Source organism: Dromaius novaehollandiae, chromosome 9 (assembly GCF_036370855.1).
Source record: "Dromaius novaehollandiae isolate bDroNov1 chromosome 9, bDroNov1.hap1, whole genome shotgun sequence".
Lineage (NCBI taxonomy): Eukaryota > Metazoa > Chordata > Aves > Casuariiformes > Dromaiidae > Dromaius > Dromaius novaehollandiae.
Window position 1 is genome coordinate 9,732,930 of NC_088106.1, and position 288,358 is coordinate 10,021,287.

Consider the following 288,358-nt stretch of genomic DNA (forward strand, 5'->3'; position numbering starts at 1 on the left):
TAACCAATATCAATAAAGCACAGCCACCTTTCAAACAAACTCTGAAAATAGGGCTATATTAAATAAGAACTTGAAATAGGGGTTTAGAAGGAGATTGTTCTGAATTTCTAAAAGTATGTCTACACTGCCATCAGGAGGTGCGATCACAGCATGTGTAAGCTTGCACGAGCTGAAGTTGAACTATCTAGTGTAGGTAGTGCATCCAGCAAGGGTCCTGCCAAAGACGGGCAGGCTGATCATCGTGCATGGATGCCAGGCTGGGCATCCTGCACACGTCGCACCACGCACTACCGCAGCTAGACAGCTACAGGCACCCTTGATAGCTAGCGAAAGGTACATCCACTTCTACAACCCCCTCCCTAGTTGCAGCTGGGACTTCAAATCCTCAACCCTGCTAAAGATCGATGAGACTTCCACACTCAAAAGACTGATGCTAGCACTTCTGCGAATTTTACTCTGATAGCCTGATTTTCAGTAATCACATAGGAAACCATTGACCTGTATCTGTCATGGGTCTGAGGCTGGTTGGTACTTACTAGACAGCACACCACAGCCCACAGCAGAGTTATGGGACCAGCAGGCAGGTGGAAAAACAGAGCCCTGGGAGCTAATACTGGCTAGAAACATCCAAGAGATGGAAGAGGAATCTGGATAATGTGCAGCTGCTGTCCTGCAGCATGACAGATTTTGGAAGCAGAACAGTAAAGGGCAACTTGACACCAACTGAGAAATGTAAGCTTGTTTTTTTTATAGGTTACAGGACCTGACCCAGATCCCACTGAAATCAATGGAACTTTTCTCACCGGCATCAGAAAGTTTTGTATTGAATCCATACTGGTTTTCTAAGTTGTTTTATTAAAATATTTGCAAGGATTTAAATGTATAGAATGTTTTGCTTTCATTTTTAATAACATCTCTCCAATCTGTTGAAGGGTCAAATACCTTAGTAGTAGGGTGCAGACACTACCTAGGCTTATAAAAGTTATTTGGAATTATGAATTATTGTGTCCCATTTCCTCCAAAACTGGTCTCAGTTGGATGTTATTCTTGATTTTTCAGTCACTACAGCCTTTCCTCCAGTGAAAAGATATTAAACACTTGTTAAAGCATTTTAGGAAAGTGACTTGTGACCTCACAACCTGTTCATTCAGTTGTCTCCATCGGCTCATAAAGTGGGTCAGAAAAATGCCTGATTTTCCCAGTGAAAGCCCTTAGAAGAAGGATCAAGTGTGCTACTGCATATACGTGAGTATTCAGCACAGTGAGATTTCCACTCATGTACTGCATCTTGTATATTAGTTCAATTCTTATAAAACATCAGTGAATCCAGTCACACTGCACCTTCCCTTTCCCTAGACAGATGGACAAGATCGCCCTAAGGCAGAGAAATGTCTTGGCTTGACCAGAGCCACACAAAAAGTGGTGACTAGAATAGGTTAGGACTGAGCAAACAGTCGTTCACAATTCTCTCCGCCTGATCAGTAACTGACTTTCACAAGCTTTATTAACATCATAGATGGAGCAATGAGAATTAATGTTCTGGGAAGGAAGACTGAGGTCATGTTATATTAGCAAATTAAATTCACAGAAAAGTTACGACTTTTTCCATTAGCAAAATCCATTCTTTCTGAGTACAGATTTGGTGTGTGTTTTCCATCTTCATTTCTGAAGGCAAACTACAAACTAATAAAAATTTGCTTGCCAGATTTTACAAGAGCAGAGGAGAAAATAGTAGTAAATCTGCATTACGGATCTGTGTCTTCATACAGAACTGTAACCTGAGGTAACTCTGAGCCTCCAGGACTTGGTGGTCAGGCACAGCCTCCTGTCTAGACCCCTTCATTCAAGGATTTGTGCCAGCCAGGAACATCCCTACTAGGAGCTAGGCTTTCTCAAGCATTTTTTGCCAGGGGATTTAACTGCACAGTGAGGGAGCCATTACTTGAGCAGAAGTTGTCTGGGGGAGAAAAGAGGTGGAAACTGCAGCCACCTGAGGAGAAGGAAAGCCCTGTCACTGCCTGAGCTTCAAAATACAGGAGTGAAGAGGGGAGCTGCTCAGAAAGAAGGCTTTATACAAGGATGCTGATTAAAACTAGCCTTGTGCTGTGATTGCAGAGAGTACTTCTGGTTAACAAAGTCTGCCTGGGCTCAGGGAAACTGGCTTTGTACGTATTCTGCAAATAAACAAGATTGCTCCAAAGAAATATTTGATTTCATCACCAGTTTAACTTTGTAGCAAAATCATCCCACAAGAACCTACATTGTGGCTGGACACTCAAGTTCAAAAGAGGTAACAATATAAAGGTGGCAAAAAGAGGAGTGAAACTAGGTGGACCAGCTCTGGACCAGCACTCTCCTGGCAGCACAGCTCTAGCACCTCACAGTTCTCATTATGCTTTTTCTGCCACAAACTCTCTGCATATACCAGCTGACTTTCTCAACATCTGTCTGCAGTCTCAGGAATGTATTTCCACTTTTTGAAAAAAAGGGAGGTTAGTTGGAAATGGGCTCAGAGCACACAGGGGAAACAGATGAAGAGCTAACATGTTTAGTCCTTCGAAGTCTTGATTTCTGTAAGGAGACAGTTTGCTTCTGTCATGCAGCAGCTCTACAAAAGTAAAATGCTGAAGCCGTGATGTTTTCACAGTGCTGTAGGTGGCACCAGATATATTGGCTCAAAGGCAGCACTTCGAACATAGATAAGTCCTTTCTAATAAACAGAAATTGGAAAAGCCCCCAGCATCAAAACAGTATTAGAGATTGAATCCTTGTAGCAAAGACATGCAGTATTTGTCTGGAAAGATTGTTGCCAGCCATCCGACACTACAATTGTAGAACATTGTTTTATCCCAAGGCCTCTGTAATGTGACACAGATTTGTTTCCTTCTGGAGGAAATCTAGATCACCTTCGGCAGTTTCAGCTGAATTGGGCAGTGACCCCAGCCTGTCTCCAAGGACACCTTCAAATATTTAGAATTTGACTGTGGAACTTCAGCACTGAGATGATGTATTTCTATATGGAACACCTAACTTGAGACAGGAACCTGTGACACATCCAAGCAGAGACAAGGGACTCTAGACTTTAATTCTGATGGAAGCAGTTCAGGCAACCCCAGCTCTGTGCACAGGATTGTCCTGGATAACTCTAGCAAGGCTTAAAGGCTACAACTGCACTCACTGCAGTCCTGCAATCATACGCTAACGACTTTCCTTGTAGGACTGAATCTTGTAAAAAACTAACTCACTTCGGTATCTAAGCCTTATTTTCAAAGACTGAGGCACTTGCAGTCAGATTTATAGAAAGGCTATAGCAATTAAAAATGTCTGCTGAGATTTATGAAGACACCCAAGCAGATTAAGGTTCCAAAGGCTTTTAAATGAGTAATCATTACCTATGCCACTCTTGTGTCCTAGGGTTGGAAGGATCACAGGGGAAATTTTAAATTTTCTGTCTCTTTGTTTCTATTCTCATTTCTTTCGCTGGTTATTACTTTTCTCTCTGGGATGTGTAAATTATATTCCAAGTACTACAGCCTATGATTGAGGCCCAAGATACATCTTTGGGTCCTGATATTTTGGAGAGGCATGCTCCAATTTGGAAGTCCTGGGCAGTATTCACTGTAGGAATATTGCTTTCTATGCCGATGACAATAAATATTGGCTGGCATTTTGTAACCTCAAAGTTCTCCTGAAGCATTTCAGAGAGCTTGGCTGCTCATCCGTTTACCATTCAGTTTGTTGAATGGGCAGCCTGAAAGTTACAGTAATATGGCTTCACTTTCTCAAAAGTGTTTAAGGACACCGTTTCTTAAGTCACACAATGCTCTTGAATTTTGTAAGAGGAGAAAGCAATGCTGGCTTTGTTACTGCAATTAGAAATGCAAGCTAAAAGTGTACATGCCCATTGTCAAGGCTGTTGCTGTAAAATTAGCATGTGTGCTCTGCAGCCAAATTAAGGACAAGAACTCCCTTGGAAGCTTATTATGTTCTAATACACCTCCAACATATATATACATATAGCTATGGCCTGATCCATCCATGAACTTAACAGCTGTGTGAAGGTGTGTTAACATCAGTGCTAAGCTAGATTGACAAAGTGTCCTCAGAATCTGTCTCACATATTACATGCCAGGCAATACACGAAAGGACTCCGGCCCAACATAAGTGTCTCTATATCAAGAGACCTGTTAACAGGAGAGAGACAACTCCAAGTGTTCACAGCCAGCCTGAACTTCTAGTGCCTCTCTTCATACTCTGTTCACCTGCAGCCTCTGATGCTTTCTCCAAAGTTTCAGGTATTTGGCTACATCTTACATTTTAGCAATTGTTGATATGCCTTCTGTGCAAGCGCTTGCTTGTATCTGGCTGACACACAGCCTACTCTAAGGCCTTGGGCTTAAGCTAGCCCTGCTGAATTTTGCCTTTGTGGGGAGAGAGTAAAAGGGAAGACCCAGTCTGTTCAGCTATGCAAAGTGACCCCTGAGCCTTCTGTGCCCTGCCTGCTGCCCTAGACTGCAGTGGGTCAACCTCAAGGCTAATACGGATGGTTATGACTGTAGCTGGGATTTTATCAGACATTTTTTCAAGAGCATAATTGCAAAAGCGGCAGCTGAACGTCCAGTATGTATATTGGGACTGTGGGATAGGCAACAGACTGGAGCTATTCACTGCTGCTTCACATCTCTCCCTCCTCAATTTTGTGTACTGCTGCTTACCTCCTGGAGTCATTGCAACCTTGAAACATCTCTCATATTTTTATTTATATCCTCCTGTGGCCACTTCTCTTTCTACTTTCCAATAACATTCATTAAAAATTACTGGCTTTTTGCTTAATGATAATCCGTGCTTCACACAAGTAAACGAACTTTGAATCAATCCAAGAAGTTAAACAAATGTTATTAATTATGTTTATGATTGTGTGATTTTGTGACAATGATGTGAAGCAGAGATAGACTAGTCAAAAAAAAAACTTTAAAGGCACAGTCACAGGGGCTAAGCGTGAGAGTAGTAAGCATGAGACATATACAGTTTTCATGCTTGGATACCAAGTTGCTAACTACCAGACAGACCAGCAGAATGTACAGCAGGCCATACTCCAATAAATAAATAACTACATAAATAAATCCAAAAAAATCCAATAAATCCAAATCCAATAAATGAATAAAATATATAAATAAATGCAATATGCTGGAGGCAAAATGCATTGTTCCTCTGTCTGAATTTGGACTTCATAATCCAAATACGCTGTATTGCTGACTGCTACTTGAGTAGTGAGTGCTCACCAGCATTTATGAACAGAAGACACTTGTCTAATACCACCAGGTATTCAAGTTTGGCCATTTCCTAATGAGGCCCAGCATGCTGCTGCCAAAATACTGCAAACAGTAATAAAGGTAGAAACGGCTGAAATAATCCCTATCTGTACAAGTTTATGCAGAGTAAAAATGAGCCTTCATCATAAATAATGATATCTCAATTTGCTCTCAAACTTTCTAGTCAGCTGCAATCAAAGATTTTTGGCACCACGTTGTTTTTACAAATATCTTAAGTCTGAAGTATTTTTATAGCCTCCTGAACCATCAGGTGTTAACCATCACATTTTCATCTGCTCTGGTGCATGGGGATTTTGCCATTCGACTTTCCACAGGTTTTAAATACCTAAATTTCATCTTTTAAAATCCAGGGTAATAAACAAGTTAATGTAATGTTTTTCACACTATTAGTCTAATTGCATTTAGTTAAGTACATAGCCTGGCTTCTTCAGATAAATATTCTATTCTTATTTTATACTCCAAAGACACATCAAACAGAGCCTATTTAGTTTATTATGCAACCATGTTCATTTTTTTCTTGTAAACCTACACCTTGTTCTTTCATTCACTATCTCTTTGTAAAAATGGGCCTTCATATTGAGAAACAAGGCTTAGGCTAATACTTTTTAACATCTTTATATGCACAGCAAACACCTGCTAAAGACACTCTCTAGTCCCAGATAATATACTGTGGATAATCTTCCTATCTCTCTTTACACTTGTGTAATTCCCCTGACTTTAAATAGATCTGCTCTTGTTTCCTACTGGTAGGAGAAGTGAAGCAAGCCCAGTGGAATAAGGTCGACTGAAAGAGTGTCATTCAGTGAAGGATTAGGCCAATTGAATTCTAGGTATTATCTGTTTCAACAGTTTATTAGTACTTCAAAACAGACAAGCAGTCCCGTCCCTTCCCTTCCCTTCCCTTCCCTTCCCTTCCCTTCCCTTCCCTTCTTTTCCATTTGAAACTTCAAGAATACATTAGATTAATTACTGCTTTGTCCCTCCTGGTAAATGAGTAAAAATACTGGCTAGAGTCAGCAGAAGATAGGCAAGGAGGCTCTGCATGTTTCTCTCAAACAGATCAGCCAGTGCTACTCAGATTTCGAATCCTAATGGTCTTTGATCATTTAATCCCTGCCCCAAACCAGCTTTACCATTCAGCTTAAATACTGACTTCCAAAACCCCCACCTTTGTCATCTTTGCAAGCAAAATATAAGTAGAAGAAGGACATACCTCTAGTTCTGGACCTATTCTTCTACATCTCCTCCCACAAAGTCAGCATTCAGCCATGGAGGAATTAACCTTGATCATCAGCTACGGTAAATCAGCATCTGTTATCACAGCAACAGTGCTGGAAGGGACTGGGAGAGATCATCCAGTCCATACTATGCACCATGGCCATTCCATGATAAGTGTTTCTCCAAACTCTTTGGTCTAACCTGCTTGAATGTCTTCCAGATATGGAAAAGAGTTTATTACCTTCTTACTGTGACAACAATGACATATGTCTCCTCACCAGTTTGTCTTTAAGTTTCTACTGCTGTTGCACCATAGTGTCCCCCTCTCTGTTCAACTTTAATCTACCCACAGAGGCAGAAATTCACTGTGCAGCAGACCTTTTTTCACTGTTACTTGTTGTGATACAAAAGCATGCATTCTTGGAAGAATTATTGCTAGTAGGTGCGATTAACTTCCCAATGGGAGTTTTCTCATTATGTCAAGGAGATTTGGCCCGTTACTCATGTAGCAGAAATAGCATACGTATGTGGCTTTCAAGTAAACATGCATAAGAGAGAGAACCACAAGCAGTACTGAAAATAAAACTGGCTTGATAATGCCAGGGCACAGATTGAAAAGGAGCAGAGTGTACATTTTACAGAGAGTGTAGTACATTTACAGAGAGAGTGTTTTACAGACAGTGAGCTTGCAGAGAATTATCAGCTTGCTTTTGGGACCCCTGATAGGATGCATGCTAGAGGAAATTCCTATTTTCTGGTGTTATTCACTTTTCAGAGACTGAGGAAGGAAATACGCATGTCATGTCCTCCTACAATGATGGCACAATGAATATTTGATCATGCACCTCTTCTCCCCAGGGCACCTTAGAACAGCTCCTCGATCTGAATGTACAGCAGGGAAGCAGACTGAAAAAGAGCCAGGCATCTTCTCTTTCCCAGGCTTTTGGCAGAGCTAATGAAAGATGCAATGTGACAAGAAGTGTCATATGCAATCAGATAGCCCTCTGCTATGTCACCCTTGCCTGACCCACCATCAAATCCCTCATTAGGATCATGAGAACCAAGCACACTCTCATACACCTGCTGGAATCGAAGCAATCTAGAATCTATGCTCTTAACTTCCCATGACCAGCTACCTCCACAACAGCCCTGACCAGCCTCTCCAAAAGACAGGGGGAAGGAACAAAAACAAGCTCTTGATCCTGCCAGTGATTAAAAAAAGAATATTCAAATACTAAAGAAAATAAGTGCCCATTCTTAATTATTCTCTCTTGTTGAAGCCCTCTTATGATCTGCATATTATACCCACTTCTTGTTGCTCATCACTTTCAAAAGCTTCAAAAACAGCAAAGTGATTTCAATGTTTGGCCCCCTTTTCCTAAAAAAAAAAAAAAAAAAAAAAACACAGACAGTGAAATATATACATCCCTCTCAAGATCAAAAGGTATTAATGCTTCTTGACAGGGCTGGACAGCTCTAGCTGTCATTCCCTAGCAATACATCTGGAAACCAGTAATCCTTAAGGCCTCTTGATATGCATAACGGTCAATGTTGAGGGTCATCAGTGAGTGCCGAGAACAAAACTGCTGCCAGAACAAAAGCTATAGATGCCCCTCACGATTGAGAGGGATCAATACCTATTGATATTGATGCCTATTGATAGGTATGGAAATGGACAGGCTTCAACGCCTCTCAATCTCAAGAGGCATTGATATCGATAGTGGTCAATGCCTGCCACAGGGGAAAATTGTGCCCCAAGGAAAATTGAGAGTAGCCCCTCAAGATCGAGAGGTAGCGATGTCTATCGAAAGGGCTAGACATCTCTAGATGTCCTTGCCTAGCAATACGACCTGAAATCCAGACTCATCGAGGCCTCTCGATATTGACAGTGGTCAGTGTTGATAGTCTCCAGTGTGTCCCAAGAGCAAACCCCGTCCAAGAACAAAAGCTATGGAGGCCTGGCAAGAGTGAGAGTTATCAGTGGCTATCAGTGGGGATTGATATCGATAGTTTTTCATAGCTCTCGATACCTATCAATATCGATCCCTCCCCCTAGGTAAGGCAATCAATAGGCATCAGTGCCTGTCAAGATCAGGAGGTATCAATTCCTATCAATAGGGCTGGACATCTCTAGATGTCATTCCCTAGCGATACATCTGGAAACCAGTAGTCCTTGAGGCCTCTCAATATGGACAATGGTCAATGTTGAGGGTCATCGATGTGTGTCGAGAGCAAAATCGCTGCCAGAACAAAAGCTATAGATGCACCTCGACACATGAAAGATATCTTCAGAATAACACATTGGAGTGGGGGAGGCATGCCGAAATCCTGATAAAATGTCCAAGGTGTCAGACTATCTCCTAGACCTATTTAATAATTGCTTTTACTTTAATATTTCCTCTCCTTATTCCTTTTTTATCCTTTTTCTAAAAGATGTTTATCATATGGCACAAGCAATGTCTCTTAAGCTAATGTTTTTTGGGTATGATTTTGAGGCCTTCTAAATCAGAAATTCATCAGCTTAGCGAAAGTGCAAAATGAGGTCCCAAAGGATCTTAACATTGTTACTACGCCTCTTTGGTCATTCTCTGTCACTGTTGTAATCTCCTAATTGATTTTTCCTTGACAATGTGAAAAAAAATTGCAGATAAATAAAAATATCACTGGGAAAAAAGGACAAAGGAAAGTGTAAAGAAACATACATCATATGTAGACAAATATCCTCCCACATAGCTAATAATCACGCATTGTCACTGTACGGCTTACTTTTTTATTACTAAAATATCTTTCAAAGGAAATGCATCTGTTTGTGTTCTAGAAAGCACACTTGGTTGTTCCGGTGGTGTGGAATAAGGGAAGAGCAAAATCCTAGTGACAGAAATTCTCTCTCTTCTAGGGGTCTAAACTTCTGTCAAAAGTTTTGAACACAGAATGCGTGTTGTTAAACAAAATGTGTTAGTGAAGAAATATTACTGAATTTATATTGGTTAAAAAAAGGAAGAATGAAAACTTGTGAGAAAGGTAGTTACTTTCTGCAAAGAAATGAATTCAGTTCAACTTTCAATTGAAGTATTTTTGAACATGAAGTTTTCAGCTAGCCTTAGTTGCTACAGCTCTCCAGAACCAATGTTATGATCAAGGTTATAAAAAAAAACTTTTTAAGTGAGTGCTGCCTCCTCCCTCCAAATTTGCTCTATATGCATTCTTCCTTTTGTGCCAAGGATAGTAAAATCTTTACAGTTGGCTCAGATCCTGCTCAAAACATATGTATGCCACCTGAGCCATTGCTATGATGTGATTTGTGATTGTGATTCTCTGTATGTTGCCTTATCCTGCAAAGTACTTAGAGATCGCCCAGATTGTTTTGAATATAAAACATACTGCACAATGCCACAGTACCTTTCAAAAATACAGGAAGCCATTACAAGTCTGGAAAATACTTGATGTGACTGAAGCATGCAACCCTTAGTGATACACAGCTATGTAAAGCTGTCATTATTTTATCTAAGCCAGTGAACTACGCTGCCAGTTCAAGACCCAGTCTTGTATCTCTGAGAACCTCATCCAGCCCCCACGAGAGTCCCTGAGAGTATGCCTGCCCTTCAATTTAAATGCTGTTACCCTATTCTTATGCACCATCCATGCAGGTATGTGCTCAGAAATATCTACAGGCAGAGCTCCAATGCCCGATATTCACTGACAGATAAGAAGGAAGCCCTGTATTTGTTAATAGGTATCCTAAGCTCAGTGCAGGTGCATTGCCCATGTTGTGCTCCTGCAGGCTCTGTCCTGAGCTCAGGGAAGACGAGAGGAGACCTGCCTGGAGTCACTGCCATGAGCCGCAGTCATACCTTGCCTGCCGCGCCAGCAGATCCCGAGCGCCCCTGAGCAGCGGTGGGGTAGGGGAGGCAGGCAGAAATTTCGGAGTCAGTTGTTAGCCTCCACTTTTTCTTTCTCCTGTCAGCACCTTGTGTGCTCTTTGTAGAGAAACAGGTCAGTGCCAGAGAGAGACATCACTCGTCCGCATTCTTTCCCAGCCAAAAAGTCCCAGCATGGTCCTGTGTAGTTGCTAACCATCCAGGCTAAGCTCAACAGTGCTCCTGGGTTAAACATCCTCTATAATGGTAAATAGATCTCTTAGCAGCAAATAGCAAGAGAAACCATTTCCAGACAGGGCGAGAAAAGTGCAGCTGCTGTTGCAATGTTGTAATGTCTTAAACTTTAATATCTTTAATACTACCTAACTTTCAAAGCACTAGAAATCCTTAATTATCAGGATGTTTCCTACAAAAGCTTTTCTTTTTACAGAAATGGCTGGATTTTCTTTTCTGACAGCACTTTTCTTACTACAAGATAATACCAGAAAGAAAGCAGAATGAATGGAGGCCATCTCTTTGGTTCAGTTTTAAAAAAAGTTTGATTTTTCTGTAGTCTTTGCTACCAAGGAGTGGATCTAGAAGAATGCTTCCAACCTTTTCTGACTGTGTAACCCGACACATTATGTATAGTCACTGACACCTGCAGGGTTTTGCAAAGAGGAATTGCTGTGAAATGTATGCACATTTGCCTTTCTGAGACATCGTGTATGTGAAAGCCATACTGAACTCTCTTGAACTTTCCAAATGTTATTGAAACATTTCCTTTAATATCCAAGTAATATTCCACTGTGTGTTTTTCATGCAATATCCAGGTAGCCAGATGAAAACTAGAGCTGACACCTTCAGCACAAAACCCATAAACAGTCAGAGGAATTGCTGTAACATTGCAGTAACCTGGAAGTTTTCCTCTGAAGCGCAGAACGGTTACTCGGTGTCACTATAGGAAGCATAATATGTTATTATTTTGGTATATTTAAAACACTCTGATTTCTCCTTGAGTGCAGGACGGAAAAATTTTAATATATACACCATTTTGCTCTCCTCAAAATAAATATTACTCAACACGTGTTCTATCTGCAACCCTAACAGAAAACGCACTCATCCAGTTAGCACTGAAAGTGGATTGAGATAAGATACCTCCTGCACTGCCAGTATTGGCAGAACAGGTCTCCCCATGCCCAATATTACACTCTCGTCTTTTCTGAATGGTCTTTTCTTTCATGTTTGCTTTTTATTGAAATACCAACCGTGATTTAAAAATAAAGCAATTTACACTGTGTTTTCCATTTGCTCTTCTAGATTTAGCTGAAGTAGAAAACCTCGCCCAAGTGTGACTCAGAAGCTCTGGTTCTGAACGCTAATCTGGCAGAAAAAAATAAGACCACCACCCCCCAAAAAAAAAGGTTTGCCAAAGTATTTCCATGAAGTGAAATGAAAGAACCTGTGAGACTGCTCATGGTTAGGAACATCTGACAGGAGGCCAGCAGGGGTCTGCTAAAACTTGTCTGAGGTCCCCCAGGGGCTGTGGGTGCCCCTTGGGTGTCCCTGGGGGGCTGTGGGTGTCCAGGTGTGGACAATCTGAAGGAAAATGAGAGGGGAATGAAGCAGGAAATTTTGGCAGAAAACCCTGTGGCATCTCGGAGCAAGCAGTATCAATGTTTGGGAGGGAAAAGGTGAAGTATTTTGGGAGGCAGAGCCAACGTTTTGGAAGGAAACGCTGAGGTACCTCTGAAGGGGTAGCAAGGGCAGGCTAGCAGGAAAATCTGAGGTGACCTAGAGGGGACAGGGCGGGCGTTTGGGAGGAGAAAGCAAAGGTAACTTCAGAGGTGACAAGGGGACCATTTTTGAAGGGGGAAAAAAAAACAGGTTCCTTAGAGGGCACAGAGTGGGCATTTTGGAGGAAAAAGCTGAGGTAGCTTAGAGGGGACAGGGAGGACATTTCAGAGGGGAAAGCTGAGTCTCCTCAGAGGGGACCAGGTGAGGTCTTTGGAGGAAAAAGCTGAGGTAACTTAGACAGGGCAGGGTGAGTATTTTAGAGGAAAGAGCTGAGATAATTTAGAGTAGAGAGGGCAAGGATTTTGGCAGGAAAAGCTGAGGTAACCTAGCCGGGATGGGAAGCGTTCTGCAGGGAAAGCTGAGGTACTTCCGATGCAGGAGAGGGTGAGTGCTTTCCGAGGGGAAGCTGAGGTAGCTTTAGATGGGACAGGGTGAGTATTTTGAGGAATAAGCTGAGGTACCTCAAAGGGATGAGGGTGAGGATTTTGGTGAGAAAAGCTGAGATAAATGAGATGGGACAGGGTGAACATTTTTGAGGGAAAAGCTGAGGTAATTTAGAGAAGAGAGAGCAAGACTTTTGGCGGGAAAAGCTGAGGTACCTCCGCGGCGAGAGGGAGAACATTTCAGAGGGAAATATACAGTCTCCTCAGAGGGGACCAGGTGAGGATTTTGGAGGGAAATCCTGAGGTAATTCAGAGGGGACACTGTGACCATTTTGGAAGGAAAGCTGAGGTAAAGGTGAGCATTTTGTGAGGGCAAGGCTGAGGTACTCGGATAGGACAGGTGAGTGTTTTGAAGGGAAAGCTGAAGTAACCTAGGGCACAGAGCGAGCATCTTAGAGGCAGCTAGGGGGGTTCAGGGGAGTCAGAGCGAGGGGACAGGCTGCTTGGTCGAGCCATGCAGAGTTACCTCCTGGCCCTCTGTCCTTCTCCATCTTAACTGTGGTTTCCTTCCCAGCAGCTCATGGAGAAGAGTCGTCGTGTGGAAGTGCGAGTCAAGAGGGAGCAAGAAGAGCAACTGAGGAGGGCGGGAAGCCTGAAGAGGAGGAAAGGAAAGGAAAGGGCGCTCTGGGCAAAGGGACCGCCCTGTAAGCAGGGCTGCGGTCAAGTAAGAGTGTTTCTGGCAGTGTCACAATATTTTTTTTCTTGTACTTTGGGGGATGTGCTTCCATAATACTGCTCCCCAGGTTTTTGTAAGTCTTGCCAGTTTTGTGGTATGGATTTTGGCTTATCTTTGCCCTACAGTACAGGCAATAGGACACTTGCATGAGCAGGTGAAAAGTGGAGAGCTGTAGCAGCCTGTTAGGGGCAGAGTTGAGGTCACCAGTGTGGTGCAATGGGGCAGGTGCACAGAGCTAATCTGAGCTGGGTTTTGGAAGTGGCCGGGGCCCAAGCCCTACCCAGCTCCTCTGGCTTCTGGCCTGGCTGAGCTGCAGAGGGCTGCGTGCAACCCAAGTGGTGCCAGCACTTCAGCAGGGCCCTGCAAGCTTCAGTCTCACTGAATTCGAGATAAAGTTTAACTGTTGCCAAAAATTGAGCTGGTGCTTTTTGCAAAGGCTAATGAACTCCCGCCCCGTTCAGAGCTGACTGGTGCAGAAGTTCCCCTTCACCTTTTTTTTCCCCCAAATTCAACACAAGGGTCCTGTCAAGAGATAGTATTGTGAGTTATCAGCCTAATCTCTTGTAAATAATCAACCTAATACTTCCAACCTTAATTCTTATAACTTTATGCTCACATCACTGAAGTTGAGAATGATGCTGGAGCTTGTCTGAACTAAACACAAAGAAACACACACCACCTGTAAGCTTGGTGCTGAAAAATGATGCAACAGCTGCCTTTTGGAGACCTCGGAGTATTTTAAAGCACTTGCTCATCTTCTCCTGTAGTTTAATATAATGAAGCCTCTCTGTTCAGGAAGTCTCTTGTCCTGTTTGTACCTACATCAAAAGAAATAAAGTTGTGTTTTTACTGTCCTGTTTCTTCTAAACTGTGAGCAGTCAGAAAAAGCTGTGGTTTTTACTTTATGTAAAACTGCAGTTGCATTGACTTGGGGGCAGGGCCTGCACTGAGGGTTGGCCCCTGCGTGTTCTGGGTCTTGGTGGGCTTTTGCAGTCTGTTAGAAAATGAAAGTGTTAATGAGCTTGCAATGGTTTCCAACGCCTAATTCTTTCAAACGGTGCTGAGACCAAAGCAAATTAAACTGAATTAATAGCACGTCAGAAAAAAAGTCTAAAATACATGTTAAGTCAGAATATCCAGATAATAGTAACAGCCACTAAAAATAATTTTTTGCACCATGAATCTGGCTTAGCTAGGCAGGAGAGTGATTTGTTAGATGAAAATGGAGAGAGTACCTATACTGCCCTGAGGGCAGCCAATGTGGCTGTCAAAAGAGGTGAAGCTAGTTTAAATGCAAAGTATGATCTATTTTTGTGTCACAGTTTAAAATTTATCTTTGGGATACAGACTGTTTAAAAAAAACAAAACAAAAACAAAAACAGAACACTACCCAGCTGTCTTCCCAGGCAGCCCTTTCACTCAGTGACAGCCTCAAAGGCGCTTTGACAGTCAGCAGTAACTTTCACACCAGGATCTGTTCGGCAGGAGAAAGGGAGCATTAACTGATTGTGGCTCTGACTTTTTCCATTTCTTGCAGAGTCGCATTGTGGAGGGGTTGTGGCCTGCCCCCAAAATGGCAAATCCTGCTGATTGTCCCTTTGCACCCCTTTTCCTTGCAGTGGCCTGATCCCACGAAAAACTGGTGACGTGGGAGTTCAGAGACACAGCTCCTGTTCACACATTGCATCCACACTCAGGGCTGTGCCTCAGCGGCACGTCCTGCATCACACGTCCTGCAGTGCCATACCTGTACCACCCCCATCCCCTCCCTCGCCCTGGCTTGCAGCCAACGTGCCCTACGCTGCACTCCATGGCTGCAGTGCCGAGGAAGGCCACTGTTCTTCTCGTACCTGAGCTCAACTCAGTAAAACCTGATTTTCTTTGCTCCAAGGCTGCAGTTTAGGATGTCCTTTCTGTTTAGGAAGTCATTTATGGTGCGTAAGCATGTGCGTGTACCTTCTTCTACAGCCCTCCAGTGATGAAATAGGAGAAAGGCATACAAGCAAAAAGAAGCGCAAATACACATATTTGGCTCTGCTTGTCACCACCATTTTACAGTTAAGGAGCAAGTCCATGATTGAGCCTGGGGCTGTTACTGAGCTTGTGACATCTGCGTTATGGGAAGGTACAGCAGGGAACGGAGCCTTTCCCCATCTCCTGGCTCCCAGCCTGTGAGATGCTGAGCACCCTCAGCCCCCCTGAAACCAAGACAGCTGAGAGGGAGAACCGAGTCCTCAACCGGCTTTCAGCAATAGTTGAAAGTAGCCTGAACCTCCTCCAGACTAACGAATGCCACACAGGACTGGAGTCCCTTATCAGTGTTTTAAAACATACTACTCATGCAGTCGCACTCAATGCTAAGGTAAAATCAATTCAGTCATGCACAGTCTAGCCATATCACAAGCAGTACAATACCAAACAGTAAGGCTGTACAATGGTAAGAGCAAGATGATTTATTATATACTGAAGAAAAATTCATTTTCATTCACTATTCCCTCAGGGGGGTCAGTACAATATAAAGAAAAGAAGGACAAATGTACAAAACCAACCTGACAAGAAGGCTCTAGATGAAGTACATTCAAAGCTCTGGCAAATGATGTTGCTGGACAGATGCAGAAGGAAATTAAATCAAGTCCTTCTTTCCCCCCACAAAACACAGATTGAAAAACTCATATATTCACATACAATATTTCAGGTCAGATTTATTTTAAAAAAAAAAAGAAAAAAGCACTCCTGCCTTTACCTGCAGATACTTCAGATAAAGAGATACACATTTGAATTGTGATACATCTTTTAAAGGAGAAATGCCCAAAGCTATTGTTTGACCACATTTGTATGAAAGTGGACTTTATTTTCATTTCTAATGTTATGCAGATGGCAAAGAAGCTGGCCCAGCTCAAAACAATGGGAGCTTAGCCACTAACTTCAAAGAAACCAGGTCCATACTTCTTCAGTCTCAGTTAATCCTGGGACTATATGGACTTTGCCAGACAAGATCATTCCTTTTGGAAACCTTGACTTTTTTTTTTTTTCCTATAATTAGTAACAGATGTCCTTCTCATCCAGAGCATCCTTGTATAAACAGTTGTAAAAAGGAAAAAAAGAAGCATATATGAGAAAGTATCAGTATGAAATTCCTGAAGGGTTTAAAGGCTTGTTCCTAATCAACTAAAGACAATGAACTTTAAACTATTTTAGCTGGAGCAGGACCAAATCCTTACAGAGCAAGATAAACATTCTTCAAAAAGCAAAACCATAAGAGTGTTGTAACCAAAACAGGAGTAAGAGACCAATGTTAGCAGTCTGCTTTGCCTGGGCCTAGCTAACATATTTAGCTAGGCTATCTCATTTACTCCTGACTTGGGCAAAATCCCCATTAATTAGTGAGAGTGCTGCTTAAGCAATGTTGCAAAAGGACTTCATGCATTAGTAAGCCAAAACAGGAATCTGTGCTTATGGAAATAGCTTTCCCTTCTAATGCCTGATAATGGGCATATAGAAAAGAAAAAAGACAAAAAGCTTTACAGATAAAACAAAATTTGCATTTTGTTACACTGATGACCATCTTAAGCAACTCCACAGAAGTTTTCAGGGTTCCTTTTGATGTACACCAAAAAAGCAAAAAGTCAAGGAGACCAATGTTAGGCAAGATTATAACACAATTACTTATTAGTGCAGAATGCAAAGTAACAGCTAATGCCTAATACAAACAAAATAGTATCACTTTCACACTCCTCACAAATACACAGCTTCCATACAGTTTACTTCCTTGTCTTAAAAGAAATGCTTAAAAGTAGTATGAAATTCATGGGTCTTTAAAAATATTGTCCCAATTTACCACAGGAATCGTTAGTGAAAAAAGTTGAAATGGACATTTAAGAGCTACAAGGAAATCCCAATTTTGTTCGGCATGGAAAGAAACAAAGGAGATTCACTGGTTGGGCTTTTTTTTTGTTTGTTTGTTTGTTTTTTGCATCAAGGAAGAAAAAACAGTACATATATGGGCAGGAAAACATTCTCACAAATATAATAAATACCTGTTCTGATCCAAAATCAAAGTGCAATGTAGAGTTTTCTATTTAAACAAAAACAACCTATAGTATCATGACTTAAATATTAACAAGTCAATTAGTGGTCAGCACAGTAAAATAAATATGAACACACTGATTTATATTTTGTTTCTAGCAGCAAAGGTCATTAACCTACTGGCCAATATGAGAGCTTCACAGAAGTCCTATTTCTTGGGTTTGGTATTTCATTTAACTTAAGAACAAGATTCATAGGGTCTGTAAAGTGGTACTACAGCTATACAGCATTCCCCCCAGCCCATCTATGCCATATAAGGTTATGCCGGGATGCATTTTCAACATGTATTTTGAATGCCAATTTAGGCAGTGACTCTCATAAAAAAAAAATATAATCAGGATTGGCCCTGCTTCTCTTGCTTAAGGGTTTGAGTTTGGATTGGCCTTAACCCTAACAATATTAATAAGGTGGCGTGTTTTCTCTTTGTTATGTGATGCTGAAAAGGGAGAGACAAGCTTTGGTCACTCATAGGAAAGGGCCAAAAAGGAGTTTTGGGGCAAAGCAAGTCTCAGCAGCTTCTCCCAGCAATAAATACCTTTACTCCTGCTTCAGAGATCTGCTGCTGCAGTCCCACTCCCTACTTTATACCTGGGAGCACTTTGAAAATCTCAGGATGACAATGTTCAATCTTTGCATTCTTGCAAAGGCAACAGACTGGCTAGATGCCTCCCTGTTCAGGGCAGACTGAGGCCATCTCTCAAAACCTGACTCAACCCCACGCAGAGAGCGGCCCGTGAGCACAACGACCCACAGCTCCCACACACGCTCTCCCGCATGCATTAACACACCAACACGCTGCAGCATGCTTGCCCAGGGAGGCGGCCACACGGACAGAAGGAGATGGCACATGGAGCAAACAGAGGTTTTGACGCTTCCAGCGGATATGAACATAGCCACTGGAAATGCCAAATGAGGAGCAGATTGCTGAGCTGGAGCAGCAACCTAAGGAAGGGGGTCAACTGCTGATTCTGGGACATGCGAAAGCAGAGAAAAATGCCTTGTTGATCAAAGCAGTAGAAAACACCAGTACCGATAACTTCCCAAGCTCTTATTTCACAAGGAGCTGGTTTTCTGCCACTAATTGCAGCCTGTGGGAAATATCATGTTTTAAGTTACAGCAAGAGGAATGTGTAACCACAATGCAGGGATCACCCTGGTGAAACACACTGTGGTAAGGCTTATCCAGCTCCCTCTGTCCCTGCACAGTGGTACCACACCAGGGAAACTACAGAAGACAGAACGCAAGGAGAGAATCAGCCCTTCTTTGACTGCAAAGGATGGGAGAGAATAAGAGGCTGACAAGAAATGTTGCAAGGGCAATCTTCAAGGCAGCATAAGGGTGATGGGGCAGGGACAGAAAAGGAGAGACAGATGTACAAGCTGTCAAAACAGCTCAGTTAGTGCTCTGCAACCTGGGCATCTGTTCTCCTACACTCCGATGAGCTCCAGTGCACAAGGCCTATTTAATCAGGCTTTGCACAAAGGAGACGGAATCCCGTTCAAGAGGATACCTACTGCCCTGCCTGTATCTACAGGGCAGGGATCAGCATGGAATGATGCAGGAGGTTGCTTTTGACTACAGAAAAGCTCACCCTCCCTGGACTAAGAGGGCTGAGTTAAGGTTGCAAGGCTAGTTGATGCTCAGGTAGCTAGAGATAGGATATTCGGTTTCTGAAGAAGAGCCTTTACTTTTGAGCAGCCAAGTATCAAAAGCCTTTCTGAGGTGAATAGAAAGATGAATAAAAAAATATCCTTTTTTGTTTGTTTATTCATTTTTCTGTTTTTAAGGCAAGCAGAAAAGCCTTCTGGAATGCAAGAGGCAGGATCAGAATGGCAAGAAAAAAGAAGAAAAAAAAAAGGAGGGGGGTGGACTACCTTCAACATCACACACTTTGGGGCAAATTTATCCCTGGCAAAGTGCTACTGAAATCAATGGAGCTGCATCTAATTCAACCTACTGCCTAAAGAGGAGTGGGAGACAAGCCGTGAAGCTTCCTTTACTGCCTCTCTGCACCTGCCACTGAAGTCAAGGAAGCTATACCAGTGTAGAGCTGTAGCAGCACAGTGGTAAATCAGGTCCAAAGGAGGCTAGCTACATGCTGCACTTGCTGCTGGAGCCAATGTTCTAGAAACATTGTGAATTGGATTCCAATCACAGCTCCTAACACCTACCCAAATGAGTAGAAAAATAAATGGCAGCCCTACTTCTGCTTTTTATCCCCTTTCCACTACTTCTAAGGAAAATCAACACAGATACACACCCTTTGGGTTTCTCTACACTTAAAGATTTGCTTAACAAGTCTCATGAATAATTCTGCTTGGCCAAGAAACTGTTACTCAAACAACTGTCACACCCAACAACTACATCCTGCCTAGCTTTGGAGTTTAGGTGGTCCCTGAAACAGTGATGTCCACATCAAGAAGCGGAATTAAAACCCAGTCTGAGATGGGGAGAAAAAATGAATTCATTCAATATTGGTAGCTCAGGTTCAAGGGAGCATTTCACCTCACCTCTGTAACACCCATTGGGCTTAGTTGGAGGGAACAGCATGGAAGTGGGAAACAGCTGATACCTGCTCCCTAAAGTCCAGGCAGCCCTGCTCTTCTATAGCAATAGAGCTGCAGGCCGCAGACCAACACCTGCCCTCTTCTACATCAGTATGCAAAGAAATTACAGCTGACAGCTCCCTCCAACCCATCCTCAACCCTACACAGTCTAACACTGAATCAGAGCAGAGCACACCCAATCTGAGTAGGTTTGCTTTCTGATTCACTCCGTTAGACCACTGTGACACACAGAGGCTCTCCCCAGAGAGGTGAACTACACCCATGGTGTACTAAGGTGTCCAGCCAACTACAGCACTGAAAAATCTTTCTTCTCTATTAGCCGTTTGGTAGAACAGAGCATTCCTGGATGTGGCTAACCAGCCGATAACTAATGTCAGATCTTAGAATGAAGTCTTCAACACAGAGGAAGGAGAAGGAAATAAGACCATCCAAGGATGAGAGGTGTGCGCAGTCTTTCTACAGGGATGTGGGAAGAACTTCCTGTGGGCTGTAATAGGGGCCACAGCAGCAATTTGTGGACAAGTAAACCGTCTAAAAACACATTCACAGGCCCCATTCCCGTCCCTCTCTTCCAAGCTGCCCAGAGATTCACCTTGCTCTAGCGGGACATTCAGGAGCACTGCTCTCTGGCATGCCAAGGGGGGAGTGGGCTTTGCACAAGGTCCACCTGTGTGGCTGAATCAGAGAAGTTCCCAGCACTTCTTGGGCTTTGCATATTCATGCAGAAGGCTGAGGAGAAGACAGAGTCCCCCCACTCGATACAATGAAGAGCCTCAGATAACTAGCAAACAAACATCAAAACGCTTCATGTCCTGCACAGCGTCATCCTGCCAACTATGATAGAAAAAAAATCTAACCATACCATTAAGTTTGCAGGTGTTACATGTATAGCTCGAGAGCATACTCCTATCAAATGGAGCACAAAGCAGGGCATGTGGCAAACAGCAGGCGAGAGACAAGCTGCTCTATTTGCAAACTACTACCGAGGGTGGCGTGTCATTGTACATAGCCTAGGTTCTCCATCTCGTTCCTATACCGCTGTTCGGACACCTTGCTTTTATGCTGTTTGCTTTCTAAGTGCTGTCTGAACTCCATCTCCTCACTGGCCCCAGCATTGCACATGGAGCAGTAAAACTGGCCGCTGGGGGTGACACACATGGCCAGATCCCGAGGAATCCTCTGGCGTGAGCGGGGATTGAAATAGGGACCTGTGGAGACAACAGAAAAGCCTGTTTATCTATAAGACAGAGAAGCTTAAGGCAGCTCAGTGACAACTTCTAAGGCTGACAAATGTTTAAAAAGCAGCCAAAGGTTAGTTTCTTTAACAGATCAGAGTCTGATTCTTATTTTCCCACATGACTCCTCCACTGAGAACCAGATTTACAAAGGGGTAGCACAGAGGGGAGTGGTACTTGCTGGTATTTTCGAAAGCACTAGAGTGGACTTAGATTCTTATTAAGAATCAATAGTGCCTTTGAAAATTAGGAGTCTAATCATTTAAGTGATGAGTCGATTCTTTTCTTAAACCCTCTAATTCCAGAATTAGAGCAGTCTTTTGAATGGAATAAGCCTATCTCAGTTTAAAATTATCACAAGACAATATTTAATAAAATTTTAAAAGATTTATCTCTTCCAAATGACAGTGGTTAGTACGCTAGGATTAAACCAAGCTTCCATCAGGAAGCAGGGTTTCAGCTAATACGTGATTGTAACACAACTTAAAAGAGAAACAGATGCTGGTCTGGACACTATAAAACACACTTTATATCATAGAAAAGAGGCAAAGTTAGTATCTGACACCTGAGGAAGGATTCCAGGAACAGATGGTCTTAGAGGGAGGCTAACATGCTCTATCATTTTGGACATGGGAGGGCAAGTACAGGTTGATGTGCTACGGTAGGAGTCAAAGCACCTGGCCACTTGCCAAGAAAATAAAGCAAGAAAATTGTCACCACTTAGAGCAGCCTTAGAAATAGGCAGATGGTAAATTAACTTACAAACTGAGAAACCGAACTAACAAGCAGGCTGACAGAATGAGGTAACTTTAGCAGCTGAGAAAATGTAAACATACAGACAAGAAGGGTCAGCAGAGCTAGGACCAGCTCTTTTCATGCCCCCTCGCTGCTAAAACAGAGCTTAGACAGAGAAGACGACCAAATCTATTTAGTAATCAGTATTATTCCAACTACAGAATGAAAGCTCTCAGTTACCTGTGTTGTTTTGAACTGTATACATATTTCTTCTGTTCTGCATCATCTTATATTCATTCCCTTCTTTCCTTGCCCTCCGTTTGCCTAGTTCTGACGCATCCCTGAAAATTAAAGAAATACAAACAGCTGCAATTCAGATTTTTCTGAGGAAAAGCTCGCCAGAGAGACTGTCACATGCTTTCAGATCAGCCCAAGCGTGAAGTTGAACAATACCTACGAGAATGAGTTATTCTGTGCTTCTGCAAGACGCAGCCGCTTGGCATGATTTTTCCCTTGGTAATGAGCCTGGGCCACAGCCGGAGAACTAAACGAGGCATCACAAAGCTTGCAGTAATCATTCTCTGTGGCCAAGATCACTCGGCCACCTGGTTTACTGGATCCCATCTAACAGCAGAGGGAGAGACAGCATGTGAAACACAAGAAGGTTAACTCATTGAAATATTTGAATATCAAGGCTTGAGGCCAATATTGTCTTTGTCAGGCAATGACATAGCTGAAATTAGAGCGCACTGATCAGGACGCTTTGCCCATTGCTCCCCAAACTACTCTTCAGAGGCAAATTTAGCTTCCTTGCCTCGGCCTCCCAGAGAATCTGCAAATTCCCCAAGGTCTATGCAAATCCCCAGCTTCAGATGGAGACAAAAGCAATTTGACTAAACACCTTTTACCTTTGCAACAGCCAAACATGCTTATGACCTTCTCAGCAATGAGTTAACACCTCTACTCTTGATTCCTGGGAGCTGATGAACAGTGACTTTCACACTGAGGAAGACCCAGTGAAACATAAAGGTGCACCTCTCTCATGTATCCATCATATGCAGTCTTTCCACAGCTCCCTCTCTCTCCATCGTTCCCTGACCACACTAAGAGATAAAAGCAATTGTGGAGCTGCCAAACCTCTGATCCTTACCCTTCAGGTAGGAGGAGATCTGGATCAGCAGACAACCAGCAGCAACCACTTCTCCTCAGTGTCTGTATATCACCCACAGAAAAGTGCTTTGTAAACAGTGCAACAGCAGTGATTCATACAGCCATGTCAGTGCTGCACTTCTCAAGTCCTTCTTTTTTTTTTTTTTAAATATCTCCTTTGATACTGTACAAGCTTACAGGCACATATTCATTACAGCATCAATCCTTATATGGCCTCAGTGCAGCTTCCTTATTGCTGTGGACCACTTCCCCCAAAAAGAGGAGCGCCCGATACTCCAACTGGTGCAGCACCAATGTCCCACTACCCAGGGCAGGACCTGATGCCCTCTCAGGACACTAATTCAGTTCTGCAAGCCACAGAGTTCTTTTTTGTGGGACTAAGTCTCCCTCTGGTGGCTCTGGTACACATATAACAATCTGCCACTTTTAGGAAGTACTTTTTGGCTTTTGCATAGAAAACAGAGGCTTGTGTTTTTCCAGGTGACAGCCATAGCTTTGATCTCTGCTGCCCAGCTGTGGTTCCTTCCACATTCACATGCAAGAGTCAGGTGAGCCCTTAAGTCCCATGACAACCAGAACCCAAGAACTCCAGAGGGAGAGAGTAAATGTCATTTTTTTGCCTCTAAGATAGAATTAATCTGAATCACGGAGGGAGGGATTTCACTCACTCTACACACTGCAAAAGGAGCTACAAAGGAGGAATTAGGTAACAGCCCTGGGCAATGGGTGTAGAAGTACCGAAGCACTTTGTCAATGTAAGCTTCACTCACACAATTGAGGCATGAGTCTGCAGGGTGGATGCCACACCCTCACGTCCAAATCCAGCTCTAACAATATGCTGTTTTACGCCAGCCCTTGAGCAAGCATAATCAGCAGCACATCAGACTCACATAAGAATCAAAATATTTGCCATGCAGAAAGAGGACATTTCAAGTCCAATATTCTGCTGTAAGGGCAGATCGATATCTGTTTCTTCAAAGGAAAGCCAACGGCTTACAACAGGCCACTTCCACCATCCTGTGCCATCACAAGGAAATTTTTTTCCAGTTCCTGTAGTAATCCTCAAAGCATGAGACCTAGTTATTCTTATTGGGGGTCAGGTCACATATAAGCAGCATGATCTCAATCACCTTCCCATGCCTTACCTGAGCTGGAATGGAGACAACCTGAGGTGGGGCAGGCTCAACCGAATTACTCATTCTGGCAGGTGCTGGACAGCTATTGGCAGCATAGTAGTTTCGGAGTTTCTTACTATGGTTTTTACCCTGAAAAGAGAACCCAAATTAATTACCGTCCTAGTAATAGTATCTTTCTTACACTGAACAGCAAAAGGACTCCAAAGACTGAGAAATAACTGAAATGAAATTGGGCCTCACTTTCAACTGATTTTCTCAAATCAGTAGGGTAACAATTAGTTCCTTGATCTGTTTCTATTTCACTTTAAACCAATACTTTGTACTGTAAACATGAAATGGTAACTGTTTCACACAGGTTTTTGATAAGCCTAAACACACACACACACGCTTCTTTTAATAAGGTTGCGAACATGAGAATGAATTTCTAAAAAAATACCTGCTTCATATTTTATTTTCTCTCAGCAAACACATATTATATTTAATTTTGGTGTTTTGAAAACTTGAAAGGTAGATAAGAGTATGTGTATGTACATGAAGCTATATGCATAAATACAAGTTACACCTTTTACTATAAATACATTTTTCCCCCCCTCTCACAACAGAAATATTGAAGAAATCAAATGTTAAGCTGTAACAGTAACTCAGTCTATCCCTTAATGGACAGGATACCCCTTTCTCAGGGCAGACAGCAAACTTGAGCGCTGGGCCTGGTATCCTGAGGATATGGACAGCCATCCTTTTGGATCTGCTGGTGAAGAAAGTTACCGTCTCCACAACTCATGTAAAAATAACACTAGGCAGAGAAGGTACTGGTAAAATGAGGTAACATAGGAATGTGAAATATTCAACCTGTCAGCAAAGAAGCACATGCAAGTATTCCCTAACCTACTTCAGACAAGCCAACCAGACCAGCTTGTACAAACTGAATTGCTGGTTGGAATCGGCCCAAGTGATGCTGTCCAAAGCAGATGAAAGTATGCAAAAATAGCCCCACCAGCAGATCTGTGGTATTGGTAACTTCCAGTAGAAGTTTATAATGAACACATGGCAGCAGTCCCTTTTCCCAATGGCACAGGCGGATCCAGCAGAAAGCATCTATCCCAGCCTTACAAAAGCAAGTCTGTGGAATCAGAAGTTTGTTTTTATTGCAAGAGGGTACGGGTGGAGAACAGGTCATGTAAAACAAAGGAAAAATCACAAGCGCCTGCCTTTTCAACTGTGCTATCTTGGTGTTACTTCTCTGTTCCCGTAGACAAAGTTTTTTGCAACGTGCTCCAGTGATTGCACCTTAAATGAAAGCACTTACAGCACATCTGGACAACCAGCAAAGTCAAGTGGGGTGATGATATGACTACAGAGCAGTTCCAGACACAGCTTCCAATCCAGAAAATACAGCAGAGGTAGCTTCAAATGAGCTCTCTCAGATGCTGCTGCTAGCCCACAGCCACCCCAACACAGCACTCAAAACAGGCTTGAGAAGCTAAGTCGGTCCTTATGCATTAGCCCACACTTAGCTCTGTGCTACCACAGCAATGCTGCTGGCAGTGCATGAGCTGGCACAGGTGTGTCTGTTCAAGCTGCAGTTGCATCAGCTCTGAAAGCCATGCCTGCTGCTGCTCTCCTTACCTGATAATGAGCCTGGGCTTGTTGTGCTGAATTCAGAGTGACATTGCAAAGCTTACAGCACAGAGGCTTACATAGTTCCTCCAGCATAGGGTCCTGCTCCACCACCTTTGCAAGCTCTTCTTCTTGTGCGTGATGAAAGGAAGGCCCCAGTCCGACAGATTTTGGTGGGGAGAGCGGTGAGTTGGCTCTTGGCCTTGTAGCCAGTGACATAGGAAGAGATGAAGGCTTCTCAGGATGAGGAAGAAGTCCTGCTTGCTGTAGAAGAATCATTGGCCAGGAAGACTGTGGCACGTTACTTTTGAAGGAAGAGCAGTCGTCTTCAGACCTAGACCAGAAAGAAAAAATGCTAAAATAAGCATCAGTAACAGGAGCTCAACAACCCAGAGTGCAGCTTCTGCAACTTCATCGCCTCTACTTTATGTCCTTTTACAATGCCAAGTGGGCATAAAAGTCAGTTTTTAACACTTTGCCTCACAGGACCAGCAGCATCCCAGAAAACCAGGACTAGATATAAAGACAGGCATGTAAGATGTGGACTGAAGTCTGAAACGTGGTCATCAGCACCCTATGGCACCCTCCTGGACACGCGAGAATTCCCAAGAAATCACAGAATCCACCCAGAACCAGCCGCAGGCACAGCACGCACGCCCAGCTGCTCCATGACTGCTACAGGATGTGACCTACAACACACACAGCACATAAAGCTGCATTAAAGGGAAAGAGAGGGATGCAACCGTTAGTTGCATCCTCCTTTTAGAGTAAATCCGTATCTGTCCCAACGACAGTAGTTGCCTCTGGACAAGCTACCTAGCTAGGCCAAGACCTCCAAGGGTAAGGAAATGTCTTTCTCCCACTCAAGGATCGCTACACCGGGCCCCCTGCCTGCAGCCACTTGGCAGTGCTTCCTTGCTGATCCACACTGCATCCCCTTGCAGTGCTGCTCTCACAGAGACCTTGCAATATCAGGCCTTGGAAAGGACTCCTTTCCAGACCTTCGGAAAAGAATGATTCTTCCCGAAAGATCTGACAGTCTAAGGGCAAGCTCACACTCCAAGACATAAACAAGTATCACAGTGCATTTCTACCTGGTGACTTAGAACCCAAATACTTCAAAGCAGATTTCTTTTATACAGACAGCTATAAAATACATGCGCATACCCTCAAACATACCCCCCCCTAAATACTCACACAGACCTTCCTCAGGAAAAATATTCTAAAGCTAACTTCTTAGTAAGTCAAAAAAAAGAAGAAAAGTGGGAAACAACTCGAGCACACCTTGTTCTACACAGTCAGCTTCCAAGGGTTCTCTTCCCAGCTCTTCCATGGTCTTTCTGAATGACCTTGAGCTATTTCTCTGTGCTTCCTTTACTAACTATAATGATGCAACATTTAAAGCTGTATCTTCTTCTTCTGCAAGAATGGAGAGCTTATCCCATATTAACCTTTATTCAATTATTTCTGAGTTAATTCAAGTTCTTAGAAATACACCTACATTTCCAGCAAGGGGTTCTAAGAGGCTTATTTAATTAGTTTATAAATCACATCTAAAGCCTGGGATGAACATTCCTACAATAATGCAGAGCAGTAATATCATGAATCAAGGCATAGCTACTTTTATTAATGTCATTTTGGCTTCTTATCACAACAGATCCTGTTCACTATTACACTGGGTTAGAGAGGAGTGTTATCTTGGCCTTTGCAGATCACTTTCAGCCAAGACTGCCTTTGTAGCTACCATGCTTGTGCCGTGGGCTTTATTTGTTTAATTACATAGTGAGTCACATCCACTTCTGAAAATAAGGAACTTCTAGAACTTTATCAGAAAGGTAAATGAAATTACACCTAGGAACTTTGTTTCTAAGTCGCTTTTGAAAATAGAATTTGACTTCAAAGAAATTTAGGAACCTGGAGAAGCAGATAGCATTTATCTGGGATAACTTTCAGGATTTTCAATGTGCTAAAATTAGCAGGAAACAAATACCTTGCTAATTTACACTCTGGAAAAATCTGAGTTTATGTCTGCATTTTAAGATAATACATTACCTTTGAAAGTCTGGCCCCAGAGGGCTCTACATTCTATTAAAAAAAATCAGTGGGATTAAAACATCAAAGTGACAAAAGCACTTCTGAAATTTTTACCTCCAAAACTTCTTGCTTTTGCAACATCAGGCCCTATTCCTGTAAACAGCTCTAGCAAACCTGTTCCCCATGCAAAACTTGAACTTTTCTAACCAAAACCAGCTTTCAAAATAACATAAGATGGAAGGCAATTCAATCATTCCTGATAACTAAAGATAAGGGGGATGGAAGAGAGGAAAGGGCGCACATTGTTTTGGGAAAAAGACAACCTTTTAAGTCAGCAATACAGCCACTAGAACTTTATGTTTTTGAATAGCCTCCCCACAGGCAAGGTACTGCGAAATTCAGTGAAAGCTATGCCTAACATGAACCAAAACTTGACCATAAAACAAAAACAGCCTCATGAAAAATTAACGGAAACAAGATAAAGGGAATCCACCGCAGACCATAAAAAAGACGTAAAGGAATGGTAACAAATAGGAATGGTAAGAAATAAAGGAAAAGTAACATTTGAGAGGGCAGTTTGTTTTACGAGACAAATTTTGAGAAGAAAAAATAGTTTTAAAAGTGAGCTTAGGGAGGGACTGATGCTAGCATAGGATCTAAGCAGCCAGCAGCATAACATCTCTCCTGGTGCTATTAGGAAAGGAAATTCCTCCGAAATATGAATGGAATAATATTACTATTAAGTCCCACTTGAATAAAGGAGACCATCAGCAGTATAAATTCTATAGTTTTACCTAACTGGTCTCCAACTCAGCACAGGTTCTCCTGGTTAAGCACAACTATGGAAAAAAAAATTCTTATCTTCAGTCTCCTCAACTAATACTCTGTAGATAGTTCAGTGGGGCTACTGGTGGAACAAGCTCATATTCATTATGGTTAAATGTATCAAAATGGAGGCCTATCATGGCAATTTAGATCAACTACACAATTTCAGCATTTTACTTCACTACCACAATGGGCCTCTTACCTTAGAATGAGAGTAAGTTATAGCTAAATACTTCACAGAGCAATATAAAGTGATCTAGAGTAAATGGCAACCAGGATCCATCTGCTTAAGTTCGCATGAGCATTTGGTGCATCAAATCTTCCATACATAGCTGCCATGAATGGGATTTGTCATACACAAGACAGGGCACAGCACTTACAGGATCTGCATCCACAAGGAAAAAGGGTTAATTTAACATTCTTCTAAGAAAGAGTCCATGACCTTGCAATGAAAGATTCTTCACGTAAACAGTTGTATGAAATTAAAAGTAAGGCTGCACAGGCACTTTTAAAATTAGGATTTCCTGACTTTGCATATGCAACTTTAATATTCTTCTAATGGTGATCTTTCATCAATGGAATTGCTCAAATTACATTGATTTCTTTTTCTGAGGTATTACTAAGCAAGAAAACAGATCCAGTTCACTTAAGTATCCCTGTAACACTCCACCCCAATCACTGCAGACACCCTATCCAGGAGAAGTTAATGGGACATCTTCGACTTCTCCTTTTCATTCACATGAGAAGCTGCGAAATTTTTGCCCTATGGAACAGCAAATGGAGAAGCAACCTCCCTCCTCAAGGACTCTTGTGCATAACAGTTACAGCCCCAGGCACTTACAGCCTGCGGCAGGTTAAGGACCTGCAGCTCCCTGGGGTGAGCTGAGGAGATGTTCTGCCTCAAGACAGCGTCGTGCCTCCTCCCACACACCGTATGGGCTAGGACATACTTCCGCTCTGTGCCAGGCCTCCTCAGGTGGCTGCAAGGGAGACAGGCACGCAGCTCCCTCCACAGCCTTCAATTCAGGGTGCCACACAGCCCAAGGACAGTTCTGAGGGAGGAGACGCAGCTCTCTGTGTCCCAAGTACCACGGCATGGTACAACCCAGGTGTTGTCACAGGCACAGACAGGAAGAGCTGTGGCCTGGGCCTTAAATCTGGGCACTATTCCGCTAGGCAGGCACATGCACAGTGTTACCCTCCTTGGCAACAGACGTAACTCACAATGAGACCTCCACGTGAGATGCGGCGTTCCCACAGAAATTTGTTTTCAAACACTCATAAGTCAGTGAAGGCAACTAACAACTGCGATAGAAATTTATATAAATGAAGAGTCGCTTTATTCAAGACAGGAAACGTTTCTTCTCAAGTCGACTCGTACCTCAAAACACTGACATCACCGAACATAACCTTCATGAACTTCACCCTGAACGGCAGGGTCATCATATAAGGCCACAGGATTGAAGACAACTGCATTAAAAGAAGTGTATATCGTGCACCAGGGCCTGCTAACGTGCCCTGGCCGGGGACACCTACTTGGCAACCCAGGAAGCGGGGCATGTGCCATCTCCTACGTCGCAGGGACACGGAAAGCAGGCCCCCAACCTGCCAGCCCAGCAGGCGCCGACGCAGAGCCGCGAGCCCCGCGGTGCCCCCGGCAGAGCCTGCGGGGGGACGGAGGGGGACTAAAAATCATGATAATAAAAAAACCCTCACCGACTGCCCAGAATAAACGCGATTCGAGCAGGAAACGGAGGCGCCGGTGTAGGCACGCGCACGCACTTACCGCCAACCGGCTCCGGACGCGCCGCCGGCCCCAGAGCCGCCGCCACTACCCGCGGCCGCCGGAGCGCGGGGCCGCCGGACGCCGACGGCGGCAGCCGCAGAAAGTGACGCCAGCGCGGCGAGCGGCGGGGGCGGGGCCTCCCAAGGGGCGGGGCCTCCCGGGGAGGGGGTTGGCTCTCCCGCCCCTCCCCGGCTTGGCGGGGAGCCGCGTCCGGCCGCGGGGGCAGCACGCTGCCCGGCAGCCCCCGGATTTGTCCCTTTTTTCTATTTTTTCCCCGCGCAACTTCATCTAAAACTGAGGGCTTCCAGTGGTTTCCTCCTTTTTTTCCCCCAGTGCCCCGCAGTCGCGGTTTGGCCCTGCTTGTGCGGAAGCAGCCCCAGCGAAGCGCGCGGCTCCTCGGAGGCCCTTCGGCCTCACTCGCCAAAACGCAGCGCTCCTAAAGACGCTGAAAAGGAGCTTCAGCTCTTAACTGCTCAGTCAGATCCCGTGTCATGTGTGCACAAGCTGCTTTGATCTTTTTTCCTGCATTTTCTGTTTTCAGCAGCAGAAATTGCAGTTAACCTGAATACGTATGTCTGAACACCTTCGGTTTGTCCTGTTTGTAGTACTCACAGCCAAGGGGAGCTCTTTCCCCTCCAAGTCACCCAGGGTGGCAGGACAGGCCTCACGCTTGCCGATGGGCCGTCCTGTCCGAAAGCATCACGGTTCGCATCAGTTTTCACCCACTTCTGTGGGACAGGAGGCAATAGGAAAGAACAGAGGAGTGGCTACAGTTGTGCTGTCTTTGAAACCGTGGCCAAGACTTCAGGGTTTATGCTAGAGATCATCCATCCCACTCGGGAATTCATCGGTTAGCCACACCAATTGTTGCGATTTTTTTGTAAGATCTTAAAAAAAAAAAAAAAGTTTTCCAGAGACATCACTGAAGATCTGAATCACAAACTGTGGCTATTTACAGCAGAAGCAGCAAAGGGGCAGTTTACAGCTAGGTGCATTACGTACTGCGGTACCTTATGTTACGGCCTGTGGCAGCTTGGTGTTAGCTGCAGCGGCTCAACCCGGCCAAGCTTGTGAGTCAGGCTCCGTGCTGGGGCCGCAGGGCACTGCCCCAAGGAGGAGACTCCTTTGGTGCCGTTGCCACACTCAAATCTGGCCCCCATATTTGCTTACGCTATCTTTTCTTTCAAGAGGAGGATAAACATCACCAACAAAAAAGGGAGTGAATCTGGCAGGTACCTTCCTGATTAATCATGCAGTTCATTTCTGTCACCTCCTTCCTGCTGTCATCTCGATACTCTCCCTACTTGCTGTGTCTTGCTGACTGTCTTACTAAGCTGAACAGCCCCACAGACCTGGGGGAACCAAACCGGTGAATAGCGTACATTTTAAGTATTAAATTATCCTCGTTTACTCATGCATAAGGGAAATCGTTTGGTATTTTTTTTTTAAATAAAATATTAGATTCCCACACAGCGATTTGACTCCGTCAGTAGCTCGGCTTTTAAAGAAAACCTCCAGTACGGCCCGGCTGGGAAGACGGACAAGGCCCGACGTCAAGCCCCCCCTTCCCCGCGCAGCTCTGAGCGCCGAGGAGCAGCGCGGACCCCGCAGTAACACGGCGCCTACCGCGGGGCGCCGCGTCATGACGTCACGCGCCGCCCGCGCGCCGCCTTCCCCAACGGCTCGCGGCCGCGCGTGCGCGCTGCTCGCCGCGCCCTCCCTCCCCCCCTCCGCCGCGCGCCGCCTTTCCACTTCCGGCCGGCGGCGCCATCCCTATCCGGGGTCAGGCTCCGCTCCCTTCCTGTTATTGCCGTGCGGGAGGCGGCTCTCGCGGGGAGCGGCGGGGCCGCCTAGCGCCGGGCCGGCGGCGCCGCTGCTTCCGCCCGCGCCCAGGGGACGCGGCCACCTGCGCGAGGGGGGCGCAGCGGCGGCGGCGGCGGCCGGTGGGGCGCCCGGGGAGCGGCGAGCGCCGCTGGGCGCTGCCCGGCGGGGCGGCGGCTGGGGCCGGCGGAGCCCGCGGCAGGGCCGCGCCCGTCGGGGCCCGGCGCGGCGGCGGAGGTGAGTGTGGCCGCGATCGGGCCGCTCGGCGGGGGACGGCCGGGGACGGCCCTCGGGGCTTCCTTGCCGCCGCGGCTCCGGGGGAGGCACGGCCCTCGGGGGCTGGGGCGCGGCCGGGGCCTCCCCGGGGAGCGCCCTGAGCGGCTGCCCCGAGTGAGGTTGGAGCCGCTGCTTATCCAGGCCTGGGCTCGCGGGTCCCTCCTCGTAGGGAGGCGGCCCGGGAAAAGAGAAAACGGCCTGAGTGGTTTGTTGCTTTCGGCCGTGTTTTTCTTCTTCTTCTTCTTCTTTTTTTTTTTTTTTTCTTCTTTTCCTCACCCACATGTGTGTTGCTCTTTACATGTTTTGTGATAGCGGCTAATGACCGGTGGCGTGGGCATATTTTGAAGGGGAGGAGGAAGTGGGGTGAAAGAGAAAAAAATAACTGAATACTCTTTCTTGATCCAAGAACTGCAGAAGGCATGCTGTGATTCCTGTGAGAAAGTATGCAATTTTTCAAGTGCGGAAACATAGGCACTCTCTCTAAAAATGTCTTCACAGTTCTTGTAATGAAGTGTGTGTAGGCTCACGGATGAGCTAGTTAATGACATTAGAGGAAGAACCTCTTCCAGCTTGGTGATGGTGTGGGTTAGTGGCATTCTGATCTCCTGTTTCCACTTGCAGTAGACTTGCAGTAGCGTCATCACAATTATGCTACCTGTGAAAATGGGATGATACTTTTTGCCTGCTTTATACTATCTTAAAATGTTCCTTTTGTTGCTATTAAATGTGAAATTACTATTTCTTACCAGCACTTATATACTTTGTTAACGTTCAGCCTACTAGAAATCTTTGGCCAAATTAATACAAACAACATGGTTGTTTTCTTTTGGGGAATTTGTTGCTGTTTTCCACATTCCTAAAATTATTAAGCTATCAGAGCTATTACTTTTGTTGTTTTAATGGTACTTAGTTCTCTAACTTTTCTTAGCATGATTTCTTGTTGATTTTAACAATATGATGGAACAGGTTGTTTTATAAGTAGTGTGTCTTCAGAGTAAGCTTAAGGAAAGTGTATGTTTAAAAGTGAAAAGTTCTGGTTATACAACTTTGCTTGAGTTATTTCTGCAGTTTTAAGCGCTCTGCAGGGAACTCTTAGAGGAGCAATAAACTGAATTTTGGACCTGGATTTACTAACAATTAAAATAATAGGCAAAAAAAATGAATTCAAGATTGTGTTCTGTTACTTACTTGTCTTCTTTCATCTGAGCTTCAGGCTGTAGCAAGCTTTCGGGTTGTTCATGCTGGCTAATGATGGGGAAGTTCTGAACTTTACCTGAATCATTAGTTATCCCCCTTAGCCCTCTCACATCAACTTTCAGTGACGTCCTGGTAGTTGTTGCTTCGATACTGCAATTCTGTATGCATAAGGGTGGACTTTGATTATAACACTGTATTAAACATCATTAGCTTCCAAGAATATTCCAGTACCCAGGATGACGGGATTTAATGGCTTGTCAACTGCAGGGAACTGACTAAATGAGCTGTTCTTAAATAAAACCCCATGTGAATATCAAGTTTCACAATAAATAACTTTGTTCTGAAACAATAACCACAGCAAGCTTTTCCAGAGTAGTTACTTGGAAGTGTATTTTGGCCAATACCTCCATGTAGACAAGCCCCACATCAACTAAGCTCATAGTGGTTACAGAGGAATTTATGAAACCACAGTTTTTCCGCGTGTGTGATCCATGAGATATTCTGCTTTTTCATTAAGACAATAAATATAGCAGCTCCAGAGCTGCAACTGAAGTTCTTCTATTGGAGTAGATGCCCTGTATCTTCTATGTCTTAACTTGATGTCCTTCTTAGCAACTTGGAGGCAGTATTTCATGTTTTTCAGAGAGCTGCAAGCGCTGGGTTGAGCGCACGCATCCCTGCCTAAATGTTTAGCTGTTCTGTCACTTCAAACTGCCTTTCTGTTAATGGCAAAATTGTTTTGCTTCTTGTTACTGCTTACTTTCACTGATAATGAAACTGAGGTTTTTGTGGGAAGTATTCTTTGGGAAAGGTAGTGTAGCTGAGCTGTTTACAAAGCAATTGTGTTTTATTGGAAGTCATAAAGCAGTCCAGGACTTAGTTAACTGTTTCTCTGACAGTCAGACTATTACCACTTTTGAAAGCAGATAGGCAGTACTTCTTTCCTGCAGAGTTGATTCTAAAATTTGCTGGAAGCTTTAGAACAGTAATTTCTGTGCAAGGCAAGGGTTTGATACTTAACCATCACACTGTCTCTTTTACAAGGTCATGTGGATTGTAAGAGGTCCCCAGCTGTTGGAAGAAAGTCACACCTTTAGAAAGTGTTACGGGGGAAGAACAAACTTCCTAATCACAGCTGCTTCTCAGATTCAAATGTGTAATGTGGTTTTTTAATGGCTTGGTTGTGTATAATAGAATTTTGAACAACCTGGATGATTATCATAGTTTTAACTTGGCCAATGAGGTTTAAGTTTTTTATAAATGGCTAGACAACGTGCTTAAGGCTCACATTTAGTCTGCACAAACTTCTTCCTAAAAACTTTTCTATATAGAAAGGCAGTTTATTATCTAGGCTTCTGAACTTCCAGTGTGGATTCTCTGGTTATCAAATATCTGAACACATTTCAGATATCAGTCATCTTCAAATACAAAACTGTTGCCATTGCTTTTTGCTTGTTTTGGGGTAAGGGAATTTGGGATGCAAATGGATTAGTTCCAAATCATGTAAGAAATATCAGCATCTAGTACAGCTAGGAATCAGGTGTAGATTTGCCGTGTCTAGTTAAATACATTTTAACCTTTCTTAACCTTCTTAATTAACAGGCTATGTGAAAACTTGAGTATTGCTTGGGTGGGGGAAGCTAGATTTCTTTTTTTAAACTTTGATACTGATGAGGAAACACTCAAAACTGATTGTTATGATTTGTAACTGGAGCAGGAATAGTACTGCAAAGTTAGTCTTCCCAGTTTAGTCTTAAAATCCAGTCTAAAACTGAGTTTTTTCTTACTACTTACAGTTTTATAATTACTGGAAGAACTCAGATGTAGTGAATTTCACAGTTGAAAAAAATGCTATCTGTATGTTTTTGGTATGCGTGATCAAGTTGGAAGAGGAACATTAGGGAGAGAATAAGTTTATTTGTACTTTGACAAAATAAATGAAAAACCAGACTCACAGCTTGGAGTGTAGGCTGAGGTAGATTAGTGGGTTTTTAAACCTTCCTCAGAATGCTACACCCTGCATTTCATACTTCTTAGTCTTGTCTGTTCTTCTTACAAAGCCAGACAAAAAGTTCTTCCAAGTCATGGTGCGTGTCTGAAGCTGTATCTATGACTAGAAGAGGCAACAAAAATATTTATGCTAAAACTAGACCTTTAAGTTGAATGTGTCATGTCAGAGTTGTTGAAAGTTTTTCTTTGTAGTATCCTAATCCACATTTGAGCAGCAGAGAGAGAAAATAGATTAGTTTCTCTTGATATTTATTTGGACAGCAAACACATTTGAGGTGTTTGGAGTACAGGGTTGGTCCAGATCACCTCCAGACATTCTTTTCAACCTAAATTATTCTGTGATTCTATTTCTGAATAGTTAATGGCATGTCAAATGAAACAGAAACTATATCCTGATGTGTTAACTGTTTTTTCAGTTATAGTCCTTTTTTATGTTGTTTTCATAAATTCTGTAAGCAAATTTGTGGACAAATGGAAATACTTCAGATTTAGTACTGTCTGTGTGATTCTGGATCTGTCTTTTCAGTCTAAGCAGTACTTAACTGTCCTACAAGCAATATAACTTTTTATTTTCTACAGCATGCTTCTCATCTAAAAAAGTATTGTTCTAGTTAATTCTGGATACAAACTTTATGAAAGGTAGTCTAACAACTCTGTATATTTCAGACCAAAAATGTGAGGGACAGTGGAATTCATCATTTGCATTCTCGATTAATAACATAGTTTTCTCAAAGCTAGTAAACAGAGGGGAATAAAAACACTTGGCATGCATGATTGACCAAGTACACTTACTGGGAATGTTTATACTCTGTTCTTGAAAAAATTATATTCCAGTATCTGACCCCTAAGAATGTGAAAAAGAAATGTAAAGAAATTGGCTTACATTGACAAAATTGAAGGAGAGAGAATGATGGAACACTTGGGGGGGCTCTGGCATGTTGCTGCCTTGCAACAATAGAAGTAAATTATTAGTTATATAGCCTAGTTCATTAGTTGAAACAGTTGGGTCAAACATAGAATTCTAGGTTCAACCATCTCTTTTTCATGTCCCTTTACCTTTCACCAGTAGAAGGTTAGGTATACCTCAAAGGAGTGGTGTAGTTTTGGTCTAATGATAAGATGTTTTCTTTAAGTTACATCCTCATTTATTTCATGTAGGGAGACTGTTTTTCTCTGGCAGTTTTGCTTGCAGCTTCTGATTAAAGAAATACTTATAAATACTTACAAATGTAACTCTTGAGGATTGTGACCCACCACTTCAGCATGTTTGTCAGATACAGGAGACTTACGGAATCACCTCAGACTTACTGTAAAGTTCCCTGCAACTTTGAGACAGCTGAGTCACATTATTGGCTGTACATTATGATCTTCTTCTAAGGCAAAGAAATGTAGAGAAACATTCCTTTGGCACTTTTCAAAGTCCAAAGTGAAAAGGAAGGAAAGAGAACTGGAAGGTTGCCTCCTAGATTGTACAGCATGTCTAAAAATTTCTGTGGTTAAGACTTAAGTGATCTTGTTATTTTCATACTAATTATTAAAGGGGCAAGCTAGTCAACTCTCACGTAGCAGTGCCAGTACCAGTACCACATGTACAGTACCAGTGCCACATGTACCAGTGCCACATGTACAAAGACACTTGAATTATTCAGTATGCAGTATCTCAGCCTTAGTCTTGGCTGTTCCTGTTGGGGACATCTAGAGGGAGGTATCAACTAAAGAGAAATTTAAAAGTGAAATCTGTTGTGATTCAGGTGGAATTTTGTCTTTCTCCATGGAACGGCATCTGCAGATCAGCTTACTGTCAAAGGTGGGGTTATAAAAAAGCAGGCAGAGATTTTCTAAACTAGTTGCTTCTAGCATTTCAGAATAAAAGTATGCATTGTCCTTATTCAGCCTGTAAAATAATCATGCTGATGTTTCAGGAGAACGAGAAGTCTTTTGCTGGTACTTAATGCGGTGATGAATGCCTCTTATTCTGTGGGTTCCAAGGTGAATCCTCATCAAAGCTCTTGCTGTTAACTTGCATCATGGTTCTTCCAGAAGCAGAGACCAAGCATAGGCCTTCTGATCAGACTGCAGCTGTTATCTGGGAAAACAGTGTCTTAATCAGCTGTTTAGCCCTGAGTCCCTGTGGAGGACATTACCTCTGCTTTTTGTGTATACATGTGTGTATATATATATACACACATGCATGTGTGTATGTGTATAACTATGTGCTGTCTGTTCTGTGATCAGAATCTAATAGTTTGAACAGAAATTCCTGTACCTTGAGACTTTCTGACCTCTCGCTTTCTAGAAAAATGAGACCAATCACTGCATAGATGGAATTGAACTAAGAACTAAAAATATGATACTGCAGGCACAAATAAAGTTAGAATGAGCAGAGAGTAAACACTGGTTACCAAGCAAGCAGAGTAGAGATGAGTTGTTTCCTTCTCAAACTTAACAACTATATGTTGCGTGGTGTGGTATGTTATTATCAAACTTAGATGCTGGTGCCATTTAATTAACTTTTCATTAAGTCCAGAAAACTCTGCCTGGGCTTGTGACAGCAAACATGGTTTTGACAATTAAAGTTAATAGCCCTAACCTAAAGAAAAGTTTCTAGGTAGACTTCCTTTTGGGACAGGGAAATTAAAAAAAACTTCCATTCCAAATAATAATGTAAAATAGGATTTTTGTGGTCATTATACAGCTTCAGTTATGTAATATATCCCTCATTCTTCTCTACAAACTGTTTTTGTGTTTGTATTCCCAGCTATGGCCACAGTAATCAGCAGATGCTATGGCTGAATTGTAAGAGTGGAGGTGACACTAACGGACCTGAACATTTCTCTTCTGGCACTTTCTAAAAGGTTTATATGGATGTTGAGCAACCATTTCCACTTATCTGTTTATCAGGGCAGTCCCCACTGGTGGGAGGAAAGTGATTAATACAATGTATGTCATCTTCTTGCAATTACATGCTGTCACCTCTGTGAAATCTCCCTCAGTGTTGCCATGAAGTACTGTAGAAGAGCACTTGTCCCTTTAAAAGCTCTAGCATTTAGGTGGAAGAGCTAAGGTTTAGCAAGACCCAGACAGCTTGAGTAGTCTTGACTTTGGTGTGTAACTGAGCATGTGTCCAGATAGGGTGCCTGTGAGTGACACTCTTAGCCTAGCAAGTCTGCTACAAAGATTGGTATTTTTTTATAATAAATTATGTTTATGCTTTGGTGTAAAATAGTAACATGTGTAATTGAGGTGCTCTCATTGTGGAGAGTGTGCTTAACCAGTTGTGTGAACTTCTTAATACGTGGCAGATGCTTTTAAAGTGGATCTTAACATTTTAATTGAGAAGGTAATGCTTAAGTACCTTGTTTGTGTTCGACTGCTTACTGGGGTTGTGGTTAGTAAAATTCGCACAACTTGCCTTGCTCTTCAACTTGCTCTGAGTTGGAGCATAAAGCGCTGATGTAGCTATCATTGCTCAGCAGCCCTCCATTGATCTCTGATATCTCCAACTTTGGAATATTTTGACCTGTAGAGGAAGGCTACAACTATTACAAAGAGATTAAGGAAGAAAACAGGAGCCAATGAACAATGGCATTGCATAGTTTATACATGAAGAAAAGGAGAACAAAAGCTATTCCTAACTGTGGAAGCTCTGCTTAAATGTATTGGCAACTTACTTTGCGATGCAGCTCTTCAACTCTTCTTTCATCACCCCTTTCCCAAGCCCTTCATTGTGTATCAGCAGGCAGAATAGTATCACAAGGAACTGCCAGGTGATATGAGAAGTATAACCATGATTAAAGCTTCTAATCTCTCTTTCTTGTTGTCCTAGTATGTGGGCAAGCTCTTAAATACATATGTATGTATTTTATATAAAGTTGTGATATAGCCACTCTTTCCTAATTAATGGTTTTTATAGATTGAAATGAAATCCATGCCATTTAGGCTTTCATAATCTTCTGTTCTATCCCAAGGTTAAAGTTCACCAGGCTGAAAATGTCTTTTTGAATATACACATCTACAATAACATGAACAAACTGTTCCCAAAGAATTGTGTATTGAAAGTACTTCCTTGTTTGTGCAGATGTATAAAACTATTTTAATAGCAGTGACTGACAAACAACAGTATCTGTGTGTTTTTTCTTAAAGAAAATTCTGTCCTTTTAAAGTTGCCTGTCACTACAGTCTCCTTTACAGGGATTGTAGCAATAGGCTACATGTTCCACAGTCTCAAAGCATTTAACTTGTTACAGATATGAAAGCGACTTTTCAAGCAGGGAAGCTTAGCCTTCAAATTTCTGTGTAGATGTTGCTAAAGCTCACTGTATAAATGCCTATGAGCTTATGTCACTTTCTTCTTTGGAAAGTTCATGTTGCTTGTAAATATTTTCTGTTTAGGCAAATACTAGCAGTTTATTTCAGATATAGTAAGCACAAATTGCTGGTATCCTGACCTCATCAGAGAAACAGCTTGGGCAACAGCTTAAAGTATAGAAAGAGATGCACCATTAACAAGCTTAATGTCTCAGCAGCCCACACTTGCAGTAGTGGTTTAGCATTTGCAGAACATACGGTTTGCAAAGCAAATGCTTCTAACAGGCATATACAGAAATGATAAACATTTGATTAAACAGGCAGAAGAACTGTTTGTCACAGTTTAGCATAACTTTTTTGTACCTCAGGCTGAAACATACAGGGCATAATGACATACATAACTGCAATGAGCGATGTTTGTTTGCACTGCTTGAACACACATCTTGGGGATATGTTAGTGTCTCAAAAGTCAAATTGTCGCTTTGGAGTTTAACCTGCAAACACAGAAAGAAGTGCTATTCAACGAGAGCTAAGTTGGGTCACCACATAGAGCAACAGTAAAAAAGAACTTCTTGAAGTTCCAGGGAAAATAGTTTCTTTGTACCTTAGATGTAGCAGTCAAGTTTGCTTACAAAATTGCTAATTATAATTTGTCAATATTGGGTCTTCTATGAGGGACAATCTCCTGAGGCGCTTAGGTGCAGCACCCCTAAAAATTCCACGTCCTTTAGCAGGTAAAGTCCCATAGGAGCATGTATTGCTGCTAAACACTTTGTAGCTACGCAGCATCCTGCTGTGCCCCTCTCACACTTGGTGCACGAGGGTAAGCAGTACAGTCCCAACCTGCCGATGTAGTCAGTAAAGGCTTGTTAATACTCTATAAAAAACTGTCTGTGCTCACCTTCCAGCAAGTTTATCATATATTGCTAAATAAATACCTAATTCAAGACCACTGAATGACTTTGTATCACAAACAAATCTATTAGGGAGTCGTGCATCATTATTTTTAACTGACTTCTGAAAAGCCACCGACCTTCCCTGTGGTGGTTATAGGTTGCGTAGAAGTAGGCAGCTACCATTGAGGGGCCAACCTACTCTCGAAGAACTGGATTTGCTTGCCTGCTATCTTATTTTACATCTGCATAGGACAATTTGCTGAATTATTCGTTTTGGCCATTCATAGTTCAAGAAGGTGTAGCCAGCACAATCTATATTTTTCATCTAGGTAACTCTGCCTTTGTATTAACTCTATCACAAGCTGCCTTCTCTCAACAAATAATTTTAAAAAGTGAATTTTTCTCATTGGAATTTTCTCAGTGGAAAACATTTTCCATTTTTTTTAACTTGAAAACTTAAAACGAAGAAAAAATTACTACTTTGTCTCTTGCTGAGGTATGCGGATCCTTACAAATGTTCTGTCAAAAGTAAAATTGCATCCTCTGTTTTCCAGTAAGTAAAACATAATGTTTTTTTGCTAAGGGGATCTAGTAAGTGCCTGCAAAATAGACCCATATTTCTACATATGTAGTTTGGCTATAGGAGTTAGAGAAGACAGAATTAATGGAAAGCCAATTTATATTTGGATTACAGAACAGAAAATTCTCTTCCAGTTCAGTGTTCTCTATGCTTGACATTAATATTGGGATGCCAGTGAGTAGCAGTATTTTTGCAGATATTTAAATTTTTACATGTTAGTTGCTTTAAGGCCCTGTAGTAGTTCCTTCAGTATGGAAAAGTTTTTTTTTTTTAATCTTCATTTGAAGTTGCTCTCGGACTTTATTCTAAGAAATGTTTCATAGGAAGTACGCAGTGTGCTGCAAACCAAAATCTGTTGAGCTTGATGGTTTTTTGGGCTTCCCTTTGTGGTAAAGGAAAGGCTTGCAGGGTGGGTCCTTTGAATGAAGTTAAATATAAGTTAGTAAGCAGAAGTTGGCCTAATCTCAGTCCAGTTTTCTTATGAACGTGCATTTCTCTGTGCCCTCCATCCCTATGAGCTGGTGAGATGAACATTGTAGATTGAACCCTGTTGATGATTTTGCTAGGCATGTTGACCTCGCTTTCCTGTAATACATAGGCAAGCTAAGTGTTTTACTGCAGTTTACTGCAAGTGTTTTACTGCAGTTCTTTTCCTGCCCTTCTAGGTATGGGTCACGGTAGAGGAAACTTTCTTTTTTTTTTAGTAGAACTGGCAGCTCATCTTACTGCAGCAGAGAGAAGTGCTTCTAAAAGCCAAGGCAACATGCCTGGAGGAGATCAGCACCAGGAGTGTCCCGGTAACTGAGTTCTAGCTCTGCTGCCTGGTTGTTTGCATTAGGTGACGATTCAGAGCAGGCCAGAGAGCAGAGCACCTGGATTCTCTCTGCTCTGACTTCTTGTCCTTGTCCGTGTGCCAGCACTTCCTGTTTTTGAAGATCCTGTTTACTGTCTGCGTTCCAAATATCCCAGGAAGGTGGGAGGATGGGAAGAAACACAGAGAGAAGAGTAAACAGCATTATTTAAGGTGGAGATACTTTTTTTTTTTTTTGCATTTGTTACTTGTCTAATCTACTCTTAAGAAAGAAAATCCAGAGTGATCTTTTGTTTTCATTGTCTTGTACTAATTCCAAAAGCAGTAGAGGATTTTTACATGAAAAAAATGAAGCTGAAGCCCTTAGTGTTTGTAGCATGGAGAATATGGTTCGTGGTGTGATTTACTTCATGTTCTCTCTGATGTTCATATCATAAATGTTTGTCACACATAAAAAATAGAATAATAAAGATATGTTATCAGAGGAAAATCTTATAACTTATTTCTAATGGTACAAAATATGTTGTTGCTCAGATTTTGTTGCCTGTCTTTAAGGCTTTTGACTTCAGCAGGTTGAAAGAGTTTGCAGGTCACTGAGGTTTCGAGTGCACACCTAGCTGTGGGGGAACGGCTCCAGCCAGAAAACAGTCAGATGGGAGGATAACTTTCATCCCGCTGCATGGCGAGCCAAACTAATGGTTTAAATAGTATGAGTGAGCAGAAACGTGAAACCTCAAGAGAGGATGTTGTCTTTCAAATTCTTTGTGGCGCTTCATGACTACTATTTTTTATGAGTACAAAATCTGTCCCATTGAAGTAAAGCTAGAAGTGGAATTATTGAATGATTTTTGGACTAAAAAATAAATAATTATTTCTAGGCTGCCCTTTGTTTACAGAAAGTAAAAAAAATCTGTTTTTAACTGGAAGAAAATGTTCTAGGACAGACATTCTGCTCTTTGTATGTCGTGGGATCCCTAGAGGAAAAGTACAATTGCAGTGGGAGTTGTAGAGGTCATCAGCAACTTGCAAATGCTCCTTTCTCGTGATCCTGTTTTCATGGCTCCCAGATAATGAGTGAAGTTATAAACAATATGCCTGCGTCGATGGGGGAGGGTGAACAAGAGGATTTGAAGGTAATCCAGTGTCAAAACCCTAGAACTGAGAGAGATGTTTTGTTTTTCTTAAATTTCAGGGTCCAACAACAGTAAATTTGGGGGCTTTGAGAAGTCTCTTTTTTAAACTGTTCAATCTGTTTTCATTTCAGATGTTTGATACTAAAATTTTTCAGTAACAGATACTTTTTTTTTCCCCCTCCCTCTTGGACAATACTTTATAGCGCGTTCTCTTTTCAGGATGATCTCCCCTTTGATTTTACTCATGGTATCACAAATTCACTACAACCAGAATGCAAGAATATTGTAGTCTGGAATGAAACAAACATCTGCATGTAAGATAAAGAGACACAATTCTGAAGCACAGTCACACCGTGTTCTCGTATGTAACTGAGCGAAAACTTAGTTTCACTAATTTCTGACAATTTCCTTATGCAGGAAAAAAAAAAGTTGCATTTCTCCTGTACTGCAGTTTCTAAAGGTGCTTCTACAGAGACTGCAACTGTAATTCTGTCTAGAACACAGAAAAGATGTTCAGCACTATTTAAAAAAAAGAAGAAAATCTGTAGGTAACTACAAATGAAATTGGTAGTGTTTGAAAATATTTGCCTGTTTTAGAAAGAAACAAAATCGTAGCAGGATGCGTTTTGGACAGTGTTAAATCCCTCTATTTGTTTTCTTTGAGCTGCTGTTTGTGATCAGATAAGCGTTCTGCATATCTGCTTCTTTTCTGTGAAATATTGAAGATGAAAATAGTATGCAAGAAATGCAAAGACACAACTAAAATACAATCATCTTATCCTGCTTTTTATTATAAAAATAGCAGTACTGCTCCCGTTTAAATCTGTGCATAGTGTTGTAATAGAGGACAGTTTCAGATGTTTTTGTGCTAGTCTTTTGGATTTTGGAAAAATCCCAGCTTGGCAAGCAGGAAGAACAAAAGGACAGTACTGAAAATATCTAGTCTGAAACACTTCTACTGCTTTGCCACACAGCAGGTTTGAACAGAGAGGCAGCTCTGACCAGTTCTCTTTCTGAGGAGTTTTGAAGGGACTGTCATGTCTGAAGATGAGAGTAAAACATTTTGTTCTCTAAAAAGCTTATAATTTTGGGGCCAAAATGGAATATAAACTTTGCATTCTGAAAAGCATTGTTCTTGCCCATGGAAAACTGTTTAGGGTTTTTCTTCATTATTTTGGGGGGATTCCACAGAAATAAAGTATGTTGGGGAAATATCTGTTGATACTTCTGACAGTTTGATGAGAACCAAGCAAATGATATAACCCACATGTGAGTGCACAGCAAACTTAACTGGAACACGTAGACATAGTTGGAATGTTTAATGAGTAGAAGGCTTTTTTCTTTAGAAGAAAATGATAACAGTCTAGAGGAAATTTGTAACTGGAAAAGAAATCAAATCTACACACAAATCCTAACGAGCAGCTCTGATACAGAAGATACCACAGAATGTTACAAGTTATTGCTATGTTCTGTCTTTCAAAGAATGTAATGAAATTTCTTACAACTGGAAGAGCTAATGGACTTCAATTAAGTGTAAAAGTCTACTGAATGACTAATTCAGTTTCAAGTATGGACTAATAAAGTTGTATCGAGTATTTAGTCTAGCCTTTTGAATTGATCTTGAAACTTTAGCTGATTTTTACAGCAATGCAAGATTACACAGTTCTTTTTCAGTTTTTAGGATGTGATACTTCTTTGCGTGAGCATCCCATGTTTAATATATTTAATACAGTGGTTCAGCACAGCTTATTTCTACTTCTTGCTTCCCTTTATTTGCTAGATTTTTTGCTAGTTAGTACATAATAGGTGGAAGAATTTCCTTCTTGCAAAGGCTGAAGAATAATTGAAGGTTCTTATGCTGCTGACAAACTAAGATAAGTCTCCTCAAGTGAACAAAATGATGTTTTTCCCCTGGACTGGCCCGTGGAGTTGGGCAGTGGGTCTACAGCCTGCTTTACAAGATGGCTGTATTACTATTAAATGGAGCATCCCTCTTTCCAGAACCTGCCCACAGGTAATTTCCGAACAGGAAAAAGCCTTATCGGTTGACCATAGTATTTATATCTTAATTGCCAAATATTGACATCCGTGTGGAATTGGTAGAATGTTTGAGTAATCTCTAGATAGTGAGAGTCAGCTCCCTTCATCTAATCTGTAAACAGAGTATCTGTAAAACTGAGTGTCCTCTTCTTAAGAAGGAATGATTCTTCACATTTGCTAATGGAGGAATTCGTAAGTTCATTTCTGTATTCTTGCTTGCTTGATTTTATAATCTAGGTTCTATGTACACTGAAGGATAACAGTCCTTTCTTTTTTTGCAACATATGCAAAACTTGAATCGGCAGCACTCTTGTTTCTGAGAGTCTTCTGGCCAAAATGTTGCATACAAAGAACACTTAACAGTGGTAAAAATACTGCCAAGGTGTCCCGCTGAGCTATAGATGCACAGGGCTCTGATGTGTGAGAGTACGGCAGAAATGGCTAGAATAGCCTCAGCTGTCTGTAGGAGAAAGTATATGTGGATTTTTAGACTCAAGTTCATTTATTTGGGAGGTTTTTTTTAAGGAAAATTAGAATTTAATTTTTGTAAAATAGAAGTCCATTGTGTTGTAGCCCACATACTAGCAATGCTTCTCAGTCAGCAGGTATAAATGCTGTTGTATTTATTTTGATGGATTTACCAGTAAGTAATATGTCACCGTTAAATTTTAGCCCTGGATATATTAATAGGATAAGGTAAACAGAACTGTATGAGTGTTGAGAGGGAGGAAGAAAAACCATGCTTGCATGCACACAGCCCATCTGCTCTGTGTTTGTATTACTGGTGTTTGCTTGTGCAAGTGTGCTGTGGTGCTGTAGGCTATTGAGTCTGTTGCAAACCAGCACCTTTTCTTTAAAGCAAGACTTTTGGGGCAAAAGAGTTTCTCCCCAGCTTCAAAAAGTTACGGTTTTTGTTCTAAATGTTTCTGAATCAGTCGCCTAGACTGGTTGTGGATGCAGATGATCCATGCAGAGTTTCACAAAGTACTGGTGCTATGCAAAAACATGATTGCCAAGGTAGAGATGGAGAATTGCGGCATTTATTGCAAAAAAAGATTCCTCCTCTGTGTGTGTGGCAAGGGTGGGGATTGGAGGCTGATCATAACTATACAGTAGCTCAAAGAAGTGCTTTCTGTGATGACGGGATTTAAGCAGACTAAGCTGGGGGACCCATCTTGCCTCACTTGTGGTACAATTCTTGCTGAATTTCTCCCACACTGACCTCCATTCCGCGAGGGGGAAGGAATTTTTTTGAGCATTGTTTGACTATAGCAAACTTCTATCCTATATATAATCTATTTTTCTAAGTTAGCGTTAATATGATACTGCGTATCTGGGGAAGCAAGTAGGAATCGGTATTCTGTGAATAACTTCACTCTTTCTTCCATGTATATCTGTTAGTTTTTGAATGCAGTTTCAAAGTGCAGTCACTCCTAGGCTAGGTGCATAGTAAGGTTAGTGATAGAAGATGCACTTAATGGATCGTGAAGGCTCTAATCAATTCAACACAACACAGTTTGATCAGTGAGTGGCTTTGAGTTTGGCCTTTGTGGACATCTGTGGTATCCCAAAACTTTTTGCAGGGAAAAAGTTTTAAGGTGTTTTTGGAAGGTCAGGGATTGCAGGTGTGATTATAGTGTTCATTCGAAGTGCTCGTATGTACCCTCAGTTGGATCTAAATAACATCTCTCTATAATTCTCTTAAAATTATACTTCTACTGTCGAAGAACATAACTGATTCTATTTATTCCAGGCAGCCTTCCAGATATGAAAGCGTGCAGAAACACAAGCTGCCAACTGTACTTCAAAACTGTTTCTGTTTACGTTTTTGCTTTCCAAATCCAAACCCCGGAGGCGTGCTTACATGTACAAGCAAAATGAATGTGCACACAGAATGACTATATACAAAGTTTCAGCAAATGTCTGTTTTCCAATTTAAAACGAAAGCTGCTGCTTTGGTGCAGTTGCTCTAAGAAGAGTGATTTGTAGATTGGAGTGGCCTTTGGCCTATTTGTAGCAGTCTTTAAAGAAATAGTATTGAGTTGGCTTCTAACACTTGAATTTTTTTAAAAAAGCCAAAGATTAAAATTTATTTTGAAAAGACACCTATCTGAAAGGACTTGGTTCATGTCTCCTCCGCCCATGTCTCCATTTCTTTGTTAGTAATTGTTGGTGGGGAGGGAGGAAAAAATTGCTCTGGAAACACAATTTTTGAAGTTGAACTGGCTCAGCAGTGCCACAGTCCTGCTCTGTCCTGTGTAGACCCTAGTGTTCATCTGACTCCATGGCGAACTCAGTAAGACAGCTGAAACAGGAGAAGCTAATCCAGGAGAAGAAAAAGTGGTTTTCTTTTGGTTTGATCCATCTGACCTTTAATGAGCTGGTTCAGGGAGCACCAGTGCTAGCATGATAAAGAATGAGAACTCCTGCTTTGGGCAGGGAGAAGATGGGATCTTCCAGTCACTGATTCAGAGAAGCCTAAACAGGATTGTGGAACGGAGCTTAAAAGACTGCTGGAATAAATGCAGTCTGTACTGTGAATGTTTAATTTGATTGTGGTCCATTTATATTATCATTGTCTGTCTGTGTGGACAGAAAAGCTCTTACAATTGCATGTTCTTATTTTGTTTGTTTTTACTCTGGTATATGCCTTAACGGTAATGTGTTTCTGCCTATGCTGGTAATTAAGAAATGTAAATATAAGCACGTGATTCGGCTTTATGGGGAGGGACTCTTTTTCATGCTTTGGCTGATCAAAAAGATGCTATTTAACCTTGTGTCTATTTCTTGTTATCTGTAAACCAGAAACAGTTATCAGTAATTCAGAATTCTCCAAGTTGCTCTGAATGGTGTTATTTTAGTTCATTTGTAAAGTTTTGCAGTTGTAAGCTTTCCAAGTGTGGCTCTTTATATACACTGAATGTGCTTAGAACTTCCCATTTCAGCATCTGCTCACTGAGACTATTGCAATGATGAGGAAAGTAAAATAGCTCCTGTAGTGTCTAAGCTCTTTTTAAAAAGCAGTCAGTCCTTTATAGTAGCAAAACCACTTCTAAATATGCATGAGGTGTGAGTGGAAAAGCAGCGGCACTTTAAAGCACTGTTGCTATTCTGAATTCATTTGGAAGCAATGGATTTGGGAAAATATTGTCATACTAATGCTGCTTAAGAACTAAAGTGTGGCAAAAGCAAGTACTGGAGAAATTAGGAAGAAAACTTTTCCTTTAAATAAATACAAAGAATACAAAAGAAGTCATGACTTTTGCTCAGCAACTGGGGGAAAAAGGTCAAGCAAAGCATCCCTTCTTCCCCACAGTCAAGAGCATTTGGAAAGCTCTGATGAGACAGAAGGGGTTGTGAAGTTAGATTTTATTTTTTCTTTTCTGTTATTAAAGAAAAGACACTAAGATAGAGGGGCATTTGTAAGAGGATTCTTTAAGCAGATGACTAAGAATGCTTTTTGAGTAGTAGCCTGATAGTTATCCTAGCACCCTGCTTTCCAAACACTTGGTTGATGAAGGAGGTATGAGGGACTTCTCTCTAGATGTCAGTTGATATTACCCTCTCTGATATTGTACATGTTGAATTTAATGAAATTATGGCCTAAGTGTAAGTAATGCACTATTCAAGCTTTGCATAATGTATGATAGCCTCTGAGGTAACTTACTACTCTGGAATAAGAACTTAGGTCTCTGATACATTGTTCAGTGAAAATGTCTTAATGCTGTGTGGCAATCAGAAAAGCAAATTTAATAGGAATAGTTAGGAAAGCAACAGAAAACGTTATTATGTCACCATGTAAATGCATGCTCCGTTTGCACCTTGAGTATGCTGTGAAGCTATGGTGGCTCCCCCTTCACCTTGCAAAAAGGATATGGTAAAGCTGGAAGAGGTACAAAGAAGGTGGCAAGGATTATCAGAAACATTGAATGACTTGAGCAGAGAAGGACTAAGTAGTCTAGGACTATTGTGGAAAAGAGGTTGTAGGGAGTAGTTGATAGCGCTCTGTAAAATTAAGAGCGGTGAACACAGAAGAGAAGGAACTTTAAGTTTCAGTACAAGAAATCTAGGGCATCTGGCAAAGGTAGCAGGTGTCAGAACAAAGAAAAGAACGTATCTTTTAATATTCAGCTAAAATTATAAGAGGTGTTCAACAAAACTGTAAAACTGTTCAACAGTTCTATCTAAAATTCCTTGTGATGTTTGTAGTTTAAATTTTAATGTTTAAATTTCTTGTTCTCACTTAGGTTTGTTCATACGAATCACTACTTGAAAATTTTCCATTATAAAGTTATCAAAAGTCTAAAAAAATGCCTCCACGGCCATCATCTGGTGAACTATGGGGCATCCACTTGATGCCACCACGGATCCTTGTGGAGTGTCTTCTACCAAATGGAATGATAGTGACTCTAGAATGCCTCCGTGAGGCCACATTACTAACTATTAAACATGAACTCTTTAAAGAAGCAAGAAAATACCCTCTCTATCAGCTCCTTCAAGATGAATCGTCTTACATTTTTGTAAGTGTTACCCAAGAAGCAGAAAGAGAAGAATTTTTTGATGAGACACGGAGACTTTGTGACCTGCGGCTCTTTCAACCTTTTCTAAAAGTCATTGAACCAGTAGGTAACAGAGAAGAAAAGATTCTTAATAGAGAAATAGGTGAGATAATCTGTATTTAAACATAGCTAATCTATTTAACTGGTTTCTCCTCTTCAGAATACAAACCAAAGAATTGAATTGAGTTGTATTTGTCAGTTTTTGCATCTGTATTTATCAGAGCTTGCATTCTGTAACCATCAGTTGTTGCATCAAATGTTCAAAGATGATGATCATCCTAAAGCCTGCATTTGTAAACTGTGAATTAATTTTTTTGCTATTCTAGTTTTCGTTCACTTATCACACTTTTAGATAGCATTGTTTGTCAAAAAAAATGAAGAATTGGCATACAGTTGTAAGCAAAGATGAGTGTGGTTCTAATAACTATCAGTAATCAGGCCTCTCTTGGAGCAAATTGGACACCACGGCTTTTCTGGCCCACTTAAGAAACTTTATGTACCATCTTCAAAGGGAACTTTTACTGGTCCTTTCCCTCCAGGAGGGATGTTAGCGGTGAGAATAGTGATATGAGGCTCCCAGGATTTTCAGTGAGTGTACACCCATTTTCTAACCCTTTTTTGGGAATGCTGAATGCACTTAGCTTCAGAACTGTGGTGGTCTTTGAATGAAATAAAGCAATACAAATATACAAGTGGAAGCCAATGGTTAATTCAGAAATATTTTATTTCATTTGTATGCTTGCATTTTGCTTAAAGCATTTCTGTTATCGATGGAAGAAATCTTTAGCTTTAATTTAATTATCAATTACAATTATTTCCTGTTGCTTCTTTGATATTGTAGGTTTTGCTATCGGCATGCCTGTCTGTGAATTTGACATGGTTAAGGATCCGGAAGTACAAGATTTCAGAAGAAATATTCTTAATGTTTGTAAAGAAGCAGTGGATCTTCGAGATGCCAATGCACCACATAGTAGAGCATTATATGTCTGTCCTCCAAATGTAGAGTCTTCGCCTGAACTACCCAAACACATATACAATAAGCTAGATAAAGGTAACATATTTGCTGTAGAAACATAATGCTTTTTCAGTGGTTGATATGAAAGAGTATAGCCGGTGACTTAGGTAAATCACTCTTATGTAGTGTATTTAGTATACTGTATCAACATTATGCACCTGGAATTATTCTTTCCTAAGATAGTTTGATAGTTTATAGGTTCAAAAGAAAACCAGCAAAATTTATAATTACATCTTTTTGGTATTCTAGTAACTTCTTTAAATATTAAAATGTAACTTGGTAAATCAGAATTTTTTTTATGGGCAGAAGCAACTTGTTAGCCTTTTGTTTTTCTTTGCATAAAAAAATACTTTCTCTGCTGGAAGATATAAAAGGTCATATTTACACTTGAATCAAAAATAAGCAGAATGCACATAGTTCCTTCCAGAATTTATTAGCACTCTGCCAGTTTGGGCTGTTCTAGCTAATTTTGGGCTACTTCTTTCAGTAGTATTGCAAGCAATTCTCTGTCTTTGAAACTGTGTGCCGAAAATGGTATACTTAAAACATTTTCACGTTTTTTCTAGGGCAAATTATAGTGGTAATATGGGTAATAGTCTCACCAAACAATGATAAGCAGAAATACACCTTAAAAATCAATCATGACTGTGTGCCTGAGCAAGTTATCGCTGAAGCAATTAGGAAGAAAACACGGAGTATGTTGCTGTCATCTGAACAACTGAAACTCTGTGTCTTGGAGTACCAGGGCAAGTATATTTTAAAAGTGTGCGGCTGTGATGAGTACTTGCTAGAAAAATACCCGCTGAGCCAGTATAAGGTGAGTAACATAATGGATTTCTACTGAAGCACACTAAAATAATTGAAATTTGTGAGAGAGGAAGGTGATTAATTTTCATTGGCTTGCTGTTTCATTAAACTGATCTAAAAGGTAGAAACTAAGCGTATTTGTCTTTAAACTAGTTGGGTAATCCCTGTGCATGTCTGTTGTTTTATGTACTTAGAAGTCTCATAAATTAGCCCAGTGTAATTTTTCTCCTTGGAATGCAGCAGAAGTTTATCTCTAACATTAGACGTAAAACAGTGGCACAGGCTTTCAGAAACATCCTGGACTTCTAACAGCAAGAGATGAGTTATGCTTGAATGGGACTGATGTAATGCAAAAGGAACTTTGATCAGATGTTAAATTATAAAGCAACCGTTGTTACTATAAATCTTCTCTTTTCCCCCTGTAGGGGTGGGGAAAAAATGACAAATTGTTTTCCTGGTGCTCACCTCAGTAAACTTTTTGACCTTACTTCAGCAGTACTAAACTTCCAGTGCTGCTGAAGTCTTAAATCTTTATAGTGGCTGTCTTTCCTTCAGTGCCTTGGTTTTGTCAGTGCTGTGACTTTGACCCAGAACTGCTGACAGAAGAGCATCAGCAGCTCTTCTGCAGTAGGCAGCAATGTTACCCTGTAGATTTCCTGGCAGAGGGTTGTTGCTTCCTCTTGGAAGAATGTATTGTTGTAATAAACAGCTTCCATGCCTTGATGTAAAATGGTTGACAGTCTACTCTCCAAAGCAATGAGAAAGAGGAGGGGGATGGGGTACCCTGAATAATGGGGAAAGAAACTCTAAACTGTGGAAGCTGGGGTACAAGTGCAGACATGCGTGATTAGCTTTGCAGAGTCATCTTGTGATCAGGCATAAGACCTGTTTGATCTAGCGTGGTTTCTTCAGAAGCATCCAGTATATCTGTACGATGTTGCAGAAGAGCTTATTAATTACAGTGCGGAGCTGGACCAGTCTTAACACATTGTATTTTGTAGTACTGTTGGCAGACTAAAAGCTCTCAGGACTCAGTCCTGAATGTCCACCATACAGGCTTAAGGGGGTGGCTTGAGTCCATCAAGATCAGTGCTGAGCTGAAGCTAGTAAGTGCAACTGAACCAAAAACAAGTGTCACTGTCCCTACCTGTCACTAGGAGTATCATAGACACCTGTGCTAGATCTGTATGGTAGACTAGTTCAGCAGCATAGTATGTGCAGATAGCTAAACTGCTCCCAGAAACAGCTGTAATTGGGAAGCAGTCTGTTTTGTTTGAGCTGCACTGTGCCTGAGCGAAGAAGCCCTACCAGAAACCTGACTTGTCATTCTGCATTGATTCCTTTTCTGTGGCCCAGCTAATTCATGGTGCAGATAAACAGATAATAATCAACTCTGTTCTCTGTCTCAAGCTCAGTTTTCCACTGTTGTAGACGTTATACATATCTCAACATCTGTATAAAGTGCTACTGTATGATCCTATCCAGCAAAATATTTAAACTGTTGGATGTTACAACTGAAATAAGGGCTCTTTAAATATGCTTTTACATATTTTTCTGAGCGCTTCTTGGCACTGTTTACCAAGAGCATACAATTAAAACATACTGAATTTAGGTTTTGTTTTCTTGCAGTACATACGAAGCTGTATAATGCTTGGTCGCATGCCTAATCTGATGCTGATGGCTAAAGAGAGCCTATATACCCAGCTGCCACTGGATACCTTTACAATGCCATCTTATTCCAGGCGCATTTCTACAGCTACACCCTATATGAATGGAGAAGCTACAGCCAAATCTCTCTGGTCTATAAATAGTGCTCTCAGAATAAGAATCCTCTGTGCAACCTATGTAAATGTGAACATCCGAGACATTGACAAGGTGAGGCAAATGCTGTATGGCACCATACATCGTTTTCAGTGCCTCAAACGTCCCCCCTCGAGTTTTCTGTTCCATATTTGTGTATAAAAAGATGTGTTATTTAACATGTTAGAAAATTAAGCCACTTAGTTATTAAAATTTAAGCACTCAATTCTGAAAAACATAACCATGTTTTAGCATCTAAACACTTCCACGTACTAAAAAATGTGTGAGTCTTGGTATTCAGCCAAATACTTGCTGTCCGATGGAGCAAAACTGAGTTTATGTAGTTCACTTCAACTGAGTATGTAATAGAAAAAACAAGTCCCTGTTATCTTGCATGTTCTGTATAAGGATTATGTTTAAAAAAGTATTACAATAATTAGGAACACTTTTGTTCAAGGGATGCTGGATAGCGTGCTTGCTTTTGAAAAGGGAGGGATGGGAGGGATCAAGAAGAAAAGGCAAATAGGGTCTAATCCCATTGAAGTCAAACTGCAACCCTGACTGTAACTTTCTCAGAAGGTGTCTATTTGGTCATTTCTTTCCTTACAGTTTGACACAAGAAGAATTGAGAATAAATTCCCATTGTTTAGAAGTTCATTTTAAGTTGTTTATTTTTAAGAACTAGTTTTGCAATTGTAATGAAGAAAGACCAAAATATCTTTTCTAGAAGGGTAGACTTATATTCTGTGCTTCCCACCTTGTAGAGAATGAGTGGATTTGAGTTTGGGGGAAGAGGGTTGGGTTTTTTGTTGTTTTGGGTGTTTTTACCTGATAGAAATGTAAGGGTAATATGTTTTAGTCAGTAGTATATGTTGATTGGAATGAAAACTGTCTGCAGCAACATTTGTAAGATAGTACTAATACCAGCATGTTATTTTCAGATCTATGTTCGAACAGGTATCTACCATGGAGGGGAGCCTTTGTGTGACAATGTGAATACTCAGAGAGTACCTTGTTCTAATCCCAGGTAAACTAAGAAGAATGACTAGAGATATCCTGACATCCAGGGTATCCTGAACGATAGTACTGAAGAAGTATAGGCTATGTTTAGCATTATTAAGGTAGAGCTCCTTGCTGGGAATTCCTTGCCTGAAGTTTTGTTAAGAACATTTTTACAGGTTGCCACATTTATAAATAGAATTAATTAATTTCAAACAAGTATTTTGTCCTATAATATTATATGTAATAGACTGGTGTCTTTACTGAACAGATCTGTGTCACACGTGTATTCATAGTTGCCTCTGAACCCCCAATATAATTACTATTAAATACTGTGAAATCAGCATAGCTGTGGGGAGACTGAGTTCTTCTTTCGACTGTGGCTCAGTAGCAAGTGTTCCAATTGCAGGTTCATATTCCGCCTTCAGCATAAAGCAATTTAATGTAGTGTAAACTTCAGATTTGTTCCAATGAGTTTGCACAGCATATCCTAAAGCAAAGCTACTGAGTGTGGAGAGATGGGAACTACCTGTTAACATGGATGTGACTGCCAGCACTGGGCTGACTGTATTCAGCAAATTTCACTTACCGTCAGTAAATTTGACCTACCATGAATTTTATCTGGAAAAATAAATCATGTGAACTTAAAAGTGCCTTTAAAGTGTAAAAAGTTTTATATGAGCATATGGAACATATTTAGAACTAATATCTAAAAGGTGTTGACTTTCTGCGCATACCTGACTAACAGGAAGCTGGGAAATTTCAGCATCTGTTAGGATTAGATGCAAAACATTTGTTCAGAAGTAATTCTTGACATGCATTTTCTGTCAGACTTCATGTCTTTGAAAGTTTCAAATAATATTTTTTGCCTTAGATACCTACATTTTCTATGAATGTGATTAGATGTTATAATTAGTGAGCCTAATAATATATGTCATTACTGAAAAATACCTTTCCCTCCTAGTTGCCCCATAGATAGCTAAGCTAGGAGTTAAGTATAGCTGTATTGGAGGGAAAGTGTCCTTGGAAAGGTGGTGAAGAGTATGGCTTCATGTAAGAAAAGTGAATTTAAGTTTGTTATCTGCCAATTTCTTTATCCTTAAAGAAGGGCTTAAGGCAGTTATTAGCTTGTAAAATGCTGCTTTTAGCACTGGTTGTAGTAGTTACAGACACCATGGAAAACTAATGCTGTCCTTGGGAGCTGCTGCCTCTTCCAGCTTAGGAAGTTCCTTTTCAGAAGCACAGTTCTGCAAATTGAGAGATTGTCTACTTTAAGATTTAAAACAATGTACATTCCTGCAGAATCAATCTGTGTTCTCTGATTACTGTGGTAAATGGAACAACATCTGAGTTATTGCAATTCTAGAGTTAACAGGCCTAACTGAGAGCAGCATGAATCCACTTGTTCTGCCTTATTATGGTTCAAGCTGCTTGAATTAATGATAATGGAGAGATTATAAGGTAATGAAAAATGAGGAAACAGTGGCTATATGCAAGGCTCCAGACTGCTTGAGGAGTTACCAAAATAAAAATGCCTATGTTCTTTTACGGACTACCATTTTTCTAGTATGCTAGAATCTCATGGGATATCAAACCCACCATTCTGCAAAAAGAGGATTTGAAGGAGCCCTTACTTTCACAAATGAATTGTAACTAGTATTAAACAGTGTCATTTAGTCACTTAGAGAGGTAACATTTACCATGTTTCAGCCTTCGCTCTGATTTTACTTTAGTTAATAGACATCGCGTACTGCATTGTCGAAGGAGTTCCTCGCGTCTTAATCGTTAATTGCTTCCTGTTGCAGTTACTTCTGTACAGTTTAACAGCAACATAGTTAAGCATTTACTTGGCAAGTGTCTTGTAGTTGCCACTCGTTTCATTTTTCCTTTCTTTATGCAGCTATAGAAATATCATTTTGTATCATTATTATTGAGGAATTTCATAATGTTTTAGTATTGATACTTAACCAGTCCCCAATGTTTCAAGTTTGACTGTAAGTTAGTTTCAGTCTTTTTTATGTCACAGAATTGGCAAGATGTATTGTAGGCAACAAAACTTGAAGATGACAATCCATACATTCAATGATTCTCCTCAAATTTAGAGAAAAGGTTTGGAAAATTTTGTTTGTTTGTTTAGCTCTCTAAACCTCAGTTACGAAAAATTTTCTCTAATCAAGTTCTACGCATATCAAACATGTAATATATTTAGCAAAAACAAGTTGAAAGTCTGTACATTGTTCAGTGCGTGTAAAAATGGTGTTGTAGGACACTAGGAATATTGCCTTTGATTTCTGTATTAAGTTTCCAGCTAGGAGATATCTTTCTTCCTTTCTAATAATTCTAATTTAGTTGGGTTCTGAAAGCTATTCCATGATTCCATGTTTTTTCCCAATTTTTTTTTTTTTTTTTTGAAGTGAAAAATATTTCACAAGCTAAACTTAACATTAGTAAAACACAAGCAAATCCATTGTCTTTAGGTTATACCTGCACTGACAGTTGCAGTCAGAGGGCTTGCAGGAGTGAAAGTGGATTAAGTAAATATACTCGTTACTAAGTTTTTGTTACTAAGAACTGAACCTAGCATGACTGTTCAAACAGTATTGGTGCTAGAAGGCTAATCAGGGAAGTTTTCATTCCCAACCACAGCAAATGTGGCCAAAGGTATGTCAGAGGATCCTTCTTCAGTAAAAAGGCATCCTCTTTAGATAGAGTTCAGGTAGAAATATAACATATGCTTTTCAGTGTAACTGTTCATTGCTTCCTAGTATCTTCAATGCTCTCTTTTAACCTGTTTTTATTCTGCTTTTTCAATGTTACAGATGGAATGAATGGCTATCGTATGACATGTACATTCCTGATCTTCCACGTGCTGCTCGACTCTGCCTTTCAATCTGTTCTGTTAAAGGCAGGAAGGGTGCTAAAGAGGTAGAATACTTCATAGCTTTGTTACAGTAATAAGCAAAACTACTTAAGTCAAGTTTGGGAAGATAGTTGGTAAACACTGTCCTAGAAATGGGTCTTAGTGATGTGTTTGATTTAGATCTGATTAAAGTAGCGGTTTTTTTCTTTTACACTGTTCTAACAACTACTCTTTTGTGGTCAGAAATTAAAAAGCATTGAAAAAACCTTACCTATTTAACACTGCAAGTCATGTCTGTACTATATTGCTAGGCAAAATGATCAAAGTTAAATCTTTTTAAGTGTGAATACTTTTAAACTTAAGTTCCTAAATCTGGGTTTGGGTTCTGGGTTTGGGTTCTGGGTTTGGGTTCTGGGTTTGGGTTCTGGGTTTGGGTTCTGGGTTTGGGTTCTGGGTTTGGGTTCTGGGTTTGGGTTCTGGGTTTGGGTTCTGGGTTTGGGTTCTGGGTTTGGGTTCTGGGTTTGGGTTCTGGGTTTGGGTTCTGGGTTTGGGTTCTGGGTTTGGGTTCTGGGTTTGGGTTCTGGGTTTGGGTTCTGGGTTTGGGTTCTGGGTTTGGGTTCTGGGTTTGGGTTCTGGGTTTGGGTTCTGGGTTTGGGTTCTGGGTTTGGGTTCTGGGTTTGGGTTCTGGGTTTGGGTTCTGGGTTTGGGTTCTGGGTTTGGGTTCTGGGTTTGGGTTCTGGGTTTGGGTTCTGGGTTTGTTTTTGTCTATAACCAGGTTTTGTAGTAATAAACTTACAAATCTTGGGCATGGTGAAAATGCTGGCAAATATTTGTGAGTGTTTTGATATCATTCTGCAAAATGACTGTTATAACATATGGTGGCACAGGGGGTTAATATCAGAGATTGAGTTCCACAGTTTCAGATGCCTTAGAATGGTAAATTCCATTATGTTAAGTGGTATATTTGATATGTGAAGTATCACAAAAAAGTGGACCTAAACAAGTGTTAAGAAAAGGAAGTCAACAGAACTTCTCATACAACCCTACTTCTCTAATTATTTGCTCCGTTTTCCAACTTAAATTGATCAGCTGATGTGGTATTAATAATAGGAAGATGATTTACTGTGCTGTTTTCCTGAATCGAATTGCTGCTTCTTCCCTCCTCATCCTAAGACTGCTTGAAAAAGTAGCAAGAGTTCATTCAGAGCATGCCTGTCACTTTTATTTTTATGGTTAGACCTGCTTGTTTTTTTACTAGCTAGAGTTTAAATGTAGGGAAAACAGCAGCTGTTTAATTTACCAAATCAAAAGAGTCTGATTTATCTCTCTACCAGATAGAACTTTGAACAACCATGAATATATATTTACATTTTTAAAAATCTTTAATCTGTTTCTTATTTGAAATTGTACTGCTGTGCTGTAATTAATGGATGAAACTGAGAAATGATCCTTTAATCTCTTTAAGGAACACTGTCCATTGGCTTGGGGAAATATAAACATGTTTGATTACACAGACACTCTTGTGTCTGGGAAAATGGCTTTGAATCTTTGGGCAGTACCTCATGGGCTAGAGGATTTGTTGAATCCTATTGGTGTTACTGGATCAAATCCAAATAAAGTAAGTACTTGCATGCAGGCTTCTTCCTTAGGAGTACCTATTCAAAGTATGCTATATTCTGAATTGTATCATTCCACAGAAAAAGTAATCTAAATTTCCTTTACATAGGAAACTCCATGTTTAGAGCTGGAATTTGATTGGTTTAGTAATCCTGTAAAGTTCCCAGATATGACGGTGATTGAAGAACATGCCAATTGGACTATATCACGTGAACTAGGGTTTAACTACAGCTATGCAGGGCTGGTAAGGCAAACTCACTTTCCAAGATTAGCTACTAAAATTTGAAAGTATTTGCATTTTTTTAAAGTATATTAGTAATAAAGAAAACTTTCATGTATCCTGATTTATTGTAATAGAAGAAATCAAATTTTTGTCTGCTGTGTAGCATAGTGAGTAATATGTTCTCCTTTCTTTATAGTACCAATAAAATGTATTAATGTTTCACCGATCAACCAAAGCATATTAAACAGAACTATCTTACCATGCAAACTGTTAGGGACTTTTTGGCATAATTAAATCAATTCAGATATACTTGCTTGAACTTTGCAAAACTTGTGATTCTCCTTCAGTGATACTGTTTTTCTTGCTTGCAATCTGATGTTTTCAGGTAGATTTTCTTGTGTAACCTAAGTGTGCTTGTAACCTTTTACTTGCTGGTTTACTTTTTACTGACTAGTTAGGTCCATAAGTACTGTAAAGAACTAAAGACAGATTTCTTTCTATTTTTTCCTTGATACTCTAAGGGAAGTCGATCACAGAGTCAGGTATCTGCTTATGGTATATATTGTGGCTGAGGAGTGCTGCAAGGCTCATAAGTTTTTAAGGACAGCTGGTTTCTTAGACTGCTGTAACTCGGATGAGTTCAAACGTAAACCATTTGAAAACTTAAAGCTAGATCTTTGTCCATTGGAACTGGATAGCAGAGTTGAAGGCATTGAAAAGCAATCTTTTGAATATTAGCATCGAAGAACTGAACACCTCAAAATTATTGAGTTGACCAATTATAAACATGTGCTCTTAAGTAGCACTGTAACTGCAAGTTTGTAAGAGATTTTCTTGTGTTTGAGTGTAATAACAGTTTTTGACCAGATATGTCCTTGTTCTTGAGGTACTGAGCAACTTGTAACAAGTTCTGGGTTTGGTACTCTTGTATCAGAGTATCTGACATTTTAGTTATGTAAATACAGAGGATAGACTTCAAAGGTAGTATAAGAAGAGAGATACTATAGTTTGTTGGTAGTGTAGGGGAAAAAAAAAACACTAGAAGAAGAGTACAACAGTATTATCTGTGGTTTGGAATGGAAAACAAAAGCAAAGTAAGAAAAATATTACTGGGTTAAGTTTGAGGAAGCAGAGGAGAGGTACACATCAGAACATACAGTAAAAAATGGTGCAGTGTATAATTTGTACTGCTTTTTTTGAAGAGCTATAATTTCAAATGCAGATGAAGTTTTCAAATAGGAATGGAACAGTTATGCAGAATGATTAGAGGGACTGTCTGAGTATTGGAAAACTTATTCTGACTGTCTCAGGTTGAGAACTAAAGTTGCGTGGAGTTTTTTGGGTGTTTTGTTTTTTTGGTAAAATAATTCCCTCATTACCTAGACTTACATACACTTGTTTGTTCTATCTCTAACCAAAAATAGAAAATGGTGAGGAGAATAAGCTCTGACTTCAGTAGTAATGATCAACTTACACTTTGAATTAAAAAAAAGTAAATAAAGTCTCAAATTATTGCCATTCCTTTTTTGTGGTAATCTTCACAATACTGTAGAAGGAGGTCATGGTGGTTAAATATGGAGTAAGCCTATTTGCATCTATTACTAAGTTGGCAAGGAAACACAGAAACTGGATACCACTGCTTTGTTCTTTCTCCTTATTCATACTGCTTTTCTTTCAACCCTCTCTGTCTGCCAGACATCCTCTTACAACTCATCCTTTCTTAAATCATTTTTCATTAAATGCTTAATAAGTTTGAGTATCACTGGTGATCTCTTAATATTGTATTTCTCCCTTTATTATCTTCTTTTAATATGTGGTATCTTCAGGTCTGGAGCCAAATTTTCTGTATTCAAGTACTGTGTGAATTTATGGCTGTTTGTAACATTAACTATATTTAGGGAGATAGACAATGTGTTACACAAAATGAGATACTAATACTACTGCGTAGCAACTGCCATATCTGAAAGAGGAAAAAATGCTTGTCCAAAATGGTCAAAATCATTGAGGCAGTCACTGAAATATGATTTCTACATAAATATTTTCATTATGATACAAACAGCATAACTCTATTTTCCATTTCACCTTGAAATACATTACACTGCATTAGAAATCAATTAATATATACTTATAAGAGAGTTTATAGATCCATAAATATTTCAAATATGAAATAATTTACTGTCCCACAATTCATAGAATTTCAGATTTTTCATGTTGAACACAACAGGATAAATGCATAGTGGGCTTCACATAAACTATGATCTTTATGATCCGCTATGCAGGTAGCTTTTATACTTTTTTTTTGACTTTTGCTTACTATTTAGGATGACTCTTTCAGAATTGAGATAAGTATGTACAACTTATTGCTTGTTCAATATTAACTATGTTAGGTGTAGGGTGATAATAAGTCAGTCATTTATCTGTTAACTTCCTTCCATAGTGACTTTGGCATTACTTTCTGCATTGCATCGATTACCATACCATTTAGGAACATATTCTAGAATTTTTCCTATGCCTGCACAGTGAGTAGTACAGAGGAATTTTCCCCTGCTTAAGTCCAGTCCATGTGCTTCAGAATAGTAATCAAAAACCTGTTGGTGCACTAAGGTATCGCACTACTATCAGGGCAAGATATTGACAATCCTTTGAATTGGTAGATTCATAACTTAAATTTGGGAGATGTAAGCTCAAAGGCCAGAATATTCTTGTCCCACATAATAGTGGTGAACCCATTGTGTAAATGTATACTTTATGCAGTTGAAGTAGAATACTTTCAGTCTTAAATATATCATGTGGTGTCATTTGTCTTTACATTTATGTACATTCTTAGAAATAACACCGTTTCACGTTTTAAACGGTGCCTTGATCCCCTACCTGGAAATTTCAGGTTGTTCCTTTCTCCAAAAAAAAATTTTTTTTTTTTTGAACTCCAGACATACTGGAAAAACTCCTTTTATCAAAGACATATGGATATCTCTGTTCCAAAGTATTACTTGAACCAGTTGAAAATTTCCTTCAACAAAACTGCTAGGCAAAGCTCAGTTCATTTTTTGCCTAGTATCTTGTTTAATGTACTAAGCAGAAATTGCCTAGGGAAAGAGTAGAAGCAGCGCTGTGGTATTTCTTGCAGTATGATTTCCCAGTTCCTGAAGTTCTACAGTTTAAGCATTTTGAACTTGGAAAAGAGTTTGACCATTCATTTTCTTATATATCATAAAGTGTCAAAATGTGAGTTCATTTTGAAAACACTGTCCAACCCTAGTAGAATCTTTTGCATAGCTTCAACTTAAGTGTCAAACTTTCCTTTTACTATAACTGTAATAAAAATAATACAGACTCCTTAAGATTCCTGTTTTGGTTTTTTTTGTTTGTTTTCAGCATCTGTTGGTTCTGTAGTTGAAACACTAGGAACTGCATCATTTAATACGTTGCTTTGTAAAAACAAACACATTACATGAACTAAGAGATGAAAGTTATAGGAGAGAAACTGAACTTGGCACATGGGCCATGAAAAGTCAAATAGATTTAGTTTTAAACTCTGCCATAGGTTTAAGCTGGTTCTAATAAATGAAATCTAAGATAAATTTAATTGCAGGGTGTACCAGTTCCCTAGGCTGTACTTCTGGGGGAATCTCTTAAGCTAATTCTGGATAATGTTTTCCAGTCTTCCTCTTTCATTGAGCTTTCCTGCAGCTTTCTATCTTTAAATCACCTAGTTTTTTCCCCCTCATGCTCTGCTTTACCGGTTCTGACCCTTTTTCTCCCCTTTCAGCAAATCTCAGTAATCTCAAAAATGGAGGCAGAAGTGACCCGTTTCACTTTGTGCTGTGCTAGGTGTTGTTATTCATTAGATGTCAACTGCTGCTATTTCTCCATGCAGCTGATTTGGTTGGAATATATCTCTTCTTGTCCCAGTAGTGACTAAAAGTGGTAGTAGAAATCAAATCCCTATAAAAGTCTTTCATCTTTCTCTTTTATTATTGCAAGTCCTCACTTCTATAGAGGAAATAGCAAGATAATGTTGCATGACATAGGCTATAAATGTTGCTGTGCTGTTAAAATACATTACTTCATGTAGGTTGTATGACAACAGAATGAAATGTGGAGGGGCTAATGTGCCTCTTTCTCTCTACAGAGTAACAGAATAGCTAGAGATAATGAATTAAGAGAAAGTGACAAGGAGCAACTGCGTGCTATATGTACACGAGATCCTCTGTCTGAAATCACTGAGCAAGAGAAGGACTTTCTTTGGAGCCACAGGTATTTTTAAAAAAAAAAAAAAAAAAAAAAGTCCTTATTGTCACAGTCAAACTTCATCCCAAATTTGTCATGTTTGTCTTGAGTTCTGCTCCCTTTTGTTTATTCTGTATTGTTGGGGTTAGTGCCTTAGAAAAGGCACTCGAAGCATGCAGTATTGTTTGAGTGAGTTCACAAGCCCATGGAGACAAAGCTGTTGAAGTAATTTGTTTCCCCCATTGCTATAGTCTTGCATGTATCCATGTACCACCTTATGATTTTAATGGGACTCCACAGACAAAGGAAGAAAAAAGTGCAAGACTGAAGGGATGTAGTAGGTAGTTATCAAACAAAATGACATTTTGTACATCTAAACTTCCTCTCTCTTTTACAGACACTATTGCGTAAATACCCCGGAAATTCTACCCAAATTGCTTTTATCTGTTAAATGGAATTCTAGAGATGAAGTAGCCCAGGTAAAACTTCTTCAGTGCTGTGTGTTAAGTTTGAAGAAGCTTTAAAATACATTTTTTTAAAGAAAACTTTTGGAACTTGAGGATAAGTTATGTGTGTACAATATGTTGAATGGAAAATTTAGATGATTCAAGTTGCCACTGTAGCTGGCTGATCAGCCTGTTTTTGTATGAAATCTTTTGTGTCTGGTCCAGAAAAGATCTGTAGTTCTTGTTCTTAAGCTCAGTCTGAGTCTCACATCTTTCTCTTGGTGGTATTGCTTGAATCCTTACTGTATTGCTGATTAGTCAGTTACAATTAAATGTAAGGTTTTGTTTTTTATTCTTTTTATAGTGGATAAAATAACAGAGTCAACTTGCAGCTAATACCAAGTTGTTTTAGAGGGGACTGCCAAGTAAGCTGCTTCTACTCGGAAGCAGTTTGTGTGTCTGGTGATACCTTTTAATGGGTCTGTATTACAGCTTATTCCTAATCAATGTAAATATGTGTGTGCCTGGACTTCTTGTCCACAGATGTACTGTTTGGTAAAAGATTGGCCTCCAATCAAGCCAGAGCAAGCAATGGAGCTTTTGGACTGTAATTATCCAGATCCAATGGTGCGAGCCTTTGCAGTTCGGTGTCTAGAGAAGTACTTGACAGATGACAAACTTTCACAATATTTAATCCAGCTAGTACAGGTAATCTTAACATACTTCAGTAAATTTGATGTCTTAGATATATCTGATAATAGCAGAGGTTTGGAAAAGAAAGTAAAAGCCAAGATGTAATGAAAAAGAGGTCATGAAAAGTATCTGCAAAATGTACTTGCACTACAGATAATATAGCAGGAGGAGCTCTGAACAATGAAACAGAGCTCGATTTTTGCAGTGCTGTGGTTTTTGTTGTAGATATCAAAAATGCCAAAATTCTGCAGAGATGCAGAACTGCTCTACTAACTTGGAACAGCAGCTATTCCAGCTGTCCTAATGTATGGCCAAGTATGAGCAGAAGTATCTTCTTAAAATTTTGAGCAAGTTGAGGCTAAAATACTTGGTATCAGTAAAGGAAGCATCAGATGCTAAGTTTCTGAAACACAGGCAACCTGTGCACTCTGTTAGCAGATATCATTCAAATCCTAACACATGTAAATATTAAAATACCAAGGTCAGTCATTCTGGATTAGGAAATTCTGTTTAAAACACAAGTTGTATTTTATTTAGTTGTCTTAATCTGTATATTGTTCATAGAAACAATAACATCTGTGGCTGATTTTTTTTATTATTATTTCTCTTTATCCTTGACTAGGTTCTGAAATATGAACAGTATTTAGATAATCAGCTTGTGAGATTTTTACTCAAGAAGGCACTGACCAATCAAAGGATAGGACACTTCTTCTTTTGGCATTTAAAGTAAGTTTAACGTCTTTTAAGTGGTGGTGGGATTCCTACAGGCTGTAAATGATAAATTGCTATAAAAGCTTGAAATATTAAATATCCCTTTTTTCTGAAAATGTTACCCCTTAAGCAATATACAAAAAACTCTAAGAGTCTGAATGCATAGTTTGGTAGTACAAGGCACCCCTTGCAGTTGCAAAAAATAATAGATAATTAATCTTGGATTTTTCTGTAATGGTGATTATGCTAAAAGCAGGGAGTCCAACTAAGATATCTGGAAGCTTCCTGTGTTGTTAGTTATTTATATCTTTGACAAATTTCTGCTGTTTAAACTTTATTTTTTATGCTAGGTCTCCTGTCAGTCTTTTTTAGAAAATTATTGCCAAAACAGTTATTTCTGAAATTAAGCCAAAAAGCTATTGGAAAATACATGTTTAAAAAAATGCCCAACTCTTCTGACTTTTCTATGGAAGGCTCTATCACCTTAATGCTTTGCAAACCGCCGAGGCCTACAGAGAGCCATCCAATTTGCGCAGGTGATAAGAGTTTGAAAAATTACAGTTCATACATGTTTATTAAAGACTTAGAGCTTGATAGTTATAATATGTCAAGGTTCCTTCCTTACCAAGTATAACTTAGCCTTTTATAGTTTCTGGTGTTGATGAGGCTGAGTATAAATCAGCCTACACCTTATTGGATTGTATCTAGTCTCATCTAAAAATGCTGCTCTTAGATGAGGTGTGGTCAGGCACAGAAATGGAAGCAAGGAATCTTTGTTGTGTTTTCAGTTTTCTACTTTTATTGGTACTTGTCAAGGGTAATACAAGAAGCTGCCTGATTAACATGCATGAGGGGACGAATTTTAGGACTGTAGGAAGACTGAGAGTAGGTAAGAACAAGGAAGCTCAAGGGACCACAGACTGGGATTAGCTAAATGAGACAAGGAGAAAATGAGAGTTGAGCCTTGCTCTCAGCAAGAAACCTCGAGCTTGACCTGGAGTCTCTGAGAAGCACAGGTTTTGAATAAAGGCAAGTAGTAGAGAAGAATAGGATGGGCAGTAGAAGGAAAAAGCCTGCAAACTGTGCTGAATGAGTTGGAAGGGGTCCTGAAGCCTGGTCAGTCCAGTTAAAATAAGATGAGTTGCAGGAGGTCAACATGAGTTACCTATGTGAGAAGGACCCATAAGCAACCTTCAGAAAGAGGTTACAGGTATAGCTTCATTCTGGCACCTCTAAGTGGTCTTGTGTTTAAGCTGTAACTGTTCTTCCTCTCTGTGTAGGTCTGAAATGCACAATAAAACTGTAAGTCAGAGGTTTGGTTTACTTCTGGAGTCCTATTGTCGAGCGTGTGGAATGTACCTAAAGCATCTGAGCAGGCAGGTGGAGGCTATGGAGAAGTTGATTAACCTCACAGATATTCTCAAGCAGGAAAAAAAAGATGAGACCCAGAAGGTATTATAAGCTGTCCACATACCAAAACTGTTGCTCTTGAGTAGTAGGAATTACCAGAACTGTTTTATTTGGTCAACTAGAACAGTATGAATACTGTTCACTTCAGTAGATAGTATGTTATCTTAGAGATAGTATGATATCTTAGAAGCTGTAATATTTTCTGTGTTCACTGCCATTGTGTACTACTTAAGGCAATAAAACTAAAGTTAATGGTTTCAATTTGAGTAATATGTGGCTAAGTGGAGTTGCTTTTGTTGGCACTGCACAAAACCATGCTTTAACCAAAGCTGAAATCTAATACTTGCCTTCGCTTACATGTAACCAGTGTTTTCAAAACCTGAATGTGATTATTTATCAGGTGCAGATGAAGTTTCTTGTTGAACAAATGAGGCGACCAGATTTTATGGATGCTTTACAAGGCTTTATCTCTCCTCTTAATCCTGCTCATCAACTGGGAAATCTTCGGTACGGTCATCTTTTTTTGAAATTTGTTCAGTTATTTAAATTGTAGCAGATTAGTTTGTAAAGAGTGAAGCAGTTCCAGTGTAATGCTTTAACAGACTAGAGAGCAATACTGTTTTTCTGTAAGGTGACATGAACTGCAGTCCTTTTTCTATTTGTAAAGAACACACAGCACCAAAGGAAAATTTACGATATAGCCAGGTCTTCTACTGGGTTTAGCAGATGAGTAGCGTTGCACTTGCTTTCAATCTGGAATTTAAAATGGTAAGTGGTTGATTGTGGGTTACTCATGCATCTGTAATTTGATACTAGTTCAAAGAGTTGGAAGGAAACAGGGAGAATATAGTCATACTACAGAAACATGTATGAGAAAGAAATTATGCCTATTTCATACAAATCTTATCTCTTTTGTTAGGCTGGAGGAGTGCAGGATAATGTCATCTGCAAAAAGGCCCCTATGGTTGAACTGGGAAAACCCAGATATTATGTCTGAATTGTTATTTCAGAACAATGAGATAATCTTTAAAAATGGAGATGGTAAGGAAAAAGAAGTGTATTCCAAATGCTGCATGTTTCTTTCAATACTTATTTTCCTAGCTTACTCTCTAGTATTTTTTCTAAGCATATGAAATACATTTATTGAAGAAATTAAAATCACTTGGCTCAGATGATTTTTTTTTTAATTTTCCAGAGAAATTAAGCATGAACAAATAAATACTTATCTCAAAGGCATGTAGAAATTGTGTATGTCCCAAGATGCTTTTTGTGGGTTTTGTTGTTTTTTTTAAACTTCTTAAAATCTGTTTTCGATGTGCTATTTTTCATATGAAAAGTATGTGAATTTTCACCTGCCTGATTTTTTTCTATAAGATCAGTTTATGGAGTTGGGACATGTTATTTAATACTTTGTTTTCATATATGAAAATGTCTTCAAGATACTGGAGTGGTATAATATAGATGGTTGACATGGCAATTCTATTCTCATATATTTTTAAACAACTTTGAAATCACTACTACAAATTTATATTCATTCTCAGCTATTTAAATCTACTTTTCTTTCTTATTGTTTGAGAGAACAAAACCTACACTAAATTAGGCAAGCCTTGCTTTCTTTAGAAATACTTTGTGGGGAGGAAATAAAATAGATGTTACAAAGTGCTATTGTTCTGACATTATGAAACTTGCAATCTCTATGTATTTGACTATTCCAGACTTGCGTCAGGACATGCTGACACTTCAGATCATTAGAATTATGGAAAACATCTGGCAAAATCAGGGTCTTGATCTTCGGTAAGCATTCTAAAGTAATGCTTTTCTTAATGTTTTTTGCGTTGTTTTGTTACTAGAGATTACTTTTGTACTCTCAAGGATAATAAATATAATGAAACAAATAGGTATGTTTGTACATGTTAAAGCAATTTTTAAAACCTTCAGATAGCAAAACTCCTGGTTTCTGTGAAGTAAAGGTCCTATTTGAAAAACACTTTAGGATCGTTCAGGTCACTTAATGTGGGGGATCTGTATACCAGGGATGGCTACAAGAGCTAACATTTAGTAGCCACTCTATCGGCTGCTGACCATATCTCTAGGATTTGCTTTGGACAACTCGCCACACTCACAACCCTGCTGTCGAGCAATGACTGGCATAATTCTGCTCCCTCTTGTCCTGTGGCCTGTCTTAAACATACAGATCTTTCATGCCCTTTTGTCTCTAATAAACCCTGTAAACCTAAGCAAGCTTCACCCGTTGTACTTTAGTTCTTTTACTACCTCCTTCTTGTAAACTAGCTGCAAAGCCTGTGCCCTCAGTTAAAGTTTTAGGACTGGTGAGAGCTTCAGGTTTGTAGAAGAATGCCCTCTTTGTAGTTGGGATCTTCATTTTGGTAAGCAAAGTAGGTACTATCCAGTCTGATAGGCATGAAGTTCCTCCACTTCAAAATAGTCTGTGGACATAGCTGCTGCAGAATACCATTCAGTATAAACTAGTCCACTTTTGGAAAACTGAGGCTGGCTAGGTAATGCTTCCAAATGTGTTTGCTGTACGGTCATTTTTTTTGGAGGAGAAGGAGGTGTAACAAAGCTGCCTCTGCACTGTGGAACCAAGTATGTTCCACAATGCACCCAACAACAGTGCTCATCCCCTCATCATCTAGACCAAAGGCCCCATTGGTCTGCATCATCTCTTTTGCTTGTGAGTGATTGCTTTGTCTCTAATATTGTGATGGGTGACAGAATTCTGGCTTTGTCCAAGAACGTGGTTTGCAGAGTCACGGTGCACAGCACCCTTCTGTCTGGAAGAACAGCCAGCTGTTCAGATCTGCAAAATTACATCCTCTCTTACCTCTGGCCACCATTGTTTTTAAAGAGGCAACATGGATATTCAGAAGAGAAGCTGAATGGGTATGGTGCAAGTGACAGACTGATTTAAAACAAAACAAAAAAAGAAGTACCATCTCCCAGCTGTCCCTCTGCTAAGCTGAAATGAGCATGCAGATGAGGCAGCTGGGAGCATCTGAACCTTGAGCAACCTACAGATTAACAGTGGAAAAAAGAAAATAAAGATCTAGAAGTTGTGCCTCTTCCCACTAGCAAACTCTCTTTGCTAAGGCCACTAAACTGTCTCAGTGGGCCCTTGTTAGGGTGCAGAAAGTCTTTTTTGCTAGGAGTCCAAAGTTGATGCTACATCCTTAAGAACACAGACTGGCCTCACTATTTTTCTTTGACCTCCAAATCAGACCTTTATCCCAAAATGTAATAGTAAATAGATATATGTACTTTTAGCACTGGAAGATTAACTGTTGTTACACCAAAGTGGACACCAAAGTTACACCAGTGTACACACTGTGCTGGTGTTCCATAGATTCTTAGGTCTAATACAAAACCTCAATAGTTTTTTCTGTTCTATTTTTCTTAGTATCACAACTTGGATATTTCAGCATACCTAGAGAGATGCTTTCCTCTGTAGGAATGACACTTTCAGCCTACAAAGGAAACTTCTTTTCCACAAGACCAATGATAATACACCTATAAAACATTAAAACAGATTTTCATATCCTAAAATCAGTAATGGATGGCACTTATCAGATAAGGATTATTAAACATGCCTGCTAGTTGGGTTCTGTGCTATTAACATGCTGGCTGTCTTAAAACCTGCCCTATAAAAATTAACGTTCTCTTTCAGGATGTTGCCTTATGGTTGTTTGTCTATTGGTGACTGCGTGGGACTTATCGAGGTAGTGAGGAGCTCTCATACGATCATGCAGATTCAGTGTAAAGGAGGCTTAAAGGGCGCATTGCAGTTCAACAGCCATACATTACATCAGTGGCTCAAGGACAAGAACAAAGGAGAAATGTGAGATTTTCTGTTGTTTGTTTTCCTATTCATTTACTCTTTTTGATGGAAGCTTCAAGAGAACTGAAGTTCAAGTGGGAAATTATGTCCGTCTGTATTTTTACCTGCTGTCTTGGTCTAGTACTCCTGCTTGTAGCTCTTTTAATGAGTTTGAGTTTGTTGTGTGACTTCTTAGTAAAGCTGTAGTTGGAGGTAGAGGAATTATTACGATACAGCTGAAGTCTGTATTTTAGCAGTAGCTCATCAAAATGAAAACTCCTGCCTGTCTTCAAAAGAAGGACAGTTTCTTTAATGGCTAGTTGGCTGTTCTGTGATCTAACTGTAAATACTTCTGTTTTTACAGTATGCTGAATTTCTTCCTTACTTTGTGTGGTTCAGTGATACAGCTCAAACTCTTTACTTCATTGAGTGAAGATAGTCGAAGCTGGTCCCTCTCTAAAAAGATGTTCTTTCTGCACTTCGGTAGTATTAGAATATCTGTAGGAAAATATCTCCTTTGTTTGTTTTCAATAGGTATGATGCAGCTATTGACTTGTTTACACGTTCTTGTGCCGGCTACTGTGTTGCTACCTTTATACTGGGCATTGGTGATCGCCACAATAGTAACATCATGGTGAAAGATGATGGACAAGTAAGATACTTTTTTGCAAGAGCATAGGCTAATGTCATCTCTCACTTTGATAGGAGTTTGTTTAAAAGATCCATCCAAATTAAAACTAAATGAGCAAATTTTACTGTGATATTTAAACAAGGAATTATTAATTTTAATACACCTTTCTGTCTTTCCAAGCTGTTTCACATTGATTTTGGGCACTTCCTCGACCACAAGAAGAAAAAATTTGGTTATAAAAGAGAACGTGTGCCATTTGTCTTAACACAAGACTTTTTAATAGTGATTAGTAAAGGAGCCCAAGAATGTACCAAAACAAGGGAGTTCGAAAGGTGAGCCTTTTTTTATTAAGCATCTAACTTTCAGAGTATTTTGTACCTCAAATGACCTTTAACGGTGACATTTAATAATTAGACCCCTTAACTGAAAAGTATTATTTGAATTGGGTTGTAATGGTTATGTTGTAATTCTTTAGTTGAAGATTAGCCGTTCACTTGTAAATCAGCAGGTGATCTTTATATAATGTCATAGCACTTACACAGCCTCCGTTTCATAAGACCTATCTCACTTCAGCTTTGCACGGTTGGCACACATGTGAATAAAGATATATTTTAAAAAGGCTGAACTCTTTTGTATTAATGCTTAAAACAAAATCCCCTTTGGATAGTGTAACTACACAAACTGAGAATTTTTAAGTGTCAGGCGTGCTCACCAACGTCACCCCTGCATGCCAGGGACCCTTGTTGGTCACTTGACAATGCTTCTCTCTCCTGTGGCCCCTGTGATGTCAGCTCGCCAACTGGCCTGTCTCATTTGTGACATTCTGCAGAATGTGCTAAGAAAGGAGAACTGAAAATATTTTCCATTGCTTTAGTCTTTCCTATTACCTGTCTTTCCAGAGATCGACTTTGAGACATTCCAATTTTAATCTTAAATTCATTATGTCATATGGAAAAAAAGACAGTTTTTAAAATATCTTAATTATGTTGTCTGTTTGAATGCTGCAACAAAGCTTTGTTTGCATTTTTGCCTTAAACTGACTTGAGTTAGTGATTTCAGCATAAACTTGCATTCTCACCCAGTATTGTGCTATGCCCTGTCTTCAGCACGTACTAAGGAGCAACAGTTACTATTGGTATGCTACCTGTAAAACTACAGACCATGGGGAGAGCTGGTAACACAGAGCCAGGAGAGGAGGAAGTGTGTCTCAGTGTGTCTGTCACTGATGGTTACTAGGAAAGCGCTGTGCTTGCAGCAGTATGTCAGGAAACTTTCTTTGAAATCTGAATGTCCTCAAAATGTCAGTAACAGTAACTAAAATGAACTCCCATGAATGTGCTTGTTGAATACTTGCATGAACTGCAAATGAGTATTTAGGATAGAAAGCCTGTCTTCAATTTGACTGTATATTCTGTGTTAGTCTAACACTACTAAATCTTACAGAAATTAAGATAGACTAAGTTGGAAGATGAGAATATCTTTTTCCAGCAATGTTGTGGTATTTCTGTTAGAGTAAAAATGTCTAACTTTCTGGGTCTGGTTGCCTTACAATTTTTTTTGGAGGGTGAAAGAAATACACATCTAATAGGACAATAAACTGAGTCAATTCTTCTTTCTATTATAGGTTTCAGGAGATGTGTTATAAGGCTTATCTAGCAATTCGGCAACACGCCAATCTCTTCATAAATCTGTTCTCCATGATGCTTGGCTCCGGAATGCCAGAACTGCAGTCTTTTGATGATATTGCTTACATTCGAAAGACTCTTGCATTGGACAAAACTGAGCAGGAAGCTCTTGAGTACTTCATGAAGCAAATGAATGATGCTCACCATGGTGGCTGGACAACAAAAATGGACTGGATCTTCCACACAATAAAGCAACATGCCTTGAACTGAAATGAAAGCAAAGAAGACAAGAACTGATAGCCCACTTTGGGGGTACTGCACTGTTAAAACCTGTTAGCAGCAAAGACTGGTTGCATAGGAATTGCACAAACCACGAATGACATTAGAATTGACAGCAAGAAAAGAGTTGAACTGTTCAGACAATTGTCGAAAAATAATGTAAAACAGGGTTTCAGATAGCACTAAAATTGTACACTTCAAAATTAAGCTTTAGTATGATGTGTGACTTCATATTATGCCTTAAGCCCAAAAAGGTAAACTTGGAAGAATGTTTCCTTTTTTCATTTGCTAGGATAAATTAGAAGGAAAAAGAAAATAGTGCTAGCATGAAAAAGAGTCCATCATATATTACCTTAGATCTGGTACAACAGGTAAAGTCTATGCTGGATTGAGAAGAGTGGAAAGAGAACTCAAGTGACAGTGAATATTTTTTTTTTTTTTTAGATGCAGCATAGTTTAAAGGGAAGGAGTTTTAAGCTCAAAGATCTAAAAATAATAATGAGGGGACAGTGCCTTTTAAATGTGCTTGGAGGCGTTAACATATATGGGGTTTAGATGACCCTTTGATTTCTGGGTCTGTCATCTGCACAGTTTCTGAAAGCAGTAGGAAATAGGCCCATTCAATATGGTGTTTCTTCTGCTCAGTATTTCTAGGGGTGCAATTCATACCTTCACAAAGAAACTCTCGTCCCCATCATCCCAAAAAACTGACTAACCTGGAAACTGAACGGTCAGAATTGGGTTTAGTGCAACAAAGAGTTGTAGTGTTCATCTTAGGTTTGCTTTAATCTAACTTGAACTGAATAGATTTTTTTCATACATGTTTTCCAGAGCCTAAAGAAAGGTGAGTTATTAAAATTATTGAAAGATTATTTTTTTATAAAGGCTATTTATATAATAGGAACTATTATTAATATATATTCTTTATTTACATTATTTGTCCCATATTCACTCTCTTAATTTTGCAGCCCAGTTCTATCTGTCCAAGACTCCCGTTTCCATTAATGTCACTGAAGGTGACCAGATATACTCCTAGGACCAAATTCAACCCTAGTGAAAGAGGACACAAGTACCACTGAAGTAGTGGGAGACATACCCATTGATGCCGGAGGTGGCATTGGCCTAAGCCTCTTCAAAAAATTTTGGGCAATACTCTTCACATTACTGAAGTTATATGCTGGCTATTCGAGGAACATATGTTTAAACCCTCAATCTTTGGGTCCACCATTTCTCCTCTTTCTTCCTCCTTTGGAAGTGGTTGTTTAATCCAGTAACTAATACATCGGAAATAGTTGTTTAGATTTTCAATATGATAAATAAGCAGTTCAACATAGGGCAAATACGTTGGCTAGCTCACAGCATGTGGAGTTACCTAACGTTTTATAGCTTTGTCTGTTTTTTGTGTGTTTGTGTGTGTGTGTGCGTGTGTGTATAATATATACTTGTAAATCTAGTTGTTGTCCTCTAACACAATATGATGAGTGCAATCAATTAAATTGGCACCACTTTTTGAAACTATCCAGAGTACTGAGGATTTCAGATTGCCCTTATGCACAACTTCAGGTAGGACTGTTTTCCTAATTATTAAACAGGTTTTTTTAATTAGTGAAACCCATGATTCTGAGGGTGATATTTACCCCAACATTTTAAACTTGCTAGATCTGCAGCACTTGGAGTGAATTCCAAAGGTCCAGAGCTTTTGGGGGCTCAGCTCGTTCACTTGCGAACACACACAGGTGCCACTTAGTAAGTGCAATACCACATGTAATATAAAATATGCTGACAGCTGGTGTTAGATTAGCATATAAGTATATAAATAAACTGTACATTGTGCAGGCTGTACTGATGAGGTAATGACTGGTTGCCTTCATTTAGCAAAATGTAATATATTAAAAAAATGTGCAATCAATTACATTATGAAAGACTTAGGGGATTGTAAAGCCAAGACTTTGGTCTTTCAAGACACTTTCATAGTCAAGATCCTGCAGTTAATTACTGTACACACAGATACTTGACAGTGTTGGGGGGGGGGGAAACCTGCTTTTGTGACAATTACAAAAGTTCCAAGAATAGTACGGGGAATGTGAAGTTTTATTTCCTTAGTTCTACTAAATGTTTTGGAGTAGTCCAACAGACTTCCCGTTACTCTTTGTTGACTGTTACATATGCCTTTTTGCTCATATGAATTTTTTTCATTCCTGTTAACCTTGGTCATAGTTCCTAGAACACAGTTACCCTTGTATGTACTACTTTGCAGTCAACACACACCAATGTTTTAGCTCTCTTAAAACATGGCTTAGTTTCAGTTAGTTTAAATTCTGTTTCGTTCAAAATCTGAAACCCTGTTGGCTGTAATTCTTTAACAGTAAATTGTTACACAAATGCCACATTAAGTACTATATTATCCTTATTTACCTGGTATTGAAACAATGTTTTACTTTATGTAAGAGACAGTCAGCCTTTTTCAATCTGGACAGAAGGATCCACTCAAATTTACTGGATCTTATGAGCCCAACTTTTTTTGTACTGAGCCCTTTCCTAGCCATTTATTCTGTAAGTGGGGGTATAAGTGTCTTTCAGTTCAAGCATATAGTGTTTTGCACCCTTTTTGCACAAACTGAAAGGTATGAGGAATCAGGCTCTGTTTCTAAAAGTTACTGCAACTAAGTGCTGTGCACAAGCTGTAGAAGAAAGGAAACTTCTTAATGATGTAGATGCTACATGATTTGGGGTAATTATAGTGTTGAAAAAAAAGCAGTATGAGAATATCATGGGCTTTAAGCAACTGTTCTCACCATAACCAAGATGGGCATTTGAAAAAAACAATGTTTCAGCAGAAAAAAATCCTTTTTTTCAGGAAAGGAAAGCCAATGCATTTAACCCTAAGTACATTCTTCTGTTACACCAGTTCTGTGCTGATGTAACTTCCCTGAAGACAGTGGAGTTACTTAGATTGGTGTAAATGAGAGGATGTCATCTCTTGGTTTCAGAAGTAAGATCTGCTTGCAGACTGTGAAAGCACCTGTAACTGAGCTCTAGAGTTTTATAGAGATTGCTTGAAATTTAAATTTTTAATAATTTTTTTAAACTATTGACACTTAAAGGAGATTTGAAGATACTCCCTTTATTCTGAGAATCAGCTGCACAAAACGCTAAGTTTATTTTGAGTTTGAATTGAAGCTGAATACCTTCCTCCTGCAGAACTTGACAGGAGGCCAGAAGGAACAAGGAGCCCAGGACTGGGCCATACATTTTATTACAAAGCCATTAGGTAATGGTGATTTAGTGAAATACAACTTTTAAAACAGTAACTTTTTCAACTGTGAAGCTATGTTTGATTTAATGACGAAACAGGCTGCTGCTGATTAGTTTTTCAGGAAAATATATTCTTAGCTTTCCTAAAGGTGGCAGAAAAGGCGCCTGTATTGACTTACATATGCACGCTTTTCTGTTCTGAAGGAGTGCATTAGTAGTTTCTTCATAGGCTAAACACACTTTCAATATAATTTAAAAAAAAAAAAGCATCTAAATAAAACCAAAATTGTTAGTAGTTTGGCATCTTGTGGAAGAGATATAAGCCTGCATATTAAGGGCAATATAGAAATTACCAAGCATGTAGAAAACTTTGTGTGTGATGACCCTGCTGTTGGTGTTTTGGAGTTGTTGGGTTTTTTTTTTAACTTTCCTTTTTATGTAAAATGTTAAAAGCCCTATAGTGGTTAGTAGCCCATGTTTGTTAACAATTTGAAGGTATTTTCTTTGCTTTGTCATTTTATAACTAGCATGTTCCAGTGTTTATGCTGAATAATTGTGAACTCCTCCTGTTCTGCATGTCTGTACAGGTTGCAGACCTGGGCTGGACCCATTCAAAAAACAAAAATCAGAAAAGCCACTTGAAATTATTATTTTGTTGATGTCTTTGACATCCTCACAATACTTCAATTTAATGAAAATGGTGTGTTACTACAGAGGAAATTGTAATTTGCTGCTTCTAAGATTTTTTTTTCCTTAACTTCCATGTTTCTTTCTTTTGTTTTAGTTTTACTTGAATGGAAGAACCACCACACTTTTGTTTTTCTTTTTTTAAAATATTATATAGCTATGGAAATTGTGTTGCAGATTGTTGAATCCCAATTTAATTTTGCAATACACCTTTCGTACAAATAATGAATTTGTATCTTTTTTTCATGGTGAAACTTGTCTCAGTTTAGCTAAGGCTCTGTCTGTCCAAAATGTTGTGTAGCTCACTACACCTGCAGTTGATCATCTGGATTTTTTTACATCTATGTTAATTGAAGAAGTCAACTGGAACCTGGATATAAAAGGTTTATTTGGCCAGTGTACAATAACCAAATCTACAGCTGCTCAGAAATTCTGATTTTGCTTATGCTGATATAACACTGACTTCATTAGAATTACTCTGAATTTACAATAGCATAGGAAATCAGAATTAGACTACATCTGTATTAAAAGTCCCTGATTGTTTATTCATATGATTCAGTATAAAAGCTGTTCTCTTGAGAAGATGAATGTTTACTAGCTGCCCCATTAAACACTTGACAATTTATTTTGAAATCTTTATTAACTGGCCTTTTCCGCTTTCTAATTCAGGATTGCTGTGATCTTGTCTATAGTTACTTTTGTTTTTAAGACTTTCAGGACTTCTCTTGCTTGCTAGATTAAAGAAAGCTCTGTCCTCTTAAACTCTTTCATAGTATAAAGACTTGTGAAACCCCCACTCAGGAAGAGTAGTAGTTCTTAATACAGTATTTGCAGTACAGTATTCTTTTTTGACTTCTGAGCTTTATGGGACACACTTTTAAAAACGTGAGGTCTTCCTGTATTAGCACTCCTAACTCAAATCCAGAATTGGATCCCTCTGTCCCTATTTCTTCCCTCGCCCCACCCCCAAAGGGACATGCCTGTAGGATAAAAACAACATAAAATACTTGTCAGAGAAGATTAACGGAAGCAATGCTCTGCCTGTACCTTGAAGTTAGCTTTGTTGTTGGTTTGTATAAACGTGTCTTAAGTTTAAGTGTCCTTATTGCCACATCTGTATGTGATGCAATATTCATTCAGCATAAAGAAGGCCAAAAATACACCATTCTATCTTCACTCCCTCTGAAATTCTGGTGCTGATTCCCCAGTAGGTATAAGCTGGTTTAGGAACTGTTTTGTTCAGTGTAACTGTATAAATTTAGTTAGGAACCTGTTCCAGTATTTGAATTAACTATGGTTAAGCCTGACCTAATTCTATTGCTCAAGTTAGAGAGCCTACAGTGGAGCAGAAGCTGTATTTCCTAAGAATCTTACATCTGCTATTGTTCAGTTAATCCATGAGGGCCAAAACATGGATGTTCATAGCTGTAATCTCATTCTGCTTTGCTTTTTTGGTTTTAAGTATATTTAATTTCTTTACTAATAGTGTTGTATTTCCTGAATTATCAGCTGTCCCAGATTGTAGAAAGTTGTCTTACTGTTTCATTTGTGGAGGGGAGAAGAAGGGAGGAATAGATGAGTTCTCTTGCCTTACAGCCACTGTGGTCCAAATCTGTCATGTTTTGTTGTGAAGATAAATGTATAATTCATCTTTTAGGTGTATCATCCTTTTCCCTTTCCCCCTCCCACTCCTGCAAGTTTTAAATGTGAGTATTCAATATACACTATCAAAATCCACTTGCATTCTAAGAAATTCAGCATATGATAATGGTAGACAGAAGGATTCTAAAAATAATGTAGGGCTGCAGTCCATTTTCCCAGATTCTCATGCTTGAAGTTTTGAACATATTTCTGTCATTGCAACTGGCACCACAATTGCAAGAATTTTCACACAATCTCAGAATCATTGAGGTTGGAAAGCACCTCTGGAGATCAGCTGGTCCAACCTCCCTGCTCAAAGCAGCATCAACTACAGCAGGTTTCTTAGGGCCAAGTCTAGTCAAGTTTTGACTTATCTCTGGAAAGGAGAGTTCACAACTGCTCTGGGCAGCCTGTTCCAATGTTTGACCACACATTAAAAAAAATTTTTTTTCTTAATATTTGAATAGAATTTCCTCTATTTCATTTCCTCTTGTCCTTCCACTGGGCACCACTGAGAAGAGTCTTGTTCTGTTGTCTTTGCTCCCCACCATCAGGTGTTCATACACAATGATAAATTCCCTCTGAGCCTTCTCTTCTCCCAGCTGAACAGTCATGGCTTTCTCAGCCTCTCCTCATGTGTCAGATGCTTCAGTTCCTTAATCATCTTTGTGGCCCTTCACTGGACTTGCTCCAGTATGTCCATGTCTCTCTTGTACTGGGAAGCCCAGAACTGGACCTGTCACTCCAGATGGGTCTCACTAGTGCTGAGGAGAGGGGAAGGATCACCTCCCTTGACCTGTTGGTTGACGCTCTTCCTAATGCAGCCCAGGATGCACTTGGCATTTTGGATAAATAGAGCCCAGGAGGCTACCTTCTCTTGATGCCTCTATGTTACTTTGTTGAAGCTAGTGGTAGTTATGTGTCTGCATCAAGAAGGGAGTAAATGCCCACAAGTACCTGAAACATCTTTTTAAAAATGAGACAATTACCTTGAGATAACCACTAACTAGAGGGGGGGAAATGTTGCCATGTTTAGTTTGTGTCACTCTATGATAAAGTTCCTGTGGTATAATAGTTAGAAAGCAAGACATTTTTAGTAATAATGGGCCAAAAAAGTATTTAAGATACAGCAAGATGCATGTGTTGTCGTATTGAGTATAGTCTTGCAGTATCCTTTAAAAAAAGAAAAAAAAAAAAGAAATAAACTGTGTATCTTCTTTCCCTTCAGCTATGCTATTCAAATAACAAGAAAAGTTTGGCCTATATCCTATGACACTTTTTGTAGTTCATGTTCATCAAACTGTAAAAAGTCTGCTTTTTATTTAACTTTGCAGTCTGTATCACATGCTGTTTATTAAAGAACTACTTTTGTTTGTTTTTATCACACTTTTGAGTGTTAATGTATATACTGACAAGTAAATTAAAATAATATGGTTGGTACACTTGTGAATTCTGAAGTGAGAATTTAAGGAGTCTTCAATCTCAGAGGTATGATTTAGTGTTACAGCTCTGCTTTTCAAAAGGTTAAAGAAAGGAGATAGAAATTATGTGCATCGGTTAATTGAAGTGAAAAAAATCAGCTAGAAATAGGATTTGCATTATTTATGGGTGTAGTTAAATGGGAAGTCTTAGATGCATGTGGCGTTCATTCTTGTACAGGCTAATCCTCAAAATAAGCAACTTTTTTCAGATGTCTGTAAAAGCTGTGATAAGGCAGATATTTTTGAAGAGTTTCAGCTGAATGATTCAGTGGAGAGACTTTAAAATCTGTTTCGTTCTTGAAAAATATCCTTCGTCCTTTCATCACCAAAATTGTATTTAAAAAACTATAAGGCTACTTTAAAAAAAAAAACATATTTTGGAAATTACTCATTGGCAAATATAAGACCATGTAGTTGCAGTGGAAATGCCTAAGTCTTTTAGGGAACTTGCTGGACTCCTTTGGACTTTAACTGCTAACAAATCGTTATCATGTGAGGGATCATCATTGGATGCTTCATTTTGCTAGTTGTTTTGCTTTTTACATTTGGGGGAGCTACTGCTGCAGCTGGAAAGAGTTGTAACTACGGTGTGTGTGACTAGGATTGTAACCATGGTAAGTTCTTCCAGCAGCTCCTTTCGCAGTTTTGAACTGGTCCTCAAGAAAAAACTGCCTCCTGTTCAGAGGGGAGCTTGGATGTCCTGCAGAGAGCAGTTACACAAACATACATCATGAAATGTCAGCTATTCTAGGCACAAGCTGTGGAAATTCTGGCAAACAAGGACTAATACAGTGAACTCTTTTGAAGCTTGGGAGATGCTTGCAAGTGGTCTTGTGTGGTGTGCTTGTGGTAGTTTGTGTTACTGAAGAGACATTCTGCTGTCATCCAGCTGTGAGCAGAGGTAGTGTGAATAGTTGTAGCCCATACCAGGTGGAGCCTACTAGCCAACCAGTGATGAAGCATTACTCATGGATACTATAATGACAGAATTTACCCTCTGTAAGGAATACTGTCGGATTGCACTAAATTGTTACCCTGGTGCCTAAGAGGTGTTGAACTCCTGCAGACAGTTAGGAAAATAAATGTCACCTCTACTGTCGGAAGTCAAATGTCACATTACATAGCATGTAAGAGATTCTCTGTTTTAAGAGCAAGACAGGAGCTCATGTAAAAGAGATGTTTTGTCACGTGTAAGCCACAACTGGGTCATAAGCCTCCACAGTGTGAAAAACAGGATGAACTATATAAATTTGCTGTGTTGTTCCTACACTTTGTTTAAAAGGTGTGAAAATGTATGAGCTAAGCTCTGCATCTAGGAAGTGAATTGAATGAACAAGATTCAAAGCAGTTAAGACCTGCGGTTACAAGAAAATATAAAGAAATCTTCTTGAGATAGTCCAGTTATAGAAAATATAATGTCCATAGCCATCAAGTAATTTTGTTACATGTTTTGTGAGCAAATTAAGTTGGTTCCCCCCCCCCCCCCCGAAAGGGTGGTATAAGTATGCTTGGGGGGAGGGGGGGGGAAATACTGTAAGTTGTCTTCATTTAAAATAGCTTCTTCAAAGCTCCTGGCTCACAGTTTTCAAAGCAACCTCTGTTTGGCATTTATGATAGCGTGATTCCCATTCCTTTGCGCCATGAGATCATCCATTTCCCAGTTCAGCAATTTTCAATCAAAAACATTCTTCCCAAAATCTCTCTATTACTTTTTCCCAGGTTCCAGTTTCTGAACTCATCATCATCATCCTTCATGTCCATCCTGCTGGTTTATTTCTGTTCCAGTTCTTTCAAGATCTACCCATCCTCTCACTCTATATCCTCGTATATCTGACGCTTGTTTCATATTGTTCAGCCTGTTGATCCCTATTTTGTCATTACATGACCTAACAATCTGCTTTCTCTTCTTTTCCCTACCCAAGAACAGAAAAATTCAGGTTCGTATTCGGAAGACATTTACTGATACAAAAGCAGGTGTGGACCAGAACACTACACCTCCAAAAATATTTTCTCCTTTCGGAGGGAGGAGAAAGGGAACAGGGAGGGAACATTATACAAGAAGTACCTGAGAGATGCTGCATGCAACTGGAATGATTGGCAGCTTCTCGGTTCTGAATCCAGCCTAAGGACGAGCCTTGGCATACAGGAACATGGGAAACTGAGCACTGTACATGGGATGAGGACATGCAAAACAAGCATATTGGACACAGACATTTACTAAATCACCCATCATACTATGACTTTTGCATGTGCAAGAAACAGATACTTGGTATTACTGTGTATTCTTGTATAACGCTGTGTTTGAATGGACATATTCTGTATTGGCAAGGATTAACACTTGCAAGTAGCTGTGACCTCAACAGAATGCCATTCGCACTAGATTTTCCTAGGAGAATGTATAGCAAAATCAAACCCTTGGGCATAGGGTTAGAGATGTTATAGTAACAAAACTTAAGTGGTTTGAAAGAACACTTGAAAGCAACAGTTATGCAAACTGATACTGAGCTTCGCTGTGAAGCCAGAAAACAGATTCCAGAGGTGATAACAATGCTACAGAACATATTTCTGTTATGAGTGAGCTCATCTCCCTTTCCTTCTCTTTCTTGCCCTATTTTTTTTATCTTCCAGTATCCAGTGAAGACAATGTGAAAAACAGATAGTGTAAACAACGCATAGGATGTAACTTGTGTGTTTAGAAGGACTTAAAAGTATGTGCTTAATGCTCATAAAGGTTTAGACAGAATTTCTGTTCCCTTGATAAAATGAACCAGACTGCAAGTTTATAGGAATATAAGCTAACGATTTTACTATTGCTGCTGTTGTTCTGTATATAAGCTCCAGCAATATGGACTGCTGATCGTAGAAATAATGTGCCAGTCAAGTGTCTGTGAAATGTTCTACGTTGCAAAACTAGAATAGGTGATGAAACAGCCATTGGGTCTAGCCAAAAAATAATTGTCAGAAAATCAATGAGGGAAAACATGTTGAAGCTAAAGCACTGACTCAGTAGAGTTTGGTCTGCAAATGTCTGTTATTCTTCTTGCACTGTTATTCCTACGCTCTTTTCACCTGTGTGACTCACATTTCTGTTTACAAATCCTCCTTAACATGTAAACAGAATGTGAGACTCTCTTTGAACAGAGCAGCAGCTGCTATTACAAAATGCTAATTAATTTCAATTACTTCAATGATCTAATGTGCTATGAAAGGATAACCAGATGGATTGGATGCTCTGTTTACTCATTTTTTCATTGCTATCTATTTCTAACTCAGTGCTAGACAGATATTGCATATTAGGAGATGACTAGTGAATGTTCCCTCTTCTTCACAAAGTATCTTACCTGAGGTTTTGTCCTCAGTTGCCTTCAGATACTACATTGGGAGGACTGTGTCTGATAGACCCACCATCATACTTGGCTGAAATGTGCAAGTCTTTGGTGATATGTGTACATATGAATACTGTTTCTGTAGAGTGAGCTAGAGGTATTGCTGCCTGTGCCTTACTGCTTCTTTTGGGTTGTGTTGGAGAAAGGCAGGTTCAGACTCCACAGGACACCAGGCAGAGGGTGCTACAAGCTTTCAGTCGCGTGGGTCTCCTTATGCATCTAACCAGTTCTTGTTCTTCCCAGGATCATTATCCTCATTCGCAGGACAGTTTCCCCTATGCAGCTGTAAGTAAAGTGCGGAGGCAGAAAAAGGCTACAGTTTCTTTCCTAGGAGATTTGCCAACAGCAGAGGCCTTTGTTAAAGCCTCTGCCTTCCAGAGAAATCATCAAGACTGAATCATGGAATGAACCAATGGATTAACTACAGTGGGATATTTCTGGAGTCTGTATTTTATAAACACTGGTGCTGACTCATTTCTTATTACAGAAGAATAATTCTGTGGGCCTTGCTCATTGCATGAAAACCTGCTGCTAAGGATGATGAGGTCTATCAGGTTAAACTTCTGTTTATCACAGTGTAATGTGAGTTCTACCTTTTCTAGTAACTATGAAGTGGTTACAAGTGGTCACTACCATGTTTAAAATGGACAGGATGGTTCAGGGAAAGGAGATCAGTTCTTGTTCACAGGCAAATTTTAGACTTTGCTGCCATTTTCAGGGCATGATTTTGTGATAATTTTAGGTCTCAGTCCCTAAAGGATCATGAAAATTATGGAAAACTTGAAAAATAATGCTGGTAAAACAAAAAAATGATTTTTCTGTAGGAATGGTTTCCTTCAGAACAGGAATCTCTGAGCCCTCCTGATCTCATGCTCAGAAATCAGTCTGCAGTCCAAACTGCATCAGAGGTAGTTCATCTGAAGTTTGAAACCACATTATAAAACAGCAAGAAAACTGATGCTAGACAACATACAACAACCTGAGATAATCTCCTATAGGTCCTTTTAAATGCTAATAAATCCACTTTCATCAAAGGTCATTATCGTGAGCTACACTTCCTGCTTTCATTTGATGAAAAAGTATACCCCACTCTTATTTCAGGAAGGATACATCCTTCCTAATCGAAATGAACACCAATTCAAATTACAAGGTGAATACAACATTTATAAACTGTGGGCTTTTTTATATTTCTTGTTGGAATGGGTTCTGAGGGATTAAAACCCGACCCAAATCTGTCTGAACCATAAGCAGGTGGTGGTTTTGAAAATGAGATTAATTTAGACTTTTCTCTCTAAAGTATTGATGATACTGTTTGATGCATGTGACTTTGAACTGGATCTATGGCTTCAAAGGGGATCCTTCCCAGGCATTTCTTTCACTCAAAGTCTCACCTTATTTACTGACATATGTGTTGTTGAGCTGTACTGCTTTGTGTAGAGAAGAAAACAGTCAAAAGCTACAGAATATTACGCTTAATGTGGAAGTGACTTGGTTAGCCTTATTTTGTCTCACTGAGCAGGATACTGAATTCAAATGAAACTTTCTCTTTTTTTCCCTTGGCAAATTATGGATTGTAAATTCCCATTACTGCCCTCCACTGAGAGGTAGGAAAGTGGTGGGGGTTCCCTGCCTCCTTCCCCCCCCTCCCCTTTTAGAGGATTTATGGAGAAAATTTTTTGGTGAATAGAGGGAGAAATATGTGGGCCACCACCCATTTGGATGGCTAAAGCCTATTGACACAAATTTTGACAAAAGCTGTCTTGGAGAAACACCAGATCCTATGGCTGGAATAAACTGGGATGCTAGTATCTTGTTTGGTTAGTAAGTCACCTCAGGAGATAATACGTACATCATATTTCTTCAATTTCTAAGGGCTAGTCAATGTGTCTTTAATAGGACAGCTTTATATTCCTACCGCTCACCGTCAAAACTTCTGCATGATCACACGAAGCTCCTTCTACGTGGTACTACCCAAATCAGATCGCCCTGAAGACATGTTTTCCAACTCTCAGGACAAAGGCTAAAGGTGGGATTTTATAAACTGCACAAATCCAGTTTCAGCCTCCAGCTAATGAGTTAAACTGAGACCAGAAACAAGGTTTTACTTTATATTAATCGCTGGAGCAACAGTATTAGAGATGTTGCATATTTTCTGTTTAATTGAAAGCTTGATCTCAAAATAGCTCGATAAATGAATCATGCAGTAAAATGCCATGATCTGTTTGAAGGCATCAAACTGAACGGCTGTAATAGCCTCCCTTGTAAATAATAAACAAAGAACCACCAATAACAGCTTTTTATTTCTCAAACCAAAGGTGCCTTTTTAAATATTCTGCTGTGTGAGGAAAGATATCACATACGATTTTTTACTTTCGTCCCCACTATGGCATAAAAAAAAGAGATGAAGGGGGCAAAAGGGGGTTTAAAAAAGTGTGTGTTGGGGGGGATTGATTAAGGTTTGAACAAATCTTGAAAATGGGAAAGCTGCCTGTTTTAATTTTCTAACGTGTATACATTCCTTCTTTCCTATGCAGCAGCTTCGAGGGGCAGCTTCTCTGCTTTTAGAGTAAGATTTTTTTATGAGGTTCTCCCTCTTCCAGCCCCCCCCCGGGCTGTAATGGCTGTTTTTGCGTCACCGCGACGCTGTTTCTCTTCTGTTCCCGCTGGTGCAGCGCCAGGGCCTTGGGGATCCCTCGCTCCCTCAGTGCCGTTTCAAACGGCTTTGGGGGGGGGGGGGCAGGCAGGAGCTTTTGGGTCAAAAACAGCGCAGAAAGCGCCAGGCCGGGCCGGCGCGGAGAGGCGGGGAGGGGGGGGTGCTATGGCGGTGGGAGGCGCCGTGGCGCGGTGCTGCCGCCAGGGAGCGCCATGGCGGCGGCCTGGCGCGGCGCGGCGCGGCGCGGCGTGGCCCGCCCCTTCCCCCGCGGGGAGCGCGGCGTCCGGAGGCGGCTGCGGCCCGGCGCTGGGCGCGGAGCGGAAGGTGAGTACCGGCGGCGAGCGGCCGCCAGCAGGCCCGGGGAGCCCTGCGGCTCCGCCAGCGCCCGCCTCCCTGCCGCCTCGCAGCCTGCCCGGCGCGCCGCCGCCCGCCCCCATTTTGCCCCTCGGGCCGGCGCCATTTGACGTGCGGCGCGCCCGGGCCGCCCTGAGGCGGGGGCGCCGCGGCAGCCCCCTCGCCCGGGCCGCGGCTCCGCGGAGGGGGCGCGGGCCCTTCTCGCGTCCTCCCCCCTCCCCCCCACCACCGACAACGGTGACAGGTCACTCACGGGCCGCGGCGTGCTCGGGGCCGCGCTGGCGGTGCTCCCGCGGCCGGCTCCGGCCTCGGCCCTCTCCCCGCCGCTGCCGCCGCCCTCGCAGAGCCCGGGGAGGCGGCGGGCGGCTGCGCCTCGCCCCCGGCCGCGGAGGAACCGCGGCGCCTCCCTTTCCCGCCGCCGGGGCCGGCTCCTGCGCCGCCTCCGGCCGCGCGCGGCAGAGCGCTGCCCCAGCCGCACCGCCGCGGGCGAGGCCTTGCTATGTACGTTTTAGATATATATATATAAGCATTTTTGGTGTTGTCTCTGTCTATCACTTACTGTTGTGAGGAGTTACCGAGTGCAGCAAGAGCCAATTAGCCCAGGACAAAAGGAAAATAAGTGTTGCAGTGTGTACACCCTATGAATGGTGGTGCTCTAAAACAAAGCTAGTATCAGCTGCTTCTGTTATTTTCTGGCTTCAGTTTCCATAGCTTTAGTGTCTGTAATATTTCTGGCTTTAGCGTTTGTAATATTTCTGCTCTTGATTCTGGTATGGTTGTTTTTTATTTTGCACTCAAGGTTTAAAGTGTTTTTAAAACGCTGTGACTCCCCGGCTGCAGGCCTTCTCTTGCTGATGTTTTCACTGCAGTTGGAAGCAGTACAGGCATCAGCTGCTTAGCTGCTGTTCCTCTTGCTGAGACTGAAGAGCCTACGGATTTTGGTAAGATGGGTAGTGTGACTTCTATTAGTGTTTTCAACATTAAAATTTTGTCTGAAGTTCGCTGCCTCAGAAGAGCCCTTTTGGGTGATTCCTGGCAAAGGGCAGTAGGATGTAGGAAAACTGCTTCCTGGGTCATGCTTGAGTACTTGAGTGACAAGAGATCTGGCCCAGCTGTGTTTATGGGTAAATCTCATTACTCTTTTGTTCTACATCAGGAATATGGAATTGGAATTCAGTACTTGTGTGCACTTAGTGTGTTTTTAATGCTGTAACAAAATCAGCTGTGGGAAGAAAGGGGAGTAGAAAAAAATCTGTTGTGTAACATTAGGGTTTTCAAAATGTTTCTTTTGTTTCCTAAAGTCATGAAGGATAAACTAGCTGCAAACGAGTCTAACCAGTTCTTGGATATTTTCATTTTTAATTAATTCAGACTGGTTCAAAATGAACGAACATCCTAAAAAGAGGAAAAGGAAGACTCTGCATCCTTCTCGATATTCAGGTTGGTCTGGAGCTTGAATTATGCATGCTTTAATAAGATTAATTTTCCTCAAAGTAATTACTTTGTTATGAGAAAGGTCTGCATGTGATAATGTATGGAAAACCAGTAATATAAAGAGTGGGAGAAGATGCCTTGGCCTGAATACGTAGAGTACCTGCTCTGAGCACTTGGGGGTAAAGTCACTTTTAGTCAATTTTGGTCTGTACTCCCTGCAAGTTGGGAAACTTGCTCAAGCTTTAAAATGAAGATGATTCTACTAACAGGCAGTGGGAGGAATTTAATGAAAGCTTAGGAGGGAATATTAGAAGTGTTCAGTGCTGAACTAACTATGCTCCTGTTACTGTCTTCAGCAGGAGCAGAGTTTTGACTGATAACAGCTATATCTGATAGCTTGAACTTTGCGGGCAGCAATTGAAAGTTGTAGATTGTTATAGGAACGTTATCTGGCCAGCAGAGAGTTCTCACGCATTCTCACAACATGAGAAGTAAAAATGTGGCCAGTGGGGAGAACTTTGGTGAATGTTAAATGCATGTGCAGCTGCGTCAATTTGCCAGTATAAAAACTCTCTTCTTATTTTTTTTACATCTAGATTCTTCAGGTGTAAGCAAATACATAGACAATAGTGGAATTTTTTCTGACCACTGTTACAGCGTCTGCTCTATGAAACAGCCAGATATCAAGTTTTCTGATAACAGAGGTAAGAGTTACATTTAGTGTCTTGGTACAATCCTTTACTAAGTGCGTCAGACTGCTGTTTAGAAAAGTAAAAAGGGAATACAAAATGTGCAGCAGGTGACTTTGAGCATCAATCTGATCTGATATGCCTTAGACTGATGGAATGTTGTTTAATCATTATAACTGAAATACAATTTCCAAAGTAAAAAAAAAAAAAAAAAACAGTGACAACAAGAAGATCCTTCAGTTTTGCAGTATTTAGAATGACTGCTAGACTTCTTCAGCTAAATATTAGCCGAGTGATGTCGAACTGACTGAACCAAGAGTTCAGATTAAATTTACCAGTAATTTCATTAAACCGTAGTTAAGGAAAACACAACACCTTTTTATACAACATCTACTAGCTGATATAAAGTTCAGCATACTGAACAGCAAATACAATGATGGATTTTTATTATGGGGTTTTTTTCCTTTCACTCTAATAAAATTAGCAGCAGGTTGCCAGAAGTCTTACAAAGTGTTAGACTTTAAAATATGATGACCAGAAAAGATTTGAGATGCAAAATATTTACATTTTTTGCCTCTTTCAAATTCTAAAGTTTTGTGTAAGGCTTTTGACTTTTTTCCAGTATAATCAATTGACTGGTTTTTGCTAAAATTATAGAGACAGAGTTGCTACCTTTTGAATTTTTTTGTTGATTTCTGTATGTATGGAAGTAATTTCTATGGAACATATTGTTACTTTCTTGAATGTAGGTTATTATGCTATTTAGTATGGAAATCTATGCAACTGGAGTAAGTGGTAAATAAGATCTAGGGTTAAATTAAAGAAATGATAATGACAGATAAATAATGACAAGATCATCCTTATTTTATCTTTATAGGTAGATTCCACAGTCCTGTGCAAAGTCTAGATACTGATGATGATGGGAGTCCAGTGCATGCTGGGACTTCGCAGTGGAGTGGATCACATTCAAATGTTGTGGGGATGCACTATACAGACCCCAAAAAGAAAGACAAAGGTAAATGTAAATGTGTATTTGCAGGAGCAGCCCCTCCTTAGCTGCTGGGAAACTGGAGAATATAGATGTTGACTTTTAATGTAGTTACGTTTTCCTTTTTTGCTTTGACAGAAGAGATGAAGGATTCATAGTTTACGTTACTTATTTGCTAATTAAACACAAAATTTACTCTGGGTAGTGAAAAATAGCTGCTTTTTGCATTTGTAAGCTGATACAGTTAGCTGAAAAGGTAAATACGAATCCAGGTGTTTTGCGGGGTTTTTTTTTTAATCTTTTGCTTTTATTGTCTATTTCCTCTTTCAGAAAAAGCTGCTAATAATGGAATGTGCAAGGATATATGCGATTCACCTATATTCAGTGACAGCCCTACAGAAGAAGAGAAACCCCTTGATATTCAGACTGTAGAAATTTCTACAACAGAGGTTAATGCTGTAGAAGTTCATGATATAGAAACGCAGACTGTTTCACCTGAGAAGCTAGAAGCTGAAGACCTAGAGGAAATCCCTGTTGAAACCTGTAAAATCTTTGAGAAGAACCAGGCTTTGAATATCACAGCTCAACAGAAATGGCCTTTGCTGAGAGCCAACAGCAGTGGCTTATATAAGTGTGAGCTCTGTGAGTTTAATAGCAAGTACTTTTCTGATTTAAAGCAGCACATGATCCTGAAGCATAAAACATGTACAGACACTCACATCTGTAAAGTTTGTAAAGAGAGTTTCTCCAGCAAAGTGCAGCTTATTGAACATGTAAAACTACATGAGGAGGATCCGTACATCTGTAAATATTGTGATTACAAAACGGTAATATTTGAGAATCTAAGTCAGCACATAGCAGACACTCACTTCAATGACCACCTTTATTGGTGTGAGCAGTGTGATATGCAGTTCTCTTCAAGCAGCGAGTTGTATCTGCACTTCCAGGAACACAGCTGTGACGAGCAGTATTTATGTCAGTTCTGTGAGCATGAGACAAATGATCCAGAAGATTTGCATAGCCATGTGGTGAATGAACACGCATGTCGACTGATAGAGTTAAGTGACAGCTATAATAATAAAGAGCGTGGACAGTATAGTCTCATAAACAAAATCAGCTTTGACAAATGTAAAAACTTCTTTGTATGCCAAGTGTGTGGCTTTAGGAGCAGGCTGCACACAAATGTCAACAGGCATGTAGCTATTGAACACACCAAAATATTCCCTCATGTTTGTGATGACTGTGGGAAGGGCTTTTCAGGTATGTTGGAATATTGCAAGCATTTAAGCTCTCACTTATCTGAAGGGATTTATTTGTGTCAATACTGTGAATATTCAACAGGACAGATTGAAGACCTTAAAACTCATTTGGATTTTAGGCATTCAGCAGATTTACCTCATAAATGTACTGATTGTTTAATGAGGTTTGGAAATGAAAAAGATCTTTTAAGTCACCTTCAGATACATGACACAGCTTAATTAACATTCTTTCCCTGTAATCGATTTGTTAGAATTGGAATTATTTCCAGTCGGTCACTAAAATGTGAAATTAAATACAATTTAACAGCAATTGTACAATGGAGAATACTAATGTTTTGCTCTTTATATCAACAAAGCATGTATAACAATTTGGCGTTGCGAATTTTCTTAGGGGTTTCCGTAGGAATAATCACATTTACAGTGTGATGGATCACATGCTTGGGGGGGGGGATGGTGGGAGTAGTTGCATGTTATAATAGCAATTTTGAAGGTCATCTGTATTTTCATGTTTAATGTGCAAGAGCAGCACTCTCAAGAGTTTAAAAAGGGACAAAGAGAAAGCCAACATCTAGTTTCATGCTTAAATAACTGTACTTACCATAGTGTTCTCACTTGCACACTGAACTCGTGATACCCTCTGCAGCAGCAGGTCAGTGTGCTTATCTTCAGCAAATTGCGCTGACCCGCCAAAGATAAGCATGTTCTAAAAATTCTCAGGCATGCAAGTCTCCAAATTCATATGTCAGCCTGCATTTCCCACCCCTACTTTTGATAAGCTTTCACAATTGACCTGTTTTCTTGGAGTACTTACCCTACCTCATCATTCACTTCCTCTCTTTCTCTGTTCAGTGTTTAATTTCGACTCCTATCTGTGGGACCACCCAGCAATACTCTCTAGTTCCTCATCAACTCTCACAGATTTACTACAGACTTCCCACATTGGTTTTGTCTGCTTCAGTTACCTTCAGCTCGTATCTTTCTTTTGATGCACTAGTGAGACATGTTGCCTGTGTGTAGATTGGGTTGTGTTTTAAGGAGCAATTGTAAGGGAATTTGCTGGGTGATTCAGCTGAGAATGTACAGAGTGTGATCTTCATATGTAAAATCTTAATTTAGCTCTCACTAAAAGGGTGTGTGTCACCAACTTCATTTAGAGCAAGACTCTATTAGTTTATAATTACAATAATTCTGTAACTTTGTAATTAGCTTTCCACCACTGATAATTGGAGGACAGCTATTTTAATTCTGTAAATCTGAAACTTCTCCCATGTACTGGTTTAAAGCACTGGCACAGTACATAAATGCTATTAACTTTAATCATTTTCAAATGATTTCGCACATCACATTCAGTAGTGCTGTCTTTATAATCTTTAAAAGCGAATTTTTAAGCTTCATTTGGTAGCTGTATTTGAGTGACTAATGCTTGGGCCAATAATAAGGATGAGATCGTTTAGATTGTGCTAGCTATTGGGGTGAAATTACCCCTAAATAAGTGGTGGAGTTTACATTTCTTTCTGTATTGATTGTAAATTTGTAATGTAAGATTGTCTAATGCAAGCTTTATATAAATATAATTCGTGTATAAAACATTTCTTGAACAATGAGATTTGGTGTTAGTAGCAGCAAGGTGTGCAAGAGTCTTTGCATTGAATTTTTAAAGCTAGGGATAAAAATTGGCTGAATACAGTCAGCTTATGGAAGTTCAGTTTCTAGAGAAGTGTTTCTGGAGTCTAAATGAGCCAGTTAGTATATGTTGCTTTGCAGGAGGCAAGGCCATTTTCATCATTTTGAAATGCTGGTTTACTACTAAATCTTCTGTGTAGTCATTGAAAAGAACAACCTGATCGTATCATGACTGTATCTTACTAATCCATTTATGGACAGTGACAATGTCTGTAGCAGAATTGCTAACTTCCTATTTTGAACATGTTTATCCTGGCTGGCTTAATATGGTAGCAATAACATAGTTAACATAAAGTAATAACAAGAATTCTTTTAGATATGGAAAGTTAATTTTGCTCATATTGGTATAATTGAGGAGGGAGAAAGCTTGTCCTTCTCTTACAAGCTGCTCCTGGTGACGCGCAGGTGGAATGGCACTGATAAACGCTGGAGAGAAAGCCACCTCTTGGGAGACTGACAATAAGAAAGGGCAGCACTGTGGAAGGCATTGGAGAATAGTGGGCTTAAGTGTGTCCCATCCAGGAAATGTGGTTTCGTAAGCCCGTGGAGCGCTGTGACACAGAAAACTTGTTTGACTCCTGAATAACTTCATGTTTGTAATTTTTGACTTGTGTCGATTTCTAATCTGTAAAATGGGAATTAAAAGAATACATCATAGGAATGTTACGAAGACAGCTAATTCAGAACAAAAATACATACCAGTGTCTGATTAGGAAATTTATTGACGTTTGTCTTAGGTTGAATTTTATAAATAAGGGAATAATGTTAGGGGTTTTTTTAATATCTATCAGAAGGTAAATGGAAGCTAGCATGAGCAGGTGGTCTCATTTTACCTTAGCAAGAACAGAAATAGGATACTTGCTTCCAAATGATTAACATGCAAGTATATTTAGTAGAGAAAATAGTCAAGTCTGTCGAGTTGGGAGGCCAACTGTTGTGCATGTACAGACCTATATGTTGTTCCCCATTGAAGGAGTCTACAAGGTAGTTGTGAATTAAAGAGGAGAGCTTGGTTTATTTACATGAAATGCGTAAGTGAAAGGACAGTGTTCTGAGATTGCTGCATTGAGGTGAATTGAGAAGACTTGAATGCTGCTGGGCTGATAGTGCCAGAGACTTACCTTTATCCCTATAGCTTGAACAATTCTTGGTCTTGAATGAGAGAAATTACCTGTAGTAGTCAGAAGGGAATTATGCCAATACATTTTTTTTATGAAAGAGTAAATAAGTGGGTCAAGTTTAATTTTTTATTACAGTGAAACCTGGAAGGTGCACCTGTTTCAATAACCACATTCAGTCTGGAAGCTTTATAGAATCACAAGACTGGCTTCAGAAATAATTTGTATTTGGTTCTTTGTCTTCAGGATTTTGAGCCTTTAGGTTAAATGTATGTTGTGTATTTGAGCTTCCTCAATCATGTTCGTTACTGAGCAAGAGAACTTTTTATATGAAAGATTCTGCTGACTTCAAAACAAAATGAAAAACCAACTAATTATTGCAGAACTTAAAATATAGTAAATTAGTAATTTTAAAATGATGTGTTCTCCATAATGCTTATTAAGTGCTGTAGCTTTTCATTGTTGTTTGTGGTTCCCATTTTCCTATGTTCTTTCATGGTGATGTATCAAATGTATAAATTGGCAGTGCTTTTGAACTCTTTCAAGTATTTTAGCATTTGTCATTTTAGTTAATGGCTGACTTTGATTAAACTATGGTGCTGACAGTATTCAGGAATCCAAAGTCATGGTTCATTTTTATGTTTTTATGAAAATGTTCAAGGGCTTGGAAGCTGAGCGTTTACAATCTCCAGTATGAACTGGGGGACAGCAGAAAGCTTATCAGCAGTGGAAGATACCGTGCAAGTACAGAAGACTTCACTGAGGGAACAGCCTTATGTTGCATTTTGCAGCACCTCTGAAAAGCCAGAAGTATGTGTACACAGTTACTACAAACAGTTGCTTGGTAATTTATGCCACTTTTCCTCTTCCGATGGTTTGTTAATTAAGACAGAAGCATCGGCCGAACCTACTGGATCGCACCTAAGGGACCAGGAAAGCCTGAAACGAAGCTGCAACCACAGCAGCCAAACAGCCTAGTATAAGCCAGCATGGGGGGAGCCTCCCGATGGCTGCGAAGGACAGACAGCTTCAGCAGGCTTCAGCTTTCTCCATGGTCCCGCTTGTAGCTTCTGAAGGGGGGAGAAGTCCCAGAGCTGGGAGAGAGGTGAAGCGACGGCGGGCGAGGCCGGGCTGCGGGTGCAGCCTTCCCCTCCGGGCCCCGCGGAGCGAGGGGCGGCCCGGACGCCCGGCCCGGCTCCCCCGCGGGGCTGCGGCGGGCAACGAGGGGTCTCTGCCCCCCAGCCGAGCCTCGTCTCCATTTCACAAGCAGCGGCGCCGCTGCCGCCCGCGCCCAAGATGGCGGCTCCCCCTCCCGCCCGCAGTTCCGGCGCTGCGTGAGAGCCGCGGGCGCCGCGCCCCCGCCCGAAATGGCGGCGGGGCCGGGAGAAGGGCGAGGAGGAGACGGAAGCGGAAGCGCGTCCCGCCCCCGTCCCGGCGGCGGGGGAGGCGGCGGCGGCGGTGCGACGGTTGCCGGGTGACGGAGGAGCGCGCGGCCGGCGGGGCGCTCCGTAAGTGACCTGCGGGGCGAGGAGCGAGGGGCCCCGGGCTCCCCCAGCCCCGCCGGCAGCGGGGGCGCCGCCGCCCCCTGCCCGTGCCGCCGCCGCGCGTCCCGGTCTGGCGGCCGCTGCGGCACCGGCTCGGCCTTCCCTGACCTGCCCTGCCCTCGCCGGGCGGAGCCGCTGGCCGGGCCTCGCCTTTGCGTGAGGGGAACCCGCGACCTCCGCGGAGGGGGGAGGGCGCCGGCCGGGCGGTGCGCGAGGCTGGCAGGAGACGAGGCCGTCGGAGCACGTAGGCGGCGGGGACATCGGTGACATGTATTTGACTGGAAAAGGCAAAAATGCCCCCCCCTCCCCCCGGTTTGGTGGTGTGTGGACACCAGGCTGAGAACCGGGTCCAAGTGCTGGACTTTTAAATAGAGTCACAGCTGGATGTTTTCCTAGCTGAGCTCGCGTTTGAAGATTGGCTGTAACCAAACAAGGGATTTGAAGTGCTTTGGCCAGTATCTTTCAACATTAAAGTTTAGATCAACGAGGAGAGTAGGGTGTTCTTGATGAGGTGAGGAATCAGAGGAGAAAACTTAGTCTTTGCAGACTTTTAAATTTTAAATCCATTTCCTCCCCCCCCTCCCCCCCCATGACTAGGGAAAGGTAAGAGTCTGCCAGGATAATAAAACCAATGTAAATTAACTTCCTTTAGTGTTCATTGTATTTATTTTCTGAAATTTTACTGGGTGAGAACTTGCGTGGCTTTTCACTGGTGTTGGTGTCCTGAGCGCGTTAGTCACTTTTGTGTAACTTTCCTCGTAGTTGCATAATGGCAGAAGCTACTGTCTCTCCACTCAAACACTTTGTGCTGGCTAAAAAGACCATTACTGCTATCTTTGACCAGCTGCTGGACTATGTCACTGAAGGAGCAACTTTTGTTGAAGGTTAGTTTTCATCTTAAACACAAGGGCCTTGTCTGTTGCTTTGGGTTTGCTTTGTGGTAGCGCGATGTGCATTATGCTATACATGAATATGCTGTACATGTCGATGTATGTGTTCAAGAATAATCATTTGAGCATGATGTTTTCAGCTTAGGCTATCAGGAATTTTTAGCGTGTTTGCATATAAAAAGGGCTGATTGAATTATTTAGGCTGGTAACCTAGCCTCCTTTCAGCGAGGGTGAAAACTTGACAGCTTCAGTGTTAGTAGTCCTGCAGTTTCTTTTGCGCAGACGAGGCTAAACAGGTTCTCCTGATACTCAGTATGAAAGTAGGTCATCTTGACAGAGCGCAAAGAAGCGCTGGTTACTCCCTCAAAAGTTGGTAATGCAGCGGAGCACGTGTTGCTGAGCAGACTTGGCCGCTCGTCACTGAGGTTAATTCTGACAGGAGGAGACAGCCCAGCCTGGCTAGCATACCCGAGAGGTCCCAGCTTTCCTTGCCGAAGGAGGCAGGTGTCACTGAGGGTGGGACAAAGTGATAAGCCTGGAACACAGCTCAGTACGATGAAGAAAGTCATTCAGATTCTGAAAGTGTTTCTTGCTGCTTAAATGATAATAGATTTTTAAATCCAACAGTTTTAGGCCGTTGATTCATCTGCAGTGAATTATGTCATGGTTTCACAGGTGCTTGCCTGGACCTGTCAAATGACAAGGGCTAATATCAGGATCTGTAGTGGGGGTTTCTGTTTGTTTCAGTTTTTTACAGCTGTAAAACTAAAATTCCAACAGGTCTGTGTTGGCATGTGAGGAGTGATAATCTATATCTTGTATCCTGGAGGATGTACTGTGTATGTGATTGTTTTTGTGCTATTCTTTTTCCATGTCTAGCAACATACAGGAACCCGGAGCTTGAACACATAGCAACAGAAGATGAACTATCAAAAATACAGGCATATAAGAATAAGTTAGCAGTCATTGGTGAGGTGCTTTCACGGAGACACATGAAAGTGGCATTTTTTGGCAGGTAATGAACAAAATTACCAAAACATAATTTTTTTTTTCTTCTCCTGTCATTCAGGATTTAGTGTCCGTATTTCTAGGTTCTGGATTTAGTGGATTTAGTGTTTCATCATAAAATTTTTTTAAATATTATATATTAAAACATGTTCTCTTGCCTAATTGGTGCTAAATCTTTCTTTGATGCCATCTTGCTCCATCGGTGTAGCTTGATGATATACATCGTGTTACGTGTTTGTCGTTGATAAACTGTATCAATATATACAAAATAATTATTTTGCATAGATCTGCTCTTTGACTAAGGAAGGTCTGAGATTGTTGTCATCTTCTTCAGAATGTATTTTATCTTTTTTTTTAAACTTGATGGTTTTGTTTGTTTCAGTATCTTTGTTTTGCTGGCCTGTTGTTTATAAGAACTTTAGTTTGTGTTTGATCACAAGTGACCGGAAAAACTACTCCTTCAGCTGCTTTTTTTTCCACCTATAAGCAACTGAAGAAAAAATAGGATAACAAAGTTAGAGAAACTTACCTTATTAATCATTAGTTTGCTATATCTATGTGATGATTATTAGGGATGATATATATGTTACTGGCTTAAAAATAAATCTGAATGAAGTTATCAAGCTATGAAGTTATGCTCTTCTGAATCAGTGATTAGGAAAATTTTTAGTTCAGTCTTTCGTGGTGTTACCACAGACTGTCTTATCTTTTGCATATTTAAGTAATATTTCCAAAGTTCCAAGCATTTTAAATTCTCTTCTGTTCCGAAAAAGATATTTTCAGAATTAGAAAATTTTTAATTGTGGTTAGCTCTGGATCATCTGAGATAGATATATATATATATATATATATTAAAAAAAATATAAAATTTATTGTATGTGGCAGGAAAATGGAGTTAAGAAGTAAAGTATTTGTTGCACCCAAAAATAAGTTACTAAATAAAAAAAATATATATTTTAAACAGGTGTTGTTAGGTGCTTAGACATGTGCCTCTTTGGTTGTACTTATATTATGCTTTATTTTTCAGTCTGATCTTAGTGGAACAGTTTTAAGCTTTCCACGAGAAACATTAATTGGGTTTTAACATTTCCAATTAATGTTTGCAGTCCAAAGACTGTGCTCCGATGTTCTTATAAAATTTGGAGACTGCAGAAATAGACTGGAAATCGACGTGACTAAATGCAAAGTGAGATATCAAATTATTAAGTCCTTCTAAAAGACTAAGGTTCCAGTGCTTTCAGATGCTTGTGTGCCTGGTTAGTCTGGTGTCTGTTAGTCCAGTTTGCTCTGGGAAGAGTGCTATTTCTATGGATCTTCATGTTTTAATTTTAAAAATTCCTTAATAGTACTAAGGAAATGTGTACAACAATGACCTTCACTTTGCTAACAGTAGTTCAGCAATTAAAAATAAACAGTCAAAGGACCTGGGATAAAGGAAGTGGTTATATCTGAGCTTTGACATTTCACAGAGTTAAAAGAAAAATGCGTTTACAGCTATGATTCCTGGTAAAGGTCGCTTTTGGAAAGGGCAGGGGTTCAGCACAGGGAAAAAAGAATTAATTAAACTAACTTGGAGATGTGTCCTCAGAACAATCCAGAGTTTTTGAGACAGACGTTTGGAATACATCTGTAAACTATTGTACAGTGAGCACTGAACTGCTCTTCCAGGAGAAGTAGCTCAAAAAATCAAATTACAATCTGTGTTCACTGCACGCTGTTGTGTAATAGTTTAGCCGCAAATCTTTATGGGTGAGGGGTAGAAGGTTAGTGCAAAGTAGGATATTGCTGAGGGTGAACTTCAAGTTCTTGCAAAATTTTGAGCTGGGGAACAGTGCCATATAATCAACAGGGTTTTAGGTTTTAGCTACCTTTTCTTTCTGATATGAGGATAAGACTAAGTCTCATGATTAAAGAGAGCATTTACATTATGAGGATTATATAAAGGAAATAAATTTGAATGTTTTTTTGCAAACTTTCTCATGTCTTGCACTGGAAATCTTCATTCAGTTGAGGATATTGTCCATTAACTTGGTCTGAAGTGTCATCACTGGCAGTGGTGAGAATTCCCAGACAGCGATGCTTTGAAATGTAGCTGAAGGTGTTACTAACCATGCTCCTTTTGCACCACATCTAATGCCTGGAAGACTGTATCAGAAGTAATGGTTCTTTTGTGAAAGATCTGGAAGAGATCAAACAATATTTCTTTGAAAAGTGTAGGCTAAGTGACTTGAGGTGGTAGTTTCATGAGTATTTAAGCAGCCTAAATATTGAGTGCTAGCACAGAGGGTAGTCCTGCTCTGCCCCTAGGCATGCAGACTTCTCACGTCCTCTTCTGGCATCTCTAAATTTCCTTTAGCTTTGTCGTTGGCAGAAACATGGAACTGTTATCTGATCAGTTTAACTGCAGTTTAACCATTCCTTTAAGTTGATCTGAGGCATCATTTTATGCTAGATACTTGTTTTCTGATATAGCAGAGTTGAGCTGGTGTCTGTGCAAAATACTTCCTGTATTTACACGTTATGTAGATATATGATGGTAAAAGCATTCTTGCCAATGCAGGTTTTACTCGTTGAGCCAGTATGCGTTAAACAGATGAAAATGGGCTTTCTTGGTTGGATAGGCAATGTTGGTATCGAGAAAGATTTTTGGAATTGCTATAATTTTATAATATGCTAATATTCAAATTAATTTTTCTTGCACTCCCTGCTCTTTCTGGCAAGCTGTGCCAGAAAGCTGTACTGGCTTGAGGCTATACTACCCAAAACAACTTGCAAAATGTGGGCCTGATGGAGTTAAATGGGGTGCATTCAATTTAAAATAAAGGTATGTTTAATTTTGCTATGCTTTGCTTGAAGTGGTTTTATTTTCTTTCCCTCTAGAACGAGCAGTGGAAAAAGTTCAGTCATTAATGCAATGCTATGGGATAAGGTACTTCCTAGTGGGATTGGCCATACGACTAACTGCTTTCTCAGTGTGGAAGGAACAGATGGAGATAAAGCTTATCTTATGACAGAAGGATCAGATGAAAAGAAGAGTGTCAAGGTATAGTTTCTAAATGATTAACACTGCTTTTCACAACTTCCAATTTTCCAGTTCTCAAAAAGTCTGCCTTTTAAGAATGATTTCAAGTCTTAAAAATATAAGCGTAACTCATTCTACATGTTTATGTTGTTCTTATTCAGGAATGAATGACTGAATAAACAGAAATAAGCCACCTCAAAATTTTTCCTGGGTATTTCAGGGAAACAAATGATGTTGTAGCATGGCATATGTTGAGTGATTTAGTTTTGTAACACTGACAGTAAGTTCTGTTACTTGTTAAAGATTTGCAGTGTGCCTCTAGCTTGGCCCTACATTGTTTAGCTTATTTAATTGCTCATATTTATGTGCTGATGGATATAAGAGGCAAGAAAATGATTCACAAATATTTGCCAGAAGGAAGCATGAACTCTAGTATCCTATTTAAGAAATGTAAATGGATTCTTAAGTGACAGGTTTGCTTGAGAAACAAATTAGGCTGGTTTACAGGCTTGTTTATGGTGCATATTCACGTTTGTCTTCTCTGTCATTATTCTTTAGACTGTCAACCAGCTTGCCCATGCACTTCACATGGATAAAGATTTGAAAGCTGGCTGTCTTGTGCATGTCTTTTGGCCCAAGTCAAAGTGTGCCCTCCTGAGAGATGACTTGGTTTTAGTGGACAGGTATGCCTCCTGTTTTATTAAATGTTTTCTCAAGTAAATTAGCCATGATAATATTTAAATAAGATACCAGTTAACTAACTGTATTTCTCTTTTGGTTATTAGGTTATGAAATTATTAGGAGATCTCTCTTTTTTTAAGAGTGCAGAGTTTGTTCTTTTGTATATACTGCTGCCTGTCATGACTCTGCTGAGTTTGGCCTCGTAACAGTTGGAGCAAACAAGTGTCCTGTGACTGAGCTGAATAAGGGACTAGCTTTTGGCTGTTTTACTTCCTCCTTTAAATCAAAGAATATGGAAACGCTGACAGGGTTGTTGCAGCAACTGTAACCCTTTGGCCTGTCCCCTGTCCTTCAGACTCTTCAGACTGATCAAGTGAAGTGTAAGGAGTCTGTACTTCATATTTAAAAGCTTCCGATAAGAGTTGCTATGCCTAGATTCCAAAGTAACGGTTGCTTTTGAAACACAGTTGTCAGTATGTGGGTTATGTGTGCCTGTGTTGGAACGTTTTTTCTGTAGTTTATGTATTTAAAGGATTCTGAAAGGTGTTGCCCTTGCCTATGTCAAATGTCAGGGTTCATGGCCACTTTGATGTATGAACTAGTAGTATTTTTTGAAACTCTCAGGGGATCTATGCCTAAGATAGGAATCTAGTATAGATTCCTTTGTTATGAGTGCATTTGTAATTATGGTTTCTTCATAGCAAGCCAAGTAAGTTCCAGAATGTATTCTGAGAAATAGTAGCGCTTTTTGTCATGTTTGTGATCTTTCCAGTGGGAGCTTGTCATTATTTTCTTGGATGCAAACTTAGAGCTCATGTTAGTTTTAGTAACTGGAGGAGACCAGCCCACTTGGCAAAAGAAGATGGTATGTTTGATGAACGTCAAAGCTTATGCAGTTGTGCTGTCTCCCCGGGGACATCTGCATAACACAACCTTCTGGAAGCCTCAAAGTGATCCTTGCATGGGTATAATATAAAGCATGATTTGATCTGTGTTGTTTTGCTTGCCGAAGGTGAATTGTAAAGGGAAAAGAAAACAGCTTGGAATCTGAGAAAACTGTGAAGCTGGTACTTGTGAGGAGAAAACCATCTTTTTTACTGTTAAATGGAACAAATTTGAACTGGAAATAATTGAGATGTTGCAAGTATGAGAGAGAGTGCTCTTATTCCTAATTTGTGAATTCCTTATTTGCTGATTTGTGAAAAACTGACAGAGCACTATAGTCTTAAATTCATTTTGATTATGTTATGTTATGCAAACTGTGCATAGACTTAAAACTTAAAAGTAGGTCTGTTTTAAAAAGAAAAGAGGAAATTTATTTTATGAAGAAATGGCCTATTCAGTTGAAATTTAAAACTTGGGAGATGGGGAGGAAGACCATTCTGTTAGACTGTCTGGATTATGTTGCATTTCATGCCTATATTGATCCATATATTTATTCATTTGAAACTGCATTTTGGAAAGAATAGATGGTCTAATGAATGCGCAGTGTTGAATGGTAGTTGATTTTTGTTATGCCTGCCTTATATCTTGAGACTGATGCTTACCTCAAGTTTAAAGCTTCATATCTTATTACAGGACCCTTAGGAAATCCCCCTGTATTTTTATCAGTTTCTAAAAATCAAGTACTCCTTTGCTGGATAATACTTCTTTTTACTATTTTATTCAACAGCCCTGGCACAGATGTCACTACAGAGTTAGACAGCTGGATTGACAAATTCTGCTTAGATGCTGATGTGTTTGTCTTGGTTGCCAATTCAGAATCAACCCTCATGAACACGGTATGATGTGCAATGATTTTTTAAGTTAGATCTTCATTTAAATATTCAGTGGTTCCATAATTGCTTCCAGTAGTCCTTCAGCAGAGCTTCCTTGAATTGCTGCATTTAGATCTTGTGAATCAGATTGGGGCGGGGGGGAATATCCCTTGTTACGGAAATGAGAACCTGGTTTCTTACCAGTTTTGCTTGCTCTAACTTGAGCGTAGACTTTATCTTTTCTGTCTCAGTTTCCCTTTTGATAAATGGAGGAAATGTTTGTCTGGCTTTACAGTTTGTTCATGTTTGTCTCCTGAAGACAAATTTGTATTATCAAGAAAATTAATTGCAAAGTACTTCATATCCGGAAGTTCAGTAAAATATGAAAAGTATGTGAAGAAAATTGAATTTCTGTCCTGTTCCTCATGTGTTCTCACTTCAGAAGAGTGTGAATTCCTGTGTTATATTTTTGTTGTTGTTGTGGACTAGTGCTACAGTTTGCTATCAGTGGTCTTTGTTTTTCCTCCTATGAAGGTGCTAGCAATGAGCAGTCTTTTTGCACAGTTCTGTCCTGCTTGAATATGGAGAATTGAAGATATTTTAACACCTTTATTTTATAAAGCCTAGTTTCAAAAGAGAAAAGACTTCTATATACCTTGCAGCCTGAGAATTGTATGACTCCTAGAAGGAGACCATGTGCAGTAGCCAAAGGAGCTGTTGTGATGCTCAAACTACACAACCAGAGATTCACTTTAATATTGTAGTGATCCCAGGTTTTGACTGAACTAGGTATTATGAATGCAGACAACATTAATTTAAAGTTTCAGTGCTGTTGGAAGTTTGACTGCCAGAATGTCATATAATGCTATTGGGAAATCCCTTTAAGATTTTTATTAAGTAAGCCTACTGTAAACAAATAAAATGCTTATAATTATTTTGAGCATAGTTCTAATGTGCGAAGTGATGTTTCTTATTGAGTCAGTTGTTAATACGATAAAGATCTGAATGTAGGAAGCCAATATTTCCTTGCATTCCAGCCAGTTAGAATGTTTGAGTAGAAATCTGAGAAGCGGAAGAAATGAGTTTAAAAACTGCATTGCATTTTCTGAGCTTGAATCCACAAAGACTCCAATATAAAAGGCATCTGATTTAAAAAAAAAAAAAAAAAAAAAAAAAAAAAGAAACCCTGACAGCATCCAAGTCAGAGAGGATTTGGCACAACTGTAGCTCATCTTCTCCATTATCTTACATGAGGGACACTTTAGATTTTAGCATGGAGGAAATCTAGTAGTTTGCTGTAGTTTGAATAAATAATAAAAAGATTAGGTTTTAGTGAACATTCCACTACTATATAGAAAAATGGAAACAATAGGGACCTGCATGCCAGATAAAATTCAGTTTGGTGTAGTAAAGCAACAGAGGTAAGACCAAAGTTGATTTGGTTCTCCCATTTGCTCGTGCAAATGGACCATTAAAAATAATGTGATATGATAAATGCACAGAACATGTATAGATTGTAGGTCTGCTGGAAGATTCTCTTAATTTTATATTTGTCTGATCCTTAACATTGTAGTCACATAAATGGTTTTGTGCCTTTTTTATTGTGACTTTGGCCAATTTTTTCTTTCCTTGTCAGGAACAGCTGAAAATTACAGAAGATTAAAATAGGTTAGTCTTGCAATTTGTCTGAAGTGTAAAACTCTGATGAGTTTTTTGGATTACCATACCTATAAATCCTTACTTAATACTGAGCACCTTGAAATTGGTAGAATCCAGAGATAACCAATATTCGGGGTATATATTGGAGGGGAAGGAAGGAGATCTTAGTTGTAATTGAGGCTTTGTCCTAGTAACAGCTGTTTTAATATTTTTCCCTTATTTAAAAAGAAAAAAAATCTTCAGCTTGGTAGACATGATTGAACTTGCCTTTAACAATTATGTAACTGCTCTAAAGCATTTGCATTTTGCTTTGCATTGTGACAAATGCTAACTTTTTTCTACATCTACACAAGATTTTCTGTCAGGTGAAGCACAAAGTAACTGCATTCTTGTCCTGCTTGGACATTAGTTTTACCTCTTACTATAACATCTTTGAGAATATTTGGCAGCTGCTACAAAACCATGGATTTTAGCATAAACATGTTTTTTCTAATAATCCCCCATAAATTCTCTTAAGACATGGTTCTTATTTCTGCAGTGGTAAGCTTGTTTACATATACTTGCACCCTGAATGGTGGAGAGTAGCATGTTTCCAGTGTTCTGTCCAGACTGCGTGATGGTGTCCTGCTGTAGATTCAGGAACCTTATGGCAGCAAAGAGATATTTTGTGTTTGAGCTGTGTTGAACAGGGGTTCACTCCGTCGTGGTTCACCCATTATAACTACTGAGAAACAGCACTGAGGGGTGGGAGGTACAGGAAAGAGGCCTAAATATGTTTTTGGGAGCATACCTGTCTTACTTCTACTGCTAAAACATTCAGCAATTGCTTGGGGCGGTGTTATTTTCCTTTGGCTCAAGCCATACATGCTAAAACAGCAAATATAACTTCTTTGTAGTTCAAGCTAACATTATCCAGTTGAAGAATATAGTTGGACGGGTGTTTTTCTGGATGTTGAACCAAATTTGGCAGGATGGACAAGAGTATCATTCAAGTAAGGAAGACCTCACAGTTCTATCCAGACATCTTACTTAAAAACAAAATAAGCAGATACAGTCATAACTTTTTATGTTGCCCTTTTCCTTTCCTTTGTCCCCAACAGCATTTTGGATGTCATACAGCTGCAAGCAAGCTTAATGGAGGGCTAGAACTATCAAAGAAGATTAATTTTTGTGATAAGTGTGTAAGCGCGTGCACACATATATACACAGAGAGAGAGAGAGAGAGAGAGATTTATAGAAAAAAACAAATTTTCTATTCCAGTGTTTTCTAAATTGTTTTGGAAGTTTTATTACTTTGTATCTATTTTAGAGAAGTTTGCAGCATCTTTGATTTTTAGTATTGGCATCAATTTTAAGAGATTTGATCACTTTTGAACTATCATAAGCTGTTTTTGTGTTGGATGTTTGTGATTTTTAATAGTAATGGATTATTTTTAATATAAAACTTTAAAAAAGGTTGTTCTACTTTAAAATCTATTACAGAAGAATGTTTGACTGTTTTGGATGTCTAGGGAATGTTCTGTTTGTGTTTTAATTCTTAGGAGAAGCATTTTTTCCATAAAGTGAATGAACGACTTTCCAAGCCAAACATCTTCATCTTGAATAATAGATGGGATGCTTCTGCATCAGAACCAGAATATATGGAGGATGTGAGTGACTTGATGGCACTTGTTGTTTTCAGTCAGATTTCTGTAATTGAGAACATTGCTTTTCTCGTATGTACGTGTGTGTGTGTACACTTCCAGATGCATATGAGGATGCTAAATTGCCTAGACAATATAGAGAACACCAGATTTGTCTTATTAATAAATGATAAGGTATTTAATCAGGATATGGAAATAACTGCTATTGCTTGTTAGAGGCAAAAAGCAACCTGCAAATGAAATTAGGATATATGCAGGCACGTAATACAATGCAAAGCTTCTTTAGAGCCGCCTTCTTCCCCAATAAGCTCATTTTAAGTCCTCTTTGTATTACCTTTTAGTTCTGTGATGCAGCCTGAGGATACAGATTATGCATGTTAAAGCATAGAGCAGCTGTCAAACGGATCTTTCTAACTGCAGCTTGCCTGCAATAATACTTAGTAGCCTGTGTATAGGGAATGAAGTGGTTACCTCAGTAACTGAGATATCTGACTGGTGTAAATAAAGGCAGTTGTAGAAGAAAATATTTTTGCTTCCAGGGCTGTTTAAATGGTTACAGGCAGCTGCTGCATCAGTAGGATTAGAAGGCATCTGCTGTCTAAGGGTCATAAGCATCTGCTGCACTGTTTCTTACGCTGATGTTCTGATTTGATGATGGCTCAATTTGTGACTTTTTCTCAGGAGCTTTTTACTTTTTCCTCAGGTGCGTAGGCAGCACATGGAGCGCTGCCTCACTTTTCTAGTTGATGAGCTCAAAGTTATTGATCCTGTAGAAGCGAGGAATCGCATCTTTTTTGTCTCAGCAAAAGAAGTTCTGAGTGCCAGGAGACAGAAGGCCCAAGGAATGCCAGAGGGTGGTATGTAGGGATTCTTGCTTTTCCTCAAATACGGAAAAATATCTTATAGCCTGATAAAGAGAAATGTTTAAGATACAATTACTGCTGTGAGGTGGGGTTCTTTCTGTTAAGTTCTCTTACGTTTTGCAGGAGAAGCACTTGCTGAAGGATTTCAAACGAGGTTCCAGGAATTTCAAAATTTTGAGCAGATATTTGAGGTATTTATGGTGGACTTTATAGAGTGCCTCTTTTCTTGGTGCGAAGGTAACTTTTGTTCATGCTTAGCTTCATTTTACTGAACATTACCCGTGTCAAGAAGTGGAGGAGTGTAAGGTATTCAAACCTTGTGACAATTTTGCCTTATCTTTGGTCTCTGTTCATCTGTTCTCACCTTGACTACCATGTAGTAGTTAGAAGGAAGTATTGTTCTATGAAGGAAGGAATCAAAACTGGACTTTTAGCTTGTGTTTTAAGATCTTAACACCAATATAGCCAAAAAGATACAAAAAGAGATGATACTCCTAGAAATTCGTGTATTAGTATTATAACCATGAACTGGTAAAATGTTTGCAGCTCAGTCAGCCTTATTTTGTTCGGAAGCTGTAGCTTTGTAATTAATAGTTGTAATTCAGGATATAAATAGTAAGAAATTCTGTTTCACCAATACAAAATTGAATATTTACTTACATCTTTAAAGTCAGAGTTTTGAAATTATCACCATTATCTACCTCATAGTCCTGACGCTGTGAGCACTAACACTGTTTTTGCATCCTTGCTGCTGTACAGAATCCATTCTTCACCCTCAGTTTAGCTATGTTCATAGCTGGAGTTTACACTTTCTTCAGAAGTAGGATGGGCTAGGCAATTGATTGATTTCTTTTGGCAGAATCTATTTATCTTGCTGAATTTGATAACTCTAATATTAAAGCCATTCCTGGATATCTTAAGGAGACACCTTGGATATGCCTTTATTTTTTTATATGATATGTATTAGCATATCTCGTGTAACGTGAGTCTGAAAAGTGTGGCTGTAGTTTATATACAGCAAATGCTCAAGGCTGCTATTACATGCCTCAACTAGCGATTCTTTGTTACATATATTTAAAAAGGTCAAACTACCTCTGAAAAATATTCTTCTCTTGTGTTACAAATAAGCCTGTTTGACCTAAGGAAAACCATATTATGTAATGATGCATATATAGCAAAACTGTGTTAAAATAATAGCTTGATTCAATCCTGCAAAAGCAAGAAAGTGTCAGTCTACAGTTTGAATTTAATCCTTAACTGCGCTCTTGTCATAGATGACTGAGTTGTTGAAATGACCGGTTCAGATACCTGCAGGGCTTAAGTTCACAGGGCATGACATTTCTTGCTTGTGTTACTAGCCGTCAAACATTCATTTTGTTTGTAATTTTTGTCCTTAGCTTTATAATAGGAAACTCTAAACCGGCAGGAAAAAAGTGGTAACTAAGCTTCTAAATTAATTGTTATTCTTTAACATATTTTCCAGTGTGCTGTACCTAAAGTTCGTTTTACAAAAACTCTTAAAATTGCAATTAAGCACTCAGCAGGATATTCCAAAAGTTAAGATGGCCGTACAGTTTATTAAATTATTTGATGTTAGCAGCGCTCAGCACATCTACAAATCAGATTCCACAGTCTCATGCCAGCCACCAAGATGAGAAGTGTCCACGACAGGGTCACAACCATGAAAAATTTCTTCAGCAGAGGCAGGAATGGAAAACAATTCTGTGGCAATGCTCAATGGCCTAAAACATCTTTTCTTCTTTGAAGTTATCTGTTTCATTTGCTGCCCACCTTCTGACTCTGACAGGGAGGGGAGAATTCTGTAATGTTTTTCCCTGTGCAGTCCTGTTTCTTCCACAGCCATTCATGCTGATGACAGGATAACTGTGTGATTGCATCACTTAATTTAGCACATGTTGTCATACTCTAAGGTTGCCCAAGCAATTAAAATTTAGAATATTTGATGTTGCCACTTATGTCACAAGCTGAAATTCAGGTTTTGTGGGCAATTTCCTAAGTTCTAACAGCGTTTTACTTGCTTGTGAAAGCCAGGCTGATACTTGGTTCACCGGGTCTGAAGTCTTCAGACCTAAAACTCAAATTACTGGCGCTTGAGCTAATACAATAACTGATACCAATAGTATGCTAACAGCAGCTATATTGGCTACTACTAGGGACACGTTTTAGCATAGTATATTAACGAAGAATAGTGTATGTGAAGAAGAATTTTGTGTGATCGGTCTGGGAATAAAAGCCTGATTGATACCCTGCTTTATGCACTGGTAGACCAAGTTTGGGTGCTATATGGCTGTTAGTAGTGTCTAAGCACTTCTGGGGTGTGGGCTAAAGCACTTTGGATTTGTGTGTATTTCCTGACAGGAGCTGCAAGTCCCGAGACTCTGGATTGTGCTTCAGTCTGTGAAAGGGAATGTACGGGAGCACAGATGCTTCTGCCTGTTCCCTTCCAACGCTAATCCCTCCTCTGCCTCAGTCTGTCTTTCTTGCCTTTAGCCCGTTGTCCCTGTTCATGTGCCCTGCTCAATCATTCCAAGTGTCTTGTGCGTTATTTCATCCAGTTCACATCTCTAAGCTGTCTCCTTACCTCACCTATATAAGTGTCCACGAGTTCCGTGTTCCCACTGGCGATGTCTGCTGGTTTTGTTCCTTCCGTCACCCCACTTTTGTCTTCACTGCATTAAAACTGGGCAGCTTCCTCCTGTTTTCTTCCCGGTCAGAGAGGAGGAACTGTTGCCTCTCCAATACTTTTGCATTCCTGATTTTAGTATTAGTACCCTGTGGCTAAGGGCTGCAATTTTATGGGAAAGCCTGTTCGTCCCAGGACTGGTATAAGCTCAGTTTAGCTGGAAACTTTAGAGAACGTAGAAACAACCCTTCAGTGCTAATCTGTTGTGGTATGTGAAAATCTTGTAGCATTTTTGAAAGGCTTGTAACTCTACGTTTGTGTAGAGTTTTGTTTCAGCGCAAAAGGCGTTCCAAACATAGCTGTAACATGTTCTTCTCCAAAGCACAGTGTTGTTAAAGTTACTGGCCAGACTTTAATATGTCTGGAAACACTGCAACCACTTGTTGTAAGCAGTGGTGTAATTAAGACTTTAGAGGTGCATTTAGCAGCTTTAACAAGTGATGTTACTACGTATGTCAGCTGTATAACAACAGGGAAAAGGCTATGCAGTCTATGGGACCTTTGGGTCAAGTTAGTGGATTGTCAATTTTTATCTTGTGGAATAATGACGAATAATGTGTGTGTTTTCTCTGAAATTTTAGAATGAGATGCACAGAAATACCTTGTCAGAATGATGAAGTAGTGCATGCCTAGTGAACTACATGCAGTAGTTCTCAGTGGATATTCTGTATAAAAACAAAAACCGTCCTGCCTCAGGTCATAGTGTTTGACAAGTCACTTCATAAAGCCGGTAACAGAAATGGGCCGAGGGGAGTGAAAGAGGGAGGCAGAGTAGAAGAGGAATTCTGGCTACAAACTGAAATAAGTAACACAGCCTGAATTAGTATACTATTGCAGAGTCTTCTGAGGGTACCTGGGAATGTAATAAGCTGTGCACTTAAAGATTATCTTGTGGTACTGAGAGTGGACTGCAAGGTAACTGGTTTTGGTTAGGCTATTGAAGCTTAGCTTTTATCTTTGTTTTGATAAATGTTTATTTATAAACTAATAGCGAATGTGCAGCTGTCTTCCTCTTATCTTTTCCAGTCATATAACTAACCTTTGTGTTTTTTCTAGTGCTCTAACTTGGATTTTCTGATTGTGTTGTGAGTGACTGTCATCCTTTTATCTACTGCACACTAATGCTTGGGAAGACTCTTCCCTCTGTGTCTAGTCTAGCTCTAACAATGTGCTGATATTTATGAAACTCTGGCCTTTCATTGCTGATTTCTAGATCTGCTTCATCGAGGAACAGGGGATATGTTTAACCCATTTTGTTTATTTTGTTTTGATCTATTATTCATAGATGGTAAAAATTTGTTGTTGCAGAGTATATTAAGGTGATAGGCAAGTCTTTTGAAAGCCACCTACCTGCTGTTTGTGCTGTGAAAGGTGCCCCCACAGCCTAAAAACAAATACAGACCTCCAGCTCTAGTGTAAGGAAACTAGGTGCTTGCTTTCTTTCCCTTGAACACACACATACACACAAGATATTGCTAATATGTGGTGACTTAGTGCAGCGTGAACACCCACGCTGTTTAATTGGCCACATCTCTCATTATGGGCAGTTGCCTAAAAAACTGCTAGGTCTTAATTTATGGTTTATCACAATCGATTTGCTGTTGCCCAAACTGAACATTTTATCTTTTCAGTGTCCTGTAACTTCTGAACCACTGTCCAATACTTAAGATTGCAGATTGATTAGAAATTTTATCTTTAAAGTATTCTCTGCTAGTACATTTAACATTTCAATAATCTGCAAATGAGCAAATATTTTTTAAGAACTACTTAGCAACTTTTATATCCTGTGAGATAATCCTTGTTTCTTATTCCTAATTGTGTATTTTTTCCTGGATGGTCAATATTGACTTTATCAAATTTTATTGACAAACTACTTCTTGAAACTAAGAATATTTATTGCAACAAAGGAAGCTGAAAGTAGGCAATACTGCCAGCATTAATTAATTATTCTATAATTCCAAAGAGATAATTTGGAAAATTTTCTGAAGAGCTAGACTTATCTAGATAAGGTAAGAGCTAGACTTACCTTACTTAGGCATCTGAGTTTGCTTTTTTCTTTACACTGTTAATTTATTTTAAAAACCTATGCACATTACTGTGAATGATCACGAAGGTACAGTTTTGCTGCTATAGATCCATTTGAAATTTCAGTTCCGTTGTCTTTTGATTTTTGTGTTCTTTCTCCCTTTTTATTTCCCATTGGTTTAAGTTAATGATAATAGCAGCAAGTGCTTTCTGGCAGTGAAATTCCTGAAAGTGTTGATATGGAATTGCAGTAATGTGTTGTGGCTTGGGCCCCTCGCAGGAGTGTATCTCGCAGTCAGCCGTGAAAACCAAGTTTGAACAGCACACTATCAGAGCTAAACAGATAATAGATACTGTGAAAAACATTATGGACGCCATAAACGTAGCAGCAGCAGAGAAAAGGTAGGTTGGTTGGAGGGCTGTTTGGTGTTGGTTTGTCCAGATGCTCTAAAGAGCCATTTCTATGGTGGTGATTTTCTTGGGCCATTATGGACTGTAAAATTCACTGTTCTCAATTGGTAAGAAATAGAGAATTTCCATGGTTTGTCAGTCTTACTACTATTCACTTGCACCACTCAGTCTTGTCCTTGGTCTGTGATTTATTTATTTATTTATTTATTTTATGGTGTTCTTAGTTTATTTTATTATTCTTCATTATTGACTTACAGTTACAAAGGCAGTCAGAGGGTTTTAAAATTGGGGTTTTTTTCAAAACTGTTCCAGATTGTAAGTTTTTCTAGCCATAGCCAAGATTCCATAAATGATGTTTGGGCCTGTTTTACCTATAGATTTTTGTTAACAGTAGTGCTGAGAAACTACATGGGAGGATGTAGACACTTTAATTTGCGAATGATTAGAATACCCGAAGGGATGAGAAGAGCTCATGTCAAGTTTTGGCTTGGCCTATCGTCCGTTTCAGATTGTATCCTTACATATTTTTCTTCTGTCTTTGCTCATATAATCCTTTTAATACTAATAATAGTAGCTCATCTTTTCTCTCTGGCAGTTTTATGTGTAGTTTGAGATTTGCCTATGGATGTTTTTTCCTCACTTTTGTTGCTACCTTTGTCTCTCTTGTACCCACGTATCTTGCTGTTGTCTTTAATCCTCTCCATCCACCTTCCTTCTGCTTCCGATAATCTTATGTATCTTTATGTTCCAACAGACTCCACTGTGCTTGTCAAATATATTCACTTTCTTCAATATATCAGCTTTTCCCAACTCTGTATTTACATACTAAGTTGTCTCACTTTGTCAGATCCTATGAAAACATGCTGTTTGAAGTTATGAAAATCTGTTTGAAGTTATTCTGATATCTACTACTTTCTGTCAGTTGACCTGTGAAAATCTGTCCTGTGACCCCTGTTAATCTGAACTGCCGTTTTGATGTTTCTGCTGGCCCTTCGAGATATAACAGCTTCAGGTTTTAAACAGTTTTTACTTAAATGATAGGTCCAGGACTTCTGAAGAGTTGTCTCTGACAAGGTTAGTTTCCACAGCCTCCCTCTGACTTTGCAGGGTCATCAGGCTGTCACTGTTGAGGAATAGTTGAGTGGTGCTGGTGAGCAGCAGTAGGACAGTTTGATCAGATTTCTCCCTCCACCCTTTTTTTTTTAAATCAGGATAAGTTAGAAGTTAAGTATTAAAAGTCACAAGTTTCCCTCTTCCTCATTTTTAGTGGTAACTAAAGTATGTGTTACAACGGTAACAATTCCAATTCCAAATGCTCCTTCTGCAAATATATCAAAACCCAGTGGTGTGGGTTATGGCTGATCAATGCAGCCTTTAAAAGCACCTGTAAATTTAATATCAATATTGTAGTCATTCTGAAATAGTGCCTCTGGTCTTTTCAGCCAACATTGGATTCTTTTCGGCTGTTCAATAACCATAAGTGAGATGGGTCATGCCTGCTTACACTTGGTTGTTTCATTGTTGAGAGAATACCTGCTGGTGATGGTGATTTCCTTTCTGCTTTTTAGAGTCCATTCAATGGAAGAGCGAGAAGATCAGAAGGATAGGCTAGACTTTGTTCGAAATCAGTTAAACATTTTGACAGAAGATACTAAGGAAAAAATAAAACGTGTCACTGAGGAGGTAGAAAATAAAGTAAGTAACACAAAGAGGACAGTTTTTTAGTAAAACAAGAAAGAGATTATTTTCCCATCTTTAAATTCAGATTTAATTGGTAACAGGTTGGCAGGGCAGATGCTTTCCAGAAGAGGGGTGAATTATATACCTGGTGTTCTATTAATGCTGATCAAATTTGTATACTTGAAATCATAGACTGGCTGATTCTGGTCTTAACTCTCTCTTTCAAAGTTTCGAAGCATCCCTGTCTCCCAGGGACGAGAGTGCTAGGCGACTTGGCAAATAAATTGGTGACTCCGTCGGCAATTGAACGTTGAGCTACCAATTACTTTTTTTTTAAATTATTGTAGAAATATGGATAGCCACAGACAGTCTGAGCTTCAGGAAAGTTTGATCTGAAATTCCTTACTGTCTATAAAGCAAAAGTTCCGTTTGAAGAGGCATGAATTTTAAGGAAACTTGGATATGAAATGTTTTGAGTAGGCCCATTTCAAGTGATATCACGTAGCATATTTTGGGGCCCTTTTTCTTTCCTGAATTTGGGGATAAAATACCCACACAGGGAGGTGCTTTGTGGAAGTGTGGAAGTGAACATAGACTGCTTTATTGGATTATTGTCAGTCTAGGCAGCTTTACTGGGTTAAATACCGGAGTATTTGATAAATAAGACATTGTTTTAATTCAGACTAACAGTACTAATTCATATGGCCGTGCAAGAGATTGCTTACCTATAATCTACTTTTTGTGCATGTGTCCTGAGCGTAGGAGAGGAAAAACCCTTTGCATTCCCAGTGTGTGTTAGGGCATATCTGTGTTATCCGTGGCCTCCAGCATCCTGTGGCAGCTACTGTACTGTTCCTCTGAACTATCTGCAATTGTATGGAAAACCCTACAGGTTTTTTGTTTGGACTTTGCATTTTTTGTTGTTGTTTAGTAAGTTGATGGAAATTTTCTGGTTGGCTGGTATACATAGTTTTACCCCTAAATTCACTGTTGCAAAAACTAAGTGGGAAGAGTTTACTGAGACTTGGAAATGCCCTGACACTAACAGGACATAGCAGGACCAAAATCTCCCAGATTCAAGTGTTTCCCCTTCTGTAAAACAGTTCCTTCTGGTGACAGACAGATTTATGTGCCTCCCCTATCTTCATGAAGTACATGTTTAAAATGTCTAGGATGTTCCTTTTCAAAAAAGACTCAAAATGACAGTCCTGCCTGAATGACATGTAATTGGATAATTTATTGTAGCAGTTAGTGGAGTGGCCTGTCTTTGCTCTGGCTGGGAAAGGTAGGAAAAACTTTTTATGTATTTATCAAATTCTTCCAGGTCTCCTCTGCCATGACTGATGAGATTTGCCGGCTTTCGGTTTTGGTTGATGAATTTTATTCAGATTTTCACCCTTCTCCGCAAGTGCTGAAGCTCTACAAGACAGTAAGTTTTCACGCCAGGGTCTTTCTTTTTTTAATTTCAACTTCTATATTTTCATCATTTGTGTACCCGTTTATGCAGCATTTCGCTTAAACTTTACAGGACTTTTCTTTATGTGCATATCTCTATCTAAAAACTAGAAATGGTTGTAAATACGCTTAGTGTTTGCAAAGAGATGAGTTTAATTGTTCCAACCATCTATTTAATGGACTGGTTACTGAAACTTTTAAGTCATTCAAATCAGATTTGTAGTCTTTCATTTGTAGTAAATAAAGGTCTTATGTAAACAGTTTTGACTACTCCTAAAATAAGATAGATCCAAAAATAAAATGAGCCTGCAAACACCCAGAGCTTTGAAGTAGGTTGTTTTTTCAAAATATCTTTTTTTAAAAAGGCAGTTTTTATTAAATTTCTACAAATTCCACCTCAGAGTTATTATTTTTAAAAAAAGCATACACATCTTTTACCTCTTATGTTCAGACTTTGCTGTTAATGAATGACCATCAAAAGTGCCACCTGTTTTTAGTCTTGTTGATCAGATGAGAACACTCTGCTTTCAGGATGGTATACTCTGCTCTGGCTCTACAAATGTCTGTAGCGGACCTACATGGGTGTTGATGAGTTTGGTTTATCTTTGTGTAGACCAGTGAAATTGGCTCTTGTCAAATGATGATAGTATTAAGTCTTTGCAGAGCGGTGTGGTAGCATTATGCTCTCAGTGTCGCAGTTGTATTGAAAACGCAGACTTCTTTGTATGTCTTTTAATGATTACAGTCCTGGAGAAATCCTGTTGTGTCATTTTAATTAGGTAAGCAATAATGCATTGCATTCATCGTATCTCAGAACTGTATAATGTAACTGATTAGCTAAACAGGACTTTATGAGTGTGTTTTCTTTATGAAACTTCAGGAACTCAACAAACATATAGAAGACGGTTTGGGAAAAAACTTGGCTGATCGTTGCTCCAGTGAAGTCAATCAGTCAATGCATCAGTCGCAGCAGGAGATAATTGGTAATATGAAGAAGGAAAAACATGAAGATATGGGGGCTTTTTGTCTCTACTCCTAGTGGTCAGAACAAGGTGCACTGTAGTGCAGCAGTACACCGTTAAAGTGTGTGTTCTGCCTAAGACAGTGTTAATCCAGGTGTTGCCTCACAACTGCTCCCAGGTTGTCAGGCCTACCTGTGATTGGGCTGGGCACTGTAATGGGCCATACTGACAGCTCTCATCTAAGGAAATCTGTGCATTTACAACCTTCTAAGTGTTTTGATATGCTCAGAAGAATTGCTAGTAGTCAGTTACCTTGGGAAGTAGGTAGAAATAGTGATCATTCTCATTTGAAGAAAGTAGAGAGGATGAATGACTTAGCTGGCATCACACACTGACTCCGTGGAACTGAAATTAAACTAAAGATTTCCCAGCTCGTTCTAGAGCTGCTGCCTGTTTTCCTTATCTTTTGTAAAAGCTTTCATATGGCTGGCTTAGAGGAGGACAAATTAAAAAAAATTGCTTTTAAAAGAATTTTCTTTCTGATGATGATTTAACATTAACAGTACAAAGTGATAAAGGAAAAGCGATCCTAGATCAAGAGTGAGTGTCTGTCTAGCTCAGTAGCCTGTCTTTGATAGTAACCAGTTATAGATGCTTGGGAAAAAGAAAAATGAACCAGGGTAGATATATTGATCCATTTCTCAGCTTCCAGAAATTAGCATTTTAGGGACTTCTGAGACAAGATACCGCATCTGGATTAATGGTTTAAACATGTAATAATGGACCTGTCCTCTGGGAGCTTGTCTGATCCTTTTGTAAACCCATTTATACTTCCAGCTTCCACAATAGGTATATGAAATATTGTCAGATAATGTTTCTGCAGCACAATCTTCTCCCCAGGCCCTTTGCTGTGAAGGTTCTAACGATACCTCATCTTTACTATTCTATTTATTTCTAGAAAATCTGAAACCATTGTTGCCTTCTGGTGCTCAGAATCAGCTCCACTTGCTAATTCCATGCAGGAGGTTTGACCTTAGCTATGATCTAAATTGTCATAGTTTGTGTGCGGATTTTCAAGAGGATATCATGTTCCACTTTTCCTTGGGATGGACTTCGCTTGTAAACCGTTTCTTGGGTCCTAAGCATGCTCAGAGAGTACTGTTAGGACTAGCAGATCCAAACTTACAAGTGAGTGCTTCAGAGATTAGGCTGATATTTTGTTACATACACCGTTGTACCTTGGTGAGAACACATTGATTTACTGCAGTTGTTCCTACTACTTACCTGCTTGCTGCTGCTTTCCCCTAGTCCCTTTGTACAAAAACATGTTTTGGTGAGGATTGTTTTTATTGGATTATATTCAGGGCTACTGGTTATATCCGGGTTAAAACGACACCAAAAAAACTTTTCTTAAACTTTCTGTAGCTATTTTCTGAGTTTTGTTTTCCTTTGAATTGAACATTTTGATAACCTTTTCATCTGGATCCTTACAGCACAGTAGAATTACTCCTTGTAGTTTAGTCCTTGGTTCTGTCAGAACCTCCACTGCTTATTGGGAGCATTGTTCAGACTTCAGTGCGGAAGTTGCTTTTGAATAAAACCCTGAATATAAGAAAATAATACAGATAAAACCAGTCTGCTGTATAGTTCCGTAATGCTTTTTACTCAGGCTACCATATTCCGCTCTTCTAGATCCCTCGTCCTTTACCTACAACCCCGTCTGCTGCCAGCCTTCCTGCCGTAACTCCAGAGAACGTATCAGACGATGAATTTATGGTTTCTTTGGTAACGAGTTTAGCTTCACTCACATCACGGACCTCTATGAGCATCATCATTGTTGGCGGAGTGGCAAGTAGTGTTAGCAGCATTCACTGTACTAGAAGTGATGGCAAAGATTAAGCCAGTCTTCCCTGTTTGGTATTCCATATCGTGTAGCATGAAGTGTCGTTTACTAACGCTGGGTCAGATGAGCATGCGCAGTGAACTAGATACAAGCAGTCAGTTTGTAGTAAGAAAATTACTGAGAGTGTAGTTGACATATTCTCTATTCCATATATGTATGTTCAGTTTCTGAATTAAAGGGTGATTTGATGTTACCTTATTCAGTTTGAAGGTGGTGGGAAATTTGCTTTCTTCCTTCTTTCCTTACTAAAAGCGGTGAGGGTTCTGTAACCTTCTGCATATTCTGCCTGCTACCTGGGGTACTAGCTCTTTTGGATATAGCTGTATTGTTCTGCAGTCGTAGCTAGAAGGAATGTATTTTCTTTAACAAGATTAGTTTAAGGGCCAGGAGAATGACAAAAAAAAAAAATGTGTGGAACTGCATTTCTTTATACGCTTAATTCTGCCTGCATTCCATGTGGCAGCGCTTACTTAAGCTAATGAAGAATTCTCTTTTTCAGATTTGGAGAACAGTAGGCTGGAAGCTCATCTCTCTTTCCTTAAGTATGTATGGGTTGTTATATCTGTATGAGAGACTAACTTGGACCACTAAAGCAAAAGAGAGAGCCTTTAAACAGCAGTTCGTAAACTATGCTACTGAAAAGCTGCAGATGATCGTCAGTTTTACGAGTGCAAATTGTAGCCATCAGGTGCAACAGTAAGTATTACGCTGGTGTTTATAGTCACTAAGACAGGAAATCCATTCCAGTGCATAGTCATGTATGTGGTTTTTTACTATCTGGTATTGAGAGAAGTTATAAAATAGTATAGACGGGTAATATGTGAAGACATAAGGTTCTTAGCCTCCTTTACATCTAGTCAGTTTGAAGAAGAGAACAGCAGCAGACCTGAAATGGAAAAATAATCCATTTTACCCTTTTGTGGAGCTTGTCCTGTTCGTAGTGTAAGAACTTGAACATGTAGGATCTGTTTTGTACCAGAAGTGGGGACTGACTGTACGTGAAGTGGGAAGACAGTAGCATATTCTTGCTGTCGTTGTGTCCCTTGGCATTTATTGTGTAATAATTAAAGGTGGGAGAGGAAGGAGAAGGGAACAGGAAGCTAAGAGAAGTTTGCTGGTAGTTCCTTCTTTATGTTTGTTTTTAGTCATGGACTAATTTTGCATAAAACAGGAGAAGTCTGGTCTTTGGCGTTGTAGTTCTGCTACCATGATAGAAGCAGTTGTTGGAGAAATGAAGGCTGAAACTTGAACATAAATTGCTACTGTTTAAGGAACAGTTACCACAGTGCTTTCTCAGTATCTAAGCTCTTCCATTATATAATTTTCATTACTGCTTCAAGGTAAAGAATACTCGGAGCCTTTATAAAGAGATGAGAATAATGCCTTTCTCTTCCTGTCATCCTGAGGCATTTTGACCTGCTGCTGAAATGCTGTTTAAATCAGTTGCAGTCAGGGATGTTGTGAGAAACCGATTTGAACTGTAATAGTTAAAGCTTTACCTTTCGCACGTAAGATTCCACTTTGGACAGTCTGTTCCCCACTGAATAAATGAGGGAGTTTGAAAGAGCATGAAATTCGTACCTAAAAAGGTTCCCCCATGCACCTCAGCGCATATGCATTTGAGAATTGGTCTTAAGCTGTAGCCTCTTTGTCCAAAACCTTACTGCGAAGACACGGAAGTTAGCACAGTTCCTAGCGGAGGCTGTGTGTGTCTGTGTTTAGAGTAACATTCATTCACTTCAGACTTTGAGCCCCAAGTCAGTTTAAGTGTGAGCATTTGCTCTCTTTTCTGCCTTAAGAGTTGGTATGGTCAAGTTCCAACCAGCCAGTCCTGGCTCTCCTGTAGTGCAGAAGAGGACCTTGAGAGCCCTTCTGAATTGTCCCAGCTTTTTGTGCATCTCTTCCAAATACTTTTTCACCTGTCACTGCAAAGTCATGTCTGGGTGATCGTCTGCCTCGGTGTCTCCTTGAAACTGTCTGAGAGCGGGGCTCAAGCCTGTGTTCCAGTGAGGTGAAAGAGAGGCTAGATGGTAGGTCTCCTCTCCTGTGTGAGAGCCCTAGTTGCTGGCCTGGAGCGGGTGGTGCTATCTGGGTCTTTCTCCTCTTGTAAGAAAGTCTGGAGGCCCAGCTCCAAGAGAGAACTCCTGACTGAAGAGGCGAGTAGGACAGGGTAGCTCGGCAGGTCTGGCGCGCTCCTGCACGCTCACCTCTCCCCTGCAAAGCGCTCACCGTCTCCCTCCCGCGAGCACGGCACAAGGCTTTCACGAGGGAGTGGTTAGGCGCTCTAGCACGCGTTAGCGCAGAAGTACCCATCTGAGGTTTGCGCGTGGTGATGCTCAATGAAAAATTGCCAGTCGTGACGTTGGCACAGACTGAGGTGCATTTTGTGTGTTTAACGTTGCTGGTCTTAATTTGCAAAATAAGTAATTCTTCTGTTTTCTGCTGTTCTGTCACCACCTAGCAGCTGGAGGCTTTGACTGCTGTGTTCTGCTGCACACTGCAACACAGTGTGATTTTGTAGCAGACTTTTGTAAACCATGATCCCAATCTGTTTTCCTTTAGGGAAATGGCCACTACCTTTGCTCGGCTCTGCCAGCAGGTGGACATCACCCAGAAAAACCTGGAAGGAGAAATTGCTAGGCTTTCCAAAGAAATAGATCAGTTGGAGAACATACAGAGCAACTCCAAGCAGCTACGGTAAGTCTGGGCGTCACTGGCTGAGAGCAGATTCCTAGCCCTGCTGCGTTCGGTGAGACCAACGTTTGCTGTTGCTTTCAAGTTGAAATGAGGCAGGTGATTCTAAGGCAGGAGTGCAGAGGGGTGTGCAGCAATGCCTATTTTCTCTAGTCTAACATCAGCTTTAACCAAAGAGCCATTCAGTTGTGATAAAATAGATGCATGCTGCTGTCCAGGTGAATGAGAAGAGCTCCCAAATTACCATCTCCTAGATCAAGTTTTGTCTGAGTCTCTCTTGCATGGGGGGGATGGCTTTCTGGAGAATGTGGGAGGATGTCTTCCATAGGTAAAATAGGGTGGCACCCCCCCCCCCCCCCAAAGAACCCTTCCCACCAGGAGAGCACTGGAGCAGCTGTACTGTGTCGAGACAAGAGTCATTCAGTCTAATAATGTTTTTCTTTCAGTGCTAGTAATAGGTGTTTACAGACGAGCACCCTCTAGCACTTAGTGGTTTAGGGACTTTGGAACCGTATGTTGCATCTGAGCCTCTGAGTCTCCTGCTCATTTCTCCCTGTTGTTAGCCTGCTCTTGCTTGTGCTGCCTCTTGATCTTGGACATTCAAGACCAAAATCAGATGAATGTTTAGCCGTGTAGCGTGCACCCCCATGGCATCTTGTGCTACAAGAACATGCCTAAGCGGGGTGGGTGGTGTGAGGAGCTGTGCCGAATGCCTTGCCTGCAGCTACCATCATCAGTGAGGAAGCTGAAGGATAGCAGCTGCAGAGCCTCTCCCTCAGCACTGAGGAGGAGGAAAGCCAGTGCCAGGAAAGTCCCAGATGGACCTGGCACAACACGACCTTTGGGGAAATGGCAGCATGTCACAGCTGGCTTGTGGCCTACCTCTGCCTAGCCAGCGTCCCACAGGTACAACAGCCAAGGCTCTGATCACAGCAGACGCTTAGATTTTTCTGGTGCTCTGGGTTTCATTGATAAAGGAATGAAAAGCAAACACCGATGTTGATTGTGACTACTGTGTGATGTTACTGCATTGTAGTAAACCCTTTTTTTTTTGTTTGTTTTACAGAAACAAAGCCATTCACCTTGAGAATGAACTAGATCGCTTTACAAAACACTTTCTTCAAAAGAGTAAATAAACCCTCACTGCTGACTTTCCTGATGATCCTTTGTAGGACAAAGTAGAAATTTTACAGATGATACTTCTCCTCTGTGGAGTCACATGAATTATATTTTTAATGTTACTTTGATTATATTTGTTAATTATTGTAAAACTTGGGTTGCACTTTGACAGCAAGCCAAATTGAAGAGCTGTGGTACCCAGAATGTTATATTCATTTTGTTAGTTTGAAAATTTTGATTTAAAAAGTATATTTAAACACTAAATTTCTTTGGATGCTTAACAATAAAAACCCAAATCCATATTGGTTTGTTTTAGTATTTAGCAGTGGCAAGCCTCGCTTCCTGGCATCCAGGAGTTTATGCAAGGAGGGAGAGCTTATCACAATTTCTCTGGTTTTCAATTGACAAGAGCCAGTGGTGCAGAATGCTGCTTTTTTTCTTTTTCTTTCTCTTTTTTTTTTTTAACGACGACAGAAAGGACTCTTGATTGTTTTGAAAGCAAGTGAAATTTTGTTGGGCAGCAGGTCCTCTCATCTTTGTATAGAAGTGAAAGATAGTAAACTGTAGAGCAGTCACTAATGAAATGCAGTAGGTGCTACTACACTCTGGCTACTTGTTTAGACAATGTGGCATTGCTTAAAAAGTCAAAATGAACTTAATACTTAAGTATCGCAACAGTCGCAGGGAAAGCCAAAAAGCTTGTTAAGTGGTGAAATGGTCATTCAGCCCATGAGGACACCACTGCTACCTGTGGTCAGGCATGTGGTTACTAAACTAGCATGAAGGCAAAGGAGAATTTTTTTTTTGAATAGATATTCTTGGCACTTGATTTTTGCATGTTGGGTGAGGAAGCTTAAGGTGTCAAACTGGAGCTTGAGCTCCTGCTACTGTTTTCAAAAAACTAGTAGAGGCTGTGTTTCAGAGAGTGTGCTCATGCAACGTCCTGCACAGGTCCATGGTTCTGTTGGAGAACAGGTCTCTTCCAGCTGGGATTTAAGACAGGTACAGTTGACTATTTTACCTTTGCTCAGCTCCAGCAGGTTAAAACCTTTTTTTTTCATTTAAAAAAAAAAATTTTTTTTTTTTTTTGCTGCTGATACCTGTACTCTCTTACACCTAGATTTTTATAAGCAGACTTTGTAAAAAAAATAACTTATTTTGAAGGAGAAAGTCTTTTCAGAATATTTATATATTTTTATGGACATGTTTAACATGACTAAATAAAGTATTCGAACTTAAACCTAAAAGGTAGGGAGTTGCTATTTTCCAGTAAATAAGGGCTATCATAAAAGGAAATAGGAACTATTTGAAGACAGAGAACATGATTTTGACTGTAACATATTTCAATGTTTGTTTTTATTTGACTGTGCTAGCAGAAGCATGGCTCTTTCAAAATTTTCAATAGCAGTATGCATGAGGCAGCTCAGATGTTCTGAGAAAAATTATGAATTATGAAAATGAGTAACCACCCAGCTTTCTTGTGTATGAAGTTATAGATGTGTGCTGATGCTCATTTCTGAAGCATTTTTATGGACATGTCTCAAGCTGAACCTTTACATGCATGTGTTCTACAGTTATTTATTAAAAAAAATGCAATCCCTGTGCTCTAGTAAAGTTATTTGCCAGCTGTATAGAAGATGAACACTTAAAACATTTCTATTGTATGTATGTCATGTCCAGCCATTACAGAATGTTAAACTTCTAACCTCACAGGTTAAAGTTTTCTTCCTGTAGCAGACAACCTGTGTACTTCACCTAGCAATATGCATCAGTTAGTTAGATGCTTTGTTTTTGAAGAAAATCATTAATGCTAAACATTTGACAAAAGGAAGGAAGGTTGCTCTGAATGAATGAATGAAGTAGAATCAAGTTGGGGATTTTTTTTGTTGAGTTGGTTTTTTTCAGTCCAGGGTAAGTAATGGCTAATTTCTGGGGGGTTTTTTGCTATAATATTAACATGCTTCTGAATTTATTCAGCCCCAGTTTCTCAGGGAGAAAGTGTGTAAAACCACATGGTTTTATATAAAAAAATTGGTGTTAATAGTTGTTCAAAAGGGCTTTCATAGTATTTTCTGTTTAACATGCATATAAAAGAAGTTCAGTTCATTGTGACAAGATAACCAAAAGCAAGAATTAATTATTACAGTTACTGCAGATTTACACTCGGAGCCATGGAAAGAATGTTCATCTTCAGAATAGGCAGAGTTGCAATCATGGCTTTAATAAAGCTTTCACATGTGACACAGAATCTGGTTAAAAGCACTTGTTTATTGGTTACAATATCAACTCATGGCAACATCTTTCACTGAGCCACTGTACAAATACAAAGAAAAGATCCATCGTGGAAAAAAAAAAAAAGCTATAAACAGAGTTCATAGCAAATGATTTTTTTTTCACAGGGAAGTCTTTTTACAACAGCACTGTTAAAGAACAAATGGCACAAGTCCCTGGTTTTTTTAATAGCTTAAATAAAAGCTTTAAGACTGTTTCTGAATACATACACAATCCAAAGGCAGTGCAGAATCACTTCATAATTGATAACATTACTGAAGTTTTCCAAAGTAGTCAGCAACAAGTAAAAAAAAGAAAAAAAATATGATGAGAAATGCTGGAAAGTAAAGGCAAAGTAAAATCAAGCATGTTTAGAAGCATTTTGTTTTGGACTCCTTTGGATGTAATATGTACTGCAAGTGTTCAGATGCTTTTATTTAAAAAAAAAAAAAAAGGAGAAAAACACAAATAGAGCACCATTGTGTAAGTAAAACAAAGGCTTGAAATATCTAAGACTATTCCACTGAAGTCCGTATTAGTTAAAACCTAAACATACTGTGTGGTATAAGAATGTCAGGCACATGTAATCTGTTATCAGTTATATCAATTAGTAACACTGTTCACACATTTACCATAACAACACTGCATTAACATTCTGCATGTATTTTACATAACCAGCAATTGGATAAGAAGGCTTGTGGTGCCTCTGAAGTGTAGGAAGTAGTTTTACCAGCATGCATGCCAGGTTACTGTATACAAAGTGCACCATCAACCCATGCTTAATTACTTTTACAGGAAATGCTATCTCAAAAAAAAAATCAGTCATTCTGCTACACAACCATTTATACCAACTATTTGAATTAGCCAATACTTACTCTCACCAACATCTTAAAGCACAGCACTAAACCTAGTGGAGGTGACAGTGTCCTCAGAGAGGAAAGACTAAGCACTCTTGGAATGTTTTCACAATGTTTTCATTCCACCTTAACATAATGTGAACTTCATTGTGGGACAAGCGGTTACACTAACTGAATTAAAGAGTTAACTATTTCCAATCCATGCATTACAAGTAAGCACACTAGGACCAGCTGTTACGTCAATTCAGCTTTGCCAAGTCAGGGTCAGACCCTCTCCTTAGGCAGGGGGAAAAGCCTATTTAATCCATGTTCCTATTTCAAATGGTATATTGAACTATCAGATCTGCCAGAACTATTAAGCATCTGCAATTTAGCACAAGGCAGATGATAGCAATGTTTGGAAGAAAAAGAGTCTGGACACGATGGAAACAGGCCCACATTACTGTACTGAAAGTGAGTATACATTAGCAAGATGCCATATAGGAGCTTTTTGTGGTTTCCCAAACCTCAACCAATATATCTAACAATAAATAGAAGGCTGAGTGTACATGAGAATACACCCAAAAGCTGGGTGCTTGCCTCATTAGTATCTTCTATTACAAAGTTAAAGCAACATAAGAGAGTCTGACCAAAAAAAAAAAAAGAAAACAAAACAAAAAAACACCAAAAAACAAACTGTACCTGAATAAAATATGTCTTGCTATACAAAGCATGCAGTTCCACTTCCCAAGCTATAACTGATTTACTTTTGTAAAAGAGGCTGGGAGGAGCTACTTTGCCACCAATTGTTTTGGCACAATAGTCATATAGTTACTATAGTTCTGTAATTACATAAGTTATTGGAAATTCAGGTAATGCTGTAGTTTGGCAACAAAGATTTTAGGACAGTTTAAGATATACCCACGAGTGCTGCAAAATCCTCTACGTCATATAAAATGAATTTGCTGTCATGGTGAACAGTTAGAAACGACACTAAGCTGCCTACTTAAGCCTATGTTAAACTATAGGCATACACCATTTTTCAGATGCAAAGCTAGGCTGAAACCTTTCAAGTGCAACCTACAAAGGGTGATTTTCATTAATATCTTCATGATAGAAAGAGGGAGTTGGAGCTTTCACCATTAAATTGCTTCCATTTTAGTGAGTACATCAAAGGTCATGGATAGCTGTTTAAAAAAGGAAAATACACAGCCTTTGCAAGCTCATTATTTGCCCCCTGATATAATAAGTGTGTTGCACTAATTCCATAGGCTTTTTTTTTTTTTTTTTTAATGTGTTTTCTGAACTGTTTACAGGCCAGTAACTAGACAGCAAGTATCACCTTGGCAGGATCTATCACAAGCTTTCTGCAAGCTCCTCAGAAGCATCAGATATTATTTCCACAGCTGGATCTCTTGGACGTTTCCTTGTGCACCAACACAAAGGAGCCACCTCAGGACCTGCAGCACTACAAAAACTGGTCACCAAATGGCAAAAGCTGGCAGATACTTGCATGATGCTTTTCAAAACCTCATTAGCAAGTAGATGGCATTCCTTATTAGTTATTTTAAAAGCAGCTGAATCCAACAGACGATTGCCCATCAAACAATGATAGTGAAATTATTTGCAATAATACCTGTATGAGAGGCATTACCATGTTTATGGTCTACCTGAACTTTTAAGAAAAGAAGTTATATACATTTGTAAAATCATTTTTGGAGTTTCACAGGTAGAAACTAGTTTTAATACCAGAGTGTAAAAAGGGCAACCTGTCTTTGCAACAGTGTTGACTAGGAAATTGGTTCGAAACACACTTTTATGGAAAAAAGATTTTTTTTGTTTTTTTAGAAAAGAACATTTTCTTAAAATTCCTTAGTAACAAATTTTCAGAATGAATCACTCAAGGCAGCTGTGAAGTTAAAAAAAAAAAAAAAAAAAGAAGAAGAAAAAAAAATCAAGTGTACCACTAAAAAATAAACAGATCTGCAAGATCCCAAAGAGCTGCTCACTTGAAAGAGTAGCAAGTATTACTTACGTAAATAGTTCTGTTAATGCGGACAGATCATAAAACAAAGCCAAATGCTGAGGAATTCCTGTGACATACAATGTCAAGTGATTTTGGTCCTACACCACAGTCTGCTGTTAGTAAATGTATACTTTTCTAGCACAAGATGTGCTTTTAAAAAAAAAGTGAATTTACTGCGATTGGTACGTTTATTGGCACCTTAACCATCGTAGACATGGCAAGTTTACAGGCACAGTCTGGAAGTACTGAAATTTAAGATTACAAATGTCAGAAATTTGACAAATAGTGGTCTCGGCAACAAATCTGTTTTGGTATATTAAAAAATACTGGGCACTTATATTTACTACCTGACCCAAAGATACCCAGACTCCCCACACCTTTAGATGACAGCAGATTAACATTATCTTCCAACCTGATAATTTAAAATACGCTTATTTAAAATAAGTCACTTAAGAGAAGCCAATAGACTTAATTCCCCTTTCCAAAACCACCCCAGACTTTCCGATTCCCAAGAGAACATCCATTGCAAGCACAGGCATGCTGCCAGGCACCAAAGAGTTACGCGGTCTTCCTGGGTAGTTTGAAACAGCATGAATCACTTGATTTTTCCTATATCTACACTCAAGTGTACTTGATCAGAACCTATCATTCATAAGCAACTGACATCAAAATCAGAATAAATGAGGACCAGGAGAGGAAATGGCTATTTACAGTGTCAGAATGAAGAACGATTAGCATCTAATAAGCTGCCATGGCACAGACTACTGTGACCATAAGAGAACAAGCAAATCACTAAGATTATAGTACAAAATTTTAAAGGGTCACACAGGTTAAGTAAAGTTATTTGGTTCACTGTAAGTTACACAATTCCTTTTATAATTCACACTGCACATAACTGACAACAAGCACGTTTGGTTGTGGTATGTGTCGGCAATCCCCCAGTCTGAAGGGGATTACACATAATTAACTGCACATTTTAACTCTTTAAGAATTCTAAGTGAAGTCCTCTTGAATATCTCAATTTATTGTAGTAATTGCAGAGCAAGCTTTGCAAATACACTGCTTTCTGCGCACTAAATATCATGGCAAATCATTTTGTTAGTGCAAATCAACTAGAGTTAGTGACGGGCCAAAACTACCTCATTTAGAGCTGAATTGTCAAACGGAAAAGCACTCAGCCACTTAGTGACAGCGATGCGGGTCACTTGGCTTCCATACCCAAGGACTCTATGGAATAACTTATGTGAAAAGCTGCAGTAAGGAAGCTAATACTTCTGGAACTGGACTTTTTTTTTTTTTTTTTTGCGCTGTTGTTGCAAATCTGCCTGGCATTAACTCCTTGGTGTTTGGAGGCCGCGACTGCCAATGGATGAACCAGGAACCACTGGCTTGAAGGAATAACCCCCATGATTAAATAGGCAAGCAGGTCAAGAAGTGAATGAATAAGGCGCTAGGTCTTAACTGGGAGTCTCTCCAGGGCCTTTAAAAAAAAAAAATTCAAATGCCTTCCATTATAAAAACACATACATACCATTGGCTTCACTTTATCTACAGTAAATTCACAAAAACATTTAAAACAGCAATCTAGTTCATCCACTACAAAACTCAGAAGTGACATCTCAGGTTAAAAGCAAAGCTATAAATGTAGTTCCTTAAAAAATGCAAACATATTTCTTTACATACAGACAAATGTTACATGATTGGCTGCTATAATGTGTATATTCTGTTATGTACAAAAAAAGTACAGGATTAGCAGACTCTGAGCACAAGCAAAAACCCTTCAAGGACAATCTAACCAAACCACCAAAAACAAAAAGACTGGCTCTTAGTTTGTCGGTCACCATGATTATGTGTGCTGGCCCCTTTTAAAAAGTCAGTGATTTCTTCCCCCCTCCCCTATTTCTTCACTTGATTTTTTTTATAGTTTACAGAAAGCCTTTTTGTGTAATAATCAGTGAATAGAAAAACTTCACCTGCAAATACAAGGTAGAAATGTTATTTCACAGCTATAGGCTGCAGCATTGATCTCTCCAGATCTCAAATGGAGAATGTACATGTTTGGCTCCCAGTTAATTCCAGATTCTGAGAAAACTGTCCCAAGACCCTGTAGCTACAGCCATGCCGTCATCAGTAACACCTAAACAGCTGACACGGTTGTCATGGCCAGCAAGGACACCTGGAAAAGAAGTACGGAAAGTTAAAATTCATGAGTTCAAGGCAAGGACTTCAGCTGTTAGTCTGCTCTAGACTAGTCTTAAAGCATTTTAAAAAAGATGTAATACAAAAACCTGATCATGCTCTTTATCTAGCCTGAACAACCAGACATCGGAGCAGCTGTCTCAGGAAACTCTAATTTCACAACAGATTTGTAAAGATAGGTGTATGTGTACACACACACACACACACACACACACACACACACACACACACTTACTTTTGTCTCCATCTTCTTCCCTGTCTTTAGACTTTTCCTCCTTTTTCACCCCGAAGACCTCCTTATCCCTAATCAGGCTCTCTGCTGTTTTTTCCCCCATTTTCAGTAGCCCTGTCTACAATTTTGTCCATCAAGCACTTACAAAATCAAATATGATGTTTTGTGACAGTGCCCTGAATACAGCACTACCTTACCATTTCTCAAATTTTGCAAAACCTAAGGATTAACAATCCCCTATGTATTGTATTAGACTATTAGAAAAGCAACACTGTACACTGCCTCTTCACCTCATTTTTTTCTTTTACCCTTTCTTGCACTTGTCCATCCCCTTGCCCCACGTTACTGCATCCAGCTTTATTAAAACTTAACCTGTACGCCCCTTAAGGAAGAGAATGTATTTTAATAGCAGAATTAAGGCTCACAACTGAACCAGGCCCTCATGGTTTAAGCTACTGTACAAGCTTAAGCTGTATTGTGTCAAGAAACAAATATGCTATACCATAAACATCTTGCCTATACTGACAGAGGTGATTAATTCAAGGATTAAAACTGTCTTCCTCCCATCCCTCTCAACAGCAGGAAATTACAGTCCCCAAAGCAAAAAAATTACTGTAAATTACTCCCATCTGAAGACAACTTTTATGCTACTGAAAGCATTACTTCCTGTGGTGGATGCAAAAGTCAATGCACATGTTTAATTTTGTAATACTTAATGCCATACATTTCAGTGGCACACCATTTTTTTGAGATGTAATTTAACTCTGTAGGCTGTTTCTTAGCCTCAAGAGCTGGTACCTTCCAGCACAGACATATATAATGGTCAATGCCCAATAACAAGAGCACCTCACTGACAGGAGCATTTATTAGTATTATTTCTTATACATCATAAAGATGAAAAATTAATGCAGCATAACAACTGGAAGATATGACCAAATGCAGCAAAATAAAGGACACCACTCTAGAGGAAAACAGTGCTGAGAGGAAGAAAGCAGATCCCACAACATCAACAGTGCCACTGACAATGACCTAGCTCTGCATTTCACACAGGTTTTGAATATCCATTTTTTGCTAAGGAAATGGAAAACTTCAGCTCATTTCAGTCGCATGTACCCACCTGCTCTTTCCCCTTTCAGAGTATCCCACACATTGCAGTTGAAGTCATCGTAACCTGCTAGCAAAAGGCGACCACTTTTTGAGAAGGCTACAGAAGTGATTCCACAGATGATGTTGTCATGTGAATACATCATTAGTTCCTGATCTGCACGTAGGTCAAAGAGTCGGCAAGTGGCATCATCAGAACCAGTGGCGAATGCATGTCCATTCGGGAAAAACTGAAAGTTTTAATTAAGAGACAGGAGTTTGACACCAGAAAAATACACTGTTCATGCATCATTTCAACAACTTCACAGGTTTACTTCACCAGGGTGGCCAGATAAAGGCTTAATAAGATATTAAAAATAAAAAAAAAAAACAAAAAGAATCCCCATCAATCTGGACATTAAAAAGAATATACTGCATATACGCAGCTACGCAACACACACTTCTAGAATAGTACTAACTCCACTTGAATGACTGCAATTTTATCCAGCCAGTTCCTGCACGTGGTATAACAGAAGTCACAGGGGATGTAACTAACTCCTATAAAATGAAGCAGAGCGCAACTATTTGTGTCCTGGCTGAGGGCCGCAAAGACCCGTGTGAAGCGGTGCACAGTGTTCCCTCTTCAGCTGGTCAGGCAGGTTGGCTCAGTCAAGACAGAAGACTGCACGCAAGAAATTCAATTTCCAAAATCTACTCCCAATCAAAGCCAATCTTACAATAACCATATTGATTGAAACAAGAATGAAAGGAGCTCAACACATTTCAGGATTCTAGTCTAAGTATAGGAACTGCATTTTTTTCTACTGGTCATGCTTTTGGTATTTTCTCAGCCTTAATAATTTTTCATGTTTTATCAAAAACAGATGCAGTTTAGAGTTAGGTTTCATTACCTATTATTTATCAGAGCTTGTATTTTGCAGATCAGAACATAGTGTTACTATGACAGAGGAAATATAATCCGGTTTATAAATATTACAAAATGATTCCAAGGATGAATATTCAACTTAAGTGCTGACTTTAACTTCACCTTCCAGAACATTTTGCTGAAAGCTCTTCTCAATGGAAGAAATCAAGTACAGTTTTCTTAAACAAAAAAGTTTAAGATAGGGACGCTTGGCTATTTTATTCCCTCGCGGCAGATCACATTAACAAGAATTTTCAGTTTTAACATGTCGTCACATTGAACAAGGTTTCCCTCCATTCTATGCTTCTAAAAAAAGAAGGAAAATAAAAAAAAGAATTGCTGCCCTTAAGGTCTCAGTTGTTGATGAAGAAAATAGCTGAAACGATTTCAAGAACATTTCAATGCAACACAGATAATAGTAATAATAATTGTTATAAATTAGATCACAAGTTATTAGAAAGTCTTTTTTTCTAATATTAAAGACCCTATCGCTTTCTATGAAGAGGTGTTCATTATATACAATTTAACGATCTCTTCCCTATCAAAGATATCTTGATTTAAAAACAAGGTAACACAGTAGACTATAAGCTGAATTTATTCAACTATAACTTTTATGCCCCCCGCCCGCTTTCCCATGGGGAAATACAAATGATCACTTACACAAACCGCATTAATATCTGACACGTGCCCTGTGAATGACTGCCTGCACATTCCATCGCGAATATCCCAAAGCTTTGAGGAGGCATCACAGGCACCCGAGACAAAAGTCCTCATATCTGGACTTAGAGAGAGACTCATCACATCGCCAGTATGCCCAGTAAATGTGGTGGTCTGCTGACCAGTTTCAATATCCCACAGAGCGCTGCAGATAAAGTGAGAGCATTAACACATAATCCAAATATGGATTATTGGAGAGTTTCAGTTTTAAATATAAATTAAGGTATTGAGGGGAGGGGGGGAAAAATTTTAAAAAAGCCAAGAGCTCAAAAACTAACCAAGTGGTGTCTCCTGAGCTGGTGACAATTTGGTTGTCATCTAGAAAGCGACAACAGGACAAGTATCCTAGAAACAAAACAGTCATGTTAGTTTTACACCTAAGAGAAATGACTAAAGTTTAATACCTCAAAGCAGTAATTAAGGTTTTCCTGTATCTAGTGTGTAAGCCAACGAAATTATTTCACAACACACCTCGAAGTGGGACTGTTCCATTTAACGTAATAAAAAAATTGAAGTTGAAACAAAAACATGGCTGACCTGTATGTCCCGGCAGCTCTCGGCTCACTCTCACATTGCCCTCTCTGGTTTTTAGGTTGTATATGGAACAGATGTTGTCTAATCCACCACAAGCGACATAGTTGCCAGAAGGTGCATACGCGCAAGTCATCACCCAGGAGGATCTCAAAGGAATGGCGTGCATCTTCAGACAGACAGAGCTCATTAGTGCTACACCACATCTTAGCACTCGTGCTTTACTTAAGTCTTTCATATCTGCTTATGAACTGTAGCAGATCAAATGCCCCAAACGGATTCTGTATCATAAATTTCAGTAACTTGATTTTAAAACATATTACAACCTATGTTCATATTTACATATAGTAAATTTTCATATTTACATAATAGCAAAACTATTCTAAACTTAAACATTTACAACATTTGTTTGTTCTGCCTAAATTTCTTTGTTCAGTTCTTCTGCAGCTCTATACTACATATTATAAATATATGGAGACTGGACAGTTTACTGCAGCAGATCACCTCTCCACACTCTACCTAAACTTTACTCATTTGACAGGGATTTTTTTTGCTTTCTCTAATCCAAAAAGCAAAGTATTCTTGTAAATTCTGAGGTCGTATGTTTCTACAATTTAAAAATACCAAAATCATTTATTTCAGAAGCAGCAATATACACACAGAGAATAAAAGCTACAAGCTGCCATACTAGCAAACTGCAGTGAAGATATTCAGTACTATACAGAACTAATTCTGAGACAAAACTGACACGCATCTTCAGTAATCAGCTAGTCACAAAAGGAAAAAAAAAATCTTAAATTAGAAAAAATGCTTTTTCATTTTTGACTTGCAAACATGGAAAAACAGATAATCGCTTAAACAGACAAATTATGCATGAATTATTGCTACGGATTATAAATAACTCTACCTTATTTGTCGTATAACTATCCCAAATAATTAATTTTCCATCCTGAGAAGCACTGACTAGTAGCCTAAATATAAACACAAAAATAAAATGTTAATGTAAAATAAACCAAAAATTAGTTCTCAGAATACACATATGGCATGCATGATTACCAAGTGATTCCAAAAGACCTTCACTATTTCCCATTACTTTTTTTTCAATTTTTAAGGCCAACATTTGTTGGAAAATCTGCGAAGAACTGTGTATTACCTGACAGATGAATCCCCACTGTCCACAGGGACTCACGATTAACAACAGACAAGAACAAACAACTTACCTCAAAACACATATTTTATAAATTCCCCCTCCAAGCAGCTTTTATCTTCCATATACTAATATTTTAACTGTAGAGCTACACAACGATGAATACTACAATTCGGGGAAAAAATCTTGAGGGCAGGTTTTAGAAATATTTCTTTTTGGACTACATGAGGGAAAACCAAACACAAGGCTCTATTAATATCTGACCACTAGTTGCTAAAGACTCCCACACTCACAAAGGGGCATAACAGAGCCCCTTCCTACTAGGGTACTAGGTAACTTTACTTGCTACACACACACATACAAAAATCTTTTTCAATGAAATAAATTTTGTTCGTAATGTTCTCAAAATTCTGTTATAGAGATGTTATATAATTGGAAATTACAATACCCATCATTCCAAAAACGTTCCCCATCAGACACTTTCCACTTAAATAGATTCGGAGAATTTAAGTTTAAACTAAAAGGAGGAAAAGGCAAAACGTCTGTGGTACGAGCAAAGAAAGTTCCTCTCCTATCACTCAAGCCTTTTCTTTTACTACTACGCAATCCTCATTCGCTTTAAAAAAGCAAAATATAATTAAAAGCAAACAAAAAGCCTATAGTCATGGTCCATGATCCCCCCTGTGAGGATACCAAGACAACACAGCTCCCAAAATTCACATTAATTCTTACACAGAGGATCCTAATTCTAACTCTTAAGCCGTAGATTTAACAACCACTTGTACGAACCTTGAGTCAGATCCCCAGTGCATAGCATAGATTTTGGCTAAGTGACCTCTAAGCGTACGCCTTGTTCGCATTTGAATTCGACCCACTGAGTCCAGACTTGTTGTGATCTAAAAATAAATAAAACAAAACCCTGAGATACTGAGGACTATCTTTAAAATACAAAATAACTAAATACATTTGAACACTGATAGAAAATAAACTACCTTGGCATGCAATGTTAAAAAAATGCTAGTGAACAACCCAGCATTATTTCCATGTAGCACTGAGGAAAACAGATTTTTACAGAAGACACAGTAACATACTTCGTAACGGCTGTAACTGAAACTTCGGAAAGTCACTGAAGATAGTATCTAATACAGAGGCCATTTCTGATTACCAAATTTAAAGTTTTTCAAGCAACAGCCATGGAAGAAAACCCTCAAGTATTTACTGTACTGCTACTTTTTAAAGCATGGTGGCTGCCATTTGATATTTCAAAGCAGAACTTTATTTATTTTTTTAGTATTATATTTTTTAATATCAATGAACAGCCTATACACAGAATCGAGAACGTACCTGAGCAAGAGTTGTGTCACTACATGCTTTTCTTGCATCCTGAAACAGAGAACAGAACAATCTGAGTCTAAAATGCAACACTGAGCATCAACCGAGAAAAGTGACTAATGGGAAAATAACTTTAAGCTGGGCTCCACCAATTTTTAAAATACAAAAAGCCAAAAGCCTACAACTTATGTTGCAATACACCTTTTCTGTCACCGTAACATGTTTTACGGCCCAGGGAACCTAAAGCCCCAGACCACACAAGCGGGGTAGGGAGGAGAGAATGAAGAATGGGCCATGCCCCAGCCGTCTGAGTCTCACTCTCCAGAGAATACATGATTTGAAGGCATTTGAAGCCAACCTAAAGTCCCAGCCTCTTCGCCCTTCCTTTTATTCCTTCCCCTTCCGTGGTAATGCATTCAGTGCACCCAAGGGAGGGACTCATCCAACAGAAAAATAACTTCTCATACGTGATAACACAAGAGCCTCATCCAGCACAAAACTTGCTAAACTCACCTTGCCATCACAGGTGCGACAACGCTAGTCATGAGAGGCAAAATGGGAATTAACAGCCTGTATTTAGGGTGTGGGACAGACCACAAGCTTTCAGTAACTTAAGCTACTGATGTACTTCATACGAAATGAAGAAAAAAACCCACAAAACCAAATAAACCCACTGTACATTTTCATTTACACCACAAACAAAGGGCTGCTAGAAGATTAGCTTAAGACACTGTACAGGCTAGATTTAGCTTTATCTTGGCTGAAAGCAAATGCTATCACTCAGAAATGAAGTGCAGAACACAAAATTGGGAATCAGAAGAGTCAGGCCTTGTCTCATCGCTGAGAAACGCTACAGTGGAAGGACAAGGCAAATACCATCTTTGACCCCAAACTAGGCTGGCGAAGAACCGAGGAGGAACAGGTAGGACTGATGACTCAGTTTTCCTGCAAGGAAACTATGAAACTAAAAGGACAGTTAATTTGGCCACTCGTATCTCCAGCTCAACTCCCCTTTCCAGAAGAAATGGATAAGGGGTCAAACACTCAGGAATTGTTTAAAGTGAATAAATCTGTCTTAATTTTAAGGGTTTTTTTGTTTGTTTGTTTGTTTGTTTTTTTAAAGAGATTTCTGAAGGGGGAGAGGAGTGCAAAAACACACCACCACATTAGTAAGAACACAGTCAGCACTCCAAAGTTTGGAGCTGACAAAATCAGGGTAGCTGCATATACATTATAGCATTTTAAAACCTTCAGTCTGGAAGGGACGTCACCAGGCCATCCTCCATCAACCAGCCCATCTCTCAACATTAGTGTAGGTTGTCCTGTTAATGTAGATGTTACTCTACCCTGTTCTTTAACACCTCCTTTGATGGACACTTTATCTGAGGAGAATCTGATAATTTATTCTGATGGCCTAGTATCCAAAGTGCTGCAAAGTAACTGACATCCTAAAATTCTTGTTGCATCTTAAGCCAGTTTCTTCTAGATTTAACTGTCCTGGACATTCAGGATAGCTACTGTTTGCAGAAGCCTTTCACGGACTGGAAGACTTAGGTTTCCCATGAATCTTCTCTTCTTTGGGTAAGGAACTGAATTCATTCAGCCTTTCTTTGCAATACTGACACGCTACTTTTCTACAAGCACCAGACTCTTTTGGTTCACTGAATGGATGGTGCTCAGGTCTCCTTAGAGATATTTCTGCTTTTATTTCAGACTGTATGGTCCTATGACTTATTTTCTGCACATTATTCAACCCTACAGAGAAGACACAGACTATTTTCACAACAACTCTTGGAGATAAAAAAGAATTTTCTGTTTTTCGTTTGTATAATAAGAGTAGTAGACTGGACACCTTAAACAAATGAGCACTTCTGAGCCTAATTTGCAACAGTCAGGACTTTGCAAAACCTGACTTCAGTTGCAACTGCAAATAAACAGCACTCCTGCAACTCAGACTCCAGCCTTCAAAAAAACCAAAAATAGGCACTCAGTCAGCAGCCACATATGAGAAGCATGGTTTTAAAATAACTGGCTTAGAATTACACTAGAAACTATAGCACAAATAATTATAAAAATACCAACAGTAATATTGAATTATCGGCAACAAAACCCCCTCTATTTTCTTGCAATTTCTCAGAATACCTTCTGACTTCTGTAACCAATGAACACATCTAACAAATGATGTATGGGCTCCTTCACCACTACTTTGTGTGACCCCCACCCCAAGAAAGTGTTCAATACGTGCACTAATGACAGTGCCCCCTTCGAGAGAAGGAAAGGAAACAATACTCACACATTTTAGAATTGCACCAATGTATTTGAAATAGGTCTGAATGAAGGACAACACCTTAAAAATCTTCACATCTTGCTTAAGAGTTACTTGACGTTTCAGCTTTAAAAACCTTTTGGTGTATGCTTATTTTGACCGCCCTTTACAGCTTTCCTCACAGAAAGCAAGCTTGAGAGTGTAGTAAGTCATCTCAACTTATTTAAGTATCTAAACCGTAGAAATATTTATAAAACATTGTCTGAAATCATGTGGGGTTTAAAAAACCAGAGCAGCAAATCTCCTAGCATACAGGATTTACTTCATATACAGGAAGAAACACAATGGTTTTTAGACAGCTTTAATTGTTTAGTTTAGCTGAAACACTTGAAGATGTTCAACATAAAATGAATTCTGGATGTAATCTTAACTGACCAGAGAGATTTTTTCTTTTAAAGAAAGAGCTATTAGCAACACCTATACCTGAGGCTGTCTAATACTTCCCGTATGACTGGCATAGCTGCAGGCACAACAAAGTTTAACAGGCTGTTTTAATTCCCACATTTTTAACTGTCACTTCCCCATATGCAGCATAACAATCTTTAACATCAAATATAAAAATGTTCTTCTACATAACTGTAGATATTTCCAGTTCATATGGTAGAAAATGCAAATTTGTAAGAAAATCTATTCCCTTGATCAACATGCAGCCCCTACAGTTTAACACATACTCTTAGCATTTATTTTTTTCAGGGGTTTATATAATATTTTATACAGTATTTTATTTGTTCAAAACTTCATTCAATTTCAGATGCAACTGGGCAGATTATCCAAAACTTCTGCAAATCATATCCTGAATTTCAAATCTCAAAGTGAGGAAAAGCATCACATGGGAACTTTATTATAGACAGAAATAGGAATCAACTTTAGTTACAAAGCAATCCTTTATATCCTGCTATCTAACACTTCATCATTCTCTGACGTTTCAAACTTCTTGCACTAAAATTCATGTGGTCTTACTTTATCCATCCAGCATAGTGCATTTGTGCACAGAAAGGAGCAACGACAGTAAGAAGCGCACGTTGAGGCGAAGGTGAACACATCAGCTAGATATTGTATTAAAAAAAATCTTTAAATATTTGTAAAGCATTAGAGACTATAAAAAGTCTATTTGGAAACTGGCAGCCACACACTGCAGTTTATTCTCCTTTAGGAAGCTGCTAGGTACAATGATAACCACAACTCACTCATAAACACAAAGTTGATTTTTTGTGATTATACTGTTAGAGAAAGTATGAAGCAAAAAACAAGACTTGCAAGTAACTAAAACAGCAGACTGTTACTTAAATAGAAAATATCAAACGCTGTTAGCTATCCCACATCTTTTCTAGGATTGCATCGAACAATAGTTCCTGAAAACTACCAACCCACTAGATTATATATAGACATAAACTGATTTTTTTTTAAGATTCTGTATCTAGCCTCTTACTCTTCTCCCATCAAGACCAAAACAGCTATTTAGAAAGAAAACTGTGTGATGATTTAATAAACAAGATAAATAGTTATCTACACAAATAAGAGAGTGAATTACTTAGGAAGTTTCTTGAAAAAAGATTAAGTCATTGGGTGCATTTTTTTAAATTGCATGTTAATCTGAAGTTTGAATTAAGCATAAGGCATCTTCTGCAATCATATCCAAAGATGCACATTGCCAATGCAGAGCCAATAAACTCCAATGGAAATAGCCATGGTTACTCAGCTACATCTGTCTAAATCCAGTTTCAAGTTTGAGTGGTCAGTTTAACAAGTGAAACATTAATTTGCTCTAAAAACCACAAAATGAAGTCCTTATATAGAGAGACAATCAGAATTTTATGCTATTAAGAAAACCCAAATATTCCTGCAAAACAGTCTAGCTCTCTTACTTGCTGGGTATCTCTGTCCTCACACAACCCCATTTCTCATGAAACCAGGCTGATTAGTAAGACTGAATTACACAAGCACAGATTGGCCCACTTCTACGCATCCTGGTGAGAAAGTCTTTACACATCATGTAGATGAAGAACTGAAAAATTCCATATATCTGATATTTTTGCAATACTGTAATAAGGCTTAAACGTAAGAAAAATATTTTAAACTAAAATTTACTTGCATTCTTCTGCAGAGTTGCTAGGAGGGGTACTTAGTGCTGGAACACTGACTGACCTCTGGCTTGGCTTCCATCAAGGTACTGAGTTAAATAGCAACTACAGGACACAAACCTCTGCTTGAATGATACTGAATAAACAACCATGAAAGCAACGTTTAACCATATGCAACCCCTAACAGGTAAAGTATGCGTGTTGCACAGCTGATAATAGAAAGCAGCCTAATATCCAACGCACCAAAGCAGCAGACCATCACAAAATAACTGGTGCCAGCAGATGCCACATTAAAAAAAAAAGGCAGAATGCATGAAATAGGTTCCTAAGGAACCTGCAGGTTCTAATTGATTGGACTATGTTTGCTAATAAAGCATTTCCATAGAAACCACACAAATTTATAAATGCTTCATATTGAGGAAGAGGAAATTTTGATACAAAAGAAAGACTTATGAAGATTCTTACGCTTACTGTGCTACGTACTGTTCTTTCTCCTGAGAACTGCACCATTGAATCTTACAGGCGAGCTGCAACAGTTCCCTGGTAAACTGACTTGGTGCATGGCAGCTAATACTCAGTTATCTACAACGAGTATTTTCAACAAAAACATAGTGCATGTGGGAAGATCCACATGTTAAAAATAAATTCGTCATGAAACAAAGAAGTGGGGCCTGTAGAAGTGACACCTACCCTGTAAAGTTTTCCCTCACGCTGTGCTTTAGTCTGCATGCTTATCAAGAAGAGTGACAACATAGTGGTCGGTTTCAGCACAGAAATAAACTTTCCTAATACCCTTGATCTCATCTTGGTGTGCCTAGGTCCTAGCAGTTTGCTGCTTCCCCCTTCCCCCCCCCCCCCATCAGAAATAAAAAATTTGCACAAACACACACACATACCTGGAGTGACAAAAATATACTAAACTTCAATAGGAAATAAAACATTCTATCCAGAAATATTATGAATGGAGTTTCAAAGGCTTCCTCTTATTCAAACAGCAGCGTGTGATAAATATGGTCTTTAGGCTTTATTCTTTTAAAGTAGGAATGCTGTCATGAAGAATAAGGAAGTAGCAATTCTTACTCTGATTTGATTTCGCAGCTGCTCTGCCTCCTGCCGTAACTGTTCCAGCTCACTCATCTTCTTCAATCTGTGTTTCTCACACTGCACTGGTGAAGAAAACCTGCCAACGAGAGGGAAGAAAAAAGTCTGAATATCACTCTCCCCCCCATTTTTTTTCTTTTCTTTTTTAACCCTATACACAAATTGACTCTGCCCTTAAAAATGCTTCCAAATAGATCGTCTAAAAAATTTAGCAAGACCTAAGTTATTCAGATTCCTGGATTACCATGAAAAGCATGGTTAAATGTAGTATATTGTGAATACTGAAGCAACTGTCAACAGAAACACCTGCTGTACTATAAAAAAGCATTAGTGAATGCATTTGCAGCACCGCTCCCCACCTCCAACCTCTAAGAACATCAGACTTTGCCCCAAGATGGCAACAGAGAGCAAAGACTACAATGCTTTTCTTAAGCATCTAACTTTAAGCGCAACAGTGCTATGATACAAGCACCTTTGTACAAGACATCCACAGAAATCTTACGTTTAATTAAAGCTGGAAAGCTTTAATCCTAGACTACAGATGAAATAGCAGGTTTCCTACAATACCCATATTTTCTTTGGGCAAGTCAAAATGATTGCACTTCAAAAGCACCCACGTGGTGAGACGGGGTAGTAAAGATGAAAACATCCATAAAAGCATCCTCATGGTGGTGCAGCCCACAGCAGTGTAGAGCTGTTCTCATCTGAACAAGGACTCAATGTAATCTCAATAAAAAGGTCAACGAACAGCGAAAGTTTTCGTTATTTGTTGGACAGTTTTCTCAGAGCAGTTTTCCTTTATCCTCACTAGAGTAGTGCTGTCAAGTAACAGTACAGAGACCTTTCAATTCACCCATGTCTAGAGTTCAATATCCTCCCAGCTGATGTAAAATGAGCCAGTATCTTGTTCAAGAACAAGCCAGGCACTTGCTTGTTCTATCATGAAAAATGCAAACACACCAGGAACATCTGTATTTTTCCTTTTCTTACATCATCTAAAAACCCCAAAACGCTTCTGGCTCACAGAAGAAAGAAGAAATTCAAAATACTATTCATAGAATGAAAATTAAGAGAAGAAAGGAAAGAAGAAGTGGGAAGAAGAGGCTTTTAAAATATATGCTAATTATTCAATTTAAACATGACAGCCAATACAGTAATGCCCACCTAATCTAGTCCACCAAAAATGGCCAAAAAATAGGGAAAAAAATGACTACGGAGGTGTCTGGTAAGCCACAGATCTCTAAGCAAATCCCTCTATTTGGTCTAGCTATCAGTTCTTTGCACTTCAGCATTGACATTTTCCAAAAGACAGATTCTGGAAGGTTTTTTTCCATCTATAAAGCATGACATTTTACAGAGATGTTAAGAGTGAAAGCTTCTCGTTCGAAGTAACTTACTGGAAAGATAATCAACCCTGGACTGTCTTACAGCTTACACAAGTGTTTGAGAGCTATGAAACTTCTTGCTACTCAAGAAGGGTTCCCCCCCCCCCAACTGGATCTCCATGCTTTCATCAGATAGCACAAAGTCCGTTTAGCAATAAACCCAGAAACGTACATGAACTGGATCAGCTCTGAATCAATGTCATAACTGGCAAGAGCACAATGGTGACAAGATGACCTAACCCATATTTTCCACTATGCATAGGCAAACTATAAAGTTCACAGCTCTGCCTTCCTTAAACCTATGCTCTGTTCAACTACAAAGACATTACAATCCATGGGAATCTTCCAGGACACTAGTTTATTTGCAATCAACCTCCTAATTCAGAAGCCCAGACTATTTAATACTGCTTACTGTAGAGCAGGCATAAAAGAAGTAATCAACACTAATGTCCGACTGCAAAAATAGAGTATTAAAAACTGTAATCACTTTAGCATGCAAGCTAATCACATGCCTTTATAGTCTTTGAAGTTTAATTACAATTTTAATACACTTGATTGGAATATTCTACCTCTATGAAATATAGACCCGCTTCCAGTTCCGACAGGTTCAAATGACCCTCTTTTTAAAGCGTTTCCCCCTCTTTCCTTCTAGAGCTCACACAAAAGTAACACAGACAAAACAAGGGATTCAGATGTACACAGCAAGCAAGCCAAGATACCTGCCGAAGTCACAGCAGTCTTCTGTGCTATTTTCAACAGCAGATAAAAAGATTCTTAAAAGAAAAGCTGATATATCTCTAATCTTCAGAGCAGGAAACTCAGCTTCTGCCCTACAATGTGCCAGGTACTTCAGTGCTCTGTGAACAGTAACTTCAATGCAGAAAATAGTTTGTCCTAAAAAAAGGGACATAACTATTAAGCTGGAAGCGTGCATTGCTGGTCACAAGCAGTTACAGTCAGGGTCGCTTTCTTCTGGTAGGTAGAAATCAGCTGTGACACAACACTGGCACTCTAATGCTGATGACCCTTCTGCACTTCAACCATAAAGTCAGGGTTAATGACATCATTAATATCAGTACTGCTCATTAATGCCATTTCTGCATGAGCCAGCTGCACCAGCAGCTAAACAGCTGTTAAGTTTAACAGCTTTAAATTGTGTTAAACCTGTACAAGTTCCTGCATGGACATAATCCAGCTTCAGAAGTCTCCCCACCCAGCCACCCTCATCTTAAAAATTAATTCCTAAACAAATTAAAAGACAACAAATAAGGACCTGACCACACTTTTTTGAAAATCATTGCTTTAGCCAAAAAGTCCTAGCAACTTCACTATAATTTAATGTTCACAAGGTCATTACAGTGTTACTACTCAGCAGAAATCCATCAGTGTTTCAAGGTCAATCTACATCTCAACGAATACAACAGCTTCCAAGTCATCACAGGGTTCTTAAAAACAGTCTAGGATATTTTGTAACTGAATTATTCTAGCTTTGTGCATTATACTCCCAGTTTGCAGCAGCTGAACAGCAAACTCTTAAGCTATATGTAAACACAAGGATACTACAGTAAACAAACCAAGTGCACAGTTTAACTATTAAACTGAAGCGTGTCCAGAACTCTTTGTTCTACTTGCCTGACGTAGTTCTCACTACAACTACTCACACGTTCAAATGATCATCCACCATAAAGTATTTACCAGTACACCGGGCCAGATACTTCCATTTGGGACTTTTAAATTAAAAATTATATATATTTTTTATACATATATATACACACACACACACACACACACAAAGAGAGAGAGAGAGGGAGAGAGAAGGAAAGAAAGAAAGAAAGAAAGAAAGAAAGAAGCCAAGAAGAAATTAAAGAAATGGACAGGGTAGGCAGTAGACTCTTGTGGACTGGTTTCCTGATACACAATAACTCAGCAAGTAGTGTGTCAAACTACGGTAAGAACCTCTTACTGAGTGCCATGATCATGACAGCAATGCAAAAGATTAGCCCGCATTTGGGATTTGTGCACACAGATAGAGCTGTGTCGGCTAGTTTAATGCTTTTGATGCTACAGTGATGCAATTACATAGAGAAAAAGAGAGGAAGCCATAGACAAGAAGTAGTTATGTGTGTAGACCATTACCGAGATCAGATTTACTTGTGGTAATATTGCCTCTAAGCAGAAGAGTGAAGTGGCCAGTGAACCCTGGCAAGAGCACAGGACTGAGACAACTGGCAGGAAAGGCAAGTCAGAGGCGACATCCTATAAATCTGTCTTCAGTGTGGAGAAGCATGTCATCACCACGGCCTTGAAGTGTGCCATTTCCAAATGCTACCAGACAGTTTAAAACAATTTGATTTGTCAGATTAATTGTTGGGACTGCTTTCTGAGGGCTTATAGGGATTGCAAGAGCAGGTGATCTCTGCATCACAAAGGTTTCTCACACGACAAATTACTTAAAACTTCACTTGCATTCAGCTCTGACCTGTACCAGGGTTATAGAGAACACATGCTATTCTTTTTCCCTTCCAGGAAGATCAAAATATTCGCAATAAGGAGCCTTTCTCCACGGCCTGGAAAACTCTTGATTACAACCATGTGGACTTCTACATGAGCCCAGCTCTACAACACTCAGACCTCAGATGCATGCACAAGGCAGGCATTGCTCCCAGGCCGCTATGAGCAATCATGAAGTCAGCATTCCTCTTGTCATCTCAGGAGACAGAAGGTAAAATAACATATACTCTCTGACTTGTTAATCTTTATTAATAAATATGTAGATAGAGGGGGAAAAAAATTTATCTTATCCTAAATGCAGAATATCAACGCAACCTGCTTTTCAACAGTTGTAGGCAGAAATCCTTACAGAAAAGCCAGATGCCTCTCCCTACATGCATTTCATGATGTGTATGATACATGATTAATAATATCATCTGCAACAGCAAAGAGGCCTTGAGGTAAAGGGCAACGGGAAGTGGGAGAAGTTTTTAATGATACTGATAGCCAGGGGGTGCACTACCGCAAAGCATCCAGGCAATTAGGAAACGGGGTCACGGACGCAACATGCTTCCCATTAGAGGCAACAATATAGGGAGCTAGTTGTGAGTAATAACTATTGTGTAACCAAGGCAGCCCATCTTTGCCCTCAGAACAGCAATGTCGTTTACAGGCTGAACTGTACCGCCGTATAATTTTTCTCAGCAGATTTGTACTCAAGTGAATTTACTGATACCAAAATAAACTGCCTCCTGAGGCAAAATAATTAACTAAGTAAGATTCCGCAGCGTATCTAGTGTCAAGAAAGCCACTGGCAGGCTCAAGTGCTCCACAGATAATTATCCCTTATGCTATTCCTGATTCACTAGCTGCTAACAGTCTAATTCTTCATTATATGGGAAGGTAGTGGCAAATTACCACAGGTTCTTGTCTCAAAAGTACTTTCTCTGTAACACTAAGACATTTTGACTGGAACACCACTCTTCTCTCATCTGCTCTGAACTTAACGTTCAGAAAACTCATTACAGATAGGACTGAGGACTCACTGTAAAAAGAATCACCAAGCCCAGAACCTCTAAGCCAATGTGCTCTGAAGCACAAGAGGACACAGTGTCTACACAAGCTGGGTGGCAGGGAGTTCATACGCCAAAAAGGGAACTCCTAACTACCCTTTACGCTGAAACGGAAAGCTGACTCGGGGCGGGGGGCAAAGAGCAGACTCTGCTCTGGAAAGCCAGGAAATGGGCTGATATTTGGCAGATTGCTAGAAACAGAGTAGTCAGACATGTAATGATAGGAACCTTAAGTTCTAAGAAGTAGAGCTATTTCTGCTCCAGAGAAGATTACAGTTTACAAACTAAGATGCCAAGCAATTTGGTTTAAAAAAGAAAAAAAAAAACACGTGTTTTCACTTGCCATGGCAAGCTAAGCATATTCCCACATAAGAGCTCCATATAGACAGGAGAAAAAACTAGCACACTAGAGAAGGGTAAATACACCCCGCTCCACAAGAAAGCGTTGCTATTTTTGTACCCAATATAGAGACTAACGAGACTGCAGGAGAATACTCCATCTGACCAAATTCTTACAAGCTATCCACCAAAGAACTAGTCACGCAAAAACTTTATTTTATATAAAAACACAGTCCTGAGAATTCAAGTAAGTGCTTAGCTATACATGCCAGCTCTAAATTTTTAAGCTCATGAAATAAGATCTTGCTAGCAATAACCACATAGCAGCAGGAAGACAGACATGAGGTTTCACAGAGCTTTCATGTGATCATCCTCACAAGTGATCACACAGGTGGCTAAACATAAGGAATGCTAACTATAGCACTTTACTAAATATAGGAAAAAGACACCAAGAGATACTCCAGATCTTTTTAAAGTGAGCTATATTGGTAACTCGCTTACACAAACTCAGGCTTCGGTCCAGCAAACCATTATATGCCGAAGTTGCTTGTGTAAAGTTATCTGCTGGTTTTCTGTAGCTGATGACAGCGAATGCACGTTTTGCTGTCTAAACAGTGTTAGAAGATGGGATTCCTGCTACAAAGCTGAACTCTCACAGCATAAACTGAAGAACAGTTTATATATTCAGATGTGCCAAACAGAATGACAAAACAGTTCCCCATTTAGTGAAACTATTAAAGACTCGGGCAGATTTGCCCACTCATTTGTGTCTCCCCAAAGCCATGAATAGATAAGAAAACCATACCAGAGGTTTTATTTCGTAATAGTCTGAATGGATTTGACGTATTCAAGAACAGATTCAAATTAAATAAAGTTTGACACAATGGCCAAAGCCCTACGTAAAGTAAAATCTCAATCTCTGCTGCCTTAACAGCTATTTAAACATAAATGCATTAATGTTGTACTGTAGTTGCATACCTTCATGGATAAAAAAAAAAAAAGTACCTTGTTTGGAATTTTATGTACTATATTTACTGTGGTAAACTTGTTTAAGGACAACACACACACACTCACTGAGGAAAATCACGTATTTAATTTCTTTTTTACTGTATCTTAGCCACAAGCTGTCTCCCCTTCGTTTCTCAAAGACCTTATCTCCTGCTCAAGTTTCCAAAAATTGTCTGCTCCAAGTGGTAGCAGTTTTACATCATTAAGCAAGGAGGACAGAACGAAAAGCTTTTATACAAATCAATTAATACAGTTACCAAATCCAAACAGACAAAGGTGTAAGTTCAAACAACACTACATAAAGGCGATAACTGTGCCTGCAGGTGCCTTTCTCTTGTTTTACAAACTTCTCCAGTGCATCTCTTTCCTTATATCCCTAATATATAACACACTTCTGAGAGGTGCCACTTCATATTAGTTGCAGAGTAACATCTTAGACATTTCATTAAAGAAACAGAAAACAGTTAATTACAAAAAAAGAAGAAGTTACCATTTAGAAAACAAGTTTGAAAGTCCTAAACTGAATCTTTTCCTTCAGATTTAGTTTTAAATTTGGGGGTTGTAACTTCAAGTCCATTATTACTCAGATCTCAGAACAGAGATGCTCATGTAAATGAGAGTTCTCCAATATTCAGCAAGGCTTCGGTTTCCCCAAGAACATAACAGGAAGCGTGCCTGGGTGTGACCTTGCTCGCTGAGGTCACTGCTATTGTTGCACTTCTGCACATTTTGGAAGTGTTTTAAAGTGATATGTCTCCATTATAGCTTTGGTACAAAAACAGGAAATAATCAACCAACGCCTCTCAAGAGGAAGGGTATTAGCAGAACTTATTTAAATATCCATTTCTCTTACAGATATTCATGCAGAATTTTAAGGAACTGTTGAAGGTATGCGCACAAAATTCAAAGCGCAGCTAGAGAGGCCGGGTTGCAAGAGAGACTGATGAGCACACAAAAGTTAGTGGGATATGAATATAGTGTTTCCTCTTCATGTGCCAGCTCCCACTTGCACGGTGCAGTTACATCACCAGTACAACCCCACCCACTAACTAGGTGGAAGAGGTGGTTTAAAATCAACAATATTGCTCTCTCCCTCCTCCACCAAAACACTCTGGGCCCCTAAACTTCATATAAGCCTTTTTACACACACAGATACATAGTTACTTAGCTTGCGATTTTAACATAACACTGAAACAAAGCCTGCCACAAAAAATGTTTGCATTTATTGCAGTAACTACTTGGAGGTGCCAACAGAAGAAATGGGAGCCAGATAAACATAAATATGCGAATTCACTTCAGTACTGAAAGCATCCATCTCTAGTGTTTTTCACTAACCCAGGAGGGCAGAGGAAACAGCGCTCTAACGTGCCTCGAGGCAGCGCTGCTAGATTTTGCACTCCATGCCATTTTAGCAGCACCGCGCATGCCCAGCCCTTAAATGAGAAACCAAATCCACGCACTGATCAGTTCTAGCAGATTACAGCACCCATCTCCACATTTGATCGTTGGTTTGATTAATGCTTCCATGGAAGACAAATAGAGTGACAAATACTAAATTTGTAAGAGCAGTCACAAAATAGCCACAGGAAGTTGCAGTTGAGAAATTAGAGTGAAGTAATTCGTATTAAGTTTACCACTAAAACATTATCAGGGACTTAGTAAGACTTTTACCCTTCCTTCATATAATAAATGGACAGTTTACTGGACTGGTATCTTAAGCTCAGATAAATAAGAGTTTATTTCTAAAACTCAACCTAGAATCTAAACCACGTACATTCACAGAACATGCACAGAAAGTCCCTACTCCTCTGCCAACACACCCTTGATTCTAGAAAGGCGTAACAAAACGAAAAAAGAAAAGGTATTAAATGCAAGGCTGGAAAAAAAACATAGAAAGGAATTTAAGGAAGTCACCAATATTTCACAGTCCGAAAGAGTTGTTTTTCTAAAAGTAATAGTCTTGCATCTTGTATTTGTTACCTCCACTCCCAGGTCAAAACTTCTCAGTACAGAAGCAAAAAAATAATTTTCTTTTTTTTTAAATCACACTCCCTGCAATCAGAACTTTCTGTGAAATTCAAGTTATGTTGTCTTTCATGCCTACAGAAATGATTCTCCAGTGAACACTTGGTTCACAGACCACAGGATATTCCATTACTGAACAAATTAACATTGGTTCTGCAATCCAGAACGCATAAGAAGTAACAAGAAAGATCTTAATGACACCAGAAGAAACAACCCTGAGAAACAAGACAGACAGTTTCATTTTTTCCTGGGGAATGAACAGATAGACACAGAAAGTGAGCCATAAAACAGTATTATTTGCATCTACAAATATTCAGCTATACCTGGAAGTTATTCTAGTACGTTTTGCTATCCAAAGTGCACTGCATACAGGCCGACAATCTGAAGTCATTTTTAAAGACCATTTAAATCTATCTCTGAACAAGATCGATTTTTTCTGGGTTTAGTACTTCGATATTTACTGAAATGGCACAGTACACTTGCATTTTGAAGGATCAAACAAAACGTGGGACGAAGCAAAATGTTGTGCACAGAAAAGCTCGTCTGGTACCTACACGCACATACGATTATTTAAACAGCCTCCTGTTTTCCAAGTACAAGCAGGCTGCACAGTATGCAGAGAATACAGTGTGCAGATAGAAAATTTCAGGTTTGAAGTCAGGGGACGGGAAGAAGAGACACATTAAGAGAAACTAATATTGTCTACAGAGTAAGTGTTTCAAATCTACGAGAAGACTGTTCACTGGACTGAAAAAATTTCTGGCTGACAGGTTTGGGGGGGGTTGTTTTGTTTTGCTTTGTTTTTTGAAGTAGAGCATTCTGGCACACTCAAAGACCACAAAGCCCAGCAGTACCAGTTACACATGCACATTGCTTCCTTTCAAATGTATCAGCCAACTTGGAAAAAAGATGCATCTGATCTATACGTAGTCTTCGGCACCCTTCCCTCCTCCTCACCATTCAGCACCACACACACACTCCCATGGTACCGAAGTTACAGCGAGGCATTATGCAGCTCACATAATTATGCAGCTGTAACATTTAGCATACAGCTGTACTCTTTCATAACAAAACAAGGGAATATAAGCATTTGGTTTTTATACAACACTGATTATCCAAAGACCAGATAAAACTATTGCCCTCAGGTCTAGTTTAATTCTGCTTTTGGTTCACAACACGTTTTTGGTCAATTATTTGAGAGTATAAGCCACATAATTTAAGTTCTCTCCCAGACTAGACTTGAGACTACTTAAGTAGGTTTTTCTACATTTTTTTAGAGATATATATTACCTTAGGCCTTTAAAATCTATCAGAAAAACTCAGCTTTACAGAGAGCCACTGAATGATTAGAAAACCTGTGCTAGAAAGTGAAAATCCTGTTTAAGTACTGTTTGTGACCCTCACTGATGAAAGTATAGGATTCAGAATATGTGCACTGTACAACTACTTCAGGTATCATTTGTGATGAAACACAATTTGATACATTGAATCTATCCTCTTCAGAATTATTTGAATGCTTTTCATGTAGCATTGCATTTTTTCAAAAGGTCACTTACTAAAAAAAAAAAAAGAAAAAAAAAAGGAACTGTGCCAAACACTTAAGAAAGATGCTATTATCTGTTCTTGTGCATCTTTTGCTTTTAAGATTTGCGATACATGTACTCCTATTTTTGAGTTTTCCTCACCATTTGTAACTGAAAGATTAGTAAAAATTGCTAGATATTCTTGAATTCCTGGTCTCAGAAGCTGAGCACAAAGCAAAATGCTATCTGACTCAATGCAAAAGCAAACATTAGCACTTCCAATGAAACCCTCAAGCAATTTAACTGTTTGCTTAGGACCTTGCCCTTTCAGCTGTCAGTTACTACTAAGGTCTACCATTCAAGGCCACACCATTTCTGTAGAGACTGGGAACAAAAAATTGCTCAAGCTTCAGAATCAACACTACTAGGAAAAAACTCCATCTCTTCCCTTTCTTAAAATGCCTGTTTTTGCTCTTGACACCCATCTATCTGCATTTGTAGCAAACTTGATAGATGAGCAAAAACCTGCTTTAATGACTTCCCGTCTCCACCTACCTGACCTTCCCCAATTAGCTGCTTTTCAGTAAAGTCTGGGGAACAGCAGTGAAGAGTAGATAGAGTTACATATTCAACTGTAGTGTTCTTTCTTTGAACTTGTATTACATTTTATCCTGCTGCGATAAAAAAATTCCTGCTCCCATTCTTAGGCTGCTTCTTAAATAAAAGAGTTTCCCCTTTTCCTGTCACATTATCTCAGAGATCAATATTTTGTTTGTAGAACAAAACAGTACAGCTACAGCAGTGGTTTTACTTCCTGGACACTTCATTCTGTGTATTTTGGATTGTTTTTTATTCAGACACCGTGTATCCAAGCTACTAAAAGAATCTAGAAAGAGCAACCACAATGGAGAAGTTTCTTGCCTCATGTCAGTCAGTAGAGGTACAAAAATAAATAAAAGACCAGAGATGTTTACCATCAACAGTTCACATAATTCTCCTCAAATGCAAATATAAAGAGGGATATATATATATATAAATAAAACTTTATTTTTAGGAAGTCTGAAGTTTTTCACAAATTCATTTTAAATAAAGCCCTGACACAAGGAAAAAATGGAACTGCATTAGTAAATCAGTAAATTATTTAGTCCAGATTAAAGTAAATATTGGAATAACAGAAGACATATCAAGGTCTAAGTAACTCAACTTATAAAGTTTTGTTACAACACTGCATACAAAGTCAACACTCTTTAAAAAAATTCAAACCAGAAGCTTCAAAACTATGATGGCAAACATGAAACTATAAAAGATTCCAGATAAAGTTAATTCAATTCTAATTCTTTGCTATAAAATGCAGCAACACTGCCACGTGCACCACTGCTCCTCTCCCCTAGCACTGCTGGGGATCCGACATCCCTGCTATGTCCTCACTACCTACCCAAAGGAAGAAAAGCTGTACGAAAATCACTGTTAGTTCCTTCAAATTGTAGAGCATCTAGACCTAATGTCTTTTTGGAAATGCTGCCATACCGTTTGTTGAACCCTGCCTATTTCTCCAGGTGTTGAAAGGGCCACAAAACTTGATTAACTCTGCTACTTTCTTTCCTCCCCCCACCAAAAGGTGCATATAAAGGAGTGCCGTTTACATTCTAGCACAGCAGTACAAGATAAGTACATGTGCTTAAACTTCATTTATAATTTCAGGAAAATAAATAAAATAAGGCTATTTAAAACTACATTATTCCTTTAGTACTCTGACATTACATTGCACTGTCAAATCTTTAAGTCAAATAACCAAAACTGATCAAAGTCACTAGAGGCTCTAGAATTACTGAGTGTTAAATCAGATTTTGACAAGAGCAGCACTTACATATGCAATCTGAATATTTCTTTCAGCTTACTAATGATTAATTTCAATCTAAATCAAGAATTGAAATAAGGAAAGAAAGTATGTTCTCCTTTTCCAATCTTGGAATAAAGTAAGTTTACGTGAACAAACACTTAAAGCATTCAGTCATGAGACAGAAAAATACTGCCTTATTTCAACTATAATTTCTTTTAACAAAATCAATTTTAAATACTCAATGTGTTATAGCAATATTACATACTAGTATAAAAATCTTTAGTTTTAATGTAAGACTTTAAACTGTGTACAAATATCACATAAATTGCATTCCAATTCCCACCCAAACAGAAAGTGACACTAATATAGTTTACATTAGGAGTAATTGCTGCAGTAAAAAAATTGATATAGGGCACCAGAATTTTACACAAATATTAACCCGACAAGAATCAAATCATCAAATTATCCTGAAACTGCTTAGGTACTCTGTGAGAGGCAACTCAAATCTGGAAGCAGTACTGACGAAGCAGGTAAACATGACGTTATTGCTTCTGGCCCTCCAGACATTCAAATGCTCAGAGATCTCCAAAAAGCCTTCTATAGCTCTCACAACATTCCCCAAAGGAACAAATCCTAGGATTCTTTGCCAGTCAGGTCCAAGAGAATATTTCAGTACAAACAGCCACAGGATATGTCCTCTAATACAGGTGTAGCAATTACAGATTGTTAGGGCAGTAATAGAGTAAATACAATTTTCTTGGAGGGAACCCTTGCACACAGACGAGCAAACTGAATGCTAACCACTTGAGTTAATTATACTATGAAAATGTCCAACTGTTGGACTCAAGATGTCCAACAGATCCCACAGCTTACCGTGAGGGGCTTATATGCTCTTTTCAAAGACAGGAAAGAACCACAGCCAGTCATCAGGAGTGGCTCCGAGATGTCCAATCTCTTCTAAGAAACAAGTTCAATCCCAGGATTGACTTGATGATTTTGTTTTGTTCTGTTCCTCCCCCCATTTAAAAATTTAAATCTTACAAAATAATTTAAATCTTAACATTACTCAGCTCTTTTAATACTGTTTCAGAACAGTACCATTCACAATGACTCAAACATTTGGCTTATGATGAAGGTCCATATGATTAACATTTGTCCAAGACCCAACATAAGGAAGAAGGGAAAACTACAGCTTCTGCAAATTGGCAAAACCAGTCAGCCTCCAGATAGCTAATTTTATTTAATAGCTTTAACCTGAAAACTCTTTTTGCTCTATATTATAGTCAGGGCACTTCTTTCTCTCCCCTCCTTTCCTACTTAAGTCTTTTCATGTGGAAACAAATTGCAAGAGTTCTAGTATGTGAATCAGAACTTGTTCTACAATGTCAGCATTTCACATACTTTTAGAAGCTTAAGGGAAGTGAAACCTGTAATCTCTCTTCATTGAATAATACAACTATTTGTTATTACATGCCCATCTATATTATTTAATTCTGTTCCTTATAAACCTGCAGCCCAATTCTCATCAATCTTCACAGTATGATACTTCCCCATACTTTAACTATTGTGATTCATCAATATCAGTACATCAAGTGTCATAACTGGCATCCAAGTTGGCATCTATTCAAAATACTAAGAAGTTCATCTCTTGGTCTTTTCCTTCAGGCTCTCTGCAAACATGGACTGCTTCACTGTTTACACACATTAACACAATCCAAAACAGTGAAAAAAAAATTTTTTTTAAGCTGCAGCTCTGTATGGCACTGCTCCATGTTATCTGGAAATCCCTATCAAACCACAACTTTAAGGGAACAGCAAATATTCATGTTTTTCATGATCATTTGGTTTAGCTCTCTTTAAGCATCTTTCACATAAATTCTATTACAAAACACTGGGTTGCAAAATACAGACGTTTCACACAAAAACACAATAAGTGTATAATTAAATTTAGTTGTTGTTAAGATGAAGTAAGTAACAGGTCTGTGACTGATTAAAGAAAAATTCTGGTGGACCTTAGAAAAAAATTTTATTGGTAATGTTATACATGCTTTCTAAAAAAGAAGTTCTAGACACTTAAGAATTGCATTAATCTGTGCATTGATATTTACAGACAGTAATAAATAAAACCCAAATCTCTGTATCATCATTGTCCCTCTCGAAATATCTACATTCCATGATCATGTATTAAACGTCAAGCTCAGAGATTCTGGATTTCTTACTAGTCTGGGGAGACTCTTTAAAGTGACTCCTGAGATTAGAAACAATAAATCAAATGACCCTGTCTTTAGTGATACAGTCTTAATTTATGATTCCAGCAGAGAAGACAGTAACTGAGAAAGATTTACAATACACTGCATATTATGTGTTTTATTTCACCTTCAAGATCTTATATTCATAGATTTTGCGGCATTTTTAAAAGTTGCATAATATTCTAGAAAAGAACTATGCACGGTTCATAGTCAAAAATATTCTTGCAAGGTTTTCTAATGAGATTTTCAGGAGTACCAGGGTTTTCTTTAGAAACTGTTTGGGAAACTAAAATACTTGGAAAAATTAAGCACTAGATACATTACTACTCAACTAAAGAACATGAAGACACAGTCAAAACTTTCATTACCCAACATAAATACAGCAGATTACATTTGTAGCCCACAGCCTTCTAGTTAACACTTAAATGACCTGAGTAGTCAATCAAGACCAACTTTCCTAGCACTCGTTTAATGATATCAATTCACAGCATACAGAAAAGGGCATCCCTGTAACCTGAAACCCAAGTTTTCATGATTTAATAGACAAGAAATATTTACTATTATACGGCTTTCACTCTCAAAATATTAATACTTTGTAACTCATCTACATTATCCACTGTAAAAGCTTCCACTTTTAGAGAAATAATATATAATCTAATATTGCCTATATTTTGACATATTAGACACAGTGAGATATTTTCATATATACAATTTCTCTCTTTTTGCTAGCACCTTCTTCCAACATAAATCAATCTATCCTACGGCAGCACAAGTTAACTTCACCACAATCTGCCTACACTATCACGCATTAGAATCACAAACATCACAGAAAAAGCTCAAGAGTCCCATCCCATTAAAAGACTTTCGGTTTTAAGGCTTTGTCAGATGGTTTGTTTCATTTTAATTTGTTGATAGAGATATGACTCTCATTAACGTTACTTCACAGTTTCCCAGCTTTAACCAATGGCTCTATTTAATGTATCTGTCACTTGACTGTCAGATTAGTTACTATCTTTTTAGATTACTTTCAATACTTAGCGCAGACTAAGAGCACAGACTTCCTGAGGTCTCCCCTGCACGCTCAAGTAACTTAGCAGGCTGCAAACATTTCCACTGCTACCCCAAATGCCACCTACTCCCAGGAGAACCACCAAGATCTCTGGATCGTCTCTTCATGCTCAGTGAAGTATACTATGTTCTGGAAGGCACATCAGATGCTCTTGCAGTAAATATGAAAGCGAAGCAAGGAAACCCCTATGAACCAGAATGAATTTGTGCTGACAACTGGCAAAGGAGGAAAAACACCCAGCTACCGCAGGGGAACCATTTTTTCACAGAGAAATCGCTCTGATCTCCCAGTTCGGATTCTCAGTAGAAAACACAAAACCTTCATCAAAGAAAAGACTTAACTAAAATACAGAACTCCACTGGATATAAGAAAACCCCTGACTCAGAAGATTGTTTCCATCTCTCCTAATATTTTTACAGTGAACTTGCAGAGGTTTAGTTATGTCTCTTCCCTCTAGACCATTTGACACCCTTTTCCCTTCTTTCCTAATACCCCCTCTGCCTCCCAAAGAGCTATTGTTCTTACTACCCTTTCAAAAACTGATTATATAAATAATCAAATTAAGTTCTATGCATTTTTTTCCTCAACTTGTATTTAGCTTTGAAGCCTACTGTGTTCCTATTTCAGGAATGAAAACGGGCCTGACTGTCTGAAAATCCATCTACTTTCCAACCTAAAATAATCAGCCTAATAAAAGACAACATGTATATCCTCAAACTCCATATAATTAGCACAAGGGGATAGATAAGAAGCTTATTTTGGATTAGTTCCTGTAATATTATAGCATAAACTGAACTTGTTGACTATGAGATATATGCAACTCAGACGCTTTTCAGTCTTTCTGATGAAGACAAAGGTAAAAAATGAAGAATTTGATAACCTCGGCGATTAGCAGAAATAATAACAGTGGGTTTTGTCAAAAAAAGAAATGGGTGCGGGAAGCAGCAACGTACCCACGAAGCATGTCACAAGAAGCATCTCATGACTTTGCACTTTTCCGAAAGACCTTGAGCACCTCCAAACCCATCCCTGTCACAGCGCGCGGGCGCACGCACGTCCGTCCTAACCCCATCACCACGAAACGGTCCGACCGCACGCCCGAAACCAAGCGTAAGTTTTAGGTGAGAAAAGGAAGAAGTAAAGAAATGAGAGAGAACCCCCCGCGCACCCCCCCGGCCTGGCGGCGGCCGCTGCTCGCGGCCAGATGAACGGGCGCCCGAGGCCCCGCGGGGACGGCAGGGCCGCCCGGAGGGCGGTTGCGGGGCGCCCGGGCACCGCCGCGCTGCCCGCGGCACGACGGGAGCTCCCCGGCCGGCGGGGCCTCGGCTGCGGGACGCGCCCGCTTCCAGCTCTTTCCGGACTCCCCGGACACCCCTCGGGGCGGACCCGCCGGCCGGGGGCAGCCCGCGGCCACCGCCCGGCCCCGCCGCTCCCGCAGGGCCTTTTCCAGCCTCCCGCGCCGCGCGGGCCCGGCCCGGGGCAGCCAACACCCTTCCCGGCGCCGCGGCCTCCCCCTCCGCCCGGGCAGCCGCCCCCCGCGCTCCCCCCCAGCGCCGCGGCCAGACCCGGCGGCGAGGCCGCGGTACCTGCTGGCGGGCGGCGCTGCGGCCGCTCCTCGCCCGCCTCCGCGCTCTCCCCCGCTGCGGCTGGGCTCTCCCCGCCGAACGCCGCCGCCCCCGCTCCCCCCCCCCCCGGCGCTGCGGCGCGGTGGTACCGCCCAGCCCGCTCGCTTCTCTCCCCGCCCGCGGGAATGGTACCGCCCGCGCGGCGCGGGGCGGGGCCGGCGCGGGGGTGCCCGCGCGCCGCCGGCGGGCTACGGGCACCGCCCCGGCCCGGGCCGCACCCGCCCGCACCGCGCACGCAGCGCGGCCACGGCCTTCCCGCCCCGGGGGGAGGGGGGAGGCGGCTGGCGGGGACAGCCCCGACCCCCCGCGCCTGTGCGGCGCCGCTGGGGCTCCCTCGGGGTCCCCCCCGCCGCCGCGGCGCCCCGTCCTCCCGCTGCGGGGGCGGCCGCCGCTCCAGGAAGTGAGGCCCGGGGCCGCCGAGCGGCCGCGCTGCGCCCCGCCGACCCGCCGCGGCGGGAGGAAGAAAGAGGGGCGCCGCGGCCACCGCCCCAGGGCGGCCCGTCGGGCCCCGCGGGACAGGCGCAACAGCCGGCCGAGTCCTCCGCCCGGGCCGCGCTCGCCCGCCCGCCGCCTCCCCGGGCGCCCTCAGCCCCGCCGCGGCGCGGGCGAGAAATACCTGCCGCGTCCTCGCCGCCGCCGCGTAACGGTCCGCGCAGGGTGTCACCGCGCCGCCGCGTCCATGGCGCTCGGTCACGGCGGGAGGAGCTCCTCCCCCCTCCCGCATGGACCCAGCCAACGTGACGGGCCGTTGCCATGGCGGCGCAGCGCTGACGTCAGCGCGCTTAAAGAGACAGCGCTCCGCGGCGCCGCGGAGGTCTCCGCGCCCAGGCCGCCCGCGGCGGGGGAGGGGGGGAAGGAGGAGGAGGAGGCGCGGGCCCCGCGGCGGCGGCAGGGCGAGGCCCGGAGCTCGGCCCCAGGGCGGCGGGGTGCCGGCGGGGACAGGCCTCGGCGGCAGGCGGCGACCTGCCGAGCAGGGGCTCCGCTCTGCCCCCGGGTTGTTTCCCCCGTGCGCTGAGGGCGGTTCGCCGGCCCTGGAAGGGAGCAGCGGCTGCGGGCACGGCCTGAGGCACAAGGACGGCGAGGAACAAAGGAAAAGGGAAAAAGGGTGTTAAATAAAGCGTCCAGGCCGCGGTGTTTTATGTCTTCCTAGAGAAACCGCGATTTCCGCTTGCCGTCGTGCCTGGCGCTCGCCCTGACAAACCGCGATGGCAGCCAGCGCGAGAGCCCAGGCCGAACGGCTGATTTGGGGATGCTCCAGCCGCTCCGGGCCTCACCCGCTCCCCGGCGCCCGTGCGGCCAGGTGGGACGCGTGGCCCCAGCCCCGCCGATACAAGGCGGCCTTGGTCTGGGCCCTAACCAGATGGGACAGCTGCATACAGTATGTGCACTGTATGGTACAGTGGGTGCTATAACGAAACAGCCCCTTGCTTACCCTAAACTGTTTCAACAAAGACATCTATGCACATCCCTTGACTGACTCAGCTATCAAACCTGTTATTTTAATATCTTTGTCCCCGTTGCAAAGTCTACGCTCTGCTTTCCCTGGTGCAGTACATCTGTGCTCCATTTATCTAAAGGACAGGTGTCATTCAGCAGTATGTTTACTTTGCATTTAATGGGTGATCACGTAGCAAAAAACAACACAGAAGGGGCTTGATTTGGTTTTACTACTGCTGAAGAGGAAAAAACCTTTGAGTCACCATATGGCTGTAGAAGTTGCTTAACAACTAAGCGAGAAATCGGCACAAAGATAGTTCTTCCTTAAACCAAGCTTGTGCCCTTATGTTTTGCTTATTTCGATTTCTGGATTTCTGAGTAGTGATTACTGACAAGATGTGGTCCCAAAACGAACACATCTTCTCTCATCTGTTCTTTTAAAACAGCTCTGGAAAATCACAGGCAGTAAATAAAACCCCCAGAAAAGTTCAGCTGATATTCAGGTAGTTACACATTATGAAATTACCAGTCTTTGTCCTTCCAGTGGAGCAAATTGAAATGTTTTATAAAAATTACATAATTTACGCTTATGACTCATTTGGGAGACAGAGAAGTTTCTTCATTAGCGGACTGGGAAAATAAAGCACACGGGGCCTGATTCGCAGCAGGACTCATCCTGCGGGAGTGGCATTGCTGCAGCTGCGATGATCCAGGGCTAACAGCAAGGCAAGGTTTGCGAGGAGAGGATTGTCTTTTATTAGACTAATAGATACAAATAAAAGAAATTGCCTCTCCTTACAAAACTCATCTATCGTGCAGTCTGTTTAGTCATTTATTACACAAAGAAGTTGTGTATTCCTAATAAAACAGAAATCTCCAGTCCTGATAGCATCAATATTTTACAACCAGTTTTTATCCATTTCTGTATATGATCACCAGTTTCAGACACCACACTCTGCTTTGCAAAATCAGTGCTACTGCTAATGGAGCTTTTTTTATTCCAGTTCAGGAATATGTTCTGTGTAATTTTAAAACTTCTCTAATGAATCAGCTTATGCTGCAGAAGAGCAATGCTGAGATACAGTGCCATATGATTTTTTAAAATCAACATCTAGATCATTTTCTCTAACATGTTCTCATTTGAATTACGAGTTAGCTTTGAATTATGAGTTAGCACAGCCAACACTGCAGCTTCTGTTTCTGATACATTAAATGCTACTGGAGGTCCCCAGTGCTCAGACCTCTGCCAGATGAGTCTAAAACATCCCCAATGGGAAGGTAAGAGAAAAGGAACCTGTTTGGAGATCGTGCTGATTCACCTGCAACTGAGAACCTCAGCCAACAGAGCTCCAGCAGCAGCCTAAACACCCTTTCGATGGAAATTTTGTGAAACACTGACAAGCTGAACGGCTACTAGGAAGCAATGAGGCATTTTCTAAAAAAACTCTCCAGTCTTGGCAGGGTCTGAGACCAAAAGACATAAAGATAGACAGGCACACATATAATCTAAACAGCTAAAAATACCACTGAAGTCTATGCACATTTCTTTCCTCAGTTCCAGGGAAACGCAGAGTTCATTATCAGCTTGGTACTTTCCATGTTCCAGAAAGGTCCCACATTTCATCAGCCCATTATCTAATTCCTTCCCAAAACATTTCAGGCTATACGTGATGTAATCATGTTTGTTCAGGAGACAAATTAAAGCAAGAAACCCAGACAACTAAGAGACAAAGATCCAGAGGGAATCCCCTCTGCTGGTGTGACGTGAATCACACGACCCTTCTGAGTGACTTTAGGAAAGCAAAGGAAGAAATAAACTGCTCATTCAGACTTCAGAATTAATTTACCAGTGCAGCAATCCACTTTCTTCACATCTCCGCAATAGCAACATTGGTTTCTTTTCATCGTTGTTTTTTTCATTAGCTAAATCAGGACTCTACTGCAGTAGTACACTTCTTTCCTTTTGTTTTATCCTCATTCTTTGTTTAGCTCTGACACCACTTCCTACTGCAGCAGTCCAGCAATCCAATTCAGGTGGCATGTGCCAATTCACATCTTTTTCCATCTTTCCCTTCAAATCAATGAATTAAAATAGTGCTTAACCCCTTCTTAGTAAGTGAGCCATCTCACGTCATTCTTCATTCAAGCCTTATGAACAGCCAGAGATTTAAAAGCTCACTTGATGTGCTTTATTTTTATTACTTTTAATTACTCTGTTAAACAGGATTACAAATATTATCTTTATATTCTATATACGTGACAGGAAAACATGTGGTCCACCTTCAGGTAACCCTTTCTCTATTTCTTCCTAGATATGAAAGCAAATATTTTCCTGCTTTACCTTCAAGCTCTTGTTTTTACTCTTAAGTCTAACATTCCCATTTCAAGGACCCTTCACTGGCTCAGCTGTGCAACCGAAGCATGACAGATCGTCTTTTGTCGTTCTGTCAGCAGCTCTGCTTACATATGGGTGACCTCTCGCAGTACCAAGGAACGGTGCTCTCTCAGCACACCAGCTGATGCTCCACATGAAACGCCTCTAAGGTGGCAGTTTAGTTCACACCGTGGAAGTGTCCCACCACAGAAGGACATATCCAGAAGGTCACCTGGTAAGCTTTCTGCCAGTCTCTCTAGAAGTCAAAGAAATAACGTGTATGGAGACTGTCACCTGTTCACCACCAGCTCTGATCTTTGGATCGCTGTTTAACTGGACTAGTGGAGGACAGCGTCCCTTCTGTGTTTTACTAGTGTCCTTGTGCTACTAAGAAAGAGTGAACTTCAGTTCCTAGAGCTGTCAGTCCAACATAATTCAGCTTTTATATCCACATGGATATTCTCTAGCATCTAATTTAATAAAAAAAATCAAGGAAAGGAAGATAAGGAGAAACAGTAACAATGCTTCCCTTGTTATTTAGGAGACTGAAGAAACAGTGGATGACAGAGATTTGGACTACTTTCTGAGGTCCAGTAAAATCCCTGATAAAGTGACACAGTTGGATCATTTTGCACCTGTGGTTTGGAGTCTAGATCCTGACTCTGGAGTGAGCCAGCCATCCTTTAAGGAGAACAACTGAACAATCACTGAATGCTACAGAAGTGGAAGAAAGGAGAGTGGATATATATGTATAGGTGCTTTATATATGGACCTATATGTACGTGTGTATTTACGAGTAGTATCTTAATATTTCTTTCAGACAAAATGATAAAGGATATTTCTGGAAAGACTGAAAGCGCTCATCATAAAAGATGAGCAAAAAAAGCAAACGGGCTGAAAAAGACATTTGAGCTATACTGTTCTCTTCTAAGATGGACCAGTTGCAACTCAGAGATCACTACTGAGACATCATTACTGTAATTTGCTGGGTATTTCACCGACATTTAAAATGGCTAAGTGAGGTGAAGGGCAATGCTCACGTTAATCACAGTGCTCCTGCACTTTCCCTGATGCAGCAATCCAACCTACTTGCAACAATGGCACATGAGGGCTGAGAAAACAATAAAGCCTATTTTGGAATTTCTCTTGATTTCTTCTTGGAAAGGCAAAGACAAGAAAGGGGGGGGGGGAAAACCCTACACAGAAAATTTTACGACTCTGCCTAAAAACCCCAGACCCAGGGGATCAAGGCTCACATCAGCTGCATCTCTCTAGCAGCAACTTCTCTTGAAATGGCCAGGGAGAGGACTCCACTCGACCACGGGTGTGGGTGTGGAATTGTAATAGACACTTCCATAAACTGCTGTCTACTCAAATGTCATGACGTTGGCTTTCCGCCCCATTTTCAGCTGCAGAGAAACAGCAGTTGGGAGGGGCAGAAACAACGAACATCCCTTTTTAACTCTCAGTTTGAAAAATCTCTCAACCCTATTCAGCCAAACAGATTGCCAAACTATTACGAGCAGTATTTTCTAGGTTCTGCTTTGGAAACTACGTTTACTTTACCGTATACCTAACATAATCCTAAACCCCAAGGATTTAACAGTATGTGCAATAGGTAGCAAACAAGAGTGAGTTACTTGCACATAGAACAGCAAGTGATCGCTTTTCGTGAGTTTTCAGTTACTTCTTCACCACCAAATGAAGAGCATAATGTACGTTAATGTGTTCCAGGTGTAAAGTGGAATGAATGGAGACAAAAGCGAAAATCTGAATAGTCACGAAAGGAGCTTAAGAAAGCATACAATAACTAACATGGGCAGAAATGTAAAGAACGATGAAACTGGGAACGAAAGGAGTACTATTTTGCTCAGTCTGTTCAGAGATTGTTTGGTCTTTTTGTGGAAGACAGGAAGCCCACTGAAGAAGCATGATCATGTTCATTAATTATCTTCAGAAATTCCTATAAATACAGCTAGTTTCTAGTCACTACAAAATCAAATTGCTTTTCACTTTTTTAATGGAAGACTCTTGCATTCCACCGTTACCCACTATTTTAGAAAATGATAGGTATAATATTTATCAGCATATGTATTAACATACTGCCAGAAACAAGTTAACATATTTACACAGCCAAACTCTACTGCACATAAATACAATAATGTCCAATTGAACACAGCTCCTAATTGCAGACTGTAGAATTTCAAACTATAAGGTGTTACAGAGGCAAATGTTTGGGTGAAGTTCAGTAAATGAGACTAAGTATCTAAATCAATGAGTTGCAGTTGCATTAAGATAAAGATGACAAAGGCTATTTAGTCTTGAGTTTTGAGATAAGATAAATTCCGGGTGTAGTGCAGCAATAAATTTCCCCTGCAGTTAAGGGTTACATATCAGACTCATTACAGATGTATTTCACCTTCCTATGAACTAAGAGCCTGAGCTGATATTGAGCTATCAGAAGTATTACTTAATCCTGCAATTCTTAGGTTTTGCCATTTAGCTTACAGAATTTTTGGTATCTGTAGAGCTTTATGGTCATGAAAGAGGAAATCTAATAAAAGAGGTCGGGTTTCCAGGCCTACGAAGAAGCAGAGACCATTTTTAATTAGCTTTCCAGCAGACTGCTGCTACTGTCTCTTAACCTGCACCTGCATCAGCATTGTTGCTATGACCCTCACCATTCCTGAGGAAAAAGGGCTTCGGTTACAGTGAATTAATGATGCTGCAAATGGCAATGTGGCCTAGACAGAGAAAATACACTATTTCTATTGTGACCTGCAACACTTTTAAAAGAAGACTGTAAGCAATAAAAAACACACTGCTACTCTAGTGCCCTATGGGACACTGTACCCAAAATAAACTGAGGGGAGAAAAGTTAGTGGGAACACTGAAGTTTAGGGAGAGAGCAATCCGTATTCTCCGCAGCGCTGGTTCGGTTCAGTACCATAACAGTGTCCCACTGGTTACTGGGAGTTGCTGCTTGCATATCACGTCTGTTAAATGGGTTGAATAATCTAGATCTTTTCAGATTTGTGGAAATTTCAAGGCTGGGATGTCTGTAGCAGTTTGGATGTGTACATCAATGATGACTCAACATTTAGGCCTAATTCAGGAAAGGCAAACGGTGAATAGAGGCTTACAGGGCTTAAGCAACTCAGATACACTTTAAGGAGCACACAAAATAAAAAACTTTTTTGTGTTTTTCTTTAGCAAATATTACTAGTAGATTCTCAGTTCTTTTTAGTCAAAGCTTTTGAACTGTTCTTCAACTATGAGTTTCTTTCTGTGGGAAAGTAAGACATAGAGCGGCATAAACAGCTTGCCAAGGAACCAGTGGCAGAGCCAAAACCAGAACTCAGATTGCCTGCCCACCTCCCTTCCTTCTACCCTGCCTTTGAGTAAATTAACCAACATGTGAGCTTTACAGATCGCAGGAGAAACAAGCGAACAAAACAGTGAAATTAAATATAAGCAGAGTGAAAATGACCAGTATGAGACTCCAAATAAGCAAAATGCAAAAAGAAACAGTAAAAGCCTTACAGAATAGGACTAGAGAATACAGCAAAGAAGTAATTTCCATCTTAACGCACGACTGCTTATTGTGTATTAATGATTTGCCTCATATACATAAGGCTTCTGTCCAAAACTCTGAATGAAACCATTCATGCTCTTCAGTGTATCTTTTACCAGAAGATACCAGTGCTTCTTAGCCAAGGTGTTCCTTATTTCTGTTCATTTTGCTTGCCTGTTTTCACCACGTGTCATTTCACCAGCCTGACAGCCTCGCAGGCGCATGTTCTCCCTTGGCAGCGAAAGGAAGGATGTGCAGCGGGGCGACGGAGGAAGCTTGCTGCACCGGCACGCAGCAGCGCGCCTCGGCGCAGCTCTGCCCTGCGCAAACCCGACGGCACGGGTCCGGCCCTCTTTGCTAGTGAGACCATCAGCTAGGGACAACTGCGATACTGGTTTTGGTGATGCTTTTTCTGCTAGAAACTGGACTCGGGCACAGTTCACCTCATCCATCATACTGTGTTAACATGGTAACAGTTTCTAGTGGCTAATGACCTGGGCTGGCTTTGACTGGGCAGCAGGCCATAGACAAGAGAGACCCCTAAACCATTACCAGCTCCTCTGAACCATTCAGACCTCCGTAATGTTGGCAAAAAAGAGGCATTTTTTAAAATAAAGCTTCTCACAACTGACAGAGAAGCGGTCGCCCACACACACACCTTATTCACTCGCTGCACTGAACTGGCATTCCTTCAAGCGCTGGGAAGGACCCAGAGCTGCTGATTCAAAGACATCTGGAATAAGAACTCAAAAATTGAGGGGTTTTGTTCCTTTCTGGCTTCCTTCCTTAGCCCACTCTGCCTGCCGATACTGAATGTCAATCAGCAGAGCAGTAGCACCTTTGCAGAAAGTCCAAAGTATCTCTGCAAACACATCAACAAGCATGTGAGAAAACAAGGTTCCCGTGACTCCAAAGAAGAAGGTTTAGGATGGTGGAGGCTGAGTGACAGACAGGGACAGAAGATCAGAAATGGATGGAGTTACACAATGTTGTCTAAACCACAGCACTCACACAGGTATCTTTTGCAGAAGAGATTTCTAAATAATCCTAGTAGTGCATCCACAGCCAATTTTCAGAGGCATTTGCTTACATCAAATGCCCTTGGAAACCTTCCCATAAGAAAATTACCAGAATCAATTGCTATCTGCACTTGCGGAGAATTGTATCTTCTGTCAAAGTGTTTTTAACAAACCCAAAGCATTTCTCAAAGGCAGCAGTTGTATTTTTATTGAAGTCTCTGCCATCTTCAAATTGACAACTATTCGATGTTCAGTGCCATCTTGGAATGAGTAACAGCTCACAGGTTTATTACGGAGCAGCTACCTGCAGTTCGGACTATACCAGCCTAAGTGAGCAAACAGGAAAAAGGTGATTTGAATTCAACAGACTGTCTCCCCCTCTTTGATGGTCTGAGGAAACTGGATCATCTTAATCCTTTATAAATACTGCATAGCTGGGAATCTTTTTCTTTTGCAAGCTGTCGGTTTGACAGCTACATTAAAAAAAAAAGAAGCTGTTTTTCCTGAGGATTACTGTATGAAGCACTAAATGACTGAGCTTCTAATCTTTTTATTTTAGCAAGCAAACATAATATTTACAATGTTTAATAACATTTTGAGGATCAATATAACAGAATATTTATACCCTAAAATTGTTTAAATTATCAGTATATCATTTTGAATCTTAAAAATACATACAACAGTTTGAAGCTGCCAAGGTCAAATTCTGCTTTCAGTTATATCGATTAAAATCTTAAACAATTTCACTTGCTTCATGAAATTTATTGCAGCTTTAAGCACATATAACAAGGAACAGAATTCACCTAATTTCTTGCATTGCTAAAACAGAGAGAACAAGAGCATCCAGTAGCGCTAGTACGAACCCTAAAATTATCTTCACTGAGATGAGGCATACTGCAGTAAAAAGATATTTAAACTTTTGAGAGTAAATCTTGTTCATCTTTTCCTGTTACGGAGGCAGGACAGGCCTCTGACAGTAAATATGAGAAGAGGTTTGGCTGTTCTTTGGATTTCTTCACGTTCCCTGCTAGATCCCACCACAGCAGGGAGTTGGGGAGTTGAGCAATAGACCTGGCACAATAACCTCATTGATCTCTCAATTATTTCTGCTAAAAGAATGAAAAATAAATACAGCAAAAGCAGTTGGAGAAGTCAGAATATGCTGGCTTGCATGTGCCTTGTAGAAATTATTAGCTAAAGTAGAGGGAAAGAACATCAAATGGGATAATGTCCCTGCGTGATTATCTTCAGACTACTCCGATTAGTGACAAATGGGAGAAAGCTGGAGATCTATACAAATGTCATTAGACCAAGGGTTGTAATGCGATTTAGTGACGTGGCTACAGTGATAGCTGGTTCCCTCAACACAGCAAAACAAATGATACTTTAGAATTGTTGGTTCACTATTATGCTAAAAAGCAACCATACAACATAAATGTTTTTCTGTATGAGTAGACAAGCAAGTGATTGATGCTTTTCTTATTTGCATCACTGTGTATTAAACTGGCATAAGGAGAGTCAGGTCCTAAGACAAAATGTACTTCAAAACACTGGTACAGTGCATTGCAGTTTGATCCCATAATGAAGGTTATTTCCCTTTCCCACTATTCCTCTTTCTGTTTTTCTTTCATTCTCATTCAGCTTGCTTTGTCTTGGACTTTTGCAGCTTTGTTTTGGGCCGGGCTGTCACTGGCTTCTCTAGGTAGCACTTCCCGGGGGATGCTTTCTGCAGCAGCAGCAGCGGCAGCGGTGGGCCGCAGCTTCAGCTGCACAGTTTTGGTTCAGGAGATCACTAATCACAGTCAGGCTGGCTGAGCTCCAGCTGGCCATGCTAGTTCCCAGACTGCTTTTTCTAGCTATCTATTGGGCAGCACTCAGTCCATAATAGAACATTTTTTAACCCTTCCCTCAAGGGAAATGGAAATAAACTCTAATTTTGGAAGGGGTAATGAGGGACAACAATGCTTACAAAGCCACGTAACATGGGTGGGAAGGGGGGATGTATTTTTTTATTTAATTTAATGCAGTGGTCTATGTGATATAGCAGCTTCTTATCTACTTCAGGGCAGCATAACAGGAGAGCCAGAAAAAAATCTTAGGAATTTGCCTCAGTCCTTTCCTACTATTCAGCCAATTAAGAAGGGCAGAGACCCTCTTCAATGACTGGAGGAGAGGAGTCTAGTCGTGTTTAGTGCAGCAACCTAAATGCATTCATAAGCAAATGGATTTTTCTTATTAAATAACAGAATTTTATGAATAACTGAATCTTAACATAATTATTTCCAGCCAAGTTCCATCCATCAGCAAAATCACCACAAAAAGACATTCTTAGTAAGTACATAGGACAGAACCAAGTTAACTACTTGCAATCTTGGTTATCAAATTCACATTGGTGATTAGCTTCTTTATAGAATAATTGTAGCTGATCTCATTTTTAGCATTTTATATGTCTATCATCATCAATCTAAAAAGCATATGAATACAATTTTCTGGTTTATAACCTTGATTTAATTCCATTTGTAAACGCTAGGAAACAAATTTAGCAGTGTTGTGCAACTGATGAGCAAGGCCCTGAAGTACAGTTCACAAAAATATATTCCTTCTAACTTCTATCCATCTCCTGGAGGACATAATGCAGTTATTGTTCGCCTTCTTTCATGGTCATATTGTTCATATCACTGGGAGGATGTTCCCTCATGACTCGCAAAATGTCAGTGTGCATTGAAAACAGATACACTGCAACAGTCTTCAGACACTCGGCATCTAGCACAGACTAATGGAATGAAAATACTCTCAGCCTAAGATAGGAAAGGGGGGAGACGGTTCGTAGGCTTCAGCACTTCACTGAAGGCCTTCATGACATAAATAGGGAATTATGTAACTATACCCTTGAACTCATTGACGAAGCAAAGAATCAAGATCCTCGGCACTAATTTTGAACGATCATTTAACAAAGCACTACTCCTGTGATCACTTTGTTTTCCTATGCCATTAGTAAATTCACAAAGGAAGGAAAGAGTTTATGCACAGAAGACGGTACTGTGCTTTCTGTTTATTCTGGACATAAAGTAGTACCCAGAGCTTCCTCTAAAAGCCTGCTGAGAACATAAGCTAAAAGAAAGCCTCCAAGAGGAAGTACTGAAAAGTAAATAGTCACTGCAAGCAACATGAATGACACTCACTGCAAAAAGTCAGTCAGTGTGTCAGAGTTTTGTTTAGTACCCTGAATGTAAGCCTGGGAGACAGAAATTGTCATATAATTCTTTCTGCAACCTATAATTACATTCTTAACCTCTTTGTCTCTTTTCCTTTCTGATAAAGAGGAAATAATTCATTTCCAGGAATATAAGTGGCTTTAATTCACTTGGATCAAGCCTCTTTTTTTTTTTTTTTTCTTTTTTCTGATTCAGTGCCTGACTCAGAACCATCATTCTTATTGCTGCTGTCAGACTATTCCACATTTCCCAGTGGTTTTCACTACTGCAGTTTGGAAGCACTCTTTGTTCTTATAGTCCCAGTGCCTACTAAGGCTTTTCTTTTCATGTTCTTTGACGTTTATTCCCAAGGAGCCGGATCCTTCTGTCCCTACATGAGAGCCAAATCTCCCAATGAGTTTGCAAACGTGCAGGATCAGCAACTTAAGAAGTTTATTTGTTCTTCAGAGTTCCCTGTGTTCACAGGAAAAAGGACGCCTGTAGGCAAACACTGCATCGTTAGGTTTCATCTTCACAAAAAGGAAGCTTAGAGAGGAAGGAAGGCACAAGAGTGCAAAGTTAACGTTTAAAAAACAAAAAATAACCCTCTCAAGTTTTTCCTGTAAGGCTGGTGGTTACGGACACAGTTACAGGACACCAAACGTGTTTCTTGAAATATATATCAAAAGACTCCCTTGCTGGGTTGGCATAGTGTCACTAGTAATTGCTGATTCCAGCATGTTGTCAGAATAATATATATCTTCGGATATATTTTTTAAGACTTTTTCAAATGCGGACATCTATACTACATTTATATTCAGGCACCTGAAATTTTTAATGGCCTGACAGCTCGGGCTGGAAAGCACTGCCTGCTCCCATTCACTTCAGCTTTGGTATCTGCGTCAGAAAATGTTGGCCTGGCGTGTTAGAAAATGTAATGTATTCAATTTATGTCCTACATAAAAGTTGAGATCAGCATGAAGGACTAGATTCAATTTGCAGCTTTAATTCACACAAACAGCGTTGCTGACAAAACTACTTCTGTGGAAAAGGACTCTGGCTCGCAAACTTACAAATTAGACAATCTTCAAATTTCATTTTAATGTGGATGTCCTTCTGATGTCAGAAATTTTATGGCAAATAGTCCCAGTGATGAGCCAAGATCTGACACTATTAACTATCTAATCGTGTAAAAACTGGTGGTGAAACAGTGCCATTAACATCTTGTTCTGCAGTAGAATGAAAACCTCCTCCTGTTCTCTCTTGTGCACATAGGACAGAGCCACGGCTACAGATCCATATAGCTTTCGGCCAGAGAGACAATGCTCATCTTTTAGTCCGACATTTTGCAGCCACACAGTCAACCATATTCACTAAGTAGTTCCTACACTAGAACTATTAACCATTAACCATTGGAACTACTAACCATTATTGGAACTATTAACCATTAACTTGTCAATGTTAGTTAATTTGGATTACATGTCCTGTGTGGTCTCATGCAGACAAATCCTCAATTTACTGTTTATAAGAAACATCTCTTGTTTCTTGTCTAGATACTCCAATGATTAATGTCCCATGCTAATACATACATGTGCCTCATTTCCAAAATGAATCTATCTGGATTCAGCTTTCAGCTACTGGATTTTGGTATTTCTCACAAAAAATTCTGTTGAATTGTCCGTCAATTCAGCATGGTCTAGCTTGGGATTGGCAAAACTGATGAATATGAACTTCCACAGGAATTTTACAAAGACTTTTGTCTTAAATTTTTAGATGATTTAGGTCTTCCATCCTTAGATTTTGTACAAAAAAACCAGGCAAATCTGCTCACACTCATTTACACAGTTCAGTTTTCTACATTGCTTCTATACAAACTGAAATAACTCTCCATACATATCAGATCCATTTGCACACAGAAAACATAGCACAAGGGGTCAAATGTTCAGCTAAACTCAGGTCTAAGACCCAGGTAGTTTTACCTCTTGCTGAGAGTATTTTGTGTACTTCTTTGAAAACAGAACATGCAAGACAGTGCCACCAAGACAGTGCCACCATCTATACAGTATATGCCATCACTTATACAGTAAGTATATGCCACATCAGCACTGCTTTACACCAGAGTTCCAACAGGAAATTACATTTTCTAAGGGTATTTTGTTCTACTGATATCATTATCAGCATCAAGGCTGTCAAAGCCACTGGTGAAAGTGTTAAGCAGTCAAGAAGTCTGCCAGAAGATCTTAGTTTCTGTGCCACTGCATGTGCCTTTATCCCTGCCAGTGTCCCCCAAACCAAGAGAGAATAATCTTTTTGTGACTAAAATGACTATAGATTCAGATAAATGCATGCTAGAGAGGTGAGATGCTCTGGAATACTGAAACAGCTTGTGAATGGAAAAATCTTTTGCTGGTAGAAAATAAGGGCGTTGCTGCATTGTCTGCAGGAGATAGCAACATTCAGCCTTCTGGGAAACACAGCAAGGAAAATTCAGTGCAACAGGAAATCATTCTAAACAAGAAGTCAGCCACCTGCTCAGAATATATATTTTATGTTGTAAAAACTTCCCTGTACTTCTATTTCTTATAATCGTTCTCTTTCAGACCCTACTCTTTCAGGCAGTTTTAGGTAGTCACCTAAAGCAGTCTCCTTGAAAAAAAAAAAAATCTCAAACTCAGGAACAGAGGAAACAGAGGAAAAATTCTTCAATAAGGTTTTTACAATTATTTTATTTTACCTCTCTAACCACCACCACTGAATATATAATTTGTTCCATCTTTTTTCTCTGTTTGCAGGCTTAGTAAAATGACTGTATATCAGTTTGCATTCAGAACACTACACTTGCTACTAAAAGGGATAGGATACTATACCATTAAAAATAAGATACAGCATAATGGTAAAAATTTTGTGGCTGACAAAGAAGCAGCATTTTGAGTCATAAATTCTCATTTTTAAAGGACAAAAGGGACTATCACAATCACGGTCTGAATTCCTACATAGCAGAGACAATGTAATTTCACATGATAGCTCAAACGTCGGTCCCCTGCCCTCTGATCCCTAACAGCGAGGAAGTTCTACTTTACATGTCACATCGAGCAAGCCAAAGACCCAGGCATTCTTCAGTTTTATCCAATGATAATTATCAAACAGATTTATAAAAATATTATCAGCAACAGGGCAGAATCAAAACCCTGGCTCTAAATAATCTCCAACCCAGATGAATCAGCATAAGGAAATAATGATAGGATGAGAATATCTTTTAGAGACATCATCATTTACAGGATGAGCACAGGGTAAAATCAAGCTATTTTATACTTCACAAAGTTCATGTAATTGGATCTTGCAAAATGGCTAAATACTGTAATGGATCTGTTGTTTCATTAGCATGCACTCTGATAACCCGCACTACAACATCCATCAAGCTCTTCATTCCCTCTGGGGAAGGCTGCTGCAAGGGCTTGGCAGAGACAGCAGACCTGGGATTTCAGCCGGTGTGCTGGCTGCAAAGAGAAGCCCAGGTAGTTTGGGGACCAGGGTACAAAAGTCAGATTGAAAGCACGTTGCTTTGATAAAGCGATCAGTGCTAGTTACAAGTGGATTCTGATGTTTGCAAATCACCGGGAACCTGTGGGAGGTGACTCCAAACAAGACTGAAAAAAGGATTATACTTTGGCCAAGGAAGTTACAGGCCCATGGGTTAACGTACGCAGCCTGGAATGAGAATCTCTGGTGTTTGGCTGGAAGGGTCACAGCTCCCTACTTCTAACCCTGCTCACCCTTAGACAGCAAGTCAAGAATTGCAGAAAGAGCTGTGATGAGCAGCTCAGGTTAGAAACATCTTCTAACAGCACAGATAGATCTAGAAATCCTGACCTAATTAGTATCACAACTCCAGAAGAGGATTTTCAAAGGTTGTGGGACACCCAGTCCCCCTTTAATGTTAACTTTCATGTTATATTGCTTCTGTATTTATATGTACTTTTTTCATTTGGGCAGTTTTAATTTGGAACAGTGTAAACATTATTTTATCAGAAACACCTTGTTAGTACCACAGAAACATTAAACAGAAGTCTCCATTACAAAACTGGAATTATGTTAAAGCCCGAAAATGTGATATCTGTCTTCAGACCTAACCTATCTCGTAGATAAGGTCTGTAACCAAGACCTAAACGTCATAGGTTGTGCCACAGTCTGCAGAACTCACACCGAGTAGCCCCAGAACACATACTGAACAGGGTATTTTCCTGCACTGGGAAACTCGAGGCACCACCTAAGCCAGCACATAGTTTATACCTTCTGTTATTTCTTAACCTCTGAACACTTCATTTTATAGTATTAATATTGCTTTCTGTTTTATTTTTGCATACAGCTATGATTAGATTGGCAGTAACAGTGACATCATTCTCGTGCTATGAATCCCATAGCTACACTTTTCATTAAGAACAGCATAACATGGATTACTCAGATCAGAGAACCTAACCAGTGGGAAATAAACACAAAAAGCTCACTTACCATTACAGTTCTGGAATTGCACCGGGGATGAACTTGTCCCTATGGGCTCTCCCACCTCGCAAGTCCTAAACCACTGCCTACAACATTTACCAGGATTGCAGTCCAATGCCGTTACCCTTACATTTAAATAAAAAGCCCATCAGCTAGGCTGTATCTCTTTACCTTCCCATTCACTACTGGTTTAAGCAGACATTTGATTTTTCTATTCTGTGTTTGCCTGTAACTATTTTTAGCAGCTAATAACTGACACCCTGGGGAGCATGATGTCATCACTCCTCGCACTTACGGAGCTCTCGAAAGTCAAAACCAGACAGCAGCAGCTGTCATCGTGGGGAGCTGGCTCATTAGCAGGGGCAAGGGAGTGACAGCACCAGAGCTGAGTTCAAAAGACCAAACAGGAGGAAGTTCGGTAAGATCTCAAATAAAGGACAATTCTCTTCTGTCTTTTCTAATTAATTTGCAGCCAAGATTTGAAAATTGTATCTGTTTTTTAGACTGCTGAATACTTTTTACAGTACTAATAAAAATCTAACCTTACTGGCAATCCTCTTGTCTGGGTCACATGCAAAAGCTTTGTGGTCTCCTGGAATTTGCATCGGACAACTATCCACATCACGAAGGAAACCTACTGAAACAACAGGCAGCAATTGGCAGCTTTGTCAGGGATCCCAGCAGAGAGGCTAAGGACTGAGTGAGCACGGAAACTGAACTTATCCATGTATCCGTATTTGCTCCCAGCATATTCAAAGATTCATCTCCCTAGCAACCTCCATTTGGTAGGATATATGAAGCATTTCTAATTCCCCTTCAAAAGATGGAGCTCCATTCCCTTACTCATCCTGGTAGCTCTTCTTTGCACCTCTGACAGTTTATGGTCATCCATCTGAATATAGCTAAACAGAACTGTAGAAATGCTTGAAAGAAGTTAACGGTCCTTGTAAGATGGTACCAATATTTCCCTATCTCTGTTAAAAAGTTGTCACCTTCCAGGACTGCATTATCTTTCCTTCCGTATCTACATTACATTGTCTAATCATATCTGTACTTACAAGTATTCTCAGATTTGTTTCCTTCTCTGTTACTTCCAGTTCATAAACCCTCAGTTTATAGATTGTTATTATTGAACTCAAAGTGTATGACTTTGCACTGCATGCTATTCAGTCACATCGCATTAATTTCAAGTTAGTTAAAAAGTTAGTCTAATTCTTTTTGAATATCAACCCCATCTTCCTCAGCACTGGTAATACCTCCCAACTTTGTCTTATTTCACCTTAACACACCTGTGAATATACTAAATACAATAGGTCCCAAGACTAACCCCAAAGAAACACTGCTGGCAACCTTTCTGCAGCCTCGTCACTTTGTTTTGCCTATCACGTTTTGTTAGCAATTTATCCATCACACGATTCTTACCATCGGCACCATCATGTCCCTATTCAAGAATAACTTCCCATGTGATATTACCTACTGGGATCTAAGTGGATTAAGTCCACTTTTATTACTCCTAAGAAATCAATTATCATATTAAAAGCTATTGAGTGTTATGATCTGCTTTTGATAAAACGATCTTGTAGTTTATTTCAAAATAGGTCTAAACTTGTTTTTTTCCAGTCATAGCAAAAAAATTCCCCCCAAAAAACAAGCAAATTAAACAAAAACCTCAGACTCGCTACAAATCCACATTACTACATTACTTCATTACTTCAGCATTCTGGAAATAATTGGGATCACCTATATTTGTCTTTCCAGTAAAGTAACCTTTGTTTCCATCCTAGAAGCTTTAATTTCCAATGTATCATGATTTTAATTTGTATGACAGAATTATCACTACCCTCATCAACTTAACTGATAACTAAGGCAAAACGTTCATTCGATATATGGGTCACAGCGAGTAAACTGTTAATCTCTATCCCAGCCTCCATGTGAGGTGCCCTACTTCCTTATTTTATACACAATATAAATTTTAGATACAGTGCAATAAACTTTGTTTTGTATGTGCATGCAAATTGTAACTTATGCTAAACTTGCTTATTGTAAACTTGTTGCTTATGTAAATGATGAGTATTAATACAATGACCTAGACAGGTGTACAATTACTGAAGAAATTCTCTATATAATATTTTCATTTGGGAATATCCCCTTTTTAACCGTTTTCCTTTTTTCCCTAAACGCACTTGACACTTCGAGAACCTGGCATCTCACAAATGCCTGAAATTCATGCAAAATATTTTTTCTCCATGAACAACTAAGCACTCAGAATTTCTCTTGGATTTTGCTCATTCTTAACTATCAGACAGTAATCTCCTGAGGCAAAAATCTAAACAGGAATGTTATAAATCTCCTTAGTATCTTGGGCGCACAATCTCTCCAAACCCAAGATGAAAAGCTCCCTTTCAACTATCAAAGATGATGTCCCTGAGAGAATCATGCTGTGCTTCCCTTGCCCACTCCTTTGAAAGGCTGTATCAGGAAACCTCCTGTTATCAATCACATGAAAAACACCAAACGCTCCCCAAAGCTGAGCTGACGTCAAAGAGAGACTTTTAAAGGGTCTGCCTAAGCACAGCTGAAAGGCCAGTTGCAAGCCACAGTGTAGGAGCACCCACATCAGACAAGTACAGAGAAATTGCTGGCACCAGAAATGAAGGGATGACACAGTAGCAGGCCCAGGAATGTGGGAACATGCTGCTCACCAAGAACATGTTTGTAATTATGGTCACTTACTCTCTACTCACAGTCAAAATGTACATCAAATGAGACTGGAAAGAACAGTAAAGCTTAACAGTGGTGTAGTTAATAGATTTATATGTATATGTATTTTGCTTGGCATTAGAAGAATTTAGCACCAACACAGATACAGGTTGCATGCATTTTAAAGGATTGGATTAAATCATTGTTCATGAATAAGCATCAGAGAGAGAAATTTTCTCTTCACAAGTCTGCATACATGAACAGTGTTAGCATATTTTTCCATTGAATTGGTGACATTTCTCAGCCACAGGGTTGAGAATAATTTGTGTCTCTAGGTATAACTTTCCAAAGTCATTTATTACAAGAGTTATATTTGGAAGTTAAAGCCTACTTGCTTGAATTTTAAAACACATTTCCTTTAACTGCCTTTGCTACCACTTTGCCCACTTTTTACAAATGTTTGAGTGGTCCACTGAACACATCTTGCTTTACATATTTAAACCATTTCTTCTTATTCATTTGTTCTTATGCTGCTGCCTTTGAGATTTTCTTTTAGCCTTTTTTTTCAAAAAAACACATATTTGTCCTTATTTACATACACTAGAAAATAATATTCAGATTCCTAAATAGAAACTTGTATTCCTTCTTTTGGCATCTCCAAGACTGAATTGCTATACTGCATAAACATCTGTTTCCCTTTCTCAATTCCTGATTTCTCAGTTTCTGGGGTATATACTCATTATGACTTTGATAGTCCAGGTTGAGTATGAGGGATTTAATTTCCTCCTTTTTTTGGCTGAGAGCATCTCTGCTCAGTATTTCTATTTTTTTAAAAAGAAATTATTTCTCTCTCCTCTGTATTATGGAGTCTTTAAGACAGCAGACTTCTTGGTTAATCAATGGAGCTTGCTACCAAAGCTGCCAGTGAAAAAGAACATGTTCACACAAGAACTAAGTATGAAATCAAACAATATTACAGATGAGAATTAACATATTCCTATTTCATGCTCCTGCTGATGTGAAAATGTTCCTTAACATATATTACACTATACTTTCTGCTTTGTAACATAAACATGCCAGGGAACCGGACTTTCTCTAAGTCATTCTAGAGAGTCAGTCTAGCAGCTGGGTTTCAGGATGGTTTTGTGGCATTTAGCACACATTTTCTTCTTCAGATTCCCTCCCGTAATTCCTAAGTCTAATATTGATCATTGATCATACAGTGATACGAGCAATGAATCTGTCATTAATTCTGTCATAGGAGCGACCTGAAATTTACATCAATACCATGGCAAACGGCCACTCTTTTCTCCTGCAACGGTAGTTACACTGCCAACCTGATTTTAAATTACACATACTTCCTGATGGCCTTACCAGCTAAATTTGATCTTCTGTGTACATACAATCACTGAACAGGAGAAGGAAGTTTCCTCTTACTGTTTTATTTAGGTATGGTGAATCTTATGCAAGAACTGGTGCTGAATGTCAGTCAAAAAGGAAAAAGTCCTTTCTTTTGCACTGTGAAACATACTCACGGCATTGTCCCTATGCTTCACTTAAGTTAAAAATAGGTTTCTTATTAATATTATGTTCAATCAGACTGGGCATTTTTTTATGGAGCTATATCCAGGCGGAAAAAGAAATGGTGCCAATATTTGAATTAAAGTCCCACTTGCAATGGTGATCAACTTGTAAAATATACAGTGACTATCAGGACCAAATCATAGCACCTGCCTGCAGAGACATGTTGGTATAGAGCTGTCGTGCTGGCATGGCTCCGGGTGTGGTACTAAGCAAGACAAATGAACAAAGACACACGAGAACTGCTCACAGTGCTGCAAGTCAGATGCAGAGGGGCAGAAGATCCAACGTATCCTTTGAAGCTACATCTTGGATGCAAAATTTTCAGTAACAATGTTTGAAAAAAAGTATTTTTACTATAAAAATTTTAATCCTCTTTGAGTTAAAAAATTTTCAGCCATTTTGATGAAAAGCCAGGTTTTACTTACATTCCTTTTCAAATAAATACTGCTTTCTTATTAAATCAGATACAGCACAAACACTATTGATCTTGTTTTGATTATGATCTTTGCTCTGCTTTTCATAGATCTTGTTCAACTAAACAGTATAATTTATGATGTTGTCAGAGACTATTACAGAAGCCAGTCCTGAATACAAAAATAACCTTCCATCTCTTGGAAGGAATACAGAAGAAGGAGAATCCTTGGATCTATCCTACTTTAGATATTCTCTACCCCGGCTTTTTCTTTCTTTTCTTTCTCTTTCAGACAAACCATTCAGCTTCCACGCATGAGATCTAAATGTCATATAGAGACCAGAAAGGGAAATTTGAGGGGAAAATGCAATTTTCCTACGGTGATGGCATAGGAAGAAAGAACATTGCCAATATCAGATTTGTAGTCCTACCTATGAAGTTGCCTTTGCAGTGACGCTACAGGGACTGGGTTTTACACTGCCTAAATTTAATACCTAGCTCAGGTGCTTAAGGCAGGCAGTTAATTTAACAAAGTATCCTATATAGCCAGCAAAGAGCCTCAGGCTGCTCTAGAAGTGATTCAGAGCAGGAGCCATACTTGTGGATTCTGAATTACTTTCCGAAAGAACTTTCTCTGTAGTTAATCTCAGTAGTCCAGGAAAATTGTCTTCCTCATTTAGGCACCAACTTAGACAGATAAGGTTAGGCAGTTAGAGAGATGGTCAGAGGTCAGAGAGATGTAAGTGCCTTACACGTCTTACCTTGCATTTCTGCACCCTATTTCTATGACTTTCATAAATTTTGCTGAAGCTAAACGTAGCAGATCTTATCAATGTACTCACTGGTTCAACCACACTCTTTCCTGCTCTGATACTTCTGGTTGTTTGCATGTCTAAACAGTGTCTCAATCTTTGATACCCTCTGGTGAGCATGTGCTCCTAAATGTGACTACTCTTAGTACCTCATCTATGACCATCTTCTCCAAGATGAAAATGTCCCTATCACCTATAACAAGGGATAATGATGCCTACATATGTTTATGAACTGCTTACATATTGATGTGTGAAAATCCCTATATAGGCATAGCATACTGTATTTTTATAATTAATCAGATACACAGTATGACTGTTACAGTCTCCCGTATTTCACCTGCATATCAACTCATTTACTTCTTGTAATTTGTCACACTTTGATAAAATCAATTTCCCATTTCTGAGAAGACAGTTTTATAAAACCCCCAGTCTACCGTGTGTCCTCCTGTGACTTGAGGGCACGGAAAGTATTGATGCATTTTCTTTGTGGAGCTACAAAGTATAACAAGTGACACGGACGTAGAAGGCTTATGGCTTGAACTTTTGAAATCCTTAAGCACAGAAACTGTAGTAAAATTCATATGGAAGACCCGGTATTTTAAGCATGTGATTCCCTGCCAACAAAAACAGTAACGCTGGCTGTATAGATAGGCAGCAAAGTCTGGAGGCCATGATTGTAATCACTGTTTTGGGATCAGACACAGAGAAACAAGTCAGGAGGCCCCAGCAGCGTGGGTCCCTCTCTCTCAGAGACCTTACTGGATGTATCAGGTTCAGATCCAGCCTGCACATTATAGTATGGACCACTACCAAGTCTCGTAAAGATACGATTCACCAGTGACCCAGGCATAGCAGCTGGTAGCATCCTAGATGAGAAAAGGCATAAACAGAGGGAAACCAGGCTTGCTTTGTCATGGAGCAAATGTCAGCATCTCTCAGGGAGGGCAGAGAGATGTAAATGGCTGCAGAGAACATTCCCCGCAGGCAGCATACGAGGGAGAGACGTGGAGTCCACCACGCTAAAGATTTATAAAAGTGTCAAGACACACAATATACAGCAGAATACTACACATTCAAGCATATGCAAATCTCAGTCCCTCTGACAACAAAGTGAAGAACTTGCATGGGTACTAAGCAGGTCCTAGCAGGCTGCTAATGAAACCCTGGGGATAGTCTATCCAGCCATCCCACTTCATAGGAATTTTTGTCATTCTTGGCAGGCTAGTACCTGAATGCTTGCTCTGATTACTTATGTTTCTGGGACAAGAATCTGTCTGGACATTTAGGTAAGGATTTTGTAGGAAATCACAAGGTAGGAAAATTTGAGCCCCCCCTTTTTTTTTCATGTCTGGATTTTAATATCACCACTATCTGAAACACTATCAGCAATTCAAGTCCATGATATGATGAAGTTTGTTTCAGATCCGCAGATAAAAATGTAAGTATTGCTTTGGTTTGATAGGTGGGGAGAGCATGAGAACTAGACCTGGGTTACAAAATTTGGGTCTATTCCTGGCTCTATCACCAATCTGCTGGTTGATCTTAGGCATTCGCTTCACTTTTCTGTGCTTCCATTTCTGTAAAATAAGGCCATGATATTGACCTTCATTATAAAACACTTTGAGATCTATGGATGAAAAGTACTAAATAAGAACTAATTATTATCATTATGTTGGATCCAAAACAAAAAAGAAGTCAATTTTCTAGTTCAGTCTCACATGTAACTATAATTATAATCCCATCAGAGGAGTTTGGCCTAAAATGGAAGAAATCTGCTAAAAATAATTCTGAGTATCTCACTGCTGTTCTTCTGGAAACGCTAGCTTTGCTTCAAAGTCATATCTCAAAGTCTAGCTTTACCTAAGCTTCATCTGCGTGTCACCATCATTCTCCACAGCTGCATTCTGCTTTTAAGAGTGAGAAAGACTGAAGACAGAATTGCTATTTGCTCTCAAAACAACTGCTTTCCCTTTTGCTACAAACTGAATGAAAACAAAGCAAATACAAATGGACATTTATCATTTAGGGCTGATTAGATTTCATACAGTCATTCAGCAAATTATTTAAAGTATATCCTGTGTTGCTTTAAGAACAAAAATGCTACCCTCGATTCTGTAAGCTTTCAGCTTTTTCTTGACAACTCCACTGCTCCTTTTGGATGGCTTTTAATCTTTTTTTAAACCTCTTTTTAACAGGCAAACTGAATCCTGCCTCCTGACAGCATACCAACATACCTAAAACAAGAAAGGATAATGAGTGCTGAATGTTTCTTTTACTATTAGCTTCAGATCAAGCCTTTGATGAGAAAAACATGTTCTCTATAAAGTTCAAACATTTCAACAAATATTGGTGCTGCTTTATAACAATAAAAATCCTTTTTTTTTTTTTTAGAAGGGATTCTAAATTAAAATTCTCAATCTAAACTGCACTTCAGACTCTGAATTTCTTAGTCTGCTAGCACTATTAAAATACCTCTCAGAGACTAAATTAATTCTGGTTTATCCGTCCAGTAGAGAATTAGGGAAACCCATTAGTAGAGCCTGACTGCTCTAACAGCTTCTACACTAACTCCCATATTGCCTCCATGTAGAAAGTGGCCAGGGAAAGGAGCATTCCTCAAAAACAAATGCTTCAGATGAAGATGAAAGAATCCTCACCCAAAGTGGGCAATTCAGGAATTTAGCTCTAGAAGATATTTTTTAACCTCCATTAAACCTAAAGGATTATAACTCTTAATTTCTAACTTGTTTTGTGATGTTCTTACTACATTACATCATGCTTCTCTGTGTATAAAAACAATGGAATGAAAGCCTCTAATTTTAGCTGTCAGAAGTTAAAGAATAAATGGCAGCAGAAGATTTCACTTATAAATGCAGGATTTCAGGTAGCTGCAGAAAAAGTTACCCTTTCTGTATTCGAACAACCATTTAATCAAAATTTCAGAGACTAAAAAAATTTGTGTGTGCCGGAGGGCATTCAAGAGTTAATGGTGAAGGTGTCACTATGCTCAGAAATAGAGCTGAGTTTCCATGTCACATTCTGCTTATTAATAACCCAATTATTTCTGTCGCAATGGCACATGTCTCTCTTTGCTTTTTGTTATTGTTATGCAACTAGAACAGCTTTCAGAATCCTTTTTGGCTGAGCTTGAACAGGTAAACTGTAAAATTCAGCTAGAATCAAGTTTTATGCTGAAATACTATTGAAATTCAATAGATGACTGTTGAGTGACACAGAGCATGCAATTATGCAAGAAGACTGTTTGCAACAAGCCATCTTGGAAGTACTTCCATTTGTGAGCGGATTTTTTCATATTCTGAATCTGAATACATTAAAAAGCCTGTAATCAGCTAATAGAGTGAAATCTGCAATTCTTAGTTCTGAATATCTTCTGTAACAAGATGAGGTTCTCAATTCTTGTGATTAACTTACTAACAAAGCCAAATATCAAGAAGCTGGTTCAGAAAAATCAATGCAGAGAATCAGTGCCAGTTTTCTCATAAATATTTCTCCCTTAGAAACCACTGAAATTTATTCGCTCTTTATCGTGTGTTGTACAGGGCTACATGAAATTACAGCACTTTCTACATAAAATAATACTGATCTGGGTAAGATCTTGCATAAATGTATATAAAAATAAAATGCAAGATCCTGACAAATTGCCAAAGTGGCCCTTACACTTACAAAATAGTGTATTGACCTAATCTAATCTCCTTGTGTACATATGTATGACAATACTGCCATAAAGCTGCTTTGTTTGGCAGTGTATTTTTATGACCTTGAAGCTCAGGATAATGTATTTTTTATTCTATTCAGTATCTTCACACAAGGGTATCTACAACCATTATAAAAAAAAAAATCTACAGTTAGAGGGGGAAAAAAAAGGACTTCAACTGCTCAGTTTCTAAATTAAGCTACATGTGAAGTTAAAAATAGCCTTTCCGCCTGAAGATGCTACGCTGCTTGAATTTAAATGGCCTGTTTCTTTCTCTGACAGATAACATTTACTGTGCTCTCTGCAGCAAAAAATTGCCTTGTATGAGCAGACTACTTTTTTTTAGTTCAATTTCACTTCACCAAAGACAACAGAATTGAATAAACACAGCCACTGTTCTAGCCACTACACGTATCAATTTTCCCATATATAGGTATATTTCCTAAATTTTACTACTTAGACCTAAAATATGCATGTGTATATGTATGATTTTTCCTAAGTCTCCCTGCAGATGTTTCTGGGAAGAGCTATAGTAAGATTTTATTACCCAAAAATGCAATCAGTTTTCTGCAATCTATTTCCTAAAAGTGCTTATGCCCATCCCTATCAATCTCTTTTGTTCTCATTCACTTTCACACCTATATCTAAAATATATCTAAACATATTTTCTAGGTATTGCATTGCATTTAATACTTCTTCTTTTTTTTTTTTTATCTGGAATCAGCAATTTCACATACTATAGATGAAGATGTTTACTCACTGCTTTTCCCCAAAGCACTGAATGGAAGAGAGTAGTAACTGCATCCTGTTTCTCCCTGCTGCTAGCATAGAGCCAGCATAAGCATTTCTGTCCTATCCATATTCCTTCTGTGATCAGAGGCTGAGTGGTCAGAATTATGTGCAAAAGCTACTCTAGACCAGCTTGTGCTACTCATGTAGAGTAACTCAGGCACTCGCTTTAAAGCCAGTGTTTGCCGTAGTACTGTGTCACAGGCAGATTAGAAAGGTAAAAATTCTGTTAGGATATCCAGCATCTCCTCTTGCCAAAGCAGGGTAGTTCTTTTTGTTAAATGGTCTAGTGCTCCACTGCATGTAGTTTTAAAATTTCAAGAAGTCCATCCATGGTTGCCCCTGGGAAACTGTTAACTTTTCTCAATATTCATTCTAAATGTACTGCGCCTTAATTTCATCTTTCTATGAGAATTAAAATTAATCAGTCTCACTTCTACATTTTAGGCAAGAAAAGAAGAAAGCCATACTTCTAACAATAATGCAACTCGAATCTTACTCTATTGAGACAACCCTTCTTCCCCCCCAGCCCCATTAAATTGCATGTTTTATACGAGCCCTCCCAAAGGAATAGCACAGCAAGACTCAGGAATAAGTAAATGAAAGATGAGATGGATATAAGTGCTCCTCTTACCCCCAAGCAAGACTTTCACATTGTGGTCAATTTGTAGACTAAAAGCCTGAAAGATCCCTGAAAGCTTTATAACCATCAATGATATTTGCAGTGATGTAAGCCAAAGGCAGTGATCTAAAGTCTGCAGTCCCTAATTGAATATAACACCCATCGAAGTCAATAGGAATTGCAATCAATTAAGCTGTACAGTATTTCAGGTCTACAGCATTACACATAATGTTACTATATGGCACTTACGAGTGGGTTTATTTGTATGAGGCAATGTTTGCAAGATGCAAGGTTCTGTGAAAGTAGGCAGGACTGGAACACTCCATATTTAGTTCAGTTGTTTAGTTTCAGTTAAACTGAACTACAGTCAGTCAACAATAACTCTCCAAGTATAACACCAAAAAGGAAGGTATTCTCATCATGTTAAAGTAGGATGCCCATTCAACTCTCCAGGTGAAGCTCTAAGGTTATGTTGATTTGTAGGCCTGACAGAGGTCAGTCATGTTACAGTGGGACTGAATTTGATTCAAATTTTAGATAAGCCAGGAAATAAAATTAAATCCTTGTGAAATTTCATGTGCCTGACCATAGACCATAATCATAACAATTACCAGAGTAATATAATTTCTCCAAACATGTTAACCCAAGCTACAGTCTCGGCTGTTAAAGACTAATGAATAAATAGCTGCACATGTGGCAGAGTCCTATAAGGTTACAATATAGTTTATATAAGGGGATATATAAGGTCTCTGGGACGACAGCAATCATTACAGTCCTTAGTTGTTACACCCCTTACTCAGCTGTATAACTAAGCATGTGAAAGAGCCGCACGTGCCGTCATTGAGGAATTGGAGGGGGAACGGGAGTCAGTCTGCAGCACTGGCACTGCAGTCGGTTTGAGATCGCTCCTGCTTCTGGGCAAGACGGGATCATGGCTACCAGAAACCACCGACAGCGTGCTGTGCCAGAGCGTACGTGATGAATCTCCAGTATCACGTTTGTGAGGCTGGCGAATGTTTCTCTTTCCAAATGTGAACTACTGAGTCATCCTGCTCATTCCCTCAGACAGACTGTATTCTCTTCCCAGAGAGCCCCTTTGAATCACTATCACCGGATAGCAGATGTTGCTCTCCAGGAAAGTTCTTCATACAAGCTCTCATAATCATACAGATTATTTCAACTTGACCTTGTAACTGCAACAGAAAAACATGATGAAGGGGGGATCTCTGAGGGCTGTGTGTTGTACTGCTTTGCATATCTAAGGAATCAGGCCCTGAACACCATGAGTGCTCAAAACACTATACAGAGAGTAGGAGATAAGCCCATACTGTCACGATGTAAATACTACTTATCCCCAGTCTACATATGAGGGAGAAGCAAGCCCTAAAGTGCTTAACGGTCTTCTCCAACATCACACAGTAAATATGTAGTAGTTCAGGAGTAACTGAACTTACTTTCAGTGAAACTCAGGTTAAATCATTTCAAAATAGGACTAAGACTACAAATTGGAAGCTTTCAGTAAAATGCTTTAAAACGTCCATCTCTGACAACTACTCCTGTTTTAAACCACAAGACTTTTTCTATAATTATTTGTTCAAAGTGACCCTTAACGTGCACTTTAAGAGAGACGTTGAAAAGTACTGTAATATATACTAAATTTCAAAATTTCCTAACTATGCATATTTCTGATCAAATAGTAACTTTCCTTCTGCATGTCTTTATTGTACCTGTGTAAGAACATGTTACTCGACTGCAACTTTGCATGATAAAGCACATTTTCACCACCCTTTTTCAAAAATGCCAGTAAGTGGCAATTTTAAAACAGATATTTTTATTCTAGCTATTCCTGTGCTTTCTGGTGCCTCTTTAACTAAGTTCACAGAATTAAGTTATTTCTCTAATGCCTTGAATACACATATTTCGTGCTTTCACATCAGAGATTTTGGAGTTACGTCACCAGATCCCAGAAGTAACAGAGCTATGCTTATTCATATCAGTAGACATTCAAGCCCAGGTAATGCAATTACAGCTTAGATTCCAAACAACAACAACAAAATCCAGAACCACTTGGCTTTGGTTAGATAAAAATGAATTAGTAAACTTTTCATTAGATGGTCTCATTAATCATTACAATCACTACTTAAGCCTCATTGTACTACTTTAAGAAAGATACTGTTCATTTAGACAAAAAAAAAGGGGGGAGGGCAAATCCCAGGTCATGGATAGATGCTGTCAACCAGATAAAATAACTTACCAAATTTCAAGATAATTAACCTCTAACAGCAAAGGCTGCAGTTTAGGCTGGGCGGTCCAATGCAGTGATAGTATTAGTACTATTATTAGTAATGATTTCTATTGTCGTATGCTATGTTTAGAAACTATTGTTCACTCAACAATTATTGACCTCCATTTCTTTCCTTCCTTATGTTTTTCATAAGATCAAAAGTTTGCGTTATTGGCTGTTTTCAAATCTTCTTGTACTTAATCAGCATCTCTCAAACTTTCTGGATAAGCACTGCATCTCTTTCGCCATCCTAACTTGCCTTCCCATTCATACATACCTCCTCATTCTCTCGCCTGTACCACACTCTTCCATTCTGATCTGAAGCCTGGCCTTTCAGCAGTGCAGCAATTTGTGCCATTTATTCTTCCTCACTTTTTTTCCTCAGCATTCAAAAGTAGAAGATAAGGAAAAAAGACTGGAATTCAACATTCCAAAATTTCCAGCAACAGATGTTGCATTAAAAGAGTCTAATATTGCTCAATAGTGCTTATACTGTGTGGTGGATAGAAGCTGCTAAACAGAAGTGGCGACTCAAGTAATTGTACTGTTTCCATAGAAAACATATTCTTGCATTGGATTTTATTGTACCCCAGGCTTTAGTGTCTGTCTCTATCCGGCCCATCCTCCCCTACTTCCCACGCCAAACCCTGCAGACCAGCATCAAGATGCTCCAGGAACTCTCTCTCTCCCTAGTCTGCTTCCTGGAGCTCTTTACTGCTCGGCTGGTTTACTGCACTCCCAGTCAGAGCACCCCTAAAAACATTTAGTTCCACCTATCCTTATGGCTTTGCTTCACTACTCCCAGTCCGTTTGCCTCCTGCTTTCTCAGACTTGTCACCGGAGAATCACCTATTTCCTACATCACTCAGCTCCTCAGAGCCATGAATACTTTGCCCCAACTGTTGAAAGACATTATACTGCGAACAACTCATATTGCAGCCTTTAACCCCTTCTCTTTGCTCCACTTTCTCTCTCTCTCCATCCCTCTATCTCAAACTAAATGCTACTCTCTACATAATACAGCCAAGAGCACTTTAAAGGTAAAGAGAAGCAGCAGCAGATAGACAAGAAAAAGGTGACCAGAAAGACAAAGACAGGATGCATTTTTCCTGGGGTTTCCTACCCACCATCTTCTCCAAGAAGGTTTACCTTTGCATCCTTAATTTGAAAAACTACTTTACTAATTAGCATGCCTTATTTAGCTGTCATCACGTTATTTTTCTGTCACAAGGTAACACCTAGAGTAATACAAAATGATCCTGTTTGGTTTTGTTCCCCAAATTACTAAAAAAATCATGGAGTCATGGAATGCAGATAAACTAGGAATATACATAGTGCTAAATTTTCTTTGAACTTACTGATTTTTCCCCTCTAAGCTAACCACTTAGCTGTAATGCATACCTCAAACTGCTTAAATGCAGTATCGAGAACACAGATGTCAAACACCAGCAACAATTTTTAAACAGAGGAAACAGGTCTACTTTCTGAACAAACAGTTTGTTTATAGCCTGATGAAAAGATCATTTTCATCTCAAACTAAATTGGTCACTTGTAATTTTTCTTCTTTCTCATATACACACATCCATACTCACTGCTGTGTTCTAGCTGTTTTGATAACGCAAAGCTATCATAAACATCAGAACACAAAGCAGCATCTAAAAATTTGCCAACTGGAACTTAACATGCTAAATGAGATGCCCTAAAAGTATATTTCCATGGGGGGAAAAATGTGAGTCAAACATTTGCTCTGTATATGTTTGCGATAAGCACAAAATAAGAGTGAAATAGGTATTTGTGCTTTATTCTCATTAATACATATGTCATGCCCAGCACATGTAAGATTTCCAGAATGTGAAAACACGGAAGTTTTGTGTGGGTGCAAAATACATTAAGCAGTAAATGGCGATTTTGGTAAGACAGTTACTATTTTTAACATTGATACCTTGGCCATTCTGCAGAAAAACAATACAACCTCTTCAATTGCTCCTTTTTCCCAGGCAGCAGGCATACAAGCACAGGCCCCCTTACCAACAAACACACACCTGACCCCAAACAATTCCAAAGTAGTTCATTAAAAAAAGGAAAAACAACCACTTCAGTCATATGTATCATAACGCAGATCACACATAAAATACCTCCCAGAAAGTTCTGAAGTCACTGAAAACTTTTGAACACACCTTTTTTTTTTCTTCTTCTTCTTTTGGTAAGTATTATTTAGGTGTCCTCACATGCAAAAGAACAAAATTTGGGTCCGTTCTGTGAGGCACTTAACACCTTCATCTCCCACTGGCAGGATCAGGTCCAGAAAAAAACTGTAGCCTGGAGGCTCTATTTTCTTATTGCCCACAGGTGAGCAAAGAGTTAGCATATGAGCCTGCAAGTGCCTTTTTAATAGATAAAATTTAAAGACGACAGGAGTTGAACATTCTCAACATCTTACAGGATAGGGCTCAAATTCAGATTTTCAGTTTTCCACTTGATGTGGCCTGTTGTATACATCGGTACAATGAAGACTATTCAGAAATTCCCAGTTGCCTTAGAGTCAACCACAGTTAGTGTTCTGTAATCTGCATTACAACACATTGTGGTTTTTTGGTTTTAACTAATTCTTCTGAAAATATTTTTGGGATGAGGGGATGTATCCTGCGAATGCAGTGGCGGGAAAGGCTGCGGGATTCATAATTACAAAGAGAACAAAATCCTGACCTGTTGTATACACAGCATTACTAAGGCTTCACTGTTCAAAGTAGGCACAACCTCTCTGCTGTTATTAACTTCAAGGTCAGTTACATGTATAGCAAAAGAAAATTATAATGATGCTCAGTGTTTTGAATAAATCCAGACAGGGCTGTTAATAAAACAGAAGAAAAGAAAAATCTTCACTTACCTCAATAGTTGTAAGCTGCTATTTCATACTCTGTAAACTTTCACTCCCTACTAACTAAATGAAAGTTCTGCAATCTTGATGCTGGAATAGCTCTCAAATACATACTGCAGCATACCAAAAAAGAGAAAGCCTATGTTGTCCTTACTAGCAGGCATCTCTCCAGGGATGATTGGTCATTACCCTGGCAACCCTCACAAATGGCAAATGACGTAAAGAGAGTGGGAAAAAAGCCACTGAGCGCAGAAAGCACTATATGCATTATAGATAGTTCTGAGAATCCATGCTCACATATGCATTAAATGGCTTCAGAAGAACACAAGGGACCTTCCATTTTGCAGAGATGCCTGTCGAGGTGAATAAGAAACTTTCTAATTTTTTCTTAATTAAAGCATTAGGAGGATCCTCAAGTGTTTAATTGAGGCAAATTGGTTTCTGTTGATTTCAGTAATTCAGATACTGGTTTTTATTGTCTCCTTTTTCATTTCTATTAAAAATTCCCATTAAAATAGCTCACGCTGGAATTCAGACAAAAGTGGATGTATTTTGCAGGATTCCATTTCACTTTATTCTTATGTAAAGTTACTAATCGTTACATTTATTCACATTAGCTCTTGCACCTTAATTTTCCCCTAACGATGCACCTGTAGCAAAATGTACAAGAGGTGATGTGTTTGTCATTACAAATAAAAACATTAGCAGTTGTATTTAATGTTATTAGCAGTTGTATTTAGTGTTATTGATAACTATACTCTGCCTAAAGAAGATATGCTTCTGATTCCAGCCAAACGTCAGAAAACAAATGACAAAGCATTTTGTTCTTTTTGCACAGAATGATCACAGTGAATTTGACCACATTACACATCACAGAGCTGGAGAAATTAGGGTGTGGCTAGTTTTTCCAGAACGAGATGGAAAAGAAATCACAAGTAGGATAAAAACAGAAATTTGCTTCGAGATTCTTTAGCATCGGCACCCCGTCTTCTTTGCACCGTTAAACAAAACTCTGAAGGAATTCTGGGTACAAAACCCAAGATAAGCCTCTTCCACCCCTGCTTGAATATCCTGCATGTTACCGTTCAGGATCAGGCATCCTTTTGCTTGCTCTTCTTTGGACTTCCAAGATTTCTGTATTCCTAAATGCACATAACCTAACTTCCAAGGAGTGCACCATAAAGCATTAGCACTCAGATCATTTTATAACCTAAAGGTGAGGGTGCACTTTCTCAGAGATGGAATAAGAATAGCTGAGGAAGTAAATGAACTCAGTTAGCTGCTCAAACCACTTAGCTATTATGCAAGAGTTGGATGGGAATGGCTCTACCATGACAACTGAGTTTTGTGCTGAACTCCTACAGAAAACATATTGGATATTATTTGAACTCTGCCCCACTTCAAACCTGAAATGAAACAGATGTCTAAGTGCTCAGCAGCTGCAACTAGGATATTTCTCTACTTGGCTGCTCTAATTCAATCAGTTAAAACTTTCTGGAGTGAAATCTAGCACTCTTTGAAATTTAGATGCCTTCAAGTGTAGGTGTCCTTGAAGAACACGACAGGCAGTCTTTACAAGCCCAGCCTGTTTGCACAATAAAAGAAAGAAACTTTACCATCACCAATGATAACACATTCCAACTTTACATCCAGGTCCTTCAAGAGTAAACAAACTAACAAAGATAGGAAGAATCAGCATATTAAGCAAATTGAGTTGCACACTGTACACTTTTTCACCAAAGAAATCCTTTTACCAAATGTGATCTTTTAACTGCAAGAGAAGGAAGAATCTGACCTGATACATGTACAGATAAGTATATGTGCTACATCATCAAATAATGAAGTTGACGTAAAAGTAACAAATCAGAACATTTGCTCTGAAATGGTGAAATTTCTTTATGGACACAGTAACACTCACTCCCTTCATTTTCAGGGTGTGGCAAAGGCATGACATTCCTACACCTTTGCTGTTGTCTTCAGAAACAGACTACTGTTGTTAAGCATAAATTAGTCTCATGCTCTTTTGCTGTTGTAGACTGGAGATTTGACTGAATCTTGTTCAGCTCCACAATTTGAAGCAGGGTGTCAACGGCGAAGATGAATATCTTCGCTCATTCTTCTTCCACTTGTTCCTAAACAGAGTAAGTGTTAGTTCTATAAAGAATCTCCATCTAACTGGCAGAAAATGTGACTAGATCAGATGCAGGGCCCCCGACTGCCCTGATGAGCAGGGTGGTGAACCAAAATTTAAGATGACCCAAGTTAAATTCTCAGATCTGCTACTGGCTTTTGGATGGGTTCTCACAAAAATATTTGTTCATCTGTGCAATGTGAGTAAAGATACTAACTCCTTTAGAAAGTGCTTTCAGTGGTATCACTGAAAAGCTTTATATAAGAAATGGCTTGTTTATTATCTTCAATATCTACTATGCCCCTGCAATCAGGAAGAAGGCAGTACACTTGGACCCTGACAATTTTCACAGAAGGCTGAACGAGCCATTGCTAATGACTGAATTTTATGACAAAGCAAGTAATGAACAGAAAGGACATACAAAAGATGATAATGCTCCATTAGATGTACTTTATTTATTTGCTGAACACAACTCATTTTTAATTATTTACAACTCTAGCAACATCACAGTAGCAAATGTTCTGCTGAGTTGTAACTTACACAAATATCTTGGTCTGAGCAAAGTGAAACCTCAATATAACATTACCTTTGCTATTGCATCTTTCCTGACAAGAAGACAGAAAGCACTGTTTTGTGGTTATAAACCACAGAAGACAAAGTTCACCAATATGCAGGTGGCTGAGGCATGCTCTGTGCTTCCAATAAATCCTCTTTTGGATGGACCAAATCCAAACTTCCCACTTTTTCCACAATTAACCTTTGCAGAAATTTAGTCCCAACTGCAACAGTCTTCCACTCATTACTGCAGTCTGAAAAAAATCTTTATCTTCAGTGTCCCCAAACTTGCCTTTTTAATAACAAATGCATTCTGTCATGGACATATTTTCTATGAAATATTATTAGGTATAAGACCAAAAAGTATTTTTATATATATAAAACTTCCTGTGTTTACAAAAAGTGTGTCTTAAAAACATCATTTTTGTTAATCATAGCTTTTTCCTCAGCATGTGAGATTGACTCATATGACTGTGCTGTGCAACAAATGGGGACAAATCCGGTCAGTGAATGGGAAGAAGGGGAAGGCACTGGTACAGAGCTACCGCCAGGGAACATGGTGTCTAATGGAGGCAACATGACAGAACCTTTTACCCATTTCATGATATTATTTGTCAGCCAAGCTGCTGAGTTTAACATACATAGCACCTGACAGAAAACTGGGTTGTCAGCCCTTAAATATTCCTTTCCATACACTTATAAAATTTGTTGAAATTGGCCAATACATTAAAAAAAGACTAGATATAGAAATAATCAGATAAACTTAGCTCCCCCACCTACCCAAAAATCAGAAATTTCTATTGATTTTATTTGAAAGGGCTCATCCCAGGAAATGATCAGCTCCCTCAGGTCAATGGGAGTTCAATCTTCAGCATTTTCCAGGACCAGATCTTTAAATACTTGAAGTGCATCATGTTGCTGAATCAAGCCACTTTAACATGTCTGTAGTGTTAATTGTTGTAAAAGACAATCATACACGGTCTTCTCCATGCCTCTGAAGTTCTGTCCTTCCTCTTATGCTTGCCCACTCTGACCCGATTTTTATTTGGAGAAAATTAGCTCACATAATATCACGCGTTTCAGCAGGCCCAGTGTGCTATTTTCCAGAGGGTTACAGAAAATGAAAAAATCTATCAGAACATACTACTATTTCTATAAAGGCCCTTACGCTGCTGTGTCATGTAAACATCAAAACAGGATGATTGATGATTTTCATTTCCTGAGCCATGAATATGATTCAGCACAATTCACTGTTGAGTAAGCAACGTAACATCTTTTCTCCTTCTCTGTCCTTCTAGAGGACATATGTGTGCCTTGTCAGATTATTCCAAACCCATTATTAGTGTCCCCACACTTCCCCATTAGACATATTGCAGCTGGACTAGCTGATGTCAAGGATATCCGTGCTGAAAAATAACAGCATTCTACAGTAGCAGAAACTACTGGCTTTCAATGTTCTCTTGGTTTCCCACATTTGGCTTCAACTGGGAATATTATTACAGTGAAACAGAGAGATAGAACTAAAGAAAATCAAGTAATAACACTGGGAAAATGCAAACACCTGAATACTCACACATCACTTTTAGCATCCCTTACTATTGAGTTTTAATGAAATTCACAGGCAAAGTCTGTCCTTTAAACACTGAAGCATCCAAACCAGGCAATTCATTACTCTCACTGTATCTTTTCTTCCAGTTCCACCATTTGTAGTCTAGCACTTTTGCCACTCAGATCAGGCCCTGCTGACCCCATAAACTATGTGCCAAAATCTTTCAATAGCTGACGACCACATAAGCAGGGCAACGCTGGGGAAGGAAAACTCTGGAGTAGTTCAGACAGGAGAAGACAGTGGCTGTCTGCAAGTCCAATCATTCCAGCAGAAAATACGGCAAGACCATAAGGCCATCAGTGATGCTGGCATCTGCAGTCTCTGCTGACTCACTCTCTTTCAGAGCTGGTAGTTCAGCTCTGAACCTCTAACCATTAGCCACCCTGTCAAACCAACTGCATTTCTGGCCACATGATATAGCCTTCGCATTTGTACAGCACTTGAACTTCTAGTAAATAACACGCATCTCCAGTGCGTAGTACAGGTTACTCCTGTGCTTGCACCAGTGGGCATAAAGCAGTAGCACAGACTGTAAGAAACTGTGTTTAAAACTTTGTTTAAGGCAGATCTAAATGACCCACTGCAAAAAAGCATCTACTGCGCAATACAACTTACAAAGCCTAGTTTCCTACAGTTGTGTGTTTCGTGTTTGGATCCTTCCGTGTGTCTCAGAAAGCACAATCTCTGATCATAGCTGTTACTAGAATTGAGCTAATCATATAGTCTGTACTCTACATGGATTATCTGTTGTCAACTAATATAATACAGCTTATGCTGCAGCCCTATCCTCTGTGGAAACACTGTCTCTCCCCTCCCGATAGCCTGTTTTCATGAAACTTCTAACAACTCAGCACCTTTGAGAGAACTCTAGCTCTCTGTCATATTTGGTTACAAATGACAATAGGTTCAAAAAAGTCAGTAGGGTAGAGACCTCACTAATACAAAAAAGTAACATAAACCCAGTTTCCCAAAAATGCTACTTTAAAAATACCTGACACTTGCCTACATTAGTTCTCCCCAACCATGAGCATCCCTAGACTCACTTTGCTATCTCTAGTTTCCATGACTGTTAACAGAAAATAAGTATCATGAGTGATGATAAAGCTCTTTTTCCCCCTAAAATTCTTCTGTAGTTGAAAGGTTCAAAAAATGAATAAATACAAAATACCAAGACTGATGTGGGGTGGTGCTTTTATATGCTGCTTATATCCTACTAGAAATAACATTCCTGACCACCCTCCTAGCCAGTATGCCTACACCACAGCTAATTTGCATATAAAAGAACAAATATTGAAGATTATCCACAGGTCTAATGTAACATGTCGGGGCTCAAGGAAAGCTCACCATCTGCAGTTCTTGTCAAGTTCTGCACTATACCACACCTTCTCCTGACAACATTTGGAAACACCGATTCCTCAGTTTCACTTGCAAGGAAGATGTCTTGGGCCTGACATGCCTCTTCGTTACAGTTCTGCTGCACTGAAATAAAAGACACCATACCAGTGTAAAAGTGATGAGAGAGGAGAATCAGACTCCACAATAACTGTCTAAATGGAAAAAAAGGACTAAGAATGCGCATGTGATATAAAATTAGGATTCTCATGATAGTTATTAAAAATGCCATTAACTTATTTGTTCCAGCAATTTCAATGAACAGCATCATATAATGCAAAGATCTTATCTAACACCCCAAAGACTTTTTAAAATGGTGCATATTAATACAGATGTGTGTCAATGCTGTAATGGAGCAGCTGATACTTTTGAACAGCAGGAGCGTGACTCCCCTAGAATACTGATTTTCTGTGAATAAATAAATATTCAGATAGTGCGTGGCAATCCTAAACTTCCCTGTATAAATTGGTGTCTTCTGAAAAAAGCACATCCTCTTCTGCATCAGACTTCTTGCTGCAGTGCAATTGCATAGCTCTGTGTACTCACTTGGGATGACTGGTACAACAAAGTATATACTTGTCATAGTGATGACCTGAATGAATTCAGGAAAAACGTGATAATCTCTTTGCATGCATGCCCATCCAGCAAATACGTTACTCTCTTTCCTCAAGATGAAACTCCATTTAATAATTAAGTTTATAATCATCTCTCTTTTGTGATACAGTAATAAATAAATCTAGAAAATGAAACTAGTATCTTGCTTTTGGAAGCCCAGTAGAAATAATGCTACTCTCGTTTGTATTCTAAACCTGCTACATTGACATTGATCTCCAAAGTCTTTGCCCCCTGCTTTGCTTATGCCCTCTCCTGGCGGTAGAACAAATACCAGCAAACAGACATGGTTACAGCACAACTTCCCCTTCAAAAGACACATTTCCAGATGTCAAGTAAAAACAGCTTTCTGTGGCAGAACAGGCAAAGAACTCAAGCCTAACTTGGTTCCAAAAAGATAATGTTAAAAAGTAGCATAACTGTAAAATCATTGATTAGCATCACAACCCTACTCACAGGACTGTATTATTTCACCCAGTAAAAAAAAAATGCATAAGCAGAAACAGGGACTTAAGGCTCTTCTCTCGGAGAGTCTGCTGGTTAACTGACTCCCCTTTCTGGGTTCCTTACCTCTGGCTACACAGAGCCATAATTCTTAGCTGCATTGTATCACAGTTCAAAACTGCTAGTGAGAAAACACAGCACCCCCCTGGAAAGCTGGGAATAGGAATTTGAACCTTGTGAGGCTGAAGACAGAGCATCTGCCCAAGAAACAAGAGACCTGTGCTCCATGCTACCTGCTCGGCTATTACACTCAAGTCTCCATTCTAGCAACAGGAAAAGCAGGGGATCAAAATGCCCAATATAATGGTAAGGCTCAGTTGATACAAAGATCTACTGTTTATCAACATAAGCTGGCTCCACAGTTGTAGGTGGCTTTGTGCAGTGCTTGTTATGAGACAGAGCGAGCCAGCTCAGGTTTGGCCCAGCTGCCAAGCTAATAAGCCCTGCAAGAATCCAGAGAGACTGCAGAACAAGCACTAAGCCTGAAACAGTAAGTGCTGCCAGATCTGAGCCAAATGAGGTATCCGTACACAAGGGACTCATTTGAGAAGGCGACAGAGCCACACTTAAAGAGGTTCTGGCCAGAGATGACTTAGCCCAGCACATCTATTACCTCAGGATCAGTTCCATGCAACTATTGCTCTACCATCTTCAAACCTAAGCTGGCTCTGTGAGTTCATACTATGTTTGAGCTAAACAAGGAAAGCGGTGCAGAGTCCTCCAAGCTGGTTTCACAGGAACCAGCTCAGGTTCAGAACAATACAGCAGCAATTATGTGGGTTTCTTCCATTCTCCAGAGCATCCTAGCCCCTATTATTCCAACCAGAGTTAGGTGGAACCTCAGCGTGCAAGGCCTTTGGTTTTTTTCTTCTGAAAACTAGTCAGGCTCTCTATCAGTGATGGAAAGTATATTATGTAGTAGTATACTATATATTATATATATTAATGGCAAGAACCATCACCTCTTCCTTCAATCATGTTCTAAAATGACAGTGAGTCAGAGACCTTTTACAAAAGGACAAGTTAGACACGAGCTCCAAAAGAGGACTCTGGGACATATATCCCTATGACTCCTAGCTAGAATCAAAGACAGATTTCAGACATACCTCTTCTCTTCAGCATTTTCCACCACTAAGCCCTAAGCCCAAATATCCTGTGGAGTGATTTTCCTTTTACAAATCCAGTTTTAAGGTGTCTGCCTCTCTTCCATTTTGTAAGAAACAGAACCTGGATTCCTATCTTTGAGCAAGGCACCTAAAGGTCAGGTGTGGTAATGTTGAGGCCCCTTAGTGATATTTAGCATTTAGTTTGTGTTCTAGTTCTTTCTCTCTAAAATAAGGATAATTGTGTATTTATTCTCACAACATCCCTGCAAACAAGTGAAGTATTAAAGTTGAAAAATACCCAAATACTTTAGCAATGAAAGTGAGAAGTTGAGAGATCATACAATGTTATTGAGTGAATGAATATTAATGATTGTTTGGCTTTTTCATCTACAGACGCATTTATAGTTCACACAAACATATAAGACCTCTTCTGAAAATTAGAAAAATAAAACCTTTAACATGCATTTTGCAATCAAAAAACAAGGATGAAGACAGACATTATGAATAACCCACTGTCACTCTGCTGCCACAATCTAAAACATGGCACTGCTGCCTGGGAGATTGACTGGCAGTTGTATGTTGGCAATCCAACAGGGACAAGTGGCTTGCTGAGTAAAAAACAAAAAAAAAAACAACAACAAAAAAATCATTCTGTTCAATTTTGACTTGAAATATATATCATTTTCTACATTGCTTTACATTACCAGAAAGGTTCAAGCACATGCTTGAAACAATTACATCTTAATGAAGTTGAAAAACTCAAAGCAATAATCAGGAAGCTCTAGATTCTCCTGACTACTGCTGATGAAATTAACGTTTGATTACTAGCAAGCATCATCACTTGGTGTTTTGATTCATGACCCACTTCTAAAATGATCATTCTGTTTATTCCTGCATGCCAATTTATGTTAGTGTCTGACTCCAAAGTTATTATACACATTGTCACATACAGTAAATCAGTATTCAGTATTACCATGAAAAGCAAATAGTTTGTATCATACTTCTACCTACAACTACCGCTGAGATGCTATAGCCATTTGTGGCAATAGGGGAACCTAGATAAAATACATGTAACGTTTCTTTCTAGTGTCATTCTATAATCCTCGCTTCTGAGGAAACTAAGCAAAAATATATTTTTTTAAAAAAGAATATTTAGTACACTATAGTCAGCAGTGGCAAAAATCTAGGTTTTATCTACTCTTATGCAAAGATAGGATAACCTGAAGGAATTCGCTGAAATAATCCCAGAAATACATCTGTTTAAGCAAGACCAGACTCTACAGAAAGATGCCTAAAGTCTGTTTCTCTATTGCAGCTATTCACGCTGTTGTAAAGCAAATGCAGTCACTGTAAAATGTTATCAAACCACAGCGATGATGTTCTACGCACTCTTTCCACTGATGTAAATGCCTACAGGAGTGCAAGGCAGCGAGAAGTCAGACCTACACAATTACCACCTAAATATCCTTTCCCAAATCCTTCTGGCTTCTTGAGGGGTACACAGATTTGGTTTTACATCCTTGTGCTCTTCAAATCCTGAGGCTTCCAGATATCAGCATGATCTCCAGTGCGTATTACTTTCCTTGCTGCTAACAGTCCAAGCTGCCGCTAGCAGTCCCCAGTACACTGGCCAAGATCAGTCAAGCACGGGCACACCCTCCCTCCCCACCACACACTGCCATGCGCCTCTTTACTCTGCCACCCGTTTTCTGCTGGCACCACCAAGAATTCTTCTATGTTGAAGAAATACGGGAGAAAAGGAAAGAAGTACAATACTGCCTTTGTTTCTGGCACGCAGATCAATCATCAGTAGCTCCTGTGCAGAGCAAGATCTGGCCCGAAGTGTCAATTATCATATGAATACCATGGACATTACTACAACAATAACCAAAGTACAAGCACAGGCTAAATGAAGATCCTCTGGTATTTTAATTCCAAATTTTCTGAACTGATTTCCCCAACAGCAGTTAATTCCTCCTCCTCAAACAACTCTGCCTTGGATATTAGTGCCACATACTGGAAATCATGATAATACATTAAAAGATTTTATAAGACAAGTTTGAGGTGCACTGACTTTATCTGGTACAGTTAGTGCAAGAGCAAGATTTATATTTTTCTTCCTAACACTGACATCTATGTTTTGCATATTTATGATACTGCAAGTTACGTCAAAACTACAAATTTCTTAATGACATGATAAAATTACAAATTTTGCTCATTAAAGAAACAGAGATTCAACTGTGCGTCAAATTAAATTACTTACCCTTGAGAGCTATTATGTCTAACCATCTCCTGATTCTCTTATAACTGCACTAAAAAAAAAAAAGAAAAAAAACTTGTTGTCCCTTACTGTTGGATTTTAGTATTTGTGTTGCATTTTCATTCAAGAAGAGGCTTAGAGGAAGACTGTTAGTCAGCACCCTACCCTTAACTGCAGCAGGTTGGGAGCTGTAGTAAAACACACACACACACATTTAGCCTGTTTTCCTCCTTCACTAGCATAAAGTTTGCTGAAAGCTGTAACAATCTGTTCTACTCACAACAGCTTTACAAAACCTCTTAAGTACTAGGTGTACTAAATGGAAATTTTATACTTCTCACTTCACTAATTGAAAATGAAATGTTGAATTTGAACAAAACAAGCACTGTAAATAAAGGGCTATAGTGAAGATTCAAGTCCCAACTTTAAAAAAAAAAAAGCTTTGTAAGAAGTACTAAACTACCTATCAAAATAGGACTAAGCAGGTCTCATAGCGCTTTTTTTGCTTAAAGTGAAAATATAAGAAACACACTTTTTCATACTTATAGTCCAATAATTGTTACTGTGATCACTCCTTAGGCTATGCAACACTTAATGTAAATGTAAAGGCCGCTCTATCATGCTGGCTGAACATAATCACACCCTCTGAGTTCAGTACCCTTACTGCAAGACTCAGAAATAAACCATACATCCTATGTGAGTTTGAGAAGATCATCCATGACTATAAAACAGCTCCCCCACACACAAAGACCCCCATCTCCTCCAAAATAACCCACACAGGAATTCAAAAAAGTGCACACCAGGAAGGCTTGTATTTTATTTCTCTACTTTTTAGCTTTTAGTCTTTTCTAACACTAACCTCAGGTCTCTCTATCAACCTCCCAGAGTTCCTAGAACTTTCCAGGGCATCAGCGCGCACTTCGAGCGCGTTTATTCCGCAGCCGAGGAGCCCTCAAGCGCGGGAAGCGCTCACAGAGGGCCCGGCCGCAGCGACCGTTGCGCCCTTCCGCCGCCAGCCCGCTCCCTGCACACCCTCTGCTCCCTCTGCTCCCGCTGCCGCCCCCTGCCACCACCCCGCGGCCCCTCGGTGCTGCCGGCCCCCGCCCCGCCGCCCCCTCCTCACACGCCCGCGCGGGCGGGCGCGCAGCCCTCTCCTCACGCCTCGCCGCTCTCCTCACACACACCCCCCCCCCCCGCACGCCACACCTATGCTTGCTCGCTCGCCCGCCCCCCCTTCCCGCCTCACGATTGGCTCTCCGCGCCCTGGCCCCGCCTCCCTCCGGCCTCGATTGGCCGTCCTCCGCTGGCAGCCGTCGGGCGGGGCGGTGTCGCGCTGCCCATTGGCGGGAAGGCGGCGGGCCTGCAGGTTAGGCTGAGCCTGCCGGGAGCCAGAGGGGCGAAGGCGCTATTGTTGCCGGATCGCCGAGGAAGCCGGCGCGGCGGCGGCGCACAGCGGGCCCGGGGAGCGCGGCGCGGGCCCGGCGGCAGCCATGAGCGGCGGCGTGTACGGCGGGGGTGAGTCCGGCGCCGCTTCGGTTGCCCGCCCCGCCCCCCCTCCCCCCCGCGACCGCTGAGCTCGGCGCCGTCCCGTGAGGCGACGGCGCGTGCGAGCCTCCCCGCCCCCCCCCGCCCCGCGCGCCGCTTCCCGCCTCCCCCGCGGCGGGGCTGAGCCCTTCCGGCCCCTCCGTCTGCGCGGCGCCAGCGTGCGGGACGACGAGGAGGAGGAGGCTGAAGGCCTTGTTTATATCCCTCGCGGGGCCGCTTCGCCGAGGTGCTTCGTGCTCGGGCGAGCCGGGCCGCGGGCGGAGCCAGCGCCGCTCGGGCGGCCTGGGCAGACGTAGCGTCGTGGGCCTCTTCCCAGCGCTTTTTGAAAACTCTCCTTATAACCTATTCACATGCAGCCGCATTTTCTCTCTCCCATTAAAGTGACCGTTTTTACTGGCGCCAGAGCGAGTTACTGTATCGTCCTGGTTAGAGCCTGCTGGCAGTCTTGTAACTGCCCTCCAGTAACTTGAATTCTGAGCAGAGAAGTTTCTCCCTGCGTTGGAAATATGCCTTGATCTGCTCTTCTTTCTGTCCAGCCAAATGGGCAGGGAAAAGTCGGTCAGGCTTGTAATGGAGTGTAATAACTACTGACTACCTCTGTATTAACAATGTTTACAGATGAAGTTGGGGCTCTTGTATTTGACATCGGCTCATACACAGTCAGAGCAGGCTATGCGGGTGAAGACTGTCCAAAGGTGAGAATCTGTGTGATTGAAATATAACACAAAAATTAGATCTTACCTTAGAACTTGTTACAATACCAACCATATTAGTTGACAAGTTTCTGGAATATTTGGGGGTTTTATTTTTACCATATTGTATAATGAAAGACCTGAATTTTACAAGCAGTCCTCCCCAAACATGAATAATCATCATGAACTGTTTACCTTTTGCCTCACAGGTTGATTTTCCAACAGCTATTGGTGTGGTGCTAGAAAGGGACAATGGCAGCACTTTGATGGAGATAGATGGTGACAAAGGCAAACAAGGCGGCCCAACTTATTACATCGACACCAATGCCCTGAGAGTTCCACGGGAAAATATGGAGGCCATTTCACCCTTAAAAAATGGAATGAGTATGGTGCTCTGTCTTTTTCTATCTGTTCTTAAAATAGCATTACTTAGGCTGCAAAAAATCATAGGTTTCGTATAAGAAGTTGTTATATGCTTAAGTATTTTTCTTTTGGGAGTTTGGAGAACAGGACCTAAAAGCAAAGAATCTGCTTTCCCTAAACAAATTTTGATGTGACAGTGATCATTTGCCTGATAAAAGGGAAGGCTTGTAGAGTTCTTTCTTCTTTTACCAAAATTTAAATCCAAGCCACCAAATAAGAAAGAGGTAATTTATGGAAATAGATTGGAAGCTTATTTCTGTATGAGGCTATAAATTGTAAAAACAGATATCTGATACACTACTTGAATAAAGCGTAGCTGGTTTATGATGTTGATAGGTTTTTAGCATAGCTTTTAATATGTTATGATCATGATACTTACAGAGGAATAGAAGTTGGAAAGCTGTTAAAGGAGGTTTAAGTCTTCTGAGCATAGCTGTGGACTAAAGAGTTCTAGCAAAAAAGAAACCTCAGAACCTTTATGTATACGTGAAGTGGAACAAAACTTCGAAGTAAACTAATCTGCTTGCTTCAATGTTATTACAGTTGAAGACTGGGATAGTTTCCAGGCAATTCTGGATCACACATACAAGATGCATATTAAATCTGAAGCAAGTTTGCATCCTGTTCTAATGTCTGAAGCACCAGTGAGTAAAAGCAACTTTGCATTCTTGAAAAGTCTGAACTGCATCTTTTAGCTGAGTTTACAAGCATGTCTTGAACAAATGTGATACTGGCCTTTAGATTACGAGTGTGAAAACTTAACTGAGGAAGTAACAATTTTAAAGTACTTTTCCAGATTGTGGAATGTAATCTTTTTAAGAAAAATGCCTAAAAAAACCCCTGATTTGAAATAGTTCCCATGCCATGTCATAGAAAGTATTTACTGTGTACTGTTGTTTTTAATTTATTGAAAAGAAGCAAAAAATAAAAGAAGTTTCACTTTATTCCCTGGAATAAAAATGAAAAAAATGTTAGGACAATAAAGTTATACTTAGTAAAGTGCCATTGGAAATCTCTCACTGCCTTTAGCTTGCCAACTACTATTATGTGACAGAGAAGAATATTTATAATGAAGAAATTTTAATTTGCCTCTCTCCATTTCTGTAAATGGCCTTGTAATGTAAGCGAAGTGGATGATTACAAATTTCTTTAAAAAAAAAAAAAAAAAAAAAAGATAGAAATTCTCACATGTTATTGTGGCCAGCATTCAAAGGAAAGATCTTAACATCTGAATACAAAATGTTAACATGCCATACTGTGGTTTTGTCCTTCTTTAATGAAATATTTGAGTAGGATTTTCTTTATCACTTTTTGTTCAATTGTAGCAGGCTGGTGTTCTTGAGATGAATTCTTGGTTTCAGTCCCTTGGTCTTGCTAATGTAGCTAAAAACAAAACCAACACCGGCTCCCACCATGATTTCCATGCACCATCTGAGAAGGTGGTTGTACTTTGCTGGAGTATGGATGAATTTGAAATGATTAATGCCTGTTTGATGGCTCTCAGTAGAGGTTTCCATTAGAATTCCCCTCACAGAACTAATCTTACTTTAAATTATTGGCATAGAAAAAAAGACTTTGATTTTTCAGTCGTGTGCTGAATATTTGAGATATCCTTGCTTAGTCACAAGTACAGTAGAACTGTAGAAAGGTACCTTGAAAACAGGAAAATTTGGATTTATTTTTCTTTCAACCAGGAAAGTTATTTCATGTATCTTTCCACTGTAAAACAGGTGTGTTACTTGTTTTAGAGTTCTTTGAGAGACTGATACACAACTTTACAGTTATAATAAAGATTCCTTCATACTTCTAGAGCTCTTCCAGTGTCTCTTTTACCCTTGCTTATCAGAAGTCTTCCTGTATTTTTAAGTTGCTATTCCTTTAATTTTATGTAATAGATAAATATTTATCTTTTTGTAATAGAGTTGGAATGGCAAAGGTTCTAAGAAAGTAAAATTCTACCAATCTGTCTGTGTAGAATTTTGATATGATTTGAAATCATGGTTCTATTAATTGTAACTATTTCTTTTTATTTTGATAGCATTCCTTGAGCATGCTCTAATGATCCTCGGGATAAAGATCTTCATTTTGATCACTTATTTGTGTTTTTTCTTTTTCTTTCTTCTAGTGGAATACTAGAGCAAAGCGTGAAAAACTGACTGAACTGATGTTTGAACACTACAACATCCCTGCTTTTTTCTTATGTAAAACTGCTGTTCTAACAGCGTATCCTTTGTAATGTTGAGCCAATTTTTTTATTTATTTTTTTTTCCCCCAAGAAAATATGGTAAGCTTATTCTAGGTAATTCCTAGTATAAAAACATATCTAACCATTTTCTTTCAAATTAACATTTCCATAAACATCTAGAGAGGAAGTAAACAATTCCCATTTCTGAACTTTAACTTAGAGCTCAGTTTTGAAGTCCTCTCAGTCTGACTGTTTTCCTTGGAGGCAGTGTCTTTTTTCATTGTACAGCATGGGTAAGAATATTACACATCTGAAATGGTGTTGTCCTGACTGCTAAATACAATAAATAGAGTTTGAAGTTCCCATAGCCTTAAGTGGAAATTTGCAGTTGTTTTAGACTAACAAGTTTTCAGCTTCAGAAACTAAGTGAGTTGGATGTACTTGGAGCTTGTTGCACTATTGGAGCTTGCTGTATTAACTTGAGTTGTCACCTTTTTATGTCCAGAGCTCAAGTTAGTTTACAGATAGAAGGTAAATGCTGTTCTCTCTGCAAGGTTATGTACTCTTTTGTAGAAAGAAAATGCACACCAGAAACTGGCAAGTCCATTTGTAAAGCTAAGGAGTAAAACACTGGGGTCCTTGTTTCTAGTTGTACTCAAATTTTATGACAGCATCTTTTCCAAGGTGAAAATTAAAATATTTTCCTTAATCATTTTGGCTAGTTTTGCTAATGGGCGATCCACAGGTCTCATTTTGGATAGCGGAGCAACGCACACCACTGCTATTCCAGTGCATGATGGATATGTACTTCAGCAAGGTAAAAGATTTTCATGGATAATAACATTGCAGTGTTAAAGATGAGTTAGCTTTCTTACTTTTTTTTTTTAACAGTTTTATTACTGTTTTTAAATATGTGTGTGTTCTCTTAAATAGGAAATAACCTGTGTTCTCTGACAAATAGCTTGTTGGGAGAATTTTTTCTGTGACTTCAGTATGTTTCAGATATTTTTCTTTTTCTGTCTTTTAGGTATTGTGAAATCACCACTTGCAGGAGATTTTATTACTATGCAGTGCCGAGAACTGTTTCAGGAAATGAACATAGAGATAATTCCTCCATACATGATTGCCTCAAAGGTGGGAAAGTAATTTTAAGTGTGTGTTTGTGGGGGGAGGGCTTCAGTGGTTAACTGACATTCATATTTCCTGCCATCTCAGGAGGCAGTTCGTGAGGGATCACCAGCAAATTGGAAAAGAAAAGAGAAGTTACCCCAAGTCACGAGGTCTTGGCACAACTACATGTGTAATGTAAGTAGATCCTTTCTCCTGCTTTCAAACACCTGCTTAGGTGTCCCGTAAAGAAGCTTTGTTTGCAAAGATATCATGTTTTCCTCTCCAAGACCTAGAAAACTCTTAGACAGGGTCAGTTCCATAATTTATATTAAGTTATAGACTTATAGCCTTCATAGACTTAATAGACTTAAATTCTTCATAACAATATCATTCTTATCTCCGTAGTGTGTCATTCAGGACTTCCAAGCTTCTGTCCTCCAAGTGTCAGATTCAACCTATGATGAACAGTACGTCACTTTATTTTGCTCCTTGTAAAATTAATCGTGAGTTGTGCATGTGCTGTTGGGTGGCTTTATTACAGAGGAAGGTTATTAGATAAACTTTGCTTATTTCTGGAAGTAAGAATACAATATACATCCAGGTGATCGGTTTTTATTTGATATTCCAAGATGCATGAGATCACATCACAGTCAATACTATCAAAGGTATAAGTCATATCAATCACAATATTCTCTTAGAAAACTTAGTTTATAATGCTACTTAGATAACTTACCATACTATTTACACTGTATTTTAGTGCGTTACTTTCTGACTAATGTTCCAGGGTAGCAGCACAGATGCCAACAGTTCATTATGAGTTTCCCAATGGCTATAACTGTGACTTTGGTGCTGAGCGTCTAAAAATTCCTGAGGGATTATTTGACCCTTCCAATGTAAAGGTAAAACAACTATGATATGTAATAATAATATGAAGGCTTTAAATCAGTAGTTTATCACATGGCTTCTTTTTGTACAATGTTCTCAATTTCCTGCTTTGTATGTGTACTGTATATTTACACTGTGTGGCTCTCTTGGGCATTGGATTTACCTGTGGTGTTGTATTAGAGTTGGGGTACCAAAGGAGGAAATGTAGTTTGAAACGTGTGGTGATGAGCTGAATAGGAAACAAGGATTTTCTTTTTCTTCCCCCTCTCCCTGAAAAATGTTTAGCTCCCTCTTTAGTAAATAATACTCATTCATTCGAGCTATAATGTGCCTTCCTCTTTTGAAGCAATGACATGCAGATTACTAATTTTATTTTAGGGTTTATCTGGTAACACGATGTTGGGCGTGAGCCACGTTGTCACAACAAGCGTTGGAATGTGCGATATAGACATCAGGCCGGTAAGTGTTAGTCAGATGTATTATTTCAGGCATTGATATTTTTGTGCTGAAATGATTTTTTTTTGGCTAGAACATTTTTGCTGAAGAATGTGGACTTTCTAGGATAAAGATAAATTTGTTAGACTAATTCCTTAAGTATTGCATAGTTGTATACAAGAACATGTAGGATTACTGTTTCTGTCCTACAAAATCCTGAATTATGTTTTCTAACTTATACTCAGTGTCTCTACCTATATGTGAATAGTTAATGTCCAGGTTTTATAGCTGGCACTACATAATGTGCATTGGATTGCATTCAGATAATCATTTTATGTTCACAACTTCGACTGTTATCCTCAGATTTTTGAGGCTGATAGATGTACTTTCTAAAGATAACTAATTGTACCTGACTTCTTGAGGGAGAGTAGCAGTAGAGAGGTTTTAAAGGAAAAGTTTCTCTTCTTAAAACTATGCTCTCACTTTCTCAGGTGTGAATTTGGATAGATTCAGATATGATAGTCTGCGTAGGAGCTGGTTCAAGAATTTTGCCCCTTAACTAGGGTGTTAGGCCGGCTGAATAAGCTAGGCCATGATTTGTGTTTGCCAACTGCAGTATTAGATGGCAAACTGTTGCAGTGCTGTTGGGTTCTTTTTCCTATGTGGTTGGAAAATCCAGCTGTAAGGGAACCAACAGTTTAGGATGTAAGAGGTGTCTGTGGACGCAAGGTTCTCCATGGTAGAGAATCCGTAATCATACTGCCTCTGTCTTCCTTGTATAGTTTAATATTAAAGTTCTCTTGAAATATTTTATGTAATAAAAAAATTAATTAGATTGGTAGAGATAATACTGTGGGCATCACATGATGTATTATTGCTGTTGATTGCATGTACTTATGTGGCATTCTTCTCTGTTCTGTGAAACAATTGTTTCCAAAGTGGTTTCAGAGTTAATACTGTGAGTTACTATTCTCTTTTTAGGGCCTCTATGGCAGTGTGATCGTAGCAGGTGGAAACACTCTAATACAGAGTTTTACAGACAGATTGAACAGAGAGCTGTCTCAGAAAACTCCACCGGTAAAACAACTTATAAAATTGCTGCTTTGAGTTACTCATCATTTTGCTTTTCTGCTGTATAAATATATAGGCACGTACTGTAGCTTTAACTTCATTAGGAACCCAATAGCTGCCCAGATTTCGGGGGGGGGAGAAATCTCCCACCTTTCTAGAGAAAAGAAGAATACTTCTTTCACAAGTCCTACTGAACTACTTCTCCATTCCTGCTTTCAGGCTGTGATTCTAAGTTCTGTAACTGAACCTAAGCAATTGTCACTACTTCCCTTGATGGCCTCTCTCCTGGAGTGTTGCTGACTAACTTGAGGCACATTTAGTCATTCTGCTTGAGCTCCTGTCACTTTGTAACAGGAGTTGTTCTTCTTGGATTCTACAGGCAACACATCCTACTCATAGATAGAAAACTGGTGATTTAATATACTTGTAATTTTTAAAGTACTCAGTGTCAAAGAAAGTATTAATACCATTACAGAGTATTCTTGAGAACTTGCCTTGGTATAAAATACATTTCTTGAATTCCCATATTCAATAAAAATGTTCAACTTATGGGGACTCTTCAAATCATAAATGTTATGAAAGGCTGAGAAAGGTACAATTATTCACTGCTTCTTAAAATAGATGAGGGAGAATCCACTGAAATTATCTATCAGTAGAAATACAATATATGTTTAAATCATATAATTCATTGCTACAAGGTATTTCAAAAGAAAAAGAATGAATAGGTTCAAAAAGGGACTGGATGAATTAAGTTCAACAATATTAAACATTTTAGTCCTAGTGTACACTTCAGGTACTCCTCTGCTAGAGATAACTGTATATGCTGTGAGTAGGATTGCTCTTATTGTAGGATTGCTTACCTGCCTAATTCATAGCCTTAAGCATTTGTTGCTGGTCCCTGTTAGTAGAGAAGATAAAAGGCCACATATAGTTCGGTTTACTGTTCATGTATGGCCATTACTGAATTCTAAATACAGAGCTGGTGAGCACTATTGCAAAGGTAATAAAATAGGTCTTTTTCACTTGCATGTTGGTATATACACACCAAGTTATTTGTGCTGTCCTTCTCAGGCTCTTAAAGGGCTCCAGCCTGCAATTTTTATCTGACTGTGGTTGTTTTGTTTTGTTTTCGTTTTTTTAATACTCTTTTCTATTCAGAGCATGCGCCTGAAATTGATAGCAAACAACACGACAGTGGAGCGGAGGTTCAGTTCATGGATTGGTGGTTCCATTTTGGCTTCTTTGGTTAGTAAATCTATGCTACTATGTTGCTATGCTAAGCAGCAATTGATGCCCAAAAAGTTAATCCCATGTGTGTGTGAACTGAAGAGTTTGTGCTACTGCAGCAGTCACTATCCTGTCTGTGGTTGTGCTGAGGTAAATCTATTTAAAAAAACAAGCCAACGTGAGTTTAAATCCAAAAACTAATTATTTGTTGTCTTGTGTCTTTAATGGGCAGTGTACAGGCTTGAAATAAGATGTGTAGGGGTAACATGCTGCATATCATGGAATTTGCAGACTTGTTTCTGCATCATATCCCCGAGCTTAACAGTACAAGTTACCAAGCATTTCAGTGGTTTGTGGAGATTCATTTTGCAGTATTTTGAAAGGGAGACTGAAATCAGCTTTTGGTGCTGCAACTTCCCAACTTCAGTTTAATCACTAGCAATATAAAAGACAGAGGAAAGCATACTTAAGCAGGAGTCAAATCCTCTTAATAAAGTCCTTTAATGTAAAGACTTGTTCCTCCTACGAAAAGCTAATCATGTTTTACTTAGCCTTAATTTGTTTTCTTTTCTTTTTTTTGTTTTTGTAGGGTACTTTTCAACAGATGTGGATTTCTAAACAAGAATATGAAGAAGGAGGGAAACAGTGTGTAGAAAGAAAATGCCCTTAAACTTTTTACTGTGAAAACTGCTGTCTCCCCATCACTCCTTCTGTTTTATAGCTTTAGCATACTCAGGAATGGGATGGACTCTTTTGTAGAAATTTTATATTGGGTTTTTTGCATAATTGAAGTTCCATTTTTAACTAACTAGAAATTTTGAGAGACCTAATTGGTACTATCATAGAAAAAGGATGTTTACATCCCTTGTAAAGCAATAATTCATATAACAAGCATTTTTATAATTTTGTATAAATGTCTATTTTCTCTAATATCTTTTCCTGTGAACAGCTTTACAGGTTAGCTAATAGATAGAGGCATAACCTTGCAAATGCCTGTGCATCAGATTTATTAAAAATCTCTTGCCTACTTTCACATATTAGTCTTCCTTGCTGATACTTTGGCCTTAAATTGCTCTTATTTCCCTCTTAAATAAAACTGGCTTTCACATTTGAGCAGTTTTGTGAGTACTTGCAGAGAAACAGTTATTTGTTTTAAAAATGGAAAGTATTTCTGTGTTTTCTAATCTGCTATGGGTGACTCAGTTCAGTGTAAACTCTAATGAAAATGTTACATTCCAGTTAGAGAATGTTATATTATACACTGGTTTAATTGTTCTGTTATGGAGCAATTTCATTTTGGTAAACAGTTAATACTTTCCACCTGATTTGTAAGAATGTATATAATATGCTGAATGCCTTTGTAACGTAGGTGAGAAGCATCACTTCAGAGACAGGGAAGTTGAGGCAGCAAATTGCCTCTCCAAAGCCAGGAGAACAGTCATAGAAGACCTCAGGATGTGGCTTGACATTTTGCAGCTAGCTGTTAACTGAAAGGGGCAGTTCCTACTTGTTTCTTGCTGGTTTAGCTCCCTCAACTGGCTCGTAGCAGGGTAGTAAGTGCCTGTATGTTGCAAAGGGAGTGTGCACTCAGGGGCAGAGGAAGTAGGAGGGTTTTCTTCAGCAGGAACTGGCTGTCAGGATCCAGCTTTATGTTGCTGTTAATCTTACTTTATTTTACAACTGTGTGATGTTCTGTGTTGGGACACAATTAAGTTTTTGCTCAAAACCTAAGTTTTAAGTTATCTATCTTAAAAGCTTTGGAAAACCAAATAGCATATAACTGTTAAAATGTAAACAGTACTGCTAAGTTCTGGGTACCCTAAAAGACTCCTTGGTTAATAATGGTGGACTCTTTCCTTGAAAATAGTTATGCATTACCTCTAAACAATAAAATAATTTATCGAAACAGTCTGCTTTTGTGATACCGTGATGACCATTACTTTGTTCTTGATTCAAAGTTGTTTGCTCCAGGCTTCCAAAGCTGCTGCCAAAACACATTTTTCGTAAAATGAGGCAAACTGAAGTGGGCTACTACTAGTGACACAATCACCAACTATAGTCATCATAATAGAAGAAGGCTTAGTCTAGTTTGCATTCAAGCAGAACATAAAAGAAAGCTGGGCTAGTGGAAAGTCAATGACGCTTTTATCTTAAGTTTTACCAGCCAACTGAAGGAATACATCAGAAGTGTGTAATGTTTCATTAAGTTATTCTGGCATCAGTGAAATACTAAGATTAATTTAACAATTTGTAGCTAAATGAGAGGAGGTAAAGAAGGCTTTTAGGGGAGCTTCTCTTCCTGAATCAATTATGCATTTTAATTTTTCCTTCTGTGTCAGGCATAGGGTTCATTATGTCTATAGCTTTTATCTTCTGTATGTATCTTCTTAAAAGAATTACAGTATGATAATAAAATCCATGAATGCTCTAGCAGCATAGCTAGAGCAAAATATGTGATAGGTTTTTTCTTACCTCTCTAAAGAGAGTATTTGCTGTTTATGAAGTGGGTGTGCTGCAAAGGAATATCTGAAGGGTAGGTGCAGTTATATGATTCCCTTTGAGTTTCCACTGTTTTATCAGATTACATTGCACAGCACTTTTGCTACCTGAAAGACTAGTATTTGTTTAAAAGGAGACTTTATTCTAAATTCCATTTGAAGGTAAAAGCTTTTGTGAAGAATATTTACCATCAAATCATATAGTGCTCAGTAAGAGTTTTTACTTTTCTACCTTAAGACTGATAAGCTTCTGTGAAATTACTACAAACACTTGTACGCAGTGAAGAACATTGTACAAATGTCTGAATTTGTCATAGGTATCTAGAAATCTAGGTATATAGACTCCCTTGTTAAAAGCTCACATGCCAAATACTTGATACTTTCTAACAAGCCAAAGTAGGGCAAGAGTTCTTGTAACATGCTGAAGTTCATTTACTATAGCATATTGCCCTGTGCATTTAGAAAGCATAACTTAAGTGACATGCCTATAGCTGATAGACCTGGAAACAGTATATAGTCTGTGACCTTTAGATGTGCATCTTGTTTTCTGTCTAGTTTTAATGCACAGTTGTTCAAACTAAATGGGGTAAATATCCCTATGTTTTATACTTTCATTTGGCAGGCAACTGTTGCCTTTTACTGTTAATTATGCTTCACTTTCATTTTTTAATTTGTCAATTTTCAAATACTTTTAGAAGCAACTGTTAGGATCAATTTTTGATGCATGTTCCAAAACTGCTCTTTAATTCCAGATCACAATTTAATTTTGGTCAAACTTCATGAGATAATAAAAAGATGGATACTCTCAGGAAAGCTCAGTCAACTTGTTCACTGGTTTCAGAACTTTATTTTCACCTTTGAGTCACAGTAAAACAAGTGGCTGCTGTGCTCTGCCAGCAGCTTACTGGCTCTGAGACTTCACAGCAAGGTGAGGAAACTTCTTTTCTAAAAGAATCTGCTTCTTCTTCTCTAGATTTTGCCTTCTTGCCCTTCTACGTAAGTTTTTTTCAAGTCTGAGCCTGAAATAAAGACATTAGTGTGGTTAGTTCCTAGATAGCTTAGTTTTTTTCTCGTTTATTTTATCCACATAGTATGTGATATTCTACTTCAATTTTGTCAAACTGAGCTTATTAGAGATACCATTTATCTATCAGCTATGCTCTCAGATATTTTACTTGAAAGGGCTTGGAATGAGGACTTCAAAGGAGGATCCATACAGATTTAGCAGTCAATGGTAAATGGCTGCAGTCACACTAGGTGAACATGGGGAAAGGGGAAAAAAAGAGGAAGGAGCAGAGATTAGAGTCCTGAAGGCTGCATGAGGAAACAGGACATCAAGGGAGAGGTGGAGGAGTCTGAGGCAAGCTAGGAGGTCATTTGACGAGGAGGGAACTGGGGAGGATTGTAGGGGTAAACAGTGGTTTCACACCCCTAATCAAATAGAGGCTTCTAGTGACTGTTCATTTTAGAGTTAATTTGCTTTTCATAAGCAGAAGTGTTTTTTGCCTGCAAAACAGAATACTCTTCTGTTTTTGAATGCTACAGAAATTATAGGCTTTGGGAGGATCTTAGGTGCTTCCCATGTAAAATTACTTTTACAGTACCAACGTGATAGCTAGATCTCTTCCCAACTAAGATGGGAACAGGAAAAAGAAACACAGCAAGTCTCCAGATCTTTAGCCTCTGCCCCTTTTGTTTAACTTTTGAACCCTTTGGCAAACTTTCTAGGAAACAGGCATTGTGATTATTAAAGCTATGTTTTCAGTCTACTAGCTGTAAAAACTAGACTATTGTTATTTTTTCCTTGCAAAGTGGAAGGAGGATGATGGAGGAATGGATCAGAAAATAATTTCAATGTCGTGAAAAGGTTCTTTTTACCTGATGAAGTGATTTACATGAGGTAAGTAAAAGAATTTCCTTTTTTTGTATTTTCTGTTCAAGTACCATGGTATTGGCCACTCCTTATAAGTATACCTGTTAAAGATAAATGAAATTGATTACACAATGTATACGGTGCATCTTCATTCTTGGATTCTACCAGACTTCTGCTTGGTTACTGTAGGAAGATCAAGTGGTCTGATCAGCAGGTCACAGAATTTGTATTTGGGCGTTTACTCTCAGTTCCACTTTTGGCTTGATTTATAACTGTGTACATCTCATCTGTAGGTCAGCGCCTTTCTGGAAAAAGTCATCTCACTTTAAAGAGATGGCACAACATGGATAGTGATTCTTTGCGTTTATATTTTTGGAAGTTATTCCTTCGTAAGAAATAATTAATTTTCAAAAGCTGTGAGCAAACTGATCTGTGAAGAGACCTTTTTTCTACTAGTTTTTTAATATCAGTGTTTGAGTATCATGTCAAGTGCAAAACTGCTTGAGCAACAGAATACGTTCCCTCTAAATATAAGACTCCATTATTTCTGTTTGGGATTTCCCTTGCATATGGGCTGCACAGATGGCTTGTACAGGCTTACCTACAGTCTCCAATGCATCCAGATTGCCATACCTACTATATGTGTACTACAGAGTATCCGTATGTGCGTAGAGACCGTTCTGTGTGGTGCCCACTCACCCACTGCTTTAACTAGGGGCTGGACTTTTAAATAAATGGGCAAACCCTCCTTTGTGGGCACTGTTTCCAAGTGAAAAGATGCGCAGAAGCCTTACGTACAGCGATATAAATCCAGTAGTTAGTATATTTGAGTTATTGATTTATATTTTATGGATAAACAAAGTATTCAAAATTCATCATTACAATAACGTGTGACCTTTTGTTATCTACAGTTTTACTGCAGAGCTAAATTGCATAAGCGCTGCTTCAAATGCCAATACAATGAGGGTAAAACACTAATGACATAGCAGTTCCTGCCAGTGTCACCACCTGAAATTACAGATTACTGAAAGTATCTGGACATTAAATAGTTTTAAGGTAGAAAGTTAAACTTAAGAAAATTAAGTGTCTGCCAAGACTAGTAGGAAATTCCAACATATACTTATATATCATCTCATTCAATACACTGGGAGATGCAGTCACAACAGCTGTCCCTCAGTATGTGGATATTACCTTAAACTAGGAACCTCCAAGACAGTTGAAGCTGAACAATACTCTGTGGTTCATCCTCTCAATATAGAAACTGTATTATTTTCATGGAACTAGCCTTGTTATCTTTAAGGGTGGAGTTTAGTGACAGAATTATTTATCAACAGCTACAGCAACATAACATACCAAAAAGCACCTGAAAGCTGACTAGTAAACATGCTTCCTTTTACATGCATCCTTTCCTGACTAGATCAGAAGGATGTTTTTTTCTTGTAAAGAGAAATACCACAAGAAAACTTTGAACATATAAAACAAAAACTCTCTTTTCCATACCAGTAGGTGCGTCCTAAGAAGTCCTGTCTCCACTCGCCAGGTACTGGTTTTTCTTGGCCAGTTTGTAAAAGCCTCAAAGCATCTTCTCTTTCTCTGACAACCAAATCTATTCTTTTCATAGATTTTTCTACCTGAAAATAGGAAGTAGTTTCAGGATGGGACAACGCAATACAATCTGACAACTTAAAAAATCTCAAGTGAAGATCTTCTAGACAAAATTTACAGGAAAGACATAGGTAAAATATATTAGAAGTTCCATCGTGAGTAACCTCACATTTGTGGACTAAGTGAAACAGCTTAGTAAGGCCTATGTAGGATAGTACAGCACTGTGCACTAGAATACTACAGAACAGGTGTTTTAAAAAGCTACTTAGGTTACAAGTAGAACACAGAAGAAATAACTGACAGTCTGAATATTCATTAAAGACTAGCTAGCTAAGACTGAAAGCCAGCTATAATGCTGATGCTAAAAGTATGGAAAGCTCTGAGGCAGGAGAGGAAAGGAAGTAGGAGAAACAAAGCAAAGATAGGCTACCCATACTTCTGTCAGATGGTCTGTGATGGCTACAAGTTATTTTAGTTTGTGCTTTGGAGGCTGGTTACAGTCTCCATGCTAGCTGATTAGAAAGCTGCATTGACCAAATTATGACATGTGAGTTGAAGGTTTTTAGGCAAGTTTGTCTCATAGGATTACTATAACGCAACGTTACACATAGCAATACGTTAACCCTCTGGGAAGCTGGCAGAGCTAATTTTAATAAGCCGATTGCTGGTTTTTGTCTCAGTGCAATCATAGTATTTAACTGCTGCTTATCTTCTTACTGGTTGCCTGTTTGTTTTGGGGTGAGGTCCAAAAAAAAAAAAAAAAAAAAAAAAAAAAAAAAAAAAAAGCAGCAGACTTGACTTATGAAGTGTTGGAACCCTCTATTTAAAAAAAAAAAAAACTCCCTCCCGATACAAGTACTACCATGATTCATAGCTGCTGAACATGGGTGGTGCAGGTGACACTAAACAGAAAATACTGTTCAGGATGGGAATCACAAAAGACAGTTGAGAAACAGTATTATGATAAGTGATAAGATACAGTGGGAGATCTAGAGGAAAGTTTTATACCAGATCTTCCATAATTTATAAGTACAGTGATGAATGGACAAGATTAGGAGGCCAAATAAATGCATGCATGACTCAGAAGACATAAAAATCATGCAGATGCATGTTATGGTAAATAGAGCCACACAAATTAAGCAAAGAAAGAAATTCAGAAGAAAAACGTAGATTTCAGGTTTTACCAAAATGAATTTGGATAAATAACAAGATATCCGAGAATGTAATATATGTCCAAAGAGCTAGATTATTTAACTGGACAGTCAGAGTGGAGATTTACAGCTGTAAGACATCAGCACAGAAATGACAGTGGATTCATAAGTAAACTAAGTTTTCAATTGTAAAGATACAGACGGAAGAATTTAGTAAGTCAGTGTCAGAATCATGATGATGCAAAAGAGGGGCTAGCAAAGAACCAAAGGACACAAGTTTGGAGAAGACAGAGAATGTCAGAGACAAAAAGCTGGCAACAGTTGGAAGCTGAAAAAAAATGTGAAAGAAAAATGTGAAAGATGAGAATACAGAGAAGGTTATAACTTGAACAGGAAGTGCTTCTAGAAATCCTCAAGGGCAGTTTCAGGGAATGAAGGCAGTAAAATATTTCACAACTCAATCATACATAACAAGTAGAAATGTCTTTCCCACAGTGTTGCTTGAGCATAACATTTGTTTATGCTCATACTCAAAACAGGATAACTTTAAAAAAACGGTCTTTAACAAGCTTGCAAAGGTTTCACCTTTCACTCAGCATTTTATGTAGAGTTACATTTTTAGCTCATATGAAGAAGTTACCTTTTCTAATCGTTCTGGACTTGGCATTGGCCTGTGCTGTCGCTTTGATTCTTGTTCTAAAGTTAAAAGCATGTTTCTTTCCTTCAGTAGGACATACCTAGATCAAAAAGCATAGTAGTACTTCAAAAATAATTTCTAGATCCATTGGCAATTATTCACTCACAACCCTGCTGGACAGAGCACATCTGTCCCACCTATAATCCCATATCCTATACCTGTTAGCTTCACAGAGAGAGACAAAAAGATCCTGAGAAACTGGAGAGAGTCTAGCAGAGGTGGGGAGGGGAGTGCAGGGCTGAGGTACCTGACATGAGGAGAGGCTGAGGGAGACGGGTTTATTTCACCTGGACAAAAGAAGGCAGAGGGGAAGGAGAAGAGGTTAACAGCAGTCTTCCACTACCAGGTTATAGAGAAGACAGAGCCAGACTCTTCTTACAGGGGCACAAAAAAAGGACAAGACATAGTAGTCATAAGTTGCAATAAGGGAACCAATCAGATAGAAGTTAAAAAAAAAAAAAAAAAAACACACACAGCAATAATTAAGTACTAGTTTAGCCATGACATAGGTTGCCTAGAGAGGTGGTGCAATCTCCAGCCTCAGAGATTTTCAAAACTTGAATGGACACAGTCCTGAGCAACCTGATCTAATTTTCAGTGGTTAGCCTGCCTGAAACAGGGGGTTGGACTAGAAGAGCTCCAGAGGTCCCTTCCAACCAAGATTTTTTCTGCAGTTCGAAGAACTCCAAAGCTCAGGATTTTACAGTATCAAATTCAACCTCTTTGTACCAAACCTGAACCCTTTGTACTGGACTCAACAACAACATTACCATCTGCATTACAGCTTTCATATTCCGCCTAGTGTTAGAACCTGGGCTGCTCCAAGACCAAAGCAGATTTAAGCACGTGGTGCTGTATGGCAGACTAAATTTACTGATTAATGCAGTCATGTTTTCACAAAATCTGCAGAGCTGCTTCAAAAGATGAGAAGCTACTTCACTGAAGCTTACTTACCAAAGTTTGTGCAAATCTTCACTACTCTTCCCCCTTAGCTGTTTTATATTCCATGCATCTCCTGTAAAAGTTAGCAAAAAAAGAAAAAGTATCAGTCTAACAGAATTTAGTTGCTATTTCTGAAAAAATAGACTTCCTTTGCAGACCCAGCTAACTCAACAAGTAGGATCTATTAATTAATTAAAAATATTACCTCTTGAAAAACTATCCTTGTGTATACTCAAATTTGCTTTGAATATACAAGTATATTCAGTGCAATGACTTATATATTGTTCATTTGTGTTTGTAAAAGGATGAAGATGGGAAAGTTACAGGATGAATCCCTACACTGAAATAAAAAGACAAGATAGTTTCTTTTTCAACAGTATATTTGAACAAAAAAATCATCTTCTGTGAGTTAGTATCACATAAGAGCAAGGCAGGTGATTTACAGCCAATTTTTTTGCTGCATAATAGTTGCTTGTATAAACACAAAATACACAAAGAAAAGAAAGTTAACAAACATAAAGATGTGTTGGCACATAAATACACACAAATAAACATATATAAAAAAAAGTTTCATGTAGCTATGAATACTTTTACAATGCAAAAGAATAGGTCAGACTTCAGCTGAGCACAACTAGCTCAAAGACACAATCAGAAAAGCTATATAAAGCTCACCGGACTTTACTGTTTTTTCTCCCCAGTTTTCGGGATCATCAAAAAACTCCTCCAGACCTCTCTGAGACAAAGTAGTGTGCAGAAGCTTCAAATGATGGAGGGGCTCAACTCTTGCTAGGTTCTTTTGGAACAGGTTCAGCATTAACCTACAGAAGAAATAAAGTAAAAAGTATATGTGATAGGAAAAATAATATTGAGCTAGATGAAAACATTCCTGTCTTCTCTATTCGTAAAAGCAGATATCATCCTAGACACAAAAATGGCAGGGTTCAGGGCAAAAGATGTGGATTCAGTTCTTTTATGTCTTCTCATCTCATTTATTTACATGTATTCAGAGATAACAATCTGAAAATTTTTTAAAAAATATTTGAATAAATTTGAGCAACACAATACAGGAACACCCTCCTACGCTGATGGAAATGAAACATCAAAAACAGTAAAACTGTGGTATAAACATGAAAGTAAGTAAATGTCACAAGCAAAAACAAAGTAAGGACTGCAAAGCAGCAATACAAACAGGGAGACTCTTAATTAAGCTTATGTGATATGTTACATTATGAACTACTCGGTAATCTTCCAAAAATCAACAGAGCAGCGTTTTCGAAACTAAAACACCTGGAAAAGCTGTTTCTGCGCTTTGTCAGGAGTTGGTTCGCCCGGGGGGCCTGGCTACCTTGCCGAGGCTGCCGTAAACGGCCCGACCGCCCCCCGCTCAGTCCCCGCTACGGCCCAGGCTGACAGGGAAACGCCAGCGCCGCGCGCACCGCTTCTCCCTCCGGAGTCCCACCGACCGGCAGCAGCCCCGGCAGCGCTCGGGCTAAGCGCCTCCGCGGGGCCCGTCCCCGCAGCCCCAGCACCCCCGGAGGCAGCGGGCTCCCTCCGGCGCCTACCCGGGCAGGCAGGCGGCCGGCGAGGCCTGCAGCGCTCCTGACACCCTGAGCGCGCCCGTGAAGCGCCGGCACAGGGCCGCCATCGCCACGGCGGCCGCCATGACACCCGCGGCCCCTCCCACAATGCTCGGCAGCTTCCCGCCGGGGCGCCGGAAGGAGGCGGGGCTATCTGCCCGGCCCCAAGATGGCCGCCCCCTAGTTTCACCCTCGCTGTGGGGAGGGTTTTTACAGGCCACGCCCCCGTGCCAGTCTCAGCCATGGCGGCTATGAGCCTGCTGCTGCGGGCAGCAGCTGCCTGGGGGGCTCGGCGGGCTGTGGGTGGTGCGGCCGGTGGCGCCCGGCTCCGCTGGCCCTCCGGGGCCGCCCGCCTCCCCGGCACCGTCGGTAGGGCCGCGGCGGTGGGGGCGGGCGGCCTGGCGGCGAGGTGACCTTGAGGGGCGGAGGGGAGGCGACGGCGCCGCTGTGAGGAGCCGGCGGCGGGGGCTGCGTGGCCGCCGGGCTCGGGGGGGAGCCGGGAGCCTAGGCCCAGCCGCGGCCCTTGCGTTGGGCTTCGCCCTTGTGGTGCTGGAGCAGGAGCGGCCTCGGGCGAGGCGGAGCCCTTCGGCGACCGGCCTCGGGGAGGAGGCAATCGCCGAAGGGAGAGGAAAAACTCTTAATACTTTGGTTTCTCCTTTTCAGCCCCTGTACGGCATAGCAGCCATGGGAAAAGAATGTTTATTATCAAGGCAACAAGTTTTTATGATTCTCGATTTCTGAACTTGTTGGTGAGTTTAAAATACACGCTAGATTTAGCATAACAAATCGCTTGAAAATCATGTAAGAATGTCTAAAATATAATTATTTTATGTGCCAGCATCTAAAGTGTGGTTGGCGCTAGTCACATAAACAAGAACTTCCAGTTCTCCTCCTAAATGATTTATTGTCATTGCTGTAAAATCAGGGCAGACAAAGCAAAAAGATATAGGATTAGTTAAATGGTCAAGATTGTGTTTGGTACATCAATTAATGCTCTATTAGCATGCACATTTGCATAATTTGCAAATGCCTTCCAGTTTGTTCTCCTTTTTAAACCAACCTAATGGACCTTGTAACCCTTTTAACGCAGTAAGGTTGCTCTACCACAGGGTTTGCCTGCAGTCATCTAGTCCACTAACACCAGAGGTCTAGAATTAGGAAGCCTGATCTGAGTTAAGTGCTGAAAAGGCAGGGTTTGGATAAAGCCCATTATGAAGCCAACCTGATACTGTTTTAGAACAATTAGCTTGCTTTATCTGTCTTCCCCAGTTACCAAAGCTGATAGTGATTATATTTATGTTGCATTATATTGTGTTACAATGAAATGCAGAAACCGGGTATCAAAAGATGCTGGGACAGCATTCAGGGAAAGCACTGCTCTCTGCTTTTTCAGAGACTGACCTCTCTGGAAGACTGAATGCTGAACTAAATGGGCCCATGGACTGATACAGCATTGCTATTTCTGTATTCTCATTTGTTAATTAACTCATTTTCATGAACAGTGTAGCCTTATGTACAGCATTCCTATCCCACCTGCAAGTACAAGTCTTAGCCTTCCTTATTGGCTATGTTACGTTGTTTTCAGACTAACTTCGTCTTAATTTTGTCAGGCTGCTGAATTTCTCAATCTCTTTTTTGTTGTTTTTTTATGCCCTATGCAGAGATTCTATATATTCTTGACTGGGATACCAGTGGCAGTGTTCATAACATATGTGAACATCTTCATTGGTGAGTGCTCTGTCATGCTTAATGTAAGTACACAGTGAAAATTATTAAATGGGTAAATGGAAGCTGTACACGCTGGGTAGAAAATCCAGCTCTTCTATGGTTTGCTTCTTGGAAGATCATGAAATAGGCCTAAGAGTTACGATAATATTGTATAAATACATAGAGGATATTCCCAGTTTCTTTCTTTTTCTGTAGTTGTTGATTTTTGTAAAAGCTTTCTGCATTTTTAAAAACTGGCAAGTTCAAATGGAAAATAATCATAATACTTTTGTGCTAGTTTTTCGAACATCAGTGATGTTTAGTACACAGTTCTGCTGTATTCCAATGAGGAGTCGTCTTATCTGGTTTTACATACTTCTGTAAGAATGCTGCATACACTGTAATGTGTTGTTAGCTAGCAAAAAACCAATTCTGTCTGGCATTCTTGTTTTAAATATGTTACTGTAATAGTTACTATTGAATTGATTTAGTTGAGAAGTTATAGAAAAACATACTTTAAACTCATATATTTTAAATGGGCATTTCTATGGACTTGATCTTAGTTATTTCTTCTGTATAATGGCTAATTTCACCCTTTGGTTGTGTGGTTTAAAATCTATGAGCTAGATGCATATAGTGTGAAGTGCCTGAAAAAATACAAGAAGTCCAATTTTTCTGAATAGAGTTCAAATGGACAGAGTACTCTCCATGTGAAATAGTGTTAGTTTTTATGTGGAAAGCAGAATATGTGGTACTTCAAAGATTACTTGTATGAAATATTTCTCCCCTACTTTCCTTGTCAGGTGAAGCTGAACTTGCAGAGATTCCCGAAGGTTATGTTCCAGATTACTGGGAATACTACAAAGTGAGTGTAACTTGTATTAGAGATAGCCTTCCTCTTAACATAAGTTTGGGGAGGAAAGTGTGTGGAGTATGATAATGGGGATGGCCATATCTTAATTGGATATCGGAGTAGGGTGATATCACTTAAAACAGCAAGTTTGCCAAAATTATTATTGGACAATTTAACTTTATGGAATATGCATATTGCTGTAGGAAATCTATTTATTGACAGAAGTAGATGCAAATGATCTGCAATTATATGCAAGAAAACTGCTGAAGCTATATGCCAAGAATTGTTTTGTAATATTCCTAAATAGTAAGAGCAGTCTGCATGAGTCACAAACAGAATTTCTCTTTACTCTTGGCATCCAGTTTTTTTGTCCGCCTCTTTTTTTGCTCGAGCTACAACTATGAAGATACTGGCGTTTAAAGTGACATTGCTTACTTCTGTATTATTTGCTAGCATTGTTTCAAAGTCCAATATCTCTCATGCTTTTAAGTGTAAAATTGAAGATTTTTATAACCAGAAAACTTGAGGTCATAGGTTCTTCACTTCATTTTATTTTCTTAAAATGAGTCTCTGGCTTCTTGGTGCAAGCTCTTTGTTTTTGCTGGGAAGTGACTGAATTCAGCAGTACTGTTATGACTGTTGTAACTCATGTAATCTTTTGTTCCCAGTGCAATGGCTTCTGTGTGGAAGCAGTACTTCAAAATCTTACTGGTTACAGCAAGAGGTTTGCAGTCCACTTCTGTGATTCCAGTGGCAGTTTAAGGAACTTAATTTCAATAAAACCAAAATACGTTGTATCTCTTCCATTAACTTGTTTTTCATTTTGCTACAGAATATTTTCCTGCAGATTATCTTGGCATCAAAATAAGCAAATGAAATACAAATTTTTAGGGCTCTGATCATATAAGAAGTTGAGTATGTTTTTAACTTTACTCTTATGATTTGAATAGCAGTACTTGGAGTTGATCACATTTTCAGAATTGGGAACATGCAATTTATGTATAATGACATTTTACTTGGAAATCATGTGAATAATCTATGCTCTTACATTTGCTAGCACCCTATAAGTCGTTGGATAGCTCGTTACCTCCTTGACCCCCCTGAAAAAAATTATGAGAAAGCCATGGCTCTGCTTGATGTTGAAGCAAAGAAAACTGAACTGAGGTATGGTATATAGTTGAGAAGATCTTAAAAGAGGATACATGCTGTAGTTCACTATTGTATTTTGCTTAAAATGCAGAGTTGGATGCTGACATAATGTACCTGCTTGCTCATGCATCACTTGACCCTGAGCGTTTGCTGCACTGCCTGGTACTGATGTGAAAGTTACAGTATCTGTAGTCCCTGCTTTCTCACTATTAAGATTACCAGAACTGGAACAATCCAAGGGCAGTCTTTTAAAACAGCAGTACCTCTTCAAAACAGTTCACGTTTGTAAAGTTGTGACTCTGTGTTTGTAAATCAGGAAATGGACAGCTCTTGTGCCTCTGCTACTGCTCATAGCTTAACTGAGTAGCTGAATAACACAGTTTACCAGGCTGGTCATGTTGCTATCTGCTGTTGAAAATTTTGTGGGCAGCAGTGACGCTGTTGCACTGAGTTCATTCTGTACGTACTTAGAGTAAACTGTGGTAATAGAAGAATGTCTGAGTTTAATGAAATGTTGCTATTGGGACCAAGATAAAGTAGGTCCATCTAAAGATAAAGTAGGTCCATCTACCATCATGATCAAGTCTGTTTTTTCCTCACCTATTTATTTTTGGTTGAACGCTATATCAACAACTGTGGAACCCCTTACTAAGCGAGAAATGGACAGAACTCCTGCAAGTACTTTTATTACTGTTTTGTGAGATGGTTTGCTGGAAAAAAATTGAAATAGAAGGATGTAATATTTCATGTTCTAGTTGAATTCTTCATATTTTGGTGTTATGTATGTTTCAGTAGTATTTATAAATGTAGATATTGAACTCATTGCTGTTGTCAGCAATGCACTGTTACTGTTAAACATTGATGTCGTCAAAAAAACCCAACCTACATGTTCATTGACTCTTGCTTTTTTTTCTTTCTTTCTTTTTTCTAAAGGCTGATGGAGTTGGAGGCACGCAGACTGATGAGAGCAAGGGGAGATGGACCTTGGTATCATTATGAAACACCTGATAAAAATCTTACTGACGAGTCTATGAAAGCCACACCTGACAATTAAGCAGTCCTAAGACAGTGTGCAAGGTTTTAAATGCACACCAACAAATTGTGACTGAATTATGCAATATACATCCTGCTGTTCACTGAATTAAATTAAAAAAATTTTCGTTTTTTTGTTGGTTCCAGTAATTTGAAAGAAGCTGTGGCAGTTAAGCTGGTATAGCTGTTCATCTTACTAATCAGAGAAAAGGCCTTGTATCAGCTGCTAGAGGTTATTTGTTTTTCTGCAGAGCGTCAACACAGAATGGGCTTTGTGACCTAATTTCTGTGAAGCAACTTGATAATGTTAGTATTCATCATGTGATTTCTTGTAGCTAAACTTTTAAATGAAAGGTACAAGCAACTGTAGGGCTTTTTTCTTTTATGATGCCTTGTGACAGATAATTTGTAGAAAATGAACCAAATAAGAAAAGTCTTTAGGTCTTTGGAATATTGTCACTGTAGACAAATGTTATCTTTCTCATTACCTGGACACAAACCAGGCTTTCACTCTTTGTTCCAAACTTGTATCTTGTTCAAAGTCAGCTATTGTTTTCCCTGTATTATCTCAAAGGTGCTTTTCTTTACTTATTGTTAATACCCTTACTCTCTGATAGTGTCAGCCATGCTGCTTCTTTCTTCATTAGTTATTTTGTCACTGCTTTTGAACTTTTCCTCCTTTTTTTAAGATCGTGTATAATTTATGCCTGTCTGTGCTCCTGTTTTCTCCAGTCCCACCTTCTTCTCTACATTCTGTGTCTCTAAAAGACTTTTTCTTTAAAAGCCTCTAAAAAAAGAGGAAATGAAAAGGAAAAAAAAAAAAAAAAAAGCAAGGCTTACCTCTGTCCTTCTTTCTGAACTGGACACTTCTCCCTTTGTCTACATCATCCAAAAGGTGCTCCTTCTAAAACATCTTGCCACATTGCTCTGTTCTTTTGATACTTTTTTTAAAGTGAGGTTTGAAAACATAACTAGTAGGTTTCCTATAATACCTGCTTCCTTTTCTAATGGATCTAAAATGGAGCCACATACTGCCTTTGTGGCAGAAAGTGTCTTCATTGATGCAGGTTTAAACAAAGTCAGTGTTCTATAATACACTAATATTTCAAAAAACTTACTGAGAGGTACCTACCCTTTATGTTACATAACTTTCATTTTAAATATGAATATCAAGTAACTTGGAGAAATGCATGCCTAGTAGTCGTAGGGAGGATTGTCTTTAATTTTTAATGAGGCTTTGATTTTATTATGTCAGATATTACCTGTGTTTTGAGAAGGCTGAATTAAGACAGAAGCACTTGCCTAAACCTATAACAGTTACTATCTACACTGTCAGCTGTAGGACTAGAAAGCAAATGGAAAGTTCTTAAACAGTTAAAAGTATGTGGTGTATATAAATCAAGCCTTTATGACGTTAAGGGTTTTTGTAAGTTTAAGTCTTTTGTGTACTCTTGAAAATATCCTGCAGTTCCTGGTCCTAAAGTCTATGGTCTGTCATGTAGAACTTGCTTCATTATTAGAAAGAATCTAAGTGGACAAATATGAAATTAAGTATTTTCCTAGTAACTGCTGTCTATCTAATATTTTTAGCAATTTAGTGAAGTTACTAATACTGTTGTTGAACAGAGTTTTCTTCTTCCTGTAATAGGCTTAGTAAGATGAAGATGGGAAAAATAGGAAACTGCTTCATGGAGGCTGTTATGAAAGGATTGCTTGAAGTCTGAAGAGTGAGGATCAAGCCAGAGAGAACCGGTAGACTTCAATTAATGGGTTTTTTATGGATCAGATCACTGTTAGGTAAACAGATATCATCTTCTGCTGTGTGATTACACAGTTTTTGGTATGTACGAATATAAGTCTTCAATAACAATCTCAAGATGAAAATTTCAAAATAACATAGAGACCATATAAGAGACTTCAAAGATGAAAAAACAATCCTCTTTCTGGTAACATTTAGGGTACCTTAAAGGCTTCTTTTCTAAGGTGAGCTGAAATCAAAAAAGCAAAACAAAAGAGTTTATTCAAAAACTTAAGTAGAAGTGTGCTATCTAGCTGTTGCTAATCAGGAACAAATTAAGAAATACATAAGGGGAACAAGGCAAATAGAGATCCAAAATGTTGCATAAACAGAATGCTGAATATTCATAATTATAATCTAGAATGATCTCATCTGCCTAGCTGGAAGGGCTATATATTGTATTTAAAATCCTGTCTTCATTGCTTTTTTTTATATCAGTTTCTTCCTTAAAATAAGACATTAAAGAAGGTGTAAATGAAGAATGATCCTGATACAGTTTTAACACCTATCTAGTCAGTTGTTGCATGTTTACAGTAAAGATATAGAAGTTACATATAGAAAATACCAAATAAGACAAATAGGAACAGTAAGACTACAGATGCAAACAAAATGCTTTGAAATTTAGTATTACAAGATTTTTATTTATTTGCATGTTGTTACTTCACATCTCTCAGTATTACAGTATTCAAAATCAACTTTGTTACAGTCAGTTTGCAGATTTTAGCAGAAGTTAGGCCTTTACAAAAGATCAAATGAGAACATAAATCTGAAACAATTATTTAAGAGCACTTCAAGAGGAGGCTGCCTCCCGTCATGTTTGTAAGAATGGCATTCCTTGACGATTTAATATACATGACATCAATGAACAAGTACCTTCTGGGATAACATTAGTTGTTTTAACGTGCGTGTGAGGACATCCATATACATACCTGCCAGGCATTTTCAAAACTGTTCAGCTATTTTTCTATACTATTTTATGGGGGGGGGGGGGAATAGTGAATAAATAGGTTACTCTGTTTATCTGACAGGCTTTTGCCACTAGAGGGATATGTTTCCTCAGGTTCTAATGGCCACAGTATTCCTCTAGTTTTAAATCACATAACAGAGTGAAGGGCTGTGCCTCTCTCAGAGTTTGTGGCCCTAAATTACCTGTCTACATTGAAATTTCCACTTTTTTTTTTTTTTTTTTTAAGGGAAGTAAGGCTAACTTCTTTAGTAAATTCTGGTCATCTTGTGGTTTCAGACTGCTAAAAACTAATGAATTTCTTCCATTATATTGAGCAATAGCACATAGAATATTTGAAGTAAACACAGCCTCATGGGCTGTTTCCTAGCACTGCCAAACATTAGAAAGACTCTGATTGATTTTGGATTTTTTACTTTATGATTCTTTGATGTAAATTCTACTCTTGTGCAAGTCTAAAGCCATTCCATTGAGCTCATATTTTGCTTTCGGTATTTCAGAGTTCCCAGCACTTCTGATTTTGCTAGAAAAATTGCTGAGAACAGCAATTTTTAGCTGGTTAGCTTACACTTGCAGCCTGTTCCTTTATTGCTGGATACAAACGTGTGATTTTTCAGCTCTACTGCTAATTCAGACCCCCTTTGTGAACTTTTTGAGGTAAAAAGTGGTCCTAGCAAAGGTCACACGTATAATTGCTGTTAAGTGATATGAACTTTGATTTTTCAATCACCTATTTGGAAGTGGTCCATGAACCCTTGGATATAATGTCAACTACAGCTGGAAGGCCACTCATCTAAATTATATGGCTTAATTTTAAACGGATCAGTCATTTCTTTAATCCTGCTGCTGCTAATCCTGTCAGGCATATCCAGTGGCCTATTAGGTATTGTTTGGAAAAAAATCACTACTTCGAGCATTCTTCTGTTTACTTCTCTTTATTCCTCTACCAATAGTTAGTCCAAGGGAGAAGAAGAGAACCACAGCAAAACTCGGGAGAGGTCAGGTTAGGCTTGAGGTGCCGTCCCTCAGCTCAGGATGTCTGCGTTCAGCTGCTGCCGCAGCCGTTCAACGCCGCTGGGCTGTCGCATCCCAACAGCTTCAACCTCTCTGGGCAAAGCAAAATAGCTGGTGAGGTGATAAACCACTGAGGTAGGAGCGCTCACTATGCTGAGACACGGCACCTTCCGCAGCGGGCTTGTGGCAGACTGCTCGGGCGGGTAGAGAAAAATCCGTTATCAAACCTGCGCTGTACCGCAGCCGGGGGGGGAGGGGCGCGGCGGCCCCTCAGCGCCGGGCGCCCCGTAACGGTCGCGCGTGGCTCGCGGGCGGGGCGGGGGCCCCCACCAAGGCGGGGGGGGGGGTGAGGGGGGCGGAGGCCGCGGAGGGCCGCCCGCCTCCGCTGCCCCTCCCTCCTTCCCGCCCGCCCTCGCCGGGACCCCGAAGTGCCGCCGCAGCTGGTGCCGCTCCTGCTGCCATTGGAGTAAAAATAGCATCTTCCCTCCCCCCTCCCCCGGGCCCGGCTCCCGCTGCCGCCGCCGCGCCCTGCCCCGGGCCCGGCTGCCCGCCGCCTCCATTGCCCGCTCGCCGTCGGCCGGCCGGAGCGACCGAGCGAGCATGCAGCGGGCCGCGCTCTTCGGCGGCGGCGGCGATGCGCAGATGGCCGCGGGGGACGTGGGCGAGCTGCTCGTCCCCTACATGCCCACGATCCGGGTGCCCAAGTCCGGGGACCGGGTCTACAAGACGGAGTGCGCCTTCTCCTACGACTCGCCCGTGAGTGCAGCGAAGCCGCCGGCTGCCGACCCGCCCCTCTCCCGGCGGCAGCCTCCCCCAGGCCGCAGCCTCCCCTTGCCCCCACCCCGGCCGGGTTTCGCTTCGCCCCGCGGGCCGCAGCCCCTTCCCCGCTTTACCGGAGGGGCCTCCTGCGCCTTCCCCGGCCTGCGGTGCCGCGGCTGGCCGCCGCCGGCACGGCGGGAGGCACCGGCGCTCCGCCGCAGCCCGGGGCTCGCCCGCAGCGCCCGCGCGGGCCCCTCGGTCGGCTCGGTTTTTCCTCTCAGGGGCCTCCGAAATGCTTGGTTAGACCCGGTACTGCTGTGTTTTCCGGGAAACTTTCCTACCGCCTGGGAAGTAGCGTCTGGTGATCGCGGGGGTGCCCGCTCTCCCTGCATCACCCTAAGTTTCGCACCAGGGTGGTAAAAAACAGAAGGTGACGTTGTCATTCGTGTGTTTTTGGCTAGAAAAAAAGCCAGTGGTTTTCCTTGCGTATCACTGCTTGTTTTCCCGTTTAAGATCTTTTTAAGGAAGTCGTCAAAGAAAAGGTTCAACCTGAAAATCAGTGTTGAAAGTCTTCCTGAAATACTTTCCTTCCCAGGGTTTCAGTTACCTCACTGGACTCCAAAGAACTCGTGTTTTCCCCACTAGCTTATTTAGTTTGTTGTTAAATGAAGGTTTGATGTCTAGTAACCCTCTGTCGTGTCGTAGTTGTCTTGCGAAGCATCCGCGAGCTCCGCAGACGTGTGTGTTCTGTGGCAGAGCTGGGGCCTTTCTCATTTTTAACTTTGGAAACATTGGAAACCTTAATAAGCAGTAAGAGTGGATACCGCGTAAGAAACACGTGTTTGGAAACTCAACTTTTAAAATGGAGTTGAAATTTTTTTAAAAAGTTGCTTCTCTATGTTAAGCTGAGGTTTCTCAACGGCAATTGAGCGCTCCGTGTTGATGTGAAGTTAAAGTTGGTGACAGCAATCTGAAGGAAGCTCAGCATGACATGACAGGATAGTCAATGAAAGATATGTCTGAGACGGATTTTTGAGTACTTTATCCCTCTCTTTTTAATATTTCCCTCAAACGCAAAAAATTAAAATTGGTTTCAAAGGTGACTCAGCTGTCTGGTGTTCATCATGTCTGGTTGAACAGGGGTTATTTTTACCCACACTCTTCAGATCTCAAGTGTCACCTAGCAGCCCTGACTGTACCGGGAGGCGGTCTGATTAAAACTGCCAAATCAGACTCTCCTGCAGAAGCGCTAATTGCATTATATACTAAATAAGGCTTTTGGGGGAAAATCAACATACCATAATCTTTTCTTCAAATTTCTGCTTGGATTAACGTGAGAAATAACACTTTCAGGTATCTTGGACCTTGCGGCTTATGAAAAGTTTCCTCTAACCAGTAGGAAGGGATATCAAATTCTGCTACAGATTAAAAAGCATTAATTAACACCTCTCCCCCCAACAAACATCAAATCAACACAGCAAAAACTTTTTTTTTTTTAGCAAGACAATATATTTGAGCAAAACAGAAAGCATTTGAGCAAAGCTCAAATAAACTTAACAAAAGCTATCATCTGTAAACATAGCAAAAGGAGCTGGAATCACCAGGTGTGATTTTCAGAAATGCTTCATCCCATTCATTTTCCTGGGAAGAGATTGGGGTTTTTGAAAATGTTGCCCTCAGCCATTAGAAACTTTTTGTTTAAAGGTATTCATTGGGCAAAAGGCTCTGATTGAACCCATGCAATACCAGTACAAATTGTATTAGGCTCAGTTTCTGTTGTCTAGTTTTCCACAGCTTTTCAGCCTGTACTGGTCCTCGACTTAGCTGGGTAGAAGACTTGTCTCAGAACATTTATTTATTATTCCCATATAATCTAACATATTTGGGTATTGCTTCTAGGATAGCTGATTCTAAAAGACAAGTGCGTGCTTTTGGGGGTAAAACACCATCATTTACAAGTTTGAAAAGAGCAAAGCTTTAAATTACAGCCTTCCGTCCAGAAGGAAGGTGAAAGAAGGATACAGACAGGTTGTTCCCTTGGCTAAAGAAAGGTGTTTATCTCAGTATGCTTTCTATTAGGTTGACTTAGTGACTTATTTTCTTGGGTCAGCTATGTATGATCTAAGTGAGCGACTTCCTCTTGAGCTGTTTGGCTCTTTTTGAAAGATGCACATTTTTTTTTCTCCCCTATAACGTTAAAGCAAACGATCAATGTTTAAAACATATCCTCTGGGATTTATTGTTAACAGTAAAATTCCAGGTAACTTTGTCAACTGAGGAGGTGTTTCTGTTGTAAGCTTATTTCTCAGTATTTCCTCGCATCTTCTTGTTTTGCCATTTCAAATATGCTCTTTTTTACACTTGTAACTTCAGCACTTCTCTGTTTGGAGTCAGCTTAACGCAAGGTGTTTTGTTCTGTCACTTTTCTTCAATACCAGATTTTATTTCAGTAGTTTGTTTTATTACTGCCATAAAACTGTCTCTCAAGCTTTATCCTGGATTCTTTTCCTCCATAGTCTTTCCGGACTATTTTGGAGCCTAATACTTTTGTCAATTAATTTTTGTATGTACAATTCTTAAGTGACGTACCCAGTCACGCTACATCTCTATGCGCAAGTTTCTCTGTCTATAAAATTTGTGTATTATTACCTTCCCTGCAAGGGAGTATTGTGATCTTTAAAATACACTAAATGCTGTCAGATCTATGGGTATTAGGGTACAAAGTGCTATTATTATAGAGAAGGATTCTCCAACAGTTTTGAAAAAGACCAGGAGGAGGGGGGGTAGTCCAAACCAGAGCTGTTTGCTCAGGGCGTGCCAAAGAAAATGAGGCACTGTGTGCGAGTGGCTTCATCTTTTAGTTCCCGTTGTGCAAATTTAAATGCGCTGCAGTATGTTGCTTTTGCGGAGTTTTTTGTCAGTCTGTTGGTTGTGTCGTCTTGTCCGGATTTAACCAGTATAGTGTCCTTGAAGATCCACGTTCTGGTAGGCAGTTTTCACTCCTCTTTCTCAACCTCTGTTGACTCACAGTTCTCTTTCAGTGAGTTTTAAATCTTATTTCCCTGAGTGAAGATCTGCGAACAATGGAGCCTTTGAACTGTGCTACAAAGAGTGTCACTGGTTTCGAGATATCAGAAGTGCGAGCGTAGGAGAGGTACAAGTGGATATTCGGTATACTTTTTTCCATGTGGATTAACAGTAGCACAAGGATCTTGTCAGAAAAGTAGTATTGTTAAAAGGGCCACTAGATAAATGAGGGAGTCAACTCAATGCTTTTCTGAAATCTAAAATTCATGTCCTTAGATTTGGCCTATTTCCAACAAAATGTACTAGGGTTAGTTTCCAGGAAAGTCAGGAGGAACAGGAAAGAGTTTCTGTGCATTCGAGAGCCCTATTGACAGTTTTTTAGTTTGCTAGTCTCAGAAGATTAGAAAATGTGCCTTTATATGACTTAATTTTTAATTACTGTCTTTTTTTTGGTGGCTTCTAGAAAAACTGTGTTTCCCTGATGAGGGCTTCCACTCCAATTAACCTTTGATTCTTTATACTGGAATTCAGAAGGGAAGGAAGGCAGCCTACAAAATACAAGCAAGGCCTGGTGTGAGTATTGCTCCCTCTAGAGACTGGCCCCAGAAGCTGTAATAGCCTACCACTTTCTGACAAATCGAATGATGAAATCCTGTACTTCTCATTCTTGAGACCTGATGCACAGTCCCTTCTGGTGATTTTTTTTCCCCTGTATCTGTGCTGCTCTGATGCAGGTTTCTTCTCTCTGTTATTTTGTCTGCTGCGACCTCTCTTCCTTTGTTGGCAGCTGAACTTGACTTTGTATTGTTCAGTAGAACGTGGGAAGCAGAAAGATTGTATTTACATAATCTTTTGTCTGCTGCGGAGCTTGTTACCTCTGTAGAAGTATAGGATTCAGCAGGAAATTCCACCTTTAGGTGGGATCCCTTTCCCAAAAACCTCCGATCATTTAAGACCAGACATATCAGAGAGAGATGATTGCCAGAAAAGGGATACAAATTGGAGTATAAAAATGGCTTATGTGCAGACTGTGCATGTGGATGTGCTCTGAAACATTCCCCAGGAAGGGCATTAGATGTCACAACTACAGCACAGGTCGCAAGTCCAACACAGCTATAAGACCAAGCAGTCTGGTTTCTGTAGATTACAGGATTGTGTGTGTTTGAGCAGCTTAAAGCTTGGCCTCATACTGCTGAAGAATCTTGCTGCTGACAAAAACTTCCTGTGTGGATCTTGCTAACTTAATTTTTGTGGCTTGGGAAGTTTGTAGTGGTTATGTTAGGACAATTCCCAAAGGCTGAACTGTGCTGATGCTCTGCTGTTTATCAGACAGTACAGTTGAGGCTGGAATCCTTGAATTTGCAGTGTGTAATGGACATCAGTGACCATGCTGTATGTAATTTTCTAGCAGTAAATATATTCTGTCTGGCTGGTCCTTTGGCCAATATTCCTTGAAAAAAAATGAGAAAGTCACTGGGCCTCTGATTGGGAAGGATAGACAGGTATCTTGTTTATATTGATGGGATGGAAGTAGCAGTGAGGAAAAAAAATAAGAGGATTGAGTACACCCAGGCAAATTGAGTACTCCCAGCAAATTATTTTGTCCTACTTGCAAAATAACCTCCAAATTATTTATACAATGAATTGATGTTTGATGATGGGTAATAATTCATAAAATCTGAGCAGCACTGCATCCCAGGATGATCCTGGGAAGTCTGATGGGTGAGTTTGTTGCAGGCTGGGAGTGCGCTAGGACACTAGGGTTAACTTAATTGTTACTGCTGTTGCCAGTCTTCCAAAGCTAGAGAATCGTTAAATCAGTGACGGTTGTACTTGCAGTTGTTCACAAAGGAGAAAATACCATGCAGCTTTGAAGAGCAACCAGTGTGTGTGTGCCTAGTACACTTCTGTGGGTTTGATCTAAATCTGGATCTAAATGGCCTTTCTCTCCATTTTCATGACTGACTGAACTTTGGCTAACTTGCTGTTACCAGACTAGTGATGGGCTGGAATTTTTTGGGTAGTGGTGAGACTTTGGTAGTAAGGTACCTGTAGTGCTGGAGAGTAGATATAAGGATGGAGATGAACTGATAACCCATCTGGAGCTCTGCTGAGTCTCCGCGGAGTGCCATTAGGTTTCCTGTAACCTCTTCTGTTCTGGAAACACAGTGTTGCCTTTGTGACCAACAGAACTGTACAGCTAGGGCTCTGCATAATGCAAAAATCATCAAACTGTCTCTAAATCTAAGGTGCCATGGAAGCAGTACAGGTGGCACTGCTTGAGTTGTGGTAATAGGCTTGAGCTAGTGGACCCTTTTGGATCTGAGCTGTCTCTGTCAGTGATCTACACAAATCACACCTGGATAATATGATCACAAACAGTACTGATTGCTGGGTGTAAGTTCTTTGTTCCTTGGCGTAGGTCACAAGTACCCATGACCTCATGTTAGTTTTGCCATCATGTCTGCACACTTACCTTGAAGCCTTGTTGCTGCTGCTGTCAATGTGACTTGTACATGACACTGCTTCAGATGATGTGTGTCCTGGTCTGGAGTCCTGTATGGCTCGTGTACATGACTGACATCTGGAGCCATGTCTTAGAATGGTGGTTTGGTTTCATTTGAGTGTCTGGCTGGCCCCTGCGGCTTTTTTCTTCAAATGAAACATTGGAAATGCTGCACTGGATTGGACTTGTGCCCATGTGCCCATCTCTAAGAGTGTCCAGTATCAGAAGCTACAAGGGAGAGAACAGATACCTTTGTTAAGCAGTCATGAAGTAATATGCTCTTAGGGAAATATCCTGCATTATGCCTAGTAAGTAGCATTTAACCCAAGACCTTGAGGATTTTAAACCTTGCAAAACTCCAATATATTTGTTGTTATAACTTCATCCATTTTTCCACATAACATCTGAACCCCAGAATCCTGATACATTTTTGATTGCAGTGATGTTTTCTTTCTTCAAGCTGTTCAGTGTTTTGCATACTGCTATCACAACAATGTGATAAAATAGTAACTTTGATATTTGTTTTCCTCCTTTTTTAAGGGTGAGGGGAGGAGGGGTCTGGAATTTTTTTTTCGCTTGTAGCTAGAAGTCTGGTAACTGGAATCCCTGTTCTCTTTTTTCTCCTGCCAGATCATTTGTCTTTTCTTTTTCTGCCTGACCCAGCTCATCTTTTCCTGTCTCTCCTTCTTCACCAGTTCCAGTAATTCATGGCTGCTTTTCACTGGTTATGTGGGGTTTTTTTATGCCAATATTTGTGTATGTCTGTTTTGTTCTGTTCTTTTTTTCTGATTCTGTTGGTTCTCTGTTCTCCTCTTTGCCAGCTGCCCAGTTTTACCCTCTTCTTACTATTCATTTTCTTTTTTTCATTTTTTCTTCATTGCTTTCTTGTCACTCTTGGGTGAAAGAGGACAGTTGTCTAAAAAGCAGACTTATGCCTGCATTCAAACCCCATAGTCCTTTTGAATGTGACTAGATAGATTCCTGGCCTTCAGCATCTACTTTGCCAGTTGATTTTTTTTTTCTTCTTCCTTCCCTGCAGGAAGTATTACTGTATTTGTTGTGGCAGAAGCTTGGAAGTGGATTATCTCTTGTGCCAAGGCAACCTTTGTGTGTTCTTGCATTCAGTCAGTTGGCTGTGTTTTTTTTCTCATTGTTTCACTGTAGGTAGTATTGGTGCATGAGAGATATAGGCTTTCTTTTTATTCTACATGGTAAATTATTGTGTGTTGCTCAGATGAATATTCATAGCTGAAACTTGTTATTCTTTTTTAACCATTTGAAGAGTCCTGAAATAAAAGGCCTGTCATTTAATTACACTATTGTACGTTTCAGTGCAGTATGTGTATTTTAGGAATGTTCCTATAAGTTTTCAAATACATTAAAGATTGGATTGTAGTTATACAACAGGAGTCTTGTGGCCACCACCACATTAATAATGGTGGTTACTGATGAACAGTCTGAATAGAGCCTCCATGGCCATAGTTTTTGTCAGGACACATTCCTATAGAAACATATTGCAGAATGCAGGGGTTCCAGTGACCGACCCATTGTCATAATTGGGAATTTTTATATTACCTGTGATGGGATGAACAAACTGCTAATTCTTTATATTTGAGGTATAGAGACTCATGAAGACTAGTTGTCATTTTACTCCCTTCTCTGATACCTTTACTATTAAATTTTACCATTGTTCTGGTGGATCTAAAGCAAACAGCTGTGCTGCAGATGTTGCACCCAAGTCTGTAACTGTTTGCCATGTAGTAGATACATCACCGCAATAGGTCTTTTATAAATTCATTATTGTCTGAGGCACATCAGGAGCTGAAATTGCTAAACGCTACGTTTCCCTGAGGGGACTAATTGGCAATGGGATACAGGTTATAAGTTCAAATCTAGAACAGGTTAGTAGTGTTTGAAAGCTGTTAGCGTCTGGTGCCACGAAAGTGTGTGAAGTGAAATGTTGATCTCACTCAGTTTCATTGTGGACTGGTGTTTGTGTTTGCCAGGTCTGTCATCCACCAGCTTCCTTGCTCTGTTTTTCCCTTCAAGGCCTGAGAGGAAGTGACTGTCACATTCTAGCGTTCGGTCTCTGTGGATTCCTCGTCCCTTTGCAAAACAGAATATTATCTAAATAAGTAAAAAGAGCTAATTTTTTTTAAATACTTTCCTCTCTGGTGAGGACAGTATGTCTCCCTCTCTATTAGTAAAGCACTTGGCGTACTGTGGCTGGGACTATCTAAGCACCAAAAAACAGGAAGAAATGCAGTGAGGAGCAATCACATTTCCTTCTGCTTGGAGGGTAAGAAGACTAGTCTACTCTTGAGTGGATGGGCCTTCTGTGTAGGGATTACAGCCTGTAGCCAGAGCAGTAAGTACAAGCTTCTGCCCGATAATGTCTTGAGACTGGAGTAGTAAGAGAAAACAACGTCTGTGCATTGCTCTATCCTAAACTTCATACCAAGTCCACTACATGCTGAGGTGAGAGAGAAAACAATGCTAAAATTCCTACTTCTGTCTCTGAAGACATGAAATTATATATTTCTGGTATAAAATAGGGTCTTTGATACTTTGGATATGTTGGCTTTCTCCAGCATAAACATTCACACACTTTTAAAATGAGCATCAATTACAAAGATATACATGCTATACTGTTCCTTCCAGAACTGGTTGTGTTAAATTCACCAGCACAAACCCTGTCTTAGGTCACAGTCAAGTGTACGTTGAGCACCAAACAGACGTGTAGTCCCTTTTGCAGCCTTCTGCAAGGGTGGCTATTTTTACATGGCAGAGAGCTTTGCATGGTGGAGAGCCTTTGCCCCTGTTTTACTGTGACCTTTTAGACTTTTGAACGTTGTGTCCACTTCTTTGCAGGTTGGGTGGAAGAACAGCCTGCTTGCTCTCTCCAGGAGAAATAACTGTTTTGTTAGTAACCACAACCAACTTACTCAGATTCTACATTTAGCTTGTATACTGGAAGTGTCAGATTGTTGTCATAGGCTGCTTATCAGAAAAAAGTTCTGTGCTATCTTGGATTCCCTCCAAAGAAAGAGAGAATGGTCTCTAAGAAAACAAAATTGTAAACAAACTTCCTGAGACCCCTGGACTGACAATAAAATGTTTTTTTTATATATAGGCTGGATATCTACAGGATTCTCTTGTAGAGGAAACATCCTTGATTTTTTCAGAGAAGGAGATGATACATGATGGTTTGGAATACAGGATGTAAAAGCAGAGAGGCAAGGTGTTACTGGCCTTAAACTAGATAAATCTGTGTAAGAGTGTGTGGACTTTAAAATACATGTACTGTATTTTAAACGTTATTGTATATTATGTACATTTTAAATACCCAGTGTGGAATGTTCTTTTAAGTGCTTTATTACTTTTGAGCACAATTGTAGATATTGGCCTTGTGCTGAAGGCTTAGAGGATTTCCAATTTAAAGGAGTTGTTTTTTAAATAGAATCTTGGGTGTTGTGTGGATCAGAAATGAGATGGCTAGAAAGTTTATTATCCACCCTGTGGAGAGACCATCTTTGTTGTATCTAGATGCTGACTGAATGACTTCACGGTATATATTAGGTTTGAATGACATATACTCTAAACACTTGCTTCGGTTCACAGATTTGAATGCTGGAATGCTCTGTTCAACTTTTTGTCCTTTTGAGGTAGGTAAAGCAAGGGCTGCGTGATTCATCACGTTTGTCATTCAGCTAAATCTGAAAAGCCGAAGCCCATCTGTTTTGGCTCATGTTAAGAAAACCAGAAAAGACTGGGATATTTTCTAGTTTTGCAATGAAATATTTTTCTCTGATCTCTCCTCTTTTCCTGTCCTCTCCCAGCTCTGCTGGTTCTTGTTCTGTTCCCCAGCTCCATGGCTTCTGCTTGCCACTGCAGAAGTACCAGTATTTACTGGGGTTTAAGAGCCGATTCTTCAGTCCTTTAGTAGTATTGGTACAAATGAGCATGTCTTAATAAATAACATTCATGTATGGATGAAGGTGGAAGGTCAGCTGGAAGTTTAAATTCCTTCAAGTTTTACTGTCAGTAAATATACACAGTACGTTCTTTAAAAAGAGTTGAGGAGAATTAACTGGCTTTAGAGCAGCACATTGAAACCTGATTTTTGGGACTGTATTGGGAGAGGAGAGACTTCTCAGGCCTCAGCTGGTTTGTGTCTGCTCTTAAATGAGCAAGAACTGCTTAACACAATCAGCCCTTCAGCCTCCTTTCTGGAAGAGAAGGGACCTGTGAATAAGGCTTTGGTTAGGAAAGTGGTGGAGATCTGCCTGTCCTCTGCTACTTGTTCCAGTCCGCAGGATTGGAGAGAGCCTAATTCACGTGATGTCTGCCGTGGCAGGACAGGCAGCTCTGTGCTCACTCTGAGAGGGGACTGGCTGGGGTCAGAGTACAATAGAGGTTGCTGCCTCCCAAAGCTTTGGAGAAAGGCTTTTAAGTATCTTTTATGTGTCACGGTGTGGGATAGTACCCTGTCAAAGTTGTTGGTTTTGCACACATCTGGTGACTTGTGCTTTTCTGTGAGCCTTTGAGTGACCTTTGGTTAATCAGATGGTTTCTAAAGTAATTTGGTGCTTATATTTCCTAACTACAGTTTTGATTGCTGTTTTTCGGTATATAGGATCTGCCTCTATATGCAATTGTTTCTTTAACAATTCTCAATCAATACAATTGCATGTATGTTTCTAACAAATGTCTTTTAGAAACTATTGATGACTTGTTACAGAGATCCTGTTTTGTTTTGTTTTTTTTTCCTAAGGTGCCTATAGATGAGTTCAGCTCATGTTGTTCTTGGTGAATTGAATGTGAGATGTTCTGTACCGTCCAATGGCACAAACAAATTCACAATAGAAGGAAGGTCACAGTGCTTCTAAAAAGCCCATTCTTTGTTATGCACCATCTCTTCAAAACAATGTGCACTAAAGAGGGCTTGAAAAATTGATCCAACACCTATGGGCCGTGTGACTGAATGTCCTCCTGGCAGTCTGAATGATGTAGGAGAGATCTGGCAGTGATACAAACCCATCAACACCCAGCTTTTGGGAGAGCAAAAAGTAATGGGACTCCTGCCAGGTTACGTTACCAAAATGTCAGCCTTCATAATCAATACCAGGAATATGTATCTTTACATTTCCTTTGTGGTGCCCTTGCCTCCAAGCACTCAGATTGCATGGGTAGAGCGAATCTCTGATAGATACTGAAAAATGTTCAAAACATATTTACTGATTTCCTTGTTACCCAGTTCTAAGAGCCATGAGGTCGCTCGTGAGATCTAGTTTTCTTAGATAAGATTGTAATCAACAGCAGAAGTTGTATCTGAATCCCCAGAACACCAGTCTGCACCGCTTCAAATTTGGAATGTTACTCTTGCAATCAAGTGGCCCCTAAAAGTTTTACTATTTCAAAAAAATGTTTATGCTTCATTGTTTCTATGCCCTACAATTTTCTATGCCTACAGGTCCCTCATGGATTGGGCACTCAAGTGGAATTTTTCAAGGCCAACTTTAGACCTCCAATTTGGACACTCACTAAGCTGTGGTTTTAAAGTAACCCATTTCAATGAGTTGCTACATGCTGTGATACCATGTGGAAGTTTCTTAGAGGGCTGATAATGTAAACACTGTTCTGTGCTATGAAAGTCACGTTTTAACAGTTGGTTGATAACAGGCAGGGTCTGCAATTCTTCGTTTTTTCTGCTTGCTGATCCCTTCCTATCCTGTTCGCTTCCTTCTCTGCTGTAACTGTTTGTGTCCTTCTTTTTAGGATTCTGAAGGAGGTCTCTATGTGTGCATGAACACATTTCTGGGATTTGGAAGGGAGCACATTGAAAGGCATTACCGGAAAACAGGACAGTGTGTATATATGCATCTGAAACGACATGTGATAGAGGTGAGATTTGTGGTTTCCCAGCTAACTACCCCAGGCAGTTCTTGGGTCTCTTTTGCTTGTTTAGATGACACATTTTGGACATAGACAAAATTTTGAATGACAGAACTGAACATGTTTGTTTTTGGGGCTGGCTATCAAATTCAAGTTCTTGGATCCCAACCCATCATATAGTTTCACTTCTGAGCTGAATCACAAGCTCTAAAGGACCAGTTCTTAAAGGCAGCCTGTTGCCCAAAGATACAGGTAATTGCCTCCCTTCTACTGATTCTTTATTATGTGCTTCCACATGTTATATACATATTGTATAGAACAAAATACTTTTTAGCAACCTGCCTTTGAAGCGTAGATTTACTGGTTTTGGTTCAGATTTGGCTGGAAACTTCTGAGGCTTTTTTTTTTTTTTTTTAAATGTGAGGTCTCAGCTCAAGGTGACAGGATTTCTTTTCATCCTAAGATTTAAATCATGAGCCTTAATCCGAACCTGGCCTGTGATCTATAACTCAGCTTAAATTGATACTGAATTCTAGATCCAGACATTGCCCTCAGACAGTGTTACACCCTCCCACGCATGGATGTATACGTACAAACTTCCTGTTCACTGTTCTTCCATGGTATCACTGCATATTAACAGTAATTTATAACCAGTGTTTCATAACATCTGTTTCTCTGTGATTTGTCTGGTGTCTTTAAGAGGCTTTTAAAGACTTCTCATCTGAGCTATATGGAAGGCACTGGGTTTGCTTTCTGGTTCCTTCTCCTGTGAGCTCTGTGTCTTTTGGGCCTAAAATAGCTGCTCGGAGTGGGACAGACTATTTCCTGTTTTTCGTTCTACAGCAGTGATTCCCCTGGGTGATGAAGGCCCTGGTGCCCTGATGACTTACTTTATTTCTGGTGGATGACTATTCACATTTTATCTGATGAATTATGGTGAGGCAGATTACATGTCCCCCAGGTTGGAATTGATGGTGGTATTATATTTTAGAATTGTCTCTCCTTGTAAGAGAGAGAACTGCATTTCCTTCACATTGTTAACTGTATGTTCTTGTAAAACCTAGTCTAGTTTTAGCAACAGTTCTGAATGAATTTAGCACTCAGAAATCCTGTCAGGATCCCTTGTATGTAAATTTCTTCCGGCATTGGTCATCCAAAGTGACCTGGGAATTTTCAATATTAAAGTAAACTGGGATTAAAATGAGGCCTCAAAAAACCCTTTCCTGGGTAAGGATTTGACCCAAGAACTCGAAAAGGGAGAAACAAATACACTGATGGTTGTTCAGTGTTTGAGTACACCTTCAATTGGGACTAGTTCAGTGGATCCTATTTGTCTTCTTGTGAATCGTGATGTAGCAGAGGGGCATGATGTGTGTGTTTGGGAAGGGCGATACACTGGTGCACTGGATCACATGGTGTGAAAGAGGCTCTGACTATACAGTTCAGGTGAGGATTGTGTTATCTAACATGGACCATAGATAGGATTCCTCATATATTAGCTGTGGATTTTGGTTACCGTGACTGCTTCTTACTCACTATCCAAGTTTTCTTCTGAGCAATGTGAAACCTCAGGCCTTCAGTGAAACAGTCTTATGAAGGGCCTGGCACATGCTACACTGTAGTTCTGTTTTTTTTAAACCAAGCTTTTGATGGTGTATGGTACAGTAAAGCCAAAGGCACTGGGTGTACTGTTTTAGGATTCTTTTGGCCAGGCTGCTATTCTAGCTTGTGGTTCCCTTGGCATCGTGCTTGCAAAACACAATGCATTGCTGCAGAAATCCTTGTTTGCTTCCAAAGGTATTTGGAATAAATGTCAGCTATGTATCCTGTCCCAATTTAATTAGAAAACAAGGGTCAGATCTTCAATCCATTGATTTAAGTAGAGCTACAGTGTCTGCCAGCAGCAGACCAGCACCAGAGACATCTGCTCAATCATCAGAAATGTCTGCTAGAGCAAGTTATGGAGCACCCTCTGGTAAAATCCTTAACTAAATCAACCAAATGGATTTTTTTGTTTTGAGAATTTCACTTTTCAGAATTTTGAAATCAGCCACTCCCCTATAGTATATGATGGTTGTATAGGACTGCCCAGGTAGTATTCAGCCTAGGGTGGAGGTTTACCGTGGTGCTATAGTGATACCTCAGGCCCTGTTGAAAACACTGGACAGAGTAGTATGAAATTTACTACAGTGGTGGGTTCCCAGATATTTTACAGTGGCACTTGTGTTATAAAAACATAGCAGTCAATGCAGTTTATGGAAATGTAAAATAGGACAACTGACATCTTGTATGAGAAACATCACGAACAGAATCTAATGCCAAAGCTGATGCATTGTGCAGACTCCTGTTTGCTGCATGTGTCGCATCTGTTGGTGAGAATTCAAAATTCTTTTGTGAATGAGGAGCATGTTCAGCGCTGTCTGACAGGTGGAGAAACTGAGGCAAAAACTGTCAGGTCCCGATTTTTTCAGGAATATTGGGCATCTGCAACTCTAGTTTAGACATATTTAGCAGTTTGGAAAATCAGGCTGAAGCATTTAATGTTAGGCGGTCAATGATAGAAACACTCCATGTGAATGCTTGTTCTTTAAGACTTCTGGTTTTAATGACTTTCCTAACATCCTGCTTGGAGTCATCAGAATTCAAATGGAGCTTCCCAGTACTGGAAACAGTATTTCTTAGTTATGAAGCTCTGATCCTGGGGATGTGTGTATTATAACATATTTGTATTTATACTCAGTTTGTACTGTATCTTGATGCTACTATTTTAGAATAAGAAAAGATGCTTGGCTAACCTCTTTCCACTTGTTAAATTCCAGTAGTATTAAAAAAATAATGTTTTCTTTGTTATTTTCACTTCATTGAGGAAAATTATGTTTGTTTGTTTGTTTTTTTTAACGCTGGCATTGCATCCCTGACTCCCTTTCTATAGGGTTCATCTGTATGGATAATAGCTTTTGTTCTTAAGTGCAGCCAAGGAGTGTTAGTTGGCATCTGCTCTTTCTAAGAATGGAAAAATTTCCTAAGGCCTACAGGACCTTACTGATGATTCAAGCAGTTTGCTTTGGCCAAAACTTTATTTACGTGATGAAGAGAACCACCCAAAATATGTGACTCTTTCACCTACCGAGGAGCAGAGGGAAACATGAACTTTCCCTAGGCTGACAGGTTCTTGGCTGGTTTCTCTCCACCTGTTGTATCTGAATATTATTAAAAAAAAAAGTCACCTAACAACCTCACCACTTACACTAACATTATGCACTATATAATAAATCATGTTAATGTTATAGCTACAGAGGCTTATTTAGTGATTTGATTTAATGACGCATGTTAATGAACAGCTTAAATAGACAGCATGTAATAGCGAGTGCATTGACTTATACCTTTGCTCAGCTACTAGCATTTTGCCCAGTAGTTTGAGATATTTGGAACTGAGAAAGTGGTGCTTGAAACTGAGTGTCAGTGGAGTGCGTGGGAAGTTACTATCTCTTGCTGTGTAGTTTAACTATTAAAAAAAATCCCCCCTGAACTGTTGCTTGGGTTTTGCCAGGTTTCCTCCATGTTCTCTGATACTAACAGAGCATGGTCATAACTTGGATTGATATTAATGGAAGCAGGCTTAGATTCTGACTGATGGGGAATTTTCTTCTGGATAGAAGAAAGTTAGCTGAGCTAAGAGATCACAATGAAGTAGTCATACTGAAAATCAGTTATGGAGTATTGAACCTTTTATGCAGATTTCTTTTTTTTTCTTTAAATCTAGCTTTAATCATTAAGAAATACTGTAGGCATCTGGTGGTGGGAGGTCTGAGTGATGCTCCATATCCCGTCTTGATAACAGGACAGCAGTCACCCATGGTCACCAGTAGACATGCTCTGCTTAATTGCTAGTAGAGGAACATGAAAGGATTCAGGTGGTGGCTTACTTTCCCACTCCTTAAGGGTGGCAGGCAGTGATGAGTTGAGTCTCATTGTCAGAGGAGAAAGAAGAGAATTTGCATTCTTTCTCAGTAAGGGCTGTCATTTAATAGAGGGATCATGAACAGATCCATTTTGCCTCTGAGAAATGGTGATGGTATGGAGTTGTGGCTGATTCACTTCTGTTTCACTTCATGGATTTTTAATTGTCTCTTTCTCTTTTCCAGAAGGTACCAGGGGCATCTGGTGGAGCTTTACCAAAAAGGAGGAATGCTAAGCTATTTTTAGGTATTGTGAGCAGCTGCTTTTGCACAGTCCCTTCCTGACCCTGTCTGCATGCGTACTTGGGTTCTGTCCACCATTGTGTCTGGCTTTGGGGCTCCTTGTGGGTTTTCTGTTTCTGATTTTTTTTTCCTTTTTCATTCTTGTTTTTAAAGTTTGTCCAAAAAATAAATAATTCTTAGGAATTTTGATGTGTATTTGGAAATATGTGTAGATATTAATGAAACATTTATTTTAAGCTAAACTGGCCCCTCCACTGTTCTCAAGCAGTTTAACGCTTGATAGATACTTTTTGATTAGTTCTGTCCCTTCTGTCTGTTTATGATATTCACATCACACCTTTTTTTATTAAAACATTTATCTGTACTTAATGCTTCAGTATAACAGGGCCCCAGCGTGGCACTGTTCTGCTCAGCAGCTGGTCACAGAAAGGGTTGTTTTCACTTCAATGAAGTTATTACACAGGTAAATGCTCTTAAGTGATTGTTCTGGTCTCCCCTGTAATGAATGCAGCAGGACATATATCATGACCCTCTCTTACGAGTTCCTATTCTGTTATGTCCACCATCATCCCCTTGCTTTACAGAAAGCAGAGTTTTCTTGACATATCTCTTTCATCAAAACCTGATCTGTGATATCAGTCGGTTGAGATCATCTAGAAAACCTGAGGACCCCATAGGTATGGGGGAACTTGCTGCAATGCCTGTTTTTTCCCTCATGCCACCACTTGTGGTAGTTTTCTGAGTCTTACATTGTTTATTCTTCTCTCTGTACTAACAGCAAATAAATGAATTTTTCTTCTGGTGACGAAGAAGTTAAATGTTTTCATTGCAATTGCCAGCTCTTATGACTGGGGGAAACAATAGCATGGCCTCTCACTGGAATTGCTTTGATCTGTGGAATGTGTCCCTAAGAAGCCCTTGCAGATTGTGATCGATTAAATTGTTATTGTTGTTAATGTCTGGAGTAAGTTTTTCAAGGAGAGCTTGGAGAAAAGACGTCTTAGTAAGATTGGTCATAAACAGATGAAACTCCTTTTGTAGGAAGAAACCATTTAATGAGGAGTGAGTTGGCAGATGCTGGTTCTAAATGCTATTTACTATTAGTTTATATCAAAAATAATGTTTCTCACTGGACAATTACTGGTTGGTTCAAAAGCAAAGCTGGCTGCAATGCAGCAATGGTTGTACAGTGTTAGCAATATGAGTGTAAACAAGAAGTGCAAAAACACAGTCAACTTTTATTCTTGCTGATTTACTGCAAACCTTTGAGGCACATTGTGATATACCAGCACACATCGTACATGGCTAACTGTCTCTGATATGCCATATTGGAGGAGTTCTTAAATTCCATCCTTGCACATGAACATTTTGCTCTCACTGACTGGATCTGGTGCAGTAGTTTCAACTGTTTTAGTCCCAGTTAATTTATGAAGGCGGTGCAGTTTCACTGGGATGGATTTAGACCACTGAACCGTCACTGTTTAAGCCAGGACTTCTGGAATCTGATGCATTTGTGAAAATTTATCTCATCTGATCTGTTGTTCTGCTGTAGTCCTCTCTGCAGTCTCTGCTGCCTGAAAGTAAAATGGTACCAACTATCTGCACTGGTCCTTGAGGCAGTATTTCCAATGTATCCAAATGCTCTGTATCCAGTACTTTGGATCTGCAGATTTTTTTTCTTTTGCCACACTTAAATGAGCAAAGAATTATTCCTGAGCACTCGTATTTGAAGAAATGAAAGCACACAGCGGTCAGCTATGCTGACTGAGTTGCAAGTGACATCAGAGGTGATTAGCAAAATTTGTTATCTCATCTCTTAACCCGTTGGCCCTCTCTACAGGGCTGTTTCCTCACTGGTTCAGAACTGCCTGTCTTCTCATCTTGACTGAACTTTTTAGCTTTCTCTTTCTCACTGTGACCTTGGAGATCTGTGATAGAGGTTTGCACTAAGCTGGCTGTCATCAGCCCATATATATACATGCCATGTAGGGTTTACTCCGTTAGACAAGAATTGGCAACATTCAATGGTAACTCTGACATCACTGTGTTTCTAGGTGTCTCCATCGGAATAAATCCCTGAAAGCCCAGAGAATTAAGCTTTGTGTACAAAGTCAGTCCAGTTCGAGCATTTGTTGCATTGCTGCTTATAATCCTCTTTGATGTAAGGCTATTAAGGATATTAAACCCTTTTCAATCTCCTAGGTATTAGAAAAACATCTTCTGGATGCTCACTGATTGGTTTCTAGCACTGCTGCTATCCCGCAAATACAATAGAAACACAGGCTGGTTGAGTCAACCCACTGTGAGCTTTATTTTTCCCCAAATATTGACAGATCTGTAGTGAAGAGTGTGTGTATGTGGAGGGGGGAGTTTTTTGGAGAAGGGTGGAGACTGTTATCTGTGTGAGTTCTGTGTTTTAATTAGGAGACATAACAACATTGTAGGCAGAAATGTGTAAATTGTCTTTAATGTAGCTTGTTCAGGTATTGCTAGGCAGTGAAGATATGGTGACTTTAGCTCAGATTGTACAGGCTTTATGGGGATTTGGGGTGGTACTTAAAGCAGACTGTCTGCACCAAAGTGCGTGGAGTAGCATCCCCATTGCATTGTTACCTAGGCTAGGAAGTTTAAAGCTATTTTGTGCTTGTCAGTATGTGCGACTATCACACAAAGAAGTTTTAGATCAAATATGTAAAGTGAAAAGAAATTAATTGATAGGACCAGATGGTATTCCCCATAACTTTTGAGGTAGCTTGAATAAGAAATCGCTGGATGGCTTTCTGTGGTATGTAACCTCCTGCTTAAATCAGCCACAGTATGGTAAATGTGACACTGGTTTTGAAAAAGGGCATGATGGGACCAGGAAAAGTATCATCAGTAATTTTAGCCTATGTGGAAGAGAAAGTAAGGAACAGAACTAGTAGAAAGTTGTACAAATATGACAGAATGAAAAAAAAAAAAAACCCCACACATTGTGGCTTTTAAGAAGTGAACTAATGTTTCCAGGTCTGCTAGAATACTTTGAGATGGATACGTGGATATATATGCATGGATGAGAGCAATTACAGAACAAACTGTTTTTTTGTTTTTTGTTTTTATTGTTTTTATGGTTTTTTGGGTTTTTTTTGTTTTTTTGGAATAAGAGGGAGGATCCTTGTATTGATGAGAGTGGAGGCCCAGTTCTCACAGTATAAAGCAGGGTCCCCCTGGACCTGTTACACCAGAAGCTATCAGTGGAGATCTTCATAATATTGTAACGATGAAGAATTAATGTGGTCATAAACGATACAGAAAGTGATTGAAAAATGAGGTGTCAGATTTTGATGATTGATTTAAATCTCAAAGTTCTTTTCAATGTGTGCTACTGAGTAACTAAACAATAGATGAAGTAAATGTTGAAAAATGCAAAACATGACACACAAGAGGAGAAGTGCTTTGTGTGTGCACAGTGATGGGGTCTAAATTAGCTGTTATTGTTTGGAAAAATAGTCTTGCAGCTTGGTGTGGATCATTCTCTGAAAATAACAGCCCAGTAGTCAGCAGCAGCAAAAAATCAAATGAAACACTAGGTATAGAGTGGTGTTTTCTATTTTGTTTTCTATTATTTTGCTTTATAAATGAGAAGTGAACCTGTATTTTGAACAGAGTAACCAGAGCTGCATGCAGTATCTCTTGCATGCTGTCTCTCTCTTGCACACGCTCTTCCTTTCTCTCGCTCTCTTTCTCTCCAAAAAAAGACAAAAACTCCCACAAGCAGAAAAATCTTAGCATAACTAGGAAAGGAACAGAGGAGGGCGACAAGGTGAGAGATGTGGAATAGCTTCTAGCTGATAAAAGGCTATCTGTCTGCCTCTTCAGACTGGAGAAAGAGAAGACTGAAGGGAGAAAATATGAGACGTGTAAAAATCATGAGCAGCCTAGAGAAGGTGAATAGGGAAAGGATATTATTTCTCATACTGTGAAAATTAGGCGACTCCCAATAAAATTATCTGACAGCAAGGAAAACAAGCAGAGGAAGTACCTTTTTGTGTAACAAGTAATTAAATTGTGGAATTCATTACCACATAATGTTTTAGATGCTAAAATACAAATGAATTTTTATAAGTACTTGACTAGTTTATGAAGTAAAGTTCTGGAAATGACTGTCATAATGACATAGATAAAACTAGTGGTATGAGAAGTCCCTGAGCTACAGACAGATGTCTAGAAGCTAGGAGGTATACACTGAGGGAAGAATTGCTGCATGTTTGCCCTGTTCTGGTACCCTCTTCCTGGGTGTCTATTGACCCATGCCAGGGACAGGGCTGTAGGTTAAACAGAGCTGCTAAGGTGGTCAGATCAGTTACCATAACTGTATCTGCCGGGGGAACAATCTGTGTGAGCTCACTTTTGAGCAAAGTCAGGGCTAACTTAGATCATAAATTAAAATGGTTTTGAATTACTCAGATGAACAACTCTGCCAGCAGGTCTGTGAGGAGGTAATTGCTGGTGAAAGGAGTGTCAGTGAGGAACAGTATCCATGACACATGGCTTGTCACAGAGAAGACCTCAGAAAGGAAGGGAAAACTTTCACTTAGGGAGTCTGGGAGAACGTGTGAACTTGCTGAGCTTTTCTTGGATGGCGCCTGCCTACCTATGGCAGTGAATCCACTTGCACCTACAACTGTAGCTCCAAGTGTAAAGACTGTTTGAAAGAGTGGACATACTGGATCTTACCACAGCTCCACTTAGCTCTCCTAGCTCTAATAATAGCCAGAAGCAGAACCCTGTTTTCAGTAGGGATATTTTTGTTTTCCAAGCTTCTGAAGAGTACTTTCATCACTGGTAGTTTATGTTTATGCAAGTAAGCCCATATAGAGTATGGACAAATCTATGAGTGAAAAAACCGTGACTTAGGTTGATTTGAGTGCTCTCTGGCAATATTTTTAAATGTTAGCCCAATAAAGTTGGTGTGGCACATTGTTACAACAGTAACAGTGGAACTGATGAGAACATGAGTAAACCTGTTGTTTTCTGGTTTTGCCATCTAAGCTTGAGTTGAGCTGAGCTTGGGAAGAGTGAGCAGGGACCTCACATGAACAGAGTCTTAGTAGTTTGCTGTTTTAGGCAAAACTGTGGGAATTAGGCTAGATTAATGAAGCCTAATGTTGCTAGCAAAACAGTTAAGAATTTTAGGTTTGGTGATTTAGTTTTCCTTGTTTAACGTATGACTGTGCTAGAAACCCAAAGGGTGAGGTACGTACCTAGTAATAAGGACAGCATATTAACGCTTTGGAGCGTAGCAAGATGAACGTGACTCTACATATAGCGAATGATGCAAATGATCCTACTAGTGAGTACTGCTTTTCCTTTCTCCATAAATGAGAATGTTATGGCTATAGAGTATATTTATTATTTATCTTCTGTTTCTTTGTTTTTATAGTTCCTCTGATGAGATTGGGTTTTTTTAGATGTGACTGAAGACAAGTGAACTGAATAGCTTAACGTTTCCAAAGTGCTGCTGGAATTCATGATGATTTAGAGGCTTCAGGAGGAAATGATTTGATTTAAAGACCCAGTCCTCCACTTTCATGTCAATACAAATTTGTCCGTTGCTTTCAGTGAGAGCAGGATCAAGCCCAAATTCCTAAGGTGACTTTCTAGGGTTTCAAAATTAGTTGTAGGCTTGTCAGTCAACATCCTCATTCGATTTTCGCATTTGTGTTCCTTTTCCCAGGCATAGACACATCCATATGCACAGGAAATCCTGTTTGGGGGTCCTGTCTGGAATCTCCTTATGCCACTATTATTAGTGCAGTCAGTTGGTAACTTGTCTAAATCTGATCTGGGCATGTCCACGCCTTCTCTTCCCCTCCAGCAGGCTGGTTCGCAGTACTCTGTCTTCCACCTCCAGCTGCTGTTTTCAGTCAGTCCAGCAGCAGTGCACTTCTCGCTGTCGCTAAAGTGATCTGTGAGCTGGAGTAAATTTACTCTACTGACTGCTTGCCCAAAATAACGTGAGTCCAGCCTCTGTTTTAATGCGTCTGTTATTTTGCTTTCCCTGTCATCCTGGCCTCCCAGCACAACACTTATGACCTATGGACACTTTGTTTCAGTGACCACAGCTATTACTTGGGACTCTGACTTAGCACGGTAGAGCTTCTAGTCTCCTAGAAGGGGAACATTATCATGTGGACATTCACCAAGCTGTCAGCTCTTTAAAAAGGTTGCAGACTGGTTGGTTGTGTTGTGGCAGTCTGAGGTCTTAGAACTAAAGTAAACCCATTATTGCCCAGGGATTCCTCTACGCAGAGTGCCTTGGCATCTTGGAAGGTCATCTTTGTCTGAGAAACAGCCATGTATGAAGGCACAGTGAAGCTTTATAGTATTCAATGCTACTTGTGTTATAGTCATTTTTAATCACATTTTTGTTTTGCAAGTTAAAGTAAATTTCCCCCTGCCTCTCTTTCCCGTAGTTACTCTTGTTCCTCTGTCAAACTCTACTCTAATTTTGAAACCCAAGTTTGAAACTCTCTGCAGACAACACATGGTGCCCATTGATAATGGCTTTGGGGTGAACCTCTGCCCTCATTTAGTGTGGACTCCATTGCCTTCTAATGTTAAAGTTATGTATTTCTATTCACTATATCTGAGCTCATGCTTTCTTGGCTATATTGGCTGTTGCAGAGGTGCAGTGAATAGAATGCAGGGAGAACTTCTTACTAAACTTAGCAGCTGGGGCTCTCAGCACATAGAGGCCAAGATTTGAAAGAATGAGTAGCATTTTTAAGGTTCTCAACTTGACATCATTAAGGAGTCTGTCTGACAGTCCGCCAAAGGGATTAGTTTATGTGGTTGTCTGCTGTATGAAGGGATTTGAGTCAGTGACCTTAGAAGTCCCTTGCAGTCTTATGTACTGGATTTGAACTCTGAAAAATTAAGTATATTCAGAGTGATAATTGCCAAAATGCATTGGTGGTTCTTGTAATTCTGATTCAGAGGGAGTACAGGTATGGAATGGAAATGTACCGACTTTGCATAGTTGCTTATAAAAGTGGAATTGCCCTTTAAATCCTCGTGGTTTTTTTCTGGAACTCTTATAATGCTGTATGTATCTTTCTTTAAGATAAGAACTGTGATGCTGCCATATTGGTGTGTCAGACATCCAGAATGGCTATGCTGACAGGACCTCATTTTCTGCTTTTCTAATAACATGAATGGTATGAAGCCTGAAGGGGTAAAAAAGAGCTTTCCTTTTCTTCCTTTTGCACACAAAAGGCTGGATGCTCCTAAGCATGTGATGTCCTTAAATGGCAGAGGATGCTTACTAATAGGATACCCAGTCTTTCATCTCTGGATCACTGGTTCAAAGCCAGGTCAGGTCAGTAGCAATAAAGTCACTACTGTTATTATCCAGCTTGTGAGAAGAGGTGAAGTGTGTGTCTGAATCTCGAACCTAGGTAACTATATCATTGCTGCTTTTATATAGCTGATTGAAAATACTAAAAACTGGTGATGCCAGTGTTATAAGGAAATAAAAATACCAGTGGGCCTTACACATGTCTACAAATAACAGTTAATGGCTGATGTGAGCTGTCCTCAGGTTCCCTCTGGTGGCTGAGCTGTGTGTGAATGCATACCTTGGAAGAGGCATTTGCTGCCTTTAAATCTGTCTGGATATACACTGAGTTTTTATCCTATTTGAGGAACCTGCACAAAATGAAACCTCTGTCATATTTAGATGATAGTCAGTATTTTCAGACTTGCTGTGCTGGCCACCATCAAATTTCTGGGCGCTGTATGAAACCTCTATGGGATATATTGCCATATGTATCAGCAGCCTGAAAGCACTCAATTTCTTTGATTTGTAAAGCAAAAGAGCTTTCATATGCAGGCTGGAAGAACTGCATCTGTTGAGATTCTCTCCTTTTTCAAAGCGCAAGATTGTTATACAAATTGTGAAAGAAGCCTGAAGTAAAGTGAGGTTGGCAGTTATTTGTATTATGCTGCGGTGAGGGAAAGAATCTTTATTAAAAAAAAAGCGTGATTCAGGGAATTAGTAATGAGCTAGTTTTTCTTCTTTCTAAATGCCTTGCTTTCAGTATAAACAAAAATTGTTGCCTTGGTGCCTGTACTCAGCTGGTGGGAAGGACATTTGGTCAGTTGCTGCTGAGCCATGTCACCAAAAGTCACTGATGGTGGGTGTTGTCACCCCTCGCGAGTGGCTGGTGCAGCAGGTGGGTCAAGAATTGAATGGAAACTGGTCTATATTCCTCTCAAGAGGTGATCTTTCCAGATCAAGTTAATATATTTTTGATATTTAGTATAGTTATTTTATCACTTAGGCTGTTCATACTGTTACTGTTCTGTGAATAAATAGAAAGCTTAGTTTGCTGAATCGGGCCACTGTCATCTTCACTCCACTCCAGAATATACATTTGAGGTTTCAAGCATTCCATGGGTGCAGTGGTTGCTGCCAATGCTTGTTTAGTATTGAATCACTTATTAAGTATATGCATGTGCTTGGAGTCCAAATTAGGGCCAGCTTTAGCTATTGCTAATTCATTTTCTTTCTTGGTCAAACTTTCTTCTACCACTGACTGTTTGGTGTATAGGAATATGGTAGTTCCCACTTTTCTGGATGCTCCCATCCTTGCCCAGTCTCTCCTTGTGGTTGAATCTTGTGAAATGTGTCTGGTACAGCATGTGCATGTTTGGTCTTAACTTCTTTGGTTGTCCTGGGAGGAACTGAGCAAGATTTTAATTAACTCAGTCTTGTCCATATGGGATAGTTGTATTTTTGATAAAGCCTAAGATTTAAATACTAGCCATATGGTTTATTTATATACCTTCCTGGCCTCTTTCTGGTCAGACTTCTTACCAGACAAGAGTGTTCTCCGCTTCAGCTCATGTTCCTTGAGCAAGGCTCGTATTTAAGTGAAAAAATCATCCTCACACTGGAATAAGAGTACTCACAAACACTAAGTCTCATCTTCAAAGGAAAGTTTTACTAGTTCATATTGTTATAAGAGATATAGTTACCCTGGCTGCAGAGTGGAGTTGGCAAGACTGGGATAATGCCGGTATAACTGTACCTGCTCTAACTGCTTGAGACTATGGGTGGCATGTGGGAACATGGCCACAGCCAGCTTCATGAGAGGAAAGGCCAGAGGTACAAACTGGGTGGGAGCGCAAGCACGTTTCAGCCAAATCTGTGATCTGGATAATATGGGGAGCCAAAACAGAAGTGCATTGTCCTTTCTCTGCAATTTAGGCATAGCTGGTGTGACCTTGTCTCCAAATTTCAAAGTGATTCAAGATCCTGGATAAAAAGCACAACAGTCTTGCATCCTGTTTTTGTCCAAAATGAGCAGAATTTTGTTTGATGCTGCCCAAAGTGCAACAATGCTTGTGCTTGGAGAGGGGCCAGACTAAATGTGATTGTGAATGGGGTTTAGATTAAGAAGATGGTTTTGGTCCTTGGCACATCTCCTGGCAGAAATCCCCTGGTCACATTTTAGCCTGGATCAGGATTTCACAAACATTTCTGACCAGAAAAAATTACTGACGGTGTCAACTTCCAGACGGCTGTCAGGCAGGTGATACTTCATAGTTGTACCACTGCCACGGTTTAGGAACCTTGATCTTGGGACCATCTCCTAATGTTTCCCATCTTGTTTTTCAGATTTAGAGACAAATGGTGATCTAAGCAGTGATGATTTTGAATATGAAGATGAAGCAAAGCTTGTTATATTTCCTGATCACTATGAAATCTCATTACCAAACATAGAAGAGTTACCAGCTCTGGTAAGTGAGTGTGTGAAATTAGTGATAGTAATTGTCTCTCACTTCCATTTTTATCAAAGTTGTCTTTTTTTTTTCTTGTGTCTTGTGCTTGTTTTTACATAAGGGCCTCTCCTTACCAGCTACAGTAGAGGGATTGGCATTTTAAAAAGTCTGTTTTGTCTTTATTTCTTGGATTTTCTTTTACCTCCTTTATCCCTACCCTTATTGTGATACCAGCTTGTCCCAGGGAAACTCACACAGCATATTTTGTTGTCCTTGCTCTCCTGCTGTAATAATAATGGTAGTAACTACAATCTAGCAGAATACTTGCATATTTAAGCATATAAATAGTTCTACTGATATCCAGTTATGTTTGTGCTTAGCAAGTGGACTGGGTGCCAGCTTCTGTGCAGTCACTGAATTGTATTAGATTTCGAGTTTAACATACCTTTGTTTTCCAGGTGACAATAGCTTGTGATGCACTCCTCAGCGCAAAATCGCCCTACAGGAAGCAGGACCCTGACTCCTGGGAAGAAGAACTACAGGCATCTAAACACGCCAAAACACTTGTACAGTTAGACAATGGTGTAAGAATTCCCCCCAGGTGAGGGTAGCAAGGTTTGTTCATTGTAGGCTCTCCAATGCAGTCCAGAATAAAAGAATTAAAGCCAGCAACTCAGCCAACAATTTTCTTACATGCCTTCTGTCTTGACATGTGTGCTTGCTTTGACCTGCCATAATAATTTAGGAATACAGAACTGGTTCATGCCTTACTTACTACTTTTTTTTTCCCTTGTTTTCTCTTGCAGTGGTTGGAAGTGCTCAAAATGTGACCTGCGGGAAAATCTGTGGTTAAACCTGACAGATGGTTCGGTGCTGTGTGGGAAGTGGTTTTTTGATGGCAGTGGAGGAAACGGGCATGCACTGGAGCACTACAAGGAGATGGGGTATCCCCTGGCAGTCAAGTTGGGAACCATCACTCCTGATGGAGCAGGTCAGCTGCCTGGCGAGTTCTGGAATGGGGTATCTTTTGTGCATGACGCTAACAGTGTATATCCATTATCAAGTGTGTTTGTGCCTCCAGTGTAAATATTTGAGAGTCTGATACGGAAAGGAAGCTCCATGAGTCCGTGAATCCTAGGGAGTGGCAGAACACACTCCATTTGGAGAAAGCCAAAGCCCTTACCTTTTTTACATACTCTCCTCCTCCTGTTTTATATATGATGCAAATCGGTTTTTGGTTTTGTCTAATGGTAGGTTCATAATAGATTGGGAAGAATGGTGTTGTTTTGAAACGGTAGTCTTGAGAACTAATATTTTTCAATTCTGCTACATTTGCTATGTGAATTAGGGCAAATGGTTCAATCTTATGTAACACAGAAGTAACAACAGAGTAACAGGCAGAAAATTCCATTCTTATCAGCATGTCTGTGTCTTTTTCTTTTTTTAATGTTATGGAAATCACACCATTTTTCCTTGTTGGTTCGGTAACATTTTCTTCAGTCTAACGAATGCTCATCTTCATGGGGCTGCTGTGATGCTCATTTATAAAAAGCCTGAAGATCCTGAGAGGCAAAAGCTGTAGAAGTATCCTTGTTTGCATATGCCGATCGTGACATTCTACAGTGTTGCTGAGGAGAGGATTATGGTGTGTGAGGATTAGGCAGAGCATAAACATGAGGAGCTGAAAAAGTCATAAGCAAAGAGATCCTTTTCTGCAGCTCTAAGGAGTTTATTACTCTAAGGAGTAATAAAAAAGAAGAACAGATACCATGATTATATTTGTTTTCTAGTGCTCATGGCCATATGGATGAAAAAGAGCTGTTTGGAGCAGCCTCTTTTTTATGCACATCAGTGAGGATTTTTCATCCTTTAAGTGTTAGGGAGTTTCAGGGAAAAGATACTGTAGCCAGATTCACACAGCTGTGCCACAGAATCACTGAGCAAAATCCATTCTCTTCTCTCCCAGATTAAATATTGCTTCCTTGTGTGAGCCTGGTCTTGGATGATTTCTGTCTGAATCTCTCAAATATTGGAGATATTTAGGATTTCCCCAGTTGCAGATTTCAAGCTCATCTAGAAAATAAACAGAATATTTTTTAGTGTTTGTTTTGATGGGATTTTTGGCATCTTTAGCAGCAGTACTTGTTTCCTACGACTGTTCCCCGTCTGCCTCCCACCTATCAGCTGCTTCCTGTCTTAGGTGGCCTTTGGGATAACAAAGGACAGGCTGTCATCCTTCCCCCTGAATGGGGGGCAGCAGCTGTTCTCCACAGGCCTTTGTTCTTGTTCTGGATGACGTTAACTTTGTTTCCCTATAGAAAAGACTCCCTTCCCCCAACTCTCCTCGTTTCCTTTTCAGTAATTACTCTCTCTGATCTGTATTGCAATGGTAATCATAACTGCTCTATAGGGCTGGATGACAGATGAGCCTCAGAAAAGAGGCCTCATGGCTGAATGTGACTCAAAGTCTGTCTGCTTCCTGCTTCCCTGGGCTGGAGGTGAAGAGGTGAGGATAGAGGCGTAATAAATGTTAGCCCTTCTGCTGACTTACTCTTTTTTCACACCAGTAAGAACGAGAAAGAGATGTTGTCAATACTTATTCCTACACTACTTATGCACAGAGTGAGCAGAGGCATAGGCAGGAGAACTCTTGATCTTTTCTCAGGAAGTCTGTGCTGCATAAATTGTGAAAGGTTTCTAGGGCATTAGCCACATTTTTTGTCAACATTTGCCACAGCATTTTGTCAACAAATAGATCTGGGACCAGCTCAGAAATTGAACCAAACTTCTAGCTTCCAGTCTGGCATCTCAGACAAGATGCACAAGAGAGTCAGAAAAGTTGTCAGAAAAGTTGCATACTTCTCTAATTTGAGTACTTCATGACAGACTGCTACCCTGCTAGCTCTTGACAATGTCGCTAGGTTTCTTTTCAGGTTGTTTTGAGGTCACATGTCTGAAACTGGTTTGAGGACTAAAGAATAGAACAAGTGTTGGAAGTAGGAGGCCCTATCAAACAGATACTTGAATGAGTTGCTTTATGAATGCCAATCTCTGCAATTGCCAGAGTCTTCTCTGGGGGATCCTGGGGAGCTTGCTTCTTAAGGGACAGTCTTACCATTGCCTCTTTTGTTTTAAGTGGAATGGAGTGATGTCTATACAGCCAGAATAGGCATAAATCTTGAGCTCTAGAAGAAAAGGATGTACAGGTAGCATTGTGTGTTTTACAATGTCATTTTTCTTTTTTTACCATAATAATTCTCTGTTTAATAATATACTGTGGTGTTTAATTAACATTTTTCTTGTTTTCTTTTTTCTTCTGTTCCGCTCTTCTTCTTTCCCACACATGTGATACCAGATTTTGTTCATTACATTTGCTGACCTATCTACAGTCTGTATCAAAGCACTCCAGACCTGTCTTTGGGGCACTTATGTTTTTGCTTTAATTACCTGCTCTCTGATTTTTTTGAAACAGGTGAATTATTCTCTCTCTCATGAGGTTAAGTTGCCCACACAGATGAATGTATTAAAGTATATGATACAAGAGCAGGGATTGAGCAAAGATTAATGTGTGTCTTGTGTTCCATTTCTGCTGCTCTGGGTCGGCAGTCTCAGTTCTCTGCTCTCTCTTCAGTTGCCAGAGCTAAGGAAAAACAAAATCCAAGCTTCCATGTTAAAGGTGGTCACCCAAGAGCAGTTGATGTGTAATTTCACTCTGATAGGTGTTTGAACTTTGCAGGGTTTTTTGGCCATGCAGTGACTTCATCAGAAGACTATGGGAATGTTATGAGCTCTTGTGTGTGGATGATCTGTAGTGTCTTCTGGGAACACTTGCTACCATACAATGGAATTCCAGCAGATGTGCAGCTACAGCCACATGCATGCCAGGCCGGTCACCCAGGACATCCATTAATAGAGGGAATGATGGCTCATCAGCAGCTGGCAGCATGACTCATGAGCATCGTTCCTTGCTTTGAGAGATTGAACATTTTTCATAGGGCTGGTAAACTTTAAAAGTTGCATTAAGTCTTAGAACACTGACTAACCCTCAGCCTATCATTTCAGCATGGGATTAGGTACTAGCACTCTTCAAGGAGACTGCCTTCCAGTTAGAGTCTTACATAGGTGATGGGCTGAGTCATAGTCAAGGTCCATAGTTGCCAGGAGAGAGCAAGATGAGGACTCTTCAAAAGTGGTATTTATGCTGTGAACAGCCTTTGTCTGGGTTCTTGCTCTCTTCTCCCCAGCTTATCAATCCTTTCTTCTGGCTCAGGTTTCTCTGTCAAGGTAGGACTAGTCGTATGGGGCATGGTTACAATGCAGTACTCCTCTGGGCATGAAGAAAACTTGGCTGAGAGAAGTACAGCTAGACTGACAGAGGGGCAGGGGATTCTGGGTTTTGGTATGAGGGGAAACGAGAGCAGGGAAGTCCAGTCATACACACATACAGAGGAAGGGGGCAGAGAAGAGAGAAGATGAAAGGCCTGTTCAGGTCTTACTAGTGCATGTCTTATCCCTTGTATACATGCATGATGCCTGCAGCTTTATTGTTATTTGCTCAAATAGGTGAAAACTGCTCAGGACTCAGCTTTATGATGGGACTTGCTTGGTTAACACTGAAAATGAGTTCTTCTCTTCTTTTTGTTCTTCTGCTGGATTTATTAAACTTGGTTTCCTAAGGAAATCATCATCACTAGATATATTACTTTTCTCCTCAGTTTGAACTTAGCCCTGTCAAATCTTTTTTGTGAGTTTACCTAAGGCCATAAGGACCTGTGATAGAGGTAGAACTGAAACACAGATCTCCCATGCAATAAAGTAAGACATTCCAGTCACCAAACCAGCCTTTTGCCCTATCAGCGAGATCAATCTTCCAAGTCCAAGTTATTTCTAGTAAAGAATCTATCGCTTGAATTTGCAGGCATTTCTCAGTTCTTCCTGCCTCTCCGCAGGAGAAATTAAAATACCATTGGCAGTAGTCAGCTAGCTTCATATACCAACAGTTTTAATGTGTCAGCGTGTATGTGATAGCTGCATAACAACTCAGAATTTCTTGTTGCCATGTTCAAAATGTAGAGTGGCCACATATCCGAGAATGTTGTGTATACCGTTCCTTGTTTGCCCTACTTAGTTTTGAGGGAAGAATACTGTAATAATTGCAAATATTCTTAGGCTTAGGTTTTAATGCTATAAGGGGATGTAATTCCTTTTAAGGACAGTAGTTGAGGTGTGAAAATTTAGGGTATTCACTAATACGGGTCTGTATGTGTGCATTTTTCTGCAGATCCTAACCAAACCTAGAGAATGCAAGTAAGGCATTTTATATAGGTGCTCTTGTACCGAGAATGCAATGTTGGTTATCAAAGATAAGGGATAACATTTGGTGCAAGTTGTCATCTACTTTTCTTTGCTTTTGTAGATGTCTATTCCTTTGATGAAGAGGAGCCGGTTTTAGATCCGCATATAGCAAAACATTTGGCACACTTTGGAATTGATATGCTGCAGATGCAAGTGGTAGGAAATCCATCTTTCATTTAGATTGTTGTTCACTCTTCTAGCTGGGGGGGCGGGGAGAGCAGAAGGGTCATACCTGTAGCTTATATTTGTGTGATTACTAGAGACTGTTTTGACTGTTTTGATGGTATTTAGTTTTATAAAGAGTTCTACCAGCCCATCCATGTTTTATTCTCTGTGCCCTGATACAGAGTGAATAGTAAAACCCCAATCTGAAAATTGCCTTCCAAAAGAGTTTGTAGTCTGTAGTTTACATGCTTCACTTGTAGTATGTTATGTGCCATTTTCCTCAAAGATGAGAGAACTCGTTCAATTAGAGAAGAATATCTGAAATATTTAATTAGCGAGTGAGACAGTTCATGGAAGAAAGCCTACTGCATGTGTAAACAGAAAAGGTCTTAAGCAAAAATGAGCTAAGTAATAGATAAGTAAAAACATGATTACGAGGTTATTTATATAAAGCTATAAATTTAAATGTAGGTCTTGTTAATAAATAGATTACAAACCCCAAATATACATACTCTTCCTCAATCTGGGAGGCAGTGTGGACTATGGTATGGTGCACCAGAAAGGGACTTGGGCAAATAGGGTCCTATCTGTTGCAAATAGGGCTCAGCTTGTTGTTGGTCTGTATCAGTGGAGAAGTCCTTTTACCAATTTATGTCTCAATGGTTGCTGATTCCAGTTCTGTTTAAATGATCAAAGAAGTCTGAGTGGAATATGGATATAAAGGCAGGTGTTTTTATTTATTTTTCACTCAAGCACATAGTCCAGTATAACTGCCTGAGAACCTAAACATGAAAACTGTTAAAAATGAACAAGCCTGGTAAATGGTTTAGTCTATTTCACTTCCCAAGTTAGGGAGAAAACTAACAATAAACTGTAAAATAATAGAGAAGAGTTAAACTGCATTTCAAAAGCCCTCGTGGTACTAATAAACAGTATTTTTTGTATACTCATTTTCCTGCCAATATCATGAAAAAAATTTTCTTTTAGCCAGAAGTGTTTCTTCTGGAAAACCTGTTTTACTCAACAAACTTAAAAACTTTGTTACCATGTCATCTGTGATGAAATCAGAATCAGCACCTACTCACTTCTCTGTAGCAGAGGTCTCACCTCCTGTCTTCAGACCAGTCTGTAAAATTATTAGTCAAGCAGTGGAGTAGTGCTAGCAGTAAATGGCAGCATAGTGACCTGTACCAGCAAGTTGTGCACATACAAGCTGAAGGCTAAGCTGTGAATGGGAGAAACTTCAGCATCACAGATTTGAGCTTTCCCATGTGAATGAAGGGAAAGGTTCTTGGATCTGCAGCTTTCATTTGTTTTATTTGCTGGGATCGTTTTCTGGAGGAACAGCTCTTCCTGGCCATTACGAATGAAATATGAAACCTGAAAAAATGAAGTGTTTTTAATGCTGAGATTTGAGTTCACAGCCCTGAGAGAAGAGGGACTCCCAACTGGGACTGAGGTCACAACTAGAAACACTTAAAGACCTAGTGCTCTGAAGTGAAGAGCTAATTGTACAGACAAGGCAATGCTGGAAGAGGAAGTTGCCAGTGGTCTGGTCCTGATCTCTTCCCCTACATGGGGGATTTATTTCCCTTTCCCAATTGATTTGACTCTTCTTTTCTAGAATATAGATCACAAAGTTGGTGATGATGATAGCAGCATCATAATAATTGTGGCTGAAGGTGTTTTCTTTTTTTTTTTCTTTTTTTTTTTTTTAAGAGAACATTCTTGTTGCTTTCAGACAGAGAATGGACTAAGAGATAATGACATCAAACCAAGAGTCTCTGAATGGGAAGTAATTCAGGAAGCTGGCATGAAACTCAAGCCCATGTATGGCCCAGGATACACTGGCATGAAGAACCTTGGAAATAGCTGCTACCTCAATGCTGTCATGCAAGCCATTTTCAGCATCCCAGAGTTCCAGCGAGCGTAAGTAGTTCCAAATCAGCTTTTGCTACCAGCTGCTGCATTCCCCAGTCTCTGTTTTTTCTAAGCAAAATGGTATTTTAATTTTTACCTCTCCTGCAAACAGGTCTCTTTCGGTTCAATGGCCACTTAGAAGTAGTGATTGTATTGTTCTGTTATGGAAAAGGTTGGAGTCCGAAACCCCATCTGCTTTGGTAATCAAAACTTGCTTTTGTTTCAGTGGTGGGGAATCATATGCCACCTTGCAAACTTTATTGCCCTGTCCCTATTTTTTATTTATAGATCAGTATAACATCAGATAGTATCGTGGTGGTTGTTGTTGTTTTGTTTGTTTTGTTTTTTCTGACTGGCCCATGCCTTCATCTAGCTGCAGGAATACAAATTTTATTCATACAGTGTCATTTATGCAAACACACTATATTGGTACAACCATGTTAATATTGATTCATGCTAATGTAAAACAGTGCACTTTTTGCCTACAGGCGTGGCTAAGAAGAGGGAAAGTATACCAGCTACAGACTTTTTTTTAATTAAAATTTGTATTAAAAAAAATCTCATTTCGTAAGAAGGGTAGTGTGAACATATTCTTCTGCTGAATAATTAAAAGAATTAAAAGAGAATGAAAGCATTTTTGCTTGTGTCTGCCTGTCATTCATCACAAGCGTAACAGAAGAAAATAAAATATTCTTATCAATCAAAGCTAAACACTCATCACTCCAAGGAGAGAAGGCTTTTTTTGAAGGACAGTCTATGGTTTGCAATAAAATTAAGAGTATTCTTTTATTACACAATGAAGTAGTGTGTGTATTGGAAGTAATGCTTTTAGATCTTGGAAAGCCTCCCAGGTTTTCATGTAGCAATTGCCTTCTGGAAAAGAAGAGGTAGAAAACCTGGTTTTGTTTACTTTGTTAGCCATGTAGAGCATGGTCTGTAGACTCATTAACTGCCAGCTTTTCTACCTCCATTTTAGAAAAAACATCAGGATGGATTTTACTAAGGGAGGTTGTTTACCGTGGCATGATCCTTGGAGTTACCTGTAGCATTTACTATCGATACAGCAGTGGAGATCCTTAATGAAAGATGGATCCAGTAGAACTTAGGTGCCTTTGTTCAACCTGGCCCTGTCTACCTGGCCTGTTGTGTTGAAATGAAGCAAAACTCAGAAAAAGAGGGCTACTGAAAGCTTTGCTTTCCAGAAAATTGACTAAGACAATATATATCTCAGTGTTTGTTGTCAGGCGTTAGCCTTCATTTTTCTCAGGAAGTTGCTCAATAGAAACTTTTCTTCGTATTTTGGTCCTGATGTAAATTTGGAACTTAGTTGGTAAAGTTGGGTAGGATTGGGAAATACTTTGGTTCTCAACCCAGTTCTGTGGTTTTGAGTAAAACCTCTTAGTATCTCTGCTTTTCACCATCTTATAATTATTTCATGAAGATGTTTAGAGGCTTAATTATGGTAAATAACATGCATTGGAATTGAAGCTGCTAAAAGTAAGTTTGTTATCTAGTTGTCCCCTTTGAGGCAGAGAAATGCTTAGAGATGGAGAATTGAGAGAATAGGTCAGATCATGGAATAGAATTTAAAGCCCAGATGAATAACAGTGCATTTGCTTTTTCTCTGGCTAGAAGTGAATAAGCAAAACTTAAATGTCCACTTCCTGGCTTCTTTACTGTGATTTTTGCATGATAGAAACACTCACTAGGGCTAGATTAAGTCATTGCCATGATGCAGTTTGACTTGCTAGGACAGTGGTAGCTTGTTGAAATATCACTGCAATATCTGTTAGGGTATCCCTGAGTAAATTTCACTGATATTTGAATGTTTCTGCTTTGTTCTTGCTGTCCAGGTATGTGGGAAACCTTCCAAGAATATTTGACTACTCCCCTCTTGATCCAACACAAGATTTCAACACTCAAATGTAAGTGACGCTTTTCAATGATTTAATCTGTCAAGTTAAATAGAATGTAAATAATGTAATGGCAGGGCAAAAGAGCATCTCAGCAAGTGAGATCTGGCATAAGGTGGAGTGCGAAGCCCTGCCTTCTTAATTACAGATAATGATATTTTTTCAGGGGGTCAAACATGGTAAATTTCTTTTTTCCCTGGAAGAATATCTTCTCTTATTTTCTGTTTTTTTCCTGTGTGTTTGTTTTTTTTAAAATTTAATTATTTATTTTATTTTTAATTTATTGTTTTTTGTTTTTCCCCTCTCTTCCCTACAGGGCTAAATTGGGACATGGCCTTCTTTCAGGCCAGTACTCTAAGCCACCCGTGAAATCTGAGCTTATTGAGCAGGTGATGAAAGAAGAACACAAGGTATTTGAATGAGCTTGTGCAGCCTGGTAACTAGGTAAAAATGATATCCCGAGAAAAGGGAACAGGTGCTGGGCACCGGAGAGCACGGGTGGATCCAGCATGGGATGCTTAGCAAGGTGGAATGTGCAGGATTCTAGTCAGGAATATATTAGTCAGGGGCTATTTGTGCAAAGCATTAAAGCAACCATTGGTTCTGCTGTTAAAGTATTCTGCTGCTCCAGTGATAAGTGCAAAAGTTCATAGAACTCATAACTTCTGTTGATCTCTGAGGGACAAAAGAATGTTGTTTAGAGTCCTGAGTATTCAGAAGCAAACTTCTAAATCCTAAGTTCCCAAAAGAAATACAAAGACCTAAAGAAGCCATCTCCAGTGAAGTATCTGACAAAATTCTGTCTGATTTCAGGAGAAGCTTTCTAGATAACATAGAATTTAGTGGTGCTGGAATTTTTCATGCCTGTGAAGGAGGTGCCATTCAGAGCCAAATCTGCTGCGGCTTGGTTCATGTACTGTTTCACGGTACAAAAGTCTTGCAGAAGCATATCTGTGCCTGTGGGATCTAACCTGAAAATTCAGTAGCAGGTGTGGTTTTGGATACAAATTGAAACTCTAATTGCTGGACATCCTGGGGGAAACAAGTATATATTTCCTGATTTGTAATAATTCACAACAGAAAAAAACTTGGAATCAGCTTTCTGAGAATAGGCAGTTTCAGAACAAAGATATAGAAAGGGAAGTATTGTGTAGCTAAGGTGCCATACACAAAGGAGAGAGGAACTGGGGGAGGAAAGAATTTTTTTTCCCATGTTTGTATAATGAAGGATTTTATTTCTCTGTCCTAACGAGTGCTACCAATAGGAGGCTGTCCTTCTGTTTTTCTCTAATTGGCAATAATTTTGCATCAGAACAGATATTTGGCTCAGTATCTGGTTGATATGTAGCTTCAGAAACAGCAGTATTGTTGGTTTTGTAATCTTAGTATTGCTTTTGTGCTGTTCTGCAGCATGAAAGTTGCCTGGTTTTCTTATGCTGCAAAAATCTTCAGGGTGTGTGTTTGGCACTGTAGCATCCATAGACCTGTATCTTCATTTATCCATGCTTTTTTCCTCCTTCAGCAATGGATACTTGTAATCATCAGAAAGCATATTCATGTTCTCTTTGCCCTCCAGTCTTTCAGTTTTAACAGTAAGGAAATTTTTGACCAAGATACAACTGATCTATTTGTGTCAACAAAGTTCATGGTGCCTGCTTCATTCCCTGGTTTATCTTTTTACCTCTTCTTGCTCACTTTTGTGAAGAAAAGATATCAGTAGCTTAGTGGTGTGATGGAAAAGTTTCCTCCCTTGTAAGTTGGTGCACGTTTCCCCTGCCTTTGGAGAGTGAGAATAATGTTAAATCAGGTTTTACCTCTCTGTTTAAACTCTGCTGCTTTTGAATTTGCCTTTGTTTTCCCTCTAGTGATGCATTTAAGCAAAACATTAGATACTGGAACAGTGTTATCCACCCAGATGAATTTGTTATTTTAGAGGAGTTTTACTATGCGAACTATCTACTTCCAAACATTTTGTTTAGAGAGATGCTGGGAAAATAGGTCCTAGATTATATCCGTGTCCTTGCCGACCTCTGGTACTGTGACCCCAGGCAGCAGAAGTCAAACCAAAGATTCCAAAGATGGAATATTTAGAAAGGAGAGGTCAACTAATAACCAGTACTGAAAATACTGTATGTAGAAAAGAGCTTTTCTTCATGGAAAAAATATCTCTGATACCAGGTTATATTTTTAGAGACAGTAGAAGTTGTGTGTGCTTGTATCACAGAAGCATGGTGATAGTTTCCATGGAAATAGATATTTTGCTCTACCTTCATCAGTTATTGATACAGGGATTTCTCCTTCTAAAATTAGAACACCAGGGAGATCTTGGACAAAGATCATCTGGTACATGGACGAAAGCCCCATGTCTCTTGAGCAATTGCTTTTTACCATAGCTATTCATTGTTCTGGAGAAACTGAGGAATCCTGCTCATGTTTCCTTTAAATAAGGTTTAAAACCATCAGCGAATCACTGTCACTAAGGAATGGTGGGATAGCTTTCAACAGACTCCTCACGTTAAATTATGTATACTGACTGGCCAGCTTTGTTAAACACATACAGGATATCAGTGAAGAATAATATGTTGGAAGCTCAGGAAAATGAACCCTTAGAATAAAACTACATCTTAATGTTTACCCCAGCAGTGACTACTAGCAATATATAACAAAGTGTTGAGAACTTTTTAATGACAGTTAGTATAAATCTCTGCCAGATAGTTAGTAGTAGCCATCTACTGGCGTCTGAGAATACTTGTATTGTTCATAATTTCAGTTCAATAAAGTTGTAGTTACATGCATCAGATGACTTCCTTATCAAGCAATTAGTAACATGTATTGGAATTTGAAACAGCTTTTACTGCTTTCATTCTTATTGTATTGAAGATTTATTTAGAAAAATTCAAGTATAAATATTTTCTGCCTTCTTCACTTTGGACTTGCAAAATTAGGACTTTTTTCCTGCAATAGTGCTGATAAACGTACAGATTGTATTTTACCATCCAGATAGTTGTACTGACATTTAGAATAAATAAAATTGCATAGGGTTTTAGGCCTTCAGCCTAAAGCTGAAGCGCTTTCAAGTGCTTCTGCTTTGTGTCTGTAAAATCAATTATTCATTTTATTTTTATTCTTTTTTTTCCTCCTATGTGCAAAGAAGTTCTCTAGCTCTCTGGTTCTTTGGATTTCATCCAAAGTTTTGGGGAGTCGTTGCCTGTAAAAGCATTCATGTGAGATCTGCAGTGGTCCAGCACAGTCTATATTTAGCTAAACTGTTTTGCAACTGTTGATGGGGAAAGTATGCTAGGTATTCTATAAATATTCCTCGTTCTGTGTGGAGCTAAAATTTTTTCAGCACAGGAGTTCAGTTTGGGAATGGCAGCAGTTTTCATGGGCCCACTTTAACATAAAGAAGGCTCAAAGCCTAAAGAGTCTTTAGCTAGGACTTGATTTTCTGTTTAGAGCTCTACCATTTCTTCTCTTATTTTCATGCCCTTCAGGTGGAAGGGTTATAAAAGGTGTGATCCTTACATATGGCGCATTTCTGTTCTTCCTGCTCAAATGGCTGAACAAAAGGTGTATAGATATAAACATGGCTTAACTCCAAATATATTGCGTTAGACATCAGGGCAAATGTGCCACCTTGCAGCATTCTTGCTTTTGACATAGAAAGAGGCCAGGTATATAGTAATTTGAGTTGTTTCTAGCATTTCTCTCCCCAGTCCTAGCTGTGATGAAAGGCAACTGAGGACACAGAAGTGGTATATAACCCAGCATTCAGAAATCCCTAGAACATCTCTTTATGCAAGCAGTACTGCAACCCTGTGTCTTTATAGTGCCCTTAAAGAACATATTAGCCTAAAGAGGCTGCTGGGGTATTGCCAGAAATTGAAAAAGCATTAAGACTGAAACTCTGCTTCTGATTTCTATTGATTGAGGACTACCTTACCCTGGTGAAACCAAGAATAAAATTTTGATCTTTCAGTGTGTGCTTTACGTGCCTTCTATTTCATGCTGCTTTTTCTATTTTTATATTGGGATGATAGCACAACTGCAGTGAGGAATGAGGTTGGCTTAGTTGCCAACCTTCTGACATAACATAAAGGCTACAGTTTTGCTTGGACTGTTTTGGAAATTATCCTTATGGAGGATGAGGGCAAATCTAAGTTAAAGGTTCTGACAGTTTCAAAGTGGTATTTAAAAATGATATTATCCAGTGTATTCTTGAGGATGCAATTTAAGAGAAAAAGAAAAAATGAAGCTCCTTAATGTGGCATAGATAAAGAATGAGAAAGTCAAAGCAAGGACTCTATTGCAAGCTAGAGATTTTCTGATTTGGGGTAGTTTCCTACTGGAGTTACTCATTCCTACTGAATGGCTAAAGGCAGTATGTTCTGGTCCCTAAACATGAGCAACACCTGCAAACAGCAAATTCATGTCTATTCTTAACTACCCATCTGGGAATGCGTGCTGTGCACATTAGTTGCTCTCTGCTTGATTCTTTAGACATTTCTGGAAAGGTTTTTGTCCTGAGTAAAGCTGCTAGCTGATAGATCAAAGTGCTTCAATGCCCGCATACTTTAAAAGAGGAACAGAGGTCTGAAAGGAATGTCAAGTGTTAGCAAACAGTATAGTCATGTGGTCTTTCTGAAAACTACTGTCCCTTAGCAAATCTTTAGTGACCTCTTTTAACTCGCAAATGCCGAAGAAAAATCAGATAGATGAGACTGAAGCTACTATTTCTCTAGTGCCAGAAATAGGCCGCAGATAGATCTAGTGGGGTGACTTTGGGTTATTTGGTCCAGGAATGAATAAAAATGCTTCTTAAAAAGGTCTCTCTTTCTTTCCTTTATTTTTAGCCTCAACTCAATGGAATATCTCCCCGAATGTTTAAGGCTTTTATAAGTAAAGATCACCCAGAATTTTCCTCTAATAGACAACAAGACGCACAGGAATTTTTCCTACATCTTATAAATCTAGTAGAGGTGAGACAATCTGGATTATTGCTTCTTCTTATCTGCTTATTTTAGGTAGTGTAGACTAAGATACTATGTGAATGACTTTTTTTTAATAGCTTTGCATATATAGAAAATTGTACCAGTTTGAATGTATTTTGGTTTAGAAACCATTTTTTATTTATTCTCCCTTCTCATTACTTCAGACTCTTGCGTGACCACACGCAGAGCCAATGCTGCTGATACAACTGCAAGAAATATAGAAAGGTCAAGCATCACTGAACAAGCTATAAGACTTAAAAATATGTGACTGTCCTCTTAAATTGCTGTTCAGTTTATGATTACATGCTATCCATTTGTTTGCCATACCAAAGTCTGTCTTGGAATATTAAATGGATCAGGTATTATTATTATTCGAAATTTATGTCATCATCAGGAGCAAAGTATTCACCATGTTCAGCTCCTTTGCAAATGCCAGCTATATGTCACTGAGTTATTACAGGAGGAAGGGCTCCCCTGGTGAAAGCAGTGCCCATTTGTTAGTTGAATATTTCTGTATAAAATGTTAGTTCCATTGAGTTCCAGCTCAATGTTGCATGCAAAAGACCCAGTATTGTGAATTTTAATTCTGCCTTCCTGAAAAGAAAATTTACAAAGACCCTCGATTTTGATTTAAAGCTTTTTTTTTTTGTTTTTCTTGTACATCCTTCCTCCCTCCTTTTCCCATTTGCCTAAGAATCAAGGTTGTTTAGTCATGTGATACATTCTGGATGAAGTTATTCACATTTGCATGCATGATGTTCAGCATTCCAAAAACACATGTACTGATTATAGGGTTGTTAGAAAACATTTTTCTTTTTTTTTTTCCTGATAAACAGACACTAACGTGAACAATAAAGAGGAGTTGTATTATTCGTATGACATTTCCATTTGGTAACTAACTACACATTGCTTGTTCTGTTTCAGTGCAGGTTCAGAGTGCTAGGAACAATCCTATTTGCTAAAAGGATTCTCCATGGTATTTAACTGAGCTCTCTCTCTCTTTATTATAACCTGCCACCTTCCTACCATCTTCTGTTCACCTTGTTTGCTCAGTCTATCAGATGTGTTAGGTCTACACCCTGCAAGTTACTATGTGTAGATGGACGCTGGGGATTTCAGTGGGCTTCTCTGTGGGTGCAGGAGTCCTGCATGAAAAAAGTGCAAGCTGAGCTATCAGGTCGGGGTGCAAGAATGGTGTCTCTGTACTCACCATAAAACAACCAGCATGCTTTGGGTTCTCTGTTCATTTTAATGATCGTCACTTGAGTAACCGACTCCACTATTCCCTTCAGAGGAACCCTGTTGGTTCAGAAAACCCCAGTGATGTTTTCCGGTTTCTGGTGGAAGAACGCACACAGTGCTGCCAGTCCAGAAAGGTCCGCTACACAGAGAGGGTGGACTATATCATGCAGTTACCAGTTGCCATGGAGGCAGCTACAAATAAAGGTAAAGGAAGAAACAAGTCTGTTGACTGACTTTCTGGTGACTCTCAACTATGAGAGAATGAGGTTGTGGCCTCTTGAATGCACCTTTTGGTGGCAAAGCGTATGAAGTTCTTACCCTTACTCTTAATGAGGTTTCTTTATACAATGGTTCAGGGTAAATCAGGGTTTCAGTGGTAAATCAAACCAATGAACTAATCTGGGGAGAAGGTTATTTTGTTGGGCTTTTAAGCATAACTTTTAGCACATATCAGTTTTTGGCTTTAGAGTCCCTGCTTATATTTGTTGGAAAACAGGATTCTACTTGGATACTGTTGGGAAGTTTTTGGACAGATTTCTTCTGAAAACTGAGACCATCAGAAGTGTCGCCGCTCCAGAATGTATCACCAAGAATCGTAGCAATTTGTGTGATAAGATGTCAGAGACTTCTCTGTCAGTGCTTACAAAACTTAACCCAGATATGATCTGGGGATGTGCCACACCACTTGTGGCTTAAGCAAATACATTTATTAGCAAAAGTTATTTACCTTTGCTGTGTCTGTGCGTGTGCGTACACATGTACCCAAAGTCCCAGTTAGGGTTAGATCCCCTTTGTCCTGGACAGTGAACCAGTATACAAAATATATATTTTTCTTAAGTAACAGAAGAAGGAACTGAACATACTAGCCAATGCATATTGTAAGAAACCTGCTTTGTGTTTGTTAGAGAGAGATTATAAGCTTTCTGGTTTTGTGATAAATAGAGAAGAGGAGGTATAGTTAGTTAGTCATCTATAAAGCCAAGATGTACAAACTGAGTATTGTGAGCTTTAGGAGAGGTGGGAAGGAGGATGAAGTGGCGGACATCTATTTTATGCGTAGGAATGTGTGGGTTTTTTTTTTTTTTTCTGTGCATGTGAGCTGCCTGAGAGCACATAATTGTTTTTAAAGGGGAAGGTGGCTGAGGAAGGTTAGGAGACTTGGAAGAGGGAGGGAAGAAGTGACAGATGTTGGTTGTTTATGCAGTTGGTGGTGAGGTTGTGAAGAGTCTTACAGGCCAAGATAATAAATGTATGCTTGATGTGGAAGCGAAGGGGATATCAGAGGAGCACTAGAAGGGGGATAGATCTGGAAATTGGCTTGGCTGCCTCTTGTTTCCTTCATAACTGCTATATTTAATAGATCTTAAAGAGAAGAGGAACTATTCTGGTAATTTGATCAGAACCTCTGAAATAGTACAAGGCAGACAATTCCCCTACTGCTTTTCACTTCACCCATAACTCTTTGAACTAAGTTTTGGAGACTTTCTCATTCTTTTTTCATCAATTTCAGTGATGGTTCTGTTGCTTATAAAAGAGCATGTTATATCCAGGTAATAGCTTATGAGTTATACCAGTTTATGAATTTAGCATATGATGCTGCTCAACTTGCCAGTATCAGGACACTATCTAGATCATACAAAACCTGTCCTGTCTGGAATGCCAGATGGCAGAGATGGACAGCAATAATTTTCCAGGTCAGATTGAGCTGATAAAGTGGGTTGGTGGTATTACTATTAATACAGGATTGTGGTTATCATGGCAAGGTTTTAATAACCTGTCTCCAAGTATTTCCAGTTCTGTGTTTTCACCATGAACAGAAACCTTAGAAATGTGGTTTTAAGTGTGGCTCCCTGACCCCAATATAGACAAAAAGCTTTGATGCTTAACTAGAGCCATGTAGAAGTTTTTATTGGTAGGTAGAACTTTGTACTTCCAAAACTTGCAAAAATCACACTTCAGAGAGGCGCATCGTAGCCATGACAGTGTTCATTTAGTTTTTAGTGTCATGTATATTTCTCAGATGAATTAATTGCCTATGAGCTGAAGAGGCGAGAAGCAGAAGCTGCTAGAAGAGCCCCACCAGAGCTTGTCCGTGCCAAGATCCCATTTAGTGCGTGTCTGCAGGCCTTTTCTGAACCAAACAATGTAGACGACTTCTGGAGCAGTGCTCTTCAAGCAAAATCTGCAGGAGTTAAGTGAGTGTCTGGCTGCCTATTAAAAACCCTTATAGTAGTGCTCTGTGCTTATCTTGCTACCTGGACGCGACGCAGTGAGGAATAGCCAGAGGCACGGTGGGCTACGGGATCCTGTTAGTGCTGGGGCTTATAAACATGTGCAGGTCAACCCTAACGAGAGTCTTAATGACCAGCAGAGCAGGAACTAAATTGTTCTCAACTGTCAAAGTCTAAGAGGTGATGTGGTCTGGTATCTTGTGACTCAATTATCTGCCCACGTTTTAAAAATGGATACCATGTATTAGCTACATACATAGTCTGGATCTCTGTGATTGGTTTCTTGATGTCATCCTTTGACTAAAAATGCTGGAGGGCATTGTAAGGAGACGGAAGGGGTGAAGTGAACAGAAGCTGTAGTTCTTGCGTACGCAGTTTCTTTAGATGGATGGAGATTTTTGCATTCGCGACATGCTATGCTGAAAACTTTGTTTATGTTTTTATTATGTTTTATGTTATATATTATGTGTGTCTGGATTTCAGCCCATCCACCTCTGCATGCTACAGTGCTTGGTTGCATCTGTTATACTTGATTGCTGTAACTTGTATGGGGCCATGGTACAAGGTGGACATATAAAAGAAGGAAGATATCTGATGTGTTTATGTTCAGGTAGATAAAAGACACAACCAAGAGCATCTCGGACTTAGAAAGCATTGAGAAGAGATAGGACAGCAGGTAGAGGTCAGTGCAATTTTCAGGGGCAATATTCCTTGATGAGAATAAGAGTTATTCCCTTATTGGGCTATATTTTTATAGTTCAACAGCAAGGTGTGGTTGAAAACTGGGCTCTGCAACTGGTTTGCTGTGGCTAGGTACTTAAGTATTTTAGATCTTAACATATCAGTGACTTACTGCTCTCTTAGTGTACGGTTTCACTGATGACATTGTATTGAAAACAGGGACAGAGAGAATGGAGAGAAATTGGCATAGAGAATGCAGCAGAATTCTAAAGGTTTTGTGTATTAACTGTAAATATATAAGCTGCAAGAATATTCTAATATCTAAATTGATACAGGATCAGTTTTTATTTTAGCTCTTCCTCATCCCAGTGGTCCTTAAACGCATTCAAAGATAAAGAAGAATTTGTCTGTCTTGTTTAAAATTCAAAGTTTTCTGCTGCAGATCATGCATTTACTAAAATTGCAAGGTGGATTTAGCTAGAATTTAGAGAGTTTTAGAAAGTCTTTACAAAATATTATGGAAGGAAGGGATTATATTAATGATGCATTTACTGTCTTTTATCCAGTGTAAAGTTAATTAGAAGAAAGGGTGGTATACACAAATGGTAGGTAAAAGGAAGAGTGCAGGAGTCTAAAGCTGGAAAAATGTCAGCATGGATAATGGGGTACACGTAACGTTACATTGTGTTCAAGATTAATCGTCATCTCTTCACGAAGTAGGCAAAAATCAGAGGTCCCTTTATACTCAGAAGTCATCCTCTGTTTGAGTAAATATCATAGTAGTTCAGTAACAATATCACGTAGATATTTTATATAGCACTGTCATGAAAAAATCAAAATGACACCTTTGGTATCTTTGATTAAGTGCTTTATAGATGGACTGATACCCCATGGACAATGTTACTGTTATTAGAAAGGCAGTTCTAAAAAAAATGCAGATTTCATTGTTACTACATTCTGTACAAGCTCCATTTCAAGCCCATGCCCTAAAATTCCAGCCAATATGTCATTCAAAATTTACTTCCCAATGTTCAACTTTGGAACAACTTGTGTAAACAAGTTTAACTTATTACTTGCAGTTGTTTTCTATGCTCTTCCTGTAAGCAGAACTTCCGTGAGGGTTTGGGCTGACATTCAGGACATGAATGAATAGAAAGCAACTACTACTATGGTACTTCTTCACTGTACTTGAAAACATACTGTTTTGTGAAATTTAGGTTCTCGCTTATGTTTATAAAATCTATCACCATTCATCTCACTCAGGCATAAAGTTACTCATCTCGGTGTGCATGAGGTATTGAAATATATGTTTGAGATTTTTTTGTTGCCTTGCTTCACTGAATTTTATTTCTGGTGCTTCTCAGAACTTCTCGTTTTGCTTCATTTCCTGAGTACTTAGTGGTACAGATAAAGAAGTTCACCTTTGGCCTTGACTGGGTACCCAAAAAGCTTGGTATGTGCCTTTTATGCTTACCTTTCTCGTGTTCTGTCCAAGATAGCCTGTAACACCTATACACATATCTATATACACACATTTATAATGAGGGCCTGGTTTGAGTTGTCATTTTCTTCTTTACCTTAGTTTTAAGTTGAGATTATTTTAGATTAAACTAAACCATCAGGTGTGTGGAGTTAAAAGACAGGTTTCTGTAGTCTGGCCTTTCAGTTAAATTGTTCTTTAGCATTCCAAACTTTTCAAATAGCTATTTTCAGGAGGAGAGTCCTGACTGTGTTTATAACTTGTGGGTCAGAGCCCTCTCTCTGAAGGCGTAGGTTTGCACTATATGTTCATTTTGCTGGATTCATAACCTTAGCCTGTTTCTCTACTTTTGTAGATGTTTCTATAGAGATGCCAGATATACTGGACATCAACCACCTGAGGGCCGTGGGTCTCCAGCCAGGAGAAGAGGAACTTCCAGATGTTGCTCCTCCCATTATCATTCCTGATGATCCCAAAGGTAATGAGTTCTGTTCTCCTGATCTCACCATTTATCCTCTCTCCCTCTAGCACATACTGATTCCCTTCGATCTTCACCCTTCAGAGCTGCAGATAAAAAGCAGTTCCACACTTCTAGAATTGAACACTGTTACACCTCCCCACAGCCTTTTCTTCTTCTCTACTTAACAACCCTAATTCTTCCAGCTTTGCAGTTCGGATGATGTTTTCAGGATTTATGATTGTTGTTGTTGCTTTGGCCTCTCTCCATGTAGTCCATATCTGTTGGAAATTGCTGTGTCAAGACAGAAATCGTATTTTGTTAAATAGATTGTTTCACTTGGTTTTCTGGCTATAGTTTCCTACTTATCTTGCCTTGTTTTGGTGCAACACCATGATGCTGTTCAGCAGTGATCTGCTTGCACTGCACTTATTTTTTTTTTTGTCTTTTCATCCAGAATTGCGCCATATCTTCTATTTGCATGGATGATTATTCTTACTTAAGGATGAAGTCTCTGTGCTCATCCTTATTGAACCTTTATTGGTGTCTAGGACTTACATGGCTGGAGAAGAGTCTGAAGGCCTCTAGGTTTATGAAAATCAGCCACATTTAGACAGCATTGACTTTCAGTGCATGTTCATGATTCCCTTTCAGTAAAGTCATTGTGCACTTCCCAAAGCCTGGTACAAATAACTTCATCTCAGAACCCTACGCTGGGTCTCATGATAGGTGTCAGAAGTGGAGTGGAGCTTTAACCTACTTGTTTCTTAGGAGGTGTTACTAAATTGCTATTATCTCAAGAGCACTTTTGTGCTAAAACTTTTCTAAAGACTGATGATAAAGTAGTCTAGGTGGTACTGTAGCTAAATCAGCTCATGTCACTCCCTTGTGTACAGAATGTGGTCCTTCCTGGTCTGAAGGCCTTGTAAAATCTCTTAGATATTAAGGTATTTGCTGTAGGGTTTTAATATTATAGTTCTGAGCAGATGGTCTTCTGTTCAGTCACAAAGTTGGCTTGGATCACATGAAACTGTGGTTCAAGGTGGAACAACATAGCTTTTCTGCTGAACAGATTAGTTTACAGCACCACAAAATTTAATGCACAAAGGAGTACAGTTTAATAAAACAGCTGTCAAAGGAATAGATTAAGATTCAAAATGCTATTCATTTAAAATTTCAAAAATTGTTTGCAGTAAGACCTAGCAGCTGCGTGTGTGTGTGGTTCATTTCTCTGGATGTGCGTAGGGCTGTGCAGCCCATTAAAACAAGCCCTACCTCAAGGAGCTGATGTTAAACAGCTGACTAAAACAATTGTAAAGCAGAAAGAACAAGTGATTAACGTACCATGCTGGTTTTTCCTTAAATACTGGTTTTTTTACGCTAATGTTTAGAACAAAGAATGTTAGAATTTCTTCCTTCCTTGTTCCCTGGATTTCTCTGGACAATGAAATATTTTGCAGCTAGTAAAATCATGTTTTTATGCAATGAGCTTAGAGACAGGTTGTTACGATATTCTCTGGATGACTTAAGTTTGTGTGCCTCAGTATTTAGTAGGATACCAGAGTGATGCAATTATTCTCGTGACATGATCGCCCCACTTACTTGGATATTTATAACAGTGGTGGTACCGTATCAAGCTTTATGCCTGTGAAAGAAAGCCAGTGCCTGAAATTGTGTGTCAGACCAAAGGCTATGGGAAAATTCAGCTCTCTGAAGGTTTTAATTTTGTTCCTCATCTGTAGTTCCTTACCAAGGCCTATTCTTCCTTTAAACCTCTTGCTCAATAGACTGACCTAGTTTTAATTTAAGTGCATGGATGGTAGTACCTCATTTAAATGGATTCTTGCTTTTTAAGTCATTTCAGGTCAGTCATCAACTCTTATTTCCTACTGGTTTATTGTACCAGTGTTGCTTTGCCCTGAGCTGAGTTAGGGAAATTACTGGGCAGAAATATCCCTGGTCTTACACAGGACAAAACATCAGGGATGTAAGGATGTTCATGCACTGCCTGTGTGAGATCAAATGTTTCTATGACTTAAAAATACAGATTTTGTTCTCTCTCATATGAATCTTCTCAGCCTTCACATAAGTCACTTTATTCCCCCCCCTTTTTTTTCCTTTCTAATTTTCAGATCGTATGATGAACCATTTCATGGACTGTACGTATATCATTTTTCGAGACTGACATTTCAGCTGCTCAAATTGCCTTGCTTTTGCTCAGTTAATGGCTGCTCTGTCTGCATAGAGATGCATGAAGCTTTGCCTGCATGCTTCTAAATGGCACTTGGCTTTTGTACTTGGTCAGCATTTGCTTGCGTGTGTGCTGGACTCCTAAGAATCTGTAGTGGCATCAGCATTGCCAAAATACGGCCTGTTGCTCTATCTGTAGTTGTTTTGAATATGAAATCTGATATACTTATGTATAACAAAGTAGTTATTAGCAGATTGGAAGATGCTAGCTCACATACAGATTTTGGTTATATTTTAACTGCAAATTTACAGTCATTTATCGGAAGAAAGACACTATTATTGTATACCTATACCTTTATCTGTAGCAAGTAGGTTTCTTTTTAGATTTAAAAGTTAAATTTATTTACACATATATAAGATGAGACTGAAGTTAATAAAAAGGTTTCTGCTAACTCCATTGGACTTTAGATGGAGCCTTAAATTAACAGTTGGCTAAGTCTGTTGAATGCCAAGTAGTACCTCTCTAGGCTTAAACTCCTTCATGTTTTATCTAAGCTGTTGCTGAGGAGAAAAAATTTGATTTAAACTTTCATTTCTGACTCTGCTATACTTCTAAATTGAAGTTATTGGGATTTTAGCAGACTTATGAAATACTTTTGAAATACTTCTTTGACTCTGGTACTCTGCTAATTCCCAGACAGAAGAAATAATGCACTTTATCTTAAACATCAAGTCCTTTCCAAGTGGATCTTAATGAGAAAAGAAAAAACATGCATCTATGATTTATTAGTCATCATGCATATCTGTCCTGCTCTAAGGAGATTTGGATGGTTATTTCACGATCATTTTAAATAAACTATTAAACAGCAAAGATACTATTTTGTGGTTAACTTTACTTTTTTTTTTCTGTGTTGCAGTGGTGGTGTTCTATGCTTCACTGTTAGTGTCAATGGCTATAAGCATACATACTTCAGAAATCTGTATCTAAAAATAGTTGCAGAGCACGAGTGATAGTTGCCTTTCACTTAGGGCAAAAAGTCAGTAGTCTATGTGTAATGATTTATGCTGGAGTCTAAATGGAGTCTAAAATGTAATCTGGTCCTTCTCCTGTTGCTGTTAGTATGTTTTTTGCTGCATTTTTAGTGATGAGGGTTGCAGATACCTGTAATGTGTCTTTCTAATATTTGCTCTGTCGGAACTTTTATTTTTACCAGCAGTATTTCTACACAGGATGTTCTCTGCACTACTTCCAATGGCAATTTATCAATGAGAGAGAGACAGAGCAAGAATACTGAGAGGATCCTTGTAACAGTTCTCCATAGTATCAGCATTGCTGTCAGGACAAATTGTTTTTTCCATGTGTGAGCAGAGTCAGTGGCAGAAATACTGCTCTAAGCTAAAAGTCCCAGAAGAGACAACATGTTGAAATGCAGCGCTGTGTGATGGGGGGCGGGGGGGGGACCACCTTTCCTGGGGAGAAGGACTGGCTGAGTTTCTGCAGGTGTTCAAAGCAGAGCAGGCCTGAGCAGGAGCTATGGGCTCTCATCTGCAAGATGCTGCTGATCAGTGGAGTCTTGCAGTCCTGGGGGTCACAGCTGCTTGATCCTGGCTCCTTCTGAGCTCTGATCTCAGCTGAAGCTGTCAGCCCGTCACTCCAAGATGGAGTTCAACTGGAGACTGCTAGATCCAGCAGCTGTTGTTTCTCTTACCTGCAAGATCCTGCCTTTGAGAGGTGATTGCTTTTGGCTCCCACCTCTAGATAAGGTCAGTATCTAACATCTCCACCCTGTTGAAATCCAGTGGTGAGTTTTGTATAAATAAACTATTTATTTGTATAAATAAACTTCTCTAGGAATTCATCAAGGTTTAGGGATCTGGGTAGTTACTGAGACAAAAGATTATCAGTAAATCTGTAACAAAAACTACAGTGCGTTGTACGAGGCTGCTTTCTAATGAGTGTTGGTTTATTGCAGTGCTTAAACAAATTCAGTCGGTATGGAATGTAACATATGTCACCATGAATGACAATGAGAAATACTATAAAATAGATGGAATTAGACTTTCTTATTTTAGAGCGTCCTTTCTTGCAGCTTTGGATATTGATGAGTCTGCAGTTATGCAACTGGCAGAGATGGGTTTTCCTTTGGAAGCGTGTCGGAAAGCTGTATATTATACAGGCAACCTGGGTGCTGAAGTGGCTTTCAACTGGATCATTGCACACATGGAAGAACCAGGTCAGTGGTCAGAAGCTGTAAGTTAACTCCTGGTTCTGCATCTTGGCAGCAAGTAAAAATTTTATAATGTGTGACAGATGATGGTACCATTCCCTGCCCCAGGAAACCTGGAGATGTGAATGGTATGTCCTCAGTGGCTTCTAGGGTATGCAGATCTTGACTGTTATTTGCCATCCTTTGCTTAGGAAAGGATAACAAACCAAAGTTACATCAGAAGTAATATCTCCTGTCCTCACTGATGGTGTAGGCCAGCTCTCTGTTTTCTACCCTTTGGTTAGGTCTGTGGCCCAAATGTGACTGATTGTGAGTACACAGAGTCCTGTGGCCCAGGTGCTTTTCTTTCATATCAGCCTTCCCTAGATCAGGCTCAGAGCATTCATATTGTGCTTGGAACAAGCCCAACTTGGTGTATCCACTGATGGATAGGGCTGCTATATATTCTACCCTTCCTGTGTCTCACCCATGCAAAGTTTGGGCCAGTGATTCAGTACTGAGCATACCTGAGCACTCTGTCTCCGCGGAGCTCTGGATTTGGTTGAGGTCACATTTCAGTGTGTGCTTTTGTTTTGCTTGTAAAAATGCAGAAGGAGTATGACCTGGGCTTCACTGACACGTCACTTCAGCTATGGACTTAGAGTTTGTTTTACATCTGTACGTGTATCAGCTGAGTTGTCTATTATTCTGGTGTTGTCATTGCTTCCACATCAACCTTTGCTACTTTAGCTGCAGTTTCACTTCTGTCATGTGCTGAACTGTTCCAGCCTGCTCAGTGAGAGACTGTCCACCTAGATATTTTGTAACGTCCATGTTCATCTTGCTGTTTTTAAGGCTGTCCACACACGTAAGTTCCAACTGGGCCAGCGAAATGAACTCTACATTGATTTCAGGGCTGCTTTTGAGGTCTTGTTTGTTGTTTGTGTGTTGGTTGCTGAGTTTTCAATTCAGTGAGATGAAAGAATGAAATGATGAATGTTTGTTTGTTCCAGACTTTGCGGAACCATTGGCCATATCTGCTTTTGGAGGGGTTGCTTCCACTGGAGTGGCTGGTTTAGGAGCTGTTGGACTAGATAACCAACCTCCTGAAGAGATGGTTGCCATTATCATTTCCATGGGCTTCCAAAGAAATGTAGCAATTCAAGCACTGAAGACAACAGTGAGTTCCTTGAGTTATTGGGAACATTTAGTTTTATTTCATATGTGCTTTGCATGTTTGCATATTGGAGCTTGTGAAATACACATATGAAAGTCAAATCCAGATAGTGGATGATGCACATGGAACTGTTCAGGCAAAGCAGAATGCCCAACTTGGTTGGGTTGGGTTGGGGGAGAGTGGCGTATGTGTTTCACATGAATGTTAAAATGTTGAGGGGAAAGTGAGGAGGAATTAAATTCGTCTACCATCTGTTTAGAAACATCCTGGCTGCCTAAGGACTATGTATGTTGAGGATGCGAACCCAGGGGCCTTGGGGAATAGTTGTGGGAGGATTTAATTTCCATCTGTCAAGCTTTTGCAGGCTGCAATACTGAATACTCTTTCCATGGAGGTAGAGTATATGCCTTATATGTTTCAAGTGCTGTTGAACATGGTCCTTATTCTGTTCAAAGACCAGTATAGAAGTGGTAGCATGATGCTAGAGAAGGTGTTAAAGGCTGCTCTTTTGCTTGTGTGACTCGCAGAACAATAATTTGGAGCGCGCACTGGAATGGATCTTCAGCCACCCTGAGCCTGAGGAAGAAAGTGAGCCTGCTTTGGACGTGATGGATATGGAGAATAATGTTAACGCCAACATCCTCGCAGCGACAGGGTCAGAGGAACCCAGGATCAAAGATGGGCCTGGAAGTAAGTTCTCCTTCAGCTTATCATTGATTATCATGCCGTTGTATCACACTTATACCGTTCATAGAACTCCCTTCAGTTTTGAAAGTGTTCCTTGTGTTTTTTGGACATGACCCAGACAATTTACTCCCAGTCATGCTTATAAAGCTGAGTCTGACTCTGTGGGGTTGCTACACTCTGTGGGCTGTGTTAGCTCAGAAAACTCTTTCCCTGGACTCTTTGCACAACCTGAGCCCAAATTTCTTGTTGCCTTGTCCTGCTCTAGCTTTAATTTTTCTTCTATTGTTATAAGATAAAAGGAGGACAAAAAAAATCCCTAGAGCCAAAGATAAAACGCTGCTGTTAGAGACCACCTGAGTGTGTGTCCTCCTGTGGTCTGATGGAGGATTTGATAATCCTTTGAACCAAATTCCACATTCTACAAATGGCAGGTGTAATTTGTATTCTGCATAGGTTCATGTACTTTTGGGTGATGTTTTTTCTCTGAGATTGTAAGTCATAGCTCTTATTACTACCACTGCTCAACAAACCACAAGATGGGGCTTTTGTGCAGCAGTCAAAGCTGTGAGGTAGGCAAAAAAAAAAAACTATTGTAGGTCTAAATGCACTACAATACAAGAGCACAGTGGTTGTGCTAGGATAAAGATAATACATAATGATGTTTTTTGAAGTGTCTTTAGTCACCTATTCTAATAACTGTAGTGCGTATGTTCTACGCTTGTCCCTAAACTATCTTGGCCTTAATAATCCAAAAAAATTATGAACAAGCAATTTGATTTTGTTTCTGTGGTTGCTATTATTATATAGGAATGCTCATTTCTTTGTTTCTGACATTATAAAGACCAGCCTTAAGTCTCTTGAAGACATGGGAAACATTGATTATCATTAGGTAATAAAGATTTTGGAATAATTATTTTTTATGGTACTTAGCCTTTATAGACTGAGACCATTTATTGAGTGCCTGAAATCCTGATAACCAACACGATACTGTAAAATGGCTCCAGAATACCCTCTCCACCAAAATCCAGGCCTCTGTCCTTATGCAGTCCCCTGAAAGAAGGTACCCTTTTACTCTCAGTGGTAATCTTGGTGAATGTTATGAATGGGTGGGGAGCAAGAACGAATGCTGAGTTCTCCAGAGATCTGAGCACAAAAATTGTCCTCTTCCTAAAGGAAGAGGTTTCTTTCCTGTCCTCCCTTTTATGGGCTGATGAAGGTTAGCACTTCCATTTTTGTTTGATTTATAGGGGACTTGTGATCACATTTATAAACACAGCTAATTTGTGTGCAGAATGAACACCGTATATCTGGCACTTTATATGGTGCTCTCTGTGAACTGGGAATGAATCTCTGCTGTTTTCTCTCTTATAGCAGTGTCTGTGATCACAGCCCTGCTGTATGTGCACAGATCTGTGTGGGTTTGATTTGGGTTGTGTTAATGTTTGACAGTGAGTCTGAGTGCTATGTAAAGTGCATAAAGCGCAGCAGTGTAAACTGTGGAGATGCAGAGTCTGATTTAGGAGTGCTCAGGTGCTTCCCTAGTTTTAGAAAGAAAAGGGTTTCCCTGGCTCCATGCTGCAGCGTTAGCGATGAAAGACTTATGCTCTCATCTGTATTTGTTAAACAGGATATGAGCTGTTTGGGTTCATCAGCCACATGGGAACATCCACAATGAGTGGCCACTATGTTTGTCATCTCAAAAAAGAAGGAAGGTGAGTGGAATTTGGAAATACAAAGATGAGCAAATGCTTTCTATGTAATGTGCATCTATGTAGAACAGGGCGTTCTTCACTGCAGAGTAAACACACGTGTTGTTACCATGTATACATTTCCCACCAGTGAAATGAAGGTTATGAACATTTTGAAGGGAGATTGGTTTTGTTACTGATTGCAGATGTACTGAGTCTGCATTAATTATGCCAAGGTCTGTGCTGATGCCTGTCGTTGGCTCTCCTATGTTTGCTATCCCAAAACTGTTCCCCTCTCTTTGGGACATCTGTTTTGTACCTGCTTTTGTTTATTTGAGCTTCCCTCAACTTTCTATCACTCCCTATGAATAGAAACCCATCAAACTCTGGACTGATATTAGTACTAGTAACACTAGCATTGTGGATCTTGGCTGGTACACAGATCTTGGCTGTGGTTTTCATACGTTTCTATTCTTGGGCATTGGGGATCCTGGATTTTCCTTCATTTAAACCCTAACTACACATCCCCCTGTCCATCACTCTTCCTTTTCAATTGCTGACTCTGCAGGCAAACCTGCTTCAGCTGTTTTTCTGTCCTTTTATTCTTGTTTTGATACCTAAATTTAGATTTTAAACCCCTTGAAGTTTGGGTCTGAGAATTCACTGATAAACTCTTGATGATTTTTGTACATGTGGATTTAATCAATCTTGTTTTTTTTTTTTTTTCCAGATGGGTGATCTACAATGACCTTAAAGTCTGTGCCTCAGAACGACCTCCCAAAGACCTGGGCTACATTTATTTCTATCATAGGATACCAAGTTAGACCTCAGATCATTACCTGGCCTTATGAAGCCATAGCCTTTTTAACCTGCCAAAAAGCATTTAAGAAAAGATAAAATCTAAAACCAACAAAAGAACTAGCCTTTGGACTGCCAAAAAGCAAAGGAAAACATGGGATATTGATAGTTTATTTAAAAACAATGAATTGATGCCTTCTTAAGTATTAGAGGGAAGATTTCTATTAGGAGATGTACAGTAGGTTGTTTTATATACCTTAAAGGATACCTTGAAGACCATGCAGAGTACTGATGTAGTCTGCAGCTAGCATATGGAGAAAACATGTTTCAGAATTGAACAGAAACAAGTCAGTTCAGCCCAACTCTTGCCTGTTCAGTCCGTGTGTCTTTTGAAGGCCTTGAAGAAATACTTGTGTCTGTGGTAACTGGGAGCCCCTGCTTTCAATCAGAGTCCAAGCCACTTAGGGAAATCATATCCCATATGAAGTGAAAGGGAGGGGATCTGTGACTGTTCTTCAAAGCAGAATATGTCTCGTTTGAGATATTATTTTCATTACAATAAGAAAAGTTGACTATAGCTCTGTCTGTTGGAATTCAGTCATATAATGTTTTGTTTTGCATTTTTGATGCCTAAACTTAACAAAATAATGGAGATGGAAGTGATCTCCTGTCAGTAACATCTATGTTTTCTGCCAAAGAGAAATAGTGGATTTTATTTTTACGGAGGGAGGGTTCTCCATCTTCTCTTGAATGTTCGTTTTGCTTTTATAACTTCTTCCAACAGATTCAGGATTACAAATGGCTAAAAGAAGCACTGACTTTAAAAGTAAATGCATACAGCTCAGGAAGAGCAAGACTGTTATTTAAATTTATTTTCTACTGAAGGAGGTAACGATGGTGATAATGTCCCATTATTTGTTGCGGGGAAATTTGCTTCTAAAACATTGGCACTCCTACTGAAATCGGCTCCCTGGCAAAGTACTTGCAGTATAGTTCTGCTTTCCACCAAAGGTTGCTTGTATATTTAAGTCTGATCCATGAGTGGGAGATATTGCTCAGTATAACTGCTGATTTATTGATCTCCACCCTCTCCCCTTTTAAAGAAACAAAAGGTATGCCCTGTAATGATATTTCAGCTATATGGAAACTTGCAAATGCACCAATAATATGATCTCTTCAACAGGCACCTTCTGTAAGGGTTTTTGTATTTTCTTTAGCAGGGATGAAGGGGTGGGTAGGTAGGAGCTGGCCCTTCCTACCCTGTTTTTTTCATAGTGTTTGCTTTGGTTGGTATCATAGGGAAGAGTATATCTGTGGGTTTTTAAATCGTAATTAAAAACATTTATTCTGGAAAAAAAATGCAACGGTAAATGTGAAACATTTCATGATTCCAAAAAACCCCAAAGGTTCACAGTGTGTTGGCTACTGCTTAGAGGCAGTTAGTGGAGTTACCTCACATAATTTTACTGAGCTCTCAAATAAACTGGAACAGTCAAAAAAAAAAAATCCTCCTTACAGAGTGTGAGAGAGGCATGGAGGCATAATTACATTTCCTCTGCAGTGAAAACCAGCAAGTTTAATAGCAAAATCCAGGCAGCTACACACTACAGAAGAGAACTCAAAAATCTGGTAATGAGTGAGGCATTTTATTTTTTCCAACTTTGGGGGCTGGTGGGGAAAAGTTCTCCCTCTGGTCATTTAGCCTCGTGTAGAGTGAAAAAACACAGTAGATTTTTTTTTAATTGGACCCTGATCTCAAAAGATGATGAGAGAAATTCTAGTGCAATAATTCTGTAGAGCATAAATGGTTTCTAATTGCTTGAAAAGCTTCCTGTCTTTAGCCCTCTTATTGACACACAAGGATGGTGTTGAAGCACATCGATAAGTGGCTTCTGTGAGATTCAGCTGCCTTGTAATTACTGAGCCACCAGTTCTGGACAAAAGAAAAGCTGCTAGCAAATTTTCTCCTTCTTCCAGGTCTTTTAGTATTTGTATCTTTTACCAAGAAGTGCCACATTTGAGAAAGTGGGATTAGCAAATTACGTGGTGACAATTCTTGTATATAGTGGACAGAAGGACTTTTACGTAGCTTTATTTGTACTTTTTCTTTCTGGCAGTAAAGAAGTTCAAAGGCCTCTCTCTTTCTCTCTCTCTCTCTCTTTTTTTTTTTTTTTTTTTAATGCCCAGTTATATTCCAAGAAAGTTCAACACAGCAGCCTCCTTCTTGCCTCACGAACTTAAAGGGCTATTTACAAACTATCTGGTGACCATTACCCTTTATTCAGAGACTGTGGGTAAGTAAGTAAAAGGCAACAGAGTTGTCCCTGTGTTCATTATTCAACTGGAAACACGGCTGGTCTCACAGGATTAGGGATGGAGCTTGGACTCTTACAAACAGTCAGGTACATGCTAACACTGAGATGGCCCTGGGACTGATACTGATTTCAGTTAATGTCAGGCACGCTTAGAAAGCTGGCAGGTAATAAGCTGAAAAAAGGTAAACTAAAGGGGAAGGCCGTTATCTGGCAGCGGTAGGTGACTTCAGCTTCTGATGTTCTTTTCAGTTCTGCGCTCTGGAGTAGCACCAGCCTAAGCTACCAGGTGGGTCAGAAGTGCAGGGAGCAATCTAGAGGAAAGACTTACAGATTTTTTAAAAATGTAATACTTGAAAATCATCTGTTTGAGGATTTTATTTTATTTTTTTTTAATCTCCCAAAGTCGTCATGGCTTTCCTCCTTTATCAAATGGCCAGTTGAGTCATATCACTCTAGTAATGGGATATGGGTGAAGAACATCAGCAACTCTGGGGGAGCAGGATGTACCTCCTTATTCTTCAGCCTAACTTAAGAAAGAGATTGGCTTTTTTTTAATTATTATTTTGGCCTGCAGAATTCACAATAAAACAGGCTATAATGAATAGATGAGTAATATCTGAGGCTGAGATTACTTTCTGTGCTAAAAGCTGTGTGCACTAGACTCTGCTGGGCCAGGCCTTAGTGTACAACCTGAGCAAGAGCTGATGGGAATCTCCATGTGTCTAGCTACTGTAATGAGTGTAAGAGGGTTTTGGGTGTGCAGTGAGCTGCTTCCCAAAAAAGGATGGGGGGAGAAAGATCACTGTGAGCTGTTTGAGACAATCTAGTCTGAAAACTATGGCAATCCAGGGGCTGACAGCAAATAATGCTCGTATTTCTAGGACTGATTTTACATTTTTGTATGACACATTTTAGGTTAGGAGAGTGGAAGGAAGAAAAACTCAGCAACATTTCCTCTTTCTTTCCATTTCTCCTCCTATTTCTCGCAGCACACTGGATTTTCAGTAGAGCCTCATTGAGTCACAGTCTCTGCTCTCCAAAACACATGTAGACACAGAGTCCTTTTTAATCTTCCTAGCTAAAATATAATTAGGATCATATTTTAATTTATTCAAAGCTATGGTTAAAACAAATCTAGATGTTTTTGGACTCCTATCACTTGTAATTCTGCTGGGTTCAGTAGTATTACTCCTGACTTACACTGGTATAACTTAAACCAGAATCAGTCTAGTTTCTTTAGTTCCAGCAGCCTCCCTGAGCTGTCATGCAAATTCACAATCTGGATGCAATCTGGAGCATTTTAGACGTATCTCCAATTCATTCCTTTTGTTTTCCATCCTGGTGGCAGCCATCCTTGTTTTCTTTGCTGTTTTCATGCACTGAGAGACTATGCAAAATATGTAACTGGATAGAACCTTTTATTCTCTTTCCATCCCCCCTCTTCCATTAATGACTGAGATCAGTTTCTGATTTCCATTCAGTTTTCTGAGGTTTTACTGTTGTATCCTGGAAGTGTCTGTACAAGTTGATTTTGCACCATTCAGAATTGTTTGCTTGAAGCACTGTTAACAATTTGGAGAGTGTTTGAGATGAGAAAGGTTGTGAATGACATTGTTGCAACTGTTTTAAATTAAAAAGAAATATTCGCGCATCTTGTGATTGTGTAGATTTTTGCCTCTTTCTTTTCTGTCCAACCTTAAGAAGAATAGAGTGAGAATGTTTTGATGCTGGCTCTTTTCTTACTTTCAGTTGTTGTGGTATTTGGTATTTTAATAAAAGACCTGCACAGGGAGCAAAAAGTTTTGTCAGATTCTTGGTTTCTCGTGACTCACGGCAACTCTATGGATGGAAAAACCCCCAACCCTGAGTGAATGTAAAACATGGCAAAACTATAAAATAGGATTTAAACTGAAATGAATTTTTTGTTTGTAACTTTTACGCCAGTTGATGCTCTTTGAAAAACATGAGTTGACAACGTTGATGTAGAAGAGCGTTGTCATTTCCCATCCAGCTTTGTGCTCTTCCCCCTCACTAAAGCAGAAAATAATACCTCTGTGTCTCAGGTGTGCTACAAGTGTAATGCGAGTAAGTGAGGCATTGGTGCTGTGATGAGGGAAGATGAGTGCCATAAAAATGTCAAAGAAAGATAGTGTACAGCTGACAGCATGTGTGGAGTAGGTGATTATATTTTCAGACTTCTTTACCACTGTCCTTGCCAGTGATTTATTTGAGCAGAGCTTTGTATGTAGCATTTGGCACTAATGCTTTCTTCCCAGCCGCTCCATTCATTTGCCTTCAGGACAACATACCGTGTTCCTGGTTTGTGTTCACTACAGAGCAAATAACTAATGGACATTACTGCTACTTCTTTGTTGGTACATTTGAGCAGCATGAACTAAACTAACCTTAACATCTCTGGGCAAAATACGCCAGTGTCAAGAGCACAATTACTTGCATCCTAAGGTTTAGTATGTTTTTAGTTCCTGTTGCCTTTTCTTCTTTAGGAGAAGGCTGTTTTAGTTAAAGCCATAGGCAGCAATTTCTATTAGCTTTTCTGACAGAGCTTGCTTTCTACAGGCACGGTGTGACTGTATGTTCTATTTTTTTTTTTTTTTTTCCTGGACAGACCCACATGTCCGCTGAGGGTATCAGGCCTCAGATCCATCTCAGCTTTGGCTTGCTTTCTCAATAGCCCTTCGTTGCAGTTGTCACAGCTCCTTGCTGGTTGTTTCCTGCTCTGTCCGCAGTGGTGCATCTGAATCTTCTGTCCCTTTCTTGTCTCATGTCTGTGCTCCCAGT

At 39.8% G+C, this 288,358-nt stretch overlaps 9 protein-coding genes and 2 long non-coding RNA genes across 16 annotated transcripts; 7 read left to right on the forward strand and 4 right to left on the reverse strand.

Moving 5' to 3' along the window:
* Positions 1-15,762: 15,762 nt before the first annotated feature.
* Positions 15,763-30,629, reverse strand: ZMAT3 (zinc finger matrin-type 3). The gene is made up of 6 exons (XM_026113536.2): positions 30,517-30,629; positions 25,881-26,205; positions 24,264-24,383; positions 22,406-22,572; positions 22,189-22,289; positions 15,763-21,186 (listed from the first exon to the last, which is right to left on the reverse strand). The coding sequence occupies exons 2-6, from the start codon at positions 26,148-26,150 to the stop codon at positions 20,975-20,977; spliced, it is 870 nt and encodes a 289-aa protein (XP_025969321.1). The 5' UTR covers positions 26,151-26,205; positions 30,517-30,629; the 3' UTR covers positions 15,763-20,974.
* Positions 30,630-32,266: 1,637 nt separating this feature from the next.
* Positions 32,267-80,297, forward strand: PIK3CA (phosphatidylinositol-4,5-bisphosphate 3-kinase catalytic subunit alpha). The gene is made up of 21 exons (XM_064516637.1): positions 32,267-32,574; positions 49,836-50,250; positions 50,989-51,198; positions 51,729-51,979; positions 53,599-53,844; positions 54,711-54,796; positions 57,588-57,693; positions 59,094-59,246; positions 59,355-59,489; positions 63,601-63,725; positions 64,096-64,177; positions 64,688-64,852; positions 65,460-65,563; positions 66,829-67,000; positions 67,359-67,465; positions 67,878-67,999; positions 68,674-68,752; positions 70,644-70,814; positions 71,328-71,445; positions 71,605-71,756; positions 73,049-80,297. Exons 2-21 carry the CDS (start codon positions 49,899-49,901, stop codon positions 73,317-73,319), a joined length of 3,207 nt encoding a protein of 1,068 aa, XP_064372707.1. The 5' UTR covers positions 32,267-32,574; positions 49,836-49,898; the 3' UTR covers positions 73,320-80,297.
* A 6,364-nt stretch (positions 80,298-86,661) lies between these two features.
* On the forward strand, positions 86,662-94,564 carry ZNF639 (zinc finger protein 639). Of its 2 annotated transcripts, none has more exons than XM_064516641.1 (6): positions 86,662-86,755; positions 87,585-87,726; positions 88,157-88,225; positions 88,816-88,923; positions 89,786-89,923; positions 90,227-94,564. In XM_064516641.1, exons 3-6 carry the CDS (start codon positions 88,168-88,170, stop codon positions 91,372-91,374), a joined length of 1,452 nt encoding a protein of 483 aa, XP_064372711.1. In that variant the 5' UTR covers positions 86,662-86,755; positions 87,585-87,726; positions 88,157-88,167; the 3' UTR covers positions 91,375-94,564. The 2 variants fall into 2 exon arrangements, with proteins under 2 accessions (XP_064372711.1, XP_064372712.1); XM_064516642.1 differs by having other exon boundaries at positions 86,668-86,755; positions 87,626-87,726.
* A 1,315-nt stretch (positions 94,565-95,879) lies between these two features.
* Positions 95,880-124,710, forward strand: MFN1 (mitofusin 1). Of its 2 annotated transcripts, none has more exons than XM_064516638.1 (18): positions 95,880-96,011; positions 96,263-96,384; positions 97,270-97,405; positions 100,279-100,441; positions 100,979-101,103; positions 102,774-102,882; positions 106,059-106,166; positions 106,864-107,017; positions 107,147-107,214; positions 112,033-112,154; positions 113,732-113,858; positions 115,168-115,272; positions 116,179-116,281; positions 117,219-117,448; positions 117,953-118,117; positions 118,663-118,859; positions 120,726-120,860; positions 121,924-124,710. In XM_064516638.1, exons 1-18 carry the CDS (start codon positions 96,007-96,009, stop codon positions 121,991-121,993), a joined length of 2,244 nt encoding a protein of 747 aa, XP_064372708.1. In that variant the 5' UTR covers positions 95,880-96,006; the 3' UTR covers positions 121,994-124,710. The 2 variants fall into 2 exon arrangements, with proteins under 2 accessions (XP_064372708.1, XP_064372710.1); XM_064516640.1 differs by having other exon boundaries at positions 95,882-96,011; positions 117,953-118,108.
* On the reverse strand, positions 124,225-156,763 carry GNB4 (G protein subunit beta 4). Its single transcript, XM_026113532.2, has 10 exons — positions 156,738-156,763; positions 140,763-140,862; positions 135,288-135,326; positions 134,733-134,839; positions 133,704-133,767; positions 132,803-132,965; positions 132,544-132,610; positions 132,209-132,410; positions 130,658-130,874; positions 124,225-129,285 (listed from the first exon to the last, which is right to left on the reverse strand). The coding sequence occupies exons 1-10, from the start codon at positions 156,746-156,748 to the stop codon at positions 129,179-129,181; spliced, it is 1,077 nt and encodes a 358-aa protein (XP_025969317.1). The 5' UTR covers positions 156,749-156,763; the 3' UTR covers positions 124,225-129,178.
* Positions 156,764-180,393: 23,630 nt separating this feature from the next.
* On the forward strand, positions 180,394-181,443 carry LOC135329208 (uncharacterized). Its single transcript, XR_010390578.1, has 2 exons — positions 180,394-180,453; positions 181,211-181,443. It is a non-coding gene; the product is annotated as an uncharacterized LOC135329208 (long non-coding RNA).
* A 9,743-nt stretch (positions 181,444-191,186) lies between these two features.
* On the reverse strand, positions 191,187-200,512 carry LOC135329158 (uncharacterized). 2 transcript variants are annotated; one of them, XR_010390458.1, is made up of 4 exons: positions 200,332-200,512; positions 199,476-199,524; positions 194,943-195,077; positions 191,187-191,435 (listed from the first exon to the last, which is right to left on the reverse strand). It is a non-coding gene; the product is annotated as an uncharacterized LOC135329158 (long non-coding RNA). The 2 variants fall into 2 exon arrangements; XR_010390459.1 differs by lacking the exon at positions 191,187-191,435 and adding an exon at positions 191,865-193,085.
* A 279-nt stretch (positions 200,513-200,791) lies between these two features.
* On the forward strand, positions 200,792-210,951 carry ACTL6A (actin like 6A). Its single transcript, XM_064516643.1, has 14 exons — positions 200,792-200,987; positions 201,636-201,712; positions 201,919-202,093; positions 202,676-202,776; positions 204,258-204,355; positions 205,040-205,134; positions 205,345-205,451; positions 205,533-205,622; positions 205,833-205,894; positions 206,212-206,326; positions 206,691-206,771; positions 207,729-207,824; positions 208,977-209,063; positions 209,635-210,951. Exons 1-14 carry the CDS (start codon positions 200,963-200,965, stop codon positions 209,713-209,715), a joined length of 1,290 nt encoding a protein of 429 aa, XP_064372713.1. The 5' UTR covers positions 200,792-200,962; the 3' UTR covers positions 209,716-210,951.
* MRPL47 (mitochondrial ribosomal protein L47) lies at positions 209,634-219,524 on the reverse strand. The gene is made up of 7 exons (XM_026113538.2): positions 219,374-219,524; positions 218,484-218,629; positions 217,824-217,884; positions 216,813-216,909; positions 214,917-215,047; positions 213,422-213,517; positions 209,634-212,562 (listed from the first exon to the last, which is right to left on the reverse strand). Exons 1-7 carry the CDS (start codon positions 219,472-219,474, stop codon positions 212,445-212,447), a joined length of 750 nt encoding a protein of 249 aa, XP_025969323.2. The 5' UTR covers positions 219,475-219,524; the 3' UTR covers positions 209,634-212,444.
* Positions 219,525-219,582: 58 nt separating this feature from the next.
* NDUFB5 (NADH:ubiquinone oxidoreductase subunit B5) lies at positions 219,583-224,262 on the forward strand. The gene is made up of 6 exons (XM_026094848.2): positions 219,583-219,757; positions 220,052-220,137; positions 221,050-221,116; positions 221,899-221,960; positions 223,006-223,112; positions 224,031-224,262. The coding sequence occupies exons 1-6, from the start codon at positions 219,631-219,633 to the stop codon at positions 224,149-224,151; spliced, it is 570 nt and encodes a 189-aa protein (XP_025950633.2). The 5' UTR covers positions 219,583-219,630; the 3' UTR covers positions 224,152-224,262.
* A 4,039-nt stretch (positions 224,263-228,301) lies between these two features.
* USP13 (ubiquitin specific peptidase 13) lies at positions 228,302-287,357 on the forward strand. 3 transcript variants are annotated; one of them, XR_003258364.2, is made up of 22 exons: positions 228,302-228,661; positions 239,976-240,101; positions 244,238-244,298; positions 253,959-254,080; positions 254,521-254,663; positions 254,869-255,053; positions 259,479-259,573; positions 261,324-261,511; positions 263,356-263,427; positions 263,732-263,825; positions 268,269-268,394; positions 269,699-269,852; positions 271,669-271,843; positions 273,925-274,013; positions 274,396-274,518; positions 276,630-276,656; positions 278,778-278,921; positions 279,908-280,074; positions 280,599-280,761; positions 281,689-281,818; positions 282,386-282,470; positions 283,177-283,199. XR_003258364.2 is itself a non-coding variant. In XM_026094838.2 (22 exons), exons 3-22 carry the CDS (start codon positions 240,003-240,005, stop codon positions 283,268-283,270), a joined length of 2,406 nt encoding a protein of 801 aa, XP_025950623.1. In that variant the 5' UTR covers positions 228,543-228,661; positions 232,155-232,264; positions 239,976-240,002; the 3' UTR covers positions 283,271-287,357. The 3 variants fall into 3 exon arrangements, 2 of the variants coding, with proteins under 2 accessions (XP_025950622.1, XP_025950623.1); XM_026094838.2 differs by lacking the exon at positions 281,689-281,818 and adding an exon at positions 232,155-232,264 and having other exon boundaries at positions 228,543-228,661; positions 283,177-287,357; XM_026094837.2 differs by lacking the exon at positions 281,689-281,818 and having other exon boundaries at positions 283,177-287,357.
* The last annotated feature ends 1,001 nt before the right edge of the window (positions 287,358-288,358 follow it).

Excerpts from the sequence above, each read along its gene's own strand:
- PIK3CA (XM_064516637.1), top strand. The coding sequence starts at position 49,899 with ATGCCTCCACGGCCATCATCTGGTGAACTATGGGGCATCCACTTGATG. Across the intron at positions 51,199-51,728 it reads ATACAATAAGCTAGATAAAG|GGCAAATTATAGTGGTAATA; the intron begins GTAACATATTTG and ends CGTTTTTTCTAG. Across the intron at positions 64,853-65,459 it reads ATTTAATCCAGCTAGTACAG|GTTCTGAAATATGAACAGTA; the intron begins GTAATCTTAACA and ends ATCCTTGACTAG.
- MRPL47 (XM_026113538.2), bottom strand. The coding sequence starts at position 219,474 with ATGGCGGCCGCCGTGGCGATGGCGGCCCTGTGCCGGCGCTTCACGGGC. Across the intron at positions 216,910-217,823 it reads GAAGATTTGCACAAACTTTG|GTATGTCCTACTGAAGGAAA; the intron begins GTAAGTAAGCTT and ends TTTTTGATCTAG. Across the intron at positions 212,563-213,421 it reads CATGTAAATCACTTCATCAG|GCTCAGACTTGAAAAAAACT; the intron begins GTAAAAAGAACC and ends TCTTTATTTCAG.
- ZMAT3 (XM_026113536.2), bottom strand. The coding sequence starts at position 26,150 with ATGATTCTTCTACAGCAAGCAGGACTTCTTCCTCATCCTGAGAAGCCT. Across the intron at positions 24,384-25,880 it reads AAGCCCAGGCTCATTATCAG|GGTAAAAACCATAGTAAGAA; the intron begins GTAAGGAGAGCA and ends TTCTCTTTTCAG. Across the intron at positions 21,187-22,188 it reads TACAGTTCAAAACAACACAG|GTCCCTATTTCAATCCCCGC; the intron begins GTAACTGAGAGC and ends TTGTCTCCACAG.
- NDUFB5 (XM_026094848.2), top strand. The coding sequence starts at position 219,631 with ATGGCGGCTATGAGCCTGCTGCTGCGGGCAGCAGCTGCCTGGGGGGCT. Across the intron at positions 220,138-221,049 it reads CTCGATTTCTGAACTTGTTG|AGATTCTATATATTCTTGAC; the intron begins GTGAGTTTAAAA and ends TGCCCTATGCAG. Across the intron at positions 221,117-221,898 it reads ATATGTGAACATCTTCATTG|GTGAAGCTGAACTTGCAGAG; the intron begins GTGAGTGCTCTG and ends TTTCCTTGTCAG.
- ZNF639 (XM_064516641.1), top strand. The coding sequence starts at position 88,168 with ATGAACGAACATCCTAAAAAGAGGAAAAGGAAGACTCTGCATCCTTCT. Across the intron at positions 88,226-88,815 it reads GCATCCTTCTCGATATTCAG|ATTCTTCAGGTGTAAGCAAA; the intron begins GTTGGTCTGGAG and ends TTTTACATCTAG. Across the intron at positions 89,924-90,226 it reads CCCCAAAAAGAAAGACAAAG|AAAAAGCTGCTAATAATGGA; the intron begins GTAAATGTAAAT and ends TTCCTCTTTCAG.
- GNB4 (XM_026113532.2), bottom strand. Across the intron at positions 132,966-133,703 it reads ATAGTTATACGACAAATAAG|ATGCACGCCATTCCTTTGAG; the intron begins GTAGAGTTATTT and ends GTCTGTCTGAAG. Across the intron at positions 132,611-132,802 it reads AGAGCTGCCGGGACATACAG|GATACTTGTCCTGTTGTCGC; the intron begins GTCAGCCATGTT and ends TTTTGTTTCTAG.
- MFN1 (XM_064516638.1), top strand. Across the intron at positions 100,442-100,978 it reads ATGAAAAGAAGAGTGTCAAG|ACTGTCAACCAGCTTGCCCA; the intron begins GTATAGTTTCTA and ends ATTATTCTTTAG. Across the intron at positions 116,282-117,218 it reads GTCGCAGCAGGAGATAATTG|AAAATCTGAAACCATTGTTG; the intron begins GTAATATGAAGA and ends ATTTATTTCTAG.
- ACTL6A (XM_064516643.1), top strand. The coding sequence starts at position 200,963 with ATGAGCGGCGGCGTGTACGGCGGGG. Across the intron at positions 200,988-201,635 it reads CGGCGGCGTGTACGGCGGGG|ATGAAGTTGGGGCTCTTGTA; the intron begins GTGAGTCCGGCG and ends CAATGTTTACAG. Across the intron at positions 205,623-205,832 it reads GGCACAACTACATGTGTAAT|TGTGTCATTCAGGACTTCCA; the intron begins GTAAGTAGATCC and ends TTATCTCCGTAG.
- USP13 (XM_026094837.2), top strand. The coding sequence starts at position 228,506 with ATGCAGCGGGCCGCGCTCTTCGGCGGCGGCGGCGATGCGCAGATGGCC. Across the intron at positions 274,519-276,629 it reads CATTCCTGATGATCCCAAAG|ATCGTATGATGAACCATTTC; the intron begins GTAATGAGTTCT and ends TCTAATTTTCAG. Across the intron at positions 276,657-278,777 it reads GATGAACCATTTCATGGACT|CTTTGGATATTGATGAGTCT; the intron begins GTACGTATATCA and ends CCTTTCTTGCAG.